At 33.5% G+C, this 288,358-nt stretch overlaps 4 protein-coding genes across 13 annotated transcripts; 2 read left to right on the top strand and 2 right to left on the bottom strand.

Moving 5' to 3' along the window:
- Positions 1 to 7,240: 7,240 nt before the first annotated feature.
- Positions 7,241 to 187,688, top strand: LOC124369922. Of its 10 annotated transcripts, XM_046828109.1 has the most exons (16): positions 7,241 to 7,325; positions 36,856 to 36,961; positions 105,253 to 105,304; positions 124,332 to 124,438; positions 125,431 to 125,537; positions 126,321 to 126,427; positions 127,284 to 127,390; positions 128,121 to 128,227; positions 129,945 to 130,051; positions 130,879 to 130,985; positions 131,759 to 131,864; positions 176,016 to 176,096; positions 176,732 to 176,801; positions 177,298 to 177,357; positions 183,344 to 183,474; positions 187,201 to 187,688. In XM_046828109.1, the coding sequence occupies exons 12-16, from the start codon at positions 176,068 to 176,070 to the stop codon at positions 187,508 to 187,510; spliced, it is 600 nt and encodes a 199-aa protein (XP_046684065.1). In that variant the 5' UTR covers positions 7,241 to 7,325; positions 36,856 to 36,961; positions 105,253 to 105,304; positions 124,332 to 124,438; positions 125,431 to 125,537; positions 126,321 to 126,427; positions 127,284 to 127,390; positions 128,121 to 128,227; positions 129,945 to 130,051; positions 130,879 to 130,985; positions 131,759 to 131,864; positions 176,016 to 176,067; the 3' UTR covers positions 187,511 to 187,688. The 10 variants fall into 10 exon arrangements, 9 of the variants coding, with proteins under 9 accessions (XP_046684065.1, XP_046684064.1, XP_046684063.1 ...); XM_046828108.1 differs by lacking the exons at positions 105,253 to 105,304; positions 129,945 to 130,051 and adding an exon at positions 129,019 to 129,125; XM_046828107.1 differs by lacking the exon at positions 105,253 to 105,304.
- LOC124369921 (innexin inx2-like) lies at positions 143,430 to 146,072 on the bottom strand. Its single transcript, XM_046828106.1, has one exon. The coding sequence runs from the start codon at positions 145,936 to 145,938 to the stop codon at positions 144,916 to 144,918; it is 1,023 nt and encodes a 340-aa protein (XP_046684062.1). The 5' UTR covers positions 145,939 to 146,072; the 3' UTR covers positions 143,430 to 144,915.
- Positions 187,689 to 205,531: 17,843 nt separating the features above from the next.
- LOC124369639 (G2/mitotic-specific cyclin-B3-like) lies at positions 205,532 to 207,621 on the top strand. Its single transcript, XM_046827690.1, has 2 exons — positions 205,532 to 205,540; positions 206,611 to 207,621. The coding sequence occupies exons 1-2, from the start codon at positions 205,532 to 205,534 to the stop codon at positions 207,619 to 207,621; spliced, it is 1,020 nt and encodes a 339-aa protein (XP_046683646.1).
- Positions 207,622 to 216,615: 8,994 nt separating this feature from the next.
- Positions 216,616 to 266,740, bottom strand: LOC124369640 (sialin-like). Its single transcript, XM_046827691.1, has 10 exons — positions 266,656 to 266,740; positions 264,444 to 264,661; positions 261,660 to 261,896; positions 250,114 to 250,198; positions 246,569 to 246,789; positions 242,430 to 242,579; positions 230,390 to 230,522; positions 229,311 to 229,466; positions 225,085 to 225,170; positions 216,616 to 217,008 (listed from the first exon to the last, which is right to left on the bottom strand). Exons 1-10 carry the CDS (start codon positions 266,738 to 266,740, stop codon positions 216,745 to 216,747), a joined length of 1,635 nt encoding a protein of 544 aa, XP_046683647.1. The 3' UTR covers positions 216,616 to 216,744.
- Between the last annotated feature and the right edge of the window lie 21,618 nt (positions 266,741 to 288,358).

Raw genomic sequence — 288,358 nt, forward strand, 5'->3', positions numbered from 1 at the left:
CTTGGATTGAGTTAGGAGTAGAAAACATGAAATGCTTGACGGTAGATTTAAAGTGTTCCGGTTTGGCGATAGGTAGAGTCGCAGTAGAGGAGTGAGGTTGTCCATACAAAGACGCTTGTCAGCTGGTCGGCTGATGAGGAATGAACAGCTGATTGCGTCTGACATTGACTTGCCCTTGGTCAAGTTGTCACCCTCACTCAGTACTGTGTGTATACATGTTGTATAAATTCCCCCTGGACATGGTTCTCGTGTCCACTATGAACATGCAAGTGGTCAACTCTGATATTTAAACTTTTTAATTTAATTTAATTTTTTTTTATATAAATGTAAGATTTATCTTTGGTCTTGACTTGTGATTTAAACTGAAATATTTTGTTTTGTTAGAGGGTGGGAGAGAGGACTTTTTAGTCCTAACTTCACCTCTTTAAATAAAGGCATTTTTAATTTAATTTTTTTCATTTCATTTCATTAAATTTTGTTTTAGTTTTAACTACACTTTATATGAACTCTGTTTGTTACAGAAGATTTGTACCATCCCTATATTAGCTTCCCCCTGGTCATTGGTAGTAGAGTGGTTTTACTGCATACGTTATACCTTCTGACTTGAACCTTACCCTCCTTTTATTAGTTCAGAAGTACAATATTTAACGATTTTTGGCCTTGTATTTCAAAACGTTCCCCGCTAGTATGGGTGGGTTTTCCATACCCCTGACTCTTTGGTGTTCCGGATACCCCCCAGAGAACATTTATGGGTGCGCCACTGCAACATCCTTCTCCGTGTAAAAGAAATGGGGATACATATTGTAACATTTAGATCTAACTTATTAGTAGAATACAATTGCAAATCTGGTTTATTGATGTTTGTAATAACTGAATATCAAAATTACATTTTATAGCTTTATAATTTAAACCAATAAACCGAAAATCTTCCTCTTTTTATATCAACAACGAAAAACTCCGGTTTTTGACAATTATCAACCAAACTTTGAAAATCCATAACTCGGAAACTTGTCATACGATTAAGACAAACATTTTTATAAAAATAGATACAAGTGTACTGTAATTTTGCTATGTAATTTTAAGAATAGTATGAAAGATTTTGGCGATGGGCGTTAATCGACCATCGTAACTTTTATTCTTGACCGTGTGGTCCACAAAATTCTTTATTGGTTACATTATCAGCTCTTAGTCATTAACCAGAGCGTGAAATTTTGTAAATCACTGATTAAAAAGTTTAATTTTTAACACATAAATTTTTAAATCAATAAACCAAGTAACTTCCTGTTTTAAAATCGATAACAACGAAAAATTCCGGTTTTGGCGATTTTTAACCAAACTTCAACTTTCAAAATTCATAACTCGGAAACTTGTGATGCGATCAAGACCAAATGTTCATACAAGATAGATCCAAGTGTACTGTAATTGTGCTATGGTCAATTGTCATGGTTAATTTTAAGAATAGCATGAAAAAGTTATTATTAATTTAGCATTTAACTTTTATTCGTGACCGTGTGGTCCACAAAATTCGGCATTGGTCACATTATGAGGTCTTAGTAATTAACCAGAGCGTGAAATTTTGTAAAATCACTGATTAAAAAGTTCAATTTAAATACATATTAAATTGAGTAAGTTTTGTTAATTCACCGTAACCGATTACTGTTAGTTTAACGCGCTATCTACAGACTGCCCAGGGCGGTGTTGCCTCGTAGTGGCAACAAATGGCAGCAAATTAACACTACATAACTGCTCAGAGCTCGGCAACTCATTCACTCACTACTGTGACAACTGATCACATCGGGACTACTGCAAAAGATACTTTTTGTACCGGTTACTCGTCTGTACAGAGAGTACAAGTCAAAGCAAACCAAAATTACCCGGAATAGGTTACTATTTCAGATATTTTTTATGATACAGATACGTTACACGGTTACAGCCATTCTTTGTACAAAGTACTCAGACTGGTTTAGCAGTGACAGTAACTGAAACATGTACTTGTACCACTTTAGCATCACTCTGTAACCTGTGATTCTAACTCAGTACAGGTACATTACACGGTTACCGCCGTTCTTTGTACAAAGTACTCAGACTGGTTTAGCAGTGACAGTAACTGGAACATGTACTTGTACCACTTTAGCATCACTCTGTAACCTGTGATTCTAACTCAGTACAGGTACATTACACGGTTACCGCCGTTCTTTGTACAAAGTACTCAGACTGGTTTAGCAGTGACAGTAACTGGAACATGTACTTGTACCACTTTAGCATCACTCTGTAACCTGTGATTCTAACTCAGTAAAGGTACATTACACGGTTACCGCCGTTCTTTGTACAAAGTACTCAGACTGGTTTAGCAGTGACAGTAACTGGAACATGTACTTGTACCACTTTAGCATCACTCTGTAACCTGTGATTCTAACTCAGTAAAGGTACATTACACGGTTACCGCCGTTCTTTGTACAAAGTACTCAGACTGGTTTAGCAGTGACAGTAACTGGAACATGTACTTGTACCACTTTAGCATCACTCTGTAACCTGTGATTCTAACTCAGTACAGGTACATTACACGGTTACCGTTGTTCTTGGTACAAAGTACTCGGACTGGTTTAGCAGTGACAGTAACTGAAACATGTACTTGTACCACTTTAGCATCACTCTGTAACCTGTGATTCTAACTCAGTACAGGTACATTCACGGTTACCGTTGTTCTTGGTACAAAGTACTCAGACTGGTTTAGCAGTGACAGTAACTGAAACATGTACTTGTACCACTTTAGCATCACTCTGTAACCTGTGATTCTAACTCAGTACAGGTACATTACACGGTTACCGTTGTTCTTGGTACAAAGTACTCAGACTGGTTTAGCAGTGACAGTAACTGAAACATGTACTTGTACCACTTTAGCATCACTCTGTAACCTGTGATTCTAACTCAGTACAGGTACATTACACGGTTACCGTTGTTCTTGGTACAAAGTACTCAGACTGGTTTAGCAGTGACAGTAACTGAAACATGTACTTGTACCACTTTAGCATCACTCTGTAACCTGTGATTCTAACTCAGTACAGGTACATTACACGGTTACCGTTGTTCTTGGTACAAAGTACTCAGACTGGTTTAGCAGTGACAGTAACTGAAACATGTACTTGTACCACTTTAGCATCACTCTGTAACCTGTGATTCTAACTCAGTACAGGTACATTACACGGTTACCGTTGTTCTTGGTACAAAGTACTCAGACTGGTTTAGCAGTGACAGTAACTGAAACATGTACTTGTACCACTTTAGCATCACTCTGTAACCTGTGATTCTAACTCAGTACAGGTACATTACACGGTTACCGTTGTTCTTGGTACAAAGTACTCAGACTGGTTTAGCAGTGACAGTAACTGAAACATGTACTTGTACCACTTTAGCATCACTCTGTAACCTGTGATTCTAACTCAGTACAGGTACATTATACGGTTACCGTTGTTCTTGGTACAAAGTACTCAGACTGGTTTAGCAGTGACAGTAACTGAAACATGTACTTGTACCACTTTAGCATCACTCTGTAACCTGTGATTCTAACTCAGTACAGGTACATTCACGGTTACCGTTGTTCTTGGTACAAAGTACTCAGACTGGTTTAGCAGTGACAGTAACTGAAACATGTACTTGTACCACTTTAGCATCACTCTGTAACCTGTGATTCTAACTCAGTACAGGTACATTACACGGTTACCGTTGTTCTTGGTACAAAGTACTCAGACTGGTTTAGCAGTGACAGTAACTGAAACATGTACTTGTACCACTTTAGCATCACTCTGTAACCTGTGATTCTAACTCAGTACAGGTACATTACACGGTTACCGTTGTTCTTGGTACAAAGTACTCAGACTGGTTTAGCAGTGACAGTAACTGAAACATGTACTTGTACCACTTTAGCATCACTCTGTAACCTGTGATTCTAACTCAGTACAGGTACATTACACGGTTACCGTTGTTCTTGGTACAAAGTACTCAGACTGGTTTAGCAGTGACAGTAACTGAAACATGTACTTGTACCACTTTAGCATCACTCTGTAACCTGTGATTCTAACTCAGTACAGGTACATTACACGGTTACCGTTGTTCTTGGTACAAAGTACTCAGACTGGTTTAGCAGTGACAGTAACTGAAACATGTACTTGTACCACTTTAGCATCACTCTGTAACCTGTGATTCTAACTCAGTACAGGTACATTCACGGTTACCGTTGTTCTTGGTACAAAGTACTCGGACTCAGAGCAGTAACAGTAACTTTAACTTGAACCTGTACCATTTCAGGAGCACTCTGTAACGTGCGATTCAAAATCAGGACGAGTACATCTTGTACTCGGTTATTTAAGCAACGAGTACAGATAGAAGCCATAGAAATAGTAATAACTAACCTCACTTTTGTGGTTGCAGCGTGATGGTAGAATTCATATATCTAGGGTTTTAAAGAAATTTAATTATTATATGATCAGTGCCGTGTATTTCTTAAATTAAATTAGTTATATTGTTTTTACTTAAAAGTTCCAACATAAATGTTATTTTTAGCCGAAAATAGGCTATTAGGCGATCGGTTATTTTGAAATAAAATGCTCTTGGGGGGGACAGGTCCCGTTCGTCCCCCTCCCCTTCGGTGCACTCCTGAGATTTTGAATATGCATCCATACTTTAAAAACAATGTAGGTCTGGAATCAATAAGTAAAATAAAAAATGTGGGGTAGTATTTAATGCAATTTTCAATTTCAGTGACCATATTCATATTTTGTCATCAGGCTAATATCAAAGTTTAGGTTTTCTGAAGGGAAATTCTCGATATTTTCATAATAACACTGATACTGTTATTAATTTATTTCAATCCCCTATAAGAAGTATATTGGAATATTGTTCTATAATTTGGGGCTTCTCTGTAGTGGAACGCAGTGAACTGGAGGTGAATCAGAATAAACTTCTCAGATTGTTATTCCACAGATTTAGTTCCTAGTGCTCATTTGATATGCCCTCCTCTAACTTAAGATGCATGTTCCCCTACTTAAACTGATTACAATAAGAAGGATTGCCTTGATAGTCTCCGCAAATAATGATAGCCTTCTTATTGTAATGAGTTTAAGTAGGGGAACGTGCATCTTATAAATGTATATATATATATATATATATATATATATATATATATATATATATATATATATATATATATATATATATATTCTATTTTTAGAGAGTTTGCTTTATTTTTGTAGATCAGATGTAGAACAATTTTACATTATAATTTCCCATTTTGAAAAATTTCAAGGTCTATTAATTTAAATCAATTCATCATAGACGTACAGTATTTAATGATAAATTTAAATGAATTTTGGTAAAATGAAGCAACTTTTAGTTAAGTACTTAATGCTTGTCGTACGTGCGTATGCTTTATTTCACTTTCTAAAACAAGTTAATATTTAGTGGTAAAATATTGAGAGTTTTGTTTGTTTATGCTTTGTTCAAATAGTGTAGTTTAAATAATCATTATTGACTTTTCAGAAGACGATCGAATTTCAATAATACATTAATAAAATAATTTTCCATTCTATTTAATGAAGATAGCTGTTTTTGGAGCAATATAGTATGTCTTGTAGAAATCACGTAAACTCGTTAAATAAATAAACAAATGACAAAATTTCTTAAAAATTCTACTTTAAATTCCTGTAATTCCTCGTGAAGTGGTCAAAACATATTCTATATAATATTTCTCTCTTCGGTAAAGATATTTTACAGAGCTGTGAATCTACAGTAACAAAAGATTTTCTTTTGCCAAAAAACTATTGCACTCCGTAAACTAAAGTCATGGATTAGATTTAAAAAACCATAATTAGCAATAGAAATGCGCAAAGTGTATTATAAGTGTATTGGTGGTTAAAATATATGAAGATTCTTTAAACCCTAATAAATTTAATAAAAAGATCAAATAAAATCAGATTTTTATTGCCGGTACATCATACAGCTCATGGAAACAGTCAAACTTTTACTTTTTATTTGCTAAAATTATTGTCATACACATCACAAGAAATCTCATTCAAACATACAATTTGAAAACTGACCTACATCTATTCATTCACCAATTATTCCCACTTCCAGCGACGGATTCAGCCAGTCTTTTTAAATGGTGGTCTCGCAATCATATGACAAAAACTCGTCAATATTATAAAATGTTTGTGACACTAAAAAGAGTTTCAAACGAGTTTTTATCATCTTGAGCGTTGGAGTGTTTTTTTATTGAATCTGGTAATTTATTGCCTGTGACGGCAAACGTTCATAAACCACCGCTCTGTGTCTACCGGTTCGGTAGTTATCTCTGCTTCTAGTATCATACGCATGTATGTATCGGCCATTCGTCATGGCACATTTAGACATACAAAACAGAGTTGTTTCCAAGATGTAGAGACTGGTTAGCGTCAACAGTTGCAAATTTTTGAAGGCTTTCTTGCACGACTCTCTAAATTTCAACTGAGCAATAATGCGGATCGCTTGTTTTTGCAGCTTGAACACTCTTAGGAATTGATTGTTTGCACAACACTAGCCCGTAAGTGAGATGAGGGTAAATCAAGCCATAATACGCCATGATGAGCACTGACTCGGGCAGTATTTGGCAAGAGACCTCAAAACATAAATGCCTGAGGCCAATTTGGAGCAAACGTGGTCGATGTGATCATTCCAAGCCAACCCTCGATCTAGGTATATTCCCAGGAATTTCGAACAATACACTAAATATATAAATTGACTCGTTAAATGGTTTCCAAACCAGTCTTTTTGATGCATCAATTAATAAATAAAACAGTATAACAAATAAATGAAATTCAGGGCCATTAAGAAAAGGGTTAAATATGTATTTATTATAGTAATTCATTAGAATACAGTCTTAAAAATGGTATGGAGGAAATGGGATTGAGTTAAAATGTAGAACCAGAAACCGTCTATCAACCTGTGAATGCAGTAGAGAATGGGAATGACCTCGAAACTACCACAAAGGATGAAAATTGAGCAAAGAAACGAAGTAACTTCATTTGAGGAACATGACATTCTGTATGGTGCAGAACGAAGAACGAATCCGCAGCAAGAAACCGCAATAAATCACAATTTACAAGCTCCAAGCCAATAGCAAAGGTATAATGGTGATATGAGAACAATGGAACTCCGCCCAGCTGATAAAAGGTATATATACTGGTAGGAACCCCCACCGGTTTCTGCAGTCTTCTACAAGCAGCCGCGGTGTGCGGACGTCGCGTCGCGCGTCGCAGAGCGGTGGTGGTCGCAACCTCGGACCGTACGGCAAGGTACGTCTAGCATTTACAATGCAATCATTTCCATCCCAGCAATCTTTTGCGATTTCTTACCATTATCGCGATTCATAGAAATCATTTCAAACTTTTATCTGAGTACTTCAAGAACGTATTGAAAAATTGTCGAGATACAAAATGTTATCTAGAATCAGAAAGTCACTTTCTATATGGGTTGGATGTTGCGTTCTCTTTCAGTTAATGAGAATTTAAACCAGTTTAATTGCATAGTATATTATTTTCAAATGAAAAAATTTAGTTACGCATTTTTCAATTTCTCTATGAATTATATAACAAAAAAATAAATTATACTTCCGTGAAATGTATTAGCCATCGAGAAGTCACAAATCTTTTACATTAACGAAATAAACTATTGAAAACTCTTTATTTTTGTATGTATATTCTTTTAACAGTTTGTACAGTTTTAATCAGTCTTAGTGAAATTTTTAAATTAAAGTATTTACAAAATATTAAATACATTACTTTTATGTTTTTAGTTCCGAAATCCTTTACATCAAGAAAATAAGTAATGCATTTTTTTAATATCTCTGTAAATTAATTAACAAAATACATGCATACAAGACGTTTCCTAGAAGTCAGTAACTTTTTACACATAACGAGAGAAACTAATAAATAGCTCTTTTTTGTATATATATTTTTCCTTTAACAGATTGCAAAATAAAAATCATGCTAAGTAAAACTTTCCTTACTTAGGTATTTACAAAATATAAACTACATATTTTTTGTTTAGAAATCTGAAATTTTCTACTTTAACGATAGAAACTGGTAAAACCTCCTTATCTCTTTAAATAGCATCTTTTAACAGTTAATAAAATTTGTTGCTTAGAGACATTTGTTAACGTAGGTATTTACAAAATATTAAATGCATTACTTTTATGTTTGGAAGTCAGAAATTCTTCACATCAAGAAATTAATTTATGCATTTTTAATATTTCTCTTTAAATTAAATAACAAAAAATTATGCGTACAAAACATTTATTATATTTCCATGAAATGTGTTTGTTTTCGAGAAGTCAGTAACTTTTTACATATTTTAGTTGACTATTAAATAAATCTTTATTTGTTTATATATTTTCCCTTTAACAGATTGCAAAATTCAAATCAGGCTTAATAAAATTTCTTAACTTAGGTATTTACAAAATATTAAATAGATTACTATTATATTTAGAAGTCTGACATTTTTTACATCAAGGATTTAGGTTACACGTTTTTAAATTTCTCTGTAAATTAGATAACAAAAAAACTTTTTATTGCTTTATATAGTTTTTTTGAACAGTTTGTAAAATTTAAATCAGGCTCAGTGAAATTTCTTAACTTAGGTGTTTAAAAAATATTAAATACCATATTTTTATATTTATAAACCTAAAATTCTTCCCATCAACAAATTAAGTTATGAAATTTTAAAATTTCTCTCTAAGTTAAATAACAAAAAAAGATGTATACAATACGTTTATTATACTTCCATGTAATCTGTTTCTTTTCGAGAAGTAAGTTACTTTTTACGTACAACGAAAGAAACTATTAAAAACTCTTTATTTCTTTATATAGTTTCCTTGAACAGTTTGTAAAATCGAAATTAGGTTTAGTGAAATTTCTTAATCTAGATATTTATAAAGTATATAATATAACAAACATAAATTGTATGATTACATATCTGAAGTTTTCTACATTTAACGAAAAAACTTTTAAACACTCTTTATTTCTTTATATAGATTCCTTAAACAGTTTGTAAAATTTAAATCAGGCTTAGTGAAATTTCTTAACCTAGGTATTTACAAAATTAAATGTTATATATTAAATATATTACTTTTATGTTTACAACTCAGAAATTCTTCATATCAAGAAATACTTTATTCATTTTTAATATTTCACTGTAAATTAAATAACAAAAATTATGCGATACAAAACGTTTATTATATTTCCATGAAGTGTGTTTGATTCGAGAAGTCAGTAACCTTTTACATACATCGAAAGAAACTATTAAATAACTCTGTATTCGATTATATATTTTGTATTTAACAGATTGCAAAATAAAAATCAGGTTAAGAAAAAGTTTCTTAACCTAGGCATTTACAAAATATAAAGTTTGAAAAACATAACTTTAATGTTTAGAAGTATGAAACTTTCTACATTTAACGAAAGAAACTATTAAAAACTTTTTATTTGTTTATATATTTTTCCTTTTTGTAATATCGAGAAAAGGTGTTTAGTATAAAATACTTTAAAATAATCTTAGCGCGTAAGGATAAGTACGAACTACCTCAGTTAGGCTGGTAATAAGTTTAAATATTTAACAGCAGAGTACGAATCGCTTTCTCATCAAGCGGTTTGGAAGGCAGTTACTAACTTCATTTGTTTGTTGACTATAACTGTGAAAAGAAGGTGATACTTTGATAACTAATTTTTATTTCTAGGAAAATAACATTGCATTTAGGAATTTAATTCTATTTCCACTACTAATGGTTAAAATGATGTTTCTTTCCAACGGCAACTGGTCACCAATATACGGATGTGTAACTGTTAGCATGAAAATGTATGGTTTAGTTTTATTTAAATATATATATATATATTTTTTTTTTTTCAAAAAAGGAGAGACCGATCCCCTTTTAAGCCTTATTCTGTCCGTCCTCATGGGCCACTGGCCTATGCGAGGATCTTATCAAACAGAATAAGGGTGAGATCGATACAGTACGAGGTTGATGGTACTGATAAAAACTGCAACGGTCAAAGACAGGATTTGAACCTGCGCTATCTCTAACTCAGACTCAAAGTCCAACGTCTTAGACCGTTCGGCAATCGGCACTCCCAATGGTAAAATTAATATAGTATCAATGTTATGTAGTAAGCCACTAATTAAGTTTATTGGTATTTTCAAATAATTTTTATTTATTGTAGCTGCGTTTTGAGATAACGGAGTCTTTGTTCGTCTTCATAGAGAATACTAGTCATTGTTTCCGTAAGAGTGGGCAAATCATTAATAATAAGGAAAAGTAGAGGGCCAAGAAAGGACCCTTGTGTCACTCGATTGGGTGTCGGGCGAAAGGTCAAGGCACAAAAGTCAGGACCACGCACCCCATAAAAGTCTAATTTCTCCTCAAGGGTTTTGTGATTTATGAGATCAAAGGTTCACAAAAACTACCAGAGAAATTCGTTCTACTACCGACTTCCGCCGATACGTTTTCGGGGAATTCTTGCACAGCACGCATGGTTGACATGCCGTCGTAACCCAGACTGAATATTTCATACTTATCTAAAAATTCTAAAAGTCTAATGTGAATAATCTTTTGAAACCCCTCTGTGAAGACTGGTAACATAAATATTGGTCTAAAATTATTCGGATCAGTATTTCCTCCTTACCTTAATGTTTGCGTAATTTAATTTGTCAGGGAGGGTACTAAAAAACGGGAAATGGGTCGACTACTTTGTAAAATCTCAATGTTATTATACGAGAACTCATTAACATTATAATAGGATTAGTTATTAATTGACTCTATAGCTTGAAAAACTTCTTATTTATCTACTTGTCATAAATACTTAGTTTGAACATTAGGTGAAAGTACTTCATAAAATATCAATAAGGCTGCTATTTCGGTTTTTATATATGTCTTTATTTTCGAGATTATTTAATTTCCTATACGGGCTTAACTTTTCTACTCTATCAGAAATTAAATATATTTTTTATAGTTATAAAATTAGTTGTTTTTAATTACTTATATTATTATTATTTTTTATTTAATGTAATATTCTCGTTTTTCACAGGACTGTTTTATTCTAAAACTAAACGATTAATTTGGGGAGTTTTTAGTTAAAAATACATTTATCTTATAGTAACATCACTAAATTCGTAAACGTTTTTATATGTTTCATTTTTGTGTTAAGAGTTTGAAGGATTATTTACCTTTAAAGGGTTATTTAATTTTTATTTATCTCGTTTTTATGTAGCATACTAGTTCCTTATTGTTCTTAGAATCCAATATTACTATTGTCAATATTAGTTGAACCAATCTGATGTTCAGATGGCATATCAGTTATGATAAAGTAAATTTTGCAAGCTGTTGTGTTACTGATTCAGGTAAGCAAGTTAGTTACTAGATTAAAAGAAAATGATTGCATTAATGACGTTAAACTGACTGGTCACTGAAATGTTAAAGATAATACGTATTACAGTCTCCACAGAAAAATTGAGTACTTATTTTATGATGTCACTCTAATCAACATTTCTAAGATTTCCAAAAAGAATTCCGTATTTGCACTAGGACATCGATAAAAACAAATAATTACACAGTCTTTCATTTTGAGGGTATTCCTTGCTTTATTGGGATTGATTTAAACTAATCTTAATATCGCTAATCTTGACACAGTCTTCTCTGCCTAATTTTACTAGATAAATTCTGTTCTTTTTATGCAATGCAACATCATTACTGGCTACAGCATTACCGTTAATTACAACATTTTTACTTATCTTATTTAATTATTTTGCAGTGTGATCTGTAAAGCAGTACATATTACATGGTTTACTATCTAAGAATGCTTATATAGTAGTCTAACTTAGTTTTGTTAAGACATAGATTTTTAGTTTATAATATTTTCTAAAAGTGTAGATGACGTCCATTTTGAACCTCTTAGGTGTTGATTATATTTAAGGTGTCAACTTGTTTTATTAATAATAATAATAAATCTCTTTACTACTGCATAACAATTTACACATTGCACTTTAATCCTAATTCTAAGAGCATCGTTTAAAGCACAAACATAAATTAACAATAAAATGTAAGCAGATATTTAGATATATAACGTGGCACATGTAATAATTTAAATACACACAACCAGTAGATGTTGCTTCAACTTAAATTTAATAATGTTACTTAATAATCAACCACTTTAAATAATTACAATTGCAGAATTACAAATAGTTTTAAAATGGTGAAAACTTTAAAGATAATTACAAAATTTTAAATTGGTTAAGACTTTAAAATGTTTATAAAATTAAAAATATAATTAAACAAATTGAAACATAATTAATAACTTTAAATTATGTCAGTCCCTAAACACCGTGCCTGTGGGTCGCTCATGGTCCGCGTACTCAGCAACGCCGTGTAATAATCTTGTTAAAAAATGTTTAATTTCTTTTTAAAGCGTGTTTCCCTGTGTTCGTCATGTGTATTGAGAGGAAGCAAATAGATCGGTTTGGCTCAGACCTCACAGGGAGCCTTTGCTGTGCTGTAACCTCATCGGTTACTGTTTCATTTAATATTAATGATGGACTGCCCTCTTAAAATGGCATTTTTCCAGAAAAATAAATAAAATTTGATTTTTATTAATTAGTACAAAAATTAAGTTCTGATAAAAACTGCAAGAAAAAACTTTTTCTAACACTTCCTTACAATTTCCTTGGAGGCAGAGAGCAGTTTCATCCGTATATTGAATAATTTTACCGTAAGTTACCGATAACCTGAGGTCATTTACATAAATTTAAAAAAGTACTGGCCCTAAAATTGATCCCTGTGGGACATTGTACTTAATGAGCAATATTTTTTACAGATTTTGATTTTGCTAAACATATTGAGCTATATTGTGTAGGTACGATTTCAGACAAGTCACCCTATAGTCGAAAGGGACTATAGCCTTTGACAAATCTAGGAAAATGCTGGTTGTAAGTTTCCTAATGTCTAGGCCCTCCAGAATAACTTCAATAAGCTGCTTGACCGCAACAATTGTAGATCTACTTCTTGTAAAACCTAATTGCTCTTTGCAGAGGATATCAAATCGATCCAAGAAGGATATTACAGGAGAGTAGTAGACAGGAACTGACTATATACTGTATATTATGACTATAACTATGACTTGATGCTGGAAGAATGGATGTTGGCGGGCAAAAATAATCTGTAGTTTGAGGATCACCATTTTAAAACAAGGGACAATTTTTGGCTTTCTTAGGATGTTAAGAAATTGCTCAGACTGAACAAAATTAGCTAAGGGTCCAAAAGTTTTGCGGAAACTGTTTTATAATCCACATTCATATTCAATATATTTCAGTAGAGTGTTTGGGTTTCATGTCTGTAAAGACTGCCATTATCTCTTCCTCAGTAACAGAAGCCAAAAATCATTTATTCCATTGCGTTGTTGCCCTATTTGAATCGTTTAATTGCAAAACAGCCAGCTTTTTAAGCAACATTTACAAAAAAAAAAAAAACTGATTCAATATATTTACAATCGTAAAAGGATTTATAATAATACTTCCATCAGTCGCAAAGGGAATAGGGATGGCTGGAAATTCATTTACTGTATTCTGAGCATATTAGTAAAGTTCTTAAAATATTTGTTTTACATCATAGACCTCTGAGGCAGCTATTTTTTTTATAAAGGATATTTTTTTTAATATTTTGATCTGTTCGTTATATATATGTATTTGTAGTATTGTTTTAGTTTTGATCTGGAAGTTTAAATTCCTTTAATCACCCAACTGTTCTTGTTACAACTATTTTAGGTTTTTTTTTTATGACAAGCTATGTCAAAGTAATACAAGAGTACATTGTTGAAGGTCTCAAACGTATTTTAAACGTATTAGAAATTAACGAGACACCCCCAGTTTTCATAGTCTAATAATTTGCACTGGGTCGTGATGTTGGCTTATCATATGAACTGACTAATGACAGTCGGGGGGGGGGGCGAGTGGCACAGGAACAGTGTGACAAAGCGACTAGCTGCGTGTCATGGTTAGAGACGGATTCCATAGCAGCTGATACGGCCACGTTTGTGATAACGTTATCAATCACATTCTGAGCAAATCTGAGCATTCCACGGTTTTGCAAAAGTATATTAGTCATGCATATGCAGGGACTTTCATTTCTGTCCAGATAGTGTCCTGGTTGAAGAGAACCTTCTAAGTGATAAATCGACATTTTAAAGCTACTTTAAATTAATCAAATTGTTAAATGGATATACGAATACAGAAAGAAGGGTCAGTTCAGACAACATTATCATGCATATCATATAAGAGGTATTTGAAAAGTCCGCCCTCTTCTGGATTTAGTACTAGCCATTTGTAAAGTTTTTCCAGACGTTACTTTAAACTACAAGGCACTTTGCAAGCTCTCAAGTTTAAAAACACCTCTTTAAATTGTTTAGTTTTTCCTGATCTTCACATTATCATCTAAAGTTGCTTCCAAGCATGACCATTATGGTTCTTGTTCTTACAAAATACTTAAATAGCATTTTTACTACAGAAGTAGATAATGATTTTAATGGCTCGATTGTTTTTACGGTTTACTTGAATATGTCAAAAAATAAATAAAAATATGATCTCCTGTTTGAGACAAAATACTTGTTTATTGTTATTATTATATAACTTTTTATTATTCTATATTAGACCTATACATCTTAGAAGATAAAAACTAAATCTTACAATTGATACTGCAGATTTCTGAAAACTGCAAAGTGTTTCTTGCATTCTTCCTAGTATTTTATTTAATATTTTATATATCCATAGGCACTTGATAAACGCTAATTTAAGACAAAAAAACCGCCGTGTCTAGTGGTACAATACGACACCAGTGATCATAAGTGATCTTTTGGACATACAATTTAGGACCCATTACGTTAAGGGATTGTCTGCCGCTACGGAGAACATTTTCCAATATCCATAAATCAAATCAGGGATTCATGTCAGGAATAGACGGGAACATCTCGTCTATTGAGTAAGCGCATAAATATTCCTTACACATAGCCAGATAATATCTTTGGTGAATGTCTTCTAAGTGTGACGCAGTATATCGGGGTGATTTTTCTGTATAGTTATAACTGAACTTAGAGATCCCGGGAACACTTCACCATAATGGAAAGGGATCTTTGGAAAGTCAATCCATGGCCTCCATGTTAATCTTGGAGTGGAGAGCCAATTTCCAAAGTATAAGCGAGCAATTTGGTTTTTCTCGAAATCGATAGAGAAAATATTGATCGTCAGTTGCGCTAATTTTGGCAGAGGTCGAATGGGAGGGCATGAAAGGGTTAAATATATTAGACGATAGATTTTTGTCATTTCATATTTTTATTAGTATTACGCACTTACAGTCGGCTGTCAGACACATAAACAATAGTTATATCATCGTCAGACAAGTAGATAGGTATTGAAAGTCACTACTTGAAGGGTACGAATATGGTTAACTGAGGCTGATTTAACATTTATATACATGTATGATGATCGATTTGTGTGTGTCAACCTAAAAAAGTATGATCTAAAAAATAATGTTTCATAGTTTTAACCCTCTCCTATTTCGACCTCCACCAATACTAGTGTAGCGTACAGTCGATTTTTGTCGTATAAAGACCTTTATCGATTAAATCAAATAAAATTTCGCGTTTATACAGAGCAAATTAGTTTTGGTTCCTGGACTATAACTTAATTACAATGGAACAAAATGAGTACAGAGAACATTATGCCTCTACATTCTAGAGACGTCTATGTCTTTCAAGTCAAAATGCAATCACATCAGAGGTAGTGATATACACTCATATGAGGCTAGAGGCAGGGGCAACTACCGAACTGGGAGACACAGGACGGTAGTGCATGAGCGTTTGCCTTCTCAGGCAAAGAGCTCAGTTTGTCAAAAAAATTGCCGAATTTCATAAAAATTGCCGCAATGCCTAAGGCATTTAAAACTCGTCTGAAAACTGCATTGCTCTCAGAAGCTTTTTAACAATACTTACGAGTTCATGGCACATGTTTGGGTGACCACATGATTGGCTGACTGACGCTGGTGCTAGAGTGGGAAATGTGAATAAATGAGCAGTAGGATGGATGGAAAAAAATTGTATGTATAAAAGTAACCTAGATGTCATGTATGAATCCAAAATTATAGCTTATTTTCTTCCTTGACAATTGCTATAACATGTACATGTTCTAAAGCAATAAAAATTATTATTATTATTTTTCCTAAGGATCACGACTAAGATCTGAGGTGTTGGAATATCACACTGCCCTAGTTGAAAATAACTAAATAAAATGGCAAATCGTTTATTTTCCCATACAGTACAAATATACACATTTACATACACATGCAATAATTGAGAACCATATATCAGATTGTAACAATATGGTACTTACACATACACCATATTTATATTATTTTATTATGGTAGTTAATTAGTTAGTATTGTATAAATAACACAACCTCTTTGTAGCAATCCTGTTTAATACCAGTAGAAATTTGAAAAAAAATATTATATAACTGGGGAGCCCTACATGGCTCTAAGACCTGTGCACAGGCTCCGGTCCTTTTAATAATTGAACTCAATGTTGGTAGTAGGAAACAAGTGTTATGATTATAAGTTAAAAAGAAATAGTAGTTTGTAGAATAGATGTTTAAACCAGCCTGGTGGCAATGACAATGGCGACCACACAGGCTGTCGATAAGTCACACTGATAATTTGACACACAAGTGAATATATATATCTACATGTGTCACGCCGCAGTTCCTTAAAAGTATTTGACAGTGGTGATTTAGCGTGGAGGATAGACCAAACAACACTAAAATGTGAGGAAGGGTTAGAAGATCGTGCTCAACGATAACAAGAGACAATAAGGGGGTCTTTCTACTTCCTCGCTATGTAACGATAGTAAACCAATCCATCACGCGTTTTATAAACCAGTTAAGATAACGTAATTGAAACGCATTAGTTAAGTAGATATTCAAACGTACAATACAGCATTAGTTTCAGTACAAATTTGTAATGCTGAATTTTAAATTTAATTTTGAAATTTTAACACCAACTTTTTTATAGAGTATCATGTGTAATGAATTGAGTATTGGTCATGAACGCAAATAAGTATGACAATGAGTGTAAATATGAATTGTTTTGATATATGGTCGTTTATGATCGTTAATTTTGTCTCGAAGAAAAGTGATTATGAAAAACATGTTTTACTCTTAGAGAACATTATTTTTTAAATTCCTCTTTATATGCATTGGACAATATTTAATGCCTGGAAAATATTTTTGAAAGCGGCATCATAGACTATGAAAACTTGGGATTGGGAAATGAAAGTTGGGATTGGACGAAAGCAAAATAAGCCATTTTAATATTCATAACTTTGAGAACTTCTCATTATTTTATAATGGAAAAAATTGTAACTGTGGTTTTATTTCAAAAAACTAATATATTTACCAATCCATACTGAGTTAAAAATTACACCAAATTGATGTTTGTAACACGTTACTTTTTAAATTTCATCATTTGTGCAATCGTTGTTAGGAGCATATTGCAAAACCATATAAATCACTGGTATGTATCTTAAGATCTTCTAAATTATAATTATTAGCTTTCCTTAATATTATAGGCATGAATTTTGGGTTTTTAAATATTTAATCATAAAATGTTTTGGTCAAAACATTGCATTAACAACAAACAAGATTCTCACAAACGTCCACCCAGTTCCGCCCTCTACGTTATGAGCGAACATAAATAATTCCCATTAATATATAATCTGTAAAAATCATTGATATCAATTAGAAAAAATACAGTCCCTAGTGACTTGCCCTGAACAACCCCATAACTTACCTCCATGGAATTACTATTTACTCGTCCACTTTGAAAGCGCTTTTAAACCAATCTAAATTAATATTACGGATATAGTAATATCGGCTTCAATATCTGGTTTTCTTTTAGTAAAATATTCTGGTCAGCGGAATCTAAAGCTTTTTTTAGTTCAAGAAAGATCAGCATTATCTCGTTTATTGTTTCCCAACGCATTGTTGATGCTCCTGTGTATATGAAAAAAGCGTCCTTAAATGTTTTTAGTTTTTCTGAAGCCAAATTGAATGTTATCAAGTATATTATTTTGAATCAAATATAATATTAGCTGATCTGTAATTAATTTCTCTAAGACTTTTGATAGCGCAATCAAACAATGGAAATTATTGTAATTTGTGTACTGATCGCCTTTGAAAATAGGAATTAACTATTGGCTATTTGGAACTAATTATGAACAACGCCGGTCGACAAACTTAATTTCATAACGTGTGATTAGACGCGTAATTAGTGTCTAGTCAGGATGTGAATATACATTTTTAACATATGCAGGAATTGAATAGGGTCCAGTAGCGGAACTTCCTAACAGATCGGGTACATAACATATAACCTCTTATTCCGTAACAATACGTAAGTTGAAGGTGTGACTCAGTCTCTAACATCGATCATGGCAGAGATTTTTTATACTCGAGCCAATAGAGCTCGCCAAGTTCTGACCCACATTTGTAAAGAATTCATTAAATCCGTTGGCTACTTCAAACTTAATTTTGTTCACTGAATAATTTTTAGTAATCAGAAAATATGTTTTAGCTGAAAAGTATTTTAACAACTAGTTTGAAATTCCCATGAGCTCGGTCTAGTTTATCATGAAAATAATCTTAAATGGTTATTTATTAACAAATTTACTTAATATATTCATGGTCGATATAGGTGCGAGGTGCAGGGTCGATCTGAGAGGAGGCGTTCTGTGTAGTATTGTGTGTACGCCCGGTAATGGCGAGGGCAGAGAAGTAGTAGTCAGTCACAGAGGTCTGTAGAACAGCTGACCGGACATTGCACATACCGAACACATATGTGGTCAATGCATATGTGGTCGAGCTGTTCTCCGTCAATCTTGTTGGTTTATCAGTGCACTGCGGTAAACTGTGGTTGGTCCCTGCAAAAACACCAAATTCCAATCTGGTTCAATATAGTTTCTGAACAAGTTTATGTTTACTATCGCCTAAAAATGTAGATTCGTTATAAGTATGTTATTGAATACTTCTATTTTATATTTTTTAAACCAATATGTACCATCATATGTCATACAGTACTAATTGATACATTTTTTGGAGACAGCTAGGTCCAAAAAATAAAAAATATAACTTGAGTTATAATAATTTATTCGATTACTCGATAAAATATTACTTAAATATTTATTTCTTAATTGTTAGTTTAATAATAAATTCAAATACTTTCGTACGGTCATCACAGATTTTGGAGGCATTTAGAATCGTTCAACCTCAAAATAAGGATTTTTAAATATGTTTTACCTAGTGGTCCCTCTTTAGATCCTATGCTCACAATTTATTGTTTTCTTCTTGTCAATGCTAATGCCATATTTATATAGCAAATTTAATTTCACTACTTTCTGCAAGTTGCACGCCTATGACTGGGGAAATTGAATATTTCGGTATAGCGATATCGCCGCCTCTTCTCCCAATTAATGACCACCTTATCGCCCCCTCCCCCATCGCCCCCCCCTTGTTAATGCAATGGTCTGTGAGAAGATATGTTTTGATAAAGCGCTAAAATCTGTTGGCAACCTCAAACGTTGGGGAAACGAAAGAAACGGAAATGATAAATATATTGCAGAAAACTATGAATCATGGTATACTGATTAAACTCTGACAGCAACAAAACTTCTGCCACACAATCCTGCCTATTCTCTTTTAAAAGTTGAAGCTATGACTAACTTTTCTCCACCGTTGTATGTGAACAGTCCATTGCTGCTGCCGTTTATGTAATATTTTAAAAACCATGTTACACATATTTGGAAATTATTATGTAATAATAATGTATTCAGTGTGTATAACTATTTAATTAAATTAATCGTTATATCCTGACCAGTCAAGCCTTACATTAAAATTGAATAAAATCGGAGTATGGTGAAGCAAAATACAAATATTACAATGTAGTGGTTGCTATAAATTGATATTCAATCATTCTTAAATCAACCCACTTGAATAAACACAAATACACAAATTATTATACATAATTAAAAAAAAACATAGCCAGCTATCTGTCGTAGTAAACCATGTTGATAGCTGTTTTAACATTCTATTTAAGCTGCTTTACAAAAAAGAGTTAATTATCCATGAAGTATAAAAACGTGTATTGTTACAAAATATGATCAAAGCAGTGTTCTGTCCAACTGTGACTACTGTACGTACACTGCACAGCGTGGTGTCGGGTTGCAGTCAGACCACTAAACAATATGCAATCGTAGTAGTGAGTGATTGCACAGATTAAGCTAAATTCCCAGATCTGCGCAGCGATTGTATAGTGCGATTGTAAAGGGATTACGAGGATTGTAATGGATTTTCTAGTGTATTCATCTTCTATCCATGGCACGGCGTAATATACTTATAAATGTACCTACTTATAATTTACAGTAGCCAGCAAAATTATTTTAATTATATTAATGTAATGAAAGTAACTAAAACCCTTTTACAAATATTTTTATTGACATACACGTGTTTCGGTTTTTAACCATCTTCAGTGTACATTAACCTCTAAATAAATAAAAAAAATGATAAACAATTAGATATACACATGTGGACCTTTTCAGCATTTTATGTTAAATTTATAAATGACACAGTTGTAATTTTCTTATTAGTAATCTGTATTTAATATTTTAATTTTTTCAAAAATTGGATTTCTCTTATTTTTCAGATTACTATTTAAAATTTTATGAGCATCTTTATTATAATTTAGATAGATATGTAATTCTTCTTTTGTGTTTAATTTACATTATATAAACGTTATTTTAATTATGTAAACGATACTAGTAGACCCTGCATTGGCTCTATATGAATTTTATACGAATGTTATCGCTTTGCTTTGAACTTTGGTTTAGATCTGCATTTTCTTTTCTAAAATTTTCGTCTCCTAAAATCTGCTGCCCTGGCCAAGTCTTTAAGGAATATCCTAAATACAAAAAAAGTACTAACATTTTTCCCACGTGAAATTACAGGCAGTTGAAGTGAGAAATTAGACTATTTTGTAATCAGGCCTAAATAAAAACGACTCGAGATAAACATTTTAAAATTTTATTGTATTTATATGATTTATAGCTTCAGATATTGGATTTATCTTAAAGATCTATACATTTTTAAGACCCCAAAATCGGTTACATCATCTTAATCTCATATGTAAATCTATCTATAGCAATTTGTTACATCTCTACTAGTGACGTACTCTTGAAGGTTTTCCTTCAACATTTCTCTGACAGTCACAAGTCTAGGATAAAAACTTAAAATTAATGAAACAAAATCTCTCTAGGGATACATTTTATCTGATTCGACGTTTAACAGCTGTAGTTAGACGTATGGCGATTATTGGAGGTTTGAATAGACACCAACAAGCAATAATTTGGCTTTGCATATTTATTTTTCACATTATTACTAAAGATTGTAAGGACAAATTCTATTGAATCTAAAATTCGTATTACTAAATTTGGCAAAAAATGCAATCGTTTAATTTTACTAGGAAGTTTAGAACGAAAGTTTATTTATGTGTTTACTTCATCTTCAAGCAACTGAATAATGCACGTTTATTTCTTACAATTTTATGATGTAATTAATAACATTGTAAGTTACATATACAACTTTTTTATGTTTCAAGTTGTAATCCACCAGAGTAATAAACTTACTGTTTATTATTGTTTATGCTTTGTTTCATACTTAGATTAAGTATCGATTTACCATTAATGTACTGTCCTTAAGTGCCCGATTTGCACCAAGAGTAAACAGAAACGTGAATAAAGAGTTTGTCAGATAAAACCACCTTCCGCATGGGAGGCGTTTCACTCATTCACCTCTCAAACTCTAGTATTTGCTCTATAATTCTTGGCGAAGATAGTGTCGTTTTGGGGATTTCTCTCTATAATGGGGTTTCTTTTACACTTCCCACACATTCTAAAACTCCTTCTTGACGCCTCTTTACTAGTTTTTCAGGAATATCACTTAAAGATAAGACTTGGATATAGTGAGTATTGAAATAACCGTTAATTAATTCCGTGCAGTGCTTTGCTGATATGCTTATAGAATAAATACTACTCATAAAAATGTAATAATTTGCTCTAATTTTACAGTTGAGAAAGCGCGGAACAACAAATAAAAATCTGATTGTTTGACCCCCAACATCCATCTTACTGTCTTCCAGAACAAACACTGGTCGTATAATAACTAATAAATGAGAATGCCACAAGCCATTTGAACACGGAAAGAACCCGAACAAAATTAATGGCCTCACGTGGCTCTTGGAGGCAAGAGATTGGCCACCTGGCACTGTGGCGTGGTGGCGTGGTGGTGTACCAACAACTTTATGGCCCTTGGCTGTGCACCTCAGGGGCACTCCCTGCTTAATCCAATATTCTTGTTATTGCCTCATAAAGTAAACCAAAGCTACCATTTTACTTGCAATCAAGTACACCTGATTAGTAGATTTTATTAGGCACTACGCAGGGTTGATTTAGTCCTGATTATTGAAATTACAAGCAAAACGTATTGCAAAAGTTTATTTCCATTCTCCACATTATATATCGTAATTAGTTGTGCTTGTATATTATCTCAAGGCCCTTGCTCATTTTGATGTTTTAAATCAAGTAAATCAACTGTGTAAATGGATACCAAGTCGAATTATACATTCGATGATTTTTTTGTAAATATCGATATACAAAGTCGATACGATAATTGATAAAATACTGGATTCTACATTAGCAGAAAAGCATATGCGTAGGCTTGTATCCGTTTCATGAAATTATGAACTGATTTCTTCTGTACGGAACCTGAGTAGTAACCTTATGCAATAAACCTCATATACTATCTAATTAGCTAGTAGTACGCTGTTTAGTGAATTTCAAAATCCTGACAAATTTATTTGTCGAAACTGGTCTTTGCGTTTTCTGTAAATTACATATACGTTTGTTCTACAAATAGTCCTAACTTATATCGATACGATAATTGTAAAATAATTGATGCTACATAAGCCAAAGCGTAGTCTTGCGTCCGTTTCATAAAATTGTGAGCTGATTTCTTCTGTACGGAACCTGAGTAGTAACATTATACAATAAACCTCATATACGATTTGACTAGCTACTAGTATGCTGTTTAGTGAATTCCAAAATCCTGACAAATTCATTTGTCGAAGCTGGTCTTTGCGAACTCTTTTCTAACTCTATTCATATTCTCAGTCCCGGTTAAATTGTTATATGTTGTACAAATAAGAAAGCTTTCATATTTTTCGACAATTTTGTTTTTCACTACTACAATAAATTGAGGAAACCTCTACTGAACTTTATCTTATAAGGTTTTCTGCATGGATTCCGGAGTGACAGGATACTCGGAAGGGTAAACAAGAGGGATTGAGGCCACCTTCTGTAGAAAGTTTATGGTATAGCCGCCATAAGGAGTGGTATTGGGGACTGTCTCGGACAAGCCTCCTTTGGAGAAAGAGAGGATTTCTTTATGAAGCGGACAGGGGAGATTCTCCCTCACGTTTAGCTTTAAAACTAAAGGTGTCCACCCACTCAACAATCATCCTCCACAGTAATCTCATCCTTTCAATAAACTGTTCTTTTACGCCATTGTCTTTACATTTTCGGTAAATGATGTGTTGCTCATGGACATTCATTCATTTACCCAGATGTAAAGGAAAACATCGATTTTGGCAATACTCTGTGTAGTTTTTATAAACAGGTATTAACCAAGAATTGAAGCTCCTGAGGATTTTAGATTGTTCGTATTAAAAATTTGTTCTATTTTCTAACTTAAATGAGTTGTTTTATTTTTATGAGTTAATAACAATGTCATTCAGAAATAATTTTAGTGAAACGACACAATATGTGCATTTCGACTTCAAAAACCAATTCTAGTAATAATTGCTAATTTGGACACAGATAGCATAATGCGTTGTGCAATCCAACGCAACGTTCAGTAAGATGCAATTTTTGACTTTATCTTGCCTCTATGTTTTACCTACATCACTTTTCTGTCTCTCTAAATGTGCTCTCAAGGGCGTGAGGTGCACGAATGTGAAAAGCACAGACATCACCGTACTGACGGGAGTTCGTTTCGTCAGCAGTGTGCCAAATTCTATAAATAATACTCTGATGCTCTGCTGAACTCCATGTTAGCACCCAAAGAATTTTATACTGCTGAAAAGATTTTGGTACAGTCCAATTTTTTTAACCGTAGACTCGAGCTGGGAGAGTATCTCACTGGGAAATTCACCGCTGAATTCGAAAAAGAAGGATGATTGGAGTGGGAATCAATCGTGTTGTGAATGAGGATAGATTGATTGGTTGTTAATTTGTACTTTTGAATGCGATATTGTGAGTAAACGACTAAATTTTAACTTTTTACAGAGGCTACGCATTATAATATAATGTGCATTGGCATTAAATAATTTGACTGACTGAAAATAACTTGATTAAATAATTTGTTTCCGTAAAGTCACACTTTTTACATTAGCTCAGTTTGCTTTATAATTATATATTTATTTTCTAAATTTTAATAGATATTTATAAGTATAACACTGAAAAAGTGCAGAGGCATTTTAGCTTTCAATAATAAAACATCAAATACAGCTCACTGATGTTTTTTGCTGAGGAACATTTGATTGAAGCTAGTCTAGAGCTAATTTTCATAGTATATACACAAAACCAGATGAAAGCAATAGAAACGTTTCTCCTAAGAAAGAAATTTATCTAGTTTTTGTGGAGGCCAAAATGGAGTGGTATCAAAAGGGTTAAAAAATAAAACGATAATTTATATCTTAGATAAATAAATAAATATCTTAGAATAAATTATCCATACCTTGATACACTTATAACCTACCTACAGACTCGTAAATACAAGTTATATCACCATCATACAACTATATAAAGATATTTAAAGTCACAACTTTAAGAATCTGAATATGATTAGCGAGCGCTGATTTAACATTTATTTACAAGTCTGTGGATTGGTTTCAATTGTGTCAAAGTAAAATATCCACTTCAAACTTCACCAAAACTATCGCGGCTGACAATCGATTTATTTTTTAGGGAAATTCCTCTATTGACATCAAGAGAAACCAGATTCTGTACCGATACAATCCAAATTGGCTCTCAAGTTCTGGAGTTCACTTTATTTATAATTCATATTGGAATTGTAAATAAGAAACGTTATAAAATAAGTAACGTCAACTTTACAAAAGTGAGTTGATGTTTACACCATCTAGTTGTAAGTAAAGTTAAAAGGTCTGTGGAAGAAAATTTATCAAGCTTTCGTTTCAAATTTCTGTACAGTTGCGTATAAGGATATGTTATAATTTTTGTGGGTTTTTTAATTATATGTACTTTGAACCGTCAGCAAATAGTTTTGACATTTTGTTGTGACCGGTTAATTTTAAAAGTTTCCCATAATTTCCAGTAATAGTTTGTATGACATAATCATCTCTTATTCATTATTTTTATGTACTTGCATACAACATTATGCATTACAATAAAGGTATGTAACTCTACACGAAAAGATGTTATTAACATTTTATTAACAATGTAAATAACTTTATTTAATATTTCTTTTCGAAGTTCCATATATGCTGTATGTGTTGACTAAAAATAATTGTAAGTTTATACAAAAATGTGTATAAACAGTTCTTACAAATTAGTATTTGAAATTATACAGCGTGTTCATTAAAAGTGTTCCAATACTTAGGGATTTTGTTTTACACATAAAAATGAGCAAAAAATTTAATATGATAGTACTAAAGGTATAATATGAAGGTATAATACTAAAACCTTTAATTCTCCGTCTATCTGTCTGTATGCGGTTTTTTATAACAAACATTATATCTTTTTTTTAAGATAAAATTATGAAACTTGAGAATTGTATTAATCTTTGGTAGACTTTTCTGAAAATAAAATATTACTGTAATTACAATACAGTAATTACTGCAAGACATTAGGCACTGTAGGAAAGCGATCATGTATTTGTGGAGTGTCGCCTGTTGGATAAAAGCTTGACAAGGACATTCTCTCTTCTAGACACACCGCTCGGCTGATGGGCGAGGGCGTATTGGTTTATTGCGCCCTCGTCACATTTGCCGCAACGGGACACTGACAGGTCCAATATGATCGACAAGACCTTCCGTATCGGGTTCTGATACAATATACTGTCTTTATATTTCGATTCTTATACTTTTATGGATGGAGCGCCCCCTGAAACAATTTTTGCAGTGTTGTTACTTACCAGATTTTGCGTACCTGTATATATTACACTTGTTCTTTTTGTGATTTTGAGGGTTGAAATACATTGACGAATGGGGCAAAGACAGACCCTCATGGAACTAGAACACTTATGGTAGAATAGAAAGTAATGTTTTAGACAAATATTTAAACCAAATGTTTTCTAGATCTGTTATACGGAGGAGCGTTAGTTTTCTTGGTCAGGTACCGAACATTCAAACACTTTACTGTAAGTGCGGATATGTATCGGCTTTTTTCTATTTTGGTGGTACAAATCTACTTTTCGATGACATTTGGGAACTTGAAACTGGAACAAGGGGGAAACAATTTTTCACATCAGTTGTAGATTATTATTTGTATTTAGGTTATACTTTTCATATTTTATGTGGTAAATTGGCGTACGATGAAATATAGGCCTGTGTTTACAAGTGCTTTAGTGAAAATTTCTATTTTCATTTGTTTTATTGTTCTGAGTTTCTTGCAATTTTCTTTTTCTTTAATATATATGTTAAAACGTAGTGTTTTCTATTTCATGATTGTTGCACTTTATTTATTTGTTCTGTAGTAACTCATAAGTAGTGAATTCATAACAAATGCTTAAAACTTAGCAAAGCGGCAACATTTATACGAAAAAAGTAAAGTTTGTGGCTTCTTTCTAGCAATTGCATGTAATTTCGTTTATTTCTAATTCACCAAGAACTTCTACATTGAAAATAAATATTTTGACTTGCATACCAGTTTGTTGTATATTAGTTTTATAAATTAAATACACATAGAACCATACGTGGAATTTCAACAGGTACCGTTTAAAAATTATCATTTTAGTGGACTTTTCATACCAATACTTAATAAAAACTGGTTTTCTATTTTAATTCATGTGACGAATGTCATATCACAGATAGTGCTCTTTGTATGCTATGGAAATACAAAGGTGCCATATTTTGTAAGATGGGTGATCAATGAAAGTGATTTCCCTTTGGCAGTCGGAAGTTTACTGTATTTAGAAACTATAAATGAGCACTGCTCTGGGGCTAGATTACTTTGCTATCTCTTTGTAGATGTAAGCAAAGCTTCCCGTTACTAAACGATATAAAAGAGAGTATTTAGGTTACTTTATGGATATTAACTGTGAGATACATGAACGTTACACTATAATATTACACAATGCTATGAATTATTGGTCTTTAATTACTGTCCTCGTGATAACATGAGAGGTTTTTCTGTGCGAAGATATTAACTGTAAGATACATGAACGTTACACGATAATATTACACAATGCTATGAATTATTGGTCTTTAATAACTGTCCTCATGATAACATGAGAGGGTTTTCTGTGCGTGGATATTAACTGTAAGATACATGAACGCTAAACTATAATATTACACAATGCTATGAATTATTGGTCTTTAATTACTGTCCTCATGATAACATGAGAGGGTTTTCTGTGCGTGGATATTAACTGTAAGATACATGAACGTTACACTATAATTTTACACAATGCTATGAATTATTGGTCTTTAATAACTGTCCTCATGATAACATGAGAGGGTTTTCTGTGCGTGGATATTAACTGTAAGATACATGAACGTTACACTATAATATTACACAATGCTATGAATTATTGGTCTTTAATAACTGTCCTCATGATAACATGAGAGGGTTTTCTGTGCGTGGATATTAACTGTAAGATACATGAACGTTACACGATAATATTACACAATGCTATGAATTATTGGTCTTTAATTACTGTCCTCATGATAACATGAGAGGGTTTTCTGTGCGTGGATATTAACTGTAAGATACATGAACGTTACACTATAATATTACACAATGCTATGAATTATTGGTCTTTAATAACTGTCCTCATGATAACATGAGAGGTTTTCTGTGCGTGGATATTAACTGTAAGATACATGAACGTTACACTATAATATTACACAATGCTATGAATTATTGGTCTTTAATAACTGTCCTCATGATAACATGAGAGGGTTTTCTGTGCGTGGATATTAACTGTAAGATACATGAACGCTAAACTATAATATTACACAATGCTATGAATTATTGGTCTTTAATTACTGTCCTCATGATAACATGAGAGGTTTTTCTGTGCGTGGATATTAACTGTAAGATACATGAACGTTACACTATAATATTACACAATGCTATGAATTATTGGTCTTTAATTACTGTCCTCATGATAACATGAGAGGGTTTTTCTGTGCGTGGATATTAACTGTAAGATACATGAACGTTACACTATAATATTACACACTGCTGTGAATTATTGGTCTTTAATTACTGTCCTCATGATAACATGAGAGGGTTTTCTGTGCGTGGATATTAACTGTAAGATACATGAACGTTACACGATAATATTACACACTGCTGTGAGATATGAGGCTTTAACTATCTTGTCCTAAGTCTACAATTCCTTGAGTATTCCGTTGCCACAGATCTAATGTTGATGTAAAGCTGAGAATTTCGCTTAAGCAAGAAATGTGCATACTATGCATAAATATGCGTTGCAAATATAATAATATGTGACTTTTCATTAATTAAATTATTTATCAATAAATCCAAAGAATAATTTACGATGGTACCCTTACAAGTAACTAAACGTTTTCTTTATGACAGTTTCACCTCAGGTTAACCGTAAAAATGGTCATTGATGCCTCATTTATACAATATAAATGGCCATTATACAAACAATACCTGATTTTTACCGGCATTAGAGATTGTGGTTTAACCTTAATAATTACGAGATATAACTTAACTTCATATTGAGCGAAAGTTTATTTTCTGAGAATCCATTTTAGACTCAGTTACGGTATCTATAGATTTCACAAAGCACTGAAGTGCTGGAACGTTTTCGAAGACCGCTTTTATATATGTTCTGTCACAAATTAGAGATCGGTTTATCGACTTACACTGAACGCTTGCCGGTATCAGTAATCTTCTGAACACTGACTCTAAGGTGAATAGTTACTGTTTAAATAGATTAATCAAGAATACTAAATACTAATTATAAATCATTGAGGCTTATAAATCACAAGCAGCAAAAATAGCTGAGTTCCATTTAACGATGTTGAAACTCTTCTCTTGCAAGAGAGATCTTACAAAGGAAGAAGGCTCCGGGTAGGTTTTAAGGCTCTCAAAAGCCTTCCACGTTTCGATAGTTTACAGAGGATCGGGCAGGTGAAAATAATGTATCGATAAGTACATGATAACAATCGATTACTCCTCTAATTAATTGGGTTGATGGTTTATTACCCAATTTTTCCAAGGTATTGATTGAACCCACCAAAGCTGTAAAAGTTGTTTTGTTATAGATTGTACTACTGCACAACGTTGTAAACGAGTTTCTTCATGGATCGGTTCTAATGTTTAAACTATGGATCTACTGCCAATGAAATAGTCCTCGGTTAAATTTTCAGTTCTAAAGGTTCTGAACATAAAGTGCTATACATGTAAAGCGAATTTGAAATGCTTCTATTAATATTACTCTATGGCTCTCTCCAAATGTGGTTTAGTACTCTTATCGCCAATTTCCCACAAACCTGCCACATGAGGAGCGAAGGAATAAAATTACAATATTATTGAATGATGTACTGGAAACTAATAAACTGTAAAAATCGTGCCTCGTATTTTTACCTTTTACATATTTATTCCTTGTTTTATATCATTAAATCATTTGAAAAAAATAACAAAAATAATTTCACGTCACAACTGTCGGAGCACATATTTTTTTATAAATCATGGAGCCACTTCACACATTTCGATGTCCACCAGTACTAGCGGAAATTAAGTCGGACCCTTCTTAAAACAGTGTAGTTGTCCATCCGTCTGTACGTTGACTCTTGATAAGATTCTGGAGGCTTGAAACCTCGGACATAGTTCCTCTTGAAACCATGGAATTTTGCTGTCAAGAGGTCAAAGGACAGCAAAGTTGCCCTTTAAGCCTTTCGATAGTCCATTATAACGGCTTATCGATTTCACGATAAACTAGGTTGGAAGCTTATACAATGTAAATTAGCTCTCGGCTCCCAGATTATAAAACCTCTTTCAGGATTACATAATTATTTATTGTCGTTATATCAAAATATAATTAAACTGATCCTATTTGACAAAAACATTCGTGACACTTGCTATTCCGTTGTTAAAAACAATAGAAAACTCTGAACTACATTTTAGTTGTTCCATGTTATGTTGTAGAAATTAAATAAGTATATCAAATTACACTAAACACAGTTAATATCATAAACCACTATTCCGGACTATATATGTTTCCTTTAAAATCCCTCCAAAATAAACATTAAACAAAGGATAAATTTCTAATTTGAAAGCTGTGTTTATAAATCATTGAATTAAACATCGTTTTTATTTATATGTATAATACTTAGTTTTAATATGATTTTACACTTCATAAATTTAAAAGCTGTTATGGTTGTAGTCACGCCTGAATTATTAAACATGCACTTGAAAGTCTCACATTGTTGAAGGATTCCCAACTAACATTTTTATACTCTTTATATAAAAATTGTTATACGTAATCTATCTAATTTGTTATATGTAATAGTTACTCGCTAACCTTACTACATTTATAATATATAAAATACTTTATTACAAACAAAACCATATGAATAATTAATAGATCTATATAACATTTATTTTATTTATTTATCAAATTTGTAATGTTATATCACGGTACACAAATTGAGTTTTTATTGTGGAATACTATACAAACTATTTCTTATAATTAAAATAAGCTATTTAGAAAATAATAACAATATTCTGAGTTTGCATAAAATTTATGGCTAAACATTTGTATTTACACTTTATTTATATTTAATGAAAATTATTTCAAGGAAATATATAACTAAGTGAACTGTTAGATTCATCATCTATGCAATGCTTGGGAACGCCGGCGCGAGTGGTATTTACTCTCTCGTTTACTGTAACCAAGTAAAAGTCAATACACAGGAAAGACGTTAAGGAAAGAGGGCAGGAAACACTTTGCTGGCATGCTCTGATCACATTCCGTAATTATTTATTTATAGATCGTCGCTTTTTCTGGTAATACAATATTATAAATTATAACACAGGAGATTCAAAATCCTTGAATCTTTTAACTTGCGTCAATGAGAAATAAACATATTATTTTCATTATCATTTTCGTTCCGGTTTGATTCGAAGACACAATTTAAACCGTTTCTATCCTATTACGTTCTACAAATAACGTTTTAGGCGTAACCGCACGACTACGGTAATGAAGTTATTACGTGAATGATGGAATTGGACAATTTATCACCTGGTAGTACCTATCTATTATACATAATTTTCCGATAGACGATGGAACAAGCTGCACCTACAAATAACGGTTATTGCAAAAGTTCAAATTTAAAATGTACTTTATGTTATGCAGTTACGGATAAAAGAGAGAAAATAACATCGGACGGCGTGAAAACCTTTCCAAAGTTTCCACTAACCGACAAATATTAACGACACTCCTGAGAACACTCAGAAATTAGTTTCCCAGACCACTTCTGCAGCTTGCAGCAGTAATCGGACGTGTGTTATAACATTAGAATCCTTTGTTATAACGAACAAAGGATACATCCACATGCCCTAACAAAAGAAATCTGTAGGGTTTTGTGGATTATCTATTTTATCTTTATTTACTTGTAAGCGCTAAAATGTATTGTGATATACGAGGAAATAGTTTAGGAATATCAGGATGCAATGTATATTCATCAGTTTCATGACATGTATGGTAAATCGTTCCCCAGTGGGATCGTCCATCGTTTTGTACATGTCTGCGTGAAACATTCTGGGTGTAGTAACAATTTATATTTTTATTTGGAATTTACAGTATAATATTGCATAGTATTTACAGATGTGTACGGAACCCTTGAACTATGTTCCATTATAAATGGGAAAATCCCAAACTCAGTTGTGGTGTCTAGCTGAAAAGAGACGTCATGTAGTTAATTATTTCCTTTAATGTTTCTAATTCTTGCACCTGACTTATATTGTGCAGCGCTATAAAACGCATCGTTTACCATAACATTTCCAGAGACAACCAGTGGCCTTTGAGGCCTTAGATATTTTGGAATATGTTCTTCCAGCCTGGAGTTTTTAAAACGCGAATCCCACGTTTATTTTAGATCCATGATGTTTCTAAACGACCCTCTGAAGAAATGTTTTTTCTTTTATTTTGTAGAGAGATAAACTTTAACCTTTCACTGCCCCAAGAGTGTTCGTACCTTTTTTGTTGCATTTTTCTCACATATGATGTTCAACTAAAATAAAAAGGCTTATCCAATTTCTTTCTATAATGGACCTTTGTAAGTGATTCTGGTAATAAGTAGGAAAAATTTCTGCAACGGATTGTGTAGGCTGTATATTTTATATACATAATGTTCAAACTTAGACTAGATAAAATATTCACAATATTTCCTGGCTGATTGCTAGCGAAGCAAAAACCTCGAAACCTTGACTCCCTCGAAAAATACTTGAACTTGAAGGCCTCGAAAAATGTCATAACATATTCGCTCGATGTATCAAATATAAACGACGTGATTTATAGACTTCAAATTTTGCATGAAGCTTTATTTATATGCAATAAACGTCGAGTTAGATGTATGGGATTTGGCTAAGGTTTAGCGAACATTTTAAAAATAATCTTATAGGTGACAATTATGACAAAAAAACTCAGGGAATAAAAAAAATTGGTAGAGAAACTAAGTATTGTACTTAGTTTCTCTACCAATTTGGCATTTTAATGTTGAACCTCAGCGAAACTTGTTACGCCACACGTGCTGTGGTGTATCCCTACATTGTACTAGTTTTGTTGCAACGCGTGTAATATTTGGATATCAAGAAGGTTTACAATACAATAAGTCACTCACAACACACCTGTTCAGAAAATTATATTGGCATTTGCTTCTTAACTACTGATTCGAATGTCTAAATTTATTTCTTAAGATTCTTCCCTCAGCTTTAAACTATCTTGTAAATTCTTGTTTAGAGTTTCCGCGTCAGACTCTTTGTCGTTCATCTTTTCCAAAATCAAAATCATAATGTAGTGATGTATGTTATTCTTAATTTTATTGGAACAATTATAAACTAAGCTTTATTTCAAAATTTGAAATTGATCTTATTTTAAATATTTTTCGGCTCATTTAACTCGGAGTGTTCGTGTTTATTTATTCTTGAAATTTATTTTTATACTTCGCATTCTTAGACTATTGGCTGCATTTTTTGAAACATTCATGCCAGAGCTATATCAAGTTATAGTTAGGTCTTCAAGTTTTTAACTCTTTAAAAGATCGTTTTTAATAATAAACCAAATAATGTTTGGTTTATGAACTTTAATGAATCGATTTACAATAAAATAACAAAAATTCGAAAACAAAAAAATGTAAAGTTATAAAATATAAAGTGTAAAATATTGGTAGGAAACACACAAAAAAAGTTAGAACGACGAATCCTCGTATTTAATAATAACAATGGCCGTGTTAGACATTGTTGTAACAATCTAAAGTTATAATTGCTACATTTCGTCACCACACATCACCAAGTTACTAGCCATATAATAGTTTTACATTTTTACATTAAAATTTACCTTAGTTTCCTAAGGTACGTGAGCTAGAAAACTATGAGTTCGTCTTAAGTGTGATCATTAAGTATGGCTTATCTTTGCTCGCACTGCAATGATAAGCAAACATCCAATCTGCAAGTAGTATCCATCATAATTTCTCGATTTTAGAGAATAATCCATTGTATAATCGTTCCTTAAGGAAATCTTGTTGGATCAAGAATTACAGAAAATGAAATAGCAAAAACCCTTAACATAAATAAAAATATTCACAACCATTTTTAAAATAAAAAAGAAACCGGGACTATTTTTATTTTCAGCAGAGGTATCTGGAGAGAAACAATAGTGTAAAATTACTTTGATCTCATAAGTAATATTGTGATAGTACAGGCAAGCAAAAGGTTATCTCGAGAAGTATTTCAGGATGGCCAACTTCCTGTTCCGTCCTAAAAAGCTGAGAGAAATAAATGGAAATGAGTTGAATGGAAAATTTCTGCAGGTATATTCGGAGTAACTGCATCAAAAGATAAGATTTAACCAGTATAGACCCCACTCTGCATTATCTACCAAGTTAATAAAACATAAAGTATATATCAGAAAATTACCTTTAATGTTGCATCTCAAATCATGATGACAGCTTTAAATTTAAACTACCGTAGCATGCTCGGAATCAACATTAGTCAGGACATTATCTACACATAAGCCTCCGGCAGCATTTGTTTATGTTACATACTTTAGGAGAATTCCAAAGAAGAATTGGAGCAATACTATTTAAAATAACGATAGAGCTGTCCGGGGGTTTCCAGAATTGTTCCCGCATAAGTTAGTGTCAATAACTTTTAACTCAGAGGTGGTAGTTACAAGAAATTACCGAGCGAGTTGTGGTTAAAAACGAATGCAGTTTGTGTAAGATTGACGTGGCATGAGTTAATCAGCGATCTACTACATGCAATATGCGGTGTACGTGTTTATTACTGTGTCGTGGTCGTGAGCATATGCTTGAGAGCCTGGAGCGAGTGCGTGAGTGAGTGTTTTGGTGCATACGTTTGTTTATGTGCGCATCTCACCTACATCCACACCACCACTATGCCGCCTGCTTTGGTTTCTGTTCACGCTCATAAAAAAAGTGTAACATAATGAAAAATGGTATCGGAAATAAACATTAGTTTATAAATGATAATTTGATATCTCACTGTATACAGTCTAGGAGACGGCAGCCAATTTTTATGCACACAAAAGTTTTTTAGTTCAAGAGGAATAACGTTAGTGGAATCGAAAAGGTTAAAGATACGTATCACACACACACACACACACACACACACACACACACACACACACACACACACACACACACACACACACACACACACACACACACACACACACACACACACACACACACACATAATCATCGTAAGGCAACTGTATAGAGAGACTAGAATTTTAGAGTCTGTATTTATTTAGTAGTTCAACAGCCAATTTACGAGAGTGATCAGATTTCAAATACGAGTTATTCGAATAATCGCACATTTGAACTTGAAAGAGTCCTTCCAAAATTTTCAGAAGACCTGCCGAGTCTTTAAATTTTTTAAACCACTCTATATTGTATATCCAAATGAGTCAAGACAAGTGGCTAAGAAATACGTTCGTATGAAACCAGAGACAGGGGAAACTACCCAACTGGCCAACACAGAACGGTGGTTTAAGAACGCCTGACGTCGAAGGCGAGTGATCATTTTATCAACAAGCTGCCACACTGGATCAAAAATGCCTCAACGCCTAAGGCGCTCAACACTCGTCTAAAATGCATTTTAGCGTCACAGGCATTTTGCTAAGTTAGCAAAGTTTTTTGCATAAAACTGGGAGACCAGCCAATCGGGATATCACTCCGACGCTGGAGGTAGAAAATTGGCAAATTAAAGGAAAACGTGTGCATGAAATATTGCATGTTTTGAATGCTTTTTAATGATGTAGAGTTGATGGTAAAATTCACTATTGACTACAGTTAGCTGGTGCTGACTTAACATTTACGTGCCTATTAGTTGGTCTTAAGCGTGTCAAGCGAAGAAAATTATGATTGAGGCAAAATTATAATTTTCTAGTTGTAACCCTTTTGATACCTTGGCTGACGATCGATTTATTTCTTAGGTAAAATGTGTCTGTCGATTACAGTTTTTTTTGTTTGTAAAATGAAAATTAGCTCCCAGCTCTTGGACTAATTATGAATCCCACACGTAAACAGATTGTTTGCGTAATTATTCTCTCATAAGTTCTACATCATGTGATATTTTTATTTAATTACAATATTGTTATCAACTATACAAATGTACCTTTAATTGTTTTAAGGTGGCTGTAGCCTAAAACACTTACGCTGTGTTTTTGATCGTAGTATATTATGTCTCATTTCAAAGATATGATTAAAGCACACTCAAACCTAGTTTAGTATTTCTTCTAATGTGTACTTTTTCATATTTAAACGTTTAATTTCAACGTATAAAATCAGGCCCGTTGTTATTATATCATCGCCAAGAGTGTTTTTCAAATTTGAAACGGTTCAAAGGTAAAGATTTACGATATGCTAAACTTAAAGAATAGCCTCACCAGCTTTTCACAGTTTTCCAAGATGATCTTAAAAGTGGTTTAAAATAACACATGAGTGCCTAAATTGACATAAAGGTAACAGAATATGCTGTTTTCATAGCTAAGCCGCTATCTTACTTTTAGTTCGACCTGACGCTGACGCCACGGATCTGTCAATATCAACTTTATACAATAATAAAACTAATTACAGGACATTAAAGTCTCATCAAGAAAACAATGACTGAAACTTGTTAGTTTTAAGCTTACTACTTTGGCAGAGGTTTTAAGTAAATTTTCTTTTCGTGCAGGTAGTCATGAACTGCATCACTGCAGTTCCGCAATGATCTGCCGAGTCGAGGTCCGGGAAATGAGCTTGTAGAAGGCCGCCAATCCTCAAAATTTTTCACCGAACAGGTAAGCTTGATTATTTTATCTGTAAAAATAATCTTGAATGACTTCTTATAACTTCCTGTCCACCAAAATAGCCATTGTATTCAGTATGGTTTAAGAAACTTATTTATAGCTTCAAACTGTAATAGTTTGTTCCGAATGGATGAAACACTTGGGGTTGGAGATGTCTGAGGTCGTAGTAATAAATACTACAATGTAAGATGTTTACAAGCAAGTTTAACTGTGGCAAAGAAAACTTGCTACCATTACTTCTAGATGTTAAATAAAAATTAGATTTTATCACTTCGCTGCCAAATTGTGTTATAATGAAATAGAATGATATCTTTAGGGTGAGCCTAGTGGTTCAAATGTTCCTTGGAATTTTTCCTACGGACTTAGTTATCAAATAAAACTTTAAAATTCAATATCTTTAACTTTGATGTAGACACACGCGCGGTGTCACAATCTTGGCTCAAAATTGCAGCTGAAGTCGCAAAAAGGAAGATTATAAAAATAGAACATAAATTCGAAATAATACTCAAAGTAAGACTTAAAGTAGGACTAAAAAGATTTCAAACAAAACCGCATCAGGATTAGCCATTATCAAGACTTACATTCACGACAACGTGGTTCCGTTAGAAAGCCCACCACAACTTTATCATTATAAATCTGGCATATTAGACATCACCATAGGTAAATTAAATTACTAAATAAAATTTTACTTTATAATACATTCAAAATAGACTTCTCGCATGAAAGGGCTAATAATATAATATTATACGAAAAATGTTCATTTGAATTTAAGCGCGAGGTGGTAACCTGGTGGTAAACAGCTGTCGATCGGCTGCAAAGTTCAAGAGAGAAAAGATTACTACGGGTGCCAATTAGGTTATCATTTGCCGAGAATTTACTTCCAAGAACGTCGTAGAAAAATAACACTAAACAGTAAACTAGTAACAGGGTGCGAAAATATGTATTATAAGTAATACAACTAAATAACTGTACAAATATATTAAGTTTCTCGCAGAACTCCAAGCTTGTTCTGCAATCTTTTATGTTGCATAACTTTATTGCACTCGTTTATTGTATCCGCAATGAATTCTGTGAGGACATAAATTAGTGTTTTCTATATATCCGCAATTACCAAAGTTCCAAAGTGTACCCAACGTGTTTAATACAAATTTTGCAATTTTTATTTTTTCCTTACGATAGGAATTTACAACCCTAAGATCTCGAGGCGCATTTCCTTGAACCTAACGATAAAATTACCAAAATATTCAAATTTAAATACGTCTATTCTTTGTATAATGATAAATCTACTTCTATTTTTCCTATTGTTAGACATATCACTTGACTGGCTACGAAAATTTAAAATAATAAACCCAATCGCAAACCGTCCACAGAACATTAACAGTTCAAGCCTTAAACTAGTTTATATTAGGGATACATATCTCCTGTATCTTATTTTTCATATTTGGTGATGTAAAATTAATTTTCTCTAATTTATTGAAACGCCATCGAAACTAGTATAATAAAACGGTCAAAATTAGAACAAAGAAACGTATTTTGAACAATTATCGCCAGATTTATTGTACCAACAGCAAACTATTAAGAAAGCCGATTAATGGTAGCTATTGGATATTAATGTGTAGGAGGAAGAAACTGTTATACAATAGATCGTTGCCTGTTCTGCGTTACTACGAGTAGTGTTGTGGTTGGAGATCTATCTATTGTTGCAGAATTATAGGGCAATAGTACATATCACCGAGCTTTAATGTATACGTGACAATAATTTAGTGTGGGAACTGTGAATAAGCTTTTTTGATTTAATTACTGAAGCCGTTGTTTTACACTGTACACTGTTTTATTAATTAAATATTACAAGGGATGTACAGAAATATAATAATTATTAAACATACAGTGATGCCGATGTTGTTAATACAGATATTAAATTTATTTCACCAATTTCAATCCACTGTAACGAAGCCAGTGAAGGTAGTTAATGTATTATTGTTAATCGCTCATGTAAGAAATTGGGGTTTTCCGGATATGTTACATTGTTGTAAAATGCAAGTAAGGAAATTATGAAATACACACATTTTTCTATGGAGAATTATTTATTTAACGCATAACTTTGAACCCATATTCACAATAAAACTGGTAATTAAACAGAAATTTGTACCGAATAAACGAAAAATATAGGGTTAGAGATATTTGAGATCGTAGTAATAAAACTGGTAATTAAACAGAAATTTGTACCGAATAAACGAAAAATATAGGGTTAGAGATATTTGAGATCGTAGTAATAAAACTGGTAATTAAACAGAAATTTGTACCGAATAAACGAAAATATAGGGTTAGAGATATTTGAGATCGTAGTAATAAATAGGCGATATTTCAAATGTTAACTGTTGTAAATAAAACTTACAAGCAGAATTTTAAGATGTTGGAAAAAATATGACTTTGCCAGGTTGCTTCATAAATATAGTAATAATGAACTAAACTTATATCTAGTGGTTCCAACGTTCTTTGGAATTTAGCCTACATAATTAATCATTTATTGAAACATTAAAATGACTTCCCTTCACGTCAATGTTTAATCATCCGCGCGAAGTCCGCATCTCGGCGCGACATTGCAGGTGTGGTCACGAAAAGGAATGTTAGAATCAAACTAGTTCTCAAATAAAATTCATTCTAGGACTCAAGGTAGTACTCGGTTTATTTGAATTAGGAAGTTGAACAAGAACTCACGGAAAAGGCGTGCGATTTGGTAACCAGTGAGTTGTCGATCAGGTACCAATTAGAGAGAGAAAATATTACTGCGAGTGTCAATTAGACTATTATTCTGCCAAGAATTTAGTTCCAAGAACGCCAGAGAAGAATAATACTAATCAGTAACAAGCAACAGGTTGCGAAAATATATACTTCTAAAAAACATTTGGTCATTTGGATCGATAGTTATATTTAAGTCTTTTCCAGCTCAAAGTTTCAGTCCTGCTGGTTAAGGACTATTTGTTTGGTGTATCTGTCTCAAAATAGGTCATGCAACAGTACCTTATGTTCGGGCTTAGTAGGTTACAAGAGCAGCGGTTTGAGCGATTTCTAGGTTTCCCTTGTTTTTGTTTATTGTATATTTATTTAATTTTTTAATGCTCTTTAATACATTATTATATACATAAGAACAAGGGTCAAAGAAATACATTGTTAAAATTCAGTAGCTAGGTATTACCAGTATTTAATCTCTTCATTCCTGCTTTAGAGAATTGCCAATTGTCAGTCCATTAATAAGATTTATTAAGTTACTGTAATTCTGGGCCCCGATTCTTGTTGCTTCGGGTGACTCGTTATGAAGAAATAAGACTGCTTCTAGGATTTTAAGATTCCATACAGTGAGTATTTTAAACTCTTTAAAGGCTTGACGACAGGATTCTCTAGGCTAGAGGCTCCTTAGAACCATGACTGCTCTTTATTAAAGGATGAGAAGCCGCTGCAAGTTGCCTGCTGTAGTGCCCTACCATGCCACAATCGCGCACCGGAGGTTAGATTCGTGGAGGGCAAAGTCAATGATCTTTGCCGTTGCTGTGTCATTTATACTTTTTACTTTGCGGCTTACATTATATGCTGGGCTGAGCTTGTTACAAAAGAAACTACGTGGTTAAAGATCATTTTATTAACTGTATTGTATTGCCTTGTTAAGAGCGGTAGATGCGACTATGGCAAGTTGTACCGGTTCTTTTACCCAGGAGGAGTACCGTACAGTCAGCATACATAAGGGTATGGCATGTAGCTAGGGAAGGCACTTGTATATGAAATAAACAAAATAGGCTCAAGTACAGAACCTTGCGATATACCGCGTTTAATAATCTGTAGCATTTATTTTATAATGATGTGTTGTTAATAAGTTATTGGTGTGGTTTATTTCGACAAATTACCTACGTTTTGATAGGTAACACGTTATACAGTCATATAATTACCCTTTTACTCCACGATTCGTAGGTTTGTCTAAAATATATGTGTAGCTAAGGCAGTCAAAAGAGTAGTCGAGCAGGATAAAAGTGACAGTGTTACCATCCTCCTGTTAGTCTGTTAGGAATTACAAGGTTAATAAGTGCTGTTGTAGTCGATATCCCAGTCTAAAATCCGTGCTGCTGAGATGTAAGCAGTTGGTTCGTTGTCAGGGGTTGTGGGAATCTGCTAATAAAATAGCTTTCAAGTTATCAGAGATTTCATTGTAAGAGTTGAGAAAAACACTTGTTCTTACATGAAGGGGCATTAGTTTTATCAATAATACAGTACATTATAATATTGATATGTAGTGAAATGAGCTACCATAAACTATGCTAACGCTTCAAATGGTCTTCCCAGCTATAACACTTTAAGCATTAATAAGCTGAAAGGATGTATCTAGTGACTCATTACATAGGCAAGGTAGTACGAATATTCAGTTTCAACAAATTCACAGCGGGTACTGAGATGTTAACTGGTTGAGATGTGGTTAAGTTACTGTTGTCAGCTGAGTCATTAACAGGTGACAGCAATATATTAATATCGGTCTACATTAAAAAGCATCTTTGAGTTATGCTATCGCTTCTTTACTTTGGAACAATATATTACAATCGTATTGAATTGACGAGCAAACTTCAGTTATGGTAACGTTTCAAAATGGTCAGCCAAGCTATAAAATAATTAGCATTGTAAGCTAGCGACTAATTACAATGGCTAGATAGTAGGTAGATTCAGTTTATGCAAATTTACAGAGGGTACAGAGATGTTAAATGCAAGGCTAATAAATTCTGTTATGGCCGATATCACAGGCTGACATCTATATTGCTGAAATGTAAGATGTTGGTTCGTTGACAAGAGATGTAGAAATCTGTTCATTAATAATTTTTCTATATCAGTGGAATAAGTTAGTGTTAGGGGTATCGTCCAGTAGTTAGCTGCTTGGTTAGCGTTACCTTGTTTGAGATTGAAGTAATCTTTACATACTTCAAATGAGACCGACATGTTCCAGAAGTGAAAGATTATTTTATTATGTTAACATGAGGCCTAAATATTTCCTCTTAGAAAAAGAATTAGAAATACTATATTCCCCCATAGATAAAACCTCAGGATAATAGAACAAGTAAAACATTTTTAATGTTATATTTCTGCATGACTGCTCTACATAGGACATTAAATCTGGGAATCAATATAAATATGGCCTCAGGTATAAACAAATGTCCAAAAAATGTAAAACCTAATATATTCTTCCATGGTTGCGCTATATACTCATATATTAAAACATAATATATGAGTATATAGTATGAGTAGGAGAGAACACTTCTTTTTTGTAGATCAGTAGATCATTGCATGCTATATGAATAAAATATTGGAAACTTCAAGAAGACCCATTCAGAAATTTACGTTTTTTGCCAAAGAGGATGAAGATAAAACGCGCATAAGAGTTAACACCCTAACAACGTCCAAATTGCTGCCTGTTCCTCTTCGTCTTGTCCTTTGGAAGGGTATTCGATAACTTAGCTCCTGAGTAGGTCGGTAGGTCGGTTTCGTTTCTATGTCAGTCTGTGTACAGAGAGTTAGTAGCTAAAAGCATGCCTGGTGTTGAAGCTGTGCTTGTGGACACCAGTTCTTGGTTTTAGGGATACGTGATGGAGAAAGGAGACCGCTTCCATGATGTAAAGCTTTTCTACAATAAGTACTTTCAAATCTGTAAAAGCTGTAAAGGCGAGAGACTCCTTAGAACCCTGATTACATTTTAAATCAGCAAAGATTTGATCATATCCACCAGAACATTACACAGGTAAAACAGTAAGTCAAACTTTCTACGTAAAAATACTATCATTTTTATTAGTTGTGTTATCAAACAACTGTGAAATATATTACAATCGGTTTGAATTTATGAGCAAACTTGAGTTATGGTAACGTTTCAAAATAATGGGACAAGCTATGAAGTAATTAGCGTTGATATGCGGAAAGGATGTGTCTAGGTTCTCATTAAATAGGCAAGAGAGTACGTACATTAGGTTTAGGCAAATTCACAGGGGGTACTGAGATGTTAACTGATTAAGATGTGTGTTACTTTGGACAGCTGTGTCATTAACAGGAGGCAACAATATATTACAATCGGTTTGAATTTATGAGCAAACTTGAGTTATGGTAACGTTTCAAAATAATGGGGACAAGCTATGAAGTAATTAGCGTTGATATGCGGAAAGGATGTGTCTAGGTTCTCATTAAATAGGCAAGAGAGTACGTACATTAAGTTTAGGCAAATTCACAGGGGGTACTGAGATGTTAACTGATTAAGATGTTTGTTACTTTGGTCAGCTGTGTCATTAACAGGAGGCAACAATATATTACAATCGGTTTGAATTTATGAGCAAACTTGAGTTATGGTAACGTTTCAAAATAATGGGACAAGCTATAAATTAATTAGCGTTGATATGCGGACAGGGTGTGTCTAGGTTTATTAATTAGGCAAGAGAGTACGTACATTTGTTTAAGCAGATTCAAGGGTGGGTACTGTGATGTTATCTGATTAAGTTTGATGGTTTTGTGATCGGGTGTTACTTTAGACAGCTGTGTCATTAACATGAGGGCAACAATATATTACAATCGTTTGTATTTGATCGAGGCAAAACTTGAGTTATGGTAACGTTTCATACATAATGGGACAAGCTATGAAGTAATTATGCGTTGACATGCGGGACAGGTGTGTCTAGGTTCTCATTAATTATGGCACAGAGAGTACGTGCATTTGGTTTAGGCAAATTCACAGGGGGTAATGAGATGTTAACGGAATAAGTTGTGTGTTACTTTGGACAGCTGTGTCATTAAAGAGGCAAACAATATATTACAATTCGGTTTGAATTTATGAGCAATATTGTGTTATGGTAACTTTTTAAATTAATGGACAGCTATAAATAAATTAGCGTTGATATTGCGGAAAGGATGTGTCTAGGGTCCATTAAATAGGCAAGAGAGGACATACATTAGTTTAGGCAAATTCACAGGGGGTACTGAGATGTTAAATGTTTAAGTTGTATGTTACTTTTTTTTTTTTTTTGGACAGCTGTGTCATTAACAGGAGGCAACATATGTTACAATCGTTTGGAATTTAGGATCACTTGAGTTATGGATACGTTTCTAAAATAAGGGGACAAGCTATGAAAGTAATTAGCGGTTGATTTGCGGAAGGATGTGTCTTGGTTTCTAATTAATTAGCAAGAGAGTACGTACATTTGTTTAGCAAATTCACAGGGGGTACTGAGATGTTAATGTTAAGATGTGTGTTTACTTTGGACAGCTGTGTTATTAACAGGAGGCAACAATATATTACAATCGGTTTGAATTTATGAGAAAACTTGAGTTATGTAACGTTTCAAAATAAGGACAAGTATGAAGAATTTGCGTTGAGATGCGGAAAGGATGTGTCTTGGTTCTCATTAAATAGGCAAGAGAGTACGTACATTAGGTTTAAGCTATTCAAGGGGGTACTGAGATGTTAATGATTAAAGATGTGTGTTTCTTTGACAGCTTGTGTTATTAACCAGGAGGCATACAATATATTACATTCGGTTTGAATTTTATGAGCAAAATTGAGTTATGGTAACGTTTCAAACTAAAGGGACAAGCTATGAAGTAATTAGCGTTGATTGCGGAAAGAATTTTTCTAGTTTCTCATTAAATAGGCAAGTGGAGTAGTAGTACATTAGTTTTAGCAAATTCACAGGGGGTACTGAGATGTTAATCTGATTAAGATGTGTGTTACTTTTAGAAGCTGTGTCATTAACATAAAGGCAACATATATACAATCGGTTTAATTTTATTACCAAACTTGAGATAATGGTAACGTTTCAATATAATGGGACACAGGTATAAAGTAATTAGCGTTGATTTGCGGAAAGGATGTTGTCTTAGGTTCTCATTTTAATAGCAAGAGAGTACGTACATTAGGTTTAGTCGAATTCACGGGGGTACTGAGATGTTGATTGATCAGATGTTTGTTTCTTTGGAGCTGTGTCATTAACAGGGAGGGCAACAATTTTTACAATAGGTTTGAATTTATGGACCAAACTTTAGTTATGGTAGTTCAAATAATCGGGACAGGTATAAAGTTATTAGCGTTGATATGCGGAAAGGATGTGTCTTAGGTTCTCATTAAATAGGCAAGAGAGTAGTTAATTAGGTTTTAGCAAATTACAGGGGGTACTGAGATGTTAAGTGATTAAGATGTGTGTTAATTTGGAAAGCTTTGTCATTAAACTTGAGGCTACAATTATATTACTATCGGTTTGGATTTATGGAGAATAACTTGAGTTATAGTAACGTTTCAAATTAAGGGGACCAAGGTATAAAAGTAATTAAACGTTGATTTGCGGAAGGGATGTGTTCTGGATCTCATTAAATAGGCATGAGAGTATGATACATTAGGTTAAGCAAATTCACAGGGGGTACTGAGATGTTAAATGATTAAGATTTGTGTTACTTTAGGAGACTGTGTCATTAACAGAGGCAACTATATATTACAATCAGTTGAATTTAGGAGCAACTTGAGTTATGGTAACGTTTCAAAATAATGGAACAAGCTATAAAGTAATTAGCGTTGATATGCGGAAAGGATGTGTCTTGGTTCTCATTAAATAGGCATGAGAGTACGTACATTAGTTGATGCCAAATTCACAGGTGTTACTGTGATGTTAATTGATTAAGTTGTGTGTTACTTTGGACAGTGTGTCTATTAACAGGACGGCAACAATATATTACAAGCGGTTGTAATTTTAGCAAACTTGAGTTATGGTAATCGTTTCAAAATTTATGGGACAAGTATGAAGTAATTCGCGTGATATGCGAATGGTGTGTCTGGTTCTCATTCCTAATAGGCAAGAAGAGTACGTACATTGGGTTAGGCAAATTTACAAGGGTGGTACTGAGATGTTAAGTGATTTAAGATGTGTGTTACTTTGGACTGCGTGTGTCATTAACATGAGGTCAAACAATATATTACAATCGGTTTGAATTTTGAGCAAACTTGAGTTCTGGTAACGTTTCAAAATAATGACCAGCTATTAAAGTAATTAGCTTTGATATGCGGAAAGGATGTGTCTAGGTTCTCATTAAAATAGGCAAGAGAGTACGTACATTAGTTTAGGTAAATTCATAGGGGTACTGAGATGTTAACTGTTTATGTAGTGTGTTACTTATGGACAGCTGTGTCATTAACAGCAGGCAACACTTATAGTACATCGGTTGAAATTATGAGCAAACTTGAGTTATGGCAACTTTCAAAATAATGAGACAAGCTATAAATTAATTAGCGTTGATATGCAGGAAAGGGTGTGTCTAGGGTATCATTAAATAGGCAAGAGAGTACGTACATTAGGTTTAGGCAAATTTCACTAGGGTACTGAGCTGTTAACTGATTAAGATGTGTTACTTTGAGACATCTGTGACATTAACAGGAGGCAACAATATATTACAATCGGTTTGTATTTATGAGGCAAACTTGAGTTATGGTAACGTTTAAAAATAATGGGAACAAGTATGAAGTAATTAGCGTTGATATGCGGATAGATGTTTCTAGGTTCTCATTTAAATAGGCCAGAGGAGTTACGTACATTAGGTTTAAGGGCAAATTCACAGGGGTACTGAGATGTTAACTGATTAGTTTGTGTTGATACTTTGGCCAGCTGTGTCATTAAACAGGGTAGGCAACATATATTACAATCGGTTTGAATTTATGAGGCAATCTTGAGTTTATGGTAATACTTTTTAAATATTGGGAAAGCTATAAATAATTTGCGTTGATATGCGATAGGATGTTCTAGGGTCACTTTAATTGGACAGAGAGTACGTACATTAGGTTTAGGCAAATTAACAGGGGTACTGAGATGTTAAATATTAAGATATGTGTTACTTTAGGCAGCTGTGTCATTAACAGGAGGTCAACAATATATTACAATCGGTTGTTTGAATTTCTGAGCAAACTGAGTTATGTAACGTTTCAAAATAATGGAACAAGCGATAAAAGTAATTAGCGTTGTTATGCGAAAGGATGTGTCTAGGTTTCATTAAATAGGCAGAGAGTAGTACATTAGGTTTAAGCAAATTCACAGGGGGGTACTGAGATGTTAAATGATTAGTTGTGTGGTACTTTGGACAGGTGTGTCATTAAACAGGAGGCAACAATATATTACAATCGGTTTTTTAATTTATGAGCAGAACTTGATGATATGGTAACGTTCAATATAATGGAACAAGCTATAAAGTAATTAGCGTTGATATGCGGAAAGGAATGTGTTCTAGGTTTCTCATTATATAGGCAAGTGACGCTAAGTACATTTAGGTTAGGAAAATTCATAGGGGGTACTGAGATGTTAACTGATTTAAGTTGTGTGTTACTTTGAGACCAGCTGTGTGTCATTTAACAGGAGGCAACAATATTTTACAATCGGTTTGAATTTATGATAACTTGAGTTATGTAACGTTTCAAAATAAGGGGACAAGCTATGAAAAGTAATTAGCGTTGATAATTCGGAAAGATGGTGCTCTAGGTCTCACGTAAATAGGCAAGAGAGTACGTACTTTAGGTTTAAGCAAATTCACAGGGGTACTGAGATGATACTGATTAAGTTGGGTGTTTACTTTGGACAGCTGTGTCATTAACAGCAGGCATCAATATATTGCCACCCAAATCGGTTTGAATTTATGAGCAAACTTGAGTTATGGCAACTTTTCAAAATAATGAGACAGCTATAAATTAATTAGCGTTGTTATGCGCAAGGGTGTGTCTAGGGTCTCATTAAATAGGCAGAGTGTAGTTACTGTAGGTTTAGGAAAATTCCCAGGGGGGTACTGAGATGTTTACTGATTAGATTTTGTGTCTACTTTGGACATCTGTGGACATTTACAGGAGGGCAACAATATATTACAATCGGTTTGAATTTTATGTGCAAACTTGAGTTATGGTTAACGTTTAAAAATAATGGGACAAGCTATGAAGTAACTTAGCTTTGATATGCGGAAAGGACGTGTTTAGGTTCTCATGAAATAGGCAAGAGAGTACGTAACATTAGGTTTAAGCAAATTCACAGGGGGTACTGTGATGTTTACCTGATTAAGATGTGTGTTACTTTGGACAAGTGTGTCATTAAACAGGAGGCAACAATATATTACAATCGTTTGAATTTATGAGCAACTTGAGTTATGAACGTTCAAATAATGGACAAGTATGAAGTTAATTAGAGTTGATATGGCGTAAGGATCGTTTCTAGGTTCTTCTTTAAAAAGGCAAGTGAGTACGTACATTAGGTTTAAGCATATTCCAGGGTACTGAGATGTTAAATGATTAAAGATGTGCGTTACTTTGGCCAGCGTTCATTAACAGGAGGCCACAAGTATATTACATTCGGTTTGAATTATGAGCAAAAATTGTGTTATGGTAAACGCCCCCTTTCAAAATAATGGACAAGCTATGGAAGTAATTAGAGTTGATATGCGGAAAGGATGTTATCTAGGTTTCATTAAGTAGGCAATGAGGAGTACGAAATTAGGTTTAGCAATTCACAGGCGGGTACTGAGATGTTAACTGATTAAGATGTGTGTTACTTCTGGACAGCTGTGTATTAACAGGAGGCAACAATATATTACAATCGGTTTGAATTTATGAGCATATCTTGAGTTATGGTACTTTTTTAAATCTATTGGGACAAGCTATATAAATTAGCGTTGATATGGGAAAGGTAGTGTCTGGGGTCCCATTATTAGGAAGAGAGTAGTACTTTAGGTTTAGGCAAATTCACGGGTACTGAGATGTTAACTGATTAAGTGTGTGGTACTTTGGAAAGCTGTGTCTTACAGCTGGCAACAATATATTACAATCGGTGTGAATTTATGGAGAAACTGTGTTATGGCAACTTTTCAAAATAATGAGACAAGCTATAAATTAATTTGCGTTGATATGCGGAAAGGGTGTGTCTAGGGTTCATTAAATAGGCAGAGAGTACGTACATTAGGTTTAGGAAAATTCACAAGGGGTACTGAGATGTTCACTGATTAAGATTTGTGTTACTTTGGACCATCATTGTGACATAACAGGAGGGCAACAATATATTACATTCGGTTTGAATTTATGAGCAAACTTGATTATGTAAACGTTTAAAATTAATGGGAAAAAGCTATGAACGTAATTAGCGTTGATATGCGGAAAGGATGTGTTAGGTTTCTATTAAATAGGCAAGAGAGTACGTAACATTAGGTTAAGCCAAATTCACAGGGGGTACTGAGGTGTTAAATCTGATTATGATGTGTGTTACTTTGGACAGCTGTGTCATTACCAGGAGGCATATAATATATTACAATCGTTTTGAATTTATGAGCAAACTTGAGTTATGGTAACGTTTCAAAATATTGCGGTCAATGCTATGAAGTTATTTAGAGTGGATATGCGGAGGATCGTTTCTGGTTCTCATTAAATTAGGCAAGAGAGTACGTACCTTAGTATAAGCCAAATTCAAGGGGGTACTGAGATGTTAACTGATTAAGATGTGCGTTACTTGTCCGGCTGTCTCATTAAGGAGGCAATTTATATTACAATCGGTTTGAATTTATGAGCAAACTTGAGTTATGGTAACGTTTCAAATAATGGGACAAGCTATGAAGTAATAGCGTTGAATATGCGGAATGGAGTGTGTCCTAGGTTCTCATTAAATAGGCAAGAGAGTACGTACATTAGGTTAGGCATTCACTAGGGGGGTTAAGAGATGTTAAACTGATTAAGTTGTGTGTTACTTTGGCCCAGCTGTGTCATTAACAGGAGGCACAATATATTACTTTCGGTTTGAATTATGAGCAATCTTGAGTTATGGTTTAACTTTTTAAATTATTGGGTCAAGATATATATAATTAGCGTTGATATGCGGAAAAGGATGTGTCTAGGGTCCCATTAAATAGGCCAGAGAGGTACGTACATTGGTTTAGGCAAAGTTCACAGGGGGTACTGTGATGTTAATGATTAAGATATGTGTTATTTAGGCAGCTGTGTCATTAACAGGAGGCAACAATATATTACAATCGGTTTGAATTTATGAGCAAAACTTGGTTATGGTAAACGTTTAAAAATATGGAAACACGCTATAAAGTAATTAGCGTTGTTATGCGAAAGGATGTGTCTAGGTTCTCATTAAATAGGCAAGAGAGTAAGTACATTAGGTTTAAGCAAATTCCACTAGGGGGTACTGAGATGTTAAATGATTCAAGTTGTGTGTTACTTTGGACAGGTGTGTCATTTGCAGGAGGAAAAATATATTCAATCGGTTTTAATTTTTGAGCAAACTTGAGTTATGGTAAGCGTTTCAAATTAATGGAACAAGCTATAAAGTAATTAGCGTTGATATGCGGAAAGGATGTGTCTAGGTTTCATTAAATAGGCAGAGAGTACGATACATTAGGTTTACGGAAAATTCATAGGGGGTACTGAGATGTTAACTGATTAAGTTGTGTGTTTTTGGACAGCTGTGTCATATCAGGAGGCAAACAATATAGTACAACGATTTGAATTTATGATCAACAAGATTATGGTAACGTTTAAATAAGGGGACAAGCTATGACGTAATTGACGATGATATTCAGGGAATGGGATGTGTCTAAGTTCTATAAATAGGAAGGAGGTACTTACATTAGGTGTAAGAAATTCACAGGGGGTACTGAGATGTTAACTGATTAAGTTGTGATGTTACTTTGGACAGCTGTGTCATTAACAGCAGGCAACAATATTGGCAATCGGTTTGAATTTATGAGCAAACTGGTTATGGCAACTTTTCAAAAATAATGAGACAAGTATATAAATTTAATAGCGTTGATATGCGGGAATGTGTGGTGTCTAGGGTCTCATTAAATAGCAGTGTGTACGTACATTAGGTTTAGGCAAATTCACAGGGTACTGAGATGTTAAATGATTAAGATTTGTGTTACTTTGTGACATCTGTGACATAACAGGAGGCAACATATATTACAATCTGTTTGAATTTTTGAGCAAACTTGAGTTATTGGTAACGTTTAAAAATTAATGGAAAGCTATGAAGAAATTAGCGTTGATATGCGGAAAGATGTGTTTCAGGTTCTATGAAATAGGCAAGAGAGTACGTACATTAGGTTTTAAGCAATTCACAGGGGTACTGAAGATGTTAACTGATTAAGATGTGTGTTTTCTTTGGACAGCTGTGTCATAAACAGGAGGCACAATATATTACATCGTTTGAATTTATGAGCAAACTGAGTTATGGTAACTTTTCAAAATAATGGACAAGCTATGAAGTAATTAGAGTTGATATGCGAAAGGATGTTTCTAGGTTTCATTAAATAGGCAAGAGAGTACGTACATTAGGTTAAGCAAATTTTACGAGGGGGTACGAGATGTTAATGATTAGATGTGCTGTTACTTTGGCAGCTGTCTCTTTAACAGTGGCAACAATATAATAAATACAATCGGTTTGGAATTTATGAGCAACTTGAGATATGGTAAAGTTTCAAAATAATGGGACAATGTATGAAGTAATTAGTGTTGATATGCGGAAAGGATGTTTCTAGGTTTCATTAAATAGGCAAGAGAGGTACGTACATTAGGTTTTAAGCTAAATTCACAGGGGGTACTGAGATGTTAATGATTAAGATGTGCGATTTCTTTGGCCAGCTGTGATCATTTAAACAGAGGCTAACTATAATTACATCGGTTTGAATTTATAAGGCAATCTTGGTGATTGGTAACTTTTTAAATTTATTGGGACCAAGGCTATAAATAACTTCGCGTTGATATGCGGAAAGGATGTGTTAGGGTCATTAATAGGCAAGAGAGTACGTATATAGGTTTAGGCAAAATTCACAGGGGTACTGAGATGTTAATGTTTAAGATGTTGTGTTACTTTGGGGACAAGCTGTGTCATTAACAGGAGCAGCAAATATATTACAATCGGTTTGAATTTATGAGCAAATTGAGTTATGTAACGTTCAAAATAATGGGACAAGCTATCGAAGTTGTTAGCGTGATATGCGGAAAGGATGTGTCTAGGATCTCATTAAATAGGAAGAGATGATACGTACATTAGGTTTAAGCAAATTCCACAGGGGGTACTGAGGTTGTTAACAATGATTAAGATGTGTGTTACTTTGGCATGCTGTGTCATTAAACAGGAAGGGCAACAATATATACTATAAGTTTGTTTGAATAATATTTTGGAGTATGGTACGTAAAACATGATCAGACACGCTAGAAATAATTGCCATTGTAAGCGAAAGGATGTTGTATAGTGACATATAACACAAGCAAGATAGTTAGGTGGATTCAGTTTAGACACTTTTTATGGAGGGTACTTAGGTAATAACTGATTGAGATGTTAGTCTTGTTACTTCTTCTCAGCTGTGTCATTAACTGGTAGGCAAAAATATATTACTATGGTTTGTTTGTTTAGCATTCTTGAGATATGTAACGTTTCAAAATGGTAAGACACGCTATAAATAATTAGCATTGTAGAGAAAAAGGATGGTCTGCGACAAAATAACATAAGCAAGATTTTAGTAGATTCAGTTTATGGAAATTTACAGATGGTACAGAGTTGTTAATGCAAGGTAATGAATTCTGTTACGGCGATATCACAGGCTGAAAATCTGTATTGATGAAATGTAAGTTGTTGGTTCTTTGTCAAGAGATGTAGAAATCTGTTCAAATAATTTTTTTCTATATCAATGGAATAAGTTAGTGTTAGGGGTTCGTCTTGTTAGTTAGCTGCTTGGTAGCGTTACCTGTTTGAGATTGAAGTAATCCTTACATACTTCAAATGAGACGACATGTTCCGAAGTGAAAGATTATTTTTATTATGTTAAAATGAGGCCTTAAATATTTCCTATTAGAAAAAGAATTGGAAATACCATGTTCATCATAGATTAAAACTCAGGTTAATAGAACAAGTATAACTTTTTAATGTATATTTCTGCATGACTCGCTCTACAGAGGGACATTAAATCTGGGAATCATATAAATTTGGCTCAGGTAATAATCAAATGTCCACAAAAAAGGTAAAACATAGAATATATTTTCCTTGGTGGCACTATATACTCATATATTAAAACATATTATATGAGTATATAGTTATGAGTAGGAGTGAACCACTTCTTTTTTGTGTATCAGTTAGATCATTGCATGCTATTTGAATAAAATAATGAAATTTCAAGAAGACCCATTCAGTAATTTACGTTTTTGCCAAAGAGGATGAGATAAAACGCGCATAAGAGGTTAACACCCGAACAACGTCCAAATTGCTGCGTTCTCTTTCGTCTTGTCCGTTGGAAGGTATCGATAACTTAGATCCTGAGTAGGTCGGTAGGTCGGTTTACGTTTCTATGTCAGTCTGTGTACAGAGAGTTAGTAGCTAAAGCATGCCTGGTGTTGAAGCGTGACATGTGGACACCAGTTTCTCGGTTTAGGGATAATTGAGGGAGAAAGGAGGACCGATTCGCCATGATGTAAAAGTTTTCTACAATAGGGAAACTCTCAAACCAGTAATAAGCTGTAATGGCGAGAGACCTCCTTAGAAAACCTCATTACATTTTAAATCAGCAAGATTTGATCCATATCCACCAGAATCATTGATAAGGTAAAACTGTAAGTCAAAACTTTACGTAAAGAATACTATATTGTTTATTAGTTGTGTTATAAAAACTGTGAAAGATATTAAATCTATGAAGTAATTAGCGTTGGTATTCGGATTAGTTCGATGTGTCTAGGTTCTCATTAATAGCAAGTGGAGTAGTACATTAGGTTGTAGGCAAATTCACTGGGTTACTGAGATGTTAACTGATTAAGATGTGTGTTACTTTACAACAGTGTGTCATTAACAGGAAGGCAAACAATATATTTTACAATCGGTTTGAATTTATGGAGCAAACTTGAGTATGGTTAAACGTTTCAAAATTAATGGTCAAAGATATAAATTAATTAGCGTTTGATATGCGGGAAAATGCTTGTGTCTAGGGTCTCATTAAATAGGCAAGAGAGTACGTACATTAGGTTTAGGCAAATTCACAGGGAGGTACTGAGATGTTAACTGATTTAAGATGTGTGTTACTTTGGACAGCTGTGTCATTCACAGGAGGCAAACTATATATACAATCGGTTTGAATTTTATGAGCAAACTTGAGTTATAGTAACGATTCAAATAATGGGACAGCTATGAAGTAATTAGCGTTGATTTGCAGACAGGATGTGCTAGGGTCTCATTAAATAGGCAGAGAGTACGTACCCATTAAGTTCTAGGCAAATTTCATAGGGGGTTACTGAGATGTTAACTGATTAAGTTGTGTGTTACCTTTGGTCAGCTGTGTCATTAACAGGAGGCAACAATAATATTACTATATGTTTGTTGATTTAATATCTTGAGATATCGGTAAACGTTTCAAAAATGGTCAGAACGCTATAAATAAATTAGCATTGATAAGCGAAAGAGGATGTGTCTAGGACAAATAAACATAGGCAAAGATAGTAGGTGGATTCATTTATGACAAATTTTATAGAGGGTACTTAGTTTAATAATGATTGAGATATGTCTATATTACTTTCTTTCAGCTATGTCATTAACAGGAGGCACCAATTATTACTATAGGTTTGTTTGATTAGCATTTGAGATATGGTACCATTTCAAATGGTTAGACACGTTACAAAATAATTAGCCATTGTAAGCGAAATAATTATGTGTTGAGAGACAAATAACATTTTTAAAAGCATGATAGTAGGGGTGGTTTCAGTTTAGACACAATTTATAGAGGGTAATTCGGTAATAACTGATTGAGATGTGTCTATGTTACTTCTTCAGCTGTGTCATTTAAGGCAGCGAAACAAATTTTACTATAGGTTTTTTTGATTAATATTCTTGAGTTATGGTAACGTTTCAAAATGGTCATACACGCTATAATAATTAGCCATTGATAGCGGAAAAGGATGTGTCTAGCGTCAACAATAAACATATGCCAATATAGTAGTTTGAATTAGGTTAGACAAATTTATGAGGGTACTTAGGTAATTACTGGATTGAGATGTGTCTATGTTACCTTATTACAGCTGTTCGTCTTTTAACAGGAGGCTACAATATTATTACTATAGGTTGTTTTGATTAGCAATTCTTGAGATTGGTAACGTTTCAAAATGGTCAGACACGCTATAAATAATTAGCATTGTAAGCGAAAAGGATGTGTCTAGTGACAAATAAACTTAGCAAGTAGTAGGTAGATTCAGTTTATGCAAAATTTACAGTGGGTACAGAGATGTTAAATGCAAGGCTATAAACTTTTTGGTATGGTCTTCGATCAGTTTATCTCGAGGCACTGACCTCTGTATTGCTGGAAATGTAAGATGTTGGTTCGTTGACAAGAGATGGTGAAATCTGTTCAATAATAATTTTTCTATATCAATGGAATAAGTTTAGTGATAGGGGTATCGTCCAGTAGTTAGTGCTTGGTTAGCGTTACTTGTTTGAGATTGAAGTAATCATGACATACTTCAAATGAGGCCGACCATGTTCCAGAACTGAAAGATTATTTTATTTTGTTAACATGAGGCGTAAATTATTTACCTTAGAAAAAGAATTAGCAATATCTATGTTCCCCCATAGATGAACCTCAAGGATAATAGAACAAGTAAAACATTTTTAATGTTATATTTCTGAATGACTGCTTCATAGGACATTAAATCTGGGAATTCAATACTAATTTGGGCCTCAGGGATAAACAAATGTCCAAAAATGTAAAAACCTAATATATTCTTCCATGTGGCGCTATTTTAACATATATTTAAACATAATATATGAGTATATAGTATGAGTAGGAGAGAACACTTCTTTTTTGTAGATCAGTAGATCATTGCATGCTTTATGAAATTAAATATGGAAAACTTCAAGAAGGACCCATTCAGAAAATTTACGTTTTTTGCGAAAGATGATAGATAAAACGCGCATAAGAGTTAACATCCCTAACAACGTCCAATTGCTTACCTGTTTCTTCGTCTTGTCCTTTGGTAAAGGGTATTCGATAACATTAGCTACTGAGTAGGTCGGGTAGTGTCGTTTGTTTCTACATCAGTCTTTTATGTGATACAGAGATTTAGTAGCTAAAAAGCATGCCTGGTGGTTGAAGCTTTGCTGTGGACACCAGTTCTCGGTTTTTTGGGATACTTGATGGAGAAAGGAGACCGCTTCCATGATTGTAATGCTTTTCACATATGAACTCTCTAACAGTAAAAGCTGTACAAAGCGAGGACTCCTTAGAACCTGATTACATTTTAAATCAGCAAAGATTTGATCATATCCACCAGATCATTATCAGGTAAACAGTAAGTCAACATTCTACGTAAAAATACTATCATTTTTTTATTAGTTATGTTATCAAACAAACTGTAAATTATATTACAATCTATGAAGTAATTAGCATTGATATGCGGAAGGATGTGTCTAGGGTCTCATCTAAATAGGCAAATAGAGTACGTATATAAGTTTAAGGAAATTTCATGGGGGGATTGTTATGTTAAATGATTAAGATGTGTGTTACTTGTGGACATCTGTGTCATTAACAGGAGGCAACATAATATTATACAATCAGTTTGAATTTATGAGCAAACTTGGAGTTATGGTAACGTATTAAAAATAATGGGACAAGCTATTGAAGTGGATTTGCGTTGATATGCGGAAAGGATGTGTCTAGGTTCTCATTAAATAGGCAAGAGAGTACGTACATTAGGTTTAGGCAAATTCACAGGGGGTACTGAGATGTTAACTGATTAAGATGTGTGTTACTTTGGACAGCTGTGTCATTAACAGGAGGCAACAATATATTACAATCGGTTTGAATTTATGAGCAAACTTGAGTTATGGTAACGTTTCAAAATAATGGGACAAGCTATGAAGTAATTAGCGTTGATATGCGGAAAGGATGTGTCTAGGGTCTCATTAAATAGGCAAGAGAGTACGTACATTAAGTTTAGGCAAATTCACAAGGGGGTACTGAGATGTTAACTGATTAAGATGTGTGTTACTTTGGTCGGCTGTGTCATTAACAGGAGGCAACAATATATTACTATAGGTTTGTTTGATTAATATTCTTGAGATATGGTAACGTTTCAAAATGGTCAGAAACGCTATAAATAATTAGCATTGTAAGCGAAAAGGATGTGTCTAGCGACAAATAACATAAGCAAGATAGTAGGTGGCTTCAGTTTAGACAAATTTATTGAGGGTACTTAGGTAATAACTGATTGAGATGTGTCTATGTTACTTCTTACAGCTGTGTCATTAACAGGAGGCAACAATATATTACTATAGGTTTGTTTGATTAATATTCTTGAGATATGGTAACTTTTCAAAATGGTCAGAAACACTATAAATAATTCAGCATTGTAAGCGAAAAGGATGTGTCTAGCGACAAATAACATAAGCAAGATAGTAGGTGGCTTCAGTTTCGACAAATTTATTGAGGGTACTTAGGTAATAACTGATTGAGATGTGTCTATGTTACTTCTTTCAGCTGTGTCATTAACAGGAGGCAACAATATATTACTATAGGTTTGTTTGATTAGCATTCTTGAGATATGGTAACGTTTCAAAATAATGGTCAGACACGCTATAAATAATTAGCATTGTAAGCGAAAAGGATGTGTTTAGCGACAAATAACATAAGCAATATAGTAGGTGGATTCAGTTTAGACAAATTTATAGAGGGTACTTAGGTAATAACTGATTGAGATGTGTCTATGTTACTTCTTTCAGCTGTGTCATTAACAGGAGGCAACAATATATTACTATAGGTTTGTTTGATTAGCATTCTTGAGATATGGTAACGTTTTAAAATGGTCAGACACGCTATAAATAATTAGCATTGTAAGCGAAAAGGATGTGTTTAGCGACAAATAACATAAGCAAGATAGTAGGTGGATTCAGTTTAGACAAATTTATAGAGAGTACTTAGGTAATAACTGATTGAGATGTGTCTATGTTACTTCTTACAACTGTGTCATTAACAGGAGGCAACAATATATTACTATAGGTTTGTTTGATTAGCATTCTTGAGATATAGTAACGTTTCAAAATGGTCAGACACGCTATAAATAATTAGCATTGTAAGAGAAGAGGATGTGTCTAGCGACAAATAACATAAGCAAGATAGTAGGTAGATTCAGTTTATGCAAATTTACAGAGGGTACAGAGATGTTAAATGCAAGGCTAATAAATTCTGTTATGGCCGATATTACAGGCTGACATCTGTATTGCTGAAATGTAAGATGTTGGTTCGTTGACAAGAGATGTAGAAATCTGTTCAATAATAATTTTTCTATATCAATGGAATAAGTTAGTGTTAGGGGTATCGTCCAGTAGTTAGCTGCTTGGTTAGCGTTACCTTGTTTGAGATTGAAGTAATCCTTACATACTTCAAATGAGACCGACATGTTCCAGAACTGAAAGATTATTTTATTATGTTAACATGAGGCTTAAATATTTACCTTAGAAAAAGAATTAGAAATACTATGTTCCCCCATAGATAAAACCTCAGGATAATAGAACAAGTAAAACATTTTTAATGTTATATTTCTGCATGACTGCTCTACATAGGACATTAAATCTGGGAATCAATATAAATATAGCCTCAGGTATAAACAAATGTCCAAAAAAATGTAAAACCTAATATATTCTTCCATGGTGGCGCTATATACTCATATATTAAAACATAATATATGAGTATATAGTATGAGTAGGAGAGAACACTTCTTTTTTGTAGATCAGTAGATCATTGCATGCTATATGAATAAAATAATGGAAACTTCAAGAAGACCCATTCAGAAATTTACGTTTTTTGCCAAAAAGGATGAAGATAAAACGCGCATAAGAGTTAACACCCTAACAACGTCAAAATTGCTGCCTGTTCCTCTTCGTCTTGTCCTTTGGAAGGGTATTCGATAACTTAGCTCCTGAGTAGGTCGGTAGGTCGGTTTTGTTTCTATGTCAGTCTGTGTACAGAGAGTTAGTAGCTAAAAGCATGCCTGGTGTTGAAGCTGTGCTTGTGGACACCAGTTCTCGGTTTTAGGGATATGTGATGGAGAAAGGAGACCGCTTCCATGATGTAAAGCTTTTCTACAATAAGTACTCTCAAACCAGTAAAAGCTGTAAAAGGCGAGAGACTCCTTAGAACCCTGATTACATTTTAAATCAGCAAAGATTTGATCATATCCACCAGATCATTATACAGGTAAAACGGTAAGTGAAATTTTCTACGTAAAAATACTATCATTTTTTTAGTTGTGTTTCCAACAACTGTGAAATATATTACAATCAGTTTGAATTTATGAGCAAACTTGAGTTATGGTAATGCTTCAAAATCGTCTGCCAAGCTATAAAATAATTAGCATTAATAAGCTAGCATTAATACGTGGCAACAATTATGTTATTCTATGTTTAAACTAATGAGTAACCTTGAGTTATAGTAATTAAACAATAAGCATTGTAACCGGAAACAATGTGTCTAACGACTAATTGCAAGGGAAGATACAAGGTAGATTTAGTTTTGGGCAAATTCACAGGGAGTGCTGAGATGTTAACTGAGAAAAGGATGTGTCTCTTTACATAGGCAAGGTAGTAGGAATATTCAGTTTAGGCAAATTCACAGAGGGCACTGAGTTGTTAACTGATTGGGATGTGGTTAAGTTACTATTGTCAGCTGAGTCATTAACAGGTGACAGCAATATATTAATATCGGTCTACGTTAAAAAGCATCTTTGAGTTATGCTGTCGCTTCGAAATGGTCTGCCAAGCTATAAAATAATAGAAATTGATAACAGGTAAGCATTTGTCTAGCGACTCATTACATATGCAAGGTAGTAGGTACATTCAGTTAGGCATATTCACAAAGGGCCCTGAGATGTTAACTGGTTGGGATGCGTATAAGTTATTTTGGTCACCTGAGTCATTACTGCGTGGAAAACAAATATGTTATTTTTCGGTTTGAAGGCATGAATACCTTGAGTTACAGTAATGCAATAATAATCATTGTAACCGGAAACGATGTATCTAGCGACTAATTACAAAGACAAGATGGTAGGTAGATTTAGTTTTGGGCAAATTCACAGAGGGCACTGAGATGTTAAATAATTGAGATGTGTTTAAATTACTTTAGTCAGCTGAGTAATTACAGGAGGCAACAATAAATTACCAACTGTTTAATTTAATGAGCAAACTTGAGTTATAGTAAAGTTTTAAAATAGTCAGAGAAGTTTAATATAATTAGCATTGATAGGCGGATAGGTTGTGTCTAGCGAATCATTACATAGGCTAAATAGCAGGAACATTCAGTTTAGCAATGTAATAGTGACTGATTGAGATGTTTTTAAGTTACTTTGGTCAGCTGAGTTTATAATAGATGGCAACAAATATACTAATATCGGTTTGAACTGATGAGTATCCTAGAGTTATAGTAACGTTTCAAAATGGTCAACCAAGTTATAAAATTGTTAGCTTTGATAAACGGAAAGGATGGGTCTAGAGACTCTTTACATAGGCAAGCTAGTAGGAACATTCAGTTTAGGCAAATGCACAGAGGGCACTGAGATGTTAAATAATTAAGATGCATTTAAGTTACTTTTGTCCGCTGAGTCATAACGAGGAGGGAACAATATATTACAATCGTTTTAATTTTATGAGCAACCTTCACTTATAGTAAAGCTTTAAAATGGTCAGAGAAGCTTTAATATAATTAGCATTGATAAGCGGATAGGTTATGTTTAGCGAATCATTACATAGGCTAAACAGTAGGAACATTCAGTTTAGCAATGTAATAGTGACTGATCGAGATGTTTTTAAGTTACTTTGGTCTATTGAGTTCATAATAGATGGCAACAAATATACTAATATCGGTTTGAACTGATGAGTATCCTAGAGTTATAGTAACGTTTCAAAATGGTCAACCAAGTTATAAAATTGTTAGCTTTGATAAACGGAAAGGATGGGTCTAGAGACTCTTTACATAGGCAAGCTAGTAGGAACATTCAGTTTAGGCAAATGCACAGAGGGCACTGAGATGTTATCTGATTGAGTGGTGGATAAGTTACTTTTGTCAGCTGAGTCATTAACAGGTGACAGCAATATGTTAATATAGGTCTACATTAAAAAAACATCTTTGAGTTATGCTATCGCTGCGAAATGGTCTGCCAAGCTATAAAATAATAAGAATTGATAAAAGGGAAGCATTTATCTAGAGATTCATTACATAGGCAAGGTAGTAGGAATATTCAGTTTAGGGAAAATCAATTAGGGTAAGGATATGTTATCTGATTAAGACGAGTTTAAGTTACTTTAGTCAGCTGGATCATTAAAAGGAGGCATCAGTATATTACAATCGATTTGAACTGATGTTCAAACTTAAGGTAACGTTCCAAAATGGTCAGCTAATTTATAAAATAATTACCATTGATAAACAGAAAAGATGTGTCAAGAGAGTTAATACATAGGCAAGGTAGTAGGAACATTCAGTCTAGGCAAATGCACAGAGGGTACTGACATGTTATCTGATTGGGTTGTGGTTAAGTTACTTTAGTCAGCTGCGTCATTAACAGGTGTTAACAATGTATTAATATCGGTCTACATTAAAAAAGCATCTTTGACTTATGCTATCGCATCAAAATGGTCTGCCAAGCTATAAAATAATAAGAATTGATAAAAGGGAAGCATTTAAGTTACTTTGGTCACCTGAGTTCATAATAGATGGCAACAAATATACTAATATCGGTTTGAACTGATGAGTATCCTAGAGTTATAGTAACGTTTCAAAATGGTCAACCAAGTTATAAAATTGTTAGCTTTGATAAACGGAAAGGATGGGTCTAGAGACTCTTTACATAGGCAAGGTAGTAGGAACATTCAGTTTAGCAATGTAATAGTGACTGAATAAGATGCGTTTAAGTTACTTTTGTCCGCTGAGTCATAACGAGGAGGGAACAATATATTACAATCGTTTTAATTTTATGAGCAACCTTCACTTATAGTAACGTTTCAAAATGGTCAGCCAAGTTATAAAATAATTACTATTAATAAACGGAAAGGATGTGTCCAGAGACCCGTTACATAGGCAGGGTAGTAGGAACATTTAGTTAGGTAAATTCACAGAGGGCACTGAGATTTTAATTGATTGGGATTTGTATAAGTTATTTTGGTCATCTGAGCCATTACTGAGTGGCAAAAAATTATTCGGTTATTATTCGGTTTGAACTAATGATTAACCTTGAGTTATAGTAACGTTTCAAAATGGTTAGCCAAGCTATTAAATAATTAGCATTGTAACCGGAAAGGATGGGTCTAGCGATAGACAAGGTAGATTCAGTCTAGGAAATTTCAAACAGGGTACTGAGATGGTAACTAATTGAGATGCGTTTAAGTTACTTTGGTTAGCTGAGTCATTAACAGGAGGCAACAATATATTACAATCGATTTGAATTCATGAGCAAACTTAAGGTAACAATTCAAAATGTTCAGCCAAGTTATAAACTAATTAGCATTTTAAGCGGAAAGGATGTGTCTAGAGACTCAATACATAGGCAGGGTAGTCGAAATATTTAGTTTAGGCAAATTCACAGAGGCTGATGAGTAACATTGATTTTGGGTTAAAATAAATGCACTTAAATATATTGCATTACAATATGAATACCATCCTCAATTTTTGAGATAGCGTGGATTGAATAAGCAGGGGCCAAGCGTGAAGATATTGTACATGAAAATTATCACTTAGTATGTTGATCACACTATAATGTTTATTTAAGAGATTTGGATTCTTAGCTTCAGGGTGAAGTGAGGAGTTTCGAAGTCTGCCTCCGATTGGAGTTATTTCCTTTTTCGACTAGAGAGGGAGTGAGTGGCTGAATGTGTGTCGTACATGGTTTTCCATATTGCATGAGTATTAAGTCTCCAGAAAATTGTTCCTTTTGTACTATCCTGCAAATACATGCGTTGCGTTTTAAAGTTCTGAAGTTAGCGGACCAGAAGGTTTCCTTTTCTTGCAAAAAAATAATAAAACGAATTATGGTGTAACAAGGCCATGACATTTGATTTATGCCTCGACGAACACACATTACTTATGGTTAGAGTATGGGTTTTTAGTTACAAGGGTTTAAATAGCATCTTTTTTAAGTTCGGGTAGGTTTGATTCTTTAATTATTTCACATTGGGATGAGGGCAAAGTCGCTCCACGAGCTGTTGAGCCAAGGAGGTCCTGGCCACCAGAGTGGGTGAGAAATTTGACAACTAGGAGTGAGGCCGCGCGATGCGCAGTCGGTGGGGTTGAAATTTGTGTTGATATATTGCCTAATCGGTGGGGGTGTGTGTTCCAGTATTTCTGATAATCTATTAGCCACAAACACTTTAAGCCTATAACAGGAAGCACGTATAAGTGGCAAGAACAATAGTCGAATCACACCAGCTGTGATAAGAGTCGATATTGCATTTAGTAGATAAAATGTCAGAGCAGAATGATATCAGTTTTGACAGCAATTGCGCGCCACATAATTCTAGTTTAGAGACATAATTTGTTTAAGAGGTGCGACTCGCGACTTGGCGGCGAGTTATTGTACGCAGACTTGACCTTTGGCGTCTGTAAGGTGGAGATAAACACAACATGAATAGGCTGTGCTGCTACCACCAGAGTACCCGTACAACTGGATGTTTGAGGCGTCAGAGACATCTAAAAGGCCGGAACATTTTAGTTCTTCTAACATTTTGGAGGTCTGTTGTAAAATTACTCTATTTGGTATAAGATTTGTTAGTAGTGCTAATTGTGTAGGAAAACACATAATTCGGAGACCATTTAGGCCCTAAAACATTGAACGTTAGTTGATCTGATGAGTTTAATTGAAGCGGGGTTTCCCGGTGGTGGGTTTGTAGGGAAATACTGCCGTTCAATTATGGTGATAGATAAGGTGGTTAGCACTGATTGGAAGGCACTTATTTAGAGGCCCGGTTGTGAAGATTGCTTTGAAATGTATGATGATATAACGAGGGTAAATTTGTAAAGAATAATTCAAGATTATAAGTAGGAAATATATAGAAATAAAGCCGGTAAACGGCACACTAAATATAATTACTTAACAATATGAGAAAAATACGAAATAAAAATATTAAATTGCTTATTCCAAGAGATAAACATTAAAACTGCATGGTTTGTTCTGATGTGCGTTTCAGGGTCTATTACTTTCGTATTTAATAAAAATAATATCCCGGGTCTGTATTTTTCCGTGTCAGGAATTTCGACTGGATTCCACAACGGATGAAGTTCCGATTATATCCGATAGGTTATTATTCTTATTTTATTACAACGTGGATCAGCTTCAATAACCCTGAAGGGATAATATGTCGTATGTGCAGCTAATTCAAATTGGTGGAAGTCTTTTCTTTTGTTATGTGTTGCTGTATGTATTAAACACATATGTCTTTTTGCCTCATAATTTCTGTACATTATTGCACAGTATTCAGAGTATCATACAATGGGCGCATAATGTGCACAATTTAGTGCATAATTTCCTTTTTACACTATTAATAACGTTAGTTGGTATGCCACTAAAGTGCCTCAAATTGTCAAATTATTTTTATAACACTGAAACTGTTATTAGAACTTGTGTTTGTATTGTTTTAATAACGTATTAGTTATATAGGACTTCTCACAGGTAGTTTTCTACTATTTGGGCAGAGGACTACTCAATTCAATTTAATTTCAACTTACGTATGTATCTATTAAATATAAATCATATATACATATATCAGCAATCCGTTAAGTTTCAGTGAAAGGAACATAAATATGTTTGACGAGGAAAGAAAAAGACCCTGACTGGAATCCTCGTGCCCATTAGTAGACAAATTTAGGAAACCTACAGTGATAAGGTAGTCCTGTTCATGTTGTGTTATCCACCTACAAATTGATCCAAAATACAGTTATTCGTAAATCATGTAATTTTATCTGACAGACTCTATTTCTAATATTGTCTGAAATTCTTAATGTTTATAAATTTAATAAGCTATCTATTTCTTCATGTACTCTATAAACGTTTACCCTAGGAGAGGAATTGATATTCAGCCATGCTTCTAGTGTTAGGGGTCAAAATGATGGGTTGGTCATATTTTAGCTGTCAGACAACGAGAGAATGATATGGAACGTTTCTGTGATCCGTGTCTTTATTCCGATAAGGATGGCACGAGATAAAGACCGGGTTTAACCTAGGAAAAGATATTATATTCAGCCATGTTTGGATTGTTAGGGGTGAAAATGATCATATTTTAGCTGTCAGATAACGAGAGAAGGACAGTGAACGTTGTCTGTGATCCTGTGTCTTTTATCTCAAGAGTGTAAAAGACACGAGGTAAAAGACGAGTTTGCCCTAGGAGAAGAACTGATATTTAGCCATGCTTCTATTGTTAGGGGTCAAAATGAAGGTTTGAATCATATTTTTAGCTGTCAGACAATGAGAGAAGGTCAGTGGACGTTGCTGTGCTGTGTCTTTTATCTCAAGGGGATGACACGAGGTAAAAGACGGGTTTATCCTAGGAGAGGAACTGATATTTAGCCATGCTTCTATTGTTAGGGGTCAAAATGAAGGTTTGATCATATTTTTAGTTGTCAGACAATGAGAGAAGGTCAGGGAACGTTGCTGTGCTCATTGTCTTTTATCTCGAGAGGAACGATACGAGGTAAAATACGGGTCTCGGTCTACTGTATACTGTCTGACAATGTGCTTACGTAATTTACTAGGGTCTAATCCCCTGAACCGGTCCCCAAGATAATAGAAACCTAAGGTAGTGGTCAAAATTAGAGACGCGATTAAAAACAGTTTCACATTTAGAAGTAAAAAGCCATAGAAGAGGAATTGTTTGTTAATCATTCCCTATAAGACAATCGCCGCTAGCAAACATGAGGTAAGGATAAAAACATGTACCTCACAACAGCTCGCTATGGACATTTAGCTTGACAGCGAGCCCGTGCAGAGCAGCGGAGCGTTGTAAATAAATCAACTTGGCGGTGGTGGTAGGAAGATGGCGGTCGGATACCGTACCATTATAATTATTAATTTTCCCTAGAGGACCGTTAAATCATCCCTCAGCGGAATGAATTGGTGTTTTACTTTCTTTCTGCTCCCATGACAATCATTTTATGTTTGTTTTATACTTATTCCGGATTTAACACAAACAGCCATAACAGTCCAGATGCTCTGAGCAATTCTTCATGAGCACAGTGATCATTAAATATAGCAAGCAAGTAATTATTTGATGTTTGTTTAAAATTATTATAAATAAAAATAATTATAAATCCGGTGTTTTGGCAAATAATTACTTTCGTAATTTAATTGCACATTCAAGTGGTTAATTATTATTGAAAACACGAAAGACAAATCTGTGACAAAATTCTGAAGCAAGTAATTATTTGATGTTTGTTTAAAATTATTATAAATAAAAATAATTATAAATCCGGTGTTTTGGCAAATAATTACTTTCGTAATTTAATTTCACATTCAAGTGGTTAATTATTATTGAAAACACGAAAGACAAATCTGTGACAAAATTATGTGATGTAATTTTAAACCTACGACGAGAAAAATAAATAATTGTGGTTCTTTATCTGCATATTATAGGTATACATATTGTGGGAGGGTCGTTCGTTACAAGGCAACAAAAGTAATATTTCTTGTATGATAGCCTACTATAACTATTAGGTCTAATGAAGGACCTATCATACCTGACGTTGGCGGAACCGGGTCCTGCAAACCCAAAAATGTTTGATAACATGGGGAGGTATGAATATCCTTTTCCGCAATAAAGCGGCTGGTATTGTATTGTATGAGGGTTTGACAAAACCCTGCGACCAGTGGACGCAGTATTAGTAAAATACTTTCCAGCTAAAATAAAAGTATACAGTAACTAATTGACGGATATCGCATTATTGTACACGTACTGTACACTTAATTTTATTACATTACATACGATATAGTACTACTATAGGCATACGCAAATATGGTAATGTGTGCACATAAAATTCTTAGTAGAACATATAATCAAATCCAGTACAGTGATGTACTGAATGTACTACAATCAAAAGCACAAAATATTATTGCATACTGTTACTGAGCTTTAGTTTTTTGTACCTTGTACAAAATGAGTCGATGATTTTTTGACTTTTTAATTTTATGCTAAACAGTATAAGATAAACATTTGCTATCATAAAAATTAAATTTTTAATTTCAGCTAAATGTTGCATTTTGTATAAAGTGGGGTTTTCTCACAAAATTTGTTCGTTCAAAATTTGTCGAGCGTGCTAGCATTTTATAGAACGTTATTCCGTGCAAACGTTTTGCGTCAGTATGTCAAGACTTTCAGGGTAGCAGCTTAATAAATATAATAATATATTGTGCACTCTCTTATATAAAGAAGTGTGTTAATCTAATAAGTATAATGTTGTTAAGAGTTTTACGTCAGGTCAACAAACAGATCCGCTAGATAGGATCACCAAAAATATTCGCGAAGTTGAATTTCTGACTGCATCTTTCCTTTAACACATTAACGACTTGCACTTATATAAACTTGACAATAATTTATGACGAAGGTGATGAAAGTTGGAATTAAAATCCTTAATAGCGCTTCAGCTACTTGCAGTATACTCCTCCACTTCTACCTAATTGACTCTCTCACACATAGGTATGTGTTGCAGGGTGGAAACCGCAATATGTGGCATTCTTTGTTAACAAGGCAATCTAAAGCGTAGCTTACCAACGTATTTAAAGAGAATTTTAACAACTTTATAAAGTTCAGGGGTAACATGACGTTACTAAAAGGTTTGTCATGTCATGAAAGCCAGTCTTTCATCTCCTCCTTCCTGCTTTTTGAGGCTAACCTAAATTAAGTTCGAGAATGTACTGAATTTACTTTAGTTGCGAAAACATTTGCACAAACACAACTTTGCCTTTTATAGTTATTAAACTTAATTAGCAATTTTTATTTATGTAAAATATCAGACTACAAATACACGATGTGGTATATATATTATAAAGTCTCGTTATAAGTAAAACATACATTTATCATAGTCCTTGTATTCATTAATCCACCAGTTTGAGATTGCATTCTAAACGGAAACTGAATTAAACTGTAATTGAAATAACTTTAACAATTAAAAATGTTTTTACTTTGCTTGTGGATATCTATTTTTATAATTTTAACTGATTAGGAAACGTTGATAGGAAAAATACGAATAGTTATAGAATAAGATCGGTAAGAAAGTTAGGAAAACTCTACTGATATAGAAAAAAAACATTCCTTTGAACCATTACTTACATTTTTACTAAATACAAAACCACTTTGCACCAAATATATCTGGGTTTAGTCAGTGGTGAGTGACCCATTATTTCCACAACAAGGACGATATTGTAGTCTGTGGTGAGTCAACCGATATTTCCACAACAAGGAGGATATTGGTAGTTCACCACTTCGACTCGGCCACTACATCCACAAGGCTGCGCGCATAGCTGAATTTGTGGGATTGTTTAGGAAATGTATATGGATATGCTGTAAACAAAGATAGAATAGAAGTATAAAGAAGAATAAATATTTATTCAATCCAATCCACTCAACCATGCTCTTGGCGTTTAATCAGAGACCAATAATACTTGTATTATTGGCCTTTGGTTTAATACACAACTAAAAAAGAAGGAATCAAACAATTTTCACTTCCTCCTGTACTTAAATAGTGGAATTGCATCCTCTTAAGTCAAGTTCTGTATACACCACTGTGTTTTAAGACTGACAATATTAAGTTCTGTCGAATTCGATATCTTCCCTAATATCTCCCTAACACTGACGAGGTGGGATTGTTGTCGAAAAATATACATTTTCTCAGCAACTATGAAACTAGCAAGGTCTGATAACCAGTGAATCGTGTAAAGAGATTTTCAATACAGCCTGTTAATGAGTGAATTCCGGCGAAGAATCCATACTATCCATATCAATATGAAACTGCTGAGGGAGTTGCTATTTAGTATTTCAAATCTAATCGTTTATTACTGTTAAACTAGTACAAGCAATAGACTAAATCAAAATACAGAAAACTGTGCTAAATTACGTCTGTTAAACATGTTCTAATGTAATGGGTGCAGTCAGTAGCAAACTGTTCCTAATTACATTTTTAAAAGCTTGTAAGCTTAAATTCTTAACATGTTGAGATAATTTATTACACAGTTTTATCTGAAGCAGCTTATGACTATTCAATACCTTGCTGAGTCTTACATTAGGAATGGCCAAGTAATTACAATTTCTAGTCTTATACTAGTCTCGTATTCTAGTCTCGTAGCTATGGTAACAATTTCTCTCAGTAAAGTTTTCGAGATGTAACTTGACAAACACGACATTGTAAAAGAATAAATGTAAAAAAGTTTACAGCACACAATTTATTTTGTATCAGCTATCGGCCTTACAGTTCTTTTCCGACAAAGCAAAACTTCATGCACACCAATGCTATTACCCCAAAACATAGCACCGTAGGTAAGGTGAGAATGCAAAAAAGCAAAATATGCCATCACAGAGAATCTAATCTAACCATAAGCTTGAGTTTAGATAAAAGAGAGTAAACATTTCTATTCCAATACTGTCATATGGCTGCAAAGACAGATAACGGCAAACTTTTGGCCGTATTTCTACGAGTAATAATCATGAAAAGGCTTAACTAGATAAATTGTAAACAAGTTGAGACAATCTAAACTACTCACTCATTTCTATTGATTTAATTATTAAGCAAAAGACATGAGACACCAGTTCTCATCTCCTTATTTGATACCATTTAGAGGTAGAAGAAGAAATTAGGTTAATTCCTACATAATTAGCTTTAAAATTATCTGTGATACCATTGGTATTTTCAAATGAAATTGCTGTTAAGTTCAAAACAGTTGTTTCAGTACTTATCTAACATACACTATATTTATATATCGCAGAAGGTAAACGATATATCGGGTTCTATCGCGATAAAAATGGGTTCTAAACGATAGAAATAGGTTCCATCGCTTGATTTCCAGCTTAGTTAGTGTAGTATATGGTAGTCTTACTTTCCAACAAGGCCAATCCATTGCAGTAATTTTAGCAGACTTCTACTCTATTGAAGTTTCAGGTACACGATCACTTCTAAATCGGTTTTTATAAAACTAAGCAATCTGTTGTTATAAAGATTAACTGGTCTACTTTACACAGCAAGTCTGATTCCAAAAATAATAGAAGGATACATAGACTGTTTAATTTACTTGATATGTACTAAATATTACTATTTAACAAATTTGTTAATTTAAACATTTTTAGTTTATACGACTGCATCATAATTTAATTAATTTACAGTTTTATAGTTTATTATATGTAGGCCTGCACCAATGCAATACAAACTGTCAATCATTGAAGACTGAAGAGAAATGGAAGTGTATTGTTATGGAGTAAAGCACATTTCTCTGAGAGGTGGATTTACGCTCTAAGACAAGACATACATCAGTGAGATATATGTCTATTGGAGATTTTGGAATTTATTACCAAACATTTACACACATCATTTCTGAAATTCTTGTACTTTGTTAAGAAACATCTTAACTTGATTTGGAATCAACGGTTTTTAAAACAGGAAAAAACTGAATTCGCACCAACTTAGAATCAAAAAATTGTTTTGAACCAAATTAAGTAGTTTGAAATTTGTATTGTAAAACTTGGATTCTTTTTTGTTCCCCCCCCCCCATGATATACTTAGCTTCCTAATCACTTTTACACTTTAGTCGTCTTAGGTAAGCCTTACTTCTGGTTCAACAAAAACCCTCTGGTTAGTTTCGAATAGCAGGTAATATATAAAGGTGTGCTTGTATAATTGGGAGCAAGGCAATTATTCTTCATAGCACTCTAACTCGATTACTAGCGTTGTACCCTTTAGTGAATTTAATGAAGGTTGTGTTATTAGAATTACTGTAAATGGTTTAATACATGAAACAAGACTGTTGTTCGGATGTGTGCAGAAACTGTTGTATTCATTATAAATGCCAACAACTCGATAATCAAATTAGTGTGGCACTCCTAGAGTCAATGACATTTAAAAGACGTCAGATAGGGCGACGTCTGACGTTCATTTACTCTTGTGCATTAAGTTGCCAGTCAAAGTTGTGCAAATTTCAGCCAAAGGAAATTACAGTGAATTAAAATAGTTATGAATTGTATACCTTTCAAATTATTATGTTATGTGTTTTTAAATTGTTCAGTACTCAGAATTAATGAATACATGTTTTCAATATACTGTAGCATAAAAATATAAAATAAATCATTCTAATTTCTTACAAAAAAAAAACCATAAACCTACTATACGATTTGCTATTTTAGCGAACTCATTGACTGTTCTTTTAGTATTTTCCTTTTAATGTGCATTGCATGCAACATACGTCTATATGATGACTTTTTTTAGAATCACATTCGTTTACACACAAGCTTTTAGAAGTTATACGTATATTTTTCTAAAAACGTTCAATCTCACGCAAATTTATTTATATCCGTGACATATGACATGATAATGAGTGTTAAAACATAATTGTTGTAGCGTCCAAATTGCGAGAAGTTAGTTTCCAACCTTATACGCGGCTAAGCAGGATATAATTCTCCGGGCATTTATCATTTCTAACAGCCATTCGTGTTACCAAGTTTAATCTCACGCAACTTTATTTATATCCGTGACATATGTACCAACCTTTATGATGGCGATATATGCTTGTTTATGGTCGACATTTTCTGAGCGGCAACCTTTCTTACTGACAACCATAAGTACAATGCTATAATGAAACAATCATGAATATACGCTAAAGCGTATTATATTAAATACACGTATATATTAAAATGCAAAGCATTTGTTCTGCATTTGGTAGCTGAATAACCTATTGAAAAGTGAAATTATAACACAATGTACTGATATCACTTAGAGATCGCTTCCCTTACGACGTTTCTCTTACTAGCTCGTGGAAGGTTTGCAATCAATTAATGTCCCCACGCTGATTTTCTAATTCTATTTTTACTAGGACTTCTTCCCCTATTGACCCAGAAAGATCAATAGAGTGTCCTCCAAGCTGTCCAAAACAGGGCTTTAAAAGTTAGAGTTATCAGGGTGTTATTATTTCTCTGCATCATAATTCTAATCGTACGCGTCATATTATGAGAATCAGAAAGTAAAACTTGAATCACAGTACGTCAGGAGGGGGGGGGGGCAAATAATAAGAAAACTAATCAAGCTGCTTAATGATTTAGGTTTTGAATTAATATAATGACGTAAATTTATTATATTCATTCACAGACCGAAAATGTGGAGTAAAACATTAATGAAAATTAAATTTATTTCAGCTAACTATGTAAATAACCGACACAAGACGAAGCCAGTGCTCGCTTCTTTATCATTTTGATTTTCTCTACACAAGGGTTAATTCAATAGACAAACGTTAAGGGACAGACATTAAGAAATTGGGTTACCACAAATGTACGTGCCGTGATTAAATATCAGTATGGAAATATTTTTATATAGCATTGAAATGGGTTTTCATTTTAATAACAACTCCAAGAGTCCAAGCTGTGTTTTGTTTATTATCGTTTATCGAGATGGTTTAAAGTTTGCCATAAAATTGTTATTACTATATTACACAAATAGTGTATGGAAATGTTACTTACCAATATCAACAGTAAAAACAATAGTTCAAAGTTCCTTTCCAAATATTAGTTCCTTTGAATGTATAAAGAATGTTATCTTTACCCATAGCAATGTGTTCAAAATAAACAATCATAATCATTTATGCTAAATAATTTAACATTATTCGAGTACTAGGAAAGACAAGATGAGAAAGGAAGCTTCACTGTCAGTAAGTATCCGACGCGGAATCTTGGCCATTGGTGGTGGTTCGGAAGTCACCTTTAAGCCGTTGGTCCCCAGGTTAAGTGTTAGAGAGGGCTTCTTAGCCCTAACTTCGCCTGGTAAAATAAGACATTCTTTACTTTTTTTTTAATGCAATAAAATGTTTACAATAATATTCAATGCGATAAAACTGATAAAATATGATGATAAAAATAAGTTAACTAGACACAAGTAATAAAAGGATATGCCAGGTACTGGGATTTGATCCGCTGACTCATTGTTTTGACTCTATGACGCTATCGGTTCAGCCACTTAAACCGTTGATAAGTAGTGATAAGTGACCGATGAGTGACTGATTAAGTGCGGCGCTCTATAGTCGATACAAACAACGATTTACTGCCAGCCTTCTTAGTATAGCGATTTGATTTACAGCCAGCAATCACTTACTAGGTAATGAGTAATCATTTGTACGATTGACAGATAAATTGAAACTGCAAAGTTAGTTTATATTTACTTATTTCGAACTGGTCACTATAAGTAAAAACTACTTGAAATTAAATTATACTGCAGAGCGTTGCCACCTTACCCCACCAGCTGCAGTCTTTCCCCCGTTGACGACCGGTATTTGACTCATACCCGCCAGTGTGTAGCGGTGCAGTAGAGACATTGGCTTCTCTGGCTGGGCAGGCGGGCCGCTTGCAAGGACAGGATCGCTCAGCGGTCACCTGTCCAAGCAGCAGCCACGCTCGGCGTTGCTTGACCTGGTTATCTTGCGATAACCGCCGTACCCACTACACTGCGCCATTGGCATTTTACTTGTAATAATATTTTTTATTACTAACATTTTTATTGATTTATCATTTATTATTTACAAAATGCTTAAAATAGAGTAAACGAAAACTGGTAAACTCCTTATCATCTTCAGTGGTATAAAATATAGACATGATAGGGTTCTGACAACTGTGAGACGTATTGGCGATGCTTAGGGAGAAATTTTGGTACTTCAATCAAAAACCCATACTGGGGAACAACCCATCACTATGCGGTAGCTCCTGTCACCGGTGCGCCGTGCTGAAACTTATGTAACCATTTCACTGATAATTTGTTTCTTTGTTGCGTGGGAGTAGTTTTTCACAGAATTTAACATCTTTTCCCTAAGTGCTTTGTGGGTATACGGGTGATTGTTTTATTTCTGTTAGAAGCCAGCTTTTCGGTGTTTTCAACTTCGTATTTGTGTTGAAAATCAAAGTCTGATAGTAGCAATATAACAATATACACATCAAATTAAATTTATGGATATAGGTATACTCTTTAAAATGTCACCGTAACTTTTTAAATAAGAATTATCGCGATAAAATGAATAAAGCTAAAAATACACCATTACATTTGTAACATTTTAATGTGTTTTTATTAAATGTCAACAAACAGTAAATATAGTATAAGCTTCCTTTACGTTTTGGCTACTTATTTTTGCATACTTATTTCAATACAAAGCAGGTTTACAAAGCAATATTTTATCTATGACCGCATTCATTAAAAGTATTGATTCTAAACCCGTCCAAGAACACAAAACGTATAAGCCACGCGCAATCAGTATATACATAAATAACAGGCCGGATTTGGAGCAACCACAAATCTATTGCCTCCGCTCGATACACAGCGCTGCGGTGAGATACATTTACCGTCACTCTGATAACACCTGGACCGTATACGTCGCTCACGATCTCTCAATACATAAATAATAGGCCGGATTTGGAGCAACCACAAATCTATTGCCTCCGCTCGATACAAAGCGCTGCGGTGAGATACATTTACCGTCACTCTGATAACACCTGGACCGTATACGTCGCTCACGATCTCTCAATACATAAATAAGAGGCCGGATTTGGAGTAACCACAAATCTATTGCCTCCGCTCGATACAAAGCGCTGCGGTGAGATACATTTACCGTCACTCTGATAACACCTGGACCGTATACGTCGCTCACGATCTCTCAATACATAAATAACAGGCCGGATTTGGAGCAACCACAAATCTATTGCCTCCGCTCGATACAAAGCGCTGCGGTGAGATACATTTACCGTCACTCTGATAACACCTGGACCGTATACGTCGCTCACGATCTCTCAATACATAAATAATAGACCGGATTTGGAGCAACCACAAATCTATTGCCTCCGCTCGATACAAAGCGCTGCGGTGAGATACATTTACCGTCACTCTGATAACACCTGGACCGTATACGTCGCTCACGATCTCTCAATACATAAATAACAGGCCGGATTTGGAGTAACCACAAATCTATTGCCTCCGCTCGATACAAAGCGCTGCGGTGAGATACATTTACCGTCACTCTGATAACACCTGGACCGTATACGTCGCTCACGATCTCTCAATACATAAATAACAGGCCGGATTTGGAGCAACCACAAATCTATTGCCTCCGCTCGATACACAGCGCTGCGGTGAGATACATTTACCGTCACTCTGATAACACCTGGACCGTATACGTCGCTCACGATCTCTCAATACATAAATAATAGGCCGGATTTGGAGCAACCACAAATCTATTGCCTCCGCTCGATACACAGCGCTGCGGTGAGATACATTTACCGTCACTCTGATAACACCTGGACCGTATACGTCGCTCACGATCTCTCAATACATAAATAACAGGCCGGATTTGGAGTAACCACAAATCTATTGCCTCCGCTCGATACAAAGCGCTGCGGTGAGATACATTTACCGTCACTCTGATAACACCTGGACCGTATACGTCGCTCACGATCTCTCAATACATAAATAACAGGCCGGATTTGGAGCAACCACAAATCTATTGCCTCCGCTCGATACAAAGCGCTGCGGTGAGATACATTTACCGAAATTCTGATTATCTGTATTCTAAATTACATTTGCTTTTCATTGAATGCGTCTACCTGCTACAGTGTTAGAACACATGTAACGCATTTTATTTTAATGTTACACAAGTAAGTGTAGCATAAATTTAGCTACTTTCTTTCGTTATGAAAAAACGTAAAACTAACCAACCAATATTCATTCGTCGTTCAGTTATAGATTGTTCATTCTACATTGTGACAATTAATTATAATATTTAATCTTATTTTTAAAATGTCATACCATATAATATTTTTTGAGATACTCTTGTACTACAGAGTAGTCAGTATTGACATATAATTAGTGTACTTAGTGTTTAAAAAACATTAGAAATTAAGCACGCCTGAACTATATATGAGATAAACACTACAATTTATCTTTATCGGTGTAAACATTTTTGGCTGATCTCATTAAAAACGAAAAACTTTTATGTCAGTTATATGACAATTAGCTCTTTAAAGATTGGAATTGCTTTGTTAAAATAATATTTTCGCAATTCTTCAAGCAATGCATTTTAGTATTTTAATAAAATACTTCTGGAAATGAGTGTATATTTAAATTGAATGGCATGATAAGATATTTCAAATTATGCATTATTGTTATTGAGGCTGGGAAAAAGCGTTTTTTTTTTATGTAATAATATATATTAGTTTATACACATATATTTTGAAAACTTAGCAAGTGGAACATCTTACCTAGTTCACGTTCACACATGATGCAGACTTTCAAACCCCGCTGGGATAAAATATTTATGTATGTAAAGGCTTATGGATGTGAAATACGCGTCTCAAGATATTTTATGTACTTTTACCGTTCTACTCTCTGCTTTAGAAATATCTGAGAAGATTCAAACCAGTAACGCAATTTAAAATTGTGATTCCCTCTTACCTCTGGGCACAATTCAATGTGAAATATTGTATATATGTATAGAACCTTTCAATGGCGTCCTATTATTTTCAATGAATATTACAACAATCCCATGCTGGTTTTAAATTGTATCTCCCAAATATGTATGTAGAACCCCGAGCGTTAGTACAGTTTAATAGTTTAAAAAATAGTTCACATGGCCTTTTTAGATTTTAATATGAAATACAATTTTCATTTCCGCCACATCATGCCATCGATCGTGTAGCAAGATTGTATTTACCATTTTTGACGTGACAACGTCTTAAATTAGGTTGCGGCTCGGAGTCACTCATGAAAAAGTGTAACGCCCGGTAACGTTTACGATGCCCGTCCAGTGGGTCCGCCGCACGGGATCCGCACGGGATAAAGCAGATAACTATGTTTATTCGTGAAAATGTGGAGTGCTTAGATTCGTCATTTACAACAACTACAACAATAAAGGTAAATAATTGTACACTGATATTTCATTCTCGTAAACTATGATTGATTGATTAATTGTTAGATTGACACAAAAGTTGAGAAACTGAGTTTATAGGTTATGTCATACTATTGACAAATGTTGATAGTGTTAAGTAAATTATTAGTTTAAATCACTCTGCAATCAATCGTAATTCAGTCGATTGAGAAGAAACAGCGCGTATTGCTAGTCAAACATTTAAAATAACAAATTATAACCTCTAACCTGTCATAAACAATGCGACCAAACAAACGAACTAAACCGACCAATCACCACGCGCGAAGTTAGAATTTAACTGTGTTTAGCAAGAATTTCAAATTCCAATTTTAGTAAATGTTTTATTCAACTTTACCATTTGCAATAACAAATTTTAATTAATTTCAAATTATGTACAATGTTTTAGTAAACAAAATATATTTCTATAGTTAAAATTTGTGCAATTCTTATTTTCATTCAATTCCTTGTTCCTATTGTGCAATTTAATAATATTCATATCAATAAATATTCTACCGAGAAAAAGACGTTGTCACGTAAAATCTTCGCCCGTAAAACCGACTTTACAGGCAACCATAATTTTTTTTTAAATTTAAATGTACATAAAAAACACTGCATATTTTTTAAGCGACAATTTAAACCAGTTATAAGTTTATAATTTTTAATATAAAGCATACACTTAAATAAAATGCGGACAACAAACATTTGGGAGCAACATTTGTGTGATATACATTCCAAGCCAATACAGTAGTCGTTATATTTTCCACTTTACAAAATTAACTTTAACACACAATTTTCAATTTTTTGCCACAACAGGTTTTTAGTCAAACAGATTTTTAACATGTTCCCATTAATGTTTTCCAACGTATTTTAATACAGTTTCATAGCTCCAAACTGATTGTAATTATTATTTTTATTTTTACTCCCATATTTTAACTGAAAAAATCTGTATACCATAGAAATAATATTGTGTGTGTGTATATAACATGTTGTGGCTACGTGTTCATAAAAAGATTTCAACAAGTAAAAGAATAAACAGATTTTTTATTTGTTCTAATTATAGACTGCCGTCAAACCTTAAAATAATTAAGACTACAAGCTAGCAACTTAGAATGATCCTTAATCTTACTTTAAATCTTTCTTTGTTATTGAAGAGGTAAAATTCACAAAATTAGACTTAATTAGCTCCCCTTCCTTAGGATAATTTATGCAGTTAATCTGGACGTGATAGTTTATGACACTATGAAAGGAATGGCACAATAATTTGACGTTTTATTGAAACAATTTTATAAACTGGATGATGTTATATTATTCGCGAGGGTTAATAAGTATTTTTGATACTAATCCAGATATATAACTAAGATATTTCAATTAAGTTAGTTCCCTTCAGTGGACACAGAAGGAGTCAGTGGGTGATGAAACATGTATGGTTATCATTATTAATCTGTCCAATTCACATTCAACAAAAACATGTCGAAATAGATGGGAGGGGTATTTTTAAAGCAACATTCGAAATAATCGGACAATCTGTATACAGGGCTCTTCATCGTAGTACAAGTATAGAATTACAACGGGTTTACTCAGACGTTATCTCAGAACGGGTGTGCTGCAGATAGATTCACTCCTGTTACTCAAGCAATCTCGTATTCCTGCCGTTTCCCTGCATCAGCATCCCCAGGCAGTAATTCCTTAGAGCTCTTATTTACCACAACCTCATCCTTGGAATTAAATGTATTACAGCTCTATTCAGCTTTAATATGGAAACGACGGGCAATCTTTAGTAACATTTTCAAGTATTCACACATGGGTTGTTACATTATAGAATAAATATGTAAAATTTCAATAAACATTGAATCACAAAAAGTGCTTGCTCCACCGGGATTCGAACCCGGATCTCTCACTTGCCGGGTGAATGTGCTACCATTACACCACAGAGCCCTTACTTTTTACGATTCAATTATATTGTATTTGGCCGTATCCGTCACATATGCGTTTAAATAACCAAACTAGCATATGACCAGATGACCAAAGGTATATATATATATATATATATATATATATATATATATATATATATATATATATATATACCTAACAAGTATATAATGAGATTGTTATTGAGCAAATATAGCAATAAATCTGCCTAATTTACACTTAACATAAAACATACACTTTAAGTGATTTAAAAAATATTTTTGAAGAAACATCAGAAATAATGAAACAATTTGGCTATATAGACTTGCGTAACAAGTTAGAAGCATCTATACAGGGTGATGAATTCAAGGAGGCCCCACTTGGGATCCTATAAATTATTAATTTTACAGCAAATTTTAAATCGGTAACTACATATTTTCCATGTTTCCTTAATAAATATTTCACATCTGACTGTCATATTGGAAAACGGTGATCGAATTTTAAAATGTAACTACGAAATTTTAATAAACATAAAAAATAAGGCAATACGGAAGGTAAATTTTACAGATATTCAACCAACAGAGCAATAGTTCTCTTGGTAGCTTGTGCAGTACTCTACCACGTTATAGCGAGCTGAAAGAGTAGGACGAAACTAATATGAATAATCTAATCGACCAGTTCGAAAACCGAAATTTCATCTTCACAGCCTCGACTTATCGGACCTGTGTACTATTTGTCACTGCATAATAATGATGTCTTTGGATCAAGGATATGCAAAAATGAGACAAGAATCACTGTGTCTATAAGGAGAAGATCAATACTAAACAAGTGTTCAATTTAGCTTTCGAAACAAAACCGCTCACGTGTCCAGATAATATCAGCTTGGAATCTTAGAGAACATAAACTTCTTACTCGAAGTGCTTCATTTAGGACCGACAGTCCCTTTTTAAAATCATGTCGGCTGTGTATCCTTCTGACTGTCTCTTCTCTGATATAACTCTAGATAGAGGAGTCCTAGAAGCCTGGAACTTGGTACCATGGTTCTTTTGGTTCAAGAAGGACCTCTACTTATTTTGGAGTCAAAAAATGAAAGGGCGACTAAACATTCAAACGTAAATTATTTTCACTTATCTGGTAAAAGTGTATACAGTCAACTCGATAAATATTTCACTTCGCACTGTCAGATCGTTCGTTCATCCGATAAATCAGTTTGATCTTTTCGTCGCAAACCCTAAAAATGTTGATTATTTTAACCGATTTTACAACATCTGATTACAGATCTCGGGTAATTGTTATATATTCCTTTGGATTAAAGTGAAATTTAAAATCTTAAAATACCAATTACCAATTTTTATTATCCATTATTTCAAAACTGTAATAAATTCTGTCAGCAATCCCTATGAATGCCGCTGTGATGTGGCCTTCTACATACTAATTAGTTCTAGGTGATAACAAATTGTATATTAGTAAATAACATTTTAGCATATTTTTAAGAAAACCTTGAGGATTTAAACATTTATATAAAATGAACATAACGGAAGTTTTTTAATATTATATTAAAAAATCACGAAAATTTGTTTTAAATCCACGTAAAATAACCCACAACGTTTAATAAACATTAGATTATATTGAAGCTAAACATATATCAGTTAAAAAACCACATTTTATCAAACATAACAGAAACACTGCCGAAACTTGGGAAAAATGTGAAAAATCAGCAAGGATTAATATACGAGGTATTTGTTGTAAAATCATAAATATCTTTACAGCTGTCTAAAATAAAATTCTTGAATTACTAGAATTTTTTCACAAACTTGATTAAAAGTTAAGGTCAAAATGCACAAACCTTTTTACGTGTATTTTTAATATGAACGTAAAAATGCGTAAAAGCAACGCTGTATTCCACAGTAATAAACGTGAAACTTGGAATAAAAACATAACGATGGAAATGACACGGGAATTAAACCAGTAGGCGCATTAACTTGCCTTAATGTAATAAAATGTTACTTCAATGTGTGTTTTATAACTTTTCATAGATCTCACTAAAGCAAGACTCATGTATGTACTGTATATTAGCCACTTTTACACTGTCTAATATAACGTGGCTGATATGGTTGGCTATTTATGTTTTTTTATGGAAAACGTGATCCAAAGTGTCTTAAGAAGTATTATTGTCGTGCCTAATAAAACATTTTAAATGGAAGCAATAAACAAGAAAACATATTTTGACGTGACAACGTCTTAAATTAGGTTGCGGCTCGGAGTCACTCATGAAAAAGTGTAACGCCCGGTAACGTTACGATGCCCGTCCAGTGGGTCCGCCGCACGGGATCCGCACGGGATAAAGCAGATAACTGTGGGTCCGCCGCACGGGATAAAGCAGATAACTATGTTTATTCGTGAAAATGTGGAGTGCTTAGATTCGTCATTTACAACAACTACAACAATAAAGGTAAATAATTGTACACTGATATTTCATTATCGTAAACTATGATTGATTGATTAATTGTTAGATTGACACAAAAGTTGAGAAACTGAGTTTATAGGTTATGTCATACTATTGACAAATGTTGATAGTGTTAAGTAAATTATTAGTTTAAATCACTCTGCAATCAATCGTAATTCAGTCGATTGAGAAGAAACAGCGCGTATTGCTAGTCAAACATTTAAAATAACAAATTATAACCTCTAACCTGTCATAACAGTGCGACCAAACAAACGAACTAAACCGACCAATCACCACGCGCGGAGTTAGAATTTAACTGTGTTTAGCAAGAATTTCAAATTCCAATTTTAGTAAATGTTTTATTCAACTTTACCATTTACAATAACAAATTTTAATTAATTTCAAATTATGTACAATGTTTTAGTAAACAAAATATATTTCTATAGTTAAAATTTGTGCAATTCTTATTTTCATTCAATTCCTTGTTCCTATTGTGCAATTTAATAATATTCATATCAATAAATATTCTACCGAGAAAAAGACGTTGTCACGTAAAATCTTCGCCCGTAAAACCGACTTTACAGGCAACCATAATTTTTTATATATATATTACATTTTGATACATTGGTGCATTAGTACGAGTGTGTTTTACTACAAAAATTGGAACCTTATCACCTATCTTTCTTGAATGACATTCATTATGTGCAAACCGCCGTACCGAAGAGACTACATCGAACAAACGATCAGGCTGTAAGATGAAGTAAATCGACAAAACCTGCTCAGTTAAATGTATGTTAAAAATGTAACGTTTTAATATGGTTTACAAAATTAGACACTCAAGATAAACTTTAAGAATTCTATAAAGGAGACCAATGCCGGATTTTTAACGGTCGGTCAAGAATAAAAGTTAAAATGGTAACAACTTGTTTCATATATTTTTACAGTTCTAAAATGCCATATTAAAGATCAGTACACCTACTATCTTATACGATAAGATTTTGCTCTTAATTGGACTACAAGTCTTCGAGTTAAGAATGTTCAAAGTTGCAGCTTGGTTGATAGCACCAAAACCGGTACCCTTTTTTGCTCTTATGGACATAAAACCCGGAAGTTATTGTTCGTAAAACATTTGCTTTTGTGTGTACGCAGAAATAAAGAAGTTACATTTTAATGTAACTCCCGTTAGTGTAGCTTTACTGTTTTTTGTAATTTATCTTCAATTTCGAGTATCTGAACTTTTTAATCTGAGAACAGACTTATGCCGTACCGCTTTAGAAATAATCAAATAATAAATAAATCAAGCAAACCTTTTATTGTTTACTTTAGCCTATACATCTCTTGCAGGACTCATAGATAGTAATTTCAGAAATAAGCAAATCTTGTTTTTGTTATTAATTAGTATCTCCACGCTGCGAAATATTACTGGACATTGCACTAATATTTATGCACGTAATATTAGTTCGCCCTTCCAATAATTTGTTCGTTTTTTCCACAATTTCACGTATAGGCCTAATAATCATATTTCTGCGTATTGTATTATAGTTTAATTATTAGAGACCATATACATTTTCAGTGAGCATGAATTCTTTTTGAAGTTTATTTCATCTATGAAGAAATATCTCCAAGTAGTACCAAAGAATTTTATATAATTCGAAAACACAGTTAATGAATAATTACTTAAGTAAATAAATAATACTAAGTGCTATGATTACGTACGTTAACAGTAATTATTTCAGTAATAGACAAATATTTTGCAAGCCTGAGTTACTTACTATCATAAACCTATAGCATGAACTTACTTGAGAGATATATAATAATATAATATAAATATTTCTTTACCTATCTGTTATATTGAGTCTTATTCTTGGGGTTATAAATAAACCTTTTTGAAACTTTCAAATGTCTATGCATGAAATGATCGTTCTAAACTCTGTCGTCAGGGAAGACAGTATTATTTTCTGCTTCCGGTGAGAACAGACAATAACTTATTGAAATCGCTAAAAATGTCGCTGTGTATTCAAGACCTATGCATCAGGTATGAATAAAACTGGGAACAGCGTTGGATCCTATAAATTTTATTTCATTTACCAACCACAGTCCTATATTCCGATAACATTATAAATTCCTCGATAATTACGCTGTAATTGGTTGTATTACGCAAGCTTGTTGGGGGTACGCTGTTATTTTCGGGGTGTAATTACAATGACATCTATGCTCTGAACTGCCAACAACATGGTGTAAACCTTGTGATACACCCGTGAATTTGTTGTGAACTAGATCTGAACTACTACAGGAGTATGGCCTAGCATAAATCAAAGATAAAATAAATTTAATTAAAACTAATGTGCTAAAATTAGTTCATAACTTATAAAGAATGTTAATTTGCCTTCTCTTAGACCAGAACCCGAAAGCCAGTTTGCACTGTAGAGACACACAACCTGGCTTTTCTTGTATTCTATAGCGGAATTTTTGTGGTATCGAAAGGTTTAAAAACATAAAACTATGTTTTTTCCTTAAATAAATATGTATTTCGGAAGCACGCTTAAATCAGACCGTCAGACAAATAAAACAATTAGTTATATCATTGTCAGGGAACTAGATAACGAATCTTAAAGTCCTTACTTATTGGGTGTGAATATGGTTAGAACGCTGATGTAACATTTATTTACATATCTGACGGTTGTCTTTAAATGTGTCAAACAATAAAAATATAATTTTACAAAAATAATGTATCATTTCATATTTTTAACCCTTTCGATACGTTTCCATTTCAACCACTACCAAAACTACAGCGGTTGACGGTTGATTTATCCCCCAGGGGCTCATACTCTATGAGTACGTGGATGGCGACCACGGGGTACCTGAGCTGAGTATGTCATTACTTCCACTTACTAGTGGCATGCTCCCTTCGTAGGATTCTATCTATTTCGTTTCAAGATAGGATCCCACACACTTTCTCCTTTCAACTGGCCAACCTCGGCTACCCTCTTTTATTCCGACACTGGAGATTTCCAGTAGTCCTTTCTCCTTTTTCTATTCTCATATCCTTCATCTTTTGTGGCCGTGAAAGTGCTAGGAAGAATCCTGTCCAATCCTGTTACTCAAGAAAACAGAACGCAGGGTGGCGTTTTAAGCTGACGACTTCGTCATTCTGTTTCGGCGAGGAAGACGGTTACGTCTGAACAAGTTCTCCAGCTCATGATCATAAAACTGGAGCAACGAGTAAGTTAATAAGTTTTCCTTTCAATATCCAAAACAAAGTGCATGGTTTTTTCCAGGCTTCGAACTGCAAAGAGGCCATCGCTGAATACTTGTTTGAAGCAACTGAATATTCTCAGAGCTCTAAATGGAACGAAATAGGGGGGGGGGGCAGACAGAACCTACATGCTGAGATTCTTCAGAGTCACAGTTCGATCCTGTTTAGATTACGGGTGCCAAGCATATGGGTCTGCAGGACCCAGTGTTCTTAAAATGCTGGACTCAGCCTAAAACTCCGCCCTGAGACTGGCTTTTTGAGGTTTTCGCTCCACCCCAATAGTCAGTTTCATGGCTAACCCCGTAGAACATTCCCTTGTGCGAAGACGACAATAATTGTTACTTAACTATGTTTCATGAGCGTTCAGGAAATCCGCTGTTGCATGATTTGTTCCTTGCAAGGCTCAGATAGCCAGCGTCACTTGAAGTTAGGGTCAGAACATATGAACTTGAAGTTGGTCAAGACGTATACATCAGTTTAGTATAGTACATAAGTGCGAGGTCCCACCCTGGAACGTTCCAAGGCCTACGATAAATTTGAGTCTGTCCAGCTTAAAGAAGTTATCAACTCCAGACATGCCGTACGAGCAGGAGTTCCGTCACACAGTAGGCACTCTCGCACCATGGGACATTGTCTAGACTGGTGTATACAGGGAAAATTCGAGAGTGGGATGCGCTTTTATCACTGCGGCTAGTTTCCATACTCCCAATGATTTCTCCATATTTACGACTGAATTAACAACCCTTAACGTATCATGGTCCAGAACTGGAAGACTGGTGGTCTGTACCGAACCCCTTAATAGTTTGCAGGCGTTCAGTGACCCTTATTCAAAAAACATTGTATTCCCTGAAATATTAAACTCCTTCCACTCTCCCCAGTATGATTGGGATGTCATCGTATTGGTTCGGGTACCTGATATACTTAGGTATATCATGAAACAAGCTGGAAGATATAGGAGCAAAATAATCATTAGAGCATGGTCCCTTCACCACTCGAATGGTAGCATCAGATATTGACCCGGTGGTGAGGGCCAAAACGGTAGCGAGGTGAAACTTCGACAATAATAATTTACGCGTAAGAAAGAGAGTGTGAAACCATGGAACACGGCTTACCCGCTAAAACTCACATAATTATTCTTGAGTTTTAATTGATTTATTGTTGAATATTTTTAATCGTTATCTAGTTATAGTTCTCAGGTATTGATTGTTTCTTTATATCGCGCTGGCCCCTTTACAACCATTTTGATGAAAACTACATCAAATGTTAAATCGTTGGGTTTGTCTATTTATACGTATGTCGTATCTTGTTTGCAGTTTAATTATTATGATAATGGATTATTATTTTTATTGAAATGGTCCCTTTACAGCCAATTCGATAAAAAAAATACTGTCATAAAGTTTTATCATAGTTTTGTTTTTTGTTATGATTTTCATACGGTATTTACGAGTATACATCCGTTTCTTGCAATCTAACACCACCGATAAAAGAGTAGTTGTCAGTTTTACTAAGGGCGTTTAATTCAAAGGTTTTCTCCCAAAGAATCAAAATACCGTCAATTTATTTCGTAGGAAAAGATTTTCTGGATTTTAAGAAACCTCAGATGTGTGATTGTTTAGTGCAAATTGGTTCTTGGCTACTGGACTATTAGTACAGAATTTGTGTTATAACTATAACTATTTTAAGCTTATATAACCTAACTATTGGGCCACAAGCTTTAACTTCTTGTAACTCTCTGAATTCTACATAAAATAACACATTTGTACACCCGTCACACATAGCGGTCTTATTATTTAATAAACCCGACAACGTGCAAAGCTTGCTAATTGGGGTTTCCTCATGTGTTGATCTAGTTTCTTTTAGATTAAATTGGAACTTGTTCTCACTTGGGTTACACATTTTTGTTCATTAGTATTTATTCATAAAAAAATATAGCAATACAGTTAGTGTAGCTGTAGAGTTATTAGTATATATCATCTGCAAAGTGTAATGAAAACTCGTAATGTTCTCACATAGCATAGAGAAAGATTTTATTTATTGCAATAAATACATTAAATAAACATGTTCGTGTGGTGGCTGCCCTTGATTTTAAATAAAACTCTCATGTACACCCTATTCTTTATTTTGTTAGTGGAGACTTGCTTATTTTCTTTTCATTATATACAAAGTTGTATTAATCATAGGAAATTCAAGTATCCCTTGTGGTGCTATTAAAAAAAGGATCTCGTTACAAGCATATCTCTATTTAACGTTTTTTTACAGTGATAAAAGGTCGATGGTACTGATAAAAAGTGCAACGGTCACATACAGGAATTGAACCCACGCAATCTCTAACTTAGATCCAAAGTCCAACTACTTAGACCGCTCGGCCATTGCCACTCCCTCGGTTTCCAGATCGTCCATTAACCCTCATCGTTGACTTGGGAAAATCATTGATGTGCATTTAAACAACTACATTTTTACACCGAAAAATTTACATAAAGGGTCAACAAAAATAAATTTTAGTCATATATTGAAAGCATATATATAACGGCTCCTCACATGTGGTACCAACATAAGGAATTAACAGTTCATCTTTAAAATACTGTGCAATTGTCAGTGACAGAATCATGTAAAATGTGATTAGTGTTAAATAACAAATCATCGTTATTAACCAAGTTAGCGATTCCCAGTACATGGTTGAGTTACACGTTAAATGTTATTTGTATGTTCAACTGTAATTGTCAATAACAGAATCATGTAAATGTAATTATGTAACAAATCATCGTTATTCAATTTAGCGATTCCCTACTTGAGTTGTAAATGTTTATTTGTATGTTCAAGTCTCTTGTGTAATTGTCAATAACAGAATCATGTAAATGTAATTAGTGTTAAATAACAAATCATCGTTATTAACCAATTTAGCGATTCCCAGTACATGGTTAAGTTACACGTTAAATGTTATTTGTATGTTCAAGTCTCTTGTGTAATTGTCAATAACAGAATCATGTAAATGTGATTAGTGTTAAATAACAAATCATCGTTATTAACCAAGTTAGCGATTCCCAGTACATGGTTTAAGTTACACGTTAAATGTTATTTGTATGTTCAAGTCTCTTGTGTAATTGTCAATAACAGAATCATGTAAATGTGATTAGTGAAATAAATCATCGTTATTGTTAATTATTGTTAAATGTTAATCAAGTCTCTTGTGTAATTGTCAATAACATCATGTAAATGTAATTAGTGTTAAATATCAAATCATCGTTATTAACCAAGTTAGCGATTCCCAGTACATGGTTGAGTTACATGTTAAATGTTATTTGTATGTTCAAGGATCTTGCGTAATTGTCAATAACAGAAGCTAGTAAATCAGCAAATGAATTACTGATACATGACAAATGACAGTTATTACCCAATTTCAATGTTAGTGACTAGTTAAGTTTTATGTTGAGTGCGTGTTTCTTATATAGCCAAGGTTGCTGTTTAATGGTCTATAAACCTGCAAATATAATTAGCGAGTTCTGACAAATCACGGTTATGAACGATGTTCACATTTTTCAATGTACGTGCATGGTTAAGCAAGATTTTAAGATATTCGTGTATATTTAAGTTTTGTTGGCCAGTAATAGAATCATGTAAATCAACACATTTTTATTGTCATTGCTCTTCACAATATGCAAACGTACGTTCTACTGTTTTCTGCTATTCTTGTCGTTTTGTAATTCTGTATGTGAACCATTTTGTATACATCACATAAAGTAAAGTTTTACCACCTTTTTAAGTAAATTTGCTCAGTTATACATTATTATAAATGCATATGTACTAGAGATATTACAATATAATATATTCCAATTAGAATATAAGAAAGAATTTTATATTTTTGTAAGTTGTGATTAATATGTCGCAATCAGTACCGTGTTCTTTAATCGTTTTTATCACACAAAATAAGTAAAGTAGTTCTTAATCAAGACTACGATTTTAGAAAAAAACATATTTTTGTTAAATAAGTTCTTTAACATTTTATACTTAGCGAAGAAAGCGAAGAAATTTTCTTTCAATTTATTGAAATACAATACTGATTCAACTTTTTGAGTCACTAATTCCATATCTGAAGATTAGTTACATACCTCTATAATTCAAAAAAAGAACTTCATAAACCGAAATAATATAATTAATGCACAGTGCAGGGGCAAAAGCATTACGTTCTTCAAAATGCATTTTAATTCTGTTAGAAAACTTTGTATTTAATTAAATACTAGAATCAATCATAAGATACAAATGTGACCTAAATTACTTCGAGTGTTGGTACAGGATGGCCTACTATATCACGGCTTCTAACATAGCCTGAATGGGCTTAACCAGCCAACATTTCGTTTAGATTTATCCCATTTTGTGATTCAGGAAAGAGTACCAATTGTACAGGAACCACGAAATGTATTTTGTATTACCTCAGGCCGGTTAACCCGATGGCAGTTTATTCAGTAGTATGTGTGTATTAGTAACGTATCTGCACAATAATAATATTGTTGAAGTCCTGCGATCCTATATTACTAGTAGATTGTCTATTTTACCATGATAATAAGTCAAAACACTTTATGCCTAGGTGAAAGTTATGGTAAAACATTTGTTTTACATTCCTTTTAAAATGTTGTATTACAGTTGCATTATTGGCATTCTTTATGAATGAATTATATTGTTTTGTACATTTGTTGGCTGAATTTGTTGTCGGAGTTACTGTTTTTGAGGGATTTAATTTCTTCTTATAAACAGTACATTTATTAAATCATTTATTGTGTTTCTTCTGCCGTAGTTTACAATTATTAAGGGCTGTAATTTTATTTCTATCAGATATATCTCCATAAATGAAAACAAAATAACCCTAATTAAAATTACGACGCACAAAGGATTAAGTAGGGGCTGGGATCGAATTAGGAATCTGCTGACTGGAAGTCTTTCGCTACGTGTACAAAGCGGCTTTGATTGATAACGAGTGCTCTACAAGAATTATTTTTTTGGTTATTTGGCCAGCTCAGTTAGTGAATGTGGTAGTGTTCTTACCACGGTAAATATGTAGACACTTATAGTATAGTATAGTTATAGTACTTAAAAAGATTTCTTATCATATTCTAAGAAATATATTGGCGTATTAGATAATATGATATATTACAATTACAGACACGATGTAATGACACTGTTGTCTCTTGGCGCATGCGCACATCACAATCGTTACTTTCACTGACGTAATAATCAAGAGATGAAAGCAAACACTTTAATGAATTGAATGGAAAAGAAAGCTTTTCCTGACAAACGTTACGTTGCGCTTCTAAAAAGTTTAACCGATTTCCAGAAATATTTATTATTCATAATAAATTTTTTTATATAAAATCGAATGAATTATAATTATATATCTTTTTGAAGAGAATGTACCTAAATACTAATGTGTACAAGAGGTGTCTAGCTACGTGTTTAAAATAGTGAAATCTCAAGAAAAGTATATCTGATATGAATCTTCATCTAAACGAACATATGATTAAAGCTTATTATAAAAATACGTTTACTCTGCAACAGTAAAGTTGGACCCACCAAATAAATATTTTGAAACGTTAAAAAACTATCTTATTTTTACATTTTTTTGCTGATAATAAAGTTAACAGGTCTGGTAAAATTTTGTTCTAAAATATGTTTCACCAGTGTAAGGCCTCGACGTTAGTTATTCATGAGCTTCTGGTGAATTGCTCAGACTCAGGTTTGTCATTGTTGTCGTGTACTGCGCATGCGTCGAGAGTACAATCACATAAACACACAACACTGAATCGTAAGGTACGTTTACACTGATACATATGTATGAGACTTGTGTGGTATTGTCTGGATACATGTTTAAAGTTTGAGTACTGGATTCCCAATACATGTTGAGTGACATCTTAGCGTTAACAGTTGCCCTCATGTTGATATGTCGATTCGACAACACGAGTTAGTATTTTATAAATATTGGTTGTTCTCGTAGATCTTTTTTTTTTTTTTTTTTTTTTTTTTTGAAGAAAAGAGTGACAGGGAAATGTAGCTTTTTACAGTATGCCATTTGGTCTCAATTTCATATCCACACTTCGTTAAAGTAACAAGAACACGCGTTGTGATTTGTATTATCTGGGCTTAAAATTAAGAAAAGAAAACATATGTTCACTGGTGCACCGCCTTAACCCAGCATTAAACGTTCACAAAAAATACTGGGGGACATCTTAGTAAGAGTAACCAGTGGGCGAATTTTCAGATTTAAGAGTTAACAATTTAAAAGTTAGTGAACCATTCAGGGAAGTTTTATATCCAAATCCTAAAAATTTTTTACATCTGAAAATTTATAACTTTGTTAAATAGTCTGAAAGGCTTTTCCTTAACTAGTCAGAAGCTTTTCCCCTAAATTCGTGGGAAAATTAAAAAATTAAGCTATTAACGAAATCCGTCACTAAAACTTTATAAAATTGTAATTCGGTTTCAAAATGCTTAGATGGTGGTGGTATTTAGATATTTATAACAAATAATATTTTACTCCTAAGGATAATCACCAATAGTGTATTATTATTAGTTAAAGGTTATTTAATAATCTGTCATCCCACCTTTAGGTTTGATTGGAGATAACTGAGTGATAATAACTTCAAATAATAAGTTCCAAATAAATTATATTTTAGTTTTCTAATAAAAAAATATTTTCGTACTGATTAAAGTAACGAAATAGTTTTTTAGTAACAGAAATGATTCCACTATAAATATTTACGTAAACAGCTACATTCGTGTACATTATAGTGTAAGTATGTGTACAACATTCAATATGTTTCATAGAGTGGTGATAAAATATCATTATAAAAAAGGTTTTAGACGGTAAAATAGGGCTGCTACACCAAGATTACACTTCAAACGTTGGAGACGTGACTCCAAACTTTATTGGGAATCTGTACTTTTTTCTTTTCTCGTGAAAAATTTAATCTCGCAATCATTTTCAGACTTTTATTACGTCAGAGAAATTCCCACTTTTCTTATAGTTATTAAAATGTAAATGTTGTGTCTGGATAGAATAAAAAAGATACCTAACGTTTTTTTCATCCATAACTTTTCTGTATGAATATTTAAACTATGGGAAACGTAATACTGGGAATAGAAAGAAGCTCATATGTTGATTTAATTAATTAATGAGCAATAACAGTCCACGGCCAACAACAACGACCCTACGATAATGACAGTGAAATAATTAAAACTCCTCCTGTAATTAGTATAGACAGCCTAAATAACGAGTTGAAAACATGTTACCAACGTCATCATTAAAATTCAAGTAGTATTCTATCTCAGACCACTTTAGCGCAACTTTTTTTCACCGAGATTTCATGTCTATAGCTCTTTATTGTAACTATTTATTCTCCCGGCAGTCAAAGGAAATTGTTTCAACGTAGTGAGTAATAGGTTTGAGTGACGCTCAGCCTATTTCCATGATTGGGCATGCACCATCACAAAAATCATACCTGTATATGAAGAAATTAAGTTTCATACTAAATTTAAAGCCCACACAAGATTTTTTTCTCCATATATTTTGCCCCGTGATACACTCCTACTTTGATGTGATAACTTGGGTTTCATAACAGTGTAAACTTTTGGTGATCCCAGTTCCAGTAGATGAAGCGCAGGAGGTTTTATTGGGTAAACTGAGGGATCGCAGAGAAAGAGAAGAAAAGGGAGTCCCACACACGGGAAGCTCTAAAGGGGAGACCCTAGGTGCGTAACGCATTTCCCTCCCGAGGAAAAAAAAACATCGAACTTAGTGTTCACTATGAAATGAAGTTTCGTGCATAAGTTCAAGTCTATAGGTCAATACGTTTCGTGAGGGCACTCAGACAGAAATAGCATTTTTCCAGTCCCTTCAGTGAACACGCAGTTAATAAAATAAACAAGCTCGACATATGCAGTATATAAAACTTTTTCTTTTGCTTTTTCGTAAGTTTGTTCTAAGATGGATGTACCTAGCCATTTATTTGGTAACGTGTTTCCATTTCTGTGCAATGCAATTGTAAATACGCAGTCCCGCAGCAGCCATCATATATAAATTCCGACTTAGCGTGCAGACTTAACGTTGGTTACTTTATTAGTAACACCACGCGATTTCCTCTATCGCACATGCAACTGTGTTTCGATTTTCACCTTGACTGTACAAGACCAACGCAATAAAAACACAATTGTTTGTCCGTCTTAGATTCAACAATCCTTTTATAGATTCTACGTGCGTCGACCAATGTTTTAATACATAAATATTTACAGCGTATAAAAAATAAAACTTAACAGATTTATAGCGTTCCATTAAGCTTGATTATAATTTACCTGTTTCTGTTTACCTGTAATTTCTAAATAATGAACTTAAACTTTTGATTCATATATTTTCTCCAAAACTAAAATTCTTTCAGCAGGTAATAAAAAATTTTTAGAGCACCATTAAAGTGTCAATAATACATGTTTAAAATTTAATGGAATTACATGTTACCTACAACATTTGTTCACAGCGGAACTAAAAAAAGCAGTTTACGAACCACGTAAAGGAAAAAACAATGACGTTTCTTGTAAGTCGAGCCCAAAGAAATCATAACTATAATTAAAACATGTAATCACACTATAGTATCTTAATTTCTAGTTAATTATGTATATATATATATATATATATATATATATATATATATATATCATTTCAATAAACATTGAATCACAAAAAATGCTTGCTCCGCCGGGACTCGAACCCGGATCTCTCACTTGCCGGGTGAATGTGCTACCATTACACCACAGGCCCTTACTTTTTGCGACACAATTATTTTGTATTTGGCCGTATCTGCCACAAAAGCGTTTAAATAACCAAACTAATGTATGATCGGAAGAAATGTCAAACGACTTTTACTTAACATTAATTAAATTTATATAAATAGAAATAGCCGAATATAATTTCAATAAACATTGGATCACAAAAATTACTTGCTCCGCAGGGATTGGAACCGGATCTCTCACTTACAATTATATATATTTCAACTTGTTGTTCTGCTGATGTTCTTAAAATCTATAGAGTTAAAATATTTTGTTCTGTAAATTCGTTTGTTCTTTTATAAAGGAAAAATCTGTAATCAATTCATTCGGGTTTATTCATTGACTTTATACAAAACAAAACAATGTAACGGAAACAATATTGGAACGGTAATTAGTGTTTGTGAACAGATTACGTTTTATTCCAATTAACAAGCGAGGAAACCATGGCATAGAAGAGGCGGCAATGGCTGTATAGCGGGCACTGGAGTGGAGGGGATTAATTAAACTGTAGTCTACCCACAGTATTTGGCACATCAGAATATTTTGATTATCCTCTCCTCACAAAACATTATCTACTAATTTATTTTGTAATTATTAACACTGTCGTTCAAATAATTTAAAAAGTGCGTTTAGCAAATCAAAAGGTTCATAAATACCAAAAAGCAACAACATGATTTTGGTATATCAATTTTTATGTTAATTGTTAATTTGTTTATGTTGTGTAATTTTTATGTTAATTAGTTAATTGAATTTGTTTTCGGTGAAAATTAAAAGAATTACGTGATAAGACTCTTAATAATCTTCCATTTTATATTATAACTTTTGCAAGAAAATGGATCTTGATTGACAGCAAGGTACCAACCCTTATTTATGTTGGCAGCATTTTTCGCGGCTGTTCTTTTTATTTTATTTTATATTGAGTCATCTCAATCACTAATAATTACTATTTTTGAGGTGTCTTTTCAGTTGTTGTTGTGTAGCAAACATACTAACCATAAAAAGATTCTAGATCTAATCGTGATACAAAAGTTCAAACGACGCGACGTATCCATGGTCACTTGCATCAGAGCTATATTAACATCGTCAAGCATTTCCTGAAGAAAATAAAAGGGCTTTCCACCCTCCATTAATGTAGTTAGTACATTTTAACTAATGAAACGGTTATTTGCATGTTTTCTTAAAAGTACTAGACGTGATATGTTATGTTTAGTGATTATTAATTATTATTGCATATTTTCGTAAATTAGATAAACTTTCGACTTACATATAAGTAAGTAGCAATGTGATAACTATTTTAAGTTTTCTTGAACTTTGCTTGTTGTAAACTTCACTCTATAACATGAATACAAAAATCCACTTTTGTAGCATGAAATTTTCTACATTTCATTCCTCAAGAAAACTCACCATCGAAGGTCGCACTGCAGGTTTGTTAATATTTTATAGATTTTTAAACCGGTTTACGGAGGACTAAGGATAGCCCGGATAGCAAGGATTCTGGGATTTTTAGAACTAATTGTTGTACGTAATAACTGCCTTTAGAACTAAAACTGTCCTAAAGTCATGATTAACATATCATGTTTACAGTCAAGTACATTAGAGATAGTAATTTTTAAGGTAACACGATATTATAAATAGAATGTTTTTGAATGGGGTTCCTTGAAAAATAAAAAAAAGTAACCAGTTACACCTATTCTGAATTTGGGGAGACATTAGGTATACGTTAGGTGTATACGTTAGGTTACTGATATGTCTATGGTATCGGATTAATCGAAAATTAAAAACTCCAATAAAACTGGGAACTTATTTCCGAAATCATTACAATAAATGAATTGGAATTTACTAACGACCAACGAAACCACTAATTTAGATTGGCAATCCGTAGCTATCTAAATTAATATTGTAAATTCATTATATATATAGAGTATCGGTACGTTTTATTCTCCATTTATTAAATACGCAGAATAAGTTTGATACATCTCCAAGAGCATTTTGCATTATACATAGAAGTGTAGGGCATCTTCATGGTGGAATAATATAATTTTAAAATTTGTGAGAAAGTTCTGTAATTTATTCGCCGCAGTGGTCCCAGACGATTCAATTAGGTTATAATATCATTCCACTCTTCCCGACCGTCATTACCTTTCCCCACCATGCTATGGGTTTTCCGCTTAATAATTGGATTGCACGGTTATCCGTGTGCAATACTAATTAACGCAAATGTTTTATTTCAATTGCATTATTCTCTTTCACTTGTATCATTATTAACATTCGCTTTAGCAGCTGCTCTGATCGTACAGACACCAACCTTGCGTGAGCTGTAGGCAAGTTAAATTCTACTAAATTAGTACGAACATTTTATCTTGAAACTACACTCATATCCATCCGTTATTCTTCAATTCTATTTCATAGCCACATTTACTTTGTATAAAAATCCGTGTAAAATTAAGAACTCGGGTGAGCACAAATTATTAAAGCTCAAGTTATATCAATCAAAAGTACATATGTTGGACTGTTCGTGTTCGAGTTTTGGTTACCGAATATAACCCAGAATATTATAATGACGTGGATTAATTTATATTTTATTAGCAAGTATTGTGCTCTAACGTTAAAGAAAGCAATTTTCTCTCAATGCCTGTAAAAATTGTTTGAATCGATTTTATTTGTGTAACGTAAAATGCATTATATCACGCATTTTGGAAGAGTAACACATGTGCATACTATAACCTTTCAAATAACTAACAAAGTCTGAAGGAGCAATAAGTAATAATTCATATAAGAGATCATAAGCTATTTGGTGTTTTATAGATTTAAAATTGTCACTATCCAAATATAAATATACAAATATTATATTCGGTTAAGAATAAAAACATCATATTTCAATATTGGAGAGCCACGTGGCTTGGATACAAACTCTCAAGTGTTCAGCTTAAAGTCAGCTACGAGGGATGATCAAAAAGTTTTGCAACTAAGGTATAAAGGCGTTAAAAATTTACTACTTATAAAACTAATTTACTTGTCTAGGTAATTACCCCTAAAAAAAGCCTTTGTAAAAAAAAACGTATCTCCTGCTCTGCAAAACACTGTTCTGTTAGAGCTTACGCGTACTCCAATTCCTCAAATCTCCTTCCTTTAAGCTGTTTCTCAAGTTGGAAAACAGGAAATAATTACCAGGTGCCAGATCTGGACTACAGGGTGGGTATTTGAGCTACCTGAAACCACACTCTTGCAGGGCAGCCTGTGCAACACGATACTAATTAACTGGAGCGTTGTCGTTCAACAGGAGAACATATTTGATGATCATCCCTCGCCTCTTTACCAAAATGGCTTGCCTTAAATTCCCTGTATAGCTCGGTATAATATTCCCCTGTTATTGTTCTTCTATTGTCAAAGTAGTAAATCATCAGATTACCGTTGGAATCCCAGAAAACTTTGGCCATCGCTTTTCTGACTGATTTCTATGTTCTGAACTTTCTCGGTGTCGGAGATCGTATGTGGTTCGATTTTGGAGCTATATCATTAAAATTTGGTTTATCATCGTTGGATGGTAGTAATAGAAAGAAATTATGTACGTCGGGCGTCGACTATATATATGTAGAAAAGCAACCATTTACATATGGCTATATAGCAAAGCTACATGTGACGGCTACATGCAGCTCTGCTACAAGCATAATGCAGCTGCATAATGTAAATTAATTCTTCTCAACACATCCTAATCTTCCAGGAAATACTACAATTCACTAATAATTCTACACTTTGAATTCCATTTTATTAGTATCGACACTGTATTTATGAGACAGTGTCAGCTCACAAATACTATCATAAATCCTTGTATACTATCGTGTTGACAGAGCCCAACACAGAACTTCAAGTTCAGTAGCTACATCGATATTATTCTACTTACATGTATCTATTGGAGTTGCAAAACCCACGAATCAAACTTGAACGAAATCGGACAGTTATAACCTATTTGACCTCTTGCAATGAATACAAACCTTATAAGAAGCGCAAAGCCAATGTTAAAAAGTCTGCCAATTTTTATTTGAATTTGGCAAGCTTAACACGTCCACCGCTAGGCAGCGTGAAGGGCGCTCGTGGCGTGGCGAGCTAGAGTGAGACAGAAGACAGAGCGGGAGCGAATGAGAAGGACAGCGCGCGGCCAGTTAGACAGAGAGAGAACAAGCTAGAGCGAGAGGGAAAGAGGGGGAAACAAGCGCTCCTAGCGGCGGACGCGCTAAGCTCGTTTTGGCGGGAAACCAACTTGGCAGACTATTCTCCATAAGCTTTGCGCTTCTTATAAGGTTTGTATTCATTGCCTCTTGGCCCCTGACTCAAAATGTTGAATATAACGTATAATAACTAATACATCTGTTAAAGTTTGCTTATTCTACACTTATTATAACACAGCTTATTATAAAAGTGAAGAGAAAAACAAATTTGGCACGTCAAATGCGATTGTTATATTTTAATTAACCACTTTCACAGTATCCTCGAGAGTGTAAACCCACAAACCTAAATTAAACAACACAATAATTGAAACGGTAACAAAGTAATATAAACTACCTATCAGTAGGAACGGATTTCCCAGTTTATTTTATCTCCAAACGCCACGTCTGTTCGTTAAAAACTTCAAAAATTGTGTTATACAGTAATACAAAATTGTTATCCTTTCCATTGGATCAGTTAAAGACATCCCACGGATAAAACAAAACCGCATTACTAGCACGATATAAATCCCACTTAAAATATAAACGGTATACGATTAAATATATTCAAAAGAACAGTTGCCAAAAAAATATGTAGGAACAATAAAAATATTACTTGACAATGAAAACAAAACAGATACTTATATGTAAACAGATTTTCCACTACACAGTAACGGTTAAGTCAGCTGAAGTAACAATGACGCAACATACGTCAGACATCAGTTGTACTAGTGCTTCTCCCTGGTGGTGAGTTGCAGAACTAGTTCAGCAACATACGTCAGACATCAGTTGTACTAGTGCTTCTCCCTGGTGGTGAGTTGCAGAACTAGTTTAGCAACATACGTCCAAGTCAAAGTCCAAGTCGCTGTGACAAGTTCTTTTCTTCATCTATGTCATCACTATTATCAATCAATGCTTTGAAAATATTAAATCTATTACTATTTTGCTGATCCATTGTTTTTATATGTAAACAGATTTTCCACTACACAGTAACGGTTAAGTCAGCTGAAGTAACAATGACGCAATATACGTCAGACATCAGTTGTACTAGTGCTTCTCCCTGGTGGTGAGTTGCAGAACTAGTTCAGCAACATACGTCAGACATCAGTTGTACTAGTGCTTCTCCCTGGTGGTGAGTTGCAGAACTAGTTCAGCAACATACGTCAGACATCAGTTCTGCTAGTGCTTCTCCCTGGTGTTGAGTTGCAGAACTAGTTCAGCAACATACGTCAGACATCAGTTGTACTAGTGCTTCTCCCTGGTGGTGAGTTGCAGAACTAGTTCAGCAACATACGTCAGACATCAGTTGCACTAGTGCTTCTCCCTGGTGGTGAGTTGCAGAACTAGTTCAGCAACATACCTCAGACATCAGTTGCACTAGTGCTTCTCCCTGGTAGTAAGTTGCAGAACTAGTTCAGCCTGTTGTTGATAACCCTCTGAACTGTTATAATTCTTTATATAATTGTATAATAATTAAATATAATTATTTTGTATTTGGCTGCATCTGTCACATATGCATATAAATAACCATATTTATAATATCACCATATTTAAATATATTTTTTTTTCATACCATAGAATTTAGATATTTTATTGTTAGAAAAGTTAAATATAGTACCATATTATATATTATTTAAATATGGTTATTTAAATGCATATGTGACAGATGCGGCCAAATACAAAATAATTTAGTCGTAAAAAGTTAGGGGGCCTTATGGTGTTATAGTGGCACATTTACTCTTCAAGTTTGTTCCACCGGGTTTCGAACCCGGATCTCTCACTTGCCGGGCCGATGTGCTACCATTACACCACAGAGTCCTTACTCTTTACGACTAAATTATTGTGTATTTGGCCGCATCTGTCACATATGCATTAAATAACCATATTCATTATATAACCGTATTTAAATTACACACACACACACACACACACACACACACACACACACACACACACACACACACACACACACACACACACACACACACACACACACACGCACACACACACATATGCGTGCGTAATATATATTACATATATATATGTAGTGGAAATTGTAACAGTTAAATACCTGAAATTTATAAAAAATTCATTTATAAAAATAGATTCGACTAAGTGAAAGTTATGGAGATCATAACATGAAATCTCCTTTTTTGATTAAAAGGATCGTAGCATAAATATTTTTCATAAAGAAGTTTTAAGGCGTTTTTTGTATGTTTTATTGGCCACAAAAGGTTGATGAAGGTTGGCACTGTACATAGATATAAGTGAAAAGTATTGAGGCGTGAATCAGAAACACAGTTTGAAGATGTGGCCAAGATGGACATTAATGACCACTGTGGTGCCACAAAAGAATGAAGTAGGACAAATAGCGCGATACAAAATATACCTTGTAATGTTTACAAGAAGTGGGCTAACTAAAGTTGTATAAGAGGAAACAGTTAATTTATTATGAGTACATAGCCTATGTTTTCAACAGATAATGAAACATATTCCGTCGAATTGAAATGTTTTATTGTAAGATAAGTTAAATATAGCACCTTATAGGTAATTTGCCCCCACCAATAGAAACCTCTTACCTCCTTAATAGGGTAGTATTGGCCAGCGGCAGATCAATTTTAAGCAAAACTCCTGTGGAACAAAAATATAGGTAAGTATAAGGGCAGTAGACTATAGCAGTTATTCTAAATACACTAATCGTCCCAACTAATTCTACCACCACTGTGGTGCCACAAAAGAATGAAGTAGGACAAATAGCGCGATACAAAATATACCTTGTAATGTTTATAAGTAGTGGGCTAACTAAAGATGTATAAGAGGAAACAGTTTATTTCATTATGAGTACATAGCCTATGTTTTCAACAGATAATGAAACATATTCCGTAGAATTGAAATATTTTATTGTAAGATAAGTTAATTATAGCACCGTTTTTTTGAAGTTGCCACTGATTTTTTTCTATTTTGATTGAGGTTCAGGTCGTAGGGCAGGAATTATTTTTAATAATGGTGGTGTTTTACCAATTAGGGTAAGGTAAGGCAATTTCGCAGTAAAACCTAAAAAGTTGGCTTTTATTACAAAAAATATTTATTTAAAAAACTACAAAACGTGTGTAATACAAAAAAACACATATTAGTTTAAAATTTCCTTTAGTTTTAAATTTATTGCATTATATATGTATATATAAAAGCTGTTTTTCTTAAGTCTTTCAAGGTAAGGTAACTTTGCATTAGTACAGGTAATTCCGCAATAGTGGGTAGGTAATTTCGCAACATTGTACAAATAGGCATACCTGATGTTAATCCGTTGTCCTCACTTCCATAAAATGGCTCACAAGCGTCACACATATAAATGAGCTCCTTTGTAGGATTTTTCTGGCACTTTTCGTGATAGGGAACTTACAAAATGAACACTGTAACCACTGAGCACCATTCTTCTTCTTCACGTCCTCCGAGAACAGTTTTAGAGCATAAACCACACTTCCAATCATCATCAGGCTTGGGCAGGCCTATCTTTAGGAGTGCCAGGTTTTGGTTGATCCATTTTATCTCTTTCGGGTGGGTTTAGACACTTCGCAGAAGAGTCTCGTGGCTCTTTTTGGGGGGTTTTCTTTCTTTTTATGGGCGCCCTTCGTAGCCATATCTCCAACTTCAGATGTTGTTTGTTTTGGCGCGTGAGGAAACTTCTACACCATGCAGTTGTTCTTCAGAGGGGTCCTTTGGAGAAAGGGTAGACAGTGTTTGTCCAAGATCACAAGGTAGGCCTGACTTCCTAACACGAGTAGCAGGTGAAGATGGACCATAGCGATCAGTGAGCCTGCTTGGTGCCAATGCTTCTGCAGGAAGAACGTTGGGGTTATAAGGACAAGCCCCAGCTTTCTTGAGATGAGTTGTATGATATTCAGAGGAGTGAAAACTTTCCAGAAAATGCAGGAGTAAAGAGCTCGTGGAAATGGGAACGACTGGGCATTTTGTTTGGGTTCAGTAAAAATGTGATTGTTCAACAATTTAGCCCAGACACTTTTCAGAGACTTGTAAACTCCTACATCAAGGGGTTGAAATAAAATGACTCGTGTGTGCAGGGAAAGTCATAAGGTAGATTCATTTCTGCTTTGCAAGTTCTATGACTTCAGGCCCAACATGCGAGCCATGAGAGTCCCATCAGTAAGACAACAGGCCTTGCTGGACAGATAGCACCAATGAAGAATTTAAACCATTCTAGGAAAAGTTCTGAATTTATCCAAACCTTTGGGGATAGCCTAATAAATGAGTTAGGAAGACTGTTTTCTTTGAGTTGGTCACTCCATCTTATCCCTTTAAAAATCACCATTGGTGGGATGAAACTTCCATCAGCGCAAACACAACACACAATACTGTTTGAAGCTGTCCCCGCTCTGCGTATGTTCTTTTATAAACAACATTTTTTCCCAACTTGACACACCATTTTTATTCGGTTTTACAACATATGTGAGTCCTGTTTCATCTACATTCCAGATCCTATTTGGCTGGTTTTTTATTCCCAGTTGAGACAAAAGTTTGTCTAATTTTGTAAATAATCTTGCGCCATCACTGGATTTGCCATGCTTGCTCTGTACCTTGATAAGTTTTCGGGTGTCCGAAGACACAGATTATAGCGTTCTTTAAATTTTTGACCACCACCATTTGCTGGCCGTCTTTTTCTCTGTGTTAAAAAAGTGTGATCTGCCTATTTTGTCTGAAAGGTCATAAGCCAGTTTTCTCATTTGAAGCCCTGTAAGGCCAAAACCCAATTCCTGCATTTCAACAATAAAGTTAAAAACACGCAACTCAATATCTGAGGGCAAGGCGAATGGTTTGCCCATTTTGAGAACATGAGCATGATCTAAATCGTCATTTTTGACTAAAAAGTCTTTTAATGTATTATAAGGAACCCCAGAGTCCTTGCTTGCTTTGTAACAGGGTTACTTCATCTGCCTTCACTTTCTTCGCCGCACTTACTAGATCATATATTTTATAATTTCTATAAGTCTTACGTTTGCTTAGCTCTTTGTCCTTTAGGTTTAACCATTTTTAATCAAGAGTAAAGTGAAATAATATGAATAATGATGTTCACGAAACACAATATTAATCAGGTTAGGTAATTTCGCAGTGAAAAATAAAGAGTAAGAGAAAGGTAAGGTAATTTCGCAATAGCCTACATTTGATTTTTTAAAATATGCATAATAATATAACATTACTTATGCGTCTGTATATCGATTTTATCAGGCAAAAAATAGCAACAAACTTTCTTAGGAAAAAATAAATTACCTATATACAGTAACAGGAACGTGTAAAATTATAGTGATTTTGCTAACAAAAAACATCCTAGATTCTAAGGTTATAGCTTATTTATTTTTAAGGTTAGAATTATCAAACTTACTATTAAATGAAACTGTGTTTCATGAACAACATGTACCACACCAGAACTTCTACCACACACACGTATTATATAAACTAAATCCAACCAAACAACTATATACTCGTAAAACAGCACAACACTCTAAAGGAATTGTCAGACATAACCTTTAACTTTGTTTTACAAACACGAACTAGAAAGCAGAACCGGCGAACATGTGTTTCTTCAAAAGTAGACATCTTTCGCTACCTAGAGGCAAATGCATGAACTAATAACTTTACAGGCAAGTCTGTAATAAGAGGAACAGAAATTAATGCGAAGTTACCTATACTGCGAATTAACCTTTACCTTACCCTATATATTTGTCGAAATGCGTTTTAAGTTAGGCATTCAGCAGTGAGTAACTTTTCTGAGAATGACGGCGATCGAGATGTGGATTCAGTTTATTAACCACGATCTGACGCGACGAATTATGAGATTTGGCGGCAGTTTGGTAAATGCGGATGTTGCTTAAGTTGATCATTAGGCATATAAACCCGGCAGCACACTTGAAAGCTCGGCACTCAAAGGGTTAACATGAGGATACGGTTTACTGTATAACTACACTATAAATAGAAAACTGTGACAAATCCACAAATGTTTTATTTTGAAACTTAGTTAAGAGTGCCTCACTGCTAATTATTGTAAAAAAATCGAGCATCTGGAAATAATGATTAATTGTTTATAATTTATTTGCAAAATAGAGTTTCGCATTGCAAACATACACTAAATATAAATTATAAGCCATTAGTAGTAACAGAAAATCGTATATTTTACTATTCATTATAACAAAATCTGAAGTTTCAAAGTTTCTGAAGTGAGAATTTATTTTCACTTTGTAATTATATCACCATTTATAACACAGTTTTAACCTTGTGTTAAAAGCTGAACCTCACGTGCGCAGGTGGCACCTAAGCAGCGAGACCTGTTAAGAGAGTAATAACCTTAAGTAGGGAACAGTACGTACTAGGAAACCAAGTACATTATTGTTGGTTACACCGTGTTTAAATTGTTCGTTAATATTTTAATCTGAGCGTAGTAGGGTAGTCCGCTCCACACAATTTGCACAACAATCTCCATCGTGTTCGGCTACAGCCATCGCGTGAGTGGTGCGTAGGTCACTTATCAATGACATCACGCGAACTCGCTTGTTGCTCCATCATGCGACCTTTTCGATTTTACCTTGAATCTTTTGCGTGGGTCGTACGACCAGATCTTTTCAAAGTTAGACGTTGTACATTATAACTTAATGTTTATAGGTATTCCGACGATTATAAACAGGTCTTTACATAAAAACGTACATGGAATGTTGTTTGGAATTTCTCTTACTAAACTAAAGTGCATTTTTCATTGAATATTCTAAGTTACAGGATTGGATTGATGTGAAGTCTTGTTATTTGAATTAATCATTTTATTAACATCTTAAATACTAAAGTTTTTGCTTAAAACTCATGGAAATTAGCAACAGTTTTGAGTTACGACTGAAACACCGTAAATTCTCAATTAGGTACTTTATATGTTACGTATATCATGCGCTGTTTGTATTTTATCTGTACTGTACCAGTTTTCTAGTGCTGTTCATAAGACAAATTTTATTTTTGTCGTCAAAATGTTTCAAACGTTTCTGTTGTAAAAAGTCTTTTATAAAAGTGTTGCAGGAATATTTAAATGATAATATTACTTGTATTTTTATTTTTGTGTGATCTATTTTTTTACGAATTTTGTGTAATTTGACAGGAATTGTCATGAAAAACAGAGTTTGTACTTTGATGATCGCTCGACCAATAAAGACATTTTTATTTATTTATAACTAGCATATTTTATAGCATTTTTAAATGTGTTGTAAAATGATGAATTTTATTATTATAGTAGTTATGATTTTATAAAATAAAATATAACTTAAGAAATTACTCAATATTTTCTGGCTGGTGGCTTACATAATCTTATTCTATTAATATTCTGTAAAAAAATTAAATTGTGCTTTTAAATTGTACAAAAATTAGAATTAGTTGGGACTATTAGTGTATTTAGAATAACTGCTATAGTCTACTGCCCTTATACTTACCTATATTTTTGTTCCACAGGAGTTTTGCTTAAAATTGATCTGCCGCTGGCCAATACTACCCTATTAAGGAGGTAAGAGGTTTCTATTGGTGGGGGCAAATTACCTATAAGGTGCTATATTTAACTTATCTTACAATAAAACATTTCAATTCGACGGAATATGTTTCATTATCTGTTGAAAACATAGGCTATGTACTCATAATAAATTAACTGTTTCCTCTTATACAACTTTAGTTAGCCCACTTCTTGTAAACATTACAAGGTATATTTGTATCGCGCTATTTGTCCTACTTCATTCTTTTGTGGCACCACAGTGGTCATTAATGTCCATCTTGGCCACATCTTCAAACTGTGTTTCTGATTCACGCCTCAATACTTTTCACTTATATCTATGTACAGTGGCCAGCCTTCATCAACCTTTTGTGGCCAATAAAACATACAAAAAACGCCTTAAAACTTCTTTATGAAAAATATTTATGCTACGATCCTTTTAATCAAAAAAGGAGATTTCATGTTATGATCTCCATAATCTTTCACTTAGTCGAATCTATTTTTTATAAATGAATTTTTTATAAATTTCAGGTATTTAACTGTTACAATTTCCACTACATATATATATGTGTGTGTGTGTGTGTGTGTGTGTGTGTGTGTGTGTGTGTGTGTGTGTGTGTGTGTGTGTGTGTGTGTGTGTGTGTGTGCGTGCGTGTGTGTGTGTGTGTGTGTGTGTGTGTGTGTGTGTGTGTGTGTGTGTGTGTGTGTGTGTGTGTGTGTGTGTGTGTGTGTGTGTGTGTGTGTGTGTGTGTGTGTGTGTGTGTGTGTGTGTGTGTGTGTGTGTGTGTGTGTGTGTGTGTGTAATTTAAATACGGTTATATAATGAATATGGTTATTTAAATGCATATGTGACAGATGCGGCCAAATACACAATAATTTAGTCGTAAAGAGTAAGGACTCTGTGGTGTAATGGTAGCACATCCGCCCGGCAAGTGAGAGATCCGGGTTCGAAACCCGGTGGAACAAACTTGAAGAGTAAATGTGCCACTATAACACCATAAGGCCCCCTAACTTATTTATACCTATACTTATTTTGTAAATATTATAAAATATTATTATAAATATTATAATTCTTTATATAATTGTATAATAATTAAATATAATTATTTTGTATTTGGCCGCATCTGTCACATATGCATTTAAATAACCATATTTAAATAATATATAATATGGTACTATATTTAACTTTTCTAACAATAAAATATCTAAATTCTATGGTATGAATAAAAATATATTTAAATATGGTGATATTATAAATATGGTTATTTATATGCATATGTGACAGATGCAGCCAAATACAAAATAATTATATTTAATTATTATACAATTATATAAAGAATTATAATATTTATAATAATATTTTATAATATTTACAAAATAAGTATATCATTATATATAAATGTATAGCGATTAAGTCGCTAAGTAAAATTAAAAGTTATTTTTTGTATTTTTTTAAATTTTGTACATTATAAGTACTGTATATTGAAACAGTGTCTAATGAAATAATAACAACCTGACCAGTTGTAAAATGAGGACATTGTTGCTGTTTTAGTTCCACTCTTTGTTACCGGAACGCTGATATTGCTAACTTGAACGAGCATTCCTGTGCAAACAATAGAATGCGCAAGGTCGAACTCTGATTTGTCACCAAAAGCATTTTATTAAAAAAAAATACAATTAAATTTTTAAAGTTTCGAAAATAACAATAAGCGATGGATTAAAAAATTTACGTAAAAATGATTGAAAGGTTTTATGACAAAATTATAAATTTTAGAATAATTGTTTGAAACAGTGATTCCCTCTCGGTGAGTGAAATAAGTAACTTTTTTATAAAACCTGTGAGCCGTCAATATCAACAGGTTCAGTCAAACCTATATTGTGGTTCAATTTTTAAAGACCACTAGCATGTGCATGATTTTGGTGGCCGATAATCTTATACAATACAAATAGCTAAATATAATTTGGGAGTAGCCTGCGTTAACAAAATAGTTTCATACTAAACTACAATAGTGACAATGAAGTTCTGTGCAAAGACTTTGTTATTTCAGCCACCCCTATCACCTGTTGTTACAGTGTAACGTAAATAAAGCTTGCTCCCTGCTCTTAGGTGGATATGGGTCTACAAATTTCAAATTGCGATTTTAGAAGTACGAGAAGAATTGTACATGTTCTGTCACGATATCTCCAGAAATATTGAGAGCAAAATGTTACTATTGCGTTCCCAGGTATCGCGAGTATTCGGTTAGGTATTGCGAGGAATAAAATCTGTCTCTCGTAACCTGAACCTGAAATCCTGTAATTAGCACGTAAAAACGGTTACAACCCTACAGATTTCTTTCCAGTTATTTGTTACCTGGCAATGAAACAAATTGTGAATATGTCCAATCATAGTATCTGTGGTTTCAGTTTAGATATGTTAATGTTGAGTTAGTATGGAATTTACTGGTTTCGCTAACAACCGATGTAAACCCACATTTACAACATTTCTAACGATATTTTGCACTACCAAGAACGCAGCCAGGTTGTATATTTGGAGGGGGGGCAATACGAAACTGGGGGGCCTCCGCCGGATACATTAAAATTTACGAAACTTACAACTTTTGGACTGCACAGCGTTTAAACTGATAAACATTTGTTGCAAACATTAAAAAAAAAAAAAAAACATAGTATTAATTTACTCATTTTTTTATGCTGAAATCATTTTACATTTGACTAAATTTTTTTAGTAGCCCATTTGTGATAAAGAGTAGTTTCACACTTATTATCACCGGATCATAAAAAATATGGTATTAAACGTTTTGCTTTGTATAAGCTATTTTTTTTGTCTTTTGGCAACTTTTTATTCTTACATCGGTTTCAGTGTAGTCTGTCTCTATAAGAGTTCATTTTGTATAGTATTTGATTTTTGCTATATAGTTTCTATCCATATATAAATAATGAGTCTATTTGTAGGTTCATACAACTTGTTTTCATAATCGTACCAACTTAAAGAAAAATACACAAATTGTAGAAACAAAAATGCACTTTTCCGCTTCTTTTCTGCAAAACGTGTTGATACTAGCCGCATCCGCTCAATTTCCGTATACTAATTTTTAGCATGCTACACTGTTAGTAGAAAACGTTTGTAGGGCCTACTGATCAAAAAATACATCAGTACGTTTGTACGAGCATTACGTACATACGAGTATCTCGCGTGTAACATGGAAGAATAAACAAGTTACTTTATGTAACCGTTACTTTTATGGTCCCTCGTGTAGTACGGAAGGTTATAAAATTAGTAATTGGATATAATTTGGAAGTTCTGAAGAGAGACAATAAAATTACACTACACATTCTTGTGCTCTGTATTATGAAATATTATAGGAAGGCGAACGAAGGGGAACAAAAGTTTTGCGCATCACAATAACAGAGTAGGCCCTAATCTATTTATTCAGTATTATATCAAACAAGAAATTATTTAAAATTAAAATATATGATAGACAAAGAGTAGCACATTTCATCACTATTTTATGTTTACATTTTATTCATTTCCTATATTTCAAAAAACGTGTATCTCAGTAATATCTAGCTTCATCCCTTTGTCTTTCGATGGGTTAGCACCCAAAGTACTGCTTGTTTCTAAACAAATGATAAATCCTTTTTTAGCATGTTTAACGAAAAATTATACTTTTTTAAGAACACGTGTCCAAAACTAGATTATTTCTTAGTTGCCAGGTTCCAAAGATGGTCTCTGAAACCCGTTACTTGTTCCTGTAATCAAGCCAAAATTACAAACTTTGCTATCTGGAGATGTTTTAGGTAAAATCTAAATGGAACCATCTCAGAAAACCGAATTGTCAATTGCATTAATACATCGGCCAAATTTTGAAGATCACCAATAAAGGTTTGTTCAAATTTTATGTGTAAGTAACGTATTAATTTTGTACAATCGGTGAATATTTTTGTATCACTTCATGGTTTCTATTCATAAAAGATAAATTGTGAATAAATCACAAAAAAGGATTGTGATTGTGTTTTTGTGTGATACTTGCACTCGAAATACATATTATGACTGATGTAAACCGTTCTTCGATTTATACTATCACTGCAGCAATTTGTAGCACATTCTTTTTATGTGCCAATGGCGCAGTGTAGTGGGTACGGTGCTTACCACAAGATAACAGAGTCAAGCAACGTCGAGCGTGGTTACTGCTTGGATGGGTGACCGCTGAGCTATCTTGTCCTTTCCTGCAATCCGCCTACTCGGCCATTGGTAGTAGTTCGGTATTCTCCAGGTTAATCGTCAAAGAGAGCTTCTTACATTTAACTTTATCTCCTTAAATAAAATATACTTTACCTTATTACCTTTTACTTTTTAAAATAGTTCTATTGCTATTGTAAGTGTACAAGTAAGTACATGATTATCCAATAAAATCTAGGTGAGGGCCAAAAAGACACTCCACCAAGGCTTGGTTTTATTGAATGATGAAATATATATTAGTGGACTATTTTCTTGCGGTTTTTTACTTCCTTAAAACTTGTTGTACCATATTTATCTAGCAATGAAAGGTTAAAATTTTGTAATTATATGTGTTAATTTAATATAATTGTTTTCAACTTTGTCCAACCCTAAAGTTATAAGAATCATATAAGTAACTAAGTATTAATATTTATTTTTAATATTTCGTTGCTTGTGTTATAACTATCATCTTAATATATAGGTTCTTACGGATTTGGAAACAACAGAATTTTACTTAATAGGGTGAAATCGAAAAAAAAATACCTGATAAGCCAAATCGGTGAAATAATCCAAAAATATAATAAGTTATCAATTATGTAAACAATAGATTATCATAGCGCTGGCTACCTTCAAGAGTTCATAGTGATTGACTAGTCTTACTGACCGTTGATTGGTTTCCAACTAAAGTACTGGTTGTTTCTAAAAGAAAATGCCAAATCCTTTGGTAGCATTTTTTAGCTTTACCCAATAGCGGCACAGTTCCACAACCAGTGTTCTATTGGTCATCCCCGAATAGAATATCTGTCTGGTCTTCAGCTTGATCCTATCAGATTTTCACTTCCTAATATTTTGTTCGCTTATTATGATTTTCAACTACTCCAAAATTCATAATTAATTATCACCTCTTCTCTCTCATGAGCGTTCAGAATGGTACAGAAACATTTCTTTAATGCTTGTCAAATTGAAATTTTATATGGTGTTAGTATTTGGTACTCTTCGACTCTCACTTATTTAGAATGTTAAATACAGTAAAGCCTCCTCGTAAGAAGAAGTACCACCTACTGTTATACGTAAACCACTGTACGCACGTTCCCGTTATTCCAAATAATTTTTAATCGCCATAACTAATCATTATGTGTTAAAACAAACGTTGTCTCTACAGAGTACATAGAGAGCTAGAGAAGTCATTGATAATAAGAATACAGTCATTTAATTTGTAATGTTTTCTTTGTACCGCCCTTCCGAGTCACAAGGGATCATTATATAATATTCTCTTTTGTTCCCGACCTGACTTGGCATAACGCCACATTGTACTGCACCACTGGAAATACAGAGTTAGGTATACAGCATTCCAACACGTGTTGCGTCCCTATTCTACAATTGTCCCTCAATTTGCACTTCACCAATGTTTTATATTTCGGGCATGTTTTAGTTCTTTTAGTGCATTCTATTTTTAAACTCTACCTACCATATAACAAGAAATATTTATGATTAACTAGTGCCTAGCATTAAAAGACCACTAATATAATAGGTTTCATTAATGTTACTAATCAAATTACTCATTTTGTATAATTCTAACAAAGAATTAAATCTAACAAACTGGTGTGGTTTTCTCTAAGAGAATATTTAAGTTTTCTTCACAACGAATGCTATTCTTGAGGTTTTGTAGCAAGGAATCCTTGACTATAGTCAAATATGAGTTGCATATGATATAAATTGAATATATTCTACTTAGGTATACAGTTTACATAAACATATAATTTTTATTTACATAGTTAAAAAGTATTACATATACTATATACGTTACAATAAACGTTTCTAAAGCTTTTAAGGCGCTAAAGATTTACTAATTTTGTTTATTCGTTTGTTTTATTTGTTTTCCATATTGTTTTAGGCATTATAAAATACTTAAGACGTGATCAGTAGTCCCCAGTTGTGGAGTATGAACATAATACATAGTTTTTAGGGAAATCAATGTTGTAAAGTACTGTTAAACACCTCATTCTTTCCAGTACCAAAGAATATGCACCAGGTAAACCTAATTATATTCTTAATTTTATGATCAAATTAAAAAATCAATCATTTATACCAACAAATTCACAGACAAATATATTTTTGTGTATCTAAGATAATCAGTTAATTATTATTAGAAAAATCATACTTTAGTACATACATTGATTATTTTTGTATTATGTTCAACAAACTTAAATGATATACCTATTGCAAACTTATTACATCTAAACCCCCTTTCCAAAAAACATATTACTATGTAATAGTTACTGAATATGCAAAGTTGGGCATTTCATATTAGATTTTATTTTCATAACAGGAAACATTAATCAGGTTTAAATAAATTATGCAAACATGTTTGGAACAATTTATTTCAATTTAACACTCCCCCCTCCCTACAAAGAGCATTAAAAATAAAATATGGTCCAACAATAATCCAATTTACTTTCATAGACCCAGCCGGTTATTAAATGAGTTTAGGTTGCTGGTGTAGTACAACTGAAATCAAAGCAAAATCTTTCGCCAGCTATTACTCACTAATGGAGCGTTTCCAGACCTACCTTTATATAACATTTTTTTTCTTATTTTTAGCTCTACAATCACGTCTTAAAATATTTTACCATATTTCTGACTCATCCTGTATATATATGTATATGTATATGTGTGTGTGTGTGTGTGTGTGTGTGTGTGTGTGTGCGTGTGTGTGTGTGTGTGTGTGTGTGTGTGTGTGTGTGTGTGTGTGTGTGTGTGTGTGTGTGTGTGTGTGTGTGTGTGTGTGTGTGTGTGTGTGTGTGTGTGTGTGTGTGTGTGTGTGTGTGTGTGTGTGTGTGTGTGTGTGTGCGCGCGCGCTATGTAGGTTTCAAGAGGTGCCGCCCTAGTTGCTGCTTGGTATACGAGATCATATTTCGATATTCTTGTGTTAATTTTTTTTTTCGAGTATTATAGAGGATATAATTTATTGCTACGTTGCAATGTTACTATATGCCAGTTAGAACATGGTCAATTACCAGCTACAGTGTGACCAACTGTCCATGCGAAATGTAAAACATAATTTTCAATTATGGTTTTAATGTTGATTTAACACTAAACATTTGTATAAAAGGTATTAGGATCCAAAAAAGGAACGCGTTGTCAATGAAGGCTTGGCTGGCGTAAGGTGCAAAGTTAGTGTCAACAGGAAAATGGTAAAGGATAATACTTATTCGTATCGGATGTGCCAGCAGTTTTTACCGTGTTGTATTGTAAGTTTTAATTTTCAATAAATCAGGGGACTGTCATGAAGTAAGAAACCGCAATGTATATACTAACCTAACAGCCTAATCTTTATTAAAAATTAAAATGTGCCCACAATTGACAGAGTTAATTTAGAGTAACGGACGTAGATATATGACGTGTATGTTTCACCAATATCGGTGGATCGCTACGTCTGTGATATTTCGTGTTTAATTAACAGTAACTGTTATGATATCCATTTCCAATAAAATAAACATTTCACGAATTGCATTTTGCTTTTCATGGTTCTACTTCTACAAGTTGCCCCAGTGGTATGTACAGATTTAAAAAGGCAATCCTAATATTGAAAACAATTAGAGGTCGAAACATTTTAACTCGTAGCATCCTCCTGTATGTTATCAATGCAGGATAATCATTGGAAGATAGTCATTTTTATTTCAGCCAATCCATATTACTCCTTTATAAAGTTATATCAATAATTGTTAAAATATAGTGTATACATTTTTTATATTATATTAACTTAAACTTAAGTTCCACACTCGCACAACAGGGAGTATATAAATGTTATTTACTGTAGTATTAATATTTAAATTCTAAGTAATAAGGGCAGTAAATTGTAGTTGCAATAGACAAGGGTAAAATGTGAAGGAAACAGGATTTTTCCGGACATTTGCCATCGTTCAGTGAAACAAGAAAACAGTAACACTACGTTTCGAGATCTGCAATCTGATCTCTTCTTCAGGTAAAGAACTAACCTAATACATAATTACAAACTAAGTTAAAATAAACAAATCTTACTAAAGCGTTGTGGCACGCCTAAGTCAGGAATCACAACCTACATGTTGTTGTCAACTTCACTAACACTAAAGACATGCACTTAATACAAAACTATACAAAAAAAGTGCATGTCTTGTATTAAGTGCATGTCTTTAGTGTTAGTGAAGTTGACAACAACATGTAGGTTGTGATTCCTGACTTAGGCGTGCCACAACGCTTTAGTAAGATTTGTTTATTTTAACTTAGTTTGTAATTATGTATTAGGTTAGTTCTTTACCTGAAGAAGAGATCAGATTGCAGATCTCGAAACGTAGTGTTACTGTTTTCTTGTTTCACTGAACGATGGCAAATGTCCGGAAAAATCCTGTTTCCTTCACAATCCTTCCATCGTCAAAAATAACCTTTAAACAAGGGTAAAATATTGTAAAATTTAAGACACGATATGTGATGGGCGAAGCAGAGGAAGGTCAATTGTATTCATACCGTGCTTTTACTTACAACTTATCAAAAATTCAAATGTAATGCATTAGGCTATAGTTGTTTAACAAGTCACGTGTATTGCCATTTTTCTAGTAGGTTATTTTGGTTTTTTTTTTATTTGAGACGAAGTTTTAGGTTGTGATTTCAAAAATTCGTTTCAACAAAAAACAATTTATAATATAATAATAGTATATATATAGATATGTTGTATCAGCAATCTTAGGTGGCAAAGTAAAGTAATTTGTGTGTTTAATCCAGGCTTGCAATATTAAAATGGGTCTATCAAACACTACAGTAAGCGATCATATATTTGTCTTAATTTAATTCACTGACAAAAATCAAAACCATGTTGGATACGATTTGCTGCACTATTGTACTGCTCTCATCTCTTTGAGTATGAAACAAGTTATGAAGCGAGCTTATCTCACATCATAATCTAATTTCAGTTTAGTAAAATATCACAATCCACTCTGTGTGCAATACCGTGTCAAGTTGTGGCAACGCTCCCGGCTTTGATAATGCGATTACCGCCTGCCACTCGGCAACCTGGGTGTTGCCATGCCACACCGAGTACTTCTTCGTTTTGAATGCGCCGCCGCCTTGTTGAATATATCTCAAATTGATTGACCTATCCTCTCAATTGGCTGACTGACCGGGGAAGTGGTGGATCAATTCGAATGAGTGAGAGAGAGTGAACGCAAAAAATTGTATGTATGGAAGGGACTTCGATGGTAGAACGAATGGAAAATTTAGCTCGATATACGTGACGATTGCTATAACATTGTTTTTATGTTCTACGCAATAAATAATTTATTATTATTATTATTATTATTTTTATTTTGGACCTTGATTAGTGTAAATTAGACAGAATGTAACTTCTGTAGCAGAATATAGAATATACAGAATATATTGCTTGTAAGGAAAATAATATATAGTGATTTGCGGTATTTTCAGTATATAAAATCATGTTTGGTGGAATAATTTTAGTGTATCAGTAGATTGTTTTTTTTTGTTTTGTTTTTTGTTTTTTTCCGTATTGGTTTGTCCTTGGATTCCTATTCGATGTTTGCATTAGATTCCTCTACTTACATAAACTGTGTTCAAACGGGCTTTTAAAAAAATAAATGTTTATAATAATGCACTGCACGAGTGGCTAGTCTATTATTATTTGTTATTTTTGATGTCATGAATAACAAAAAAAAACGCCGAAAAATTGTTTAGTTACGTATTTATAAATTATATTTGAAAAACATAATCACCATACAGTAAACAGAGTGTTCAGTAAAAGTGTTCCAATACTTTCGGATTTTGTTCTACGCATAAAAATGGGCAAAAAAGTTTATATGAAAGTATGTCCTAAAACCTTTAGTTTTCCGTCTATCTGTCTGTATGTGTTTATTACAAAAAATATATCTTTTTAACCAGTTAAGATAAAGTTATGAAACTTGAGAATTGTATTAATCTTTGGTAGACCTTTTTAAAAATAGAATATTAACAAAATCATTTTACCTGTTTCAAAATGACGCCTGTTTAAAATGTTAAAAGGCAAATAAAAAACCGGTATAGTTATAAAAAATGCATAAAATACCAACTATTTAGTCATTTTTATACCAATTTCAACGGTACATTTTCAAAGAAATCCGTCAACGCATAAGCGATCACGATCACTTTATATGTATGCTTGCACAATCCAGGAGCAACAAGATTTTGTCTTTTGATAGTCATCAGCTGTTTTGAATAGGTTATACAAATTTTTCAAAATGCCAACTATTTTGAAATTTATATGACAATTCCGACGGTACTTTTTCAAACGAAATTAGGCAATGCATAAGCGAGCACGGCCACTTTAAATGTACGCTTGCAACTAACAACTGATACCTCTCGATTGGTATTTGGTGCTCCCAGCTGGTGCAAGCACTTCAAACATCCACAACATTAAAATATACACCTATAAAACCTCAGAAAGAATTTTTGACTGATTTGGTAGTATTTACGTATGTATTTGAGTGAAAGAAAAATATTCTGGACTGTGATAACCAAAAATATTTGGAAAAACAGATTTACTGTTTAAAATGTAGGCTTTCGCCATTCAACTCACCATTATTCCAAATGTAAAGGCAGTAAAAATAATTCCTACACAGCATTTTATGCATGACTCTTGGTGAGCGACCAAAAGTTGAAAGTTAATAAACAAATGAGTAATTAATTTTTTTTTAACCCTTACAAAATCGGTTATTAGTTATTATTTCAAGATTTTGAAAATACTGTATGAAACTGGACGTTTATATTTATTTGGATTTTTACTCATACACTTGTGTTTATTTATAAGTCAGGCAATATTTATTACTGACTGTCTTTACTTGTGAGTGTGGATGCACACAACAAGCGAGGTACAGTCACAACACTGAATTCTAGACATGCTTCTGCCCGACCCGCTACTGTGCCGCGAGCGAGCTATATATTATGCCATAGGATGGGGAAGGTCAGATCTTTTTAAAAAATCCCAATTGTTATTGGAGAGAACAATTTGTAGCGGTGTAATTATAAATTGGCGGTATATAACGTATTCCTGTAGGTAATAGTGTTATTTAGCGACAGTTTTCTACGCTAGGAACTGTCCAGGTCTAAGAATGCTGTCCTGTTATCAGTTTACTAAGAATTCCATGACGCAGTTCCGTGAGCTGGGTGGAGCGCGCAGCGAAGGATTAGATAGACCGGTATGTTTAGCAAAACAAACCCGGACCTGTACAGACTTGTTTCTGTGCAAATGAAACCCAACTAATTCAGATTTCACTTCTTCGCTCTCAATTATCATTAATTATAAGTAGTGTACCAGTCTAAATGTTACATTGAGTTGCTTAAATTGTTTATACTAAACATAAATTATATTGTGCAATAAACATTTAAATAACAAGATTACAATTAGCCTATTTCAAAGTTGTCTACCACAATAATACATTGTAGTGAGTTAATAAAATGATTGTATACTATGTGTAAATAGCCACACACGCAAATTTAGTCTGACTCAGTTTACTAAAGTCAAGTCAGTAATACTATGATGCAAGGGTCGTTGGTAATATGTTACCACGGTAACAGATCACTGGAACGTGATACCAATTGACGACGTTATTTTGGTAATAGGTTATTGTCTAATAACGGTATTTCCCATTTCTAGTTGCAATGCGGCTTGCAGACTTTTATCTGCCCTTTGCTGGCAGGGTAGGGCGCGCCATGTGGCTCTTATTTCTCTGTCCAAGGACTGTTCTTCCTATTGGAAAGATATTCGGGTTAGCCCAGAGCCAACTGGGCTAACATTACATCAAGTACTGTTCAATAAGATAAGGATAAACCTTAACTGGTCTATGGTTTTGATAGGCTTTGCATAATATGTATAGCCTTAGATATAGCCTACGAATTAAGAATTTTAGAGGGAAAACGTTGAAGCTTTGGAATTGCCCAAAATAATATTTATAAAACTAATATTAGAATAGCTTGATACGGATAGCTTGAAAACGAGATATCTCGTATAAGTCTGCCACAAAAGTGAAGAAACAAAATGGTAAAAGTTGAGCATCGTTCTTATGGAAATAACTCAAGAGTCGAATTCCGTCAACTACCTGCAAAATTCAAACCTTTTTTATATTATTCTTTATTTGATTTCGCTCTCAGACATTTAATTGTAGAATTTAATTGTTTTGTGTAATATGCACTATCTCGAGAGATATTTTTCGGACTCCGTCATGATGGTTGGATAGGCCCTTCGGAAACTATAAATACTTTCTAATCTTGTTCAAAAACCATAAAGACTGTTTTTCTTGGTGTCCATTACTGTTCCAGTAGTTATAGTATCAAACACAAAGTTATGTGGGCAGCTAACTGAATTTTACCATTATGAAGATGGCAGTCATGAAGTCTATATCCATTAACTGTCTGCTGAGATACCCTTGGTCCTCAACCTTTATGCTGCCTTGTAATTGGATCGTGCATAAAACACACATACAATATTGAAGTTACTGCACATATTTTTAGATTCTGTTAATTTAGTTCATTTCAACAGTAATTAAAATTGTATAACTTTGCAGTTATATTTATTAAGGCTTTTCATTTGTTGGCCAACCATTTCAGTAACATCGTGTGATTGAACCCACACTTCACCGATAAAGTGTCCAGAGTAATGAATATAACCACATCATCGAATTCTACCAGAACTTTTCTGTGTCACTTTTGTACCAGTGTCTAATCCCATCGCATGCTTAACGCCCTATTTAAAGGGCTAACAGGAGGATACCGCATGATCTACAGGATATAACTCATCACAGTCTGAACAGAAGAAACACATTCTGGAGTTAGTGTTCCTTGCCCCTCTGCTAAACGGTATAAGTACGATGCTGTTATAAAGAGTCGGCTGTACTTTATTTCAATCCCTAAGGAAAAATATTAAACACTTTTTCGCCCTTACGTTTGGTCGTAGAAGCGTAGAGGCATTGAAACCAAAAACCTTTTGTATCTCGTAGTACGCCCATTACGCCACCCTATACGCCCTTATACAGAAATTATACACTGTACAAGAAAAGCTTAACAGCGTTTGGGTGTTTATTAATAATATATTTAACATGAAAGAGATTTTTAACACTGTAAAACGAGATCGTTTCACTACAGACGGTTCTTTGGAGCCTTCCTGTATAAGGATCACCTGTACCGCACTCCCCTCCCTATCCACATAAACGTAAGTACCTCTCAAGATGATGGAAGCTAGCTAAGGACCTTCTCGGTCAGGAATTTATTAAGTACCTCACTGTAAACGCCCTTTGTAAACGGACACCGAGTTCGTAGTGCTGTAAAGTCTCTTTGGCAGTCCAGTCTCTAAAACTACAGGACTTGACGAGATTTAGAAAGTGCAACTTGGGGAGGAATATTTATTTGGGAGAAGAGGTCCTTTTCACCTGAGAGATCACCTTATGATTACGACTGCTCTCTTCTGTAGCAAGAAAGGATGAATAAAACAAATTTCTGCATTACACAGTTAGGTTTTATCATCTCAAAATACTTATTGATTAATTTGGATTGTTTTTAGTTAAAATTTTAAAATGTGACTGGAATCCGTTTCAAAGGTTTTTTATTAAGGAATCTGGACTTTTCGGGACACTTTCCATCGTTCAGTGACACAAAAAATCAGTCACACCACTCACTGAATCAGTAAATTTGTATCACTGAACTATGTAAAATGTCCGGAAAATCCAGTTTCCTTCACAATCCTTCCGTCAAAAACAAACTACAAACAAAGGAGGTTTTTATTATTACTACGACTGAACTAAACAGACTGTAACTAGTAATAACTACTTCTTTTGCGAGCAGTAACTAATGTTAATAACCTATTCAAGAGTTCTAGAATCATCGTTTAGTGGACAGTAAACACATTTAACAGCCGTTGTGTAGGCTCACGTAAAACATTCCAGAGCTGACACGCAGTCCGCGACCGTTACCCTCTCTCGACATTAAATTCCTGAAAACGCCCAGTCTAAAGTAATTAACAAAAGCTGAATCTCTCAGATTTTACATTAAATGTTTTATTTTTCCAACAAGTCTTTCACCTTTATATCTTCACAACAACGAGTCGAAGTAATTTTTCATTGGTTTCCATTTGATGCTAATCAAGTGTTTTTACCATTTAAACTGAATACAACACTTTCTATATAATTTTCTCCTGAATATAATTTTTATCCAAGTGTCAGAAGAAGTTACATTTCACTATTGTTGTGTTATTTGAAGCTGTCATGCCTCCGTCTATTTAAGAATTTCCATTATATCCATCCCATCCTTACGAACCACGATCAAGGCAACTTCTTGCGTGGCGGTGTTGCACTGGTCATGAAGAACAGCCTTCTCCTTGAGATTTACAATCCTTGAATTCAATTTCCTCCAGAATTTTGTTGAATTTTAATTTCATTGCTTTACACCCGGTGATTATTTGGGTTTACCGCTAGCTGTCATCTTATAACCAATTCTCTTCATTTCCTCGATACTGCAGCTGAGTCGTTTATTTTAGGTTGTATCTGCCTATGAGGGGTAATATAGTCATGATTTTTTTCAGGTGCACAAATTGGTTTTCGGCCAACTTCAGTGAGGCAGTATAAGCTATAGGGGTTATTGATGAATACGCAGTGTATTGTGGCTTGGTAAGAAATGCACGTAGAAATCGGCAGCTACAGAGAGCACCACTCCAGAAATGTCTAACGTGCCTTGAAGTCTAAATCAACCAAATTGTAAGAATAATTTCGGTAAGATTATCATGCGGTTTTACCTGTTATTATTAATGACGAGACCGTCACCGTTGTCCCTGCGATGTATTCAAAGTTTAAACACTACTTCACTTCTGGTTCAATCTTTTGATGAAGAATAGTTGGAACTTGAGATGAATAGATTATCCTTGGCATGTAGAATACAACCGTGTGACTCACTCAAATTGTTTAAATAAAGTTTAATTTCTCCCAAGTGTTCCAGCTAGGCTCCTAGAGCTCTCCTTGAAGTAAAAAATTATTATTCAGTACGAAACGCGTATATTTATAATATATAATTACTTATTTACTCTTATCGTGGTCATAGATACCCATAGTGGTATGCAATAATCTAGCCATCTCCATATCTTCCGGTCTACAGCATTCTCTTTACTCATGCCAGTTTTCTTAGGTCAATCTTTACCTGGTCCTTTCATTGTTCCTTAGGTCTTCCACAGGGTCTCAAATTTCGTTTCTCATGTTTCCTTCCTGTCTTCTAATAACGTGTCCTACCCACCTTACCCTTCTACTCCTTGACTCGTGCATACACCCCAATAAATATTCGCATGAGTTTTTAATTTAAGATATGATTTTTCTAAAGATCAATTAAAACCTCAAAAATTGTATGTAGACGTGTTGTTCACATCATACCAGTTTTTATGTCGTCGGCAGAGAACAGTTTTCTACTGCTGCTTGCCTCATTTATCTAACACCCGTGATTTAGTAGCCGTCTCGAGCATTATTTATATGCCACGCCGATGTATTTTATTAATCTTAATATTGCTTATTAGTCTTAATAAAAGACTTCATCGAGTCCATAGTTTTTAACATTGGAATATTAAGATAATTACAACTCCCAAGTATTTTTAGGGCTGTTGGTTTTAAATGAGTGTATAGGTCGTTCACTCTGCTATTGAAATTAATGACTCGTTTGTTTGAGTATTACTGATTTTAAACCATTGTGATAAATCTACATCTTTCCATTTGGTATTAATTTTAGCTGCATATCGTGCTGTTATAATTATAAAATACCGTTGGTTTGTCCAGTTTTGGTTTGATGATAAAAATGCTTTTAGTATTAAGTTTTTATAATATGTAAATAAGAACAATATATTTATTGATCAAGTTTAGAAACTAACATCAAAGTCTTACAGTTGACGCGTGTCAAAACATTGCTTACACATAATTATCATACTTCAAGATAATTATCTTGAAACATTTCGACCTCTCTGTGGAGAGTCATCAGATGTTGTACCAGGAATGTGTCGACGCGGTGTGAACGGGATGACGTTTATGATAGATATAAAACTAACCTCGCAAACCTGAGAACTAAGGTTAGAAACAACTACCAAAAATGAAAATGAACAATGTTTGTTGGTGACGTCAGTATTAAAATTATTTAATTATCATTATCATTATATATATATATATATATACAGGGGTGCTGAAAAGTCCCGGGACGGTCTAATAACTTTTGAAATAATTACAATATAAGAACCAAAATTTACATCAAGCTTTTGCTCATATAAAACTATTATTTTATGTATTTCACCATGATATCCTGCTTATGGGGGACGTCCCGCTAGGGGTTGGTGAAAATTCTTAAATAGAAGCATAGGTCGAGTCGTACATCAAATTAAAGCTCTTTTAATTAGAAACATTTTAGCGAAAATCTGACGTAAAAACAGTTGACGCATTACAAAATGGCGGACACTCAAAGATTATAAAATACAGAATTTTTCAAATGCAAACATTCTGGTTGTTAGAGAAAAATGAGACACTTAATCTTTTATTTTACTTCTTTTACTTCAAATCACTTACCAAAACAGTTATAACAAATGTTCAAAGTGTTTGCCTTCAGTTTGCTGACAATATCCCAATCGATTGTCCCGGGACTTTTCAGCACCCCTGTATATATATAATCATTATCATTATAATAATTATCATTATTTCAAAAACCCCACCTACGTTAAATGAGCAACAGAAAGTAGTAACAAGACCGTTTTAACAAATACTTCGTCAACATATTGTTTACATCCAAGTATGTCAAATATAAGGTTGATCTCTCAATTATAAATTATTCACATATAAATCATTTAAAGGCGATGTTTTCATTGTTGGTATGACTGATTGCAATGATAGTTGTAGACGCCGTTCGAAAACTACAAATACTTTCTAATTTTGTTAAAAAAAGCTATAAATAAAGTTCTTTAGGAGATATCAATCTTGATTTTTAGGGTTAAAATTCAGCATAGCAGTTTAATGTTTTGTGACAATGAAATAAATCATAACAAAACATTTTAAATTCATATTGATTACAATATATTGTTAAAATTAATTTAAATAATGTTTTCGCCCTAGAGATAAAATTATGCTACAATTAATTTTTAGTGGTTCTTTAAATAATTTGTGAAGAATATCCTGTAGAAATGACTAGTAGTTCAAGAGTATTTTAAAATATTTTTGGTTAGGTATTACAGGGTGATAAATTGCTACTGCACAAAAATGTCTGAAGAATGTACGCAAATTTAACTAATTATAATGACGGTGAACGATTGACAAAGAATTTGTTTACCAGGGCGTATAAGAATACACATGTAACTGGAACATTCTTACGGAATGATGGATGTCTTATCTAGCCTATGTTGCTTTCTGGTGTGTCAAATACCTTACGTGTGCGTACAGCTGATAACGCGGGCAAGGTATGGAATGACGTCATAGCTGGTCAGGGACACGCCTCATCCTTCTGCTTGTCGGAGGAAAAATACAATTATAATACTCTACTGTTTTTGATCATTTGACTACTGATGTCATTTTTAAGAATGGTAAACTATATAGGGCCAATGTTAGATCATTTATTAAATACTAGTTTTGTGCTTTTACGGCTTATTGAAAAATAGTATCTTTTTTTTAATTAGTGAAACAACTACTTCTGCAAATCGATAATTCCTCCACAGACGCGCTATTATTACGACAGAAGCCGGTAAAAAAACGTCAAGTTGGCAAACATACAACTGGTTTTTTTTTTCTAAAACCATTTATTATTTAAACATGTCAGACCCTACAATCTCATGTAGCAGTATAGTACACATACAATATCCTGGCAAGAAAAAGGGTGTGTCAATACAACTTCAAAATATTTTCTGCCCTGTTTGGAGAATAAAAACAACAAACAGCTTTTTGTAACGACAGACATTGGTAATAAAATCAAAACTTTACCCTACCGACACTCTTTTTCATAACATTTATATTTCAACTATTCTAAATTCGGTCATTCAATAATTAAAGAGACACACACACACACACACACACACACACACACACACACACACACACACAAATTGCATTCTGAAATAACTATAATGTTTAAGGTATTTAAACTTCCCTCATCTACAATCTTTGTTCTTTTTGTCTAAATTCTGTACTTAATTCACATTACATTTTACATATAAGACTATAAAGCTAATTCAAAGAGCTTTTGACCGGGGAACTCCAAGCTTGTATGGCCGTAACGGACTTGTTAATTACTAGGGGTCCGTACTAAAGAGTTACTCTCAGCATAATAGTCAAAAAACATCTACAAATAGTTCATTTAACTGTATTATTTTCTTTACTTTTGACATAATTAAAACACAATTCATTAATATGCACAGGTTATGCCGGACATATGCAATCATTCTAATATTTATAGTTTTTATGTAAATAATTGTAACTCATCTATCCTAAGTTGGTCATTACTCAATACAGAAAGTAAACTATACGACGCTCTGCCTTTATCAACGGAAAGGAGAATAAAGTTTGGTTCTTGTACCCAAAGAAAATAGTTTTAACTGTAGTAATTTTGATTTTCGTATAAGTAATGTATTTATATTAAATGTGTGTGTGTGCTACATAGACATTGAAGTCTTTGCAATCAATGTAAATATTTAACATATCATGCTGTACCAGTGGTGCTGGTAAGAGATATGCTATTAAATAATATCTCATAGACCCAGCATAACCAGAAACACAAGGTTAAAATATATTTACTAATAAACCTTGTATATTTTTCTAGGACCATCATCTGCCATCATCCAGCGAGCTATGAAAGTAGCAGGAAATATTCTGGAATGTTAGGCCAGCCACAGCATCATCTTCAAAGAACATTGTTGCCTTGTGTTGGTAAGTTCTGCACAAATTTAAACCTTACAAATCTTACATCCCCCCCCTTATACTTAACATTTGTCCAATATATCTTTTTTATCTCGCAAATTAATTATTAGGGATCATACTTCAGAGTTACTCACGTCGACGTAATAGCCATATATTATCGTAGCTCATTACTCATATCCACATTAACAAATTAACTATTCACCCAAATAGTTCATTTAACTATAACATGTTTATTACTTTTTACACAATTCATTACTAAGGATAGGCTATACTGACCATGTCAGCAATCATTTGAACATTTATTGTTTTAATAATATTAATTGATTTCCAACAATCACACTCACTTAACTGGTTTTTTCGCTTTTTGTAATTTATTTCAACTTTTCTATCCATTATAGATCACAACTAAATACAGAATGTAGTCGATAGAATCGTCTGTCTTCATAAAATGAAAGAAGAGAATAACCTTTTGTGTCTTGTATCCGTAGAAAACCTTTGTTGACTGCAGAAATTTTGATCATTTATATTAATACATGTCTTTAAAATGTGTGTGCTATATGGACGTTAAAGTGTTTGCATAGAATTCAAATCATCATTCTCTTATGCTGTATCATTTGTCCTAGTAAGGAATATGCTATTAAATATTATGTATAGCTTTGAAATAAAACCAGCACTACAGGCGTGCATTTGTTTCTTATATCCGAAGATTTGTTTTAACCGTAGCAATTTTGATAATTTATAGTAATATATTTCTTTAAAATGTGTGTGCTATATGGACGGTAAAGCGTTAACTCAAATCTTCAATCTCTCATGTTCTACCATTGGTGCTGTTAAGGAGAAAGCTATTAAATATATAATATGCACGACCTTGAAACACACAGGCTAGAATATATTTATCAATCTTATGCACACGTAAAATAAAGTCTATTCACTGTACATTTGTTACTTTTTACATAGGTCAAGCAATACATCACACTAATAAACCGTCTATATTTTTCTAGCAACATCCTTCGCCATCTTCCAGCGAGCTATGAAAGTAGCAGGAAATATTCTGGAATGTTAGGCCAGCCACAGCATCATCTTCAAAGAACATTGTTGCCTTGTGTTGGTAAGTTCTGCACAAATTTAAACCTTACAAATCTTACATCCCCCCCCTTTATACTTAACATTTGTCCAATATGTCTTTTTTATCTCGCAAATTAATTATTAGGGATCCTACTTCAGTTACTCACGTCGACGTAATATACATATATTATCGTAGCTCATTACTCATATCCACATTAACAAATTAACTATTCACCCAAGTGGTTCATTTAACTGTAAAATGTTTATTACTTTTTACACAATTTATTACTAAGGATAGGCTATACTGATCATGTCAGCAATCATTTGAACATTTATTGTTTTAATAATATTAATTGATTTCCAACAATCACACTCATTTAACTGGTTTTTTCGCTATTTGTAATTTATTTTAACTTTTCTATCCATTATAGATCATAACTAAATACAGAATGTAGACGATAGAATCGTCTGTCTTCATAAAATGAAAGAAGAGAATAACCTTTTGTGTCTTGTATCCGTAGAAAACTTTTTTTGACTGCAGCAATTTTGATCATTTATAGTAATATATTTCTTTAAAATGTGTGTGCTATATGGACGTTAAAGTGTTTGCATAGTATTCATATGCGTATCATTTGTCCTAGTAAGGAATATGCTATTAACTATTATGTATAGCTTTGAAATAAAACCAGCACGCCTGTAACACATGGCTATGATATATTAATCAACGTTATGCACAAGTAAAATAGAGTCCATTTACTGTAACTATGTTAGTTTTTAAGTAGGTTAAGTAATACACCACATTAATAAAGTGTCTATATGTTTCTAGCAACATCCTTTGCCATCTTCCAGCGAGCTATGAATGTAGCAAGAAATATTCCGGAGTATTAGGCCAGCCGCAGCGTCGTCTTCAAAGAACATTGTTGCCTTGTGTTGGTAAGTTGTCCCAAATTTTGGACCTGACGGGTCTCTCTTCCTAACCCTTAATTCTTGTCACTACGGACAATAAGACTTGTTATCTCGCTAATTAAGTATTAGGGGTCCTCCTGCAGAGTACCTCACATCCACGTAATAGGCATAAAATATCGTAGCTCATTAATCATATCCATATTTAGAAATTATCTATTCACCCGAATAGTTGTTTCAACTGCATAGTTTCTTTACTTTTTTACATAATTAAAACACAAATTATTAATATGCACAGACTATACCGGCACTGTATCAATCGTTCTAATATGTATTTTTTTAATTAATATTAATTGGTTTCCAACATTCACACTCACTGGACTTGTTTTGTTTTCGTTATTTGTAAATTATATTAACTCATCTATCCAAAAGGGGTCATTACTTATTAAATATATTAGAATGTACGATCCTTTGCCGGCATCAAATGAAAGAAGAGAATAGCCTTTTGTTTCTTGAATCTGAAGAAAGTTTTTCTAACTGTAGTAATTTTAATCGTTATATAGTAATATATTTGTTTAAATTGTTTGAGCAACATGGACGTTATAGTGTTTGCATATAATTCAAATCTTCATTCCCTCAAAAGTCAAAGTGAAAATTCTTTATTCCATCGATCAATACAAAATTGAAATAGGAATCGTCAATAAATATACTATATTTAATAGTGAAACAGATTTAAACAGTAAGGTTATAACAGTGATAATTAATACCATATCACCATATATCAATGTTATGCATACGTAAAATAAACTGTATTTACTCAAACTTTGTTAAAGTTTACGTAGGTTAATTATCACACCGCACTAATAAAGCGTCTATATTTTTCTAGCAACATCCTTTGCCATCATCCACCGACCTGTGAAAGTAGCAAGAAATATTCTGGAATATTAGACCAGCCGCAGCATCATCTTCAAAGAACTTTGTTGCCTTAATATGGTAAGTTGTGCACAAATTAGGAGCTGACGGGTCTCTCCCAAACTTTATGCTTATCAAGACGGACAATAAGACTTGTTATCTCGCCAATTAATTATTAGGGGTCCTTCTGCAGAGTAACTAACACCTATGTAATAGGCATGTAATAACGAATCTTTATTAGATTCATTACTGTTTACATCATTAAAACACAAATCATTAATATGCGCAGCCTATACTGGTACAGTGTCAATCATTCTAATAATTATTGTTTTAATAATAGTATTTGGATTCGAACATTCACACTCTCTCGACTTGTTTTGTTTTCGTTATTTGTAAATTATTTTAACTCATCTATCCAAGATGGATCATTACTTAACACAGAAATTAGAAGACACGATCTTCTGTCTTCATCACATGAAATAGAATAACATTTGTTTCTTATATCCGAAGATTTATTTTAACTGTAGCAATTTTGATCATTTATAGTAATATAATTTCTTTAAAATGTGTGTGCTATATGGACGTTAAAGTGTTAGCATATAACTCAAATCTTCAATCTCTCATGTTCTACCATTGGTGCTAGTAAGGAGAATGCTATTAAATATAATATGCACGACCTTGAAACACACAGGCCAGAATATATTTATCAATGTTATGCACACGTAAAATAAAGTATATTCACTGTAACTTTGTTACTTTTTACATAGATTAAGGTTGACCTCGCACTAATAAAGTGTATATATGTTTCTAGCAACATCCTTTGCCATCTTCCAGCGAGCTATGAAAGTAGCAAGAAATATTCTGGAATGTTAGGCCAGCCACAGCATCATCTTCAAAGAACACTGTTACCTTATTATGGTAAGTTGTGCACAAATTTGGACCTGACCAGTCTCTCCCAATCCCTTTATTCTTATTACGACGGACAATAAGACTTGTTATCTAGAAAATTAATTATATGTTTAACTGTAGAGTTATCTACGTCCATATAATAGGCATATAATATCGTAGCTCAAAACTCAGATCCATGTTAAGAAAGTATCTATTGACCCAAACAGTTCATACAACTGTACTTCTTTACTTTTTACATATTTAAAACACAATTCGATAATATCCACAGGCTATGTGGGCCATGTGATTATCGTTCCTATGTTTTTTGGTTTAATAGTATTAATTGGTTTCGCAAATGCATACTCATTGCACTTGTTTTGTTTTCGTCATTTGTAAATTATTTTAACTCATCTATCCAAAATGAGTTATTCCTTAATACAGAAAGTAGACGATACAATCGTCTGCCTTCATCAAATAAAAGAAACTTTTTTTCTTGTATCAGAATATTTTTTTAACTGTAGCAATTTTGATCATTTATAGTAATAAATTTCTTTAAAATGTGTGTGGCATATGGACGTTAAAGTGTTAGCATATAACTCAAATCTTCAATATCTCACTTTGTACCATTAGTGCTGGTAAGGAATATGCTATTAATATTATGTATCGCTATGAAATAAAACCAGTATTCCCTGAAATACAGGTCTAAAATATATTTATCAATGTTATGCACACGTAAAATAGAGTTTATTCACTGTAACTTTGTTACTTTTTACATAGGTTAAGTAATACATCACACTAATAAACCGTCTATATTTTTCTAGCAACGCCCTTCGCCATCTTCCAGCGAGCTATGAAAGTAGCTAGAAATATTCTGGAATGTTAGGCCAGCCGCAGCATCATCTTCAAAGAATATTGATGCCTTGAGTTGGTAAGTTGCGCATAAATTTGGACCTGACTGATCTCTCCCCACACCCCATTTTTCTTGTCAACACAGACAATAAGCCTTCTTACCTAGCTAATTAATTAGTATGAGTCCAACTTCAGACTTACTCGCGTCAACGTATTAGGCTTATAGTATCATAGCTCATTACTCACATCTATATTCAGAAATTATTTATTCACCCAAATATTTCATTCAACTGTATTATTTTCTTTACCTTTTACATAATTAAAACACAATTCATTACTAAGCACAGGCTATACTGACCATGTCAGCAATCATTCTAATATTATTAATTGGTTTCAATAATATTAATTGGTTTTCAATAATGACACTCACTGGACTTGTTTTGTTTTCGTTATTTGTAAATTATTTTAACTCATCTATCCAAATTTTCAAAAACCTACTTAATACAGAAATTAGAAGATACGATCTTATATCAAATGGAAGAAGAGAAAACTTTTGTCTTTTGTTTCTTATATCCGAAGACTTATTTAACTGTAGCAATTTTGATCGTTTTATAGTAATATATTTATTTAAAGCGTGTGTACACATGGACGTTTAGGTTATTTCAAATAATGTGAATCTTCAATCTCTCATGTTGTACCATTAGTGCTGGTAAAGGATATACTGTTAAATATTATATATCGCTATGAAATAAAACCAGCACGACCTTGAAACACACAGGCTAGAATATATTTATCAATGCAATGCACACGTAAAATAGAGTCTATTCACTGTACCCTTGTTAGTTTTTACATAGATTAAGGTTTACCTCGCACTAATAAAGTATATATATGTTTCTAGCAACATCCTTTGCCATCTTCCAGCGTGCTATGAAAGTAGCAAGAGATATTCTGGAATGTTAGGCCAGCCACAGCATCACCTTCAAAGAACATTGATGCCTTGAGTTGGTAAGTTGCGCATAAATTTGGACCTGACTGATCTCTCCCCACACCCCATTTTTCTTGTCAACACAGACAATAAGCCTTCTTACCTAGCTAATTAATTAGTATGAGTCCAACTTCAGACTTACTCGCGTCAACGTATTAGGCTTATAGTATCATAGCTCATTACTCACATCTATATTCAGAAATTATTTATTCACCCAAATATTTCATTCAACTGTATTATTTTCTTTACCTTTTACATAATTAAAACACAATTCATTACTAAGCACAGGCTATACTGACCATGTCAGCAATCATTCTAATATTATTAATTGGTTTCAATAATATTAATTGGTTTTCAATAATGACACTCACTGGACTTGTTTTGTTTTCGTTATTTGTAAATTATTTTAACTCATCTATCCAAATTTTCAAAAACCTACTTAATACAGAAATTAGAAGATACGATCTTATATCAAATGGAAGAAGAGAAAACTTTTGTCTTTTGTTTCTTATATCCGAAGACTTATTTAACTGTAGCAATTTTGATCGTTTTATAGTAATATATTTATTTAAAGCGTGTGTACACATGGACGTTTAGGTGATTTCAAATAATGTGAATCTTCAATCTCTCATGTTGTACCATTAGTGCTGGTAAAGGATATGCTGTTAAATATTATATATCGCTATGAAATAAAAACCAGCACGACCTTGAAACACACAGGCTAGAATATATTTATCAATGCAATGCACACGTAAAATAGAGTTTATTCACTGTAACTTTGTTACTTTTTACATAGGTTAAGTAATACATCACACTAATAAACCGTCTATATTTTTCTAGCAACTAGCAACGCCCTTCGCCATCTTCCAGCGAGCTATGAAAGTAGCTAGAAATATTCTGGAATGTTAGGCCAGCCGCAGCATCATCTTCAAAGAATATTGTTGCCTTATTATGGTAAGTTGTGCACAAATTAGGACCTGACGGGTCTCTCCCCCATCCCTATATTCTTATCACCACGAATAACAAGACTTGTTATTTTGCTAATTAAGTATAAGTATAACTGAAGAGTTACGCCTGTCAACTTATAAGGCATATACTATCGTCACTCATTACTCATATCCATATTAAGAAATTATCAATTCAGCCAAACAATTATTGGAACTGTATTATGTTCTTTATTTTTCACATAATTAAAACACTACTCATTCCTATGACAAGTGTAAGCTTGCCATGTAAGCAATTATTCTAATATTTATTGTTTTTTTTTTTTTTAATATTAATTGGTTTCCAACATACACAATCAATGGATTTGTTTTCGTTATTTATAAATTATGTTAACTCATCTATCCAAAATGGATCATTACTTAATACAGAAATTAGAAGATACGATCCTCTGCCTTCATAAAATAAAAGAAGAGAATAACCTTTTGTTTCTTGTATCCGAAGAAAATGTATTTTAACTGTAGTAATTTTAATCGTTCTATAGAAATATATTTATTTAATGTGTGTGTCCACATGGACGTCAAAATGTTAGCATATAACTCAAATCTTCAATCTCTCTTGTTCTACAATTGGTGCTGATAAGGAGTATGCTAGTACTATTATGTATCGCTATGAAATAAAACCAGTACGACCAAAAACACAAATGTAGAATATATTTATCAATGTTATGTAACTTTGTTAATTTTTATATACATCACACTAATAAAGTATCTATATGTTTCTAGCGAATCCTTTGCCATCTTCCAGCGAGCTATGAAAGTAGCAAGAAATATTCTGGAATGTTAGGCCAGCCGCAGCATCATCTTCAAACGACACTGCTACCTCGTGTTGGTAAGTTGTGCACAATTTACATTCAGGATGATACAGCAGTTCCCTCTCTACTTCCTGTTTTTCAAGGTATCACACACGTTCAAGTTCAGCACAGACACACAATTGAGTAGTATGGTACCACCTTTGTATTTGAATGATTTACTAATCTATATATTTAATTCAGTATTTGAATCGTCTTTAGGAAATTTCTCTTGCTGTGAAGAAATAGGATAGCTGTACGAGTGGCAGGTGGTATGGTAATGAGTATTTCCTGGTCAGATTCATGGCAGGTGGTATGGTAGTGAGTATTTCCTTGGCCAGCTTGACTGCAGGTGGTATGGTAGCGAGTATTTCCTGGTCAGCTTGACTGCAGGTGGTATGGTAGTGAGTATTTCCTGGTCAGCTTGACGGCAGGTGGTATGGTAGTGAGTATTTCCTGGTCAGCTTGACGGCAGGTGGTATGGTAGTGAGTATTTCTTGGTCAGCTTGACTGCAGGTGGTATGGTAGCGAGTATATCCTGGTCAGCTTGACGGCAGGTGGTATGGTAGCGAGTATTTCCTGGTCAGCTTGACGGCAGGTGGTATGGTAGTGAGTATTTCTTGGTCAGCTTGACTTCAGGTGGTATGGTAGCGAGTATTTCCTGGTCAGCTTGACGGCAGGTGGTATGGTAGCGAGTATTTCCTGGTCAGCTTGACGGCAGGTGGTATGGTAGCGAGTATTTCCTGGTCAGCTTGACGGCAGGTGGTATGGTAGTGAGTATTTCTTGGTCAGCTTGACTTCAGGTGGTATGGTAGTGAGTATTTCCTGGTCAGCTTGACGGCAGGTTTTATGTTAGCGAGTATTCCGTAGTCAGCATCCGAACCGATTGTCCTCATGTATTCAGAAGTTATTTACATCGGTTTGCTGATTTTTAGACTATAATTGTATCATGCATTTTTATAACAGCTGATTGGATGATGTCATTCTTATTATCTGTTTTAGGGAAACAAGGGGAAAAGTATTTTCCAGACATTCAGTGATGTAAGAAATCAATAACACTATGTTACGGATTTCTGTAAAAATCCTTCATAATCCTTCATTTGTCAGTGAGACACTTTAAACAAAGAATTGACCCGTTATATAATACAGTATAGTTCATTTCACTCTCCCTGCTTGCAGCTAATGCTAAAGGGCAATAAATAAATATTATTATACGGTTTATATCAAATTTACTGGATTACATAAAAGATGATTTATCAGCATAACATCATCCAATCAAAAAATTATAGAGTGTAGTTTCTAAGTAAATCATCCTTTTGAAGTCGTATTAGCACTGATGTATTCTACTAATAAACGATATTAAATGAGGTAAATCTTACCTCATGATTACACTTCAACTTTTATAAACTTCCTACGTGACGCATCCTACTATATCGGTAAAAACAAGTGAAATAAATCAAGTTTGTTAAAAGTGCAAATTCATTGCTGTAAAGTTACATTAAGTTATGCTGATTGTTTTATAAATATTAAATGTATTCCAGACTTTTGCAGAACTCTGTATGTATGTATGTATATATATATATATATATATATATATATATATATATATATGTATATATATATATATATATATATATATATATATATATATATATATATATATATATATATTGGTAGTTCACGACTAACCTTTCTGTGAGGGTAGGATTGCCGATGGCTCAAAGAAGAACTTATTTTTCACTAGAATTTGGAATTGCATTACCGTTATCTTTGATTCCTGAGCCTAAGCTACACCTTCCCTCTGCTTCTCTATAACGTGTGGAAAAAGATAAAAGTTTTCTATTGTACGGCTTCAATGGTTTTTCAGCTTTTTCGTCGTCTGAAACATCGTGGAGGTAGTAAACCAGTTATTTTAAACTCTATCATACAACATTCGCGAGCATGACATCTTAACCTCTTCACGAATATATTCAATTATAAATTTAAACTCAACCGGGGAATAAGTTCGGGTCGTTTTACAATAAATTCAATGTATAATCGGGTACAACATTTTCCACTTAACGGACATTAAAACCCAAACTTTTCTCAGTAACGCCTAACACTAGCTTTAATGAAATCATGTTGATCCCTATGTAAGTACATGTTTACTTTTTAAGACTTTAAGTTCATATAGCAGAAAGAACTTGTTGTCTAATCTTTTAGGCTGTCAGCCCCCTAACTTTACATTTAAATTACACTAAAGTGCGACTTTTGGCAAGTAGTATAACGAAATTTTTTTTCAACGATGTTCAATTACAACCCATTGTGATCCAAATTAAAATTAGAAAACAGAATTTTAGAAATTTTGCTATTCAATGAAGTACAGTTCGCTATTTTACTTAGCAATGTTACAGCGCCAGAACACAAAGAAGGGAATCCAATGTTATGTATGGATCACACTGTTTTAGAGTCGGTTCGTTTGAGAATTATACACACACAGTAACTCGATCCTAGGCAAAGTTAATTCTAAAGCGATCTTCCTGTCATATCTAACTTTAAATAGTCAAGGTGATTTTAAAATTCAAGGAGTATGAAGATTTAACAGTTTTAAAACTAAGTATACATATTATTTTACCTTTTCACGCAATTCGAACATATAAGTTTGCTGAAAACAGAAGGTTGGTCTTTTTTATCCTTTTCTCAATTTTCATTAACAGTTAGTTATACCAAAGTATGCGATTATACAATGCTGTCAAGAGACTAAGTCCACGCTTTGGTTTTAAAAGAAAACATTATTAAAAAGCAAATTATCGCCCATCGACCACTACAATATAGAGAAGTCTCGTTTCCATCCCTAACCCTCTTGTTTTCCTCTCCACCCATCGTTACGTTTGCAACCTTTTGGTTTACAGTCCATATCTTTGTAAATTTTCATTGCAAAGATCTTTAAAGATTAATTTATCTAGTTGAATTCTCCAATAATAAGGTCATAATATTTATTTCACTAAACTCGATAGGTTGAAAGATAATAATCGGAACTTTTTTGTTTTCAAGTTTTGTTTTGCATGTGATATAAAATATAACATTTTTAGTTTATACAACTTGGCAAAGCTCTTTAATTAATATCTGTAGCACCTCTTCATAAATACCGGGACGTCTTCGTAAAAGCTGAAGAAGTCAATCATGGCAGTTTTACACACACACAGACAAACTTGTGAAAGAACATTACTGAACTGATTGCGAAATAACTAAGAGAAGATCGTCGTAAATACGAGTATCCCCTAAGAGCATAAACCTTTTCACAATTGCCAGCAATTAACATCTGCAGTTGTTTCGTAAACACAGGAAATAAGTGAATGAGCATAATAAAGAAACATTTTAAACTTGATTTCTTTCATGTTAAAGGCACTGTTTTTGTTCATGACGCCTAAACTAATGAAAGTACTTTTACAGTTTACATTGTTTATAATTCTTAATCAATCCTGTAAGTTAGTACTGTTAACCAATTTTAATAATAGAATTATTATAAAATATTGTGTTTGTTTGTGTAAAAGCTGACTCAGTATCACTCAGTAGGCTGACACAATTTCTCTTTTGTCTGTAGGCAGGATGAAAAAATGTCTTTTCTGTATGTCTGTCTTTCTGTCCATAGGACATCTAGAGAATGTAATGATTTGAAATTGTGAACGAAACCTTATTGAATCATTTTACACAACACTAATTATATAGTTTTTTAGCGGTGTGATCACTAGATTTGTTACATTGATTTGTCCATAGGACATCTAGAGATTGTAATGATTTGAAATTGTGAACGAAACCTTATTGAATCATTTTACACAACACTAATTATATAGTTTTTTAGCGGTATGATCACTAGATTTGTTACATTGATCTGTCCATAGGACATCTAGAGATTGTAATGATTTGAAATTGTGAACGAAACCTTATTGAATCATTTTACACAACACTAATTATATAGTTTTTTAGCGGTATGATCACTAGATTTGTTACATTGATCTGTCCATAGGACATCTAGAGAATGTAATGATTTGAAATTGTGAACGAAACCTTATTGAATCATTTTACACAACACTAATTATATAGTTTTTTAGCGGTATGATCACTAGATTTGTTACATTGATCTGTCCATAGGACATCTAGAGAATGTAATGATTTGAAATTGTGAACGAAACCTTATTGAATCATTTTACACAACACTAATTATATAGTTTTTTAGCGGTATGATCACTAGATTTGTTACATTGATCTGTCCATAGGACATCTAGAGATTGTAATGATTTGAAATTGTGAACGAAACCTTATTGAATCATTTTACACAACACTAATTATATAGTTTTTTAGCGGTATGATCACTAGATGTGTTACATTGATCTGTCCATAGGACATCTAGAGATTGTAATGATTTGAAATTGTGAACGAAACCTTATTGAATCATTTTACACAACACTAATTATATAGTTTTTTAGCGGTATGATCACTAGATGTGTTACATTGATCTGTCCATAGGACATCTAGAGATTGTAATGATTTGAAATTGTGAACGAAACCTTATTGAATCATTTTACACAACACTAATTATATAGTTTTTTAGCGGTATGATCACTAGATGTGTTACATTGATCTGTCCATAGGACATCTAGAGAATGTAATGATTTGAAATTGTGAACGAAACCTTATTGAATCATTTTACACAACACTAATTATATAGTTTTTTAGCGGTATGATCACTAGATGTGTTACATTGATCTGTCCATAGGACATCTAGAGATTGTAATGATTTGAAATTGTGAACGAAACCTTATTGAATCATTTTACACAACACTAATTATATAGTTTTTTAGCGGTATGATCACTAGATGTGTTACATTGATCTGTCCATAGGACATCTAGAGATTGTAATGATTTGAAATTGTGAACGAAACCTTATTGAATCATTTTACACAACACTAATTATATAGTTTTTTAGCGGTATGATCACTAGATGTGTTACATTGATCTGTCCATAGGACATCTAGAGATTGTAATGATTTGAAATTGTGAACGAAACCTTATTGAATCATTTTACACAACACTAATTATATAGTTTTTTAGCGGTATGATCACTAGATGTGTTACATTGATCTGTCCATAGGACATCTAGAGATTGTAATGATTTGAAATTGTGAACGAAACCTTATTGAATCATTTTACACAACACTAATTATATAGTTTTTTAGCGGTATGATCACTAGATGTGTTACATTGATCTGTCCATAGGACATCTAGAGATTGTAATGATTTGAAATTGTGAACGAAACCTTATTGAATCATTTTACACAACACTAATTATATAGTTTTTTAGCGGTATGATCACTAGATGTGTTACATTGATCTGTCCATAGGACATCTAGAGATTGTAATGATTTGAAATTGTGAACGAAACCTTATTGAATCATTTTACACAACACTAATTATATAGTTTTTTAGCGGTATGATCACTAGATGTGTTACATTGATCTGTCCATAGGACATCTAGAGATTGTAATGATTTGAAATTGTGAACGAAACCTTATTGAATCATTTTACACAACACTAATTATATAGTTTTTTAGCGGTATGATCACTAGATGTGTTACATTGATCTGTCCATAGGACATCTAGAGATTGTAATGATTTGAAATTGTGAACGAAACCTTATTGAATCATTTTACACAACACTAATTATATAGTTTTTTAGCGGTATGATCACTAGATGTGTTACATTGATCTGTCCATAGGACATCTAGAGATTGTAATGATTTGAAATTGTGAACGAAACCTTATTGAATCATTTTACACAACACTAATTATATAGTTTTTTAGCGGTATGATCACTAGATGTGTTACATTGATCTGTCCATAGGACATCTAGAGATTGTAATGATTTGAAATTGTGAACGAAACCTTATTGAATCATTTTACACAACACTAATTATATAGTTTTTTAGCGGTATGATCACTAGATGTGTTACATTGATCTGTCCATAGGACATCTAGAGATTGTAATGATTTGAAATTGTGAACGAAACCTTATTGAATCATTTTACACAACACTAATTATATAGTTTTTTTAGCGGTATGATCACTAGATGTGTTACATTGATCTGTCCATAGGACATCTAGAGATTGTAATGATTTGAAATTGTGAACGAAACCTTATTGAATCATTTTACACAACACTAATTATATAGTTTTTTAGCGGTATGATCACTAGATTTGTTACATTGATCTGTCCATAGGAGAATGTAATGATTTGAAATTGTGAACGAAACCTTATTGAATCATTTTCCACAACACTAATTATATAGTTTTTTAGCGGTATGATCACTAGATGTGTTACATTGATCTGTCCATAGGACATCTAGAGATTGTAATGATTTGAAATTGTGAACGAAACCTTATTGAATCATTTTACACAACGCTAATTATATAGTTTTTTAGCGGTATGATCACTAGATGTGTTACATTGATCTGTCCATAGGACATCTAGAGATTGTAATGATTTGAAATTGTGAACGAAACCTTATTGAATCATTTTACACAACACTAATTATATAGTTTTTTAGCGGTATGATCACTAGATGTGTTACATTGATCTGTCCATAGGACATCTAGAGATTGTAATGATTTGAAATTGTGAACGAAACCGTATTGAATCATTTTACACAACACTAATTATATAGTTTTTTAGCGGTATGATCACTAGATGTGTTACATTGATCTGTCCATAGGACATCTAGAGATTGTAATGATTTGAAATTGTGAACGAAACCTTATTGAATCATTTTACACAACACTAATTATATAGTTTTTTAGCGGTATGATCACTAGATGTGTTACATTGATCTGTCCATAGGACATCTAGAGATTGTAATGATTTGAAATTGTGAACGAAACCGTATTGAATCATTTTACACAACACTAATTATATAGTTTTTTAGCGGTATGATCACTAGATGTGTTACATTGATCTGTCCATAGGACATCTAGAGATTGTAATGATTTGAAATTGTGAACGAAACCGTATTGAATCATTTTACACAACACTAATTATATAGTTTTTTAGCGGTATGATCACTAGATGTGTTACATTGATCTGTCCATAGGACATCTAGAGATTGTAATGATTTGAAATTGTGAACGAAACCGTATTGAATCATTTTACACAACACTAATTATATAGTTTTTTAGCGGTGTGATCACTAGATGTGTTACATTGATCTGTCCATAGGACATCTAGAGATTGTAATGATTTGAAATTGTGAACGAAACCTTATTGAATCATTTTACACAAAACTAATTATATAGTTTTTTAGCGGTATGATCACTAGATGTGTTACATTGATCTGTCCATAGGACATCTAGAGATTGTAATGATTTGAAATTGTGAACGAAACCTTATTGAATCATTTTACACAACACTAATTATATAGTTTTTTAGCGGTATGATCACTAGATGTGTTACATTGATCTGTCCATAGGACATCTAGAGATTGTAATGATTTGAAATTGTGAACGAAACCTTATTGAATCATTTTACACAACACTAATTATATAGTTTTTTAGCGGTATGATCACTAGATGTGTTACATTGATCTGTCCATAGGACATCTAGAGATTGTAATGATTTGAAATTGTGAACGAAACCTTATTGAATCATTTTACACAACACTAATTATATAGTTTTTTAGCGGTATGATCACTAGATGTGTTACATTGAAAGATGTAAAGTTTAAATTGGAGTGGCTCCCAAGCAATGTCGTAGCCAGTGGGAGGATATTGGGATGACGAAAGAAATTTTTATAGAAAATTAATTAATAAAACAATAAAAGTTCACCCGGCCTTTTGGCCTCATCTTTATGATCTTATAAATAAAAACTAATCACTACATTAGTTGCTAATCTCGAAAACGAATGGGCCAATGCGGCTAATTCTATTTTTACACTAATCGTAGGAGTCCGATAAAGCTTTTATGGAGATAAAAATCGGAAAGTTTTCCTGGAATATTTTAGAATTTGTAGAAATGATTATAATGTTTACAAAACATAACCCAAATTTTACTGACAGCTGTTGACACTATCATCTGCAGTTTACCAAAGAGGCCACTAAAGTTTTAAATTTTATAAAATACAAAGTACACTGAGTTTGATCAGTAGTATTACGTAGGTTGCAAACACAAAGTCACCATCTAATTTGTACTACTTACTTCATCAGTGACTAATTTGAACCATTGGAATGATACTTAAACGTTATTTTAAAAGCCACCTTAATGAACAAGGCTGTGAATTTTTGCACGTAAAGGACTTGGAACTAATGGGTTCCTTTGACATAGTGTATGATATTTTTACTATGGCTTTAGGGAAAACAGGGGAATGGATGCAAATATGACCAGTAATATGGTAGACCGGAAATAGACGTTTTTTATGTAAGTTAGTTTCCAAAACCTATATGTGTGTATATTTTATTGGTGGGTGTAACAACGCAAAGTCACCTGTGGAATCGTAAATAAATTAGAGATGTGAATTTAAATAGCATATGTTTTTTGACAGAAGTAGGGCTTGAAAACTAACAATGTACACGTATACTCTTATACTTTCCTTGTTAGGATAACAAGGCAAATACAACTGTGCCAACGTGTTAGGCTGTATGAGCATTGGGAATAGACACTTTTAGATTGCTCGTTGATATAAAGGCCGAGGACGTAGGGCTTCTCATTTCTTCGTACGTATATGCAGTGTCAACAACAAGGCAAACTCAACTTGAACACTAAAGATACCTTGGACCGGAAGTAGACGCCTTTCACCGAAGTAGGTTTCTGAGACTTTGTTTTTATATACTACTTGACCGGGTTATTAGGGTAGGCACTCAACTGTGGCACCAGAAATGTAATTTAATCGAACTAAAAATGTATGATTCGACTCGCGCAAAACCCGGAAATGAGGCAGTAAAAATTTTATTTCACCCTTGAATCTCTTAACCTCGGGCACTGATACAATAAGTACCAGATATTTGCATACGTTCGTTCGACAAATGCATAGGATTTCATCAAACACTATTTCATTTAGAAGGACGCACTTAGAACTTATGTGTGATGCCGCGGGTAACTGCTAGTAACAAATATGATAATAATTATTAAATACTTCTGGATTATTCAAAAGCTGATTTAGAAGCAGGATTAAAGGGAAATTTTAAATTACTTGAGTTGAGTGGTGGAAAAGGGCGGTAAATTTAGGGCTTGCCCCCCCCCTAAAAATTGTGTAGCTGCAGCTCTGGCTGTAAACCAAACGCGACCTGGAGGGGTGAACAAGGGGGATAGGGGTGGAGCTTTTTATCCAGACACTTATTTACATGGTTGTAAAAATGTTCCGTTAATAATTTAGTTTGTGAAGAACGCATTGGCTGGACTGTGAGTCATTATCGCAGAAATGCTGGCGCCAGCATGCGTCAGTGTCCTTATCGCTAACTGATGGATGATTTTCTTTCGGTGTGCTGTTTGTAACCTATCTGATATGTACCAACTACCTGATAATCTGTGACTCACCCACCTTCACCTTCACTACGGTTCGTGTTAGTTTTGATGTAAATAATTGTGTAATATTGGCAATAAACTTGTAAAACGAAATCGGCTCGTGTAAATTTTACACATACACCTCTTATAGCCATATGTACATAAATGCTTGCAGGCAACACTGTGGCTACAATACCTATATGCAATGTCTACACAAATATGTTTTTAATATGTCTAAGTAAGATTTGAAGGATTTACCGAAAAATCGTTAGATATTTTAATATGCTTCTGTTTAAACCTGTTTTTTGCCAGGTTTTTTGATAAACTAATTGTAATCTCATAGAGGTATATAGTCTTACAGAGTATAGGGTGTATATACAACTTGAAAGAGGGAAAAGTATAAATTACCAGATCAGTCGTAACCCATACAGAACCAAATTGTAACACATAAAATATATTCATTCTTATGAATCGTCATTAATAATAAAACTGGGATAAAGTGAACTATCCATGGTTATACTAAACGAGTAACGGATATAGTGAAACCAAAATTAGATATATTACTAACTCGGATTTATGAATTGTTATTTCATTTCAGTTATTATAGCTCTAGAGTACTCATTACCCTTGATATGATCTTTTCATTGTTCACTTCCCTACTTTTTTGTTCGGTAGGATAACGTCCAGTTGTATATTCTTATCGAATTTTAAACAAACATGTGCCTGTGAAAGTTGTGCTCCCATCACTAAATATTTCCAAAATTCAAAAACTTGCTCTAGCTGCTATGCTAAATCTAAAATTGTTATCTTTAGCTGTCAAACAAAATCCAAAGTGTTAACTAACCTTCGTTGTTATCTGTATTTGCCAAGCAACAGCTGAATTGTTGACTACCCTTCGTTATTACCTGTAGGCTATCTGCCAAGCAACAGCTGAATTGTTGACTACCCTTCGATGTCTTTAGCTGTTAGACAAAAGCCAAAGTGTTAAATACCCTTCGTTATTACCTGTATCTGCCAAGCAACAGCTGAATTGTTGACTACCCTTCGTTGTCTTTAGCTGTCAAAAGCCAAAGTGTTAACTAACCTTCGTTGTTCCCTGTATCTGCCAAGCAACAGCTGAATTGTTGACTACCCTTCGTTGTCTTTAGCTGTCAAAAGCCAAAGTGTTAACTAACCTTCGTTGTTCCCTGTATCTGCCAAGCAACAGCTGAATTGTTGACTACCCTTCGTTGTCTTTAGCTGTCAAAAGCCAAAGTGTTAACTAACCTTCGTTGTTACCTGTAGCTGCCAATCAACAGCTGAAAGATGCTATTTCAATCTTGGATTATATGGAAATTATAAGAATTTAAAAATGAAAACATTACTTTAGTAGTGCATTAGTCCAATAAGTGACTTTTAAACACCAAAATAACAAACTCTGCAGGTTGTAATCTGAGGTGTTAAGCCAGCACAAAAGCCTCTTTAATCAAACTTGTTTCTTATTGTTATTTTCTTTTAATTACATATTTCTAAAAACAGTTGTTTAATAATTTTTGAAGTCAAATTTCTAAGGAAAAATCATTAGTTTATATTGAAATAGATTTGGCTGTTTAATGCTTTCGAAAAAATACGCTCACCAATCGTGGCCAAATTGTTATGAGGAAAACAGGAACAAGCTAAATCTGACTTGATCATTGCAGACCATCCGTAATCAGACTATAATGATTTCAGTGCAATCAGACCAAATTGAACTCGTATCAATAATAATATGAAATGGTGTTCAAACTATCAGTACTTTTACGATCTTTACAGATTTTTCTTTTTTCATTACATATATTATTAACAGTTTATTGAAAACATGTTTGGTGTTATATGGCCAGAGAGGTTAATTAACATAACTTGCCCTACCAAAATCCAATCTAATAAACAATGGTTTTTATCGATATTAATTCATGAACTAAATCGCCTCTAGAAAAGTGTTTTATTTCAAATTTGGAAACAAAGATACTAACGCATGTTAGGTATTAGAGATCAAAACATATTAGTTAAAATTGTAGCCTAAAACTAAAAGGAATGTAAACGATTAGAAAATATGTTATTCATAACAATGAAAAAATCTTTATTTTTAGGAACACAACGTATAAACGTCATAGAATTCTTCTTAAAGTTAAAAATACAATAACATTTTTCTTCATATTAGTATACCATCAAGTCTCTTTATTGTTCATGAAAGCCTTCTGGATTCACTTGAACATGGATGCTGCATTTGGTAAAAGGCTTAACAATTTTCTGTCACAGAATAATATTGTGATTTTTTGGGAGGGGAAGACAACAGTAAGGTTATCATTGCCCAAGAGAATCTTTGCTTATTTACTTCATATTTAATATAGGTATATTAAATATGCTAAGGTATTCATAGAAACTCAAAAGTCTAGAATAATAAACGTAAATCAGTAATTGTTTAGTATACAAAACTTACTAAAGCATAAAATTACACAAACATTATTACATTCCCAAACTAAAATACATTTATTTATCAAACTTAGACTGTATATAGTTTAAACTTGTAATGAATGTTGTTTATTCCCTGAAATTATCAGATATGTGAATTGATAACTTTTTAGTAATTATACTTAACAATACAGGGTGGCCCATAAGTCAGTTGTCAGAAATGAAAATACAAAGTTACCAGAAAAGTACAAATACTTTATTTGTACAAAGTATTGTATTATTAATGTAATTATTATTATTTATTTTTAATTATTAATTTAAAGAGTATCTAACCTACAATAGGTGCTCAAAATGGCTTCCACGTTATTCTATACAAACATCGTCTTAAAAAATTGCAAGTGACAACTGACTTATGGGCCACCCTGTATATTACGATGTAAAACATTAATACAAAATTGCCCAAAATTACAAAACTGTCATAAACGTTTAAGATAATAATAAATAATTTAAAAATCAAGAAATGAAACAAAAATGATAACTTGCCATGACTGAACGTTTTAGTAATTTAATAGGTGAAACTATAAATCAACATTATTTACAAAGAAAACAATACTCACATTCTTACACAGACACCATACATGTCATATTAAATGCTTCGAAATAAAAATAAACTATATTAAAAATATTAGAACAAAACGGTAAAATTTAGGACCTCCAAGGCAAAAGGCCTGATCAGATAATCCGATCGCCTACAAATTATAAGAAAAGAGTTGTCAGATAATTAAAAACTTGTAACAATGTGTGCGTGTGTGTGCACACACATACACACACATAAGGTATAATATACGTAGTTAAATCATCATTAAAATTAATGTTACTAATGTAAAAACCTGAACACGGCGTAGTAATTCTACGTTAAAACATAAATATTTACATTTAAAAACCCATTAAAATGGCAAATATTATTTCAATTAGATATATTAAAAAACAAGAATACTGGCTCGTTTTATAAAATAATACTGTTGTATAAGAAAGCTTGAAGATCCTAGTGATCCTACACAAATTATACGGTAAAAACTCAAAAATTAAAAAGCATTTATAAATGAAATAATAAATCATTTATAATTAGAACAAACTTACAGTGAATGAATCTGTCTGTCTATATCTACAACGAGTTGTTGAAATATAATGGTGTCAATGTTCTCGCCTATTCGGCACAGCATAAACCACTCACTGAGGTTGAAAGAGTGGGCGACGACCCTTGCTTCTTCAGAACGAGAATCGTCGAGCATGAGTTCCTGCAGATATTGAGCACGGATTTCCCTGGACAAGAGGGCAGGAGCGTGTTGGGTGAGGTTGATGATGGACACGTAGGCCAGGAACGCGTACCAGAACCACAGTAAGACGAACGTGTTCTCACTCATATAGTTGAATCTAAGATGGCACATCCAGGAGCCGAGGTCACGAAGTGTGCACAATCCAAGTGTCGGGAATACCAAAGCCAAGGCGTCGACACGATCTTCACTCGGTGTCGATATGAGAGAGAGAATGTCCCATCCGTGAGTCGAGAACACGGCACCTAGGAAGTGGTCCATGAGGGATATCTGAAGTAGATCATTGACCAAGTTGAGAATCTCACAAACTATATATGCGTAAACGTAGAGGCTAGGAGGCTGATGTCGCTCGGAAGTGAAGTAGTTCACTTTCTCCTGTTTCCACAAATTCTTGTCGGTATCTGATAGGTTTGGCCTTCTGATATACGAGACGAGAGACTCCATTCTTCCACTTTCCAGTAATTTCCAGATGTACCGGGGCGCAATGAAGATAAACACTTGGATAGAAAGCAATACCAATACCCAATCGTGATGAGAATGCACGGTCACAGGGGTCTTTATGTCCATCATGACATGTGACATATTTTTCATAGCTGTGAACGTGTTCTGGGCGTAACAAACCGGTTCAATGCTTCTGATACGGGTGTTGTCTTCTTTAAAGCATGCAAATACATCGTCCAGGGACCTTGTGCCAATGATGATTGCAAGGCATGCTATTAGTATGCATGTCGTCGTCTGGTAGTGCAATCTGAATATAAGGTCATCTATAATGATGTGGTCTCCCGGAAGTAGTGTTTGGAGTACATTTCCTAAAATGTCCCCCATTTTGACGTCACTAACACGACAATTCTGTGAGGAACTTCTTGGGGCACTGATAGAGAGACCGACACTCCACTGCTCGCAGAAACTTCTCGAGGCTCTGATAGAGAGACCGACACTCCACTGTTCGCAGAAACTTCTCGAGGCTCTGATAGACAGACCGACACTCCACTGACCGCCAAGAACTAACGTCGCGCGTCGCGTCTCAGCGCTCAGCGTGGTTACCGCAGTTGTGCCAACTTAACTGGAATGAATACTCACTGGAGTAGGAATACAGTCCCTCATTGACAAACCCGTTTATTACTGTTCCGACAAAACAAAACTGAAGCTCTCATACGCTCTAGCAACCTTATTTTCCCAGGGTGGTATTTTTATAATTCATTTAGTTTATTTTAATATATGTACAAAATATCATAATAATAGATTGAATTAACTAGAACTAATCATTGATTGCTACTTCTTTTACTATAAACTAATTTATTTAATATTTTACGATTAATTTCTTTGTTTTACGTGTATAATTGTTTAATTCAAAGTATAATCTTTTTATTGTGTATTACACTAAAACGCATTCTTTATACTGCCTATAACACACGGGCCCAAAAAATGTCCGTAATGAATGAATGTCCAATAAAATTTTAAATAGGATAATTTAGACAATTTTATTACAAAGTTTATTACACCATAACAATCATGAATAAATAAACATTAAAAATTATTTTTTGATAGATTACAAATTATCTGAACGTTTCGATTCAGACAGAATCCAAAAGATCGTTCACTCAACAGGAGGTAAATAATAAGTTCAGAGTATTAACCACGTTCTCCAACATAAACTGATTGTTATCTATCTTTTGCTTTATTTTCTGATGCACTATTTGCAAAAAATACTCATTTATAATGGTCTGAATTAAAAATAATTGCTACTTCGTACATAAACATGGTAATTACGAATATAAGTAGGGGATCTCATCGCACTCATGATAAGATTAAGTTACATAGATTAAGGGTTTATAATCATTTAAGATTAGGTCGTAAATGAAGAGTGATGTGAATGTTGAGTTAAACTCCACTTCACCTATTGCTTAGTACAGCGTCTGAAATCTGATGCTGTCATAGACTTCACTCCTGTAATCTTGAGTCCACGTCTACCTAAGAGATAAAAAAGTAGGCGATGAAGATGCTCAACAACTTTAGCGTCTGAACCTGACTTTTTCATAGACTTAATTCCTGGAATCTGGAGTTCAAGTTCGTCTGAAGAGATCCAGAAGTCGGCGAGGAAGCTCAAAAACGAACTATTTGCATCGTTTCGACATCAGACTACAAAAACTAATGTGATATATAAGAAGTGTTGTTCCGCATCATGTCTAAAATATTGCAGTTGCACTCAATTATGTACCTGATGAGATAATGAGAGCACCTCTTCATTTAGATTACACTTACATTTGTGGTCTGATGTTAAAACGTCACACAGAGTTCGTTTAAGCACAAGAAAATAAAGTGTTTAAAATTTAGGGTTTACAAATATTCCTTTTGATATTTTCTAAAATACACGCTTTTTCAGTTTCTTCCAGGTATTTTCAAAACAAAACTTCTCCTTTCAATTGGGCTGCTGACAAAACTATGGATTAAGGGGAGTCGGATGACCCCCTGGGTCAAAATTTTCAATTTTTATTTTTTTGCTAAATTTAGTTTTAAATATATTCCTATTTATTTTAAAACAAATTTCATACAAATCCGTTGAGTCAAACTCAATTTACATCACTTTTTATAAAGCAATACATGGAGAGTTTTTCGGTGGTTTTGTCGCAACAAGCTGTCATTGTCATGCTAAATGTCTAACTTTGTTATAGTACTGTGTAAGCGCTGTGGTACAGTGATTTCATTTTCTGAGGTTGGTACTAACTCAGTAAATATTATTAATATGTATTCTGATTAGTTTGAAGGTGTTGTTAATTTGAATTGGTTAGTGACATCCTAAGTTTGCTTTATTACTTTTTAGTAAAAATGCCTAGATCATCTAAAGTGTATAAAAAGCGTAAGCCTATATGTCTAGGTAATCGTAAGGTTGTGGTTGTTCGTGAAGAAAATAATGATGAAAGTGCTGGAAGTGATCGTGATTCTGTGGATCTTAGTGCTTCTCCTAGGCCTACCCCACCTCAAAGTGATGTACCTCAACAAAATTCTTCAAGTATGAAAAAAATTTGGTGAGAATTTGGCATACTACCAAGACTATTTAGGTAATGGTGAAATATATGACTTGGTCAATTTGAGGACTGTTCAAAACTTACTCGGTAAAATAGCTGTACGTTTACATTGTGGAGCAAAACTGGATCTTGTTACAAAAGATAGATTAGGCTTAGGTTTCACAGTAGAAATAATGTGTGTTAACTGTAATTTTAGTGTGAAAGAATCAAACAGCCCAGCACTAAGCACAGGAAAGGGAGAAATAAATGTTAGGTTAGCCTACGCTTTTCGTTGTGTTGGCGTAGGTGAGCAGGGCGCTTGAACCTTTTGTGGAGTAATGAACATGCCTCCTCCAGCTTCATTCAAGTACTACAATAATGTTCTTTGTAATGCTACCAAGGAAGTGAGCTTAGAATCTATGAAAACATCAGCAGAAGAAGCAGTACAAGTAGAAATTAGTGAAAATGATGATGCGAGTGATGAGTCTAGGGATATAACTGTTGCACTGGATGGCTCTTGGCAGAGACAAGGCCATACCTCACAAAATGGAGTTATGACTGCAATTAGTGTAGCTACAGGTAAAGTAATAGATGCTCAAATACTATCTAAACATTGCAGATGCCCAAAGAGGTTTGAAAAAGAACATTTAGATAGCTGTGCAGCTAATTACATGGGATCCAGCGGAGGTATGGAGGTAGCCGGAGTGGTTGATATTTTTAGGCGGTCAAAAACACTACATAACGTCAGGTACAAAAATTATCTTGGTGATGGTGACACTGCGTCTTACTCTACTGTATCGTAATTGAAACCATATGGGCCTGAATTTATAATTGAAAAATTAGAATGTGTCGGGCACGTTCAAAAAAGGATCTCTACTCGCCTTCTCAAACTAAAAAACAAAAAAGGCAAGCAAGAACTCTCTGACGGCAAAACAATAGGTGGTTGTGGAAGACTTACTGGAGCTGCTATCAAACAAATAGCAATTTACTACGGATTAACCATTAGACGAAATACCGGTAGCCTACAAAAGATGAAAGCCGTATGGGCTGTTTATTTTCATTTGTGCTCCAGTAACCAACATCCATCACACAGACTTTGCCCAAAAGGAACAAGTAGCTGGTGCAAGTTTCAGAAAGCAAAAGAAAATAAGGACATTTATGATCATGATTCACATTTTCATTTACTTGACACTGTAATGTCTGAAATAAAACCTATTTTCAAAGATTTAGCGTCTCCAGAACTTCTGAAGAAATGTTTGTATGGAGGCACTCAAAATCCGAGCGAGTCGCTCAATAATATGATCTGGTCTCGCATTCCCAAAAGGACATTTGTGATGAGGAATACACTCGAGTTTGGTGTGTATGAAGCCTTGGCTTAAATTTTAATTTGGGAAACATAGCCAGATGTAAAGTCTTAGCAAATCTAGGCATTGTTCCGGGAGTGAACTGTGTTAGTGCCCTTAAAAAACTGGACGAAGCAAGAATCGCAAAGGCTCAGAAAGCTATAGAAGAATTAGAGAGAAAGTGTAGACAAAGCTCTACATTAGCAAAAAGGCGTTTGGAAGATGAGTATGAGGCAGAGGAAGATCCAGACAATCCAGCATATGGGGCTGGAATGCACTGAGGTAGGTTTATGTTTTGCATTAGACTAGGCTTTAACTTTAAATGCAATTTCCCGAAAGTTTAGATTTTTTCCACTTATGTACCTTTTTCTCAGGAACCACTAAAGATATCGTTACAATTTTTTTTTTTTTTTTTTCACTTGATGGGAAAATTAAGGAGCACACTTTGACCTGGGCTTTTAGCAAAATTCTCATAAAAAAAATTTTATTACAGCTTTTTTACAAAAAATCTGTACTTTTTTGAATGTACAGTATTTTTAAAAAAAATCCTAACCATACTAATTTTTTGAATAACTTAAAAACCCGGGTCAAAATCTTAATAAAAGTCTAATAAAAGTAACTATACAAAAATCATGTTGATATCTTATATAGTTTTTGAGAAAAAAGGTACACAAACTTGATCAAATTAACATTGGCAGCATAGGGCCATCCGACTCCCCTTAAGGAGCTGTTACTAAAAAAAAACTAAAAATGTGAATTGTTGCTGTTATGTATTCTTTGGAGGTTTTTAATTTTTCTTTTAATAAAGGTTCTAAATCTTTTTTTACAATTTATATGTTAGCAATAATTTTCCTTAATTTCTGTTTTTTTTTTTTTTACTTTATGTCACTATTTTCAATTACAGTATTTCTGCACTTAGAAATTAGACATAGTTTTTTAACTGTTCATCCGGGCCAACCTGCCTAGCAACGTCGTTTTCACCCGTTCCAGTTTTATATTTATTTACATTTTTGTGTTGATGTAATGAAGGTTACTGCTGTAATTAATCGTGTAATATCAGTTTGTAATTATAAGTTCTTCCTCAATTTAATATAAAAGGGAATAAGAACAACATCGGTTCTGAAGAAGTGAGTGCTATAAAATTACGAAGTTTACTCATTCACTCTTGGTTAAAAAGATAGGTGAAAACATGGAATATCATATAATCGATTTTACTAGGGTTGTTTGGGTTATGGCGCTATGTAAAATGTTTTTAAACATGCTATCCGTAGAGGTGGTGCCTTGATGGATTGGCAGAAGCAAAGAAATGTCTATCAACTGTAACACAAAAGGGACTATTGAAATTTGTTAAATTTCTTGGATGTGAATATCAAGGCTTTATCATATTTGGAAGGGTTCAACAGTCGAGTAAACTTTTAATAGGATGAATGAATTTTCCTCAACATCTTCCAATAAAATACTCGAAGTACTTACTTGTATACACTGCTAAGCAATTTGCTAGGGAACTATCGGAAATCAGCTGAGCAAACCGTTCCTTTAAACGGAGCGACTAAAGCCTTTCGCAGGTTTTATGGTTTTGGGGTATTTATTACCCAGAGAAGGAAAAATACCTTTATTATTTTGTGCTAATGTATTCATTGTAATTATCTCATCAGGTAGTGCACTACATAAGAGTTTTAACATATTATATGTTGGGTTAATGTTTTAAAAAATTGAATTGTCTGCATACATAATTTTGTTACTCTCAGAAAAAATATCCAAAACAACTGTAAGTAATGAAAAGAGATGAAAAATAGGTCCATAGACCTACTTGACTGCGCTGTAGATAGTTCATGGGAAAGCGGGAATCTGGATAAATGAAGTTCTGTCTTTGACTTCAGCAAGAATTACCAAAGTTCTTGATTTGTTGTGTCCTGATAAATGTAAGCACAATAATGACCAGTCTATCTTGCTGTAAATATGTTTTAGTGACTTTTAGATTTTATGAGGCATTTTACGGACAAGAGATATATGACTTATTATTATTACGATTCCAAAACTTTTTATTGAGTAAAGTGTAAAAGTGTAAAGTTCTGTAGATTCAGTTACAATGTATTGGGCGTCTACATAAAATAATGGTCAGGTGACTTTTGAAATTAAAATAATGTTTGCTAAAGTAAAGCTTGAGCATGACAATTAATTGGGTGGGCAGGGCAAGCTAAGTAAATCTAATTTTCAAAATACTGCAGACCTGTTATAACCTAGCCATAAGTCGAAGTGGGAAGAAGGTGCATATGATTATCACACAATATCTCCAATAACAAACTTATATATCTTAAAATAATTGTGCATACAAGAAGGCGTGGTGTAATAAATTATGTTATCATGACTTCTTATTGGTTACTTTTCAAGAATAAGGAAAGTGCAAATCATCTATAAACATTACTATAGTACATCCATCACTTTTTTATTGATAAAATGGATACGCTTCAATGATCTGATACCTAAAGGGGTTCCAAGTAGGTATTGTATTTTTTTCTTACAGTCCACACATTACTCTGAGTTTAAATGTAACTTACAAATTTATTAATTTTGTAATAAACTCATATGTATGGTAATTTTTGAATAAATTATTTTACAGAATTGTAAATTTTTATTTTTTTAACTACTAGATTCTACATGTTTTTGAGAAAACATGTTATACAACACATGTTTGTTTATGATAAATATGTATTCTTAAAAATATTTTACGTCAATGTTACAAATCACCCAAAAGTGGCCTCCCACTACAGTAATTTAGTCTTCAGCCATTCTATATGTAATGGGTTGTACATTTGCATAATTTATAAATATCTTAAACTTAATCATAACTAAAACATATCCTGACAATTTTAAGTAATTTAAAGTGAGTGCCGCGGCGGCTATCACTAAAATGTTTTATACTCAAGACTGAATAGAAACATAAATGAACGTAAAAACATATTAATTTTATTGTGAAGGAATGTAATTCCATAACCACTGGTAGATAAACACACTGGTTTAACAAGAAAATAACGTAACATAAAAATAAGAATGTAAAAAATATTGCAAAACTGTATTGATAAAAAACACATAATATCGTTGTGAAGCAGTTTTTGGAAAAAAGGCACTTAGTGATATATTACTGCAAAACAACCAAAGGTTTAAAATGTTATATTATTTCTTAAGATACCCGTGAAATTACCATAGGTATGAGGAATTTCTCACAAACAGCAATAAGGGTAGCAGTGGCCTGCAATCAGTGGTTGTGTGTGTGTGTGTTTCGGTAATGGTCTGTAATCCTTCATGGACTATTACCAACCGGACAGACAATATAAGTAATGGTATGAGTAATTTCTCACAGCCAGCAGTAAGGGTAGCAGTGGCCTGCTGTCAGTAGTAGTGTGTGTGTGTGTGTGTGTTTTGGTAATGGTCTGTAATCCTTCATTGACTATTACCCACCGGACAGACAATATAAGTAATGGTATGAGCAATTTCTCACAGCTAGCAGTAAGGGTAGCAGTGGTCTGCTGTCAGTAGTAGTAGTAGTAGTGTGTGTGTGTGTGTGTGTGTGTGTGTGTGTGTGTGTGTGTGTGTGAGTGTGTGTTTCGGTAATGGTCTGTAATCCTTCATGGACTATTACCCACCGAGCAGACAATATAAGTAATGGTATGAGGAATTTCTCACAGCTAGCAGTAAGGGTAGCAGTGGCCTGCTGTCAGTAGTAGTGTGTGTGTGCGTGTGTGTTTCGGTAATGGTCTGTAATCCTTCATGGACTATTACCAACCGGACAGACAATATAAGTAATGGTATGAATAATTTCTCACAGCCAGCAGTAAGGGTAGCAGTGGTCTGCTGTCAGTAGTAGTGTGTGTGTGTGTGTGTGTGTGTGTGTTTCGGTAATGGTCTGTAATCCTTCATGGACTATTACCAACCGGACAGACAATATAAGTAATGGTATGAGTAATTTCTCACAGCTAGCAGTAAGGGTAGCAGTGGCCTGCTGTCAGTAGTAGTAGTAGTGTGTGTGTGTGTGTGTGTGTGTGTGTGTGTGTGTGTGTGTGTGTGTGTGTTTCGGTAATGGTCTGTAATCCTTCATGGACTATTACTCACCGAGCAGACAATATAAGTAATGGTATGAGTAATTTCTCACAGCTAGCAGTAAGGGTAGCAGTGGTCTGCTGTCAGTAGTAGTAGTAGTGTGTGTGTGTGTGTGTGTGTGTGTGTGTGTGTGTGTGTGTGTGTGTGTGTGTGTTTCAGTAATGGTCTGTAATCCTTCATGGACTATTACCCACCGAGCAGACAATATAAGTAATGGTATGAGTAATTTCTCACAGCTAGCAGTAAGGGTAGCAGTGGTCTGCTGTCAGTAGTAGTGTGTGTGTGTGTGTGTGTGTGTTTCGGTAATGGTCTGTAATCCTTCATGGACTATTACCCACCGAGCAGACAATATAAGTAATGGTATGAGTAATTTCTCACAGCTAGCAGTAAGGGTAGCAGTGGTCTGCTGTCAGTAGTAGTGTGTGTGTGTGTGTGTGTTTCGGTAATGGTCTGTAATCCTTCATGGACTATTACCCACTGAGCAGACAATATAAGTAATGGTATGAGTAATTTCTCACAGCTAGCAGTAAGGGTAGCAGTGGTCTGCTGTCAGTAGTAGTGTGTGTGTGTGTGTGTGCGTGTGTGTTTCGGTAATGGTCTGTAATCCTTCATGGACTATGACCCGCCAGAGTGTCCATTTAAGCCATATTATGGGGAATTTCTCACGATAATGTTCGGTTAAACACGATTCTCACAGTGTTACCAATATTTCACTATAAATCCTGGAAGTTTCCACTCCTCTTGCACAACACTACTGAGTAAAACAGCACACAATCATGCTTCACTTATTATTTAACTTGAAAGATTTCTGCGGTCTAGAAAATATAGATGTATTCTACGCTAGCATTTTGACATTTGGTTTCTTGACCATATTGATAAAGACCAACTATACTCAGCAATAATAAAACTGTCTAGGGTCTCGGTCAGATTGTTCTAGAAAAGATTTTCTGACACATAACTTTGATCATGTTGATGTTGGTCTGAACAAATTTTGCCTAATAATCTAAACAAAATGGTTAGGGAAGGATAAAGTTCAAAGATATCACTGATCATCTAACTTTGAACACCAGGATATCTGCTGAGTTTATCCAAATATATTTAAACCTTGTACTTGTGTATCAACAGCTAGCATCTAATTTGTGAAAGAAGTTAAAGACAGTATTACAGTACAGAAACCAAACCATTTATAAATAATAATACATATCTTAACAAAGGACACACCTTTCTACTAACTTTATTATTAAATTGAACTGTAAATTTGGATCACCTTCAATATTAAAAACCCAAATATTGGTTTATGGGTGATATACTCGCACTAGTTCCTGAAAACCAGAATGAAAACATTTGATACAGTAGCAATTGGTTTCATGTAATTGAGATATTGGAAGGAATATCAACGTATTAATTTTAATCATCTAAATTACCTGTGCTGTCATAATCTCCTTCCTTTGTTATGTAAGAAAGTTTAGTACAGAAATAATAAAATCCATAGAAACAAACTTAGTATGTTAAATCTTCTGATCTGCATGTTTAGTTTCTACATCTGGTATGCGTTTCAGTTTATTTTGTTTTCTTATCACTGTAATTGCATCCAAAACTCATTTCCAAGTATAGACACAATGGGCCATTGCATTGCTTTTCTCTGATTAGGCTACGCTGTCACCAGTAATTTATATAAACATTTTAAAGTTATATTAAAGCATAGCATTTCTCTTATATCGATAATAATCAATAATTATTTTTTGTACCGATCCATTTTGCTTTGAAAAAATTTATTTAAATTTTGTTGCAGTTTCCAGTCAAAATGAAGAGAAGACAACGAGGAGAATGGAAATGACCACTGGTTCAGTAAAGCCTCCTGCCATGGCTCCATAAGACTTCCCTTTGGATCTTGCGTTGTGACAGACATCTGTCATCTCTGATCATCCTTAGGTGTTGTCAACATGGGGTTGGACCTTCAATGTCTGGTCCAGTCACAATATTATACATGTATGTAAAATTATTATTGTAACGTTGTAATATAAATATAATTGTACAAATAACCACACATATGTATTATAATTATAAGATAATATGGTAGAGCAATCTATATTGTGTATGCAGAAAACAAATTCAAAGAAGAAATGGTATTGTAAAATAAGGACTGAACCATAAATAGAAAAGATTACTAAATAACAAGTTATGAGGTAGAACCATACTGTTAACTATGTTTCTAGATACCTTATATGTTTCTATGTGTACAAAATAACTATTCTTTAATTTTTATATGACAACTTTAGAATTACACTAAAGATTAGGATTTGTAAATTTATGTATTATATGTGTTTGTATAGACTAATTAAAATGTTTGGTTATGCAGAGGGTCCTAATTTGTATTCAAGTTTGATTTGCTTCCTCTTAAGTTGACTTACTCTAATATATATTTAATGGAAGGGGCAAAAGCAAACAGGTAGTACACTTAAGTTCTTAATCTGGTTATTTCACTTGTTTTCATTTTCTATAACTTTTATTTACAAGTATATACTGTGTCATAATAAGTTAAATTTCACATATGCCTACACATGACATTTTGTGTTTAGTGAGAAATGTGAAACATTCCATAAACAACATCTTTCACAAACCTAAAATGACCATGGATATAAAGATTATTGTTTTAAACTGCACTAGAATTAATGTGTCCATAGTACACAACCAACTAATTTTCTGATTTCTTAACTAAGATATTGGTAAGATATGGAAGTTCATTGACCAACAAACCTGAGTTCTGCCACATGTGCAGGCATATGTTATAATATGTTAAATGGTTCTTACTGTTTAGGAAGTAGGCCATAAAAAAATGAGTTCAAGGGATGCCCCTCTCTTCTATACCTTGAAGTTTGGCCTCTTCTAATGGTTTGAAGCTTGATCTCCTGGATAGTATCTGTAGAACTGTTACCTCTTCTCCACAGGAGAGAACGTAAATCCTTGTTTGAAGAAGCAGGAAGCCCTGCTGCAATTCATGGATTATTCTAATGAGTGCCTGCTTAGTACAACTCATTTTTTCTAATAATTGATAGTGACCGGGAAATCAGAGACCACCAGCCTGACCCTAATATAAGCTGCTACATACTTGTAGTTAGACGCTAAAGCATATACTTTGCTATCTTTGGGTAGAACTCCGTCATTGAATTATCCGAGAGCTGTCTAAAGCCAAGGGCTGAGGCGCGAGAACTCCTTAATTAATCTAAGCTTGTAGGGAATCCATGCCACATCTTCTATAGTTGCATGGCTCATGAAGTAGAGTCACATCCATGGACCTTCTGGCAAACTCAGCATGTTGTGTCCAAGGCACTGTTGGTGTCCATGAAGTTTTCCCGAATTAAGCTAATACGGGAACGATGTACTTTTCTTCTTTCGTTAGAAATGGGTAGGTGTATTGTTTCAGCCTCCTTTAATTGTGTTGGGGAAATCTAGTCACTGAATCACCCCCATCTTCCTTTTACCACTGCCATATGGATGGGGATATTGCTAGTGACGTAGATGAGCAGTGGTCACAGAACGGAAATGCTGAAACACTCTTTTCTGGTTTTTTTTAGTGATAGTGTGGAAGGCATTAAAGTGCTATACACTACTATGTAGAAATTGATGGGTCACTTTCCACAACTTGGGTCAGAGAGTGGAGTTTAGTTGGATGGTATAAATCTATCACCTGCTCTCCCCTTTGGCGTTTTAGGGTTTGACGCCTTAGGAGGTAAAGGTTTAGGACCCATTGTGTTAGTTTCCAAAGGAACTTCCATTGTTGTGGAATAGTATCCCCTGAGTTTCAGGAACACATTTTCAAAAAGGTGGTATACCTACAATTACTTTTTCAAACTTACTTGTAGAGGTAAAGACGAGTAGGCAACAGGGCACATTCAGCCACGTTGTTTTTAGAGTAACACCACCCTATGGTTTTGGAGTGTTTGCTTTCAATGAGAATCCTATGAGTGGATAATAAATTAGAAGTCATCTAGATCAAAGCCTCATATGATGAGGACAGTTGAAGAAGAAACACACTGGCCGGTTACTGAAGAGACCCTTCTGCTCATTGGAAGAACACCTGATGAATGAACATCAAAGAGAAACTTGGTCAGATTGTTCTTCAAGATATCATGTATTGTCGTATTATATACAGATTTTGATTAGGTAACATATTTTCAGATACACAGAATACATAAGTATAAGGTCACAGAGTTTTGATTGGAGTTATGGTCTGTAAACAAACAGCAAACCAAATTACATGAGAACAAAGGTCTCATGATGGCTGAGATTACACATAAAGTTGATACCCATACATCGATAGCTGTTAGCACCTTCTCTATGATATCACAAATTTACATATGGGAGATCTCAGGGAGTTGAGTACAGCTGAATGGAAGCACAGTATTGACTGATAACAATGATAAAATCTTTACGATCTCCGATGTCGATTGAAGTGAAACACTATCATCAACATTCAACAGAAATGGTACGAAAACTTTGTACATAGATTATTACAGAGATGCAATTTAAGAATTACCCAGCCTAATCAACCCCTTCTATCATCAAAGATCAAGCTACAAGAAAAAACCTTTGGAGCAGTTTCATTGGCCCATGCAGGAAGTAGGAATCCTAATCTCATTCTCCAGATGCCATAAATATGCAGAATGACAGACCTCACTGATGAAATTGTGGTGTAACTTCAATTTGATGCGTGCCCTATCTACGCACACAAGGATAGGCCCAATCATAGGATCGAATTTCTGCATGTCATGAGCAGGAGATGAAATGGAAGGACAGGACCAAGACATAGTTTAAGAATATTATTTAAATAATATGTTTAGTATCCTAGTATTCTAGTATTCATTGTTTGTTGTAAATATTTATAGTTTTGTTGTTGTTACACACTTCATTGTTTTCTACCTCTACCTCATAACTTGTTTTTTTAATATTCATATCTAATTAGAATAAAAACAATACCTGTATACTAACATTCATTGTTTGTTGTAAATATTTATAGTTTTGTTGTTATTACACACTTCATTGTTTTCTACCTCTACCTCATAACTTGTTTTTTTAATATTCATATCTAATTAGTATACAAACAATACCTGTATACTAACAATACTAGGATACTAAACATATTATTTTTAGAAATTCGATCCTATGATTGGGCCTATCCTTGTGTGCGTAGATAGGGCACGCATCAAATTGAAGTTACACCCCAATTTCATCTGTGAGGTCTGTCATTCTGCATATTTATGGCATCTGGAGAATGAGATTAGGATTCCTACTTCCTGCATGGGCCAATGAAACTGCTCCAAAGGTTTTTTCTTGCAGCTTGATCTTTGATGATAGAAGGGGTTGATTAGGCTGGGTAATTCTTAAATTGCATCTCTGTAATAAACTATGTACGAAGTTTTCGTACCATTTCTGTTGAATGTTGATGATAGTGTTTCACTTCAATCGACATCGGAGATCGTAAAGATTTTATCATTGTTATCAGTCAATACTGTGCTTCCATTCAGCTGTACTCAACTCCCTGAGATCTCCCATATGTAAATTTTGTGATATCATAGAGAAGGTGCTAACAGCTATCGATGTATGGGTATCAACTTTATGTGTAATCTCAGCCATCATGAGACCTTTGTTCTCATGTAATTTGGTTTGCTGTTTGTTTACAGACCATAACTCCAATCAAAACTCTGTGACCTTATACTTATGTATTCTGTGTATCTGAAAATATGTTACCTAATCAAAATCTGTATATAATACGACAATACATGATATCTTGAAGAACAATCTGACCAAGTTTCTCTTTGATGTTCATTCATCAGGTGTTCTTCCAATGAGCAGAAGGGTCTCTTCAGTAACCGGCCAGTGTGTTTCTTCTTCAACTGTCCTCATCATATGAGGCTTTGATCTAGATGACTTCTAATTTATTATCCACTCATAGGATTCTCATTGAAAGCAAACACTCCAAAACCATAGGGTGGTGTTACTCTAAAAACAACGTGGCTGAATGTGCCCTGTTGCCTACTCGTCTTTACCTCTACAAGTAAGTTTAATAAAAGGATTGCAGGTATACTACCTTACCAAATCAAATTCTGTATCAAACACTGCACTAAGAGGTAGGTGTGTTGGAGCTAAACTCGTCAGTCACAAACTCTGTATATAGCTACAAATTTTATTTCGCTAATAAGTTACAAAACTTTATTTGTTGTATTTAAAATTCTTTAAAATGTAAGATTGTGTATTACTGCAACTTTATTGTATTGTTTAATAAATATTCGTATAATAAATAAGTCTTCTTGATGCTGAGGCACATGTTTGTTGTGATTCCTCACTTAATTTTGTCTCAACGCTGTATTAGATTTGTTTATATTAACGTGGATTGTACTTATGTGTTGTGTTAGTTATCCCCTGAGAAAGAGATCAGGTTGTCGATCTCTAATCGGATTGTTATTGATTTCTTGTAACACAAAACAATCCCCAAAGTCTTAAAAATTCTGTTCCTTGTTAAATCACATCTGAGAATTTTTATTGATTTATGTATTCAAATGTATGTTATGTACAATTTTACTTATGCTCTCAAATAGTATATAAGAAATGTTTTAGGATTAGTGATTAGTAAATATTGTTCTAAGTATTGTTATTCATCGTTTGTGTGACATAGATTTTTGTTTATGCCCTCAAACAGCGTGCAAGAGACCTTATAGAATTAATACGGTATAAATATTGTATAGATCTTTGTAGAGTAAGTTGTCTTATGTAATCGACAGAGTACCTGTTTGATATTAATAACTTGTATAATGTACTAATAAAGACCTTTATTTCAAGACTGATTCAATTTCTTAGATCCAATAATAATTATTTCAAACATCAGCCTACACATATATGGTCAATAACCCATCTCAAATTTGTTCAAATCTTACCTTTTTTATTTATTATTCTGCTGAAAATTTTTCAGCGCACAGTGTTACAATTTCAGTTCTATGTGCTGTAACATATCGTCAAACATGTAAATAAATTGATAATATTACTCTCCAGGACATTTCTTTAGCTGCTATGTAAAAATTAGAAGAACAGTTAATTCTCTCCAGATTATTGTGTATACACAGAAACAGAGTTTTGTATAATCATAGTTATATTAATGATCCAACTGTTAGTGATCTACTTCCAGCTCAATAGCCATCATGCAAATTACAGTTTAGCAATTTCGATTAACACTTGAGAGCTAATTACTTAAATCACAATGATATCATGAGTTGGCCATTCCTCGTATCAGTTTAGAAACAGAGTCTAAATTTATACCATAATCATAGACACACACTTAAACTGGACTCAGCATGTGGACAGTCTGAGCAAGACACTTAACACCAGCCAATTCTAGTTTCTCTTAGCAGCTTACAGGCAGCAAAAGTAAACCATTTCTCACGTTTCGAGTCCCAGTTACGATATGGCCTTGTTGCATGGGGCAGAACTTCTGCTACGAATTTTCAACAAATCCTTATTATACAAATACAATGTCTTAGAACATTAGCAGGCCTCCACCACCAGGAAAGCTGGAGAAATTCCTTCGAACTCTTGAACATCCTCTCTGTAGTCTCACTTTATATTCATGGTGTGATAATGTACACTGATAGGGGAATCTGCAGCGGAACAATCTACATGGCTACAATACAAGAGGTAGTGCACTTTAAAACTTCCAGCACATTGCCTAGACAGTTTGAGCAAAAACCTTTCTACATGGGGATGAATCTCTACAACCACATGCCAGCAAACTTCCAGTCTAAAAGAGGCAGGGATTTGAAGATAGCTTTACATCGATGGCTCCTGAACTGACTTTATTACTCAATAGAAAAAGACATTGCTCAATATTTTGAATATTGAATTTAACTGAATCCTATTTCTGTGAAACGATTTATAAACTTGAAGTTTGTAAAGAAAGAAATTCTCATTCATTAAATCGCAATAATATTAGACATTGTCTGTAAACTATGTAAGATATATGTGTTATGAAAAATAGGGACACAATTTATTTATATATGGTTATTAATTTGTATAAAGAACATTTCCAAATTAACAATGGGTTTCAACTATATAAAGTTACTGTAGCTCTTCAAGGGCTGTAAAATGTTATCAAATGCAAGCAATCCTTTAAGCAAAACATTTTAAAGGTCTCTGATGTCATAAGAACAATCATTTGAGGAAATTAAATTCAGATATAACAAAAAAGGCAATACTTCAATATTTTTGAATAGTACCTTTGCTTATAACTTTTTTAAATATTTAACAAACTTAAAAACTGTATTTAATATATTGAGAGCTGAAAGGTAAGTGTTGATCATAAGGGTTTCCTTTAACCCTTTGATAAGATTGTTTAAGCGTGCACTGCAAACACTACGGCGGGACATTTTTTAATAAAGCTATCATAAATACACAAAGGTTTGATAAGCTAGAATAGCTCGTTTTTCAAATCTATGTTCGCCCAAATACTCAATCAAACAAAAAAATAAATCTAATACGTTAATTTTATTATTTGATTATTTTGTATGGTTAAATTGATGTATTACTGTCTGACAACAAAGAAAATTTGTTTATACAGTAGTTAATTTTTCTATGTTAAGTATTACAAGATTTTTTTATATTACAATTTTTCTTATAGACTGGATTACAGCGTATTTGGATAAAGCTCTGCATATAGCAGCTTTAAGTATTGCCTGACCTTTATATCATTCATACCTAAGATTCTGCTGATCGTTATAACTCGTATGCAATAGATGTTGTTATGGAAGTACCCAGAATGCTGGCAGATGCAGCCTCTAGTGCTGCTACACCTAGAAAGAATCTATTTCAGAAGAAGCATACTAGTCAATTTGCTATTTCACCGATCTGAGTAGAACAGCATTTATCAATAGCCGTGTGCAGCAAGAAGCTTGTGCTCGAAAAAGGTAACATTCGGTTGTTCGTACATACTAGGAGGTAGAGGTGTACAATACTCTGTTTAAAGTTCATTATTTGCTTTCCATCATAAGTGTTGCAAAAACGTTTCAAGAATTGGTACGTCTGCTTCAGATGTCAAATATGAAAGAATCTAAGCGCAGATACCAGCTCATGCAATGTCATGTGTCTTTGATTGTAATACTTAACAATAGCTGTTATCACTTCAATACAAAATATTGGTGAGTGAAGTGCAGACTGAGTTGTCACCCCTGTCAGAAGATCTACAAAATTGTCATCTAGAGACAGATGTTGGGTCTCTACTCATCGATGAAGCAAAGCTTATGAAAAATACTGTTCTTTATTTTCAATATGAAAAAGGCGTTAAGAAGCATCTCCACAGATCTGATTCAGATAGGAAATTTGCTACATTTACTAGGAAGAGAAACAAGCAGCTTCATTGTTACAGGAAAAGTTGCAAGACTTGATAGTGTATTTGTGTAAGGAAATAGTCGCTTGCTACTCTTGATGAATTACAATAGAAAATTATAATACATGCTTTTTGGAGTGGAAGGAGAAGTGTGTTCACAATTCAGTAAAAACAGGCATTTTGCCTTATTTTTTATACCAACACAATTATTTTTATGTTGGATATGGCAGAGCAATCCTTGTGAAAACTTATCCTAACATAATAAATTAACAAAGGCAATAAAACTCAACTAATATTTAATGGAGAAAATCTAATTCTATACATCCAAGCCTCATCAAGATCATTGATGAAATAGGAGAGTGTATTCGTGTACAGTTAATGGAGCATCCTTGATGAATGTCCTGATTAATGGTTCATTTTGGAAACAATATAACTTTATGAAAGAGCTTCCTTGGCATATAGTAAGGATTTTTCTGAACAAAAATATTGTTGGTATTTATAAATTCATATTATGTCTGCGTCTTGACAATTGTTGAGAGGAAAAGCTTTAGTGGATCAAAAATTGGGAAATATGGATTAATTTTGCTTTATGCATTTTTAATTTTTAATTTAGTACAAGAATATTTAATTTTGAGGAAAGATGCTTAAATGATTGGTTATTTTGTTTTGATATGGCAATATATCAATAACAACACAATTTTTCCACATTATATGAGTATATCTTTGATCAATACCAAAATAGCCGTTATCACAACAGTAATGTATGAGTGAACAGATTTTATATCTAAATAATTTTTGTAGATTTGACTGATCAACATATTGGTATGTATGTACATTTAAGTTCAATATAGTGTTGTTACAAGTCAATTTAGTACTAACAATGATTTCTTAAATACAGAAAAATTGTTTCTATATTATATATTGTTTATAACATAATTATATATTTTCCAAATTCTCAAACGAAACTGAGCGCTTTAAGAGACCTTATTTCATATGAAGGAAATTTGTAATTGTTACCTGAAACTATCATCTATTGTTTTCTTTAAGCTGGTGACCCAAGAGTGCGTGGGGGTCAACAAGGAGATTCATTTTCTTCTAATCTAAGTACAGTACTTATATAGCCGCATGTGTAACTAACTCACTGACTCACTGATATATAGTGTGTATGCACATATATATATATATATATATATACATTGTATGTATGTATTTATATCCGAACACATACAAATTCGAACATACTTTTAGAAGTGCTAGAAACTTGAAATTTGGTACAAATGTGTCTTTTGAAGTACAACCTACAGGAAAAGTCTATAAACAGACAATTTTTACTTGTAAACCCCTCAAAAAAGTTCACAAAGTATTGCTCTTATCCACATGTGCAGGCCTTTCTTTGAAGCCTGATTACAGATAAACCGTCAGAACTAGCTCGAACCTAACAAAAAATCTTTAGAGGAGAATGAAGTGAACTACAAAAACAAAGATTTAGTAACCTTCTCTTCTAGTTAAGCGACAAAATGCACACATAGTAGAAATTACAGTGATTTTCATGTGAAAGGCGGCTAGTCACTAGTAAAATTGGTTAGATACCATACTATTGGTACTTTGATTTTTTCACACAGAATTAAATCACCTTATACTCAATGTTTTTAATTGTTAAAGGATAAACATTTTTTGTTTGACATTAGTGATGATTTAGAAGGTAATAAGAATATAGCAACCCTCTCTGTTTATTTAAATTATGATACTTTACCATAGCTCCCACTATATTTGCCACATAATTTATGTACAGTAATGTAATGTAAAAATAAAACTGTTATTCTTATTTTGTATACTTATTATTTGCTGGTTATAAAATATACTAATAATTAAAAATAAATTGTACAAAATGTCATCACAGAAGAGAAAATTATCTAACCAGGCGATTGAATAGCTAGTAGGATGCTGACTTGGCAGCTGGTAAATAGTTATATTAAAAAGTTCATTAAATAAGAGTGGAAAGAGGAAACCTTTGTCAGTGTGTATGTGCAGGCAGTGATCTGTAGTTTGAACTGATAGGCATGTTCAGCCCACAGGTACCTTACGACTGGAGACAAGTGTTTCTACAAAGTGCTCTCCACTTAGTAAGCGTTTGTTAGGTTCACATCCATCTCAATGACAGAGGCACATACAAACCCTCTCACAGTGAGCCTAGTCGAGTAGCTGTGAATGGTTCAACCGAGGACTGCCTCTCTGTGCCTGTAAGTGTGTACTAGTTCTGATATATAATTCATGAATTGTGAGATCAGATACTATAAATAACTGAGTTAAAGAATAACACTTATACTTATTTAGAGGTACAATACTGTATAATAGCATACTTCAACATCATTTGAACATTTATATCAACATCATATTTGAACTTAAGCTATACCAGTTTAATGTTTAAAGACGTAACAACTAACTCTGCATATAACTTACAAAAAAGAAACACTATGTTTCCAGAACTTATATATATATATATATATACTCTTCTTCATGCATCAACTCCAAAATATTCTGTTTTAACCCCTGAAGAAGATGGAAGATACTGGTTTTTGAAACATAAAATTAAGTTTTTGGAACATTAACAGCAAATGTCCCAAATCATGTTTCCCTTTCAAATGATCAATAATCAATAATGAACTTTAAACATGGAAGTACATCTGATCTGGGGGATAACAGGTTTTCGGGCACTTGTCATTGTTAATGTTACAAATGGGAACTATCTATAGAAGTTTGGAATCCATCCTCATCTTTAGATGTCAAATCCCTAGGCATAAGATTAGCAAAAAACCAATTAATGTGGGAATGAAAATGCACAAGATGTGTTGGATCACAACAGAACAAGCATATATATAATTCAAATATCTCTGGTGGACATTTCTATTTCTAATGATCAGCATAAAATATTAAAATACACTTTTAGAGGAATACATTTAGAGATTTTCACATTTCTTAATTTAATTTAGTTGTTTCGGCTTTGAGAGTATAATGTTACATGTCTCTGATTCAGACATATCACACTCAGCACCACAATATCATCCAAGTTTACTTTTGCAGAAATTTTGAAACAATAGTTTAGTTCTTTGTTTAAAGTTTGTTTTTGGTAATGGAAGAAGTTTAAGGTAACAGTAATTTGTTGGTCATTTGCCATTGTTCAGTCAGTGATACAAGAATCATCACTCACAAACATCGCATAAAGGCACCAAAATGGTTTGGTCCTGGAAGTCTATGTGGAATCCACACGTTCTTGGTTTCTCAGTTTCAGTGATCAAGCAGTTTGACAAGTACTACCGACTACTATTAAGACAACAGGAGGTAAGTTCATGTGAGCTTCATCTTGACTCTGACTTGTATTGCTCTCTACATCTATCTCTATAGTTCAAGCTATACCCTATGAGGATGTGTCCTCTGAGAAAATATTCTTAAAGATGTAAATACTAAAAATACCAACCATATAACCTAAAGAAATAAAATAGCTATAGACCACTTTTCCAAAATCAGGTCCAGACTTAATCGTACAAATAAACAGGAGGTGCAATCAATCTCATGGGAATAAAAAATTGAGTTGTTTTAACAAAATCCCTAATACAGTAATGAAAGTATAAAACAAGTACCGTATTTAAGCAGAATTTTATATCAATGAATTCTTTATTTGTTGTAGTTTATTAAAATATAATGCTGAAAATTATAAAAATAATCATTTAATTGATAGTTAATAAATCAACTTTTCATTTGAATAAAAATATTTCAATCTCTGTTTTTAACACAAGTAAATAACATGTGGAACATGTAGCAGAACTAGTTCTAGCACATTGGCTGATCAACACTATTCACATGTCCTAATGTGAATATTACTAAAAATAAATAGCTTTTTATTTGATTTGATTTTTACAGCATTATCTATTCATTTATGTTGAAAACCAATGATTTATTTGACTTTACTCAGTCAGTCTGTTGTCGTGTCTCTAAGCAAATACAGGCCTAATGTTGTATTTTATATTTATGACCTTTTATCTCGTTTGTCATAAACAATTGTTTTATGTTTACTGTATACATATTATATATTTCCAATAAATATTGAGTAAAGTTACAATATGAAATAATTCAATTGAAATTTCAATTTAAATTAATTGTTTATTGAACTGTGATTTGCTAAATAAAATGTGGTTTAAACAAAAATTAAAATTCTTAAAAATTTGTTAATCCCATTTTACCCTATAGTATTGCATTAATAAACATAAAAATAGCATGGTTTATTTCATGTGTTAATATATCTAGTAATATGGATTGTCTTAACTTATTTTCTGAGAACACCAGAGGTGGTAGCTAAAATCTTACGTAAGAATCGTTAGATTGTGCAGACCTTCAGTTTTTTGACCAAAAGCGGCCAAACCAGAGAAGTTGGATCAAATACAGTGGCAGAATCAAATGAAATCTCCTACAAAAAGGCCCAGTCACTTTTTGTCATTTCCTTTAAGCCACAAAACTCCTTCAAAGTCAAAACTTAGGTTAAATCCAGAAAAGTAAACAAACTCAGGTCTACTTTTAGCTATTTGGCAAACCTCATCTCAGAATTCAACTCATCTCCAAATTCCCCTTAACTCAGAATTTGGCCACAATCCCACTTAAGAGCCTGGGGGCATTGCCCCCCTCAGCCAAAGGCGAGTATTACTCTATACCTTTCTTTTCTTGTACATTTGTAATTTTTTAGTAGAGGTCACTCCAATAGCAAAAACAACTGTATGTTTAGATTTTGTTTTCTTTGCCAGTCCTTAGGTAGCCATGTAAAAATCAGGTTTTGACAATTTAAATGCTCTTAAACTTATTCATGAAGATTGTATTGCATGTTTCTAAAAAAACAGGGTGGTTATTTCTGTTCTAAACAATTTCAATATACTTGTAGTTGTCTGTGGAACTCCTCAACTGGTAGTTTTCTCTTAGACCACGAAGAGCCCTTCAGCATCCATGAGGTCAACATTGGTGAACAAAGGAACCCTTTTCTCCTGCTATTTACTACAAACCATGCTATCTAATTTAGTAAACTACTTAAATAACTAGTTATTTATTGGGAGAAATGTTTAAAACAAAGTTTTAACTATGTTTGTTCACTGAATACACATATATTATATTAAAATCTCTTGAGCTTGTCTTCCTGACAAGGACATAGGCAGTGAAGGGGGTCAAAGTGGTATGGATCCCCCCAAATTTTCAGTTACTTTTTTAGCGATTAAACGATTACTATTATTTAAACAATTCAGTATTTCTAAAATGCACTGCTGAAAGATCGTTCTCAACTTTGAAATGGCTCAAGAACTTTTAAGGACAAAATAGGGAATGATCGGTTGACTGCACTAGCCTTATTCTCTCTCCACTACAGGAAAATATCAGTTTCTCCATAGCAAGTACTAGATACAATGGCTCAGAAGTCAAGAAGAATTGTACTTTTGTAAAACCTTTTTACATATTATCAGTTTTGCTAAGTTTTTTTTTAATATCACATTTTGTGTTATTAAAATGAGCCACATAGTACTTGTTTTTCTTATATTTAATCATATTGTTCACTCTATTTCTGAATTTAGTATATGCTTTTCTATATTGTTTGTTACTTGGATTAGACTTCCATATTATAAATAGCCTACCCCGTTCTTTAACAATATATAGTAGGTCATTGTCCATCCACCCTTTTATTATTTTATGTTTTTTATTTACGGATAAAATATTTTCTGATAAGCTTGGTTTTCTGTTCGCATTATACACTTTATTGAATCTGTCAAGTAATTTTTCAAACCCTTCATTGACATCCTCTGTAACTATTGCCCTCCAATCGGTGTTTGTCAATCTGTACCTTAACTTCCTTTCGTTATACAAGCCCCTACTTTGACTAGTTTTATGGTTGTTATTATCTGATTTGTTATTTAAATTTAACTGACAAACTATGGGATAATGGTCCGATATTTTTGTTTTTATTAATCCAGTATTATTGTTCCCAAATAATGTTCTCATTAAGATAGGCTAGGAACAACGGGACTTCGATTATAGCGGAAGGTGGAAAATAAAAAGGTCAAGTGCAATAAGGGAATCCGAACCCCGGCAAACAGAGTTTCTATTAGAAAGGATTAAGGACGTGGACGAATAAGTTTCGTTACATTGTAAAAAGACACCAAGCGCCTTCGTATTTTCAGTCTGTTTCAGTGGGCTCTATTTAAGATGTTTGAAATTCTTCTCGCGTGAGCTCCCTAGGTGACACTGCCCTCGATCTGGAGGCCCAGAAACTCTCCTATCGGAGTGGTGTTGAGCAGTGGTTGGATGTAGGAATCATCCGCCCTAGCGCTCCTTTGATATTTGGAATGAAAATTTATTGTGAATGTCTTTTCTGTATTTAGAAGCAAGCCACCATTTCCCATTTTGTGCCTTAAAAAGTTCTTGACCTATTTCAATGTTGAGAATGATATTCCAGCAGTACCTGTCAGTAAAAGTAATTGAAAAATTGAAAATTTGGGTGGTCCTGACCACATGAATGCCCTCGCCGGCTAAGTCCTTGCTCTAAGGTACCTCTTATGCGGAGACCAGACACAGCAATACATATATTAGTCATGACTGAATTTTCAAATCAACTTCTCCATTGTTAATGCGTGTTTCTAACGACTCTCGGAGCTCCGGAATCTCTCACATTACGGGTATACCGTTTAATGTAGATGCATCAATGGAAGCTTCTCTTGAGAAAAGTTTTAAAACATGTAATGGCCAGGTATGGACTTTGAGTCGCCGGACTTTGACCAATTCGGCTAAAAGTAAAATCATTTGATTTAATATGTGCTGTTGTCAAAAATGGTCGTGAGCAGTGGAAGTTCATCTAAAGGTGCAGAGTTGTAAACACCCTTGATATGCGTTATCTCTATCTTCTGTGAGTCGATCTTGCCGTTCAACTACCAAATTTAGAGGCATTTTTGATAATGTTGAAGAAAGAGTAGCAATTTCAGATTTCAGTACAAACATATCTCTTCATACCCGTTTTAAGTCTCAACTGGTAACAAGAATGTAAGAAGCAATCTTTAAATGTATGTATTCGTATGCAATATATCTTATAATGTAACATGGTCACAAAAGATATGTATATACATAGATAGATAGATATCTTTATTTATCTTTAAACATTTACATGCAATGGATCTCGTCACAATATGATTAAATTATAATTTTTAAGTTGAAACAGATCAAGAATTACATTTTAATACTGTGTATATATATACAGTGTGTATGTATATATACATTACATATAAACAATGGTAATCAATCGTGCATAGTTAAATCACGGGCATAATACCGTTGAATCAAAGCGATAGCTAAAAGCAATAGTTAATAAGTTAAAAAGTTTTTTTTAAATAAATTAATAAGTTAAAAAGTTAAGTAGATCAATAGCAATGTTAAAACATTAAAACGTTCAACCCAGAGCAAGACATTATTATAACTTAACATGCAAACGTAATATGGAAATATGATACTTTTAAATGGTATCATAGGCAAAAAATAATCAAAAACAAGCTACAGTTTAGGTAAAAATTAAATACACATGTAACTGATATCTCCTCAAACATTAACATGCTAATGTCTGAACTGTAAAATTCATCGAGTTTGTAAAAAGGTCTTTCAGTAAGCCAGTCATGCATGACTTTCATAAATCGTTTTACACTGACATTCTTAGCACTTAAATGTAGTTTGTTAAAAAGCGATATACCAACAAACTCATAGGAAAACAAGATTTTACTCAATCTCGTGTATGGTCTATTAATTAAATCTCTATTTCTAGTAATATAATTATGTACATGCTTTTAAGCGTGAAGCTGCTAAAATGTTTCTTAACACGCAACAAAGCAAAAAGTATGTAAAGATTTACCACTGTTAATATTTTTAATTTTACAAATATAGGTCTGCAGTGAGCTCTGGGATCATTCTCATCTAAAATTCTCATGGCCTTCTTTATCGTGATCAAAACACTGTTTACGCCACTGGAGTTGCCCCAAAAGAACAAACCATAAGCTATTGTGCTATGAAAAGATGCAAAATAAACCATTCTTATCACTCTATGCAACCTTTTATACACATAGTCAACATGAGGATTCCAGGATAGCTTTGGATCAAGTATAATTCCCAAAAGCCTCACCATTTGGCTACTGTCATTATTCCCATGGTTACTAAAAGAAAAATATATTTTTTTATCTACACTCATAAGAAACATGTTGGCTCTGTACCAGTTATTCGCCTGTATTAGTAAACTATCAGTCTCTGTCTGCAAGGAAGCGATTGATACGCGTGATGTGGCAAAAGTTGCATCATCAACAAACATTACAGATTTCGAGCTTACACAAGAAACCAAGTCGTTTACAATAAGTATGAATAGAAATGGGCCCAGCACCGACCCCTGTGGTACTCCGTACTTAACCTCAGAATATTCAGAAAACTTTCCATTTGAACAAACTCTTTGGTACCTTTCACTGAGGTATGACTAGAAAAGAGCTTGTTGACGGTCAATCACACCATACAATATTAGTTTTTTTCAGGAGTATGTCCCGATCGACACAGTCAAAGGCCTTTGATAGGTCACACAAGACGGCACCAGTGGTTAATCCCACTTCAAGGTTAGAATGGATGAAGGATATAAGCTCATCGACTGCATCGATCGTGGACCTCCCCGGCCTGAAACCAAACTGACTATTGCTAAAAATATTGTTTTGTTCAAAGAAAGTACTCACCTGACTTTTTATAACTACTTCAAAAATTTTGGAGAAGACAGGGACCAGGGAGATCGGTCTATAGCTGTCAAATTCATTGTTGTTACCCTTCTTAAATATCGGAACAGCCTTTGATACTTTAAGTTTGGCTAGGAAATTGCTTTCCATGAGATAATTATTTATACACATGGATCAGGGAACGGCAATTTCATGTATGACACTTTTTATAAGTACATCGGACATATTGTAGATGTCACAACTTTTGGTTGACTTGAGCCTGGCCACTACACTCACAATATTAGTAAGGCTGACTGTATTCCATCGGAAACTCTCGGTTGGTACCGGAATTTGAGTCTGGATGAGGTCAATAGCAGAAGTGTTTGTCGGCTTGATACTCCCCTCACCTCTTTGACACCGGCAGTGAAGAACTTGTTGTGGTTGTCTGCATCAGGGGCTGCGTGTGTAGCAGATGAAGCGCCGAACTCCATTTTGATGACCTGCCACGCTGCTTTACATTTATTGCTAGCAGTTGCAATAAAGTTCTCGTTGAATTTCTTCTTAGCTTGACACAGGGCAATTTTGTAGTGTTTCTTGGCATATTATAGGAGTTTATATCACTCTCCAGACCAGTTGTTTGGGAACGACGAAACAAGCTCATCACTATGTTTTTAAAATTGTCCAGTTCATATGTATACCACTTAGCTCTTATAGCCGGTTTTTTGAAGGCTTAATTCTATTTTCTGACAAATGAATGTCCAATCAGTAGACAAAAGTTCGATGGAACCTATTATATGAGGTTTCTGAGTCCACATCAGATAGCATGCTTACCCAATCGAGTGTATCCAAGCAGCGTTTGAAATCTGTAAGAGCACCTAGTGGTAATGGGCGGTGTTTAATTGGTAAAACCTTTTGATTTTGTACATAATTGGTACACAGATTTGAATATGCAAGAAGTTCGATACTTATGATCAGAAATAGGCCAATCCAAAACCTCAGTCAGGTAAGATGAGGGAGTCAAATTGGTAGCAATGTTATCAATACATGCTAGGCCTCTGGTAGGTTCATAGTTCGTGCAATACAAACCAGCAAAGCGAAGAATGTTATGCAGCACAGCAGTTTCCTTCGAATTTTCGCAGAGCTCGATGTTAAAATCTGCAAAAATTAAAAGGTCACAATTAAATTTAGTCAGATATTCCAGTAGAGCCTCCAATCGATCAAAGAAAATTTTACTGTTACCTCTACTTGGTCTGTATATAGCTATTACGATTGTTTCAGGATAAAATAATCTAATTGCACAGGCTTCAAAGTTCATTTCTATACAGAACATCTCAACATCAACCACACAGTATTTTATTGCATCACAGACAAACACAGCAGCACCACCATGAATCGAGTGACGCCTGCAATAAATCGAGGCTAATTTAAATCCCTTAAAATTATACAGGATACAGTTGTCATGATTTAGCCAGTGTTCTGCAAAACAATATAAAACAATTAATACAATTATACAATAACTTATTAATAACAATACCACAATGACGTCAAAATAACGACATCTAATATAAGTTAAAACCAAGCAAAAACAACAAATCATAGTATTTTACTCCATATGGAGGATTAAATACAGCAGGCCGTGGATTAAGTGAAGAGTAGTCTACCGCCAAATACACATTTGAAAACAGAATTTGACACAACAGTGATACGGCTGTTTACCCTCTATTTACCCCCGTACCTTTAGGTCCGCAAATAGTTTGGGCACATTTTTACCATTAAACAGGTTAGTTTAGTTAACGTGAAATCAATTTATAAGTTGAATTCATTTCCTATTAAGTATAAATAATAAAAGCATCTGTTACTGCATTACTATTTAAGTCTAATCAATTTTAACTACTAATCTTACACAGGCTATTAAAAATTGTGTCAAATTCACTATTGTAGTGACCTAGGCAATAAGCCTACAATGACAGAAAGCCCATGTTTGGGTTAGATTAGATAATGATATGATATGTTATTGGCAGGGGGTAGGTCAACATGTATGATAAGTTTGAGTACAAGTAGCCTAAATTATGTCATTTGTGCCTAATATTTAGGATTAACTTATGACACACCCATGGTAGGTTAAATTATGGTTAGAGCAGATTTAGTAGTGGTGAGAATAACTGAATGAAAATAACTGGTTAGTTGGGTTATTTTAATTTAACTGATGTAAATGCAGTGTGTTATTTTTTTTCATTTTCCCGTTAATTGTTTTGTTCTTTTAAGGTTCCATTAAAAATATAATAAGACATAAATCATAGTGCACTGTATTTGAAACATACCAGTATTATTTATGCATGCACTTTCTTACAAAATTATGTAGGTGTTATGATCAAGGTGCTTTGCGACTGATAAGATTTTGTTTAAATATGATACTGGAAAATTTACTATATTAAATGTAAGTTAAACAGAACGGTAGTCTACTTATTTAAGTGTAATAGTAATGTGTAAATAAACTGATAATAAAAAATGATATTACTAAATAAAATGGGTGTGGCAATTCAACTAATTCATGTGATTAATGTGAATTCTACACAATTACGTGAATTAACCAATCTGGATTGAATTGAAAAAGTAATTGGGTATTCATTCAACTAAAATAACCGATTAACGACAGAAATAACTGACTGAGTCGAGTATAAAAACCGTTCCGTTATCCCATCACTAAGATTTAGGCATGGATAGTGAGTGATAGCTGGGGTATAGCTATGTGGTTAGGGCCCAGACAGTGTAGAATAATGCATATGTGTTACAATCATGATAAGTGTTTGTTGACACATTTTATTCATTTATTTACAGTACTTACACATTGGCTGCAGTATAGTAAGAGGCCACCACTGCAATCATATTATGATACCAATTAAATATCAATTAGAAATTCTTAAACTATCAAATACAAACATTTCCATTAAAGTTATTTACAACTAATGTTTATCAGCTCTTTTTAATGTATTAAATAACAATATTGTTCCAAGTTAATTCAAACAAAGTACACTTGTATGGTATTTGGGTAATAATCGCTAGTATATTTATTGTGTCACTAGCTGTCACACACATTTATCCTTAAAAACAGTAAAAAGTAACTAAATGTTAAACTGTTTTGTTTGTTACATTTTATAGATACACATAACATAGATAGTTTTTTATTCATCAATAAATTGTTAATCTTTTATATTTAAAAAAGCTGAATTATATTATAATTTAAAATATCTATAACGTAATTCATGTCAACATTTTTGTTTCTATAGTTTAGATAGTCATAAATATGATTCTATTGTAATGGTGGCCTCTTATTGTACTGCAACTACAACATATTTTACAGATATATGAATACTAATTCAAAAAGGACATTTTGATTTAAATTCATTAAGTGCCATTGGTTGCTTATAAAAATGATACAAGTGGGATGTTGACAATATTCCAGAGCAATTAGAAAAGAAACATAATAATTATTCAGCAGGCTACAGTGAGGCATGAACTAAGAGCTGTATGGGCAATATATTGTTAACTGAGATTAAAACATGTGACTGATCAACAATATATAAAGTATTAGCTGTTTTCCGTGGCTTCGTATGCTTTTCGTAAGCTTTGCCCTTGTATGTGCACTTCTGGTTCAACTTAATTATATTTCCAACGCCACCACCAAGAAGGTGGTGTAGAGTTTGCCTTGTTGGCACAATCAAGAAAATCTGTGTATATTTATAGCCACTGTACACATACATGTACTTTATTATAAAGTGGTCTTACATTCAAGCTTTAAGTTCAAACAGAAAGTTATTTTAAAGACAAATATACATCACAACTTAGCGCCTTTAAATAGTGTTTGGCTGTTTAATATACGTAACTGTCTCGTAATTGCAGTTTATAATGTGCTGGCGCTTTAAAACTTTTATCTTTTGCAGTTTAATCTTTTTTATCCACCTGGTGGCGAGTTACATCAATGGGTATAGTATTCTTGTTCACTATATTGCCCACGCTGCGTTCTTGTCTCAATAGATATTGTTATTTTCCCCAACCGATCTCTCGGACTCTCCATATCTATCAATTAAAGTGGTTGATAAAATGGTATTTTTAAACACGAATTAAAAATCGTTAAACATTTATTTTAAACCGTTTGTAACCATTTTTTTACGATAGTTGAATAGAATTTATTTGTATGTTTTATATGTTTTAATTAGTCTTTGTTACTTAATGTAAATACAGTGCGTTATTTTTTTTTCATTTTCCCGTTAATTGTTTTTTCTTTTAAGGTTCCATTAAAAACACTATTTTACACTAAATCATCTTTATTGTATAGGGTCGTCATCATTTGCTTCATCTTCATTTGCTTCTACATCCTGGCCTTAGCTATGTCAAGAGTAGAAAAACCTAAGTCCAGGTAGGTCAACACATCAATCATTTTATCTTCTCTAGCTAATTTTTTTGGAATTATCACTTGTTTGCTTCTCCATTATTTTATAGTATATAATAACGATACTAAAATTGTGTAATCAAAGCATATCATTAATTCTGTACATCGAGAGAATTAGTTTCTTTGACCATGAATTTTCATTCTGTTCTTGATTACTATTACAAAATAGAGGAGACTCGTGGTATATCCAGGTTAGCTATGAGATTGTGTTTTGGGCCTAAGCAAATATGATGATTGTTTTATATAATTAGGTCAATCCATTAATTTCCTAGTTGTTGTGGGCTTTATCCTGTACAATTCTTCAGGGCAATATCTGGTGTAACTATTGAACTCAGATACTTCTTTAGTGACAATATCTAAGCATGAATAGAATTTACAATCGTATTTAAATGAGATTACCATTTAATTATCTCCAATAATTATTTGTGGCTGGAAAAAGAAGAGAGGCAGAGAGGACTTTTTGTGAGAGAAAGTTTGTTGGCAAAAACCTAAACACAATTGTTAAGTTTAAAATTTGATTAAGTTTGTTAAGAAATTCTATAAGAATATTGTTTTTAAATTTCTATATTGTTTGTCATTCCAACATGTTTGTCTGATTGCAGCCGGCCATCTGGTAACTCCGAGATCCAGGAGGGCAGTGTTGCCAAGATTCTGGCCTCGAGAGGGGTCACTGTAAGTAATTATTCTTTGAGTAAAGCTCATTATTGATGATTGATGATTTGAAAGGATAACAGAATTATGGACACCAGTCATCATTGTGTCACCCATCATAAAAGACAGAAGCAGACGTTCATTTACATGCTATTATGCATGTTCAGCTGCAATATTGAAATTTATTTCAGGAGAATCTGGGAGTCCTCACCAAGAAAATTGTGGACTATAATATGTATTAGAGCTGTGTTGGAGCATAGACAACTCTTGTATAATAGTTTTAACATGTTGACTGTGGCAGACTCCCTAGAGTGCACATCAGATTAACAGTAGTTGTTCTCACTCAGTATATAGCCACAGTGAAGGTGTTAGATTGTGGTGTGATGGTGACTTTTTATTATGTGTGATCCAACTGACTGAATTTCATAATATTATGTAACCAATAATCTTGTTTTATTTTAATTGTAATATGATATTTCTCCCATTAATACGAGCAAATATTTGGCGACTGTTGCAGATGACCCGTGTGCAGGCCTCTCCAAGCCAACAAAACCTGGCGGTGGCTAGACAGGTAAGGGTCAGTACCATTTTCCTATCAATTATTACAGACAAGTTTTACAGTATTGTAATTGTATATTTAGATAAATATATCAGGTGATTTTCACATAAATTGTGTCAAATTGATTATGGAAAGTGGTAACACACAGAAAAAGTTTAAATAAATCCATAAAATAAAATAAAAATAAAATGATATATCAGAAAATAAGGGTAAAATTCTAAAACTTAAACATAGTTTAAAATTGTATAACATTTTATAAACGGACATTTCAATATAAAAAAGTTAAATTAAATTACACTGGATTTAAATGGTGGCTAAAAATGTAAAAAATATGGGCAATACGAAACACTCATTGTTTATTTTAAAATTTTTCGTTTTAAACAACAACAAGTATTACAAAATACAGTGTATTCTAGAAAGTGTTAATATATTGATTTTGCAATTCCAAATCAATTTTCAAATTATAATTCTCGGAGGGATTTAGTTTCACCATTTTGTTAAATACCTAATAGACTATAAGTAATAAAAACGTCTATTTAAAATCAATATTGCTTGAGCTTCTAATTGTTCACCTAAATCGTGATTTTAAAAATATTCTCTTTCAATAAATTAAATTATGGTACAAGATATTCATTCACCAACTACACGTAAAGATGAAATTTACCCAAAATAGTTTAGTTCATTTGGTTACATCAGATGCTTACTTTTTCTTGACATACATTTTGCAAAATCCACTTTTTGTAGATTAAGAGGTCTTAACATTGTGTTGCCATTTGAAACCAAATTGTAATTGTTTAACAATCACTATAATTTTACCTGTAATATTTATGACGGAGTATGTAAAACTGCGTACCAACTTTGATTGTTGTTGACTAGTTACAAAAGATTACCCAATGACAACAGACAAATGACATATAGTCCGGAGCTTATCTTCTTACAGAGAAAGATCTTTGTCAATTATAACACCTAGATACTTTGCTGCATCAACTCTTTCTATGCTAGGTAGAGTTCCAACATCAAGCTTTCGTCTCCCCATAACTAAATGTTTTTTTTTGTTTCATTTTGTACTAGGCTGTTCTGGTTGCAGTATTGAGTAGCTACATTAAGTGCAATGTACGATGAAACTTCAAGTGATTGTGATTCTTTATTACTTAATAAAAGCACGATGTCATCTAAGTACATAATAGTGGTTGCAAATTCTTCCAGATACCTGGGCAGATCATTTGTAAAATGTATAAGTAAGACCGGCCCCAGAACTAACATTGTGGTATGCCTCTCAAGTTGGTTAGAGAGCTAGCTAGATCTCACTGAACAAGTCAAACCATTGTCTGAATACACCAATTCAACCATTTGTTGTCTTCCAGTCAAATAGCTGTCAAATCAATCTGCTGAAATTCTAAAAATTTCAAAAGCTTCTTTAGGAGTTGTTTATGGTCAAGGCTGTCAAATGCTTTACTGAAGTCTAATAGTACTAATGGACATGTATTGCCATCTTTAAGTTGATCAATAGTGAGTTCTATTACACTAGTTACAGCGGTTGATGTAGAACGTCCCTTGACACAACCATGTTGCTGACTAGTTAGTAAATTATTTTCCAGGAGGTGAACTATAAGACAAGTCAGGGATACTTTTTCAACAACTTTAGAAATTGTTGATATTAGTGATATTGGCCAGTAATTATAGTGTCAGAGGTGCTGCCCTGCTTAAAGAGGTGAATAACTTTGGCAAAATTAATTTGTGTTGGGAACTTTCCTTCTGAAAATGATAGATTGATCAGGAGAGTTTGTGGTTCTGTCAGTTCATTAACACAGAATTTCAGTAGCTTTGAAGATACTAGGTCAATTCAATAAGAATATTTTGATTTTAAAGAAGAAATAATCTTTTTTACTTTATCTGATGTAGTAGGATAAAGTGTTAAGGCTGGAATATTATTCTGAACAAGGAACAAGGAGGTTTCGGATTAGCATCAAGAGCCTTGTCAGCAGCAGCCACTAGCACATAATTTTGATAGTCAGTAATTTGAGTAGGATTAGTAATTTTCAGTAATCAGAATCAGTCTTTATTGTTATATCAATGTTTATACATAGCATTGCTATAGAAACAGGTAACATTGTCATAAGTTAATGTAATAATGATACATACACATATACATTCATACATATGCACATCACCATTCACATACACATATAAACATAAACATACATATAAGAGGTCAAGACAGTGTAACAAATTTAATGTAATCTATGTTAAGGGGATTCTGCATCTAGAAATGGCAAAAAAATGACAAAAATTTGAAAAAAAATATTTATACATATTCTTGTTCTCTGTTTAATTCTGAACCAGAAAAACATAACTTTATGACTAAAAAAATAATATTTTATCTCATAATATTTATTTTATTTCGGGCCCCATGTCCTGAGTGTGAACTCGACAATTTTTTCTGGTTTCAAAGAAACTTTACATGTAATAAGCATTATTGTTTACTCTTTGTTTCTATAGTTATTTATCTTTGTTTGTTTGTCTTTCTGGCTAGCTTGTATGTTAGTTAGCTAACAACTGTGTTTGCTCAAACAGCTGATCAAATGTATTTGAGTCATATGGGTAGCATATCACAAACAAACATTCACAAAATATTCTGTTTGTTTACAATTGTAATTGTGCAGTTTCTTGTGTTTTAGTGTCTACAATAAGTGAATAGTTTAGTCAAATATGGGTCGAAAAAAGAACTCCAAAAAGAGACTAAGTGATAGAAATAGACAAGCGATTTCGCTAAGATGGAAAGATACAAGTGACAATGGAAATAGAGCTCCAGTTGAGCCTAGGCCTAACCTACAAACTTGTGATCCACAACCTAGTGTTAGTATGCAACATGTTACAAATGCACCATTTGTCCAACAACAAGTAAGTGAAGAGACTGTGGAAAATGTAAGTAGGCCTACTGGATTTGCATTATAATTCTAGTTATAATGAGATAATTCCAGAAAAAAAACGAATCATCAGAATACATTTTAGTCGAAACCAAGAAGCTTGAAAGTTTTATAGGCTCTTTTTCCTTGTAAAAATGTGTTTTTTCTGAGAGGTCAAAAGTAATAACCAAATGCATAAAAGGTTTTTGCTGTTACCCTGAATGTAAAATGTGATGACTGTGATTATGAGACTAGCTTTTGTACGTCCCAGTCGACGAATACAAACGACACTCCGAGAGGTTCTTATGACGTAAACCGCAGAGTAGTCAAAGCAAATTGCTTCTATTGGCAAAGGGCATAGGGCTTTAGATATGTTTGTATGTCCTTGAACATGAGTCCAATGAATTATAGAACGTTTCAAAAACATATAAGTAGCCTACACGCTTCTTCAAAAACAGAAATGGGAACATGTTTTGGAATTAGCCCGATTCGAAGTAAAAAAGTGTTTATGGCACTTTAGATGCTGACAATGAGGTGTTTGACATAACTGTGAGTTATGACGGATCATGGCAGAAACGTGGTTTCACATCCAAATATGGGATTGGTTGTTGTATTGAAATTTTGACAGGTCTTGTTATAGAAAATTTTGAAGTGATATCCAAATTTTGTAACATTATGTGAGGTAGCAAAACGAAAAATTAAGCAACCCCTGAGCATTTTCAGACTTGGTACAACAATCACAAAGGTGTATGTAACCAAAACTATGTAGGTTCATCACCAGGAATGGAGGTGGAGGCAGCAGAAAGATTGTGGCGGCGTTCGGAAAGCATTGTGGATTTAGATATACAACCATGTTGTCGGATGGCGATGCAAAAAACAATTGCACATCTAAATGATTGCAATATTTATGGTGACAAACAGATTGAAAAAGTGGAGTGCCTCAATCATGTTGCAAAGAGGTTAGGCACTGGATTGAGAAAACTAGTAAAGGATCGTTCAAAATCAAAAAACCCAGTTGGAGGGTCGATCTCGAGGTCACCTAAGTGAACCAGTTATACAAAAACTAACAAGGTATTACCACAATGGTATACATAAAAACCTTGGTAATGTAACCAAAATGAAAGAGGCAATATATGCCAACTCTCTTTCATTGTAAATCCACTGATGAGTCACCACATCATAAGTTATGTCCGCTAGGGAAGGAATCTTGGTGTTTTTACCAAAGAGCCATTGCTGATGGAAGATCTCCTGAACCACAATGCATTGAAAATCAAAACACCTCTCTCTCCTAAATGGTAGTGAAAGAAATGCTTCCTTTATATGAGAGGCTCTCCACCGAAACTTTGTTGACTAGGTGTTTTAGCCGGTCGTCGGACTCAAAATGCCAATGAGGCGCTCCACAATGTTATTTGGTCAAAGTGCCCCAAAACTGTTTACACATCTAAAAACAAAACTTGAACTGGGTATTTTTGAAGCCATCAGCATTTACAACACAGGCTATATTGAAAACTTGTTCAAGCTATCAAGAGGCTGCAGGTATTAGTCCTGGGAGGCACAGTTATAGGATAGCTAAGCGCTTTGATAAAAGCAGGCTACGACTATCAAAAAGGCGCAAAGAGTTACAGATTGGAGAATATAGGAGGAGACTGAAAGTGGCACAGATAGCAGAAGAAGAAAGACTAAGAGCAACAGAAGGGCTGGTGTATGGTGCAGGAGAATTCTAGGTCTAAAAACCTAGTAGGCTACATTGGCTGTAAAGATCTGAATGCTGGAACCACTACTTGATACGGTAGGTCTAATTTTTTTTTTTTTTTTAAGACTTCAAAACTTAGATTTTGGGCCAACAAAAAAATATTTATGGATACTATTCTAATAGGCCTATGTAAAATAACAAATTAATGTAATATTATGTTATATAAAATTGTTTGTATTAATATAAACTTGTAGATTACATTGAAGAAATGAAACTATTTTAGTTTATCGCGATTTTCCCGAAAGTTAGGTTCTTTGAAATAAAAATTGATATTGCTTGAGAACCATAATACATAGAGAGCTGAAATTTTTTCCAGGTATTATTCATATCATGTCTAAAATTCCTATGTATTTTCATAACTCTACAGCTTACCTAACCTATTTTTTTTAATTATACAAATAAAATAAAATGAGAAAATATTTTTTTTAATTTTTAAAAGCCCATGGAATTCTAATCTATTGGGGTTATGACAATGAAAATACATAGGAATGTAGTAGCTGTCAATAGCATCAAAATAAAATAAACAGGATAACAATTGATTGTCATTCAGCTATGGAATATCAATTTTAAAAATTAACCGTTTTTACAAAATAAAAACGAGTATTTATTTTATTGTATCCAAGTAAAATTAAAATATGACACCAAAGGTATTTACATATTAGTTTTTACATGTAGGGAATTGAAAAAAAATACATCAAAATAATAAAATGTTAGTAAATATAAAAAAAACACCCATCTAGATGCAGAATCCCCTTAAAACACAATTTTAAAATTTAGGATCCATCAAATACTTATCAACACTATAATAGTTTTTTTTTTCCAACAAGAAATCTGTTAGTTTGCTTTTAAATGTTTTTGAATTGATTAAATGTTTATATTTTTGAGGTAACTTATTGTATAGTTTTTTGCCGTGTATATTGGAGTTTTTTCTACCAGACGCAGTCGATGTATGGGATATTGAAAATTAGCTTTAAATCTTGTATTGTAATTATGATCAAAGTTATCACTTGATAAGCTTTCAAAATTTGATTGTACTGTTAGTAGGGTTTTCAGAATGTATGAATTTGGAAGTGATAAGATTTTTAATTCTTTAAACAGAGGTTTGGAAGAAGTTCTAAATGATGAAAAGGTCATTAATCTCATAATTTTTTTGGATCTTAAAAACTTTAATCCCTCATCCACTACTTCTTTTCAGGTTATGTGAAGATTTTGTTTTTGTTCCCCTATTTACTACTGTTTACAAACGTTTTACAAATTAGCCTTGCACAAGACCAAATGTTTTCCTCTGTACAAGTATACTTGGAGGCCCAACTGGTATTGTAAAAATTATGTTTTGGTGTTGTAGAACCAATTTGTGCCTCAGGGAAGGAGTGTGGGCAGGAGACCACCACCGTTGGTAGACCTAGCCAAAGACACACCAACACCATCAAAGAACTACCATCTGAACCGTGGCAGCCGTGGCAGCCTGCCATACCAGTCAGTCCACTCACAGTACAGTTAATAAAGTGCATGCAGTCGTACATTTCTCCATATGATCTACATTTCATTTGTTTCACTATATCCTAAAAATAAAATTTTTTTCTGTACATTTTGATATTGTTAAGGTGACTGGAAAATTTAAATCAAATTAACTTAATGCTGGAACTGGTGGCATAGATGACTTAGTAGTACTCAATAACCCTTTATAATAGGTTATCTAATTATTTTTCGGTAATGAATACGAGTTAAATGTCAAGTTTTTAGGTGCTCAGGTTTGTTTTTCCTGCTTCTGTGTTAGCAAATTTAGTTCATATTTTAGCTATCAGTTAATAGGTATTATTCTTGAAGGAAAGGTAACAGAAGCACATACGCTTACTGTTTAATAATTTAGCCATCATCTGAAAATCATAAAACTAAATTAAATAAGATATATTTGAGTTATAGAAAAGTCACTTGAATTCATACATTCAGTGTTATTATGATAGCATTCATGTATTTCTTGTTGGTATAATCAAAATTTTTGATCAGTTAACCTTATACCTAAGTTTGTAGATTTTCATTAAGTACTAGGAGATAAAAATGTGGTTGAAATTGTGACCGGTATTATATAAACAGTTAAAAACAATTATCTGTTTTCGTTAACCTTATTTTTAAAAGTAATTTCAAAGCAAACAAAAGCAGCCTTTATTCTATACTACTTAGTACATAAGTACATAGTATATAAGTATCCAACAATGTTATATAAGTATAAAAGTATATATATTTTATTGTTGGATACTTATACTCAACCAAATTACTCAGAATTATTTAAGCCTTCTTACTAGTCACGGTTTTACACAGTTTATTAATAAACCAACCCGAATTACAGAAATATCAAAAACTTGCATTGACCACATTTTCATAAGGCATAGACTGTTGAACATATTTCAAAGTGCAGTTCTGGACACAGGTTTAACAGACCACTGCTTACTAGGCTTGAAAATGGATCAGTATTGTAAATTAAAAACACCTGAGAGAAGAGCGCTTTGTTATAGATTATTTATTGTTAAATCGCAAATTGCAAAATACAGACTGGAATTGTGGTTATAGTTTGGTAGATGTAAACACTTGTTTTAATATGTTTCATAGTATTTTAATCGAAACTGTTGGTAGTTGTAAGATTAGGGCTAGTGTAAAAACTCAGTTAGACAAAGCAAGGTCTATAAGTCCTTGTATTAATGATAAACTATTAAATAAATTTAAGAGAAGAAAACAACTTTATAAAATTTACAATAAAAGGCCTTATGATTGTTTGTTTAAAAACTATTTTCAGAAGTTTTGTATTGAATTAGCTAATGAAATAGATAACACTAAAAATCGATATTACGCTAAACAAATTGAAAACTGTAATGGCGATATTGCAAGGCAGTGGAAGGTAATAAACCAGTTAAGTGGTGACCATGCGAAAGTAGGTGTTAATGAAATAGAATTAGATAACAGGCTAACTTTTTCAGACCCACAAACAGTTGCAGAAGAGATAAACAAATACTTTATCTCGGTACATTCCTGTGTTGACCTTCACGACAGTGCAGTCCCTGGTTTCAATTTAGAGCAAAGTTGTGATTCTTTTTTTATTATGCCAACAGCCCCCAACGAAATTTTAAATATAATAAATCATATTAAAAATAAGAAATCCTCTGGTTTTGACAGTTATAATTCCTTTTTAATAAAAAACATCGCAGAAGTTATTTCTCCGGTATTGTCTTACATTATAAATCTAAGTTTTTCGGAAGGAGTTTTTCCCGAAATTTTAAAAAGCAGTGTTGTTCCTATTTTCAAAAAAAGCTTTAGCAAAAAAATAGATAATCTAAGACCTATCAGCTTGTTGTCAGTTTTCTCCAAAATAATCGAAAAACTGATGAAAAATCGGCTCATAAATTATCTTGATAATAAAAATTACTTTAGCAGTAGACAATACAGTTTTAGGAAAGGGAAGTCCACCGAGGATGCTCTTGTTGAGGTTATGGACTACATTTACACAAACCTTAATGAAGGAAACAAGTACACCGGTTTATTTATAGATTTCAAAAAAAGCATTTGACTTGGTTAATCACAAAATACTATTACTGAAACTTGATGCACTGGGAGTAAGAGGAATAGCCCTAAATTGGTTTAATATTTTTCTTCAGGGCAGAACCCAACAAGTACAAATTAAAAATAATTTTAGTTCACACCTTTCTGTGAAATCAGGTTTGCCGCAAGGCTCTGTCCTGTCGGCTACTCTGTTTTTGATTTTTATTAATGACCTTTTAGGGTCTAATTTTAATGGCATCCCTAGTGCGTTCGCGGACGATATTGCTCTGTTTTATTCTGAAAAAAATATTTTACCGCTCTGGAGACAAATAACAGAAGACCTGGCAATTTTAAGAATCTGGTTTGATAGTAATAAAATAGAAATAAATGTTAACAAAACTAAATATATAAATTTTGATTTTAGAAGTTTTCATTTCCAATCTGAGTTGAAGTACCATATCCTAAACTGTGCTGAAACTAATTATTGTAACTGTCTAAGTATAGGGAAAGTAGACAGCTTCAAATATCTTGGAGTATTTTTAGATACAAAACTAACTTGGGAAAATCATATTAATTATTTATTTAAAATATTAAAATCATCATTACGAAAATTTTATTTTTTAAAAAATATTTGTGGTGAAAAGCTGTTGAGAACACTATATTTTGCACTAGTTGACTTTAGGCTGCAGTATGCGATACAATGCTGGGGAGGAACTTTTAAATATAAAATAACAAAAATACGTGTTATTCAGAACCATTTTTTAAGAATAATTTTACAAAAACGGAAGCGTGAAAGTTCTTTTCACCTATACTGTCAGCTAAGAATATTACCTTTACAACATCTTTTTGTGTTTAAGGTGCTAAGGCTCTTCTATTTAAGAAGTGGTAATACAGGCACAATCCATTTAATGTATAGAACGAGAAACTTAGTACAAAACTTTTTTTAGAACGCTTAAAGTAAAGAAATCATTGTTTAGACATTCTTTTAAATATGTTGGGCCAAAATACTTTAATCAACTACCTTCTGAAGTTAAAGACTGTAGCACAGTAAAATTGTTTAGTATTAAGTTGAAAAAATGGTTATTTGAAAATAGTGATATCAGTTTCTTAAACAATAATTAATTCTCTTGTATAATTATTTATTGTATGTTGGCTTATTTATTGGTTTCTCGTTGTTATATTTATTTTGTTAAACTGTAAATAGTATGTTTATTTATTTATTACCTCATTATTATATTATTTATTTGTATATGTGTATTATATTTATTTTTATATTTGTTGCTGTTAAATGTTTAATGTTCGTTTCCTTAATATAGTAACAAGACAAAGTTTTAATATCTAATCAATCGAAAGTACATTAGTTAAATAAGGCAATTTGTATTGATAAGATTAAGTACAGTGATTGGCAGGCGGCACGGAGTGAGCAGTCTATAAAGAAGAGTTTGGACTCTCGCTAATAAACATTATTTTTCTATTATTGCGCTGCCACACTACTCGATGAAGTGGCAGTGTATATTCCTAGAATGTAGATTGTTGTTAAACTGTATTTTTGTGGAGGAATAAACTCATTATTTCATTTTATTTCATTATTTCATTATATACTCCACATAACATAAAAGCACAAAATTTGGGGTACAATCAACATTTGTGAATGTGCTGATGATGTTGCAGGTGTAATGTGTGTAACGCTCAGTATCCAACGCTACGAAGAATGTTGCTACATAAGCAGACCTTTCACAAGGAGGCCCAAGGCTCAGAGATGGCTCTGCCTGTTGTGGACATGAAGCAGCCAGGCATCAGTCAGAAGCTGTCATCTTTGGGCATCCGTCACTGTCTGGTGGTGGCCAATTCTTCTGGTGGATTATTTGGTCTGCCGATCGTCCCCATTGACAACATTCGCAATCAAGCGGTTTGCAACCTCGGAGCCCTAGGAGCCAGTAACGTCCTCAACCTTGGGCCTACTAAAACTCTCTCTCAATAGTATTCGCTAAATTGTTTGTTCTCATTCTTATAAAAGACTATGTGTATGTAAAGACTAGTCCTGTAAATATGTGTTCTACATCTGAATTGTATTTTATATATTATGTTTTAATAATGTGAGCTGTTTTTCTTTAATTGCTCAAAGACAGTGCAATAAAACTTGTGATTTATTTTTCAACCTTTTTGTTTTATTCCATGTTGGTCTCTATTTTTAATCTAAGTGGTATTTATGTAGTGGATGTGAATTCCACTTATTCAGTTGAAAATAATAAAATAGTCACAATTTGTATAATTTATGTAAATTACTCAAATTCTAAATTTTTTTTGCATTTATTATTAATGCAGTAAGTTCAACATGTTTTACTTTTGTTTGAAAAAATAACACCTACAGCTAACAGGAAAATATAGGATTTTATATAAAAATTAAGAAAATGTTAACAATATTGGAATTAAAAGTGTGCCTGCATGGGTGGAACTGATTAGCGCTCCCTCACTCATCATTCAACTAAATTTTAACGAAAGGGGACGATAAATCAGTGCATGCAGTGGCTGTGTCCATGAATTGAATAAGAACCGCCCTCCCTTGAATATTTTAAGATTCATCCATCAAAACTGAAACTACTGAAACTAAATGTGTTTTTCTTCTTAATTACATATAAAAAAACCAAGTCATGCAAACAAGAAATTATTTTGTACAAGAATTAATATCCTTGTAAAAGAATATTATTTTTTTTAAAGTACTTAAAGGCTGTAGTGTAGAGATGATATGTTTTGTAGTACACTGTGTTTACAAACATATTGACATCAAAACAATTTAGAATTACCTATACACCACCAGGTAGGATTATCTTATCACAGATGATCGTATCGTGTGACTTATGTTTTGGGTTGCACGACTATCGCATCCAAGCCTGCTTCCGCACAATTAATCTCCATTCTATCTTATGTTCTGTTGTGTTCCTTTTCTCTGTTCTGTTGCTGTAGTTTCTGGTTACATATTTTCCTGTATCCTTTATTTGTCGCGTCCAAACATTAAATTTCGCTGGAGACCGAGATTGAGTTTAGTTTTAAATACAGTGAGTTTTTTAACCCTGATGAAGCATTACACTTGGGCAGATGTGCAGGTGGCTCAGTACAAAGTGCACGCAAACTTTATCAAGACACCCAGATAGAGCTGTTCTCAATGAGCGTACTTTCCTTGTCGATCAGAACGTACGGGGGAGTTTGGTGGCGCCTCTTATAATTGAAGAACTAATTCAAGAATACAAAGGTAATAAAGTTTAGTTTCAGCAGCTTTGCATATTTTGGACGAATCTCAAAGTGAGCACTACATGTTGCCAACAAGAAGGCGTTTCAAAAATTCTCAATTTTATAGGAAGCGAAACATTAATGGCCCTTATATGTATTAGAGAAAAAATTGTTTGTATTCATATCCTCTATCAACCCTGAAAAAATGCACACTTTTATTGGAATTACATTACCCTGTGATTAGCACATCCATTCCAGGAAACTTGCTCATAATAAAGTCAGTATTATGAGCCGTCTCTTAATATTGATCGCCTCTATTTCCATCCCCAAGGGGCACATAAAGAACTCCCCCCTCAACCTACAGCACGCGGCGGCCACCTACCGAGTAATTCTTCACGCGTCTAATTTCCATTTTGCTAACATCTCTACTCACGGTAAATCTTTGCTACAGCTACATTGATGAGTGACAAAACAAACTTATTTCTGTAATTTACAAACACCCTCAGTATCCTTATTGTACATGAAATTAGTCCCACATGGTCCACAGAGGCTAGTGTGTGGCGACGAGTCTATTTCTTGTCGATGTATACACACTTGGTGTCATACCAGTTATCATATTGATCATAATAAACAATGTTTCATAAAAACTATTATCGTGTGAAAAAACTAAAATGCAAAATGGGCAACTGTTTTATTTTTCTTCCGACCTCATAAAATATGCTTTGTTATTTTTTTTTCTGATTATATCTATATTAACATTATAAAACACGCAAAATAAGGTATGTTATTTTTACTGAATATAAGTATTAAATTTAAGGATTAATTATAAACTTAAAAAACTAAATTTTTATTATTTCAGAAGTATTTAGAACTATTAGGGAAGTAAAGCGGTATCATAGCAAACAGTAGAAAAGTTTGTTACGTGTATTGAACTATCAGTCCAGTAAATATATGGGATCATATATATATATATATATATATATATATATAAGTCTAGTATATAGATGAGAGCAACGACTAAGTGTGTTCAGCGCCGACCTCCAACAGCAAGACATGAGACGCTTATACTGACCGTATTTCTTGTTATGTGTGTGTGTGTGTGTGTCTATAAACAGGGGTGTATAGTACTAATTGGGAGAACAAACAAAATAATCAAAATAGGGGTGCTCCCCCACATGCCCCTCTATACTCAAACCCAACATTTTGAAATGGCAACTAATACCTTGTGACACCCCAAATTAAAGCTCATAAAAATGCTGTATTAGGAAAAAAAAAATTGAAATCGGCCAAGCCCTTGTGGTATCAGCAGCCAATAATGTAATTTCTTACACAACAATTATTAGTCTACAACTACTGTACTACTACTACTACTAATCAAAACAAAATTACTCACTGAATACTGTTGTAAATCGTTTGTAAACTTCAAATCAAATGTTCAAATTGGTAACGATTGTTGTTCAAGCAAAAAAATAACCTATTTTCAAATTCTTGCCTAACTTTTCTTAAGTTTCCCTGGTCAAGCGTCTGCACTCAGCAGTGATCCTGTTTTTCAAATGTAAACCCTGTATATATATATATATATATATATATACACACACAGAGGGAAAGAAGAGCCTCTGAAAGAGTTCTGAAAAGACCTTTGCTCCTTCCTTACTAAAGTTCTTGGCCTTCAATATCTAGTGTTTTTACAGAAGCCTATAAGATTTGAGGGTTTATATTCTCTGATATCCTGAGGAGATGGCCTCATAGGAATTATTCCTGATTTTGCATATAGCAAGACAATGTTTCCATATGTTCCGCTGATTGTTTTACTTCTCCACAGAGTTTCCATTCATCAGTCTAGTTTAGACCCACCTTCATCAGATGTTTCCTAAGGGCCATTACTCCCTAATACTCTGTGTTTATCCTCCTTAATTTGATCTAGAAATACTGACCATCCTTTTGCATAAGGAGAGATAAACATTTCCGATTACCTTAGTCCTGAGACCTTTTTCTAAGTCTCAGATTTAATCCTCTTATCCCAATCATTTACTAGAGCTTTACTGTAGAAGAAGGCAGCCTGGACCTGGCTCTACCAGAAGGCTTTCAGTGCCTATTTTGGCAAGGGTATCTGTTTTGTTTCTCTGAATGCCTTTGTGGTCCAGCTCTCATCCAAGGGTAACTTTATTCCTCTTTACTAGTTCCACTAGTGCATTCTCATACCATTTTTGAGTGAAAGGAGCAGGTTTCAAAGCGCCTTTAATGCTGCCTGACTCTGACTATCTGAAAGTATTAAGTATCCTGCCCTAAAGTCTAGGTGTGATCGATCAGTGTAAAACTTCAGAACACCTTTAATAGAGTAGGCCTCCTTTTTACTCCATTTTCTATAGTGATGAGATATGGTTTTTTAAAGAGTATTTCTTAACCATACTCCCAGAATGTAGGTTATCAATTTAGCCTCAAGGAATTACTGTGTTATTAGTATGTTCTTCTGAGGAAGTAGGCTTAATCACCTTTCTACTCAGAAGCTGTACTGCACTTAGTGTGGGTGTCTTCTTCACCTCCTGCCCCAGAGTAATGTATACCAGTAACGCTTCCAGTGCCAGAGTTGGACAGGAGCTCATTACCATGGTGATGCTTACGCAAGCTAGCCTTTGAAGACTGTAGCCTCTTGGCTGTCGAAATTTATTCTATTTCGGCCATCACATAAGGGTTGCATATGTGACCATTGGTTTTATTATGGCTTCATAGATCCAATATATCATTTTGAATATTGTCCTCATTTATACCCAAAGAGTCTGTAGCAAGCACCAAGAGTCTTTGTTGCTTTGAGAATTCCATGTGAGCCTTTTCTCTATAACCTCTCCTAGGTACTTGATCACTTCACAACAAGTTGTATAACCTTTTAGAATTGGTTGATCTAGTTACAGATTCCTTTTTCTGGTGAAGGTTATTATACTTGTTATTGATGGATTAATCCTCAGATCTTCCCTCCCCATGACACCAGTTGGTTATAAAGTTAAGGGCATCTTGAGTGAGGCTTTCCAACATACCTTTATTTCTTACCTGACCACTGATACTAGGTCGTCAGTATAACAGTTTTATATCCCCTTTTTTCAGATTTAGTGGAGAGATCATCCACCACAATTGCCCATAAAAGGAGAAGCAGTACCCATCCTTTGGGACATTCTTTCCGGGACATAATTGTAGCAGATTCTTCTCAGAGCTTTGCTCTTATATGACGACTTTTTAAGAGGGCTACAATCCACCTGACAGTATTTGACCGAACTTCAAACCTTTCTAGTGCTGCCTCCATGGATTCAAATGCTGCCCTTCGACAGCTCCTCCAATGTCCATAAACACGATGACATTTTTCCTTGAAGGTATCTTTCACCACCTTTACTAAACTGTGGAGAGCGGTAGTGATTGACTTACTTTCAACGTATGAATGGTACGTATATATTGATATAGCCCTTATGTGTTGATTTATTGTTTGTTTCATATTTTTAACCATGAAGGAGGTTAGGCTGATTGGCCTGTATGATTTAGGCACAGACGAGTCTATCTTTTCCACACAATCACCACCTCAAATCAATCACCTGTCCTCAAATTCTTTAAAATAAATCCAAAAGCGTAACTGCTCCTTAATAAGGTTATAAGCAGCACCTTAAAACCAATTAATGTTTTTCCAGAAATTTCTTCAGGTTCCTTTTTGTTTTTATGATTTCTTTCTTGTATTCATTTAGGGCACTATAATATGGAAACCATTTGTCTGTCATTTTGAGGAGTTTTCTCGTTTTCTTTTGAATTTTTCTAGTCTCCTTGACCACCAAGGCATGTTTTTCTTTATGCCATCTTTGGTAGTTTGGACCAGGGTGGTGAATTTTCGCAGGAGGACCTCATAGGTTGTTTTCGGCGGTTTGTGGAACTGCTGAAATCATAGACTGGTAGGCCTCATGGTGTACTTCCAGTGTATGCAAAAAGTCCTTGAGGCTTAAGTGCATGGCAGTAGGCTGCTCCATAGAAGAAGAAGAACCTCACTTTCGTAGTTGCTGCATGATAGTGAAATATTTCGCGTTTGGAACTGAATTGAATTATATGTGCGGTGATTTGTATGTATTTCATACATTAAAATAATGTTTGAATTTATATATTTAATTATAATTTATTTCAAAATTCCAACATAAATGTTATTTATAGTCAAAAATAGACTATTAGGCGATTGATTACTTTGAAATAAAATTCTCTTGTGAAACAGGACCCGTTCGTCCCCCTCCCCATCGGTACATCCCTGTGTGAACTTACTGACTAGAGTAACCAAAATATTGTAACATGTATCGATTACACATTATGATATGAACCAAATCAAGACTACTGTACTCTCACTGACCACTACAGCAATGGACTCACTGTTTCATCAATATTAAAAACACAATTTCTTTCTTCTTATTGTCATTATTTATATAGAAAAGGAACTCTTTTAACTTTTTAAGAAATGCTTTGGTATACACATAGCCAGATATAGTGAAACTACAAGCAGATTAAGACACCCAAACTCAACAAAACATTCCTCAAAAAAATATTCTTCATTGAATCTTGTGAGATCAGACCTAACCAAGAATCAAGAATCAAGAATCAAGAAGTTTATTGCAACAAAACATTCACAGATTTTACAACTTCAGATGTTGTGTGAACAGGTTGCTTGTCAATAATAAATACTAAATCTGTAATACAATTACATCAGAATAAAAACTTACATTACATTAAAATATTACAAACATTTAAAACATGTGATCGTAAAGACTGTCATGTAAAAACTCAGTTATGCTATAGTAAGCTTTACTAATTAGTAGACTTTTAACTGAGTTCTTAAAACAAGACATTTTAAGCTGCTTTAAATGAGGAGGAAGCTTATTATAAAATTTAGTTCCCATATAACTTGGTGAACTTTCAAATAATGTTAATTTGTGTACAGGAAATTGCAGTCTATCTTTAAAACGGGTGTTATACTGGTGCTCATGTTGCTTTATATTTCCTGAAATTTAGACGATTATGAATAAAAATTAAAAACAACTATAAATATACAATGATGGAATTGTCAATATTTCTAAATCTGTAAATATTTTTTTACATGAGGTTCTGATATTCAAAAATAGCATGGTTCTTATGTATCTCTTTTGAATTTTGAGGACAGAGATAATGCCAGAGCAGCTGCCCCATATTTGTATTCCATACTGTGCTAGTGAATAAAAGCAAGAATAATAAACTATAAGCTAGTCTTAATGTCTACCAACTCCCTTAATGTAAACATTTGGTAGCAAGCTGAACTCAGTTTTTTTGTTTTAAGACATCTAATGTATGGTCTCCAGGACAAATTTTTATCAATAAGGAGCCCAAAAATTTACTAAAATCTACAGCAGTCAGAGTTGTATTCTTGAAATTTATCTGAAAATTTGACAGGGTCTTGCTTTGCAATGTTTGGAATTTTACAATTTGAGTTTTATCACTATTTAGTACCAGCCCATTATATGTAAACCATTTTTCTAAAATCTATGAGCGAAATTAACAATTTCTGATTTAATATGTTGTCCTCGGTTACATTTTACTAGGGATGTAGTATCATCTGCATACAATATCAACTTATTTTTAACATTATAAGGCAGATCATTTATAAAAATAATAAATAATAAAGGACCCAAAATAGATCCTTGTGGTACACCACTACATATGTTTGCCCATGATGATGTATGTTTTATGCCATTATTGTTGAGTAATATTCTTTGCTTCCTATCAGTAAGGAATGATTGGAACCATTCCAAAGGCTTACCTAAGATTCCATAAAATTTAAGTTTACTTACAAGTAATGAGTGATTTACACAGTCAAAGGCCTTGGATAGGTCACAGAAAATACCAGCAGTATCCTGCGACCCATCCAAGGCCTCTAGAATTTGCTCAATCATTTCAGATGCTGCCTCAATAGTGCTGTGGCCAGAGCGAAAGCCATACTGATTTTTTACAGAGGAAAACCATTGTTTTCTAAATATGTACATAATTGCTTGTGGGCTATCTTTTCAAAGACTTTTGATATGCTAGGTAATATTGACACTGGCCTGTAGTTGTTAGGGTCTTGCCTTTCCCTTTTTTAAAAACTGGTATTACATCTGCATATTTAAGTTGCGAGGGAAATTGACCGCACATGAAAGAGTGGTTAATAATTAAAGCCAGAGGTTGTGAGATGTAAAACGCAGAAGCCTTCAGCACTTGCACTGGGATCTCATCCCACGCAACGGACTTTGTGTTCCTCAGACTCATTATTACTCTATGGACTTCTTGTGCACTAAACATTTTTAAAGACAAATGAGGCTTGCTTATTACAATTAAAGTTACTCAAAAGTTGAATCGCAGAGTTGATCTGTGGGTTTGCACTAATTTTATAAGTAGTATTTACAAACATAATATTGAGGTGATGAGCAATGTGCTTAGAGTCTACACAAATTTTCATCTTTTATTTTGAGTCTTGTACAGTCTTGTTTTTTAGTCGTACTAATACCTAACTCTGACTTCACTACATGCCACACAGCTTTACTTTTGTTTTTGGAATCACTGATATATTTACAGTTTTACATTCTTTTAGCAGCAGTACAAACTTTTTTAAAAAAATGTGTTTGTAATCTTTTACATACTGAATAAAATTTACATCATTGCTAGATTTAGCTATTTTATGTAGTTCCCTTTTTTTCTTACTTGACTCGATTATACCATTTGTAATCCATCTCTTGTTTTTTAAAATATTTTTAGATCCACATTTTAGCTTTGACAAATTTATAAGGGAAAGAAGATTCAAAACATGTCTTAAAACTGCTAAGAAAAACTATTGAAATTCTCCTGCACAGTGCTTAATTGACAAACATTCCATGATGTATTTACTAATACAGTCAACCATACCAGCAATATTCTGAGCCGTAAATATCCTTTTTCTAGTGGAAACCTTTTTGTGCTGTAAAATCATTCTTACAATCAACTGATATTAATAAGGCTCTATGGTCAGATAAAACCTAGCTCAATATTTAATAGTTTACTTTGCTTAACTCTATTATTGGTAATAATGTTGTCTATACATGACATAGTTTCTTTAGTTACTCTAGTTGGCATTTTAAAATTGTAAGTATACCCATATGAAATCAGTAAATTTAAAAAACCTATTTCGTAAATTGTAATCTCTACATGACTCCAAAATATCAATATTAAAGTCTGATGTTATATAAACCTGGTTTCTTTTAGATTCTCTTTTTAGTGCCTTAAATAGTTTTTCAAGTTTAATCAAAAAGCCATCTACATTGGACTTATTTGTGTTATGATAAATTGAAATAACAAGTTGGCTCTCATTAGGGATTGCTATACAACAACTCTCAAAAACGAAATCTTCTTTGAGAGAAACAATCAAATCATTTCTTTCAATAAACTGTGTACCTTTTTTAACTAAAAATACAGGAACCTCCTCTAGTTACTACTTACCCTAATATAGTGAGAAGCCAATACAAAACATTCAAAAGTATTCAAATTTGATAGCTGAGAGCTGTTCAACCAGTGCTCATTGAGACTAATGACTTTAATGGGAAATTTATTTACAAACATTTGTAATTCTGTTAACTTTGTAAAGGACAGAAGACCTTGAACATTGTAATGAAGTAACCAGTTATTTCTATTAACAAAAGTATTTTCTAATATGTCTAAGTTATCAATATATAATTCTCATAATCATCTACATTGTACATTTTGTCTAAAACTAACTTCAACTCTGTAATACTATTTAAATAATTTTTATTACTATCGCTACTCATCATTTTTGTTTTAAAGGGGGCCAAACATTTAGGTTTAAAGGGTTGGTTTGATTGACATCACTGACACTTGACACAATGTACGACAGAGAAGTGTGTACAAGTATACATGAACTACCTTCTGATTTCTTTCTGAAAAACCCATCAGCAAGTGTATAGTTTGTTAATGAATTTAAAATATGCCTATTGTCATCTTTTACACAGTGATCATTTAGACATATTATCTGAACATTGTATAGAGTACTTTCTATAAATATTAAAAATTCATTTAGTTTTACATTTATTCCTTGAATATTATATTGCATAATAGAACCATTTATGGTGTTGTTATCAACTGATTTTAAACATTGTGTTTGCACCCTTCCTGTCTCGTAAAAAATAGTTTTTCTTTGGATTATTATTATTACCTACACTAGACTTACTTCCAACAGATACATTTCTAGTAATATTTGTTTTATTATTTACAACATTTTTAGTTAGTGGTGGAAAAGAGTCCATTGACTCAAGAGATAGAGGAGTCCCTGTTGTGTTAGGCGTACTCCATCCTCTGAAGGATGTCCGTAAGGTAAGACATCTTCTGCTGGATCAATGGCAATTCTATTTAGCATGCTTGTGTCTCTGGTTGGTGTTGTGACATCTTTAGGCAATGTAGTAGTAGAGAGGTGTCATCTCCACTTGGTGTCATGGAATCATTTGTCATTGAAAGAGTGGTTCTAGACGGGGTGCTAGAATTTGTTAGCAATATAAAAGGTACTTTAATGTGCAACTGTATCCTACTTACCTTTATTCCTTAACTCTCAAAGAAATAACCGTGTTTGTGTATATAGAGGTTTTAATTCAGATGAAAGGAAATGTTAAAATCACAACAAATTCGTTAAGGGACTTGTACAGAGACAGGGTCGGTGACTTGTCTGCCTTACTACAGACATTCTTTTGGCAGTATTGTACAGCAGTTTAAAGGAAAAGTGAGAAGATGAGATGAGTGTAGGTTATTGGTTGTTAAACATTGCATCTCTCTAAACTGCTTTTATTTATAATCTCTTTTAATAACAGTGACTGTGTAAGAACAAATTATGCATTGTGGTTCAAAAGAGGATGAGAAAAGAATACTTTAAAATGAAATTCATCTCATAAAGCTCTCTGTATTAGATTTTTAACATAATATTAATAAACATAGTTTCCACTTAAGACTTTTACATACATTATCTTCATTGTTCTTCCGAGTGATACCGGTAACGTTTTAATTCTGTAAAAGTAAAGTAGTCTATCTGGTGTATTATGTATACACAATTATATACATTTTAAAAAGCCAGTAACATGCATTTTACGTTTCCTCTTTTTTCTCTCTAAACCCTATGGAAAGTTCAACAAGTGTGTGTGTCAAAACGAAAACCGATCCTTTTTTTCTTTTATTTGGTAGTTTGCTGAGTAGTTTTTCCTATGTAGCCATTCTGGTATAGGAACTGGTAGTAGATCTCCAGGGCTTACCGTAAAAAACTGGGTAATGAATTTGTTAAAATGTTGAGTTCAAAACTAAAAAATGTTAGATCTCCTGACCCAATAAAGGAGGATGTGTGTGTAATAAACCTGATGTGCGTGTACATACATGTGTAAGATACATTCAGAGGGAGCACTGGACTAGGACTGACAAGAGTGGACATATGAACCATAGGATCTCCAGTAGAGTGTGAAGTGCTAGGCTGCAGCTCGCTTGAATCTTCATGGAGAAGTGATCTGCTGGGCTCATCATGATTTTTGTCACAAAAAGTGTTGCAGTTTATAACAAAATTATAAAAAAATTGTATTAAACATTACTGTAAGTAAACTGCTACTGTTCTTAAGTTTAAAAATGCACAATAAAATCCACGTATAGCCTAATTCAAATATTTAAACTTACGATTTTAATACTTAAGATTAAAAGAAGGAGGAAACCAATAGTTACGAAGTAGCAAGTGCCACTTGTATTTTATTTAATTAATAACATTAATATGATAAAAATACATTTGACAAATTCTTTTAAGAGCTGGTCCATTATAAACACGTACATAAAAACACTATGTCTGTTTAATCACAATTTTTATTTTTCAGAACGTTTTGTACATGTTTGTATATTCGGACACTGGTATTTCTTGCACATTTTGTTAACGGCCTTATAGTCAGACATTGGCATTGAAAGCAGGGGCGGCTCTAGGAATTTTATTTTGGGTGGGTCCATGTATATATATATATATATATATATATATATATATATATATATATATATATATTATTATGGCCAGGAGTCCTGGGATGGGAAAACTTTGAAAACCCTTATATTTGAAAACCCACCTTGTGTTACATTGCTGGGGTACATGTAAGTGTTTATTACCAGTTGCTGTCTTCTTCTCGAAAGAAAATATTTTTTGTCGCAAAACACATCGATTGAAAAGAATAAAATAGCTTCAAGGAGCCCAATCGTTTCATCGATGCTATGAACTTTTTTGGCAACATCTACAAGGACCAACATCAGCCTGTGGGCATGTCAATACATGTATCGGCATGGGTTTTTGGTTTCCTGTCGAATCAGATCTTGTAGGCAATTAAATTCACCAGACATGACAAATGATTGGCTAACGCAGTTTTCAATGTTAAGCTGCAAATGTATTAAAAACTCTCTAATTTTGTTAGCCACGTACTGTGCCTTTAGTTCGTGCACAAACCCAAGAAATCGTTCTTTTACTTAAGAATCGTGAATATATATGCAATAGACACTATCTGTTCGTAGTGACCCTCATCATGAGCCTCATCAATTATTGTACTGTAATCATTGCTACCTGCTTTAATTTCAGAAATAATTTGATCAGTAATTACTTTGTTAGTAGCCAGTATAATATAATTTTGTATCATTTGTGATGTGTATTTGCATTGCATTTATGGCAAGCTTTCAATATTTTTGTCTAAGGTTTCATTTTCAATGGATAGTTGTAATGCGATTTGTTATTTAATCTGAAATATACAAAAGATGTTTAGACAATCCAAGGTGTTGGCTCCATGGTCCAGAATTCCACAAATTTAGTACAATTGTTCGGATAAAACAACAATCCGTAACAGATTAGTCACACTAAAACAAAACATAATGCTGGTTGATATAATATAGAGCTCTGATATAATATATAGGGTCGTTCACGTAAAAACAAAATTAGTTAGTCCTGTATACATTTTGATTGTTTTTTTAAGTTGATCAGAGCAATGTTGCATATATGCAAGTGTATTAAGAAAAGTTGTCCAAAAAATGAAGGTGTAAAGATCAATGGGCTCTGTCATTGCAACAGTAGTAGTCCTCAAATACTTCTTGCACAATTTATCGGGTATTTGGAATTTGGGTGTGGAGTTTTAGTTGATACACAAATTACTATCCAGTTTAAAATAAAATAAAGAAATTTTATATATATAAAACCACTTAAGTGGAACATCTTGGTCCACGTGTCTGCTTGTACTTGACAACTCGCAGCATATATATATATGCTGTGAGTTGTCAAGTACAAGCAGACACGTGGGCCAAGATGTTCCACATAAGTGGTTTCAACAGTTTTTTAATATTGATATATGTCAGCAGGTCTACGGTAGACAATCATGTGTCACAAATAAAATTTTCCTATAATCAAATAAAATCAACTTGCACAATTGGGTAGTGTAATTCAATACTGTGACTAATTTTTAAATAGTTGCTTCTGAAGAATTCAATAAGTGCATTCAATATTTTGACAATCTGAATTTAGAAGCAAATGAAACAAATGCACTTTCATATAATTTGAAAATTACATTACCAGTACATTAATATTCTTGTTAAACCTAGACCTATTTGAGTGGACAAAAACTTTTAAGGGGGTTTGGAGGGTTAATTTTTTTGATTTTTTGGTTTTTAGTTATTTTTTTATTCCTAACATCTTAGAATTAATTTAAGACCACCTACATATATTTCTGACATGTAGAGCAAAAGTTATTCAATTTTTATTAGATCAATGTCATACGTTTTTCTTGAATTTTTGTATTTACAAATATTACTTGGGCAATGGTGATTCCAGTGCGTTTAGTTCTGTGAATGATAGTTGGCCATATGGAGAAGAGTATGAAATTGAGAAAATGGAGTGCTGTGGACATGTCCAAAAGCGAAAGTTTCTAAGGAAACGGTTCATCAACATAGCAAATTTAACATAGGAAAGATACGGTCCTCCGAATCACCTTGAGCTTGTAAAAATGTGTATTTCATGCTCTGAATACCCTATAAATGCTTTAGAAATACAACTATACAGTGTAAACTGAAAAAGAGTAAATAGTTGAACAATAGATACTAAAATCTTGTAACTTATAATGTAACATAAAAAACGGATTTCAAAACGAAAAAAGAGCGATTTGGCAATGCAAATTAAAAACGTTGAAGTTTGACATAAATATAAGGATAATTTGCAACATAAATTACTATCAATTATTTATTTAGCATAATTATTACTAATTATTTGTTTTTATTTTAAGTGATATGTAAAGTGTTTTAAGGCTCCAGTTGGTAAATATAAATGATCTACCAAGAAATTTTAATTTACTAGGCTAATCAGAAAATGTGAATGGTTGAGAATATATTCAAGAATTCAATTAAGAATTACTTCATTCATGTACCATATCTCATTAAGTTATTATCTTACGAGATATGTTATAATTTGCTTGGGTAATATTTCTTCCAATGATGATTAGAACAGACGCTTCAAGTACGATTTTTATATAGCACAATAATATTATATTAAGACCACTTATATTACTTAAATATGTTGTATATGTAGTACAGGTTTATAATATAGTTAACTCACCACAGGTCACAAATAGTATACGTGACTAGTTATCAAGTCTTGTTCTCCTTGTCCGTAAGCCTCAGCGAGATGGAGCCACATTTGTTATTCAGAAGAGGTAGTTTGGGGATTGGCCTAATATGTATTTGAGTGAGTTGTTATTTCAATTTATTGTCATCTCTGTTTGTAGGACTATTAAAGTAGATTTTAAGTTATTCTAAATTATTAAATGATACCCTGTGCCCACTCACTCTCAGAAATCAGTAGCACTATGTTTCGAGATCTGCAATCCTCTTCTTCAGGTAAATAACTAACCTAATAAATAATTACAAACTAGGTTAAAATAATGCTAGTGAGCTCCGCTATCGAAAGACCTCACAAAACAATAAAAGTTTTAAATATGGGTTTTATGTTTTTTCATGTAATTTAGGTTAAAATAAAATAATCATACCAAAGCGTTGTGGCACGCCTAAGTCAGGAATCACAACCACCATGTTGTTGTCATCTTCACTAACTCTAATAACATGCACTTAATAAAAAACTATACACAACACTAATCATTAAAACTGAACTACAGAATATAGGCCACAATACGTCTGCATTCGTCTACTAACCACCTACGACTGACCTAGTTGTTATAGTATTGTTAATCTAGCCAATAGTTTTTTTTTTTAAAGCCAAATATGTACGGTATATTTTCTACTAGCCCACGCTTTTATGTTAAAATAAGTAGTTCTTGTACGACACCAGTTGAAAAATGTTGGCTATATTTTGTAAGTCTGAAGAAAAATAACTGAGACAACAACGTAGACCTCCTGCATGGCCAATAAAGTAAAAGTACTACTCTTAGGCCTTGTTGAAGAGTAGGCCTACTCTTTAGCCATCATGTTAGTGTTCAAGGGACAGAAAGTAGTTTGCTCTTACTATACGTCTAAAGGCTAATAAATAATTACAAAGAAACTGTTACAATTATAACAAGAATTTAATACAAACACATATCAATAAAGAGTACATAAATAAAACTTGATAATTTTGACATAATATTTGAGACATGTCATCTAGATCATCTTGGACATCAAATATAGCCTACCACTATTGTTCGTCAGTCTCCTCCTCTTCTATTATAACGTCCAGTGAACTTTCAATCACATACTTCTTTAAATGTCCACTTCTTTTCAAAAACCAACTATTATCAACAGCTGGGGCTACTAACTTGTTGCTGTAGATGTTGTAGACAAGTTGTGGTTGAATCCTCCTCCCCAGTGGTGAATTGGTAGTCACAAATGTATCATCATAATTACTTCTTTTAATCAAACAATATGTTACTGCGGGAGCAACTAACATTTTCCTGTGTATATTGTAGGCATGACGTGGCCGAATCCTCTTACCCACTCTCCTTGATACTGTTCAATGCAAAGTTTTATATATTTGTTTCTTGGGTTTCCTGATTTTACTCAATGTCCACCTGAGTATTAACTATTGAAATATAAATATAGGCTTAAAAATTAAGTATTGACAATTTTGAAATTGTTTCAGAATCAACGTTAGAAAAGGAATGGGTCCGTTTCTAAATTCGAACATTCATCATGTTTAAATTATGAAATCTGATTGGCGGAAGGAAGTACATCATTCCTAAGAATAGCCAGCGTCAGAACGCCGGAGAGTTTTTTTTTAAATAAGGCTGTAGGAGTACTGTACAGCTAATACATTATGAAAATGTCTATGAATTATAATTACAGCAAAGATTTCAAACAAACAACTTGTCAATATGAAGTGTATAAATTAAACTATATAAATAAAACTGCTGCTGAATACTGCATGTAAACTAAGTACATGCTACATTATAAGATATATTGTATATGAATGTATACATTTAGATTACACTTACATTCTTTATACCATTTGATACATTAAACGGGTATGCAGAGATATGCTGTACTAAAATCTGAAGTTGCTACACTTTCTTAAACATTATCATAAATGTACCTTTAAATTTGGTAGTTGAACGGCAAGATCGACTCACTGAAGATGGAGATAACGCGTATCAAGGGTGTTCACAACCCTGCATCTTTAAATTATTTATAATCAGAAATGGTTGACCGGACTTGAAGGATATCTGCATAACAAACTGGAATCTCAGTCCCCCTTATTTGCTCGTAAGAAGTCTCATAAACTTCGACTGCTCACGACCATTTTTTAAAATAGTACAATTAAATCAAATGGTTTTGCTTTTTACCGGTTTGGCACAAAGCCCGGCTACTCAAAGTCCATACTGGCCATTACATTATTTTAATTTTTCCTCAAGAGAAGTTTCCATTGATGCATCTAAATTACACGATATAAACGTAATGTGAAAAATCATCTTAAGGAGCTTCGAGAGTCGTTAGAATCACGCATCAACAATGGAGAAGTTGATTTAACTATTACATTTATTAATGACGTTTCACGAAACGTTAGAAAATAAAAAACTAAATTGCTCCAAGGTCATTACTAATATTCAGTTTCTTTGTCAAATCACTGAATTTAGATTATTTTTTTTCTACACGTAATGTGATGATTCTCATGGAGAAAAACTTAATGTTATCCATGCCTAATACTGAACTTGGATTTAATAACTATGAGGTTTTTAGAAAGGACAGTGATACTTCTTATCACAGGAATCTAAATCCCCTGGCCAACTTGCCTTGATTTATCTGTCATATATTAACATAGCATGTTCTGACGAGGCATCTGTTGTTAATCTAGTGAAGATCAAACATCTGAGACATGCTGAAATATCATTCTCAACATTGAAATAGGTCAAGAACTTTTTAAGGCACAAAATTGGGAATGATAGCTTGCTTCTAAATACAGAAAAGACATTCACAATAAATTTTCATTCAAACTATCAAAGGACCGCTAGGGCGGATGATTCCTACATCCCGTCACTGCTCAACACCACTCCGATAGGAGAGTTTCTGGGCCTCCAGATCGAGGGCAGTGTCACCTAGGGAGCTCACGTGAGAAGAATTTCAAACATTAGCATAACAACAACCATAATCAGCACATACACACGATTATTATTATTATTATTTGTTATTATTTATATTTTTTTTGTGAACAAATGTTATTGTTTTCAAGTCCTATTAGATACGGAAATAGAAATACGAAAACGTCACAACAAATTTTGTTTAAGTTTGGTTTCTACAATCATTAGTTTTAGGGATTCATATATATGAATATATTATATATAAAAATATATATAATATATATAATAATATATATAATCAATGTAGGTACAAATAAATACATGAAATGTATGAAAATGATTGCACATTCTTTGATTCGTTCGTTGCATTTTAATGTAATTATTAACTTAAAAGATATCTTTAAAATCAGATCATTTAAAATTTCTCTTGATACATTTCGTAACGAAATAAATAAACTTCTAAAATAAAAATGCATATATATATATATATATATATATATATATATATATATATATATATATATATAATAACACACTACTAACAATACCACAATGACGTCAAAATAACGACATCTTATATGAGTTTAAACTAAATAAAAACAACAAATTATAGTATTTTGTAGTATATGGTGGATTAAATACAACAGGCCGTGGATAAGTCAAGACCGCCAGATACCCATAGCAGAACGTTGGATTCGAACCAGAACAGGAGTGACAATTTGACAGTCGGGTTTCATTGCTGTGTCTGCACTGGTACAACCAGGTAAGTTTAGTTAACGTGAAATCGATTTATAACTAGTTTTAAAAAGTTGAATTAATTTACAAAGTATTAATAGCATAATAATACCTTGGTAGGAGAGTTTTTTTCTAGAATCCTGTAATAATTAATTGTGAAGATCTGTTGGTACTGCTGGCTATAATGAATCCATTTTGTCAATACATCCTCATTAGCTGGAGCGATGTATGTCAATGACTGAGTATGTTGTGAAATGGCAACAAGGCAATGAAGAAGTGACTTATAGATATCCTCATTGCTGAAAGATGTCCTAACTATTATAATATGTGGTGCCTGCTTACCTTGATACTCTGAATAGTAGAGACATCATAGCCTAATTTGGCAAGCTCTAATTTTTCTGATTGTTTAAAAACTAATATTTTTGTGTCCTTGGATGAAATTGGTAAGTTGTCCATGCTTCCCAAAAGAAATTTTACCTTTTCTCTCTGTACAGAAATTTATGTCTAGTATCCATTTTATAATATCTTTTATTTACCTTCACTAACAGTTTTTAAATTTCATAATATGTTATCACAGATAGGATTGGATGAGGCCAAAGCTTTTTATCATTTCTAACTACGGTGGGATGTGAACTTGCTCTCCTCCCACCACTCACTCACTTGTGGCAAGCAGGGTGTTTGTTTGTATTCTGTTGCAGCATTGTTTATTTTTAATCCTTATGCTTTACTGTTGCAAACATATTGTAGAGATTTTCCTTATTTAATTTTATTGTGGTTTTTTGTAGCAACTTACTATCAAACCATTTTGTCGTTTTTTTGATCATATTTTACCTTTATTGTACTTAAGTTATTTATTTTTAAAATTTGTTTTAAAAATATAATTAAATCACATTTTTTCAAAAACAGTATTTCTAAATTTAATTACTATTATTGAATTTGGTTATTATTAAATTTATAAAGAATATTATACTGGTGTTTACTTATAGTTTAACTTAATCCATGCACAGACTGCTTGCCCATGTAAGCTCATTTCCATTTAATTTTAATTTAAACAGGTAAAGTTATCATGGATACTTCTAAGAATTTTTTTGTTTAATAATTACCAAAGGTTGTCTTTCATTTGCATATTAATCTTAAGTGTGTATATTCATTTTAAATCATATTTAATTTAATTTCAATTCTTGTATAGTTTCATTTTCTGGAGAAGATCAATTCAAATTCTTTTTAAAGGCTGTTAGAAATATATATCCAGGAATTAAAACCTGTACATAGTAGTTAAATTTGTTGTTTCTTTGGTAGATTTTGTTAATATGATTATGGTTTCATGTCTCTTGTCAAATTGTCTTTTTCATTTATAATTGATAAACTGTTATAATGCTGATATTATACAATCGCTAACTGTTTTGTTTTGAAATATAATCAATGGTTTTGACAATCTCTTTTGAACTGCAGCCATACATTATTAAATAGTATATTGTTTGGTACTCTATAGCATATTTTATTTGTAATACAGGCCCCAGCCCCTGCCCCCGCCCTCGTACTGGCCAACAAGTGTAAACTGACCGTGAAGCCCAAATGTATGGTCAGCAACAGCCCTAATACCCGCAGGTCTTCTGGACGTCGCAGCACCCTCGGAAGCAGTGACGGCTCCCTCTACATGTCTGCTCTCAGTGATGTGCTGGATGAAGAATTGACTGATATGTCGACCACAGAGGCTCAATCACTGCCAGTGCCACTGGTCAATATTGACGTGGAGTGTGCCACCTACTTTTATGAAATTTTTGAATACTTGAAGAGTAGAGAAGAGTATTTCAAAATCAGAGACTACATGAAGATGCAGAAAAGCCTAAGTCCTCAGGCGAGGGCGATCCTGGTGGACTGGATGGTGGAGGGCCAAGAGCACTTGGAACTTGACCACGAGACCCTGTACCTGGGTGTCAAGTTGGTGGACTCGTATCTCTCACACATCAAAGTCTCCAAGAAGAGTCTCCAGTTAGTGGGGGCTGCAAGTCTCATGATTGCCGCCAAATATGAACAAGGCATGTCACCTAACATTGAAGATATTCTGTCCATATGCGATGAATCATACACACTCAGAAACATGACGAAGATGGAGGTTAAAATTCTGAAGGTGATCAACTTTGAGCTTGGCTTCCCACTCTCATATATGTTCCTCAGAACCTATGCTAGGTGTTCCAACACCCCACTACCTTTGTTAACACTGGCCAGATTTGTCCTTGAGTTCACACTGATGGACTACAGCGTAGTATTTCTCTCAGACTCCAAACTGGCTGCTGCAGCGTTATACATAGCTTTCAAGATGAAGAAGGAACAGGAGTGGGATGACAAACTTGTGAACTGTACAGGTTACAGAATAGAAGATTTTATTCACATTGCTCATGCACTGAACAACATTCTCCACCAGGAGCCTAGACAATGCATCCAAGCTGTCAGGAATAAATACTCTGATAAAGTCTTCTATGAGGTGGCCAAAATTCCCCTTGTGGACAACAAGGAGTTATGAGACCGCTTGGAGAGGCTGTTGTAAATAGTGTGACTTAGTGCAGTACTTTTCAAGCCAAAATGACCATGGACGTTTGTTTGTCTTAATTCTAAGGGATTGTTTGAGGGGGGGACAAAGTTTGGCCCTTTGGTGACATATACCCACGTTAATTGTTGTGATACAGTTCTAAATTGTTATTTATATTTCGATAATCTTGGATATTTCGATAAACTTAGTAGTATTTAGAGAAACTTTAGATTTGTTACCGGTTACAAAATGGTTCAAGAACGTGATTTAGAATATTTAAAAAATAATATAGAGCAAGATTAGAAAGAAAAATCACAGATAAATCAGTTAACAATAAACGATAAACGACAATCGACTCCAGATAAATCAGAAGAACAGGGTGTGATGGGATCTCGTTGATCAAAGGTAGCCAAGGAAATTGACAGTGTGGGATTGATAATAACCAGTGATTTTGTGATTTGTTAGATTAGTATCTTATGTTTTGAAGAAAAATCCAAGTTATGTTTCCAGCTTATTTCTTATTGGAATAGACTGATAAATCTGTCATGTGATTTAAAAAAACAACTAAATGCGTTGTAGTTTTGTACAGTTATTTCAGAAGTTTATCAACTGTACACACAATTTTTTCCTCCAATGTTCAAATTGTAGACCTGTTACAACTTTGTTACTGATAAAGTAATTATGAGAAATTTTCTTTAAGAGTTTACCTGTAATCTGATTTGACCACTTTTTAGTTTTAATGTTGACTGACAATAATACACTTTGGCAAGGGGGTTTGAACCATGGAAATCAAACGAAATGATCATTACATCTGTATTAGTCATGATCAATTTTAACCATCCATGCAGTCCTTAAAGGCTCTGCAGAAAAGACAATTGAAGATTATTGCATAAAATTCATAAAAAACTGCCATTAAAGAGTCTTAACGCGATGATTTTATTTTCATAATACTAAGAAAATGTACAATTTGTATTGATCTTAAAATACTTTATTACAGTTTTTACAATTGTTTGTACATTAAACACATAATTATTAATCAGTATTGACACGCATTAAATATTAATTTCAGTTGAATAATTTGTACCGTTATTATAGTACATATATTAAATTTATAAGGAGCTAATACTTCGTAAATCAAAACAACTTTTCGGAAATACTTGATTTATTCCGAAATTAAAGTTCACTCAAAATTTGACAAAGTTTACAAACTTTAGATTCGATTTTCTTCAAAACTTCACACAATCAAACAAATCTAATTAAGAGTCTGATCAAAAAAGAATTAAAATTAAAATGAAACTAAAAATGTATACTTCTCCAAAAATGGTTTAAATTAACAAAATAAAATAAAAGGTTCTCTTCTCAAAATACTCAAAAATCAATATAACACAAAACTTGATATTAACTTTACGACCAAAATTTAATTCACAATACTTCCAAAAATTGAATTAAATTCTCTGACTCTGTAAGATGGGAAACTTTAGAAATTTAATTACAACAGTATAAAAATAAAAGATATTAACTAAACGCTGGTACGGGACTTACTACTTTGAAGACTACGGAGGTTGATAGGAATTTAATACGCACTGAAGAAAAATTAAATACTTGAATTAAATTTACACCCGACAAAAGAATTACTCTAAATCCCAAACTATAGTGTTAGAGGAAGAGCTGCCGCTTCTCACCAGGACGTGTGCACCTTCTCGTGGAAACTCCAAGACTGCGCTCCCTCTCTCCACCCAACAGGTTCGGAACGTATCACCGTAGATAACACGATCAGCTGATTGACCGGTCTCGAACCAACAAACAACGTCCACGCAGTTAACAAAGAGCCTACTTCCTACCGCGATTCAGCATAAATAATTACGACTACGGTACAAATTAAAGTAAGGAAAAACAAAGCTTACAAAACTGTTAACTAACCTGTGATTAAAATACTATTTTCACATATTCTAGCAAGGGAAAAGGTTTTTTAAAAGGTAGCTTAACAAAAGGAGTATGCAGACTGAAATGCTTAAAGTATAGTTTGAATGCTTCCACATTGCACATACTCAGACTGTGCACAAGTAATGCAAAATTAAGCGGTTATTATGCAATGATAATATTCAGAGATATAATGAGGTTAAATGTAGAAATTAATTTCATAAGAACTTTAAAAGTAATACAGTGGATCGTGGACTATTTAAAAAGTCCGTTAACAATACACCTAGTATATAAAAATGAATTGCTAAATGCGTTTTTAAGCGCTAGAACGGCTGGACCAACTCACCTAATTCTTTTTTTTAATTTTCGTTGAAAGTCGAAGGGATGTTTGTCTGAAGAGAAAAATATAAAAGTTTGCAGGAACATATTTTCTAAACATGATCCAAATTTACTGACAGTAACAGCTGTTGAAACTTGCTGAAGTTTACCGAGGAGGTAGAAATATTTTTTTACATTAACGTTTTATAAAATGTTAAGTATACAATGCTGTATCAGTGGTGTAACGCACATTGCAAAGACAAAGTTACTATATCAGGTTTACTACAGATTGCACCAGTGATGAATTTAAACCGTCCAATGCATTGGAAATACTATTATGCTATAAAACGTACCTTAACGAACAAACCTGTTTATGTCTGTACATGAGGTACTCGAAACTGGTTGGCTTCTTGACATTGTGAAATAAATTTTTACAGTGGCTCAAGAATGAAACAGGAATGGACACTAACAAGCCTCAACAATCATTGTTTCCCAGCCTACAGTTCAAAAAACAACACAACATCTATCAAACAAAATTTTATGTACACGATTATTTTGAAAATGTTGAATGCTCTTATTTTGAAGGATTCACACTCTACCCTTTATACAGGAAGCAGAACACAGACGGAAACACATCCTTTTTGACCGAATTAGACTTTTTATGCATACCTATACCACTTTCTTGACTGGGGTAAAAATAAAAATTATAACGCCAGAATTATCGTGGACCATAAGTAGACGCTATTACGTTTAGGTTGGTTTCCGAGACCTACTTACTCTTTTTTCATCGAGGATATAATGCAACTCAACTGTGGAACCGTAAATAAGTAACGCAGGAAGTGCATTTAAACAACTGGAATAATTAAATTTTGAACTCAGTAATTTTTATTCAAACGAAATTATATATTTTATTCATAATTATATCATAAAGCAAACTCAACCCTAGTACTTCAAATGTCTTAAGACTTCTAGTAGATTACAAGTATCGGTAGTAGGCACTTTTTGACCAAAGTAGGTCATGAAAACTAACTAAATACGTTACATACTGGAAATGAATTTAAATGGTGAGAATAGACAATTTTATAACTTTGGTTAGTAAAAATGCCGTCAATATAGGGTTTTTTATCGGGTATTAGGGAAGGAAAATTCAATCTTGGCTTTAGAAATATATTCTCCTTCACACGCAAAGCCTGAAATAAGAACCAGTAAAATTTGTATTAAACATTTGAATTTCTTAAGCATGAACAGGAAAATAATAAATACCGGACATATGCCTATTTCTGTTTCAAAAAGCTCATAGAGCTCCATCACTTTAGATCAAGAATGGTTTTACTAAGAAGGCTATGCCCTTTCACTACACATCATCCCTGTCTGTTTCCACAGACTTAGCAATGAGAACGATCTGAAGATATACGCTGTACCTTGCCTCGCTACTGTCAATGTCGGTGCCACATTCCTCCGTCCCACCACACATCATCCCTGTCTGATTATAAATGTTTATAATCAAAATGAAACAACATATAAATATATAATTTAATTACTTAAACATTTTCTATCTACAGGGACTTATTTGATTAAAACAAGGAATAACTACAGTTTAGGCTTACATGAGCCATTGTACATTTCTGAATGTCATATGTGGAGTTCATTCAACATTATTAACTCTTTCATTGCCGAGTTTTCAACGGTACTGTCAGGTTTATTTGGTAAGCACATAGCCGCTCTTCTGTCAGCATACATGTAGCGTATTTCTTGTCCACCACGATCATCTTTATTTACCAAACTGCTGCCAGAATCTTCCGTTTCATCACGTCAGATCATGGTTAATATATTAAGGATACATCCCGATCACCATTATTCTCAGAAAAGTTACAAGCTGCCTTATGCCTAACTCACAAAAATGCATCTGAGAAAAATCTAAAATTGATAAAAAAAGACCTTATTATTATCACAAATAATTCCTACTTAGTTCAGTCGGTATGAGCCATAATCATAATAGAAAAAATTACAGTAGCAACTTCAAAAATACAATAAAAAACTAAAAAATAACAACGTTCTGTTTCTAACATCCAGATAAAGTTTTATCAGTTGTTATAAGTTTAACAATCATCTTTTGTGATAGTTCCTTAGTTGACCTTCAGAGTGTAGTAGCAATAAAACAGCACTTCCGTGGATTTCTAGTAAAAATAAAAACTACTAGAGGCCAATCTGTATCATCTTATGGCTGCTAGACGTTGTGTTAACTCCGGCTTGGCAGTTGAACGGAATTTAGACGCGCATGGCAGTTAAAGGGTTAAAGGTATGTACTCTGAAAGTTATAATCTGAACATATTTTTATTGTAATTTTCTGCAAATCTTAAACTTTACAAAACACTTTTCCTATTAAAATATTTTAATTTTATACAATATATAAGTGAAAATTAAAGGTTTATGCTTTAATATATTAAACATGTTTGTAATGCACTTTTTTATTAGACTATTTCACACACAAAATTTAGTTAACATTTAAATTCACTCTGTCTGTTATTATATTTCATATTTTACGACACTGATTTAAAATCCAACCTTAGTTACAGCATTATTAACTATTAAGAGGGCAGTGGGAGGAGGAGTCCCTCAATCATACTTTTTTATCATATTAAGGAATTAGTAAAATAGTAATGGTAACTTTTTGAGGTAATGTTGTCAACAATGAATGAACCAAACACTTTTGATCTGCATCTTTTTACACTTGATATTTTAATTGTTAATAATAAAAATCCATTGTTTAAAGCCCTTATGTACACAAGCTATTTACAATCAATATTGTTAAAAGTATCAACAGTATTTGCAAATTTTAATGCAAGTCACTCCGGCTTCCTTTCCTTCAGATCTGAAAATTTTAGAGTACCAAAGAAGGTAAAACAAGAATAATAACAATAGCTAAAGTACACTAATTCATAACATTTAACTAGATGCTCTATGATCATTACTGCATTATAAATTATATATAACTGTGATAACTTCATTAACACGTTCACTGCGGCAAGAGCGGCCAATGATGTACCCGATATGCGGCAAAATTCAAACTTGCGATTTTCGTTGAATTGGCGTTATTTTGGTTTGATGCCCTATAAAATAATGATATTCGATTATATTACGTTCTTATGCGTTCGTAATCATTGGGACTGTCCGGACAGTGGCCCGCATTTTTGGCATGGCATCATTTATGTTAACATGTGACGGGCTATATATAATTTAACTATAACTAACCAAATGTGTTGTGTGATGTCCAAAAGTAGCAAGAATACTTCAATCGACTTTGATATGCATCAGGTACCGTTGCTAGACAGCGCTACTGTCCGGACAGTAGTCCCGCACATAGCGTCAAACACCCACAGAGCCCGCAGTGCAGATCGCCGCCGCATGCTGTCCGCACAGTAAAACAAATAAAAGTATCATTTGAATGAATTTACTAAGAAGACAATAGCCTACATACTGTATACAAAAAAGCAAAATATGTGTATACTATGTACAAGAAAAATATTGACACCACACATATAGATAAAATCGCAATACCGGTAAAAGATTACCTTACTTTTAATTTAGTAGTAATAACCTATCCAATTTGTAAACAAGCCTAGCTGCTGATACGTCTACTCACGAAAACAATAACACAAGGGAAAAGAAATTAGGAACACGTGTTTTATTGTTTTCCTACTGGTTCATAATAGCAATAAACATGTGAAATTTCAGCTGTTTCGCTGGCACTGTCGGGACAGTAGGTCCGCATTCCAGGACGAACTGACGTATCAGAAAGTAAGTATACTTCATCTAGAACAAGCTTGAAAAGTTTCCGACAATTCCTGCAAGATCGCAGCACGTGACAAGCGAAACGAATAAGCAATGCATTGTGCGTATCGGCACTGTCCGGACAGTGCCTCGCAGTTTTGGCGAGGGTCACGGGACTGTCCGGACAGTGGCCCGCAGCGAACGTGTTAAAGATAGGCAAGATATGGTTGGCTTAAAAATAAATGGTACAACTAAAAATTACATGTTATTATAAACTAACTTCTATAGGTATATTCTTAAAGAACTAATACTTTCAATTTAACACTTACTTTATTTATTAATGAAAATAACTATTTTGATTTACATAACAAACTTAACAAAGACTATTTCTCTATACATGTTTTTATATATATATATATTTGTAACAATTGTATGTAAAAATTAAATATGTAGTGCATTTACAAGCGTTGGTAGGCACAGCTAGAAAATTATTTAGATTGGAAAAATGTCATTTTAGTTGTGTTAACTAGAATGTTGCATGCAAAGAAAGTTCATTGAAGATAGCTAAATAACAGTTCATAAAGTGGAATTAATCTACATTTCCAGCACTTCTGACAGGTACAACTGTGCTTACACTCATACAACCGACTTGTATAGGATCATTCCAGTTTACAGTTCCGTACTATAAAATAATTATAAAAATGCGTAGCAACATAATCATGGGGTACATGGTACCCTGTAATCTGACACTAGATTTACTTAACTATAATTACATAACATTCTGTAAATTGCACTTTTCGTGTTGACACTTGAACAGTTTCCTTTTTTACCTAAAAATATGTTGTTTTACTGAATCTGTCGTTGTTTTTTTTTTTACAGACAGATTTGTAGAGTTTAAATATAAACTTCTTACACAAAAAAATTATTTTTGGTATCTTTTTCTAAATTGTTATTTTCTGTATAATATCCACTAAATCATTTTCACTATCATTGCCCGTGTCATCATCACGTAAACGTTTATTTGTGTGCCTTCATTTTCATGGTACAATAAACACTAGAAATGAAACCATAAAATACTCCAGGACGAGTGACATGCAACAACCCGTGGTAGCTGTCTGCACTGTGTGACTACAGTGAACTCACCGAGGTGCAAACACTCATCACAGAAGACCAAGGAAGTGCTGACATCTAGTATAAATGGCAGAACTACTTGGATGATAAGTGATTGTCTCAGAAATGCTTCTTTCGCAATATTACGGCAAACAACAGAATAAAACAGGAACCATGCGTAATATTACGCCAGTAGCACACATTTTATGCAATCACTATGAACGTAATAATACATAAAAAAACTGTGAAGGGGTTAAATATTAAATCATGTTGACGCCTGAGATTATTGTTTATTAAAATAACTTCTACTGCATTTCTTTTCACAGAAAATGGTAAGGTGAATTATCAAGTTTTTTCCTGTTTAACCACAATGATGTACTCTGGTATGGAGAGCAAAGACAATCGAAACCCAGATGTCTTACTGAGTTTAGTAACTAGGACCAGATAGCAGAATTCGTTAGTGTTGCAATAGGTCTAATAAATTGTTTTCCCTAGGTCTGACTATAAGATCATGATTTCTGTGATAAAAACTAATGCAGATAGCACAATAAAAATTTTCATTTTAACTGAAGAAGTATATTACAGTATAAGAAGTTGTTATGGATAATTATTCACTTCTGGAAGTTTTCTATTACTATCACTATATGCTTATTATTTCCGTTTCAATTATTTGTAAATGAGGAATAATTAAAACAAGCAATAATAATAGTATAATATAAATACTAATAATCATAATAATACAATAATATATGATTTATTATTATTATTTTGAAATTCAGCATAAGGATTTTTCCATGAAAATGTAATGAGATTTTCTGAGCGTAGATCAGTACATTATATAGATAAACACAATGATAACTCACTATGAATGCAAAGACCAGCTTCAGTTCACCTTCCTCCCAATTAAAAAATATTTGTTAAGGCTCCAGATTCCGAGAGTTAGGTCTGAAGCAGCATCGGACTCTTGATGCTGCATCGGGAGGAAGGTTGTATGTGGATAAATCACTGTCAGAAGTTTACAGGAAACTGTAACGTATTATTATACTATTACAGTTAATAATAATAATCATATTCTTGATTTGCCATAAAAATTTAGAACATTACTGACAAAGTCATGGCATGCATCTTATTAATACAGCCAAGTCATTAAGTACAAAAATTAAAATACATATAAAAGTTCATCAATAAATGTTAATTATTAAAAATCCATATTTTTAGAGTTTCATTTAAATTGTGAAATGCATTCTTCAACAACCAGGAATAGAACCTATTTTTTAAAAATATCAAAAGGACATGAGCAAATATTTTTCTCCAAAAAACTTTTTGGAGAAAAATATTTGCTAACTATAAACTCTCAAAAACATTACAATATGACTTTTTAGAGTCCAATATTTTGAAATTTTTCATTTGCGTAGTGAAATTTTTATTTCATTGAAGAGAAAATGTTTTACTGCTTTGATACATTTAGAATTTTAAAAGGTAAAAATTTAAAGAAATAAATAACACTAAAATTCTTACTCCTAATCACAATACACGATTTTAACCATTCACCAACAATCGAGTTCGAAATAATGACAAAGCTAACACCACCATCTCATTTTGGAAGTAAGTTTGTCCAATATTTTAAAATTAAACAAAACGACTAGATTAAGAAAGACTAAACATTGATTCATGCATAAGTAGGTTTGGTTGTTCTTAAAAGTTTATCAAAGAAGACATTTGTTGTATCTTGAAAGACATAAGCCAGTCTGAATATCATCAATACCGTAACTATTATTCGTTGGTAACGGCTAAAGTATTACTAAACATTCTAGTTAAGGCACATTTATTTACATGATATGTTTGAAGAATGGAGTGGAAATAATGTAGGATTACTAATAGAAATGTCACTTCCACTTGCTTATAGTTTAAGTCTAACACTGCTATAGTCCACTGCTAGCCTAGCTATCTTCTGAGTGGCTACTACATGACTCCTGTACACAAGCACTATTAAATGCCTCACAGACCGCTTGTGGTGATGTGTCCTTGATGTGTATTGTTGAGCTGGTGATGTGTTGTCGTCAATGGTGTGTCGCAGTCATCACTGTCCTGACGTGTTGCCTTCTTCTTGCGAAGAGGTTCGGTGTCTTCGTCCGGTAGCTTCCCATCACGATAATTCCAAGGTTGAACTTCAGAAGTTCCAAACACTTGAAAGAAGAAATAGGTGCTAACAGCAATACAGCACGCCACCCAGAACACTTTCCTCCACTGCTCCAAGCCAGACTGGAACATTTCATTTAAATTAGATGATGCAAAATTTATTAGAACACAATATCAAATCAAAATAATATTCATTCATTTCTACACTGAATAGTGTCAATCTAAGGAAAAAGCAGTCAAATTACAATATATAATTGTAATGTAAAGTTTATAATTTAATTCTTAACAGATATCCAAGAAGTATTATACAGTATGCACTTAATATTACAAAATTTAATATTAAAGGTCTTAAGAGAAAGTGCTGAAATTTTTCTAAAGAAGATAAAGACAATCCTACCAAAAACTGTTTTAACTTTCTTTTAAAACAAGTAAATTTACCCTCACTTTTTATAATTCCAAACGATGACAAGGGATCACAAATTCATTTTTATATCTGGTGTCATACTGATGCACCACATTACTGCTACCGATGGATGTTTGATGTTAACATACATGATGGCTAAAAAATATAAAGTCCATATATAGTTAATATATTTAATTATTTAAAACGTTCTATGACAGATTCAAAATAATGTAGTTTTAAAATGGTTTCTGACAGCTTTTTTTAAACGTTTAGTATTGCATTGAGATCTTATTTTTTAGTATCCCTGTATACACACAGTCTATATGTAATGTGAGAAAAATATATAAGTTAAGACATTTATATCAATATATGAATACGAGATGTTGGTAAAATAAACTTTAAAAATTACATAATTAAGTGCGAGCTTATAAGTATGCATTAGAAATAAGTAGAGAGATGTAATACCTAAAATTAACTTTTGACAATTTTTTAAATTTTGATGTACTAATACTATGTTATTAAATAGTGTTGGCTTTGTGGTCAATCTGTTTCTATTGTACTCTTACTTAATATATCCTTGCTTTCTCTTTTGAATTGAGATGACATTTCATTACCAGGTGGTGCTTACAACAAAAAGCATTTCACTTATTGGTTGCACTTCAGTTAACTTACAAATTCCTAAAATATATATTGTGTTTTTGTTTTCAGCCATTTTAAAACGGAACCTACAGTAACAATATTGTTGTCCATTATGCTTGTGGACACATGCAATCTATCAACTATGTTCCATACAGATTTATTTTTTGTAAATTTTTAGGGATATGTTGTATAATTAACTGTATTTATACTAATAATAATATAAGAGCATAAGATGGGAATATAAAATTTGTTGGTATACAATCTCGTTTTGCATTAAATTGATAGAGGAATCCCGTAAGAAAAAAATCAATAGTCAGCCACATTAGTTTTGATAATGGTTTTACAGATATTATGTTTTTAGCTTCACACACTTAAAATTGTCCCGCAGACATACGAATAAACGTGAAATCAGCATCAGCGAACGAGATAAAGACCAACCATTTGGCTGAAAATGGTGAATTTGATATGTTACTTGTTGAATGATGCCAATCTAACTTATCTCCTGCACCAGTTGGCACAGACCTAATAAATGGTCTATACACTATTTCTTTAGAAAAACATGGCAAGTAGACATGGGGACCAACGGCGTCCGAACTACCACCAATGACCGGGCAGGCGAGCTGCTTGCAAGGACAGGATCATACTCAGTGGTCACCCATCCTAGTAGCAGCCCCGCTTGACGTAATGAATAATGTCTTTATTAAAAAGACATTTATTAGGGCTATCAAGACCTCTACCACTCAACCTAATATCTTATACAGTACATTTATAACAATTGAATACGAACACGGTAAATTATACACGTACCATACTTTAAATAAATATGAACATAATTGCCACAAAGACAAAACACATTTAAGTGCTCCAATACTTTCTATATATTGTAATAAATACAAGAAAAAGTTAATGACACAAAACAAGATAACAAAGGAAACACATTGTGGAGTAGTGAGACGGCTGAGGAAAGTCAGTTCTCCTCGACTGGATGACATTCAATGTTCTATATTAAAAAAATTGTTTTCCTTTTATAGCCCTTGTCTTCGCACATCTAGTCAACATCTCTTATTCTTGTGAAATTTTCCATCAGCTCTCAAAATCAGCAACACCATAGCTATTTTCAAATCAGGATCAATGGAAAAAGTTGAAAATGTTAGGCCTATCTTGTTACAATCTGTCTTTTCTAAAGTTTTAGGGCCAATAATGTGTGAAAAGTTGGTTTCTTTTCTCCAGAGAAATAATTCTTTAAGCCCTCAGCAACATGGTTTCATCAAGTTCAAATCCATCAGTACAGCCATATTTCAATTCATTAACTCTCTCCTTACTTTGTTGGACAACAAAATGGTTTCCATTGGAATATTTTTTGACCTCTGCAAGGCTTTCTATTGCGTTATACTCAAAGTCTTGTTAGGCAAACTTGAGCGTTACGGTGTGCTCTACAGGGGTTAGAAGGAGCTCTCGACCTCCCTTAAGGCTTGTTTTGGACTCAAGAACAAATGATTTCCCGGACAATTTGTAAGATTTGGTTCATGAAACACTTGATGATGACCTTGATGAAGATATCGACGATAGTGACCAGGATCCAGACTATGTAGAAGAAAGTGATCATAATTCAAAAAGTGAGCAGAGTGCAGACGAGTGCAACATAGAAGAAGTAAGTAAGTCTACTACTGAAGCGGATTTATTGGCTTCAAACTATTCTATTATTACAACCACTTCTGGTTCACTAGGTTCTACCAAAAGGATATCAAATACTACTACCAGTTGTATCAACACGCCAGTTATTGTTGACTCTGTGGCGAACGAAGTGACGCCAACTCTGATCCTGAAGGAAACCATTTGACGCCAATTGCCAATGACGAAACACCAACACCAAACACCGTTAGAGTTAGGTCATTCTATTACGGTAGAAGAGCAAAGCAGATGATTAAAAAGAAAGTACCCCCCTCCACCCGCCTTTTCGCTGGAGAAAAAATGCAGCAAATCAAACAGTTTGAACCAGGGCTCACAATTACCAGGACTGAAGTCTCGAGCATCAAATCTTGGAGCAAATCCTGATATTGAAGAATATGGCAGCTACTGATTTCTAATGATATTCTGGCAAAAATTGTGCACTGGACAAATGTTAAGATACATTCTCTGAGGCAAAAATATGATAAGAGCCACTTTCTTTCTTTTTTTCATGACATGGATGAAATAGAACTAAAGGGCTTTATTGGCCTTTTAGTGTACAGTGCTGCCTTCAAAGCTGGTAATGAATCCGTCGCTAGCTTGTTTGCAACCGATGGAACAGGTAGAGAAATTTTCCGTGTTGTAATGAGCAAGGAAAGATTTCTTTTCACCCTACAAGCTCTCAGATTCGACAACTCAAGAGATAGGGAAGAGAGAAAAATTGAGACGAAGGAAGCAGCAATAGCAAATATATTTTATAAGTTTGTAGAAAACTGCCAGTCCTGTTATACTAGGGGTGAATCTGTATGTATTGATGAAATGTTGGTACCCTTCCGGGGTAAATCCAAATTCAAAATGTACATGCCTAAAAAGCCTGCCAAATATGGTCTTAAAATTCAATGTTTGGCTGATACAAAGACGCATTACTTTTTCAATGGATATATTTACACAGGAAAAAACAGTGATGGTAAAGGCCTTACTGACCAACAAGTGAAAACCCTCCTTATACCCACTCAAGTAGTGCTCCGCCTGATTAAACCTATTGAAAATAGTAAACGGAACTTGACTGCAGACAATTGGTACAGTTCTATACAGCTTGTCAACGAACTTTATCAGAGAGGGATAACATTTGTAGGAACTTTGAAAAAAAATAAAAATGAAATCCCAGAGAGCTTTCTTCCATCAAGTACAAAAGAAGAAAAAAGCTGCATGTACGGTTTCACTGAGAATATTACTTTGCCCTCTTACGTTCCCAAAAAATCAAAAGCAGTTATCTTGGTTTCATCGATGCACCATGGTAAGGCTACAGATGACATTAGTGGGAAACCTGAAATTATCGCTGAATATAAACGAACAAAAGGTGGAGCGGACACAATAGATATGATGTTTTCAAACTATTCCTCCTCTAGACGCACACAAAGGTGGCCAATGGTAATTTTTTTACTATTGTAAACATAGCCTCTGGAGTAAATGCATATATTCTATACAATTCCTACAGAAACACGAAACCTATGGCCAGACTTGATTTTATGAAGTCTCTTGCTCAAAAGCTCCCCCCCCCCATGCAAAGAAGACTTCAAAAGGGACATCTGAGTCAAGATATGCAGATGAGTCTCAAGCGAATTCTTCAAGTAGAAGACGAGCCTTTCCAAGAAGAAAACAATGGTCCAGAAATCCTGAATGTGAAGAAAACGTGCAACATGTGCCCTCCAAGGCTCAAAAGGAAGATGACATATGTTTGTAAATGTTGTGCCAAACCTATTTGCCTGAAGTGTTCAAAGAAAGTTTGTGTGGACTGTATCAAGGGTATCCCGGCACGACCATATATCTACTGAATCTGACAATCAAGTATTATTGTTTTATGTTTATTATTGCCTTCTTATTCACATTTTTTCTTTTTCAAATACGTTAGATAATACACAAGTTATGTTGTTACTCTTAAAGAAGTCTATCTTTTGTTTGATTGTTCTTCAGTATTAAAACCTGTTTTTGTTCAAACTTTTTAAACCCAAGTTCAATGTTTAAAGTAAGGACATGTATTCTTTACATTTAAAATTTATATTTGACAATAATATTCTTCTATATTAAGTATTTGACATAATACTCAAGTAATATAGTTTCTTTTAATGAAGTAATCTTTTGTTTATTTGATCCTTTCTTTATCATAAAATGGTTTTGTTCAAAAATTTTAAACCCAAGATCAATGTATAAAATTAAGGATATGCTATTGTTTACAGTTCTAAATAACATTTTATTTCTTACTATGGTACTCATTAATAACATTCTTGTTGGTTTACACATTTTGTTTCAACCTAATTTCCTATTTAAAATTTAAATTGCAATTCTTTCACTATTAAATCGAAAACAAAGCAAAATATAATATAAACAAGCTTTATGATTTATTTTAATTTTAAGTCATTATAAGAAAGTTAATAAGAGAGTTCAAAGTATTTTTGCTATATATCTAATTTTTTTTGTAATTAAACATGTTTTTTTGTGCGGTAAGACCCCTCCGTAGTAGTTATGGGACAAAAAACGTCCGTAGTAGTCAAAGGTTAAATCACTTAATATTCAGACCCTTGCGGGTTCGGTGGGTTATGAGTGCTGCATGTATGTCAGAAAGAACCCTAGCTTTCACTGTTAGGGGGTCTTATCACTTGTACAATACGAGAGGCAGGAACAATATGCAGGCACTTGTACAATATGCTGGCAGTTCACAAGCATTCTACCAAGGGGTATGAGAAACCCTATCACATTATCACCTATGTGTAAGAATTTATAACGCCTTGTCCACTGATATTAAGGATGCAAATTCAGAGCCTGCGTTAAATAAAAACATTTTTCCTGCAAAGAATGCCATTAAGGATCTCTTTTCGTAGCAAATTAAGACCTCTAATAATGTCACTATATTTTTTCTGTACTGTTCTTTATTTTAACAAGTTGTTTTAATCCAACTATTGTATTTATGAAGTGTTCATAACTCGTAAAATGTGTTTTGAACTAATTAATGCTTTGATTCATTCAAACATTCTAACACAGTGGTTGACCACATGCGTGTCACAGGTACCACACCTATAGCCCAATAACAAGTCACTGAGCCTCTCCCCGAAGCATGCACAATCCTTAATACATCTAATATTGTGGGGAGCAGCATTCTGAAGGCCAACTGTAAAAGGCCTATTAAAAATTGATCATCAATGAATTGGAATTGATAGTAATGTGGCACTTCTTCTTATAGATCGTTCACTAATAACAGAGATAAAATTTAAATTATTAGACAACTAAATAGGATATTTCGTTCTGATAACTAACTTTGTAATAGAACAAAATATGGAATCTACACAATTGTTGAAATTTAATGAGTGACAGCTGCTGAAAATATTGATTAACATGCTTGTGAGATCTGAGATTAAAAATAAAACTAATGCAATAATTATGTGCTCAATAGTCATGTCACTCATCACAGTTATCAAAGTGTGGTAGTATAATAGTATCAATCAGCGTAGACTTAACATTGAATGACAGTTCAATAACAAATCGCTTTAAACCATGGATGCTACCAAAGACTCTTCAGCATGTTATAACTTTGTCAGTCCACTTGAGGTTTGTAAACATAGTGACTCCGAGATTTTTCACTTTGTTTTGGTAATTTAATTCATAACTGTAAATTTGAAGTTTTGGTGCGGTATCAAGATCAATTAGATTATTTTCGAGTTACCTATTATCATTACAAAACAAGGATTCATGCAGACTCGACGACACATCATCTAACCTGACTAAGGACTGTGGAAATGTCTTTGCTCTCATACTAGCAGTAGTAATAAACAAATCCTTTAAAAGTGGTGTTTTCTTTATGTTATGAGAACTGCTAAAGTGTTCCCAAAATTAAAAAAGGGTCTTCATGCACTCCTGTAATTTCAATATGGTATTGTAGTCTGAGGTGCCACCTCTGCTATTAATCTGAAGTTTTTTTTTGCTCTCCTAGGTCAAGAAGCTTATAAATTCTTATAAATTAAAAATTATAAGATTTAAATGGCGCTGCTTCTGGAGTGACAGGATATTCAGGATGGGTAAGCTCAAAGTCATGTCCCCCCAGAAGTAGGGGAGGCGAGCTCTGAACCAGCCTCTCCAGTCAAAAAGCTGGCAGGGGGTGGCACACCCTTGTTGAGGCTAGCAAGAACCTCTGATATTTAGGGAACAAACACCACCAATCTCCAACTGTCATCTTCCACTGTAGACTAGACCTATCAAATTACCCTTTCACCCCAGAATTTCGACATTTGCGGTAGTTATGTCCCGCTCCTGGACATCCATAAGGTTGCCCAGATTTAAGTGACACATCGGTTTTTGCTGTGCTCAGTGGTAGTTTCAACTGGTAGGTATAGACCAGCCAGAAATGATCCCTGCTGGGTCCTGAACAGATTACTCACTATACAGAAAGCAACAATAAGATCCTTAACTAAACTGGAGTGGCGAGAAACCTACAGGGAAACTTTAAAGCAGCTAAAAATTAAAACCGTCATCACTATCCACATTTAAGAAGTGATACTCTTGGTTGACAAAATTGACCTTCCCAGAGATATCAGAAACCACAAGGAATTCATCAAGAATCCCCCTCCCAAGATTCAGGTCTGCTCTGTTCGAAAAGAAGCCAACCTATGTTGAAACAAAACATTGCAACCCCCTACCAGATGACATCAGAGTGCTAACTGGAGTTGTCTTAAAACAAAGACTGTACACCTGGCTGATTGATCAATCCATGTACACCATCCAAGAATTTTATAAAAACATCAGGAGGTGACTTCTTAGTTAATAGTTATATTATCATTATTTTACGTACTTGATGCCATTATTTTTCTTAAAGAAAATGTAAATAAAGATTATGAATGATTGATTGATCAACTGATCATTGCTTAAGTTTTGTTTCATTTCGATTCAGTCCATGTTGCGAGTGGCGACACAAAAGTAGATACTTCACTAGGTAAACAGTGAATGTATATTTACAAATTATCAATGTAAAGATTACTTGTGGTTATGCTTTGAAATTGAAACGACGTCATTTTTATAAAGTGTGAATAGACCAAGCCCTGTGCAACGTTTTATCTTCCTCCTTCTTCAAACATTTCTAACGCCCAATAGGTCCAAACATTATGGTAAAGGTAAAAATAATAGTAATTGTTTATTTCACAACAAATATGGTAACTAAAAATATTTTTATTGACAATTTCAAGGACATATATCTTAATATCTTCTCACCTCTTTCTCATTCGGTGCAATTTAAGCACCCAAATCTAATTATTTACGTTAAGTATATATTTCTGAATGATCTCGAATACGTTATAAGTATACATGTCGAAGCACAGAAACAAATACATGAGTTTTTCTATTAATTAACAATTTGAAACATTCCTACTTCTTCTCAACTAAACATTATTATAAACAAATAAATTTGGTAAAATATGAAATTTTAATTGACATATAGAACTTACATCGTTTCGCAGTATGAAAGCAGCCACCATCGGAGCCAGGAAACTAGCAGTCATGTGTATTGTCTGTGCAAATCCAAGGATTGGACCTGAACAACAAAATTATATCAATCATGACTAAAAGAAAGTATTTCAGTAAGGGTTCTATTTTTATCGAAATTGAGAATAAAAAAATTTGACAGTGCAAGGGCTATATAGAAAGTAAGGAACGTAAGGGTGGTGAATTTCCCCAGGAGGACCTGGATCGGTTGTTTTCGGCGGTTTGTAGAAGTGATAAAACTGTAGGCTGATCAGCCTCATGGTGTGCTTTTGGGGTGCGCAAAAGGCCCTTGAGGCTTAAGTGCATGGCAATAGGCCACCCCATACTTGACACCACCAGGTGCACGCCAATCGTGTGAATATAGAGGTGTGCTTGTGCTTGTGCTCTACACCTCAGTCAGTGTATAGCCGTTACAACAGGACCATCTCCAAGCTGGCCGTTTTATTTTTATATCCAAATTTGAAATGTGTGCTGCAAATGAAAATCTATCCAGTTGTGAATTGCGGTCTATGATTAGTTTTTTGTTGGCAAAAATTCGAAAACCAATAGATATTGATCGGGAACTGTGTGAAGTGTACGGGAACAATGTACTGACTGAAAGTTCTGTCAGGAAGTGGTGTATTCAATTTAAAAATGGCAAAACAAACATTCATGATCAAGAGAAGAGTGGACGTATGAGTATTGTGACTGACGATCTGGTTGCCAAAGTTGATGAAAAGATTCCTGAAAACCGCTGTTTCACAATAACTGAGCTTTCTCTATGTTTCCCACAAGTTTCACGAACTTTATTGTTTGAAATTGTTTCACAAAAACAAAGGCACCCACAAATTTTGTTCAAGATGGGTGCCAAAAAATACTTATAGATCACAATTAAGAACAATGAATGGGGGCAGCTTTGATGTTTTAGGAGGCCTACCACAGTCATGGCACGCTGGATCAAATCGTAACAGGAGATAAAACCTGGGAGGAACATGAGAACTGTGAGCAAAATTACAGTCTATAGAGTGGGGGGCACACAAGTTCCCCCAAAAAATCAAGAAAATGTCTGAAAACTTTATTGACATGGAAGATCATGGCATCAGTGTTCTGGGGCAGGCAAGGTGTTCTTCTTGATTTTCTCGAGCTTGGTGCAACAATAAACTCTGAGCGGTACTGCCAAACATTGCAAAACCTAAAGAGAGCTGTCCAAAACAAGTGCCAAGGAAAATTGTCATCCAAACTGTTTTTGGATGACAATGCCCGGCCTCACACGGCAAACCTTACACAAGAACTCTTGAATTCGTTCAACTGGGAAGTGTTAACTCACCCCTCCTACAATCCTTATCTTGATCCAAGTGATTTTTACTTATTTCCGAAAATGAAGACCTGGTTAGCAACACACTGTTTTGACAAACCTGAGATCACAGGCAGCAGATTTCTATGACTCAGGAATTTCAAGCTTGTTCACCACTATGAGTGCCTGAATTTGTATGGTGATTATTTAGTAAAGTAGTATTTTAGTCCCTCTTTCATATGTACAGGGTTAGCCAGTGAAAAGGGAAGATTGGAGATGGCCTTGACAGTTGGAACGTTAGTGATGGGGGTAACAGTGGCAGGCTCCTTTCTACCTGCATGTCCTGCCATTTAGTTGAGATGGATCGTTGGACGGGTGAACATCGCGGCTACGCGGTTAAAGTGTATAATACGAATGGTGAGAGTTCGGTGAAAACGCGACGTGTTTTTCGACGCCATTTCAACATACCGCGCAACAGGGCTGTTCCTTTGGATAACGCAATTCGTTCATGGATAAACAACCTTGAACAAACTGGATCAACATCTAAAAAACGAGGTGGGAGTGCAAAAACCATTCGATCTGCCAAACAACATGCTCTACGCCTTGGAAGAACAAGCTCACTTCGGTGAGAAGGATTCTTCATCAAGATTTAAATGTTCACCCATAAAAAATACTGATTGTGCAATCTCTCAAACCAACTGACCATCAGAAACGATTACAATTATGTGAGGAAATGGCCAGAAGACTTGAAGGAAATTTCGACCAAGTAAACAACTTGTGGATGAGCGATAAGGCGCATTTCCACCTCTCTTGTTTTGTTAATAAACAAAACTCCAGATACTGGTCGGAGGAAAACCCTGGCGCACTTCATGAAACGCCTCTTCATGCTGAAAAAGTGACGGTTTGGTGTACAATGTCAACAGGAGGAATCATAGGCTCATTTTTCTTTGAGGATATCAATGGAAGTGCTGTGGCTAACTCTGTGCGTTACGTTGCAATGATCCAGACCTTTCTTCCACAACTCTCCCATTTTCAAGTTAATGAACACACAATGTTCCAACAAGATGGGGCAACAAGCCACACTGCAAGAGTTGCCATGAATGCTTTGTTTCCAGGTGGCGTCATTTCCCGAAACAGGGATATCCCTTGGCTCCCTCGCTCTCTAGATTTGACAGCCTGTGACTTTTTTCTATGGGGTTACTTAGAAACAAAGAGTTTTTCAGAACGATTCACCTAGAACTATCCCAGCCCTAAAACAACGAATTCGGGACGACATTGAAGGAATACCAGTCAATATGCTGCAAAATGTCATGAGAAATTTCCAGGCACAGCTGCAGCAGTGCATAGATTCCAATGGAGGACATATGGCAAATGTTATATGCGAAAAATAATTTTTTCACTTATTGTACAGTAAATGGCTACCTTTTTTCTTTATATTTATAACCATTAAATAATAAAATCAATTTTCTTAAAGAATTAGTTGCTTATTTAAATCTTCCCGTTTCACTGGCTAACCCTGTATATAATAACACTTTTTTCTTGGGCTTGTTTCTTTTTTTAATTCCAAAACGTTTACTACTTTCAGAATAGCCCTTGTATTAAAAATTTCATAATTTACAAAATAATACATTTAAAAAAATGTTTAGTAAATAGTTTAAACTTGTAAGTGTGTGTTTTTTAACCCCGGCCATTATATCAAGTGATGTGTCAAAAATCCCAAGCCATTTTTAGACAAAATGTATGGGTTTTGTAAAAAAACTCGTAACTAGTTATTTTTTTAAGATATCACGCTCTCTTTTTTGTTTTACTTCTTTATGTAGTTTACACAAAATATACTAATACAAGTAATATGTTGAAAATCATATTGTTTAAATACAAATACATAAATAAAAAAATATAAAAAAATTCAAGTTTGAGGATGGAAACCATTTACATAAAAAATATTTGACACAAAAATACCAATTTATATTATGTTAAATTTAATCCTTTATCTAAGGAAAAAAATTATAGGCCTACCTTATTTACAAGTGGAGTACCATCCATTTTTGTCCTTTTTGCTATTTCTGGCCAAGTCAATGTAATACGAGCTTTGAAATTCATACTCATACTTAAAATAAACATAGTACCAAAGTTATTTCTGAAACAAATAATTAAAACTATTCATAGCCTAAATTTAAAAAAGATTTAAGACCATATTTACATCACTACAAAATATTTTAGCACTTCTGGTCACAGAAACAATTGGGGTGAATTCCTTTTTGGCAACATACACAAAAATACTTGCTTTTTTCTTTTACCCCCACACTGAGTGCTTTGAATGCTAAACACAAAAATTCCTTTCCATTCTTCCTGGTAGGTGTTCTTCCTATGTTACATCGTTTTAATCTAAAACTGTGAAGAAAACGGAATATTCACAACCGCATGAAATACAGCTATCTGCAACAAGCGTGAGCAGTCAGTCGAGCCAAACTGCAATTGCTCAGTCACAGACTGACAAAATACAAAGTCAAAGCTTTACAAACTAATATATTTCAATGCAATACATCTTTGTGCACAAGCCTGTGGAATTTCAAAGCATTTGGTAAAATAGGTGGCCAGTAAAATAATAAAAACTGCACGTCCACACTATAAGGACATCAGGAGTTGACGCCATTTTTACGATGTCCATATTGTACGGACGTCAGGATTAAAAGGGTTAACATTTGTTATTGACGATGATTGGTTTGAAAGAATTATTGGATTTTGTACATTTGCTATCTGAGTATATATTATTATGAGTAACATATATTTATGGCATGTGTCCGAAATCCTATTATCTAAATGTATTACTTATATAGCAAACCGATGTATGAATAGCTAGAGATGAATTGAATCCATCATGACACGGAAATGTTTGTTAATGGAAAGGTTCTGTACCTGCAAAGTTAGGTCCGATGTCAACGATGCTGGCCATGGCTCCTGCGTAGGAGGCGGTGATGAGAGCAACAGCCAGGAACCATGTGATCAGCACCAAGGTGATGTCACAGCCTAGGTATCCTATAGCTAACATCATCAGCCCTGGCAATACTTGTGCTGTAACCATCACATATACTTAAGTTTACAGATACATATCTTTAAGTTTAGATTAATTTTCTCTAAGTTTACTTCCAGACATACAAGGGTAATTCTTTTCATTCTCCAATCTCACGCTATGACGGCCAAAGAGGTGTCAGGTCTGCGGTGTGCGCAGTAGTTGAACGCGCATCTTCTCTGTTACAACATTTGTCACCGTCTAGTTCAAGTAGTCAGTTTTGGCTCAGTTGCAGTTGCATTTACATGGCAGCCTCTACTGATTTTCCCACCAAGTGTAAGTTGAGGAGTTTTATTTGTTTCCTGTGAGCAGAAGGGAAGAATACAGAATAGATCCATTGGAGACTGTGCCGTGTTTAGGAGAAAACATTATTAGTAACGGTGTGTGCGCAAATCGCGTCAAAAGTTTAAAGATGGCCGATTGCTAAATTCAAGGATCAATTCGAGAAATGTCAATGCTGAAGTCAATCGACGATTATTTTGGATGTCAGTCAACACCTTTAGCTTTCTACACCACTCATGTACAACATTATCACTCATTATGTTTTCTCCGTAAACACAGCACATTCTCTGATGGATTTCTGCTGCACTATTCCCTTCTGCTTGCAAGAAATGAATTCCTTAATTCACTTTACTTGCTCCTTAATTCAAACTTGGTGAGAGAATCAATAGAGGCGGCCATATACATGCAACTATAGCTCCAGCGCAAACTACCTAATTAAACTCAGCAGTGACAAATGGTGTATCAGGGAATGTGCGCGATCAACTACTGCCCAAACCTTGAACCTGTCACGTGTCTGACTGGCTATCATGACGTGAGATCGGAGGTTAAAAAAAACCAGCCCTTGTACTTATTCCAAAAAGTTGTAATGTAACAAGAAGAAAAGAAGAAATAATAATGTGTATGTTACAGTCATTGAACTTACACATAGCTGTGAATATCTTCCGAACATTAGTAAGCCCGATCAAGTTTCTTGTGACGAGATAGTCAGCAATGTAACAAAACACAACAGACGACAGATAACTTAGCAGGAATGGCAGGCCACTGAGCACTCCATTCTGGAACAGAAACAATAAATATGTTTCAATCTTAATACCACGGTCCAGCAGGCATTGTACAACTTATGGCTCCAGAACTATAAAGTGTAAGTAATGAAACTATTCAAGAATCAAAATAATGGCTTTAAATACATGGCTTTTACGTAATGAGGTTGAAGTTATCAGGGTCGTGGTTATTATTCAAACTGTGTTTTCATTGATTCATATGTTTATTTGGATGAATAAATACATACAAGTAAAAAATTGCTACTTTAGAGATTTAATTCGTATCATCTCGTGTTTGTTGTCATCATAAAAGCACAATTCAGAGAAACACCTTCTGACATGAAATTAGTGTGTTTTTAAAAAAATATAAAGAAAGTTTTCAAAGGTCTCTGAACACGCAAGTTTCTTGATTTATTTTCACATGTTTGACATTTGTATTGTAACTTTGATAACTGTTTTTCATACACCCTTACACTCTGTAAAAGATTAAATTGTTATAAAATTGAAATTAGTGGGAAATTTCTGTTGCAAATAATTATGTATTCATTCATATACAGGGTGTATATTATGTCTGGAAACACCCAAATATATCCTTTAATAATTTAAATATAAATTTGAAACCTCTTTACAATCGTGATAGAGATTGGGCATCTACTTTTTGGAACAATGTTTTGTTATGTCACACCAACGGGGGACGTCCTGCCGAGGGTATCGTTAATATTCTTAATGGAAGCCTATACCTTGTGATACAAAATTTTAAAGGTAATAGCTTACTGAATTGAATGCCACAAACCGCATCTCAAAGGAATTATTCTATCAGAAAATAGAGCATTTTTAGTATTGAAAATTTACTGATGTTTCAACAATGTAATTTTAACATGGTTCTTGCCACAAAATGTGTTACACCAATTTTTTAAATGTTCAATTAAAATAAAATAAACAATTTTATTTTTTAAGCTGGTTTTCATTGGTACAAATTTACCAGTTTTTATTACAATGAATAAAAAACTTATGAGTCACTTTCTCTGATTACTTATGAATCTGTACTTGGTGTTTTCCAGTCAGCAGGAAGGTTTAAAGAGACAAAGGTCACTAGCCTATGAGAAACATTATATTGTGTTATTAATCATCTGGTCTACAGGTTTCAGTTGTTTGAGCATGGAGCTTTCACTAGACAGGTCTAAGCTTGGGAATTACAAATGGACAAAGGTCATATCATTCCTGTCGAGTTAATCAGTGTCTCTGAAGCATTGCTGTCAACAAGTTATCTAATTACAGTAGTTCAGTTTTTTATTTGGCATTTTAATGGAATTGTCTGAAAGAGAACGAATTACTCTGTTGATGATGCGAGGATATGGCGATCGTCAAAGATCTTATCGGGAAGTTTGTAATTTGTTTAATGACACTTTCCCAGAAAGGAATCCCATAAGTGTTTCAACAATATCAAAAACTATTGAGCGTTTTGAAATGGACAGGGAGTGTACGTAATCGGCCAAAGTCGGGTAGGATACAATCTGCAACAGATGAAGAACATGCACTAGATGTTTTGCAAAACATTTATTGAAGACCCACATACATCGCTCAGAAAAGCTGCACAGCAACATGATATGCAACCCTATGTCTGTGAGTAAGATTTTGAAAATTAATTAAATACAAACCATTTAAAGTTCATTTAGTCCAACAGTTAAGTGAGGATGATTACGACAGAAGAGTTGAGTTTTTGTGAACTTGTGATGCTCAAATGTGATGACAATAGAGATTTTCTGACCAACATACTATTTTCTGATGAGGCAACTTTTTTCCTAAATGGCAATGTTAACAGGCACAATTGCCGTTACTGGGCTAGTGAAAACCCACATTGGATTACTGAGTCCCATTCACAGCAACCACAAAAAAACTGAACGTATGGTGTGGAATTTTAGGTAACAAAATTGTTGGACCCTTTTTCATCAATGGAAATTTAAATGCCGAACTTTACTACAATATGCTCCAAAATGAAATAATCCCAGCTATTCAAATTGCATCAGGAGAATACTTTGATAATGTATGGTTTCAGCAGGATGGTGGCTCCACCCCATTATGGGAGACAGGTAAGAGAGTATTTGGATTTAAGGTTTCCTCATAAATGGATTGGCCGAAGAGGAGAAATCGAATGGCCCTCCAAGATCTCCGGATTTGTCACCAATCGATTTATTTCCTATGGGGTCATTTAAAATCCAATGTTTATAGAAGAAAGCCTCATAATTTGGAAGACCTAAGAAACAGGATTATAGAGGAGATTGCTTTGATAACTGAAGAAATGTTAGGCAACTCTGTCGAATCATTTTACACAAGATTGGGCTCATTGTCAAACCGTAGAAGGAACACAGTTTTCGAACAAATTGCTTTGACACCAAATGCAGGTAAAACTTTTGTTGTAAGACTTTTCTAACAGCATACATTATATTTTTTATTTGTAATAAGAAATCAATAACATAAGTATTTCCATTAATTGTACTGTAATAAAAAACTGGCAAATTTGTGCTAATAGAAACCAGCTTAAAATGAAATTTTTGTTTTATTTAATTGAACATTTAAAAAAATGCTAAAAAATTAGTGTAACACATTTTGTGGCAAGAAACCATGTTAAAATTACATTGTTGAACATCAGTAAATTTTCAATACTAAAAATGCTCTATTTTCTGATAGAATAATTTCCTTTGAGATGCGGTTTGTGGCATTCAAATTTAGTAAGCTATTACCTTTAAAAAATTATGTATCACAAGGTATAGGCTTCCATTAAGAATATTCACGATACCCTCGGCAGGACGTCCCCCGTTGGTGTGACATAACAAAAACATTGTTCCAAAAAGTAGATGCCCAATCTCTATCACGATTGTAAGAGGTTTCAAATTTATATATTTAAATTATTAAAGGATATATTTGGGTGTTTCCAGACATAATATACACCCTGTATAGTAAACACAACAGATACAATATGAACACAGCTGTTTTAAACACACATTAAATGAAAACAGTGATTTAGTATTATAGTTTAAACAATTTTAATGTATACTATATATTCACCTTATGTGCAAATTACAATTTAAGACTTGAATAATTTAATAATTTATTTATAATATCAATGTAAAACTTTCTCTTTTTAAATACTTTTGGATAATAGGAAAAAATGTAGGGAATTTTTGGGGAATTTGAAAAATGAAGACTGTTGGAGCAGTAAAGCTTTCCAGCACATAACGTTTTTCTAAACACCATAACATTCTTTTGCCTACCATGTTACCTAGTGTACTTTTACAGTGATGAATAAATTAGACTTTGGTGGCTTTTAATCATAATTACAGGCATTCCATGTGGACTGGTGTTTTGGTGATGTGCATATGTTTAGACTAAAATAATAGAAGTTGAAATATTTTTCACTATCAGTGAATAAATTTATTTGTTTCATACTCACAAGTTTGGGAGTGACTTTGCACATGGTGTACAGTAATAAGATCTTTGCACAATAACATTTTAATTCATCACTAGAAACTGTAATAAACATATATTATTTTATTTTCATGTAAGGAAAGTTTCTCAATTACAATTTAAAATTTTTTAGTGAAGTTTTATCCAATTACAAATGAACACTTTATACTGACAGTAAGTCTCTGATTTTACTGTTTGGACTGATTTCCTGTAATCAGTTTCGATAGTACCGGCAGTCCTTACTACAGGTCACAGCTTGTCCTGAACTCAATGTACATTTGTAATCAGCTTGGTTTGTTTACTTTATGATACCAGGTGCGTCAAGATTAAGGAACTTGACTTCTTTAACTGAGAACCTGATTTCTGATTATAAGTGATTATTTGTACTGAACTTTGTTATCAATATTAATGTGAAATAAATAATACCTTTATTAAATTAAAGTAAAATTACTTAGTTGTAAAAGATTATTTTTTATTTTTCTTATTATGCTAATGCTAAACTATTCATCAAGTACGATTGATTAACCCTTTGAGCCCCGGACCTAAAAATATAGTTTGTGCAAATTTTTACCAAGTCTAGTTTTGCAAGTAACTGTCTAAAAACCCCAAGGCCTTTTCAGTGATTTTGTACGATTTCATTTGAAAAATCATACCATCACTAATATTCTAGCTAATGGCCTAAATAATACATTAAAATGTTTGGAATAAGGTACTTTACCAATAAAAAATTCAATAAAGGCTAGAAAATTTTATGTACTTTTATATATGTAAAATAACGCATATGTGCAAACTAAAAAAAAGAAAAAGGTATTTAACATTTTTTTAGAAATAAAACAAGGAACAATTAACCTGTGGGAAATAATTTTATTTCATTTGTCATGTTATTGCAAGCATACAAAAAAATTTTCAGACAGATTAGTTCAATAATAAATATTTTGTAAAATATTTCTTTTAAATGACACAAAACCGACGTACTAGGCCTAGGTTGTGTAACATTATTCTGAGCTGATGTAGATGGTATCTCAGGTGTTAAGTCTTTAGCACTAAATAAGCCTACATTTCTGCCATTGTCACTATCATATTTTAGGATCATACGTCAGATCAAGGTCACTATCATCGTCAAAAATATCAGATAATACCGAATCGTCATCTGAAAAGTCAATATTCAATTGTCTGTCAACTTTACTTGAATGTTCAGCTAGGTTTGAGTAACCCATTATTTACAAAATAAAACAATATTTCATACTGAAAGTACCGAAACAATAATATAACTGTCTACTTACACAAACGTAACGAACATCAAAATAAACATAGAAGTGGAACAACACAACACAGTCTACTAAACGTAAACAATGACACAGCAGATGCAGATGTTGTTCTTAGTAACAGCTGATCTTCTTACTCTTTCTTTAGGAGTAGTGTAAATATTATTTAGTAACCTTTGACCATGCAATCATATTGTATATGTATGAAAATAACATTATAAGTTCTAAAACCACTGGTGTCGCTAAAATTAAACACTTAAGAGCCATTTATAATAACTTTATATCATACCGACGACATATCATATCCTCGGCTGGGGTTTCTCGCACTATTTTTACCGCCGGAATATCGTCGGCCTGGGGTTTTTAGACAGTGAAATTTACCGACGATATACCGGCGGCTGGGGCTCAAAGGGTTAATAAAATGATTTCTTCACATACTCGAGTTAACACTAAGATTGATTTCCAAATAAATGATTTAGTTTTTGCCAAAGTTAAGGGTTACCCCCACTGGCCTGCAAAAGTACCGAGTGTGGACAGTATAACTTATAAAAATATAAAAAAAATATGAGGTACAATTTTTTACTACACATGAGACTTCTAAACTCAACAAAGGGGATATTTGTTATTATTATGATAACAGATTAAAGTACACGCTGGAAGTGGTTGCTTCAAAACACAGGGAAAAAAGCCCAGTTTGAAGTTGGCAAAGCTAGCGAGCTTATGAAAACTCCTGGCAAAACAACCAGTCCATCGGTAGTTAAAATTATAGAATCACCAATTTCTCAGCTACATCAATCTGAAGTGCCTCAGAGTTCGACACCTATTTCTCAACAGAGAGATAGACTCACACCTAATATGAGTGAGGGCTTAAGTACATTATGTGTAACCAAAGATGTGGTTGTTAACACCCTTGAGTGCCTGGATTTGAGTTTCCAGGTGGGTGCTTTAACAGATAGGTGTATTGAGCTAGAAAAGGCATTAATTGACGAAAAAATATGAATTCTGCAATGAAAACACACCCAAGTAATGATTTCTTCACAAACATTCTTCAGCAGGAACTAAATAAAAACAAAATGGAAAATGAAAACTTGAAATCAATTATTGATATTTAACAAAATGACAATAAAAAACTATTGGAGGAAATAAATCAGCAAAAAAATTCCTCTAAATGTTTCCAATGTTATCCACCTCTGAATAACTCATGGCACACAGTCAAAAGAAAATCAAGTAGTTTGCACAATCTAAATGTAAGTAAAATTGAATGTGAAAATGGGTATGCTGTGTTATTAAATGAAAATTCCAATTACAACAAAAAATCAATATCAGAAGAAGAAATAAAGACAAAAAAATCAAATGAACAAAATAATAAGAAAACAATAATTAAAAATGTAAAACACTAATGTTTCTTGTAAAATGGAAATAAATAAGAGTAAACAAAAAATACTGATACTTGCTGACAGTCATGGAAAGTGTCTTGATAATATGATTGAACAACGGAGCTCATAGTTCTGTCCATGGATCCTTCTTTTTCCTTGTGATAATTAACGATTTATCAAAAAATTATGGTGTGAATTCTATCATCTATGCTGACGATTCAACTCTGTTCTCCTGTCATAATAATCTGGAGAGTTAAAGGCTACAATGGCTGCAGCTCATAGTGATGCTCAGAAATGGTTCACAACAAACAAACTTCTCTGTAATGAAAGTAAAACATATTACTTAGCCTTACTCAAAACAATCACAAATCTGTCAAATTACTGGGAATTTGTATTGACACAAAATTGAGTTGGAACGATGAAGCAAAAAACTTTTGAGAGTTGCTTTACTGTTTTAGAAATTAAGATCTATAATATCTACTAAGTACTTTAGGACAGCATATTTTGGATTATTCCAATCACATATTGCTTACGGCTTGATATTATGGGGCCATTCTGTAGCAGTCTCAGATCTGTTAATCATCCAAAAAAGGGTTATTAGAACCATTTGTCATGCTGCACCATTAGATCATTGCAAATGCCTATTTATACAGTTACAAATACCTACCATAATTAATCTCTACATTTACCATATTATATTATACACTAAAGCAAACCTCAGAAACTTTTTCATTAGAAATCAATTTCATACACACAACACCAGAAATAAAAATAAGCTTGACATTCCTTAACATTGACTGATAGAAATTTGTATCATCCAATATGGTACATTGAGTAAGATTTTTTAACAAGCTTCCAGAAATTGCTCATGTTACTCCCATAACCAATTTAAAAAGAACATTTTATTTGTGGCTAAATAATCCATTTTATTCAATTGGCGAGTTTTTAAATATGAATGTCAATATTCAGTTTTAAATCATTGGGTTTTAATTTTAATTTTAAAATATATGTTTATTTTACAACTGTAAGGTAAATGTTTTTGAGTCTGTTAAATCTGTTTTGTGGTTTCCAATTATGGTTTCTTTCTATATTAGTATGTTTTATACTATAGGGTTTTTCATTTTGGGCGGGTAGATATTGGTAGCCTGTGGCAGCCATGTTGTTTTTGTGTCAGCTGTTTAATTAGTGTATTGTTGTTCAGCAAGTACTGCCATTTCATTACAATTTATTTAATCATGCCAAGTTACACGATTGTGCAGCACGTTCAGATGATCACGTGAACTTTATTATCAAAGTGAGTGTTCACCAGTTAAAACGTTACAAGCGCTGTGACCATTTTATGACAGGCCCTTCAATTTCAATGTTTGGTAGCTAAATTCGAGAAGACCGGTTCGGTAAACAAACAGCCTACACCCAGACGTCAAAGGAACAGCAGATCTATCGAGAACGTTGCCACTGTCCGTGAAAGTGTGCAGAGGAACCCGAGGCAGTCAATTCGTCGCCATGCACAAGAACTCAGGCTTTTGCAAACTTCAACTTGGCGAATTTTCCGTCTGGATTTAGGCCTGCATCCGTACAAAGTCCAACTGACCCAGGAGCTTAAAGCTTAGGACCATAGAAAACGCCGATTGTTCGCCGAGTGGGCTTTGGAGTGTTTGGAAGAGGACCCTAATTTCGGCCGAAAAATTATCTTCAGCGACAAAGCACATTTCTGGATGAATGGCTATGTTAACAAGCATAATTTTTGTACATGGGACAATGCAAACCCACATGAGGTTCACCAGGTAGCGGTGCATCCATAAAAAGTTACTGTTTGGTGCGGATTTTGGGCTGGTGGTGTGATTAATCCGTATTTTTTTAAAAAACAACGTTGGTGAGGCACTGTCAACGGCGAACGCTACAGAAAGATGATAACTGATTTCTTTTGGCCGAACAATATGGATGTAAACAACATGTGGTTTCAGCAGGACGGCTCTACGTACCACACAGCAAACGAAACCATGAACAATTTGAGGGTATGGTTATCTCTCACAGAGGTGACGTGAATTGGCCACAGAGATTGTGTGATTTGTCGCCCCTAGAATTTTTTTATGGGGTTTTCTGAAGTCGCAGGTCTATGCCAATAGGCCTCAATCAACCTATGAGCTTAAGATCAACATAACCCAGGCCATCGCTCAAATTCAACTGGATTTATGCGGCAGAGTAATTGAAAATTGGACCACTCGAATCCGTACTATTGTGAGAAACCGCAGTGGACATTTGAACGATGTTATATTCCACACATAATTGCATACATGACCCTTTCAAATGAAAAATAAATTTTGTTAATATATCATACATAGGTTGTTTTATTTCATCTCAACATCTACCCGCCCAAAATGAAAAACCCTATAAAATTGTATTGACAATGCCTATTTCATTGTATATATGATCAACGGCAATAAATGTCATATGTCTTATGTCATTCAGTGATAGTCCAAGATTAGGTATGAGTGTTGTAAAGATTTCAAAGATAACTAACCTCTTACCAATCATTTTCACAGGTTTAAGCCGGCTGTAAATCAGAAATCAGAATGCTTTATTCAACACCTTCAAGACATGCTTTAACGTCATTACACATATTTGTTATATTGGTACATGTATGTCAAAAAATGTAGTGAAACAACATTGAGTTTTACTCCATAATAAGTGTTATACTTCCACCACTTTTACAAAATTATTTTTTAGAAAGATTTTTTTGAATATGATTTAATTATATATTTAAAATTACCTCCCATGGTTCTATGGCTAAAGATAAAACTGTACAAGTGTTTGAGGTTTAGCACTGTTCTTATGAAACCAATATCAAGATATCCTCCAAAACAGCTGACTACTAAGGATCAAATACCTTTATGTGTACTTAAACTCAATCAGGACGTAGAATCAAATTCCCGTTTGTAGAAAATTGTTTCATAAAAATTAAGTTTGGATATTAACATATTTAGTGTTGTTCTTTCTATTAACATAGATAAATTTTGATTTTTTTGTAAAAACCAACATACATTTTTACTTTTTTGACTACATAAAACACATTATCCTGTATCAAAACTTTTATGCCTTAAAACGAAATGTACATTCTTTGTTAATGTCAAATGAAACTCTAGACAAAGTGTATTTAATTTAAAAGGATATTTAATTAGACTTCGTGGGGAAGTGATTGTCCGTTAAGTACCTCAAGACTAAGTGCTAAGGTCTTAATTTAATTTATATTGATGGCATAATAAAATGTTATGAAATAAAATCAAAAGAAACTGCTTTGGATTTCCTCCTATATAATGGACAGCAACATGTTGAAATTGAGTATGTGAGTGATTCCAGATATTGTTAACACTTAATAAATACAATTTCAAATAACAAACTGTAAAGCATGGAGTGTCCCAGGAATCCATAATGGGTCCTTTACTATTGTTATGCTATTTAGGAGGTTTGCCAGAGAAAGTTAGTATAAGTTCTATGTGTTATTATGCAGACGATACTAATTTAATTATTAAAGGCAAGTTGAACAATATCATAGAAACATCGGCTGATCTAGATTAATTAAATATTAAATATTTCTTAAATGGTAAAAACTAAATTCAATAAATCTAATTTTTTTTATATTTATCAACTAAGCAAAACAAAAAATAACGTAACCTGGATATAAAAACTCGCTAGCAAGAACAAATCACACAACATTTTTAGGATTAACAATTTATAATAATTTATATTAGCCAAATCATATTGAGAATCTAGTGAGTGCAATGTCATCAGGAATTTATGCACTATGGCAAAAGTAAAAAATGTGTGATTCAGCCACTTTAAAAACCATTTATCATTTTTTTAACCCTTTGACGTCGGCGCTATTTCACGTGCGCTGTGCCTGAGTGTCGGTGCGCACGAGACCTGCCTGCCCTCGCTGGGCAGCAGGATTTCACTCAAATCTCACATCCCGTGCATCGTTCTAGTCATTTGCCTTTAACTTTCTTATTTTTTATTCAATTGGTTCAGAGCAGAGTTTTTGTTTTGTAAAACTAAATTACCTTTATTTTGAGTTAATCTTGCAAATTTTCCGACAATTAATATATGTGTTTTACATTAATTTAGTTTAAAAAACTTGTGTTTCATTACATTTTAAGCATGTTTTGTGGTAAAAAAAACCTAGAATTAAGCTGTTTTCAAATACTTATCATTGAAATTAGTTTAGCTTATGTTAGATTTTACTTAGCAAAGAAACATTTTATAATACACCAATACGTTTTTATAGTTACAAATTGTATTGAGTAGAGTTCAGTAAATTAAAGTTATTTACACAGATTGAAATAGTTTTTAGTATGATTTTCAAGTCCTTTTAGTAAGGTAGGATGGTGTGATACCTTTGAAAGCAAGGATCCAAACACAATCCTACATCAAAACCACTGCAGTAGATAGTGGATCTCTTCTCTCTTTCGGCTTTGCGACACACTACATAGAGTCGTCGAGTGTTGGATTGTTTTGGCCAGTGATTACTATTTCTAGCAGAAAACCTAGTGGTTTCTCGTATGGTACGACTCTAAACAAATCGCTCAGTGGGACCAAAACGAAGAATAAGTCCTTGGACAAGCTTCAGTCGAAAGTCACTAAGAGGCTTCTTTGTTCCATTTTCAGTTTTGTAGAGAATATAGCTGTTCAATACCAGTATCCAAAAAATTAAAGAATAGTTTCCTTGCAAGTAAATGTTTCAAAACAAAGTCAACAATTCCGATTAGTTTTTTGTGAAAAATACAACCTTTTACAAAAAAAAACAAACAAAAAACATTTGGCATGAAAAGGTTATTGTTTAGGAGATACAAAATAAAGAACAAAGCACTACAGCGCGGGACAGCAGGTGTCCCGCTCGCTACTCAGCCACCTAAGTATGCCGGGTCAGACGCTGTCCCGCGTGCTACTCAGCCACCCAAGTATGCCGGGTCAGACGCTGTCCCGCGTGCTACTCGGCCACTCATCACGAGTGGGACAGATGCTGTCCCTTTACAAAAAAAGGGACATAAAAATTAAGCTTGGATAAAAAAAATTGTTGACACTGTTTAACAATTATTTTCAAAGCTAAATGATTACAATTTATTGAAGTAATTTCAAAGGTTTCTGTTTTGTTAATCAAAGTATATTGGTCCTATTCTATTTTATAATATACCATACTTATTTCTATTTGTTCAAATACATTGTTATGTATGACTTATTGAATAAAGTATATTTTGACTTTGAAACACCTCACACAAAGTCCAATGAATTAATCTGCTATTTTAATAATACCACTAATAATCCTAAGAATTAAATTAAATTATTGAACTAATCCAATAACTAAAATGTAGGTGATTTTCAACAAGTACTTTATTCTAAAACTCATTTACAGGTCATAAAAATGTTGGCACAAATCTTTTTAAAAATAGTCAAAATTCAACTAAAAACCAAACAGATTACAGAGGAAAGTGACGCTTATTTATTGTTTTTTTTTTTTTGGTTGTACAGATATTTTATTTGTGAACTGTAACAAGGTTATTTCACCTACGTACTTACTAGATAAGCTCCTATATTTAGTTATGTTTCTGACCATAAGGATATGCTCCAACCAAGGAATGGAAGCTTTCAGTCAATACCGCCCTGTGAGAGGGGGTGTCAGTAGTTGACCAAAGTGGGTGCCTCTCTAAAACCTCTGACACTGAATGAGAAAATCGCTACTAACTTTATCATCAACAGAACTATTATGCAACTAATTAAACACTCACTGAATCAGGAAGGTGGTTGACAGTAAAGAGACAAACCTTTTGAATACTAAATCCGAGAACAGTCTTCATGTACATTGGTCCACGAATAATAAAAGAGTACTGGACCCAGATACGGCCAAACGTTGTGATTCCTATGGCCCAAGCAGGGAATGATGTCAGTATAGCTCTCCAAGGTACCTTCATTGACTGAAACAGAAAAGTTATCATATTTACGTCTGTGGAATGATGACAATTTAATGGACATAGATATGGCCAAACGTTGTGATTCCTATGGCCCAAGCAGGGAATGGTGTCAGTATAGCTCTCCAAGGTACCTTCATTGACTGAAACAGAACAGTTATCATATTTACGTCTGTGGAATGATGACAATTTAATGGACATAGATACGGCTAAACATTGAGATTCCTATGGCCCAAGCAGGGAATGGTGTCAGTATAGCTCACTAAGGTACCTCAATCCGGTGGGGGAACAGCATCCTCATCGGTATCAGCCACTTTCCCAGAAGGAATCGTGGGTGATGTAACCTCCTCGTCTTGTGCTGTAACTTCTAAGGGAGAGGCAGGGCAAGAGGAGGAAGCCACCTTCCCTTATCACTATTCCAGTGTTACTAGGGTAGAAAACCTTTTCTCCCTTTTGGTTTGGTCTTTAAATTGAGAGTAATCCCCTATCCCTCCCTTTCCTGATGTCCCCCCCATTCTACCCACAACCCCAGACTAAGGTGTTATGCGAACCGTGGTGAGTCTCGTGGCTCTGGGGGTATATTCAGTCTCTTCAATGGAGCCTTCTGGGAACCAGAAGACACCCAGTCGTAATTACCCTTATCTTCCTATTCCAATCACTGGGAAGTTGGACTGCAAACACCCGGTTCTCGTGGGAACAGAATGGAGAATGAACTAACAAATAACAAAAACAAAACAGAAACTCAAGAGGTAAGTGAAACTCAACCAGAAGAACTACCGATTGAGCAACTAAGAACGTCTGAAATGTCCCAAATGGAGGAAGACAGGCATCTCTTGTCAGAAAGCAAAGTTTCGCCGGAAGAGCGAAAAAGAAGCGGCTCTTGAGAGGCGAACTACGAAAGGATTGAAGAGGCTCTCGCTAGAGGTGAGCCGTTAATCCCCCAGACAGAAAGGCAGAAGAAGTAGGAAGAGAAAAACCGAGCTCTGGTAAAACCACACAACAGTGGTAAAACCTAGGAACTTGGATGTTGTCGTAGTCCCAGAGCAAGGGAAAGCCCCTTCCGAACCAGCCCAAAAGCAACAGGCCAGGCAGGTGTGAAGAAGCCGCGATCACAGCTGATGCCTGAAGAACAGGCAAAGGGAGGGGATAAAAGAAGGAAGAGACATGATGGAGGTATCATTAAGAAGACACCCGAAACATATACCGAAAAGATCTCCATGGAGAAGCTGGCTATTGTCCGGCTCAAACACCCGCAGCCGGGTCATTATATGTCTCCAACCTTCACTGACTGAAACGGAACAGTACTGGCCGAGCACCAGGAGAAAGATAGTGAAGTAAGAGGGGTGCGGGGAGTTATTTCAAAGATCAGGTTGGCCGTCTTTCTGCCTCTCCATCCCTTTTCCTTCTCATCTCCTCACACTTCATCTAGTAACCTTGATAAAGTAGTCGTAAGTTTTGAAGTGAAGTGTTCAATTTGTAAGAGTTTTGTTTGTTGAAATAATTGTACTTAAGTAAATTTATTATTGATTTGAGTTTATAAAAGATTGATACTACAAGTAATTGCAAGAAGGGAAAAACAGTACTTAGTGAAGCATGTAATGTTATTATCAGTGTTATAGCTAAATATGACGAGGAATTAAAAAAAACTATAGTTTAGTGTTTCATTTAAAGAAAGCTACTAAAAGGGCTGATTTTTACACATCTAAATCCCTAAGCAGTATTTATAAAATTAGAAGTGAGTGTAACAAATTCCAATAGTTTGTCCTTGTCAACCCCAGGAAAGAAAAGGAAACGTGTGTCCCACAGGAATGTAACAATCAACAGTTTTTATACATAGTTAGAAATATCATAAATTTAACAACAACAAAATAAGCCCGAGTTCTGCTCCCTATTGTTAAAGACAAAATCGATTCCCTTTGAGAGACTCTGCGTAAAATTCTTCACAAAATTGGTTTTAAGTGGTAGAAATGTGCTAATAGACACAAAATACTAATAGAACCTCCAGACATTGTTAATTGAAGAGTTAAGTATTTGTAAGATATTAAAAAGCTGAGAAGTGATAACAGGAAAATATGTTACATGAACGAAAGTTGGGTAAACTAAAATCTAACTTTCCAGAAACGCTGGCAAAATAAAGATGCAACTGGTGTTTTGACTACCAACTGAAGAGATACCTTCATTGAATGAAACTGAACATTGGCATATACTTTGGCCCTGGAATAATGAAAGTGTAATGGACGGCTAAATGCTGTGATTCATGTGGCCCGTGCAGGTAAAGATGTCATTATAGCTCTCTCTCAGGTACTCTCATTGACTGAAACAGAACAATTTTTGAATACTTTAGCCCTGGAATAAAAAATGTAATGGATCTAGATAAAGCCAAATGTGTTTCCTATGGTCCATGCAGGTAAAGATGTCATGACATGTCTTCAAGGTACAGGAGACTTCCATTAATCCTGGAATGGTCAGGACTTGAGGCCTGCCGAATGATCTAACATGCCCGATTATTGAATACACATCAGATAAATAATGTGGACATAAAAGATAAACAATCACAGTAAACACATTATTATTTAAATATAACCTTCAAGTAGTCCTCGTTATATGTGGATTTATAAGAACTGTTTTTTTTTTTACGGTCTATTTACAGTGAATAGCCTAACATCACAACAATTGTCGGAACACAGGCAAGGTCAAGGGTGTGTTCTTCCTGGTTCATCACAGCTCCGTACCGTGCTGTAACTGCCAGCCTGTATAGACACTGCTTGCCTATGTCAGAAGGCAGTGGCAAGACGTGAGTCGGTTAGACTCATCCTTCATCACAAACTTGTGCTCAGCACATTAACTATGAAATTGACCTACCATTACAAGACTTAACTGAATTGATACGAAAATACAAAGGTGCAACTGGTTACACAGGCTGACAGCCAACGGCCACAATCAGTCACATGACTCAAATCTAATCGATATTAGCCAAAGTCAGCCGAATATGACACAACCTCTTCCCCACATCCACTTAAATGCTGTGTCCACTACGAACGACAAAGACATAGTTGCGTATTAAATGATTGATGTTTCACGTTGTTCAGGAGAATGTTACTTTTCCAAAAGGCGTGCCAGATTACCAAGCATGCCTTACTATAGGCTGCAGATTAATGGAATTTTACTGTACCCTCATTGATTGAAACAGAACAATTTTCATGTGCATTTGTCCTGGAATGAGGACAGTGTAATGGACTCGGATATATCCAAACATTTTGATTCCTATAACCTAGGCAGGCAATTATGTCATTACAGCTCTCCCATTTACTTTCATTGACTGAAACGGTCAGAATAAACAGACTAATTTGCAACATATCATGGGGTATTTGTTGTGTTTTGTAGTGATGCACTGCCTTAGGACCCTGAATTTAGATGTTTTCAAATTTATTTCATAGTACCCAGTCTTGTATGCTATTCAATAAGATTCGTCTTCCAAAAGCCTAGTTCTTGTTCAGCCAGAATCTGATACCTAGTTGCTTAAAAGTGCAGTTTTTTCTGAAAGATTGAAATACAATTTTAAAAACATGTAACTGTTCGTAGATTTAACATATTATACTGGTTTATATAAAAATTATCTACTGAATTCTCATTATAATACAAATTATCTTTAGTTATGAAGAAATTGGCTCTTGAGTTTTTGTATGCAATTTTTGGTGCAAAAAGGTTTAAAACTAAATTATAAATTTTTGAAAACTTAAAGCAAATGAATTTTTATCATGGCCACTTTATCTGCCCATACCCAGAAATAGATTTTTATCAATAATAATACGATATTAATGTTTTAAAGCTTCCTTTTATTGAATACTCCAAACAGAGCATGTTTTGTATGCATCATGTTGTCTCTGGTATGTATACACACTAGTTCATCAAATATCCACTATACAATTTTAAAAGCACAAAAGTTACGTAGACACATTCTAAACAAAAAATGAAAATAATGACAGGTCATTTACATGATCAGATTGAACTGCTGAGCTGATGTTAGCTTCTATGTATTCCAGTTCCTGTTTAGAGATGCGTGGATGTTTCTGTGGAGCATCGAACGCAAAGAAATACCAGAAGATGCACCAGACGACGCCTATGGAGCCTGTGGTGTAGAACACAGATCGCCACCCAGAGTAGGCTATGAGGTATCCAGCCAGCGGGTAAGTTAGCCCGATGCCACAACTGAGGCCTGTGTCAAATCACAAAAATTGGTTATCTAGTTATCAAACCAGTAGTTTGGTTTGGTTACCTTAACCAAATATGATATCAACAATTTCATTCAGATATGTATGCTACATCGAGTGAAAGGAGTATAGAGTCAATTATTTAGTATGTATAAATATACAATAAATAGTGTCAAGTACATTATAACTACTATTAACAATGTTTCTTCATACTGTAAAACCTCATATGATATAATAAAATAATTGTAAAAAAACCTTAAAACACTATTGTATGTTTATGAGTTATATTGACTATCCTAATGAATATAATTCATTTAGTGAATAAAAAGCGCACTGTAAAAGAAAGTCTTTTAGTAATAGTTTAAATTTTTAAATTAATATATTTCCTTTATTGCTTTGGGAATATAGTTTAAAAACTTTATTCCAGCATAGGTGGTGCCTTTCTTACATTTTTCTAGGTTATGATGAGGTAATATAATGGTGTTTTTGTTTCTGGTATTGTAAAAGTGTACCTCTTTAACCCATTGCGGATCGTATTGTTTTGGCGCGCGGGCACCAGCGAGCACGAATTAATTTACGGTCAGTGGCCACACGAATAGCAATGATGCGCCACATTGTATCGCTCGCTATTGTATACTAGAAAATTCAGCTGTGAAGGTATTTGTTCAGATGGAACATGGGCCTGCTGGGGTATCCGTGATGTGGGAACGATAACACACGAGCAAGGTTTCGGGGTGGCAGGGATGATGTCTGAATCATAGTCTAAATAAAGCAGCTTGTGCGAAGCGATTCCAACATCTGGGCCATTGTCTAGACTAAACCCGCCAACATGTACGTCTGCGTCGTTAGGTCTGTGTCACTAACCTCAAAAGTATTATAATAACATCTGAGGAAAACAACCAATCAGAAGCGCTAAAAAGCAGGGAGTAAACTCATATGAACGATTTTTCAACTTCAAAATACAACTGCGATCTGTAGGATATTTATAAAACTTTTGAAAACTCTAAATGTAGACCGTTGTTAAACACTCTAAGTTGACAAGTGAAGACGATCGCCCGATCTATCAGACATTAATAGAACTATTTAGAGGGAAACTTAAAAGCAGACCGCTTTTGCGACCTGAGCTCGTCATCATGTCGCTAATGTTAGGCCTGGCCGCTGCCTGACGAGCCCAGCTCGTCAGTGATCCGCAATAGGTTAAGAGTTTTAAAATTGAGTCTGCGATTTTTTATATAAATTATTGTATAAGTCATATGTAAACACATCCATGAAATATAAACAATTATCCTTAGTTAACTTTAGATTTAATTATAAATTAATATGGGATACAGCAAAAAATTCATCTACAGAATAAAAAGGATTGTTTAGAAGCCAATTATAAAATTTATTGCAAAACATTTTTTTAGGGTATATATTTATTAAATTACGTAATTTGTTGTACATTTTTAGTGAAACAACCTGGTGACTATTAATAGTTTTATTTAGTCTGCAGAAATTGATTGTAGTAAGCCTACTTACCTTACTCCTAGTATTGTAGCTCTGATCAGCATACTTAATATTGTTAGGGTATTGAGTTGATAAAATGTTCCTTGACTAAATCATCATTTCTTAATAGCAAGATGGTCCTCAGACATTTTTTTGTAGGCTGAGAATTTTATTTAGATTTTGATTTGAGGTCCTGCCATAGACACTTATTCCATAGGATATATGTGACTGAATATGAGAATGAAATACAGTTTGAAGTACTGATAAATTACAAAGAAATGATAATCGCTTTAGAGCATAAATACCTGAGTTAATTTATTCATTATATAATCAATATGCGAGTCCCATTTAAGATGTTTATCCACATGTAGACCTAAAATTTTGATTGTTTTCTGTTTCATTTATAAATTCATTATCAAATCAAATGTGAATTTCAGAAATGCTCCTACTTTGTTTTGTTCCACATGAAATGAAGTTAATTTTTTGCATGTTTAGGATGAGACCTTTATCTATGAAAGAATTTTGAATTCTCGACAGTTCAATAAATGAGGCCAATTCCAATTCTAAGCTGGTTTTTGCTGACATGATGAGGTTTGAGTCATCCGCAAAAGACACATATGTTTTTAATTCCATCTATTCGATTAAGACAACCAGGCATATCTTGAATGTAACACATAAACAAAAGAGGCCCCAAAATTGACCTCTGGGGAACGCTTTTGATAGATCCATGAATATTTTTCCACTCTTATATTTTTTATCAATGGATTCAATTAGAGATTCGGTAAAGCTTACAAGAGCTGTGGTTGTTGATTTATTTTTACGAAAACCATGGTGTTCCTTATCAAAAAGATCATTGTTTTCCAAGTGTTCAGTAAGTCTAATATACATGGCTCTTCCAAAAGTTTATGAAACTGATGGTAGTATTGAAACAGGACGATAATTCTGAATATTAGTTTGGTCCCCCTTTTTAAAAACTGGTATAACTTTTGAAATTTTCAGTCTACTGGGGAAGATACCGGAGATGAAAGAAGAATTGATTAAATGTAGCAACAGTGTAATTAATGGCATTTTAGCAAATTTTATGATTTTAATTGGAACCTCATCATAACCACTTGAGCATTTATTTTTTTAGAGTCTTAAAAATATCTAATAGTTTATTTTTACTGATTGGGGGGCATCTAAAATTTGAAATCTGTTTTGAGAATTCTCTTGATGCTGAATGATTTTTCTGTCTCGCTGGAAATTCCTGCAACATGCTTTCAGTTGTGCTTACAAAATGATTATTAAAACTATTGCTAACCTCATGAGGGTGGGAAACTATTTTATCATCAAATTCTAGGATCAAGTTGTTTTCCAGTTTATCGTTACTTTTCTTTGTTTAATATTTCCCATGAAGTTTTACAAACATTTTCAGATTTTTTAATTATTTAATCGTAGTAATCTTTTTTGGTTTCTACTAACTTTGACTTATACATAGAATATTTAACTTTAAATTCATTTGTTTAAATTTGAGAATTACTTTGCTTAGCCAAACTGCTAAGGCTTATAATGGCATTTTTCTTCTTTAAGTTCTTGAGATATCCAGCTTTTTGTGTTCCTTTTAATTAATTTTTTAACAACAGGACATGACAAATTGAAATAAACTTAAAAAAGTTATCAAAAGAGTTATATTTCTCTTCAACAGAAGAGAAAAAAATGAGTACCAATCTTCTTTTTGTAATAAAGATATAAATAGAGTGAATGATCTAATCAAAACAATCTTATTTTACCACCACCTACTTAATGGGAAACAAATGTGACTAAAATTTGATATGTTATACATAAAAGTAAAACAAAATAAGAACCTTGGAATGATGACATAAATCGACTGCGTTCACTGGAAGGGATCCATTGACCAACAATGGCGTACATGGCAGGCCAGGTGAGACCCTAAAAATAAAACAAAATAAGATCTTTGCAATGATGACATAAATCAAGTGCGTTCACTGGCAGGGATCCACTGACCAACAATGGCGTACATGGCAGGCCAGGTGAGGCCCTAAAAATATATAAAAATAAGAACGTATTACATAGTACACATTTTTTTACACTTTTCAAGAACTGCATGAAATCATAAGATCCTTTGCCTGATATACAAAATTTGAGTATTCAGCTACTAACACATTATATATATTTAATAGTTTGTATGGATTTTCCGACAATTCATAAATATGATAAATCCCAAAAGATATATCCAAGGATATACCTCCTGGATGCATCTTAGTATTTTGTTACCCTAAATGAGAATTAAAAAATTTTAACTTTAATACTTTGTTTATAAAAAAAATACTCTAAATCCTTTCTCATGAGTATTCCTCCTGTACCACCATAATAGTAGTAATATGCTATTAATCTTTTGCTCCCTGTAACCAACTCCTATGTTAAACAGGCTGAAATAATCTCATGGTTCAATTCCTATCAGATAAAATAATTATTTATGTTAAGAGCGTCCATTTTGTCGAACTGGTGATGGCAAAACCAGAACATGAGTCCAATTCAATAGGAAAAGAAAAAGAAGATTTTTAAGACAAATGAGCAATTAAAATGGATATGACACTAAATCTTCAAAAATAATATAAATAAGTCATGTAAATACATTTAGTTGGGGTTATCTAAACACATCAAGTAATTTAATTCCAATATTAAAGGCCTTCAGAAGAAACTACGCTGTAAAAAAGCTTTAAACTGAAATGTACTTTTGAATACTCTAGTCCGAATTAACCAGAAAATAACTAAAACATAAATATTATATTTCACTATGTTATTTTATTATTACTTAGTATTTATAGTATTCTTGTGTCTTGACTAGCCTTATAACATTATAATGTTCTAGTGGGCTAATAAATTATTTTATTTCAAACTTATTGATACAGGGAGACTGTAGAAAATGCCTTTTTAATTACATGTCTAGTTGGTTGCTGTAAACATAACATACTTCAATTTGAGAATTTTACTTTGTTTAAAAAAATATTTGTAGATGTGCAATAAGAAAATTTATGTTTTTCCTCCAAATTTAACCATAGTAGTTATAAGTTTAAAGTAGATAAGAAGCTTCCATTGAACAAAGCATAAATTTGCTCTCAACACAAATAAATGTCTCCTTACCAGTTTAACTATCTATGAATATCTTAAAAACAAGTGAAAACATATAAATTACAGATGTTAGATTTACAGATAAGAATATTAAAATGGACGCCTATAATAAAGATGTTTTCTGTGTAAAACTCTAAGGAATCTTGACACTTTTGATCTGTCATATCTATGTTATTAACCCTATAAGTGGCAAGCGCCGTCTGAGACGTATGATTCACGCCGCCGCGAAGTGGCAAGCGCCGTCACAGCTGTCACTTCACATTTAAGGCTGTTGCTCCGCAACCATCCATTATTTTTAGGCCTAGTTTGGACTATCGTATTCTCCATGAAATTCCCTATATATATCATATAGTATAGTGTATATTCATGTTACTAATGTTTGCTGGCCTAAATGAATCCAACAGTTTTCGTTTGACCTGGCGGCAGACAAGAGAACAGCTGTCTACTCGTCTCGTCACTGTTTTATTTGGCGACTTTGCGTACTGTTATTGTCAGTATATTATTGTTTATCGCGTTGTTTGTGTTACTGGTAAATGTTTACGTTATTCGTTCGTCATGGAAAATGTTGGGGTACTTTGGGATTATACCGACCACACCAGTATGAGGAACACAAACATATAAATTTATAGAAAAAAACATTATAGAACGAAAAAGCAACTCTTCAGTTACAAACTTACAACGATTATTAATTGTTAATGGGTTTCCTGTGACGCCCAGAATGCAGCACTATCAAGGATGAGTGAGTGTAGTGGATTTCCGCCTTCAGCCGCAATTGCCGACCGCCACGAATATTTTAGATTTAGGCAACTAGTCACGATCTTGTAAAAAACTAATGGTCCCCTCTTCGCTCCTGAGTAAATCCCAAATTCTCATAGTGTCACCCATCACTAATCTATTACACACACAGTAAAACACAAAAGTACAAGAATGCGGCGCACCAGCTGAACGGGCGGCGAGATTCTGTAATCACGTTATCTACTAGACCGCTCGACTTTGACCTCTGTCTGAGGATGGGGAGGGGTTTGCGATAAGACAATTCCTGTTTTATATTTACGAAATATACTGTGCTATGACAAACTAAGCCACTATTATAGGCCCTACACTACTGGGAGGAAAAGACAAGCCCTAGTGACTAGTGACTCGGAGTAAAAAAAAAAAAAAAAAAAAAAAAAAAAAAAAAAAAAAAAAAAAAAAAACCAGTTTGTACATTGATTTAGTTTTTCCCTTTCTAACTTTTTTGTTCTTGTAAATAGAAAAAAATGCATAGGTAGTAATTTGTTTAGAATAAAATTGTGTATATTCTGTGAATATGACATTATTTTGTAGTTCAAGTAGTTTCAAAGTGACGGACAGTAGAACTTAAAAATTATTTTTTCTAAAAGAAAATCTTTACACACCTACAATGATATTCATCTGAAAATAAAAATAAGGAACCAAATATCATATTTAGTCTTATTCTATAGTTCATAAGGAAAACAAAAATATATAATGTTGCTAGGTTATCGCTTATACAATATTTTCTAAAAATAAGTTTAACGATCACGGCAATTTACCCGAAAACGGCCTGCCACTGAGACCACAAATGACCGCCACTTAAAGGGTTAAAGGAAATATAAAAAAGTGCTAAGAATAAAAAGGTCTTCAAATTACTTTTTCAATAGAAACTAATAATAAATAAAGGGTGTTCCATAAGAAAAAACAAAGTTGACCACCATATTGGAAAATGGCGCCAGTTTTTAAAAGTTTGGTGTATATCTTTAAAAACCAAGAAAGGTTTCCCATTTTAAATTTGCTGTCAGATTTATAGCTATGAAATATGTCATTAAATCTCATTAAATATGTTAAAGGTAATTATACAATATTGTAAACAGTAATACATGACTACCATACACATCATAAAATCAGCACTGACAAACATAACTTGGCATTCTATGAAATGAAAACAGAATATATGGGGAAAAAATGTTTTAACTGTTTACCCAAAGAAATAAAACATTACAATGGCAAAAAGTTTGATAGTGAAGTAAAAAAATATTTCACAAATAAAGCTTTATACTCAATTGGAGAATTATTATCAAACAATTAGCAGAAAACTGTTTAAAAAATAATCGTAAATGTTAGTGTTAGTTTTAATATAAGTTTTAGTATTAGTTTTAGTTTTAGATTTTTATAGTTATTGACGCTATTCATGTACAGTTGATGTTTACATTTAATGTAGCTCAATGTGTTTTGGAATAAAGAAAATTCTTTCTTTCTTTCTTTCTTTAGCTACCATTATCGCAATGGTGGCCCATTAAAAAAAGACCCTGTAAATATATGATTACTGACTTACTCTGTTGTCCTGTCCTGTTGACAAACGTGAGTGTAAATTACAGGGCAGGGATGTATATTGGTGCAAACGAAAGGGCAGGGACAACTTTCGAATCGAACAACACAAAACGACAGCTTTTGAACGCTTGCCGTGTCAAGTTAGTGCCAGACTAATCAATAGGCTCTTAGATGATATCAATGATTTGAAAATTCAAGATTGTCGGAGAAACTTCCAGGTGTCAAAGACGTTTTACTCTGTTGATGAGCTCATAATGAACCGATGGGTGAAAAATTCTTGAAATTGTTTAAACGTTAAGCAAAATAAACAACTTGGTTCTGATATAGAATACAAATTGTACATTTTTATATTGATAAACATAATTTATATGATGTATTTCCTTAATTTACTCTGTTGACACATGCAATGAACAACAGTAATTTAGATACTAATGTTTAATAGTATACTATAGTACTGACTGAAGTAATGTACTATTCAGAAAATCTAGAGTATCAAATGCTGCAGAAAAATGCTCCCATATTAATAATTATTTAGTCATACTCATGTTGTAACATACTCTCGCAATAGAGTTTGGCTTGTTCTCTCTCACACACATACTCATTCACTCACTCATACTTACAACAAAATATTCACTTTGCTCCTACTATTACGTCATGTAGTGCAATGAATAAAACTGTGATACAGTTAGGTGCATATATACTAATAAAGTGGTAACATTTATGGCCAAAATTACTAAAAGGCTACAAACATTGAAGGGTTCAGCCCCTCAATAACTTAAGTTTTTAATTTCATAAGATTAGTTCAAAATTTGATACATAAATTAAAAATGTATTCTTACTCATTAGATTTAGTGATTCTATGGGGTAAATCCAGTGGTACCCAAGAAGTTTTCGTGTGGTAAAAAAAAGTAGTCTGTGTTTAAAAGGTCTCGGGGATAGCGATTTGTTTGAACTATTTTTCCTGAGCTTTAAATACTCACATTACCTAGTTTATTAATTTCCTACAGTCTCATCCACGACAAGGAAAACTTAAATAACATTATTTCAAAAGTTCAAAGGTTCAATCCACTGTCACAACACCAGAGATCAAGATCTGTTAGATGTAAGGTATTCTAGATTTAGTTAAACCCAAGTATTATATCTTTGTTTGTATAGCACTTTTTAATAAATTGCCATTAAACATAATAATCTTCCAATCAACGTTTTTAAAGCAACATTTAAAAATTGGTTATTAGTCAAGCATTTTATAGTGTAACTGAATTTGAAAATGGAAATTTCTCTGTAGTAAATTTTTAATCTAAGATCTTGTATGTTTCTTACTTGAATGTTTATATTTATTTGTGTGTTTAATTTATTTACATTTTTAACTTATTACATGTATTGTTTACATTTCAAATGTCCGAGACGTGTGTTCAGAAAGTAAGTACAGTTTCATTCTACTGCTACCGTAGCGCTGCAATTGGTGTTCCGCGCATGCCCACTAGTAATCCTTGTTCACTGGCTATCGACTCACGCCAATTTAGTTGATCTATATTGTGTTTTCAGTTTTCTCTGAACGTTTAAAATGTTGAAGACAATTAGTGATCCCGCTGCTTGTGAGATTCATTCTGTAATCAGATTTTTGAATACAAGGAATGTGAAACTGGCTGAAATTTATTGTCAACTTTGAGATGGTGACGGGGAAGACGTGATGAGTGAAGAAATGGTGAGAAAGTGAGTTACAATGTTCAATGGCGGTCGAACAAATGTGCATGATGATAATCGGAGCGGTCAGCCTTCTCTCATTACCGATGATCTGGTAAGGGCAGTTGACGAAAAAATCCATGAGAACAGACGTTTCACTATGACAACGCTATCTGATGATTGCCATAAATTTCATGCACTCTTTTGTGTGAAATTGTTAGGAGCGCTTAGGTTATCACAAGCTGTGTTCCTGATGGCAGGCCCGTTTTACACCCTGCCAGTGCCCTAGACACAACGAAGAGTTGCGCCCCTTTTTATACCCCTGCCAGCTGACTACCCCCCCCCCCCCCACCAGCCGTACCATAACGCCTATACCCATACTATAGATTTAGTCTGAAATGCCAGTTTTGGTTCGGGAGGGACTTTAGACTTAATGTCCCTTAACTTTCCTTTACAAATTATCCTGATTCTTTTCGAGAGCCTTCCCATTATCCAATTATCCCATTAACCCGCCGTGTCCCGGACTGGCAATCGGTAGCCGTGAGGTTTCTACTGGCCTCTGGTGGGAATGTGTGTAACATACCTGTTACACCCATTCTCCCTTCTTTAAATTTGAAGTATTTACATTATTAATTTATAGTATTCGTTTAATCACATTGTCTTTGGATTATTTTTGGTTTGTTGGCTTACCACTAGACTGACTAGAGATTCATGCAATAGATTTTTATCTAGTTTTCCGTATTGCAAAGTTGTCAATAATGTTTGTTAGTCTAATTTTAAAGTAATGTCGTTTTGGGTGCACAGCAACAATAAGCCATTCATCTTTTCATCAACTATTGATGATCTAATTTCTGACTTCACTATTTTCAAAGCTGAAAAGCTACGTTCAGCTGTGCAGTTCGTCACAGACAAGGTTAGAAACATCCTGAGAGCGACCTCCAAATTGGGGAATGTGTTCTCCAATCCGTTTGATTTTATGTAGGCGTACATATGTTTGATCTTAGAAAGGTTCTTCAAGACCATGCATTGTTTGAAATGGTTACATTCCTGGGTAAAGTCTTGTCCATCAATATCTTCTTGTATCCTTCTCCTAACAGTTTAGCTTAACAAGCCACCTCTTTGAAATTGTTCTCTTCTAGATTTTGTAAGATCTTACATCTTGTGTCGAGATTTTATTGACCTCCTTTCTTTTGTTGAGCTGCGAAGCTATGTTGTCAACAATGGCAATAAATACCCCAGTGCGAAATCTTTCTCGAGGAGATGTTTCTTCCATGCTTCTGTCCTTCTTTTCATCGTGCAATAGCTTTGTTTGCTTACTTTGTCATATTCAGCTTCTTCTTTTCCTGCAAGTTCCAATGCTTTGGACTCGACATCATCAAATAAATCTCAAAAACGAGGATAGTGTTTCAAGTTCCTTTGTAGAATCAAATATGTCTACATCTTGATTTTGAAGAGTCAAACTTGTTACTTGTTTTATCAACTGTCTCGAGAATTTCGTCCCAGATCACAGTTAATAATGTGGTTTAGAAATTTCCAAGTGTTTTTAGAAACTCAGCGGCTGTGCATTGTGTTTATAGTGTCTGAGTAACGGCTTTATTTGGCTCTTCAAGAGCATCTATTAATCTATGTCGACCTATTGTTAAAGCTCGAAGAGCGTCTACCCTAGCAGACCATCTTGTGTCACTCAGAGGTTTTACCTTTAGCTTTCTCTAATCTTTCTTTGATTTTCCTTCGTAACTCTTTTCAATGTGACTTTTTAAGATGTTCCACCTGTAAGTGGATGCAGAGAAAAAAAGCATTCAGCCCTTGTACGAATGTAAAAAATATTGTGTGTTATCTGAACACGCCTTCTCGGCAGCAAAATACCCAGCAAGGTTTAGTGAATGAGCTGCACATGGTGCATAGTCAGCAAGATCATTTTTGCTGTTAATCCTTGCCTGAAGACCTGAGTATATGCCCGACATGTTTGATGCATTGTCGAAACTTTGACCACGACAGTTATCGACATCCAGCTCAAGTTTCTCTAGTAAACTGAGGGTTGCTTATTCCAAACTTCCAGATTCGTGGCATACATTTGGTAAGAGTTGCATCAGGCATTCGTTAGTGCAAGCATTGGGCAATGAAACATACAGAAGTACTACAGCCAATTGGTCTGTGTGCGACTCGTCAGGTGTGGAGTCTATGATTAAAGAGAGATAGCGAGCTTGCTTGATTTCATTTAAGATTTGTTTCAGTACTTCTTTGTTTGTAATCTCAATAAATTCACTGCAAATTTCAGACGAAAGGTATAATACACTACCTTTGCCTTTGTTACCATGTATTCCGCAAGAAATAGATCAAATTCACTTATCAAATCAAATCAAATCAAATCAAATCAAATATAAGTTTATTTTCCAAATTCAACAATAAGTTTGTACACATATAAGTATGAAAATAGACAGCACATAGAACGTGTCTGTGCGTGCTGCCCAGCCCAATCTAGACGTGTACAAAAAAAAAATGATAAAAAACAAATACTGTATATAAAATGAAATAATAAAAGCATCTTGACATTACAGACACATACATATATACACACACATATATACACACATATACACAAATATATATACATACATACACATACATATTTGCATATACAAATATTAAAATTAAAAAAAAGGAAAAAAAGAGTAAAGAATAGAATTAAAGTACGACTTATGTTTGTACAAGAAAAAATAAACTACTATATTAACCATAAATTGAATAAAACACTTATCAATAAATATAGCAAGCGTTTAAATAAAACATCTTAATTTTTTAAAACATAATTAATAAATTATAAAGTTTCGAGAAACAGGTGTAGCGTAGACGTTTGTTATGATTGGAAGTAGTTAACTATAGTTGTAGTGTTTAGAAGCGGTAATGATTAGTAACGGTAAGTGGGGGTGAGGAGAAATTCAGCATTATCTGGGCCGATCATCCGAAGCCAGGCAGTAACCAGCCGCTTGACAGCTAGAAGACAGCCTAGAAAAAATCAGTTTGATGATTATGCGTGCAGATACAACCAAAAATGCCAATTGCCTAGTGCCCTAGGCACGTGCCTATTCGGTAAAACGGGCCTGCCTGATGGGTTTTTAAAATGTTCACTGACATGCACAAAACCAAGAGACTCGGAAGTGCTTTGACTTTTCTCACACAGTACAGTGATGATGGTGAGGATTTTTTAAACAAAATTGTGACAGGTGATTAATCTTGGGTCCGTCTTGTCACATCAGAATCCAAAAAGCAGTCAATGGAGTGGCGACACACGCAATCTCCGAAGAAACAAAAATTCAAGACGACAATGTCTGCACAAAAAATCATAAGCACTGTCTTTTGGGATCGGAAAGGTGTTTTTGCTTATTGATTTTCTCTCAAGAGATGAAACCATTAATGCGGCAAGGTATTGCGAAACCTTAAAAATCTAAGGCGGGCAATTCCAAACAAATGGAGAGAAATGCTCAGTAACGGAATTGTGTTGCTCCATGACAATGCTTGGTCCCATACCGCTTGTAATAATCAAACATTGGTTAGTCAATTTGGGAGCAGTTCGATCACATGTTCTACAGCCCAGACTTGGCACTGTCTGACTACCACTTGTTCCTGCACATGAAGCGCGAGCTAGGCGGCCAACGCTTTGAAACCGATGTTTTACTATTTCATAATAAATCGTAATTATTGCTAAATTAAATATTTATTTTGATGTCCATGAATACTAAATCGACCTTGGTTTCTGGAAATCAGTTGTCAAGTACTAATTATTTTTTAATGTTCAAAACTTGATTTTCAGCTGATTTGTAGTCAACTGTTCTAATTAGATGACCGGATTTCCGCTATTTTCTCACATGTTTCACCGTTATTATTTGGGAGCTGAGTAAGTTTGAGGTTACAAATGTTTTCCACTTTGACAGCAAAACCTTTTTATGTAAAAAATAACTTTTTACTTATGTTTCATGTTATGTAATAAGGTTAACTTATAAATAATAACTTAGAAAAATTATGATATTTAATAATATTAAATAAAACTAGATAAATGGTAGTAAATACTATATCAAGAGTTTCAACGCATTATTTGATTAGTGCGACAAGTGTCCACACACCGTTAGTACAAATGACTCCTCGGTGGCGTCAGAGTACTTTTTATGTAAAAAGTAACATTTCTTTGAGGAAAATGATCTTATATAGCAATGTTATTAGTATATAAAAGCCTATATGTTTAATATAAGCAGTTTCATTGCAAATATTTGGTCAGTGCGACAAGTGTCCACACCATTAGTACCATAAACTCCTCGGTGGCGTCAGAGTACTTTTTATGTAAAAAGTAACATTTCTTTGAGGAAAATGATCTTATTTAGCAATGTTATTAGTATATAAAAGCCTATATGTTTAATATAAGCAGTTTCATTGCAAATATTTGGTCAGTGCGACAAGTGTCCACACCATTAGTACCATAAACTCCTCGGTGGCGTCAGAGTACTTTTTATGTAAAAAGTAGCATTTCATTGAGGAAAATGATCTTATATAGCAATGTTATTAGTATATAAAAGCCTATATGTTTAATATAAACAGTTTCATTGCAAATATTTGGTCAGTGCGACAAGTGTCCACACCATTAGTACCATAAACTCCTCGGTGGCGTCAGAGTACTTTTTATGTAAAAAGTAGCATTTCATTGAGGAAAATGATCTTATATAGCAATGTTATTAGTATATAAAAGCCTATATGTTTAATATAAGCAGTTTCATTGCAAATATTTGGTCAGTGCGACAAGTGTCCACACCATTAGTACCATAAACTCCTCGGTGGCGTCAGAGTACTTTTTATGTAAAAAGTAACATTTCTTTGAGGAAAATGATCTTATTTAGCAATGTAATTAGTATATAAAAGCCTATATGTTTAATATAAGCAGTTTCATTGCAAATATTTGGTCAGTGCGACAAGTGTCCACACCATTAGTACCATAAACTCCTCGGTGGCGTCAGAGTACTTTTTTATGTAAAAAGTAACATTGAGGAAAATGATCTTATTTAGCAATGTAATTAGTATATAAAAGCCTTTATGTTTAATAAAAGCAGTTTCATTGCAAATATTTGGTCAGTGGGACAAGTGTCCACACCATTAGTACCATAAACTCCTCGGTGGCGTCAGAGTACTTTTTATGTAAAAAGTAACATTGAGGAAAATGATCTTATTTAGCAATGTAATTAGTATATAAAAGCCTTTATGTTTAATAAAAGCAGTTTCATTGCAAATATTTGGTCAGTGCGACAAGTGTCCACACCATTAGTATCATAAACTCCTCGGTGGTGTCAGAGTACTTTTTATGTAAAAAGTAACATTGAGGAAAATGATCTTATTTAGCAACGTAATTAGTATATAAAAGCCTATATGTTTAACCCTTTTAATGCCAGACAATTTTCAGTGACCATGCGAAAAATGCCAGCCTGTTTTCAAAAAGTACATGCGAAGAATGCCGGGCCCTTTTTCCATAATTAGGCAACTATTTTTTTTAAATGTATAACTTTTTTAATTATTGAAGGATCTTATATAACAATGTTATTAGTATATAAAAGCCTATATGTTTAATATAATCAGTTTCATTGCAAATATTTGGTCAGTGTGACAATATGTCTTGAAGATCATTATGTGAAACACTTTTGTCTTTAATATGCCTTTTGGCAAAATAAATAATATCTTATAACAGCATAACTTTTTTTCATGGTATTATGTTTATAGCAGTTCTAATTAAATTTTAGACTCTGTTCAAGATGTACATACTAAGATCAAACCAGTATAACAATTATAGTTTGAATTTGTAACTGTACAAAAAGTGGTCTGCAGTAGTCAATTGAACCTCACTTAATCAATAACTTTCTTTGCAGAATCAAGAAGTCCTCGGTTCTGTTACAGCTCCTCCACAGCATCAAACTATATCTAAAAACGGACTGGAAATAAGCAAAGTAAGCTGCCCTGACGTAGTTTAGGGGTACATCATTCAAACGTCTAATCAAATATATAACTCAGGACAATCTAGAACTTATGTAATCTATATGTGGACTCCAAGATAGCTGACAGTCTATACATATTCCCAAAAATGTTGGCCTATACGAATAAAATGACAAGTACAGATATGTATGGTATACACTTTACAAAAAGGCCAACTACTTGTTCTAGAGTTTACCGTTATGGGGAGCTTATCACATAATAGGAACAGTAGTTAACTCACAGACGCAATTCCTTGTATTGATCTAAGTACAATCAGTAGACTGTAATGGATCGAGGCAGCTACAGGAATGAACAAAGAGCAGATTGCGGTGGCCAGCTGGGAATACCCAAACACTGCTTTCGTACCAAACTTCTGTGTTAATACTCCCCCCACCACCTGGGAGAGAATATAACACCAGTAAAAGGAGCTTAATATAGCTCCTTGAACCGTTGCATCCCAGTGAAACTCACCCTCTTCCTGTAACCATAAAATCAATTTCACATTATTATGATCAATTTAAAATTAAAACATAATATTGTTTCTGCTTTATTTTTAAAAATTTTAAAATCACAATCTTTTGTATGTACAATAATTAAGAATCGGGTACCTTATTAAATACCAGAAACATAACACTGAAGTAGATTGGAGAGTGGACAATCATGGGTAAATAATTCTCTGACATATGACAAATATTTCATTTTAGGCGTTAAATATGTAATTCTACTGAATAATAAATTAAAATATACAATAAATAAAAAGTAAATCATGATTTACTGATGTGTGAAATTCATAAATTAGACTAAGTTTAGATAAGGAATAAAATGAATCTTCGCAAATCATTTACATCTTGTCAGTTTGTGTCCAATCCCATAGAGATTTTAAATGAACTGCTTCACTGCTGGTCTATACTGAATGAAATTAACTATTCCAATAAAACAGCGAGAGCATGAGGTCATCTGTCACACTCTAACAAGTTTAACTACTGTATAATAACTGCATAACTATTAGATACATAGTTAACACCTACGTAGCTGGTCTATACTGAGTGGAGATAAGTATTCCCATAAAACAGCTTGTGCACAAGGTCATCTGTCAAACTCGACGTGTTAATGTTTATACTATTTCATATTAATACTCACAATCTGTATAATTATAGCTTCTATTAAGGTCCTCTGTTGTCTCAGTTAAATTTGTTTTAATTTGCCTGTAAACATGAAATAACATCTTCCAACTAGGACTTGATTATAAATCTTAATAAAAAGGGTGCAAAATTTTCACAATCAGACCTTTGTAGATTTTACAAAAGGCATTCGACCTAGTCGACCATAATATTCTATTTGAAAAAATGGAGGCAGCTGGAATCAGAGGCGTAGCTCTCCAGTGGTTTAAAAGCTTTTTAATCTGCCGGGTCCAGCAAGTGAGAGTGGACAATCACTTGAGTGCGCCTCTTACTGTAAGGGCCGGAGTCCCACAAGGCTCAGTCATCTCGGCTAATTTGTTTATTATTTTTATTAATGATTTGTTAAAACAAAATTTTAATGGCACAATCAGTGCCTTTGCTGACGATGTTGCTTATTTATATTCAGATACATGTAGAAATAACTTATGGGAAAAATAATAATAAAATAAATAAAAATGTAATCTAATATACTAAAATTATATCTAATAATCTAATAAAAATAAAATGTTAATAAATGTAAATAATACTAAGTTTATCAATTTTGATTTTAAGGGCTTTGGTTTTGACGTGCCTGTGAAGTATCACGAAGAAACTTGTACAACCTTTATTACATGTAAATGTATTGAATTAGAAGAGGTGAATTTTTTTAAGTATTTAGGTGTATATTTTGACCAGAAAATAAATTGGAAAAAAACATATATCTTTCATCCAAAATCAAATTAGAAGTGATGTTAGGAAGTTTTATTTTTTGAGAAATTATTGTGACAAAAAGCTGTTACGTACTCTGTATTATGCACTAATTTACTCTAGGTTACAGTACGGTATTGTATGCTGGGGAGCAGCTCCAAAAACAAAAACAGACGAAATTAGAGTAACACAAAACACTTTTATACGTTTAATCTTAAGGAAAAAAAGGCGAGACTCTTCTTATCCTCTTTACCAACAATTACAAACTTTTCCCATACAATATATTTTTATTTATAAAGTATTAAGATTATTTTTTATAAGAAGTGGAAATAGAAATAATATTGAACAACAAAAACAATACGTCACAAGAAATTTGCAAAGAGGTCTTATCCAAAAACCCAAAGTTAATAAACTAGCTTTCAGGCGTTTGTTTTCCTACATGGGTCCACATTTGTTTAATCAAATTCCAAATAAAATTTAAAAAATTAAAACCTTAAATTCTTTTTGTAATGCTATAACTAATTGGTTACTTAGTCAAACTGAACAGATAGATATTATACACAACAGATTAGTCTAAAATATTCTTAACTGAATTCTTTCTTTTTCTCATATGCAAACTAAATTTCGTCCCCTTTATAAACAATTATTTTATTTTATTGTATTCTCTATTAATTAGTAACCAATATAACAAAACATTTTGTAGAATCTTAATATTATTTCCATTAGTCTAAAATGTTAAGATAATGTTGTCATTAGATAAATTGTATTTTTTACATAGATGATTTAAAGTCTTCAATATATTAGTCTTTTATGTATATTTAAACATTGTATGTAAGAATAAGATTGACTAGAGTTTAAATTGATTAAGTTGTGCTCTTATCAACGTTAACGTATTTTTATTTTAACGTTAATTTTAGTTAAATATAGTGAGAAACTTTCAATATACCGCAGTGATCTGCACATCCTGCACATCATCAAGTCCTTTTCAGAAAAACCGGACTGTTATCAGACCTTTCCTTGTTTATTGTTTAGTTTTATCTAACCACGCAACTTGTTAATGTGGTTAGATTGTATTCCTTAATAATCTTGTTTGTAAAGTTTATATTTTTTGGAATAAAATCTCATTATCTCATTATCTCTCATTTACATATACTAACTTGGGAAGGGGTGGGAGCATCATCGTCTTCACTTGATGTAGTGTTTGGAGAGTAACTATAGCATACAAGAGAGTTCAGAGTAGAGTTCACATTGGAGGAGGGGGGTGCCAGCACAACCATAGCAACCATAGCGATATTAATATCGGTGCGCATCATGAAATTTGTCAAAAATCCAGTAAATGACAGGATATAAAGCACTACTCGTGCTGGAACTGCATCTGTACAGAAGAACAAAATTCTTAGTTTGTCATTTGTGACTCTATTCTTCTACAAATAAAGAGGTTATAGTGTATAGGTAAGAAGAAAATGAGAATTACTCTAAATTTTGAGACGAATATTCTATGGGATTTATTAACTGACCTTGTGGCGCCCTAGAATAACATTTCGTTTCTTGTGAAGTTACATTCATTTTTTTGTTACTTCCAAGATCCTCTTGGTCAACCATCGTGTCTCTCTCTGGAACGCCAGCTGAGCCTCCTTAAACAGGCAATACACTTTTTAAGTGCTTAATATTTACTGCATTGCTTCAATATGCAAGGTGACTTGAATACAGAAAGAATAAAACATTCCTTTAAAAATTAGTGTAAGTAAAGTTGCAACAACTACGACAGTAAGGTAATAGACTTTACAATGCAAATAGTAAGTACACTAAGGGAATGTGATGATCATAAAACTCTAATAAAGTCCGCTGTTCATAAGTTTTTAACAGCAACAAATTTAGAATTGAATATTTAACTCATAACAGTAAAGGTGACTTTATTCAATGAAAGATGTGAAACTGTTTGTCTAACTTTCAATGAGCTGAGTTGATATATTTTTCATATATTTATCATATTTTGATATACATTTCACAAACTCTTATATATTTCACTAGTCTGATCGAAATCAAATTGAAAATGTCTCCCAGAGTAAACCAACAATGCAACCTGTTATCAGAGATTCTCTGATAACAGTAACAGCCCAGTAGATCATTTCATTTCTCTTGTAATTTTGCTCCAAAAACAGAATAAAATGTATAAGCGATAGGAGGACAAGTGGAGTTTTCAGAAATGTAGACTCCTGTTGCTACTAAAACTATTGATATTGATATTATGTGATAGTAATTTTCTACCATCTGTAATTGGGGTTCATGTAATATTCCATATACTTAGATATGAAATAAATATTTTATATACATATAGGATATATTTGAATAAGAAATATAACGTATCAAAGAAAGATATTTGATAAATAAATACATTTTTAAACCTTATCAACCCATATCTATTTATACACCATAAATGACAAGATTTCAATAAACAGATAAATTATGTGGCCCCTTCAAATAAAATTACATTCCATAATACAAGGTAAGTTTTATAAGGCTCGAACTACAGAGTGAGGAAACAATAATGGATTATCGATATAATTTTACTTATAATACAAGGTTGAAGTATGCCAAACCACGAGTCATGCAACAGGTTTTGCTAAAATTGCATGCGAAATTTCAACCATTATCAAACTCAGTGCTGCATACAAAATTTCAACCATCATCAAACTCAGTGTTGCATGCGAAATTTCAACCATCATCAAACTCAGTGCTGCATACAAAATTTCAACCATCATCAAACTCAGTGTTGCATGCGAAATTTCAACCATCATCAAACTCAGTGTTGCATGCGAAATTTCAACCATCATCAAACTCAGTGTTGCATGCGAAATTTCAACCATCATCAAACTCAGTGTTGCATGCGAAATTTCAACCATCATCAAACTCAGTGTTGCATGCGAAATTTCAACCATCATCAAACTCAGTGTTGCATGCGAAATTTCAACCATCATCAAACTCAGTGCTGCATACAAAATTTCAACCATCATCAAACTCAGTGTTGCATGCGAAATTTCAACCATCATCAAACTCAGTGCTGCATACAAAATTTCAACAATCATCAAACTCAGTGTTGCTTATATCAAAATGAAGCCTCACACAAAGTTTCTATGAAGCCTATTGGTATGTTCTCATCAAGAAGGTGGCCAGGAAACCAAAGAAAAACAGGAGATATAGAACCACCTGAGCTGGAACTGCATCTGAACAGAAGGACAACATTCTCAGCTTCATCTCATGACTCTATCCTTTGACAAATAAAGAAAGAGGATCTGGTGTATAGGTAAGTATGAAACAACAATTACTACAAATTTTTAAATGAAAATTCTATAGGATTTATTAACTGACCTTGTGATCTGTAGCAGTATTCCAGCTGTGTGCGGGAAGATACTCTTTTCTTTTTGGCACAACCAGGATCTTGTAAGGCCGCCATTGTCCTTCTGTCTTCGGTAACTCCAGCTAATTCTCCTTAAACAGGCAATATACTTTCTAAGTGAGGCTATACACTTTCTAAGTGCTTAACATTTACTGCATTGCTTCAATCTGCAAGGTCACTTGAATACAGAAAGTATAAAACATTCCTTTAAAAATTAGTGCAAGTAAAGTTGAAACTGCTATGACAGTAAGGTAATAGGTACAATGCAAATAGTAAGTACACTAAGGGAATGTGATGGTCATGAAACTCTAATAAAGTCTGCTGTCCATGAGTTTTTAACAGCAACAAATTTAGAATTGAATATTTAACTCATAACAGCAAAGGTGATGTTGTTCAATGAAAGATGTGAAACTGTTGTCCAACTTTCACTGAACTGAGTTTTTTAATAACTCTTATATATTTCACTTGTCCAATTGAAATCAAATGGAATGTGTCTCCCTGGGTAAACCAAACAATGCAACCTGTTATCAGAGCATCTCTGATAACAGTAACAGCCCAGTAGATTATTCCATTTATCTTGTAATTTTGCTCCAAAAACAGAACAAAATGTATAAGCGATAGGACAATTGGAGTTTTCAGAAATGTTGACTTCTGTTGCTACTAAAACTATCGGTATTATGTATTAATATATATACCGTTCACAATTGAGGTTCATATTATATTACATATATGATATATATTAACAATATAGTTCAATAACAAATATCAAGTATCAATGGAAGTTATTCTATAAACAACAGCATTTTTTAAATAACTTATCTACCCACTATCAATTCAAGTCAATGACACACGAAAGAAGCCAACTATCTGGGAGTAATACTGGATGAGAGGTTGACTTGGAATCCACATATTGAAAACACAATATCTAAAGTGACAAAGGCCCTTTGGGCCTTCAAAAGACTCTTTGGATTGCAACCCAAAATGATTTTATTGGATTCTTGAAACCATTATAAAACCAATGGTCACATATGCTGCATTATTATGTTGGCCAAAAGTAGAATAAAAACAGCTGCCAAGAGACTACAGAGTCTTCAAAGGGTAGCTTGCGTAAGCATCACAGGAGCAATAAGCTGAAGTCCAACCCTACCACTTGAAGCGGTCACACTCCTCTGGGACAGAAGGTGAAGACAGCTGCATTAAGCGCAATGAAGTTTCTGAGTACAAAGATGTTAAAGGCTACTTCCTCAGAAGGTTATATGAAAATAACCCTGGAATTTCATGAAGCTGAAATGATAACCAACGTACCAGAAAGAATGGTTAAGAAATACTCCTTTGGTAAACCATACACAATCGCTATTGTAGATAGGGAGGAATGGAGTAAAAAGTAGGCAAAGCAGAATATTTAACACTCTTTGACAGCCAGGCTGCATTAAAGGCACTTGAAACCTGCTCGTTTGATTCTAAAGCAGTCTGAGAGTGCAAGAATGCTCTGGTAGAACTGGCAAAGGAGAACAGAGTTACACTTGGTTGGGTGCCGGGCCATGAGGGCAATCACAGTAATGAATACGCATATACCATTGCCAAAAAAGGAACAGAGTCCTTGTTGGTACGGCTAGAGCCGGGCAGCGGAGTAGCTTTCTCTTACAGCAAAGCTCTCGTTAAAGATTGGGAAAAGAGAATTAGATCTGTTAACTGGAGTAGAGCCTCAGGATTAAGACAATCAAAAATATTTACCTCTCCTTACGTTAAAGGGTGGGCAGCTCTCCTAGATCAAAGTAAGAAGGATATAAGAATAATAATAGGGATATTGGAATGACATGGCCCCCTTAGAAAACACCTCATGAAGGGACTGATGAATGCAGACTCTGTGGAGAGGCAGAAGAATCAGCGGAACACATATGGCTGAATTGTCCTGCCATATCTACAAGTAGGAAAAGAAAATCCTAAGGACATATCTCCTCAGTCCTAAGGACATAAGAGAACAGGATCCCTCAGATCTGATTGGCTTTTGTAAAAGTCTCAGATTTTGAGGACATAAACATAAGTAAGGGAGGCACAAAGGTCCTTTTAGGACTAAGTGCGGAGACAATGTCTCTTTCCCTAAAAAGATTTATAGTCTAATAACAAATAGTAGATAGGGACTGAGTAATACCCAATAATTTTATGCTATAGTGAACATTTTTAATAACAAGTTTATAATATATTAGCCTATCAGACTAAATATTACATTGTAGTGAGTTTGTCAAACTTTTGTATACTATGTACAAATACACCCATATATGAAGACTTAGTCTCAGTTGCCTTGCAACTTAGTAATGCCATTACATAAATATTATTTTTGTGTTCTTCATAATCTCCCCATTCCAAAGTTTTGCACTTTATAACCTGATGTAGAGTGTACTTCAAGCTTAGTGTTGTCCTTCACATTTATAAACAATAAACAAGTACAAATATTTGCTCTTTTTGATTTTTTTAAATTGGCTAACTTGCCGTATTTGAAATTAGTGTCATGTGATGATTATTTGAGTTTTCTATGAAAGAAAAGCTGTGGAGTTTAGTTTAAAACAATTTATTAAGTGTTTTACTATATTTAATTCAAATTATTCCAAAATGTACTGTCACAGAGTTTCTGTAAAAATCTCTTGGATATATTACACTTTTATAAACAAACACTCTTTTAATTGGTTAGAAAGAAAATATTTATTTTTAAAATACTACAATATTATAAGCCCATAAGACATATTTTTCTGAATTAGTAAAAAATAAATCCTTAACATAGCCTATTTCTTCTTGAAATTGAGAAAAAAGAGCTATGTGTTGTAAAATTCAACTTATGGTAATCAACTAGATTCCTACTAGACTGGAATTCTGTCTGGATAACTTTGTCCCAACCTTTTATGTACATATATAAAACTGTACAGCTCCATATATCACCTTCGTCTACGTCAAGTATTGATTTGTCTTACCTGCCTCAGAACGCCTGTCTTCCCTTCTGATCAGTATTCACAGACTATGTACCATTATAGAGCATTAAACAACATAAACATTGATAAATTTAAGTCCAGCTTAGGCAGCATTGAATGGCTTGAGAATGATAATCTTGAGACAGTGTTTCATAAGTTTATACAGATATTATATCAAAATTTTAACATATGATGTCCTATAAAAACTAATCCCAGAGCTATAAATAATGTAAAATAATAAAAAATCAATAAAAAGTGCACACTAAAAACTGGTATACTCCTTTCTTTGAAAAGGATATCTACTTCTAGATCTTAGTCATGATAAATGTAAGAGTAATCCTGATTTGATAGATAACCATAGAACGCTAAAAAAACTTCTATAGAGAACAAGTAGACAAAGAAAGCCAATGATAAGTTTATTCTAGAATCTGCAAATCTATAAAGCATTTTGGAGTGTTATTACCTCTGAAACAAGAGGTACACGAAAGAAAAATCTACTGGCTAAGCCTCCTATATTAACTATTGATTTTAATGATTTCTTTGTAAATATTTCTAGTAACGTAAATAATATTAATACAAATAACTATAATACTAATCCGAATCTAGCTAGTGCTTCTGACAAGTTAAGATCCTCTTGTGAAAAAGATCACAAGTGTTATCATTTGAATGGAATAATTTAAAACCTGTTGATGTAAATGGAACTGGATAGGCTAAATAATTCAAGATCGGAAAATATTTTTGGACTTTCAAATTTTGTTTGAAAAATATTATAATGGAAATTCCGTACCCCCTAACTTATTTTATCAACAGGATGTTTCTTGTACCCTAAATGTCTTAAAAGTTACTGTTACTATGCCTGTGTACAAAAAAAGGGAATAAAACCAACCTTAACAATTATCGACTAATTTCTTTGGTTGCTGTAATATCCAAGATAGTAGAGAGTATAATTAAGTGTCAAATATGTCATATTTTGAGAAATATTATCTGCTTTTGTCTTCACAGTCTTCATAGTCTTTCTACTGTCAAGGCTGTTGAAAGTGTTGTTGGCTTTATTATCAATGGATTTAAAAATAGCAAAGAAATAAGTACTCTGCTTCTTGACCTAAGCAAAGCTTTTGAAACTGTGCCCCATCGTGGTATAGTGGAAAATTTAAACTACTATGGAATTGAATGAAATGAAATTTCTGTTTATATCTTATTTATCATACAGGATCCAGTTAGTCAAGGTTGGTGAGTAGAGATCTGGTATCTCTCTTCTTCAGGTATTGAGATTTGAGATTAGACTACAGATCTCGAAACGTAGTGTTAATGAGTTTTTGTATCACTGAACGATGGCAAATATCTGGAAAAATTACGAGTCATGTAAATCCCTTTTTAAGAGAACATGGTATACTTAGGCTGTTCTGTAATTTTATTTTTCAATGTTAAAACTCTAATTGTTTATTGGCCTTAAACTGTTTAGTAAGTTACCATTAGTTCTTAGATATACTTGTTTAAAAAATGTATTTAATGTTTGCCAAGATGGTTGAAACAAATGGTATTCTAATTTGTTGAAGAAATGTTAATATTTAGTGTTTCGTTGTTTAATTTATATTTATCTGTTTTTAAATAGCTGACTTGTTCGTTTTAAATATGTTTTAGAAAATGCTGACTTGTACATTTACCATACAGGTATCTTGTACATATGTTAACTACTGTGCTGCATTATTATTTATTTCATTTGCTGTGTAGCCTAATTTTGTAGATAGGCCTATTTGACTTTAGCAATGCAATGTACTGTTGGAAAATAAAATAAAAGATTCTTGATTCAGAAAAAAGATTTCATGCTCTTAAACAAAAATAAACAATTTAACATTTGAATCTAACAATGATCGTGGGCTGAAACATTTGCAATTTTAAACTGCTTAACATAAGGAGGAATCTACAACAAGTGGATTAACAAGAGCCATGAACAAGCGTGCATGAGTTCACAGTACAACTTGTGCCGAGGACTTAGCTGGTACAAAACTCAAAGGCATATTTAGCATGTTAGCATATTTTTTACATTTGCATAACCGCATTCCCTTCTGAATGCCAATTTTTCAAACAATATCAATTAAGTTGATTAGGGGTTTAACATGTTTTGAACACACAAAGAATAGAGTGTACATCCAAAATATAAAAGGTTAAATATGCTTCTTAATTACGTATATTTTTGTGAAATTCTTTCCAAATTCTACAATAAAGCTCTATTGTACATTGAAAATGTCTAAAACTAGAACCACATAACAATTTTTTACTATTAATTTTATTTATTGAGGGTTTATTAAAAGTTTAAAAATATACCTGGATTTACATAAACTTGGTGACCAAAAATCCCTAAACCCATGTCTCTGTAGCTAAAGTAATTGAGAAACTGCATCTCAGGCATAAGTTCAGTATGATCTAAAGAATAAGAATTGGATAAATCAAAGGTAAAAACAGATTTTTGCAAATCCTTTGACAGAGTTGAGTTATTGGAAAAAAGTGTACCAGTATGCCTTTTCGGACAATTTAATTAATATATTTTGGTCATATTTTTGAAAGGACCTGAGTCAATACATGTTATTTGAAGAGCAACAATCAAAAGAATATATTTAGACTTCAGTTGCGAAAGGTTCAAATCCAGGCCCTTTTTTGTTTAGTTTGCTGATTAATGATGTCAAAAAACTCTCATTTTATTAATGTACCCTGATGACTTAAATATTTATAGAGAAATCCTCACAAATCAAGACCCAAGGCTGTTGCAGGAGGACCGGGATTGCATTGCGGAATGGAGTATAAAATATAATTTCTCATTAAACATAAATAAAAGTTCGGTTATTACTTGTTCTAAATTACAAATTTAAATGAAATACGATTATTCCTTATTGAGAAAACGTGATGATGAAATAAAGTGTTTACGAGTATTATTTCATCGCACAATGTCATTTTCTACACATATCGCAAAATCAGTAAATAAACCATAACGAATCTTAGGTTTTATAAGACAAGTCAATGAACACTTCCTTTCTGAGTCAACCTTAAAACTTGTGTATTTTACTCACATTATGTTAGTCTTGGAGTATTCATGGGTTGTGTGTAACCCAATTCCGCTTTATTGCTCGGAAGCAATTGAGAAAAGGGAAAAATAATTTTGAGATTTTTATAAACAAACCAGTCATTACAGATACATAGCACCTTTTAGTTGCTTGAGCTGTACATACAATCCTACATTATCAAGTTTATGATGCTTTCTGCTTGTCCAGAATAACAGTTTAATGCTCTAACTTGCCAAATTAGATCGGAGACTGTTCTCGTTACTATTCTTCCATATTGCATTTCAACTCTCCCATTAATACTGTGACGCATGCATACAACTCAATTTCTGGCAGTATTGACATCATATAAACAAACCACTATCTGTTATCTGAGAGGACATAAAACTTATTGTGCAGGTTACTTGGGTTTGTACTGATGTATTCATATTATAGTTAATTTATATTTAACTTATACTAAAAAAAAAAACTGTAGTTTATACTTTCTGCATTATATTACAACTGCAATATGTAATAGCCCAAATTCATTGGTGTTTCAGCTGTAAAATTTACTTGGCTCAGTTCCGTAGCTGTATATATGTTTACTTATTATGATGATATGTATGATAACTGGGTATCAATTTACAATAACGTGACCATGGAAAGGTATGTTCAATTTTTTTCCTGAAAACTACAATTTTTCCTGAAAACAATAGTGAAGAAAAAATTCGTTGGCAATGAAAATCAAAGGAGTTACGATTTTTTGAAATCCTCTGAAAACTCTGTTTTTGACAGTACCTCTGGCAACACTATCCATATTTGACAGTTTGGTATTACTCCGCGGCTCTCTCAAATAAAGAAGGGACGCCATTTTGAACTATTTTGTTCCTCCGTGTCTATTCTTAACCTCCTAGTTCAGTAGTGGTAATGGCACACCTTTGTGTTGGATGTTCATTAAGGTAAGTGGTAAGTTACTGAAATTATGCTGACTAGTATGTTAATCCTGTCAACGATGCCTGCCCGCTCCGCAGTGCTGCGCACTGCTTGCTCTTTTAGAAAAAAAATTAACTCGAGCTTGCAAAAGTCGAATCCCAGATCACGTGATGCCCCTGCTCCTTAACGCAAAAATGCCCAAAAAGCATCAATATAATACAATAATATACTTTCCCCCCAGTTTATATGCACCTGTGATAATAATACTTGGCTATAAATGCCCAACCCATGAAAAAAGTCAATTTTCCATGGTCACGGTATTGTAAATAAATACCGATAACTGAACTGCTGCATGCGTAATTGAGATTTCCTGTATATGTAGCATGCTTAATAACTGATTTATTATTCTTAAAAGGAAATACACTGGAAAATTAAATTAGGACACTAGTTACAAGTAACATATATTTATTTACAGACTAATAAACATGTCCAATTCGATTTAGAACTAGGAACTAGGAACAACATAGAAAAGTCTCACTCACTTTTTGTACGAAAATTGTATGAGATCATCACATACTTTTAAAGCGAAAACATTCATTTTTGTACTAAATAATTAATTTAAATTAATCAAGTTTTTAAAAAACACACTTATCAGAATACAATATAAATACAAATAATAATACTAACCCTTTTAGTGCCAACATCCTGTTACCCATATATCTAAAAAAATTATACACAAGTGCTATGTTCTGTTTACAGGACATTCTAAAAACTATGCCTGAATTCCAAAGTGATGAAATTTCAGCATTGTTCATAATGTAATGGGTCTTTACAGTAAAGTTATAGAATAAAGCCCAGTTATTTTTGTACCATAAGGAGGTCTTAATGAGAAAAAAACCGGAGACTTTTTTCATATAAGTAAATTATTTGCAATAAAAATTATTTTAATTTAAGTAAAAACATTTTTAGTATTTTATTCCAATAGACTGACATTTTATCTATAATTATATATAAAAAATTACATTTTTGTAAACAAAGACAGAGATACAAATTATTTATCAACAAATTGCTAAAAAGTATAGAAACCCTCTGGCACTGGTAGGTACACAATTGTAATAAATGCTTTGCACTGGCGGAGCATAACTGTAAATATTTCTCTGGCACTAAAAGGGTTAAACACAAGTAATAAATTTATTTTTTATTTTTAAATAAGTAATATTTTAGTTGTCCTTGGATAAAATTGAACAAATAAGTTGAATAATATAAACAACAACTAAAAGAAAACATGTATATTATTATACTTCACAACTAATTGAAAGTAATCAAATCCTAAACAAAACACATAAACAGTATACCATAGATACAAATAATAATATGAAATGCAAGTAATGAGTATTAAAATCAAATGAGTATTATACAACACCAATGAAAACTGTAAACAATTAGTTCACTTCTTTTAATAAAATGAGTCTACTGAGCTGTATTACAGACACCCTTGTTTTGCACAATTAAAGTAATTAAATCCTATCCCTATGATATGGTCAGGTCATAAAATTTGAATTTCTTAAAAAAAATACATTTTGGAACCTTAGAACATTTTCTTTATTTAATTTTAATACGTTAGATTCTAATCATTGTGAAGTTATACATTATTTAAAATACAATATTATTGTGGTTAGTGTAATATTAATACAGTAATACAATTTTTATTGCATAACTTGGGAAATTTAAAAAAGCAATAATATAGTACACTTAGATCAGTTTATTAAACAATATTAGCTTTAAAACTTTCAAGTAAGACGTGTTGTATAAGTTAGTTCAGAATCCTTTTCATAGTTATAAGTTTTTTGAAAAAAAAACCCAATTAGACTAATTATTAATAATTGAATGGGCACTGAATGATGTAACTTTTCTTAAATTTTGAATGAATACTGCACCATTTAACGTACAGTTCTACTTTATTGGTAAAAGGAAGAAAATAAAAACTATGAACACTAAACTCTGTGAATATGAAGCATTTTTCAGTAACATAAATATTATTCTGAGAATTAAATTGAATTTATTCATTAAAATAAGCAATGATTTTACAATCCGTGCTGCATTTATAGTTTTCCACACTGGGAAAGTGGTTGAAACATTTGACAGCCTTTCATTCACGCACTACCAGTCTGTTTATACTAGACCAGACCCTTCGTGTTCCGTAAAACTTATTATTTCACTTAATGTTATTAAATATATTTATTGTATGACATTCTACTTAAGAGTGTGTTAAAAACAATTATAATTACAAGTACAACATAAAAGAAATAATTAAGGATGTCTTACATTTTACGTTGTTTTTTTAAATATCAAATAGTGCATAACACGTGAACACAATAAGAAATGCTTCCTGATTTGACTTATTTCAAATAAAACATATATAACAAATGAATACAACAAGTACATATGAGAAATACAACAAATATTATGTTTACATATTATGATTATGGCATTCTGGCCATCTCCTGTAAACAACTTGCCAGAATTCATAGATAAACAAAGGTTAAGTTTAAGTTAACCATCAAACCACCTTCAATATGGTTTTTATTATTAAATTCTTGGGGTTTTTTAAAGTATATAGTACAAGCTTACAGTAAAATCGATCTAAAACCGATCAAGTGTGTGATGCCAATACAAGGAACTAGCAAATAACACGATATACACACAGTAATTGCTGGTACAACGCTCTTCCTCGGTACTTGAAGAACATTTTTTGTCACCTTTATCTATTTTTGAGGAACAGTCACTGACATTACGGGCACCATTCACGATTGTACTATTTTCATTTTCTTTTTCATTGGTTAGTGTTCCATTTTTCATAATTGAATCAGTACCTTTTTTACCTTCAAGAGACAACCGGGATTTTTTCAAAGCGTCTTCGGTTTTTCTCATTTTTAAAATGTTGCTCCACCACTCAATACTGTTAAATGTGGTGGTAGAGTTACTGGGTTTTAGACTTGAATCTTCTAAGGGTTGTATACAGTTCACAGTTTTTAGTCCAGATGGTAGTAAAACAAAGGCCATCACAATAAAGCTGCAAGTTGCCCAAGCCATAATAAAAATATTTTTCCTTACCGTCTGTCAGAAGTATATGTCAGAAGTGTACGTCAGCAGTTTACGTCTCTATCTCCTGACCAGTGGTCCTGAATGTATTACACCTGAGGACAAAAATAAGGCATTAAGAGTCAGCAGTGCTGGTGGATATCTTGATTTACTTCCATAAAAGCAACGTTAAATATCAAACACATTTACTACCTAATTTTTAACCATTGAGTAATAGGGATGTCTCATTTTAAAGATATATATTTAATAGACAAACAAGTGCTTAAATATTTAATGTCAGAAAACATTCAGTAAAACGATCCTGAACTTTTTTTAACTTTACCATTTAAATTTTCTATAATCACAGTTTACAAAAAAAACAAAATTGTCTTCTTGTTAAGTGTATACTTTTTATGTATTCAAACAATTAAGTACAAAAGAGTATGTTTTATTTCTGAATAACCAATTAAAATCTTGAAAAGTAAAAGCGTTTAGACGCATATTGAATTTAAATGAAAAATGCCTTTATTAAAGATGCAGAGTTAGGGCTCTACCACTTAACCTCATATCATATACAGTAAACTTACAATAATTGAACACAGAAACATGTAACTGTTGACATAATACTACTTTATAATAAAAATATAAACAAAATTGCTTAACTCACATAAAGTAACTCTTGAACTTAAAAATATAATTCTTAATGAAAGTTAAAGAAAAGAAGTTAACAATGTAAAAGAGAAAATAAAAAGAACAATAACACATTCAAACGCTCCAAACACGCTGTCTGACCTCATACACACCTCCCGTCACCCCCACAGTCCCCAGTAGCAAATGTCCCTGACCCTCGAACCGAAGCACGCACGACTCTCAACACTTCCAACATCATCAGGGAGAGTGATCCAAAGGTGACAAACCTGAACAGTAAACGACCTATTAAAAATTGTTGATCTATGAATTGGAATTGATAGTAAAGTGGCTCCCCTTCTAGTAGCTCGTTCACTAATGTCAGAGACTATCTGTTTCCCGCGGCTTCGCACGCTTATCGTAAACTTTGCCCGTGGTTGAGCACTTCTGGTTCAAGCGAATTATGTTTACAACACCGATATAGATTTGGCCTTGTAGCCACGATCAGGAAAATCTGTCAATAGTGTATGTTTTTATATTTGTATCCTTACATGTACTTTATTATAAAGTGGTCTTCTATTCAAGTTTTAAGTTCAGTCAATAATTTATTTTTAAGACAAATATACACCATCTTAGCGCCTTCAAATAGTTTTGGCTACTTAATATACGTAACTGTGTCGTGATTGCAGTTTATTACTTGTTTATTACTTATTGCAGGCGCTTTGAAAACTTTTATGTTTTGTAGCACTGCCTGGTGACAAATTACACCAATGGGCATAGATATAAACCTTCTCCATCGAAAAATACATACAAATTTTTATAACGATCGGTTAAATAGTTCACGATTCCATAAAGGACAAACATACAAACATTACCACCTCTCTAAAAGTATGCCTATGTTACTTCCAGGAACGTGTAGAATCACTGTACAAAATTTCACGATGTTTTGTGCATTGGTTCCAGAGTTATAATGGAACATACAAACAAACATTCGCATTTATATATATATAGATAAAATTGAAGTGATCGGACAGATAAATAGGAGCTTTAGTTTTGATAACTGAATGTAGAATGGAAATAATATGGAATCCGCGTAGTTCTTGAAGTTTCATGAGTGATAACCGATGAAAAAATATATCTTGATTATGGTAATTATAAAATTAAATATCACTCATAATTCTAAAGCCATAAATAAGGGTTTTAAAGTGATTGCGGTTTAACATTATTCCCATGGAGGAAAATTGAAGGGATTTAAAGGGTGTGCCTGAATTAGCACCCCCCTGTTTGTCATGTAAGGGAGTATTGTATTAGTACAGTGGCTGTGTCCATGCCCTTAAATAGCACTCTATTTGAATATGCAAGTCCTTATTCAGGTCCTTCCCTTGAATCTTGGGTGGTAAATCACAGTGCATAGACCTTGTCCAAGCGATGAATAAGAAACCCCCACAGAATACAACAATAAACAGTTAAGCCTATTGTAATGTATTAATCGTTGTAATTAAAAACACTTTTAAACCATAGACACATGGTTTAGAAAAGAGCCTGTATTTTGTAAACCCCCCATTTTGTTGTTTTGGTGTGCCATTTTAAACAGTTAAATATTGTTGGAAAATTGTACTATGTATCTCATGTATATGAATCCTCTGTGTTTCAAATTCGGGACCTCCAGTATTAGCACACCTATACACAAATCTTGAAACTATTTCAAAATAGTTCTTCTTAAATAATCTTGTAAACACTCAATGGTCTTCTCTGCCCTCAAAAATGTTATGTCCGGAGCATTTCTTTGTGGTTTTTTTTGGAAATAGCTCATTGAATCATGATGGCGCCCCGTTTCTCTTGTTTTTATTCCTTCTGCTACAGTACTCTAAATATTTCGTGTCACTACGACAAAGGATCCCAATTGATTGTACGTTTGGTGCACATATTCAGAATTGTGTACATTAAATTGAATTTTACAGCAATTTTTAAGCCTCTAATTTACTCAGAATTAAATTATCTATAATTTGTTCGTGGATTTTATGCATTTGTTAGACATTTAATGAAAATTATAGCACCTCAAACTTAAAAATAGTGCTTTGACAGGACATTTTTGTTTTTTTAAGAAAGTTATTTTACAAACTTAGAGACTTACACTTTTGGTACCTAGTTTATTCAATTTTTCAAGTTAAAATTCATAAGGAACAGTCGAGTGTTAGACTTAATTACTGTTCTAATTAAGAGAAACATTTCTAATATTTTCAATCCGGTTTCATTCAATCTTCCGAGTGAATATCTGGGTAAAATATATTTCACTAGCCTCATCTTGTTAACAAAGCATTTCTAGATATATGTTTAAAAAAATGTTGTCTCATTTTTAGGTCTACAATCACCCGTTAAAATATTTTCCTTTCCTCCTGGACCATCCTGTATCCCCTATACAATCAGGTGCTGAATAAGCATCTCCCAGGTGTGCAGTCAGAGTCCTGGGAGGTGCTTATTCCAAGGGGTGATAAGGCACCATCCCCATATAAAGCCCACTATAACCCTATACGATCTCGATAGGAGGCGATCCCTAACACCTTACCCATCCTGAAATCCTATCACTCCAGAAGCAAGCACAAATGACATTTCAAGACTAAGTACAATGAGAGGTTTCCTCACAGCTTCTTGTCAGACTAAGCGAACAAAAAAAATTAAAGATCGTTTCAATACATCTGGCTTCTAACATATGATTATTTAAACACAATGAATAGACAAACTAATAAACTCATAAGAAATAAAATATAAATTTATCTGTATGAACCAAAACTTTTTGAAACGAATTTTATTTGCACTAATTATTAAATTTACCTTAAATATATTTTCCTATATAATGCTTGGTAAAATATAAGTTTATATTTTAGTTAATACATACAAAGTGTAATGTAAGTAGCATGGCAACACTGTACTGATATCAAATTTCCTTTAAGTCTAGTTTAAATGTCTATTTACATCATAAGGAAAAATTCCATGTTAGACAATTTTAAGAGTAGGCTATAGTATAATCAATAGAAACAAGACACTTCCAATACAAGTTTTAATTCCTGCCAATGTTGCTATTTCAATTTTAATTCTCATTTTATTTTTATGTGATATTTGATTTTCTACCTTTGATCTCCCAAATAGCAAATTTGTCCCAACACGTATTAGTCCAATATAAATGGACTAGTACTTGAATTAACTTTACTGTATGTATGCCTCTGTTGGAAAACAAAATACATCCAATATTTATCACAAAACTAAAATACTTCACAACATACTTGCACAGAGTATCAAATTGAATTTTCATGAATCCCAAAACACTTTCAGTTATTTGGAAACTCAAACTATAATTCAGGTATGGCCCGATATCGAATTTTGTTTTTTATACTGAATATCGAAACATGAGTGAAGTATTGGGCATTGCTATCCTACAAATGGTAACAGTATCTCCCAGCTATCTACTACTGCTATCCTACATACTGAAAAAGTATCTCCCAGATGTCTTAGATTATTATCCTATGTACGATAACAGTATCTCCCAGCTATCTACTACTGCTATCCTACTTACTGAAAAAGTATCTCCCAGATGTCTTAGATTATTATCCTATGTACGATAACAGTATCTCTCAGCCGTCTTCTAATTCTATCCTAGATACGGTAACAGTATCTCCCAGCTATCTACTACTGCTATCCTACTTACTGAAAAAGTATCTCCCAGATGTCTTAGATTATTATCCTATGTACGGTTACAGTATCTCCCAGCTATCTACTACTGCTATCCTATGTACTGATAACAGTATCTCTCAGCCGTCTTCTAATTCTATCCTAGATACGGTAACAGTATCTCCCAGCTATCTACTACTGCTATCCTACTTACTGAAAAAGTATCTCCCAGATGTCTTAGATTATTATCCTATGTACGGTTACAGTATATCACAGCTGTCTACTACTGCTATCCTACTTACTGAAAAAGTATCTCCCAGATGTCTTAGATTATTATCCTATGTACGGTTACAGTATATCACAGCTGTTACTACTGCTATCCTACGTTTCGCAACAGTATCTCAAGGATGATTGCTGAAAGGATCACAAGGAAAGAAATCATAGAATACCACTATTCAGTACATGTACCGGTTTGGAAGGTACAATCATATGACCCACTTTCGGGATGCAGTGAACTCTTATCCTATGGAAGCCGCATGCAGGATGCAGACATGCTTGACTGTTCTTAGGGTGCTTACAACCAACCAGAGAGCCCCCTTTTTTAGAGAGAAACTCTTTTATCGAGGTAAGGTCACCTTGTGCAAAACAAGTCATAACAAAAAGCTCCCTTTGCAGCATCAACTTTTTGGTTGAAGAATTTTTTTCTTTATTGAGTCTAAAAGTATACAAAGACCACCCTGAATCACTGCACTGCCAACCAGTTAGTGTTTTAAATAAAACATTAGAGACTTATTGACAGATAAAACATTGTGAATTGTTATAAAAATCTAGAATAGTACTTGTGTAGAAAAACATTTTGACACTAGTGGTCCGCCCCTTAGTTCGACTGGCCCCAACAACGAAATTACGATTGCCATTTACTTGTAGAATGTTGTTACCAAGTTTCGTAAGGATGCATTAAGAACTGTGGCCATCATAATATTGATACTTTGAAGCATAGATGTAACATATATACATTTACACTCTGGATTAGGTAGATTAGAAATATACCTAATATTAGGGAGTCATATATTTTACTAACATTATATCTAGGTGGTTACTGAGTAAATGTGTCATCATGAAATTTATTTATGTGTTAAGCTGAAAAAAATTTTTGTTAGTGCCCGAAGTTCTTTAAAAAAAATTTAGAAATTGTGACAAATTAATTCCTAAACAAATAATTTTGTAGATATTGAACTTAGATACTAAAACTTTATTCAAATTATTGAATAGAACTCCTGTATTTAACTATAAAAATATTATAAGAGCCTTTTTAAAAGGATTTTAGAACAAAACAGAATAGAATTAAACATACGATAAACACTTAAAGTAGAAACATTTTTAGTACTTTATTCAAATGTATTACTTTGTTCATTCTTTAACTGAACCAGACTAAAATCTTGAATAGGAAAATATCTACAAATTTATTCATCATCTTGACTAAATATATTTTGTTACTAAAACATTTACTTTTTCTAAAATGAACGGATGTGCTGTCAAAGCCCAATAACTCCTATGATACGATACATCATTAGTTTGAAACAAACATACAACAGCATTCTTTAAAATCAAACAATATATTTGAATAAAATTGGTCTTATACTACAAAACTAAATCACAGTACAGTAAAACCTCCTTAATCCGGCATTCTATAGTCTGGAATTGTCTATAATCCGGCATAAACGGCAACAGACAAAAATTATAGAATTGCCTACACAATGAACATTATAAATAAAGTGTGCAACTCCACAGCTACCGCCGACACCCAAAAGCCACAAAGCGTCACGCTATGAGTAGTAAACTTCATACTGTATTCAAATTTATTTCATCGTGTACTGTAGTTTAAAATGCATTTTAATATTTCTCCTGTACTTATATATTGATTTATATTGTTTAAATAACCCATGTTTAAATAATAAAAGGTATAGGAGAGTAGTACAACTGATATAAAAGGGAGGAAAGCGTAAATAATAACTGAAATTACATTGGAAACGCCTCTGGCCATCAGTGCGGGCTTCGATAGTCCCTTCCACCCCGTACTTCTATAGTACCTAAATTCAAGCTCTGATCATATGAGTGCTCATTTCCGCCCTACCCAAATGTTGTTAATTGTGATCTGAAGTTAGAAATGGCCTACCCAGGGGCCGATCAGCCAACACAAGAATTTAAAGTAATAACATTTCAAACATTTGAAATAAAATAATAAAGAAATACAAATAATACAAACTGACAAAATATTTCAAGTACTTTCAGCAACAACAGCAAACAACAGTGTATCCTCAACTAGAGAACAATAGCTGCCGTATTTGACAAGGAAAAACTCCATGTCACACTAAAGAAGGGCACAATATACTAATTGTTCATTGTAATGCAGTCAAATAACTTGACAAAACACCCCTGAACATATTAATCTCAGGTTGTACCTCTTCACTACTTGTTGAAGGTATTGTTCTACTTAAAATCTTTTGAGAACCAAACGTTACTGAAGAAATGCGAACACAGAAAACACAAAGTTTTTATTTTGAAATGTCCAACGCAGAAAAGTTCGACCAATCAAGAAATATGTAAAACAATTATTTAATAACAAGATGCGCATTGGTAAAAATGTTGCACAAATTTCAAGGGAGAGGAACAAGACCGGGAGCACAGAGGTAAAACGTCAACATATATGTAGAATCTGATGAATAAACATCAATCAATCATCACCACATGTAGAACCTGTTGCAAAAATGCTCGAACCTCTAAAATTCCTTGTACTCTATTGGTATGAGTGTTTTATCCCAATTATCCCCTTCATCAATCCCTCCCTCTACTTAGCTTGTTATCCTCCCATTCAGAAATCCCGATTCCCCTCAGTCCCCTGCATTGATGAACTATTTGAGATATAACGTAGAATTTCAAACATATTATCAGTTATCGTGCAATTATGGATTATGACTGTCAAAAACTTATTTCTGGGAATGAAAACAAACTATTTTAAGAAATTGATAAAACTCCTTATAGCCAGGGTTTGAGTCCCTGTAGCTGACATGGCTAAAGTAAAATACAACTCTGTGTTTATTATTATGTCCTGCCGACGGTAATAACATCACAAAGAAAGACATGAAACAAATCCTTATTAGAAAACCAATCCCTAACAAAATTGCTTATTACTAAATTGTGCAATATGATTTCTTGGAAAACAAAACATAATTGTTATGAATAAGTATTAAACAAATTCTGAAGTTGAATCTTGTGTTTTACAAACATAACTGACCAAGAAAGTAGCCAGAAAAAAGTTTTTGTGAGGTCAAGACGACTGATATTTTTCTGTATTGGACAGAAAGCAAGAGAAGTGTAGTCAACCGCTCATTCCACACTTTGTTCCTTATAAAGTTCTTGACTTGTTTCAATGTTGAGAACAATCTTTCAGCAGTACATGTCATGAATACTGAATCTTTTAGAATAATAATCGTTTGCTAAGAAATTAATTTGGGAAATGGCGATTCAGACCTTTAGACGGCTTGCTACCAATGTTCCTGTAATTGGCAAACAATATGAAAATCAAAATTATACAAAGCAATAAGACTTTATGTTTAAGCAACGGTTAAAATGACAACTCAACCACAATTTCTGGACTATAAAAAACAGTCATTTGAATTACTTTACAACATTGTTCTTGTGGGAGTAAATTCAACATGGCCGACACTCTTTCACTACTAATAGAGGCAGTAATGGTGGATTTGCCACTGCGGTAAAAACTGCCCAATGTGTATTGCTGAATAAGTGTACTTTGGCCCATAAGGGAGAATTTGAAGCTTTAGAAAAAACTCTCCAAGACATGCGTAGCTTGACTTGTAGTAATTGTTGTTTTTAACCACCACAGAGCGGTTGACGTTCTCTGCGTGCATTGCATATACATGCAGCAGATGCTCTGCGATGAACAAATACAGACACAGAAAATATGGACTTCAAGTTAAATATTATTTACAAAGCACGATATTTCGATAATTTGGTTGTTTAATTTTAGGGTTTTAAAAAACAAACCATGACAGGAACACATTATAGTGATCAGTAAATAACTATTGTATTAATTAAAGAATTACGAATATAATTTGACAAAAATAAATCTATTTTGTTTGTTGCCAATTTAAATTTCATTTAAAATTCATTTCATACTGGTCATAAAGACTCTAATACCATATTCGATATTCTTTTTGGTTACAGTTTAAGAGAACTATTACAGACATCAACCTGAGATCTTACAGGGGGAGACGGTAAAAGACAACATTTTGGTTAGTCTTTCACATAATAAATTATCCTCTTATTTAGCAGTTTCCTAGAAGAAAGTAAGTTGAATCTGAAAAATAAAACTGATAATCTTTAATAAGAAATCTATCAAAAACACTGCAACGTGGCAAAAAAAACTCCAAAAATCATTATAGATCAATGACCCACTAGGATTAAGAGTTATTATAAATTAAAGAAGTTTGGACATAAAACTTACTGCTAGAGTAACATTGGACCATGCCAAGAACTTGATTGTTGCTGGTGGCAACCCTTTGAGGGCAACCTCGAAAATTATCACCAATTCTAGTTAACAATCTTCATCATCTAAATTTGAGACTCTAATAAAAAAATATTGGAATATAAATCGACCTGTATTTTTATAAAGGATATTTTTATTTACTGAGATAGGGATTGAAACTCAATGGGACTATCATACATGATCTTCAAGAAATTTCTGTAGTTGTCAATACTAACAATATCGACAACTCTGCTAGAGCAAAGTATCAATTACTTTATTCCAGATTTAAACTTTCCCATCATTAATATATTCAATTAAAATTTAGTTCTACAAAATCTCTGGATTTTAATCTCTGGATGCATACATCTGTCTTAACCCTTTTACTGCCGGCCATTTTTTTATTGTACCAGTCAAAATTGCCAAGGAGGAAAATCGCTGTCGTGCTTTCATTTACAAAAAATGCTGTATCTTTTTTATTTTTCATTAGATTTGCATGAATTTTTATTTTATTTACTCGTATTTAAATGCTGTTTTTTAAATAATAAAAGATATTTTAATTTGAAACAAACTCATTATTTAATTTTAAAAATGATGTAAATAAAAAATAAATAAAAAAATAAAAATTGTGTTTGGCATCTGATAATTTATTTTTAAAATTATACTAAAATTATGAGCATGATATCATTATAAACTAGAGCAATTGCTTAGAACATATACCAAATTTGAAGGTGTTAACTTGAAACATAGCTGCACTATGAGGATTTTCCCAAAACTGGTAGGCCTCCCTCTAGGCCTACCAGTGGAAGTTGAAGGTAAACTTATCTGTGCCACATCCTCCTCACTGTCTAATAACTCCTCATTATCTGATGGTAAGATAAAGTCAGGACCGTCATCAGTGTCATCCACATCACTTTGATTGTCATCAATAGCCCTAACACTATCAGATTCGTTCTCGGCATCTGAATCTGACAAATTCTGAAGAAAATCGTCACTCAGTTCGTCTTGCACTTGTACACCACCATCGATTAGACTCTTAATTATTGTTCCCTCACTCACAGGAGAGTTAGATCTAACTCTTTTACTCATTTTATCCTTGATCAACAAAAGTAACACTTCAAAAAACGTTCGATAACATTGTAAACAACAACAATGAACGAAGATTTCGGTAACATAACCCGATCAACTGGTTTTGACAGCCGTCTAGGTAGTTCGTCAATTCTAGTCAAAGACGACAAAAAAAGAAATCCAAAGTTCTTCAAATGGCTTCTTTCATTATCCTTTGCTCCTAAACAACCAAAATACCGAATATTTCGGCATTTGAACATAACAGTAGCCAGTAACAATAAAAAAAAAAAAAACAGACGTCCGACATATCGGACGTTGGCGTTTTCGGCAAAAATGCTGACATCCGATATTGTTGGACGTCGGCAGTAAAATGGTTAAAGATAGCATTACGACTGATTTGATTGTATTAACACAAAACATAATTGTCATGAAAACAAACTATTTTAAAAAATTGATAAAAGTAGTTTGAGATCATTATAACTGACACCACCATATGCATTGCATTAGTCAAATCATATGTTTTGAGCTATCCCCTTACTTGACTGTTTGGTTCAAATCCTTAAACACTCAGGGTGTTTTTCCCAACTGATTTTGAGACTGATAAAGCTGTCCTAATCCTAAAGAATTGTAATTTTAGCTTTGATAGCTTATAACCTGATTGATTATTCTATTTTTTTATTAATATTTGATAAAATTGTACATCTCTGCATAATGTAAAATATACTGTGCATTACTGCACTATAGTAAATTACTTATGTTAATCACGTACTATACAAATTTCATGAAAGTAATAATGTAATACGTTCATATCAATTTGAATTCCATCACAATATCATCACAACTGCGGTGTTTCTTTATTTGTTCGAAAATCAGTGACTACCGTTGAGGTTTTTGAGGTTGTCGACCACGAGACTCTCAAGGTGGCTTAAAAGGTGGAATATTTGCGGTCAAGGCTGAGATATGTTTTCTGAAAATTTGTTTTTCCAGCATTTTATTACAATGTTTGTTCCACGTAGATTTTCTGGTTGCCTGGGGTTTCAGACTACAAAAGAGTCAAATAGCACTTTGACACTCCCCTCTTTTTAAATTTATCAGCATTGATTTTGTTTTGAATAAAAATAATTTGATTAAAAATTTCAGAACTTAGCACCAGCAATAGAAAAACTGAAATTAGTTAAAAATTAGTCAGGTATTATTTAAATTACCACGATATTTCTTTACTTTTGTGGTGGACTTCCGGTTTTTATGAGCATTTGATTAAAATGCGTTATAAAATAAATTACAAGGATTATACCATAACTTCCAATATATCAGAAGTTCACGACAAAAAGTGTAAACATGCATGTTTAAATAAGCATCTAATTTTGAATACGTCTTACACAATTTCGGTTGAAACGATACCTGGAGAAGGTATCGGTAACAGCGAGTAAAATTTAATCACTTTTAACACTTTCACTGCCGACAACGTAATTTGACGTCGCGCAAGGAGTTCTATAGACTGCCGACAACGTCATTTGACGGCGCCGACTTTTACAGTAATAAAAACTCATTTAAACGACTATGAAATTCGGCATTGATAGTCATTCGCTAATTCGATGTTTTTGTTTCTTACTCTATGTATTATAATCTATGAAATGTTGTTGGCAGTCATCTGTAACATCGGAAAAAAAGTGGTTTGTTTACCGCTTCGCGTCGGGCGTCGGCTATTTGTTGTCGTTCTGCTACCGTAGTTCGTCGTCTGCGTCGTTATTGTTTTGCT

Source organism: Homalodisca vitripennis, chromosome X, assembly GCF_021130785.1.
Source record: "Homalodisca vitripennis isolate AUS2020 chromosome X, UT_GWSS_2.1, whole genome shotgun sequence".
In the NCBI taxonomy this organism is placed as follows: Eukaryota; Metazoa; Arthropoda; class Insecta; order Hemiptera; family Cicadellidae; genus Homalodisca; species Homalodisca vitripennis.

Excerpts from the sequence above, each read along its gene's own strand:
- LOC124369922 (XM_046828109.1), top strand. The coding sequence starts at position 176,068 with ATGTCAAGAGTAGAAAAACCTAAGTCCAG. Across the intron at positions 176,097-176,731 it reads GTAGAAAAACCTAAGTCCAG|CCGGCCATCTGGTAACTCCG; the intron begins GTAGGTCAACAC and ends GTCTGATTGCAG. Across the intron at positions 176,802-177,297 it reads TGGCCTCGAGAGGGGTCACT|ATGACCCGTGTGCAGGCCTC; the intron begins GTAAGTAATTAT and ends CGACTGTTGCAG.
- LOC124369921 (XM_046828106.1), bottom strand. The coding sequence starts at position 145,938 with ATGGGGGACATTTTAGGAAATGTACTCCAAACACTACTTCCGGGAGAC.
- LOC124369640 (XM_046827691.1), bottom strand. The coding sequence starts at position 266,740 with ATGGCGGCCTTACAAGATCCTGGTTGTGCCAAAAAGAAAAGAGTATCT. Across the intron at positions 242,580-246,568 it reads CAGCAGTTCAATCTGATCAT|TCAATGAAGGTACCTTGGAG; the intron begins GTAAATGACCTG and ends TTTCTGTTTCAG. Across the intron at positions 230,523-242,429 it reads TCGGATTTAGTATTCAAAAG|AATGGAGTGCTCAGTGGCCT; the intron begins GTTTGTCTCTTT and ends TTTCTGTTCCAG.